The sequence below is a fragment of the Gorilla gorilla genome, chromosome 5 (assembly GCF_029281585.2).
Source record: "Gorilla gorilla gorilla isolate KB3781 chromosome 5, NHGRI_mGorGor1-v2.1_pri, whole genome shotgun sequence".
In the NCBI taxonomy this organism is placed as follows: domain Eukaryota; kingdom Metazoa; phylum Chordata; class Mammalia; order Primates; family Hominidae; genus Gorilla; species Gorilla gorilla.
The window spans coordinates 155,741,296-156,029,653 of NC_073229.2; the positions used below are offsets into that span (position 1 = coordinate 155,741,296).

General features: G+C 38.3%; 4 protein-coding genes, 1 non-coding gene and 3 pseudogenes across 12 annotated transcripts in view; 3 read left to right on the forward strand and 5 right to left on the reverse strand.

The window, feature by feature from the left end:
- The first annotated feature begins 41,171 nt into the window (after positions 1-41,171).
- ARG1 (arginase 1) lies at positions 41,172-52,312 on the forward strand. Its single transcript, XM_004044682.3, has 8 exons — positions 41,172-41,285; positions 44,608-44,680; positions 47,077-47,251; positions 49,208-49,367; positions 50,592-50,686; positions 51,035-51,139; positions 51,338-51,474; positions 51,726-52,312. The coding sequence occupies exons 1-8, from the start codon at positions 41,229-41,231 to the stop codon at positions 51,890-51,892; spliced, it is 969 nt and encodes a 322-aa protein (XP_004044730.1). The 5' UTR covers positions 41,172-41,228; the 3' UTR covers positions 51,893-52,312.
- A 2,411-nt stretch (positions 52,313-54,723) lies between these two features.
- MED23 (mediator complex subunit 23) lies at positions 54,724-97,395 on the reverse strand. 2 transcript variants are annotated; one of them, XM_019029795.3, is made up of 30 exons: positions 97,064-97,395; positions 96,689-96,720; positions 96,443-96,530; positions 93,962-94,086; positions 92,448-92,559; positions 90,971-91,069; positions 89,662-89,763; positions 88,854-88,923; positions 87,434-87,546; positions 84,940-85,035; positions 84,359-84,376; positions 79,079-79,279; positions 76,972-77,115; positions 75,556-75,701; positions 74,212-74,457; positions 73,149-73,291; positions 72,005-72,179; positions 70,877-71,040; positions 68,693-68,817; positions 67,213-67,418; positions 66,944-67,124; positions 65,183-65,353; positions 64,610-64,826; positions 62,755-62,991; positions 61,664-61,829; positions 61,046-61,118; positions 59,986-60,200; positions 58,316-58,436; positions 57,458-57,589; positions 54,724-55,823 (listed from the first exon to the last, which is right to left on the reverse strand). In XM_019029795.3, exons 1-30 carry the CDS (start codon positions 97,100-97,102, stop codon positions 55,656-55,658), a joined length of 4,125 nt encoding a protein of 1,374 aa, XP_018885340.1. In that variant the 5' UTR covers positions 97,103-97,395; the 3' UTR covers positions 54,724-55,655. The 2 variants fall into 2 exon arrangements, with proteins under 2 accessions (XP_018885340.1, XP_018885341.1); XM_019029796.3 differs by lacking the exon at positions 84,359-84,376.
- On the forward strand, positions 97,385-203,000 carry ENPP3 (ectonucleotide pyrophosphatase/phosphodiesterase 3). Of its 7 annotated transcripts, none has more exons than XM_063707875.1 (27): positions 97,385-97,692; positions 99,599-99,743; positions 106,616-106,843; positions 110,829-110,904; positions 119,411-119,533; positions 121,928-122,053; positions 125,196-125,256; positions 130,648-130,745; positions 143,596-143,675; positions 146,514-146,633; positions 147,463-147,572; positions 149,143-149,208; positions 150,276-150,348; positions 155,293-155,401; positions 157,602-157,733; positions 158,114-158,145; positions 166,425-166,552; positions 174,587-174,653; positions 176,185-176,272; positions 178,087-178,265; positions 179,917-179,968; positions 181,936-182,090; positions 189,461-189,596; positions 193,225-193,302; positions 193,901-194,033; positions 196,091-196,247; positions 202,721-203,000. In XM_063707875.1, the coding sequence occupies exons 3-27, from the start codon at positions 106,766-106,768 to the stop codon at positions 202,889-202,891; spliced, it is 2,628 nt and encodes an 875-aa protein (XP_063563945.1). In that variant the 5' UTR covers positions 97,385-97,692; positions 99,599-99,743; positions 106,616-106,765; the 3' UTR covers positions 202,892-203,000. The 7 variants fall into 7 exon arrangements, with proteins under 7 accessions (XP_063563945.1, XP_063563943.1, XP_063563944.1 ...); XM_063707874.1 differs by having other exon boundaries at positions 97,426-97,692; positions 99,599-99,696; XM_063707873.1 differs by lacking the exon at positions 99,599-99,743 and having other exon boundaries at positions 97,411-97,692.
- LOC115935058 (U4 spliceosomal RNA) lies at positions 112,198-112,339 on the reverse strand. The gene has a single exon (XR_004070774.2). It is a non-coding gene; the product is annotated as a U4 spliceosomal RNA (small nuclear RNA).
- A 33,792-nt stretch (positions 203,001-236,792) lies between the features above and the next one.
- On the reverse strand, positions 236,793-239,666 carry LOC101149273 (large ribosomal subunit protein eL15-like; annotated as a pseudogene).
- A 23,727-nt stretch (positions 239,667-263,393) lies between these two features.
- The window catches only part of ENPP1 (ectonucleotide pyrophosphatase/phosphodiesterase 1), an 81,512-nt gene continuing 56,547 nt past the window's right edge, over positions 263,394-288,358 (forward strand). Inside the window, exon 1 of the mRNA XM_019030063.4 lies at positions 263,394-263,649. Coding sequence (XP_018885608.3) covers positions 263,410-263,649 — 240 coding nt within the window. The 5' untranslated portion in view covers positions 263,394-263,409. The remainder of the gene's footprint in view (positions 263,650-288,358) is intronic.
- Positions 275,077-275,366, reverse strand: LOC101148555 (selenoprotein K-like; annotated as a pseudogene).
- On the reverse strand, positions 281,268-283,737 carry LOC101148186 (volume-regulated anion channel subunit LRRC8B-like; annotated as a pseudogene).

The following is a 288,358-nucleotide window of genomic DNA, read 5'->3' on the forward strand; positions in this document are numbered from 1 at the left end:
CCTTCTGAAGCCTACTTCTGTCAGCTCATCAAAGTCATTCTCAGTCCAGCTTTGTTCTGTTGCTGGTAAGGAGCTGCGGTCCTTTGGAGGAGAAGAGGCGCTCGGTTTTTAGAATTTTCAGCTTTTCTACTTTGGTTTCTCCCCATCTTTGTGGTTTTATCTACCTTTGGTCTTTGATGTTGGTGACCTACAGATGGGGTTTCAGTGTGGATGTCCTTTTTGTTGACGTTGATACTATTCCTTTCTGTTTGTTAGTTTTTCTTCTAACAGTCAGGCCCCTCTGCTGCAGGTCTGCTGGCATTTGCTGGTGGTCCACTCCAGACCCTGTTTGCCTGAGCATCACCAGCGGAGGCTGCAGAACAGCAAATATTGCAGAACAGCAAATATTGCTGCTGATTCTTCCACTGGAAGCTTCATCCCAGAGGAGCACCCTCCTGCATGAGGTGTTAGTCGGCCCCTACTGGGTGGTGTCTCCCAGTTAGGCTATATGGGGGTCAGTCTGTCCATTCTCAGAGCTCAAACACCATGCTGGGAGAACCACTGCTCTCTTCAGTGCTGTCATACAGGGACGTTTAAGTCTGCAGAAGTTTCTGCTGCCTTTTGTTCAGAGGCAGCAGGCCTTGCTGAGCTGTGGTGGGCTTCGCCCAGTTCAAGCTTCCCTGGCCTCTTTGTTTACCTACTCAAGCCTCAGCAATGGCGGACACCCCTCCCCCTGCCAGCCTGCTGCCTCGCAGGTCAATCTCAGACTGCTGTGTTAGCAGTGAGCAAGGCTCCGTGGGCGTGGGACCCGCCGAGTCAGGCATGCAGTATAATCTCCTGGTGTGCGGTTTGCTGAGACCGTTGGAAAAGTGCAGTATTTGGGCGGAAGTTTCCCGTTTTTTCCAGGTACAGCCTGTCACGGCTTCACTTGGCTAGGAAAGGGAAATCTCCCAACACCTTGCACTTCATGGGTGAGGTGACACCCTGCCCTGCTTTGGCTCATCCTCCGTGGGCTGTACTCACTGTCCAACCAGTCTCAATGAGAGGAACCATGTACCTCAGTTGGAAATGCAGAAATCACCAGTCTTTTGCATTGATCATGCTGGGAGCTGCAGACCAGAGCTGTTCTATTTAGGGACATGGATGAAGCTGGAAACCATCATTCTGAGCAGACTATCACAAGGACAGAAAACCAAACACCACGTGTTCTCACTCATAGGTGGGAATTGAACAATGAGAACACTTGCACACAGGGCAGGGAACATCACACACCGGGGCCTGTCGTGGGGTGGGGGGCAGGGGGAGAGATAGCATTAAGAGAAATACCTAATGTAAATGACGAGTTAATGGGTGCAGCAAACCAACATGGCACATGTATATCTATGAAACAAACCTGCACGTTGTGCACATGTACCCTAGAACTTAAAGTATAAAAAAAAAAGTAGCATTCCAAATGTAACTCAGGTTCTACCCTTAGAGGCTCTCACATGAGATTTTGATTCATAGCTGAGTCATGTATAGAGAAAGGCAGGGTTTGGGGTGTCTGCTTTTGCTAATGGAGGTCACGGCCGAGGTGCCACGTTTGTGCTGGCAGCCATGGCAGGGGCTTTCTGATTCAACAGCTCTTGGAAATTCAGTCTGATTCTGCAATAACCCCAACAATTGAAAAATGAGCTGCCCATATCCCTTAAACAGTCCCTGTGTTACACCAGTGGAGTGGATGATTCTGTTGCCTGACACACACACACACACAAAAACCCTGTCTAATAGTGAAGTATAGTGTGTCATAGAGCTGAAATGAACAGTAACAGGAAAAGAATATGCCCCCTTTTGAAATATACATTTAAGAATGCTTAGAACACTTACTCTGAATCAGACACTGTGTGCACTGCTCGGAGTACAGCCCCCAAGGAACTACCTGTGTGAATTTCTAAATGTGGGCATGGGCAGTGGGTGGGCCTGGGGGTTAGGAATGGTTCACAGATAAAAACGACCAAATATTAAACGTGACTGTAAGCACAACATATAAAGCTTACCACTCTTGGAAGCCTGCCACCTTTTGAAATCAGACAAATCAGGAAAAAAGAAGGAAACAGAGGAAAGCAGGAAGGGAAATAAGAAAAGGGAAAAAAAGAAAGAGGAAAGGTATCTAACACTTTATAAATACTTGATCTGCATGATGCACAAACATTGTCTTATTTGAAATGCCATCATGATATACCACATAGGTCAGGAATATTTGTTCCATTTTCGAGGTGAGAAAATCAAGCCTCAGTCTGGGATTGAAACCCAAGTCCATCTATGCCCAGAACCCACACTGTTTTTCATGTAGTCTAGTGTGATGGGGGTGGTGAGAGACTTAGTAAAAATTCTAATTTTCTTTGCAAAGTTGTTAGTTGGATACCTATCAAAAGACTTTACTGTAGAATGAGATTTAGAATTGTGAGCATCTTTTCCCTTGAACTTTAACCAGAGCTTATTGACTTTTTCCCTCTACATAAATTCAAATCTTTATACTTTGGATGTTTAAACTGGGCAAATTTCAAATGAGGATATGCATGTTTCTGTACGTTTCTTCCTGTTCCTGAAAATTTTGTTGATTTGTCCTGATGATGTCTATAAGTAACTCTGTGAGATAGAGAACTGTAAAGCTAGGAAGAACAAGCCTGCCAGAATGAACTGTGCATTAACAACACACAATTTCCTTATAGATTTAAACTAAGCAAACATGTAAATGAATAACCTTTTTAAGGACAAGCTACGTCACCAATAGAGTTTACTTAATTTATTTTGACAACTGCCTCTAATTACTTAACATAACACATTATATGGGTAATAAAAACAGTTAATAATGTAAAACCTCATTGCTGTTTCAGGTCGAGTGAGAGATGTGTGCATATATTCTCCAGGCATTTGTGGAGTGGATCATATTGCTCTCTCTCTCTCTTTCTCTCTTTCTCTGTGTGTGTGTGTGTGTGTGTGTGTCTGTGTGTGTGTCTGTGTGCCTGTTGGGACAATTTCTTCAGATAAATTTTTGGATTCACGGATGTGAAGAGATTAAATTCCATATGGAATGTGAAAAAATAATTCGTAAATATTGTCAATTCTCAGCTCTGAAAAAAAACAATGGCTAAACTTTATCTTAGGTTACATTATATACTATATACTATAGCTAATTTACACGCCTGGCCTTTGTGGGGCATCCTCTTATACGTTAATCTAGCGCCCTCTTGTGTAATAGGTTTTAATAACAAAGTTTGAGAGTGTTTATATATCATGTTTTGATTTCTAATTTCTAAAAGAATATACTCATTGGATAGTGTTATTATTTTATTTTCTTTGTATTTTTTGTATTTCCAAAGTACACATAATAAAAAATATATATAAATGAACAAGACTGAATTTTCAAGTCTTATGTCATGCACATGACTGTCAGTAAACAAAAACCACTTTTCTGAATCAGGACATTTCTTAAGAAAATGAAATTTACTCCCAGGAGGCAAAGGAAAAATAATATTGTAAAACAGCACAATTCATTTGGATCAATTCTTAGAATTTTAGAGCAAGAAGAAAATGCAGCGATCCAGTGAGGGCTAGGAAGTGGCTGGCACTTGCTTTTCATCTGTGTCATGCTGCTGTCACTGCCCGGGCTGGCACAAGGCTAAAGGGTATTGCTAGTATTTTACACAGAGAACAGTTTTCTGATCATTTTTCTTTTTTCAGGAACTCTCACGTGAAAATCAACGTGTAAGCAGGGAGAGGCAGTGCTGCTCTGATCCAAGGCAGGGAAGATGAAGCCCTGTCTACTGTCCCTTCCTGGGAGGCAACTGAGGGTTGTGTAGTTTGTGAATCCTTAGGCTTCTTGGGGCCATGGTTTGACAGCACAATTATAAACTTTGCTCTTTTGCGCTGTTATGAATTGAATTGTATCTTACAAAACTTGTATGTTGAAGTCCTAACCCCTCTAGTACCTCAGAACGTGAGCTTGTTTGGAGACAGGGCCTTAACAAAGGAAATTAAGTTAAAATGAAGTCAGTAGGATGGGCTGTAATATAACTAGTGTCCTTACAAAAAAAAAGGAAATTGGTGTAGATAAAGGTAGAGGTTTGGTTGATGTCTCTACAAGCCAAGAAACACCACAGATTGCCAGCAAACCACCAGAAGCTAGGAGAGAGGCATGCAACACACTCTCTCTCACAGCCCTCAGAAGGAACTCACCCTGCTGACATCTTGGTCTTGAGCGTCTAACCTCCATAACTGTGAGAGAATAAATATCTGTTGTTTTAAGCCACCCAGTTCGTGGAACTTTACTATGGCAGCCCTAGAAAATGAATCCACATTTGCACTCAATGGCATCGTGGGTTGTTCCTGCTGGCCGAAGTAGTACAGCCAGCACAGATTGTAGGTTTAGGCTGTGTAATTTAAAATCCCCGGAGAAAGGATAACTTTGTAGTATAATGTAATAAATAATCTATTGTAAAAAATAATTATCTCAGTGAAAAAAAATGTGCTTTCTAATTGACCAGCAGCCATCTAAATGTTTATTTTTGTGCAGAATTATTATTTTTATTTATTTATTTTTATTTTTTGAGACGTAGTCTCACTCTGTCACCCAGGCTAGAGGGCAGTGGCATGATCTCAGCTCACTGCAAACTCTGCCTCCCTGGGTTCAAAGGATTCTCCTGACTCAGCCTCCTGAGTAGCTGAGATTATGGGTGTGCATTACCACACATGGCTAATTTTGGTATTTTTTGTAGAGTTGGGTTTTCACCATGTTGGCCAGGCTGGGTCTTGAACTCCTGACCTCAAGTAATCTGCCTGCCTCGGCCTCTCAAAGTGCTGGGATAACAGGCATGAGCCACTGCACCTAGCCCGTTCTTTGTTTTCTATTTGGTTTATTTTTATATAATTTTTATAGCTTCTATATACATTGCTAGTGTCATGCCTAATTATTTTAAAGTAACTGCTGGCCATCAAGGCATTTTACTATATCAGTTGTATCACTTAAAGATAAGAGTATTTTCATATTTAGCCAAAATAACATTTTCTCACTTTAAACACATTATTTTAAAATAGTCATCTTATCTAATAACCAGCCCACATCTAAATTTCCCTAAATGTCCCCCAAATCACATATACTTGGCTTGTCCAAAACTGGATCCAATTTGAGACCACACATTGCATCTAACTGCCATTTCTTGCCCCTTTTAATCAGGCCAGTCACATTTTAATGGCACTGTCTTGCTGAAGAGAATAACTCATAATGAAGAAAATACACCAAATTCTGGATGTCTCTGATTGTTTCTTTGTGGTATCATTTAGCTTGTTTCTGTACATTGGAATTTAGATATAAAGGCTCTATTAGATTTGGGCTAGACTACATCACAAATGATATGTTTTTACTTCATATTGCATCTCATTAATAGGCCCACAATATCTGGTTGTCCACCAGTGGGATGCTGAGAGAGACCACTGAGAGTGGGGATAACATCTTGAACACTCCATTGCAAGAAGAAACTAATCTCTGTGTGGTTATCATGGCCTCATATAGGTGTCTAGTTACCTACCCATCATTCATCTAATAGTGTCAATGCCAGTTCATGGCCTGACTGGTTGATTTAATTGTTGTCAAATGATTATTCCCTAATTCTGCCACTTCACGTGTGTTGACTGGGGACATTCCTTATTAACTGGAGCTTTCTGTTTACCCTGTGATACAGTCCCTGCTTAAAAGAAGGATGAATTGTTTATTCTTTCCCATTACTCACAAATTTTGAGAACAAAGAATTAGTTTAATAATTATTTTAATTAGTGATATGTGATATCCTTTTTTTCTGACTTCCCCTTTTGTTAATGTCATTATAAACTCTGATTTTTAATAAATTTAATGAATTTCAAAAAACTACAATCATAGGGCAGGGGTGGTTGTTCAAATGGTCACAAATGTAATCAGTAGAAGACACTTTAAACTGGCTTCTGAGTCCCTTTGATAGTACTCCATTAATCTTTATGAGCTTCTTTGCTTGCTTTTGGGCACAAGATCTGAATACCTTCAGTGGGGAATCATATAAGTACTTTGGTTTGAATGATGGTGCACTCACCAAAATTCATATGTTGAAACTGAACTGCCAATGTAGTAGTATTAAGAGATGGGGTCTTTAAGAGGTTATTAAGTCATAAGGGCAGAGCCTTCAAGGAGGGGGTTATAAATAGACCTTATAAATGGACTCGAGGGAGTGGATTTGCTCTCTTCCACTCTTCTCCCATGTGAGGATGAAGCATTCCTCCTCTGTGGCCCTTCCATCCCTTCTACCACATAAAGACAGAGTGTTCCTCCTCTCTGGAGGTCACAGCAACAAAGCACCACCTTGGAAGTAGAGAGCAGCCCTCACCAGACAACTGAACCTGCTGGCACATTAATCTTGAATTTCCCAGCTTCCAGAACTGTGAGAAAATAGAATTGTGTACTTTATAAATCACCCAGTCTCAGATATTTTGTTATAGCAGCACAAACAGACTAAGACAGTCAAATTCACCTTTTTAAGAGAGCCAATTGCTAATGCAGTGACATTGCATCTTGGATATACCATGGACAGAGTTGGAAGCTGGAAGATACACATTTTTAAGAACATGAGTTCATATTGATATTTTCAGCTTTAGCAATACAGTGTTTTTACTTGATTTCTTTAATTTTATAAATGTATCTCTTTCCTTTTGTATTTTTTCCTATAATGTAAAGAAAATAAGAAATAATACCAATATTACCATTGAAAAAAGTTTAAAAATTTTTGTCAGTATTTTGTCCTTAGAATGCATCCCAAGCATTGCTGGTAAGATGGCCGAATAGGAACAGCTCTCGTCTGCAGTTCCCAGTGAGATTGATGTGGAAGGCAGGTGATTTCTGCATTTCCAACTGAGGTACCCAGTTCATCTCACTGGGACTGGTTGGACAGTGGGTGCAGCCCACAGAGGGTGAGCCAAAGCAGAGTGGGGCATCGCCTTACCCAGGGAGCACGAGGGGTCAAGGAATTCTCTCCCCTAGCCAAGGGAAGCCATGAGGGACTGTGCCGTGCCATGAGGAATGGTGCACTCAGGCCGAGATACTGCACTTTTCCCACAGTCTTCACAACTCGCAGACCAGGAGATTCCCTCCGGTGCCTCCACCACCAGGGTCCTGGGTTTCAAGCACAAAACTGGGCAGCTGTTAGGGCAGACACCAAGCTAGCTGCAGGAGGTTTTTTTTTTCCATACCCAAGTGGCGCCTGGAACACCAGCAACACAGGACCATTCACTCCCCTGGAAAGGGGGCTGAAGCCAGGGAGCGAAGAGGTCTGGCTTGGTGGGCCCCACCCCAATGGAGCCCAGCAAGCTAAGATCCACTGGCTTGAAATTCTCACTGCCAGTACAGCAGTCTGAGGTCGATCTGGTATGCTCGAGGTTGGTTGAGGGAGGGGCGTCCACCATTACTGAGGCTTGAATAGGGGATTTTACCCTCACAGTGTAAACAAAGCTACCAGGAAGTTCAAACTGAGTGGAGCCCACTGCAGCTCAGCAAGGCCACTGTGGCCAGACTGCCTCTCTAGATTCCTACTCTCTGGGCAGGGTATCTCTGAAAAAAATGCAGCAGTCCCAGTCAGGGGCTTATAGGTAAAACCCCCGTCTCACTGGGACAGAGCACTTGGGGGAAGGGGCAGCTGTGGGCACAGCCTCAGCAGACTTAAACATCCCTGCCTGACGGCTCTGAAGAGAGCAGTGAATCTCCCAGCACAGTGTTTAAGCTCTGCTAAGGTTCAGATTGCCTCCTCAAGTGGGTCCCTGATCCCTGTGTATCCTGACTAGGAGACACTTCCCAATAGGGGCTGACAGACACCTCATACAGGAGAGCTCTGACTGGCATCTGGCAGGTGCCCCTCTGGGACACAGCTTCTAGAGGAAGGAACAGGCAGCAGTCTTTGCTGTTCTGCAGCCTCCACTGGTGATACCCAGGCAACAGGGTCTGGAGTGGACCTCCAGCAAACACCAGCAGACCTGCAGCAGAGGGACCAGACTGTTAGATGGAAAACTAACAAACAGAAAGGAATAGTATCAACATCAACAAAAAGGACGTCCACTCAGAGACCCCCTCCAAAGGTCACCGACTTCAAAGACCAAAGGTAGATAAATTCACGAAGTTGGGGAGAAACCAACACAAAAAGTCTGAAAATTCCAAAAACCAGAACGCCTCTTCTCTTCCAAAGGATCACAACTTCTCACCAGCAAGGGAACAAAACTGGATGGAGAACGAGTTTGAAGAATTGACAGAGGTAGGCTTCAGGCGGTGAGTAATAATAAACTCCTCCCAGCTAAAGGAATATGTTTTAACCCAATGCAAGAAAGCTAAGAACCTTGAAAAAAGGTTAGATGAATTGCTAACTAGAATAACTAGTTTAGAGAATATAAATGACCTGATGGAGCTGAAAAACACAACACGAGAACTTCGTGAAGCATACGCAAATATCAATAGCCGAATCGATCAAGCGGAAGAAAGGATATCAGATATTGAAGATCAACTTAATGAAATAAAGCAAGAAGACAAGATTAGAAAAAAAAATGAAAAAGAATAAAAAAAGCCTCCAATATGGGACTATGTGAAAAGACAAAATCTACATTTGATTGGTGTACCTGAAAGTGATGGGGAGAATGGAACCAAGTTGGAAAGCACCCTTCAGGATGTTATCCAGGAGAACCTCCACAACCTAGCAAGACAGGCCAACATTCAAATTCAGGAAATACAGAGAACGCCACAAAGATACTCCTCAAGAAGAGCAACCCCAAGAAACATAATCATCAGATTCACCAAGGTTGAAATGAAGAAAAAAATGTTAAGCGCAGTCAGAGAGAAAAGTTGGGTTACCCACAAAGGGAAGCCCATCCGACTAACAGCAGATCTCTCTGCAGAAACCCTACAAGCCAGAAGAGAGTGGGGGCCAATATTCAACATTCTTAAATAAAAGAATTTTCAACCCAGAATTTCATATCCAGCCAAACTAAGTTTCATAAGTGAAGGAGAAATAAAATCCTTTACAGACAAGCAAATGCTGAGAGATTTTATCACCACCAGGCCTGCCTTACAAGAGCTCCTGAAGGGAGTGCTAAACATGGAAAGGAACAACCAGTACCAGTCACTGCAAAAACATAACAAATTGTAAAGACCATCGATACTATGAGGAAACTCCATCAACTAGTGGGCAAAATAACCAGCTAGCATCATAATAACAGGATCAAACTTGCACATAACAATATTAACCTCAAATGTAAAGGCTAAATGCCCCAATTAAAAGACACAGATGGGCAAGTTGGATAGAGTCAAGACCCATCAGTGTGCTATATTCAGGAGACCCATCTCACATGCAGAGACACACATAGGCTCAAAATAAAGGGATGGAGGAATATCTACCAAGCAAATGGAAAGCAAAAAATAAAAATAAAAAATAAAAAAATGCAGGGGTTGCAATCCTAGTCTCTGATAAAACAGACTTTAAACCAACAAAGATCAAAAGAGACAAAGAAGGGCGTTACATAAAGGTAAAGGGATCAGTGCATCAAGAGATAACTATCCTAAATATATATGCACCCAATACAGGAGCACCCAGATTCATAAAGCAAGTTCTTAGAGATCTACAAAGAGACTTAGACTCCCACACAGTAATAGTGGGACACCCCAATGTCAATATTAGACAGATCAACGAGACAGAAAATTGACAAGGATATCCAGGACTTGAACTCAGCTCTGGACCAAGTGGACCTAATAGACATCTATAGAACTCTCCACCCCAAATCAATAGAATATACATTATTCTCAGCACCTCATTACACTTATTCTAAAATAGACTACATAATTGGAAGTAAAACACTCCTCAGGAAATACGAAACAGTGGAAATCACAACAAAGTCTCTCAGACCATGGTGCAATCAAATCAGAACTCAGGATTAAGAAACTCAATCAAAACTGCACAATTACTTGGAAACTGAACAACCTGCTCCTGAATGACTACTGGGCAAATAATAAAATGAAGGCAAAAATAAAGATGTTCTTTGAAACCAACGTAAACAAAGACACAATGTACCAGAATCTCTGGGACACAGCTAAAGCAGTGTTTACAGGGAAATTTCTAACACTAAATGCCCACAAGAGAAAGCAGGAAAGATCTAAAATCGACACCCTAACATCACAATTAAAAGAACTAGAGAAGCAAGAGCAAACAAATTCAAAAGCTAGCATAAAAGATCAAATAACTAAGATCAGAGCAGAACTGAAGGAGATAGACACACAAAAAAAAACCTTCAAAAGATCAATGAATCCAGGAGCTGGTTTTTTGAAAATATCAACAAAATAGACCACTAGCCAGACTAATAAAGAAGAAAAGAGAGAAGGAGCAAATAGATGCAATAAAAAATGATAAAGAGGATATCAGCACTGATCCCACAGATACAAACAACCTTCAGAGAATACTATAAATACTTCTACACAAATAAACTAGAAAGTCTAGAAGACATGGATAAATTCCTGGACACACAAACCCTCCCAAGACTAAACCAGGAAGATGTCGAATCCCTGAATAGACCAATAACAAGTTCTGAAATTGAGGCCATAATTAATAGCCTACCAACCAAAAAAAGTCCAGGACTGGACAGATTCACAGCTGAATTCTACCAGAGACACAAAGAGGAGCTGGTACCATTTCTTCTGAAACTATTCCAAACAATATAAAAAGAAGGAATCCTCTCCAACTCATTTTATGAGGCCAGCATCATCCTGATACCAAAACCTGGCAGAGTCACAACAAAAAATAAAATTTCAGGCCAATATCCCTCATAAACATCAATGCGAAAATCCTCAGTAAAATACTGGCAAACCGAATCCAGCAATACATCAAAAACTTATCCACCACCATCAAGTCGGCTTCACCCCTGGGATGCAAGGCTGGTTCAACATACACAAATCAATAAAGGTAATCCATCACATAAACAGAACCAATAACAAAAACCACATGATTATCTCAATAGATGCATTAAAGGCCTTCAACAAAATTCAACAACCCTTCATGCTAAAAACTCTCAATAAACTAGCTATTGATGGAACGTATCTCAAAATAATAAGAGCCATTTATGACAAGCCCACAGCCAATATCATACTGAATGGGCAAAAGCTGGAAGCATTCCCTTTGAAAAGTGGCACAAGACAAATATGCCCTCTCTCATCACTCCTATTCAACATAGTATTGGAAGTTCTGGCTAGGGCAATCAGGCAAGACAAAGAAATAAAGCGTATTCAAAGAGGAAAAGAGGAAGTCAAATTGTCTCTGTTTGTAGATGACATGATTGTATATTTAGAAAACCCCATTGTCTCAGCCCCAAATCTTCTTAAACTGATAAGCAACTTCAGCAAATTCTCAGGATACGAAATCAATGTGCAAAAATCACAAGCGCTCCTATACACCAATAACAGACAAACAAAGAACCAAACCATGAGTGAACTCCCACTCACAATTGCTATAAAGAGAATAAAATACTTAGGAATACAACCAACAAAAGATGTGAAGAACCTCTTCAAGGAGAACTACAAACCACTGCTCAAGGAAATAATAGAGGACACAAATAAATGGAAAAACCTTCCATGCTCATGGATAGGAAGAATCAATATCATGAAAATGGCCATACTGCCTAAAGTAATTTACAGATTCAATATTATCCCCATCAAGCTACCACTGACTTTCTTCACAGAATTGGAAAAAACTACATTAAATTTCATATGGAACCAAAAAAAGAGCCTGTATAGCCAAGACAATCCTAAGCAAAAAGAACAAAGCTGGAGGCATCATGCTACCTGACTTCAAACTATGCTACAAGGCTACAGTAACCAAAACAGCATGGTACTTCTACCAAAACAGATATGTAGAACAATGCAACAGAACAGAGGCCTCAGAAATAACACCACACATCTGGATCTATCTGATCTTTGACAAACCTGACTAAAACAAGAAATAGGGAAAGGATTCCCTATTTAATAAATGGTGGGAAAACTGGATAACCATATTCAGAAAACTGAAACTGGACCCTTTTCTTACACCTTATACAAAAATTAACTCCAGGTGGATTAGAGACTTAAAGTAAGACCTAAAACCATAAAAACCCTAGAAGAAAACGTAGGCAATACCATTCAGGACATAGACATGGGCAAAGACTTCATGACTAAAACACCAAAAGCAATGGCAACAAAAGCCAAAATTGACAAATGGGATCTAATTAAACTTAAGAGCTTCTGCACAGCAAAAGAAACTATCATCAGAGTAAACAGGCAACCTACAGAATGGGAGAAAATTTTGCAATCTATCCATATGACTAAGAGCTAATATCCAGAATCTACAAAGAACTTAAACAAATCTACAAGAAAAAAACAAACAACTCCATCAAAAAGTCGGCAAAGGAATGAACAGATGCTTCTCAAAAGAAGACACTTATGCAGCCAACAAACATATGAAAAAAAAGCTCATCATCACTGGTCTTTAGAGAAATGCAAATCAAAACCACAGTGAGATACCACCTCATGCCAGTTAGAATGGCGATCATTGAAAAGTCAGGAAACAACAGATGCTGGAGAGGATGTGGAGAAATAGGAATGCTTTTACACTGTTGGTGGGAGTGTAAACTAGTTCAACCATTGTGGAAGACAGTGTGGCGATTCCTCGAGGATCTAGATCCAGAAATACCATTTGACCCAGCAATCCCATTATTGGGTGTATACCCAAAGGATTATAAATCATTCTACTATAAAGACACATGCACACGTATGTTTACTGCAGCACAATTCACAATAGCAAAGACTTGGAACCAAACCAAGTGCCCATCAATGATAGACTGGATAAAGAAAATGTGACACATATACACCATGGAATACTATGCAGCCATAAAAGAGGATGAGTTCATGTCCTTTGCAGGGACATAGATGAAGTTGAAAACCATAATTCTCAGCAAACTAACACAAGAACAGAAAACACAAACACTGCATGTTCTCACTCATAAGTGGGAGTTGACCAATGAGAAAACATGGACCCAGGGAGGGGAACATCACACACGGGCCTGTTGGAGGGTGGGGAGCTAGGGGAGGGATAGCATTAGGAGAAATACCTAATGTAGATGATGGGTTGATGGAAGCAGCAAACCACCATGGCAAGTGTATACCTATGTAACAAACCTGCACGTTCTGCACATGTACCCCAGAACTTAAAGTATAATAAAAAAAGAGACAATGATTAACTTCAAGGATAACAAAAATTTGTGTAGAGAAGGAAAAGTAGTCATGACATTTACTATATTTTTTAACTGATCTAAAGTATTTCCATGACTTAATGATATAGGGTGACTATGAATCTAACCAAAATTATATCGTAATTCCATAGGGATGAAGGAGTATAGGAAGGTGTGTGGCAGATGTGCCAGACTGCAATAACTCAAGCACACCCTGAGAATGACCCTGGGTGCGTTTCACATTCTGAGCTAAGGAATCTGGGAGTGGCGAACCCGGAGATTCACTCCTTATCTATGAAGATCTATGAAGGGCATCTGAACCCCTGGTTCATTACTTTGAACACAGGTGGTACAAGGAATCTAGGCCTTTATTTTGGTTTGAACAAACGTTGCTAGGTGGAGGCTGCTAAGTGAAAATGGTACGTAAACTGCATGCCTTTTACAAACAGTAGTGATTCTCCTGTCCAGCTGCCACTCCCGAACTGCCCTGTACTTAAGCCCTCAGTAAACCCTGTGACTAGTTAAAAAAAAAAAATAATAAAATAAAGGAATGCATCCCATTAAGAAAGTACAGTCAGGTTACTTAGTTTTAAACTTGCTTAAAATATATCTTTCCTCTGTGGAGCTTCCCTAATAATTTTATATACAATGAGGTTTATTTGTTTTGTTTGGCTTTCAATTTTAGCAGTTGAGATTTTAATGACATTATATTATTTACTAGGTAATGACTCAGAAATCAAATCCGAATAGAAAGCCCTCCTTTCTCTCCTTACTCCTCCACCTCATTTCTTCTCATCATAGGTAATTATTTTTAATTGTATCTTCTTTATCCTCCTATTGATTTTTATAAATGCATTTTTGCCTTATTTCCCTCCTTTCCTACACAAAAGATAGCATATTATTTATTGCTATACTCCCTTGCTTTTGTACATGACAAGATAGCCCGGTGAACTCTCCACAATAGTGTGTCTCTACCTTTTTATGATTGCATGCAGTACTCCATTGAGTTTCCTAATTGAGCACTTTTTGAATACTGTCACTCTGGTTGAGGATTATGTAGCCTCATGAGCGTAGACGGAGCAAAAAAATGCCCTTATTTTCATGTCTCCTCTATCCCACCCACCCCTTGCAACAAAGGCATATGAGTATTTCCTGGATTCCTTCAGTCAGACTGCTGGAAATGAGCTCTTGGGGAAGGAGGCTTTGCATAATGCCAATTCTGATGGTGTGAGAGGCAGCAGGGTTGTTAGGCTTTTGAGTGGTTCTCAGCTTGGTTTCTGGTGGAGAAGTGGCATGGGTGATTTTGGCAATTGCAGATATGGTAGAGTCCACTTCCTGGCAGCAGGACAAACAGCAGCATCTGGTGCTGTGTGGGCTGAAGCCATGGTGAGGGTCTCCTTGTCAGACCCCCTATGCAGTGATGTTGGGACCTTGTTCCCAGAAACTTAGCCTTGAGCCTGGTGTTCCAGCTCACACAACACTTCTCTTAGTTGCCTGGGATCCTTTTAATAAATTCCTTTTCTGCTTAATTGACTAGAGTATGCTTTTCTTGCTTACATCTAAGAACTCTGACCTAAATACTCTTTATGAAAAAAAATGATTAACAACACTAAATACAGAAAGTGAGAAAAGGAATGTTCTGCTGTCCTTTCTTCATTTGTAATAACTTTGATCTACTCTCTCTCAGCCTGTCCTTGACATTTCTTTTCTCCTCATTATTCTGCTTTAAAAAATACCTAAGTTTTGAATTCCCTATTTTGCTTCTTTCTTGTGTACCAGGATGGTAACTGGAGATATTAAGCTGAAATTTAGCCCTCTACCTGTCAGCATTTCTCAGTACTCATTATTCTTGCTTTGTTCTGGCAGCAAACATGGCTTAGCGAATGGACTGCTCTCAAGATAAAAGAGAACAGAGTCAAATTCGGGATATGTTAATCTTCAAAACATGATTTTTTATTCCAAGAACCAGATGTTTGAGGGTGCCAAGAAATTTGTTTGGTTAATTTCTTTTCTCTTCTTTTCTTTTCGAGACAGGTTCTTACTCTGTTGTCCAGGCTAGAGTACAGTGGCACGATCATGGCTCACTACAGCCTTAACCTCCCACGTTCAGGTGATCCTCTTGCCTCAGCTCCCGAGTAGCTGGGACTACAGGTGAGTGCCGCCACACTCGGATAGTTTCTTGTATTTTTTGTAGAGATGGGATTTCACCACATTGCTCAGGTTGGTCTTGGACTTCTGAATTCAAGCAATCCGCCTGCCTTGGCCTCCCAAAGTGCTGGGATTACAGGCATGAGACACCATGCCCGGCCTGATTGGCAAATTTCATAATTGGTTTTTGGAAGTCCAAAATCTTATCTTCAGTTATCACAAGCAAAACTTGGAGATCTCACAGATTAATTTATGCCCAAACCATAGAACTGAGAAGTATGAAGGATGTGATAAGAAAGGGTTTGGGTTTTTCTCTTACTCCTAAAGGAGATGCAGCTGAGTGGGCAGGTGGATCTGGAGAATCCCTAAGGTGATGTGGGAGGATAGGAGAGAGCTTTGCACGTCTGGCCACCCAGGAGCAGAGGGGCACAGCAGAAGCAGTCAACAAGGGAGTAAAGGAACAATTAACATCAGCGACAGGTGTCAGCAAAGAAGACAAATTACAGACCCTTGCCTGCCCTTGATATCATGATCCTCGTCATGGATCACTTAGCCCACTATCTGCATTATGGGAGGTACGTGAGAATGTTGTTGCTTCGTGTTATCATCACCATTGTTATGAATAGGCAGGAGCACTCCTCAGCCACTGCTGGAATCAAGCACTTGACAATTATTGTAGGCTACTGGAAGGAGCAACCTCTGACTCGTTAGAGAGCATCAGTGCACAGCTGGGCCCCCCACACACTCAGACCTGGGAGGCTCAGAGCTCAGAATGAAGTAGAATATAGGATTCTGAGAAGCCTGGAGCCCTGCATCCCTCTGGTGACTCCACCAGTGTCCAATGTTGAAGGCGCTGAAGTTAGCCTGCAGAGATTCAGAAAAAGGGGAAAGGAAGAGGGTGGTCCTAGGAGGCTTGAGATGCAGAGAGAAAACTTGGATATTCAGGCATGGCTGAACCCCTAGATGCAGATCTGGGTAAAGTCTGATGTGGCCTGGACAAGGCTACTAACCAGGGTCTTAATTGTTCCTTCTCTTTTGCTCTTCTTTAGCCCACAAGTGATCTTGGATGCTTTCCATGGCTCCTTCCTCTTCCACTAATCCTCCCTTGGAGCTGGGATGACTCCAAGTACAGGATTCTTTGATTGGCTCAATGAGTCTCATTTTTTTTGGCTTTTGTCTTTTAATTCCTACTTATTAATCTATAGGAATTGAACTGTTTTTTATTATTAACATATACGTGTTTATAAATTAAAATGTGTGGAGATTCATACTCCTTCCAATAACAGATTGGAAGCTCTTATGAGACAGGGAATTTGCCTTCTACAGGAGGTGTTCTATTTTAAGCTATGCAAACAGGAGTATTTTAAAATGTTAACTGACATCTATGCTTCTCAATTCTGATAGGGGGAATGGTTGAGTGTCTGTCCTCAGCGTCATAGGTGAAAATACTAAACAGCACTAGATGTTCCAAACTTGTTTGTTTTTCTTTCCCAAGAGGACTGCCTTGCATCTCCCTAACAAGTTTCACCTGGTGGCTCACCAAACCATAACCTTATTCAATAAATTTGCCAGGAAAATGATGTCACAGAAGCTGAACTTAATAACCTTTAGAACAAACCAGGATTTCTGGCTTCACTGGTTGGCTCAAAGTATCTGGAGTACTTGTTCATGTTTTCTTGACTTTATTCTACATTTAATTTTATTTAAAACTTAGTATTGACTGGCAAATGAATGAGGTTTAATGAGATAACATATGTAAAATATCTCATACTTTACGCAGCTTTGACACCAAGCGAGCTCTCTCAATATGAGCTCTTCTTATTACCTGATCTTTGGAGAAGTTCTCTTATTTTACATCCTCTGATGTAATTATGTACCACATTATATGAGAAAGTAATGTCAAAGTTGTTGAACATGCGTGCCATGTTTAACATTTTTAAGGTATCCTCCCTCTCTTATTTTCCCTGCATTTTCTACTATCTAAAATGGTCTCAAATATTAACACAGTAAGAACTACATGAAAAGAAACTGCATTCTCTGTGCATTTCATGGCCTCTTTACCCAGAAAGGGCTGGCCTAGTTTCTTATTTCCACAGGGACATTTTGCACAGCCCACATTCAGCTTGACTGTTAGCAGCCGTGGCATGTGTTTTTTTTTTTTTCAGCCAAATCTAGACATCCACACAACCCTAAAACTTGGTGAGAAAGCTGATGCGCCTCTTGGGAAATGGATTTGTAAGAAAATTACCATTCATTTGGGCAGACTGACTACTCTGAGATAGATCTCTGAGGATACGATGATGAGATTCATGTCTGGAAAATGAGTGGGGGAGAGTTTCCTGTCTTAAACTTGCTTATCCTCAAGACAAGAAGGTAGTGTCACCTTTTGCTACCAGGGAGCTTTAAATGAGGATGAGCAATGACAATGTCAGTCCAGTTCAGTAGTTCTCAAATTTTCATCTGCGTCAAAGTCACTTGAGAAGTTTGAAAAACGACAGAATCAGGGCCCTTTCCCTTTCTCCTCCTCCCCCAACAAGAATATGCCTTAAAACTAGTGCACCGACTCATTGGCAGGTGGTCCACAGACCAAAATCGAAGACACACTGGGTTCCTTCACAGCCTTTCATTTAATGAGAATTTACTTTCATTTAATGAGAATCTACTGAGTGCAAAGGATTGAATTGGCCATTATGAACAAAAACTAATGCATACAGTGTATTAGAAAGAGAATACAGAACAATTGAATGCCGATGGCATAACACCATTTGGCATTTGCACGGGGCTTCCCAGTTTTCAAAGCATATTCACGTCCATTGCTTCCTCTTTCCATCAACTATGTGGGAGGGGCAAGGAAGAGATTGGCATTTCCAACTCACAAAAAAGAGAACTTGAGTAATTTCCCCAAGTTTCTATGGCTATTGGATGACAGACATGGATCATATCCAGGATTTTTGACTGCTGGGGCTGGAGGTCAACTTATCAAACTTTAATGAGAGGTACATTATACTAAGATACAGGCACAAAGCTGTACTTACATGAATGTTCACTGCTGTGTTTATCACAGGGAAAAAGTGGAAACACTCTAAATGCTCATCAACAGTGGCCTGGTTAAAAAAAAAAACTATCATTCATCCATACAAGGCAATATTCTGCAGTCATTCAAAAGGATAAGGCAGATCTTTATTAACATAGAAAAATGTTCATGATGCATTGTAAAGCTAAGAAGAAGTCACTGAAATCTATGTAGAGAATGGTCCATTTATGAGAAAAAAAGTTTATGCATGAATTTAAAACTCTGGAAGTTCACTTCGTTCTACACATCTAGAGGGAAAGAGGGACAGAGACAGAGATAGAGAGAAAGAGAGATGCAGCTTACTGCTATTTTGCCTGGTGCCCTGGGGAACAGGTGCTGTTGGGCCGACAGTGATCAATACAACCTTCCCTGGACCCTAAATGGAATAGAGCACTCAGGAGATAATTTCTCTAAATTAAGTGGTATGTGAATTTGGAAAGTATCTGGCAGAGAAAAAGAAAAAAAAATAACTGTATTGGGGGTGATGGCCATTGGTTGGGGGCTTCTCTCCTGAGTATGACAACTCCATTCTTAATTATAATTATAATACTTACCATTCCATTTTATACAACATAACGCTGTAGCATTAATGTATGTATTCAACAGTAATATAATGAAGGTATTAGTTTATGAACCAAGTTTTACTTTTAAAACATTTTTTTAAAAAATAATTTTTATACACTTGCAAAGGGGATTGCATTTAACAAAAAGATTTTGTCTTGAAGAAGGTGAATGCTTGAGTCTTGAAGAGCAAGAATTGGCTGAAACAAATAAAAAAGTAAAAACATAAAATAATTTTTTAAAACGTAGGCCAAGTGTGGTGGCTTACACCTGTAATCCCAGCATTTTGGGAGGCCCAGGTGCGAGGATCGCTTGATCCCAGGAGTTCAAGACAAGCCTGGGCAACATATAAAAAATTTAAAAAATTAGCCAGGCATTGTGGTGTAAGCCTGTCATCTCAGCTACTTGAGGAGGCTGAGATGGCAGCATGGCTTGAGCCTGGGAGGTTGAAGCTGCAGTGAGCTGAAATCATACCACTGCACTCCAGCCTGGACAACAGGGCGAGACCCTGTCTCAAAAACAAAACAAAACAAAACAACAAAAACTTTTAAAGCTCATAACTACAGAACACCATAAATATGATATTTTATTATTATTCTTTGAATTCTTTTTCAGAATTGAGTAATGTATAGTTTCAATATAATTCAACTTTCAACTACTCATTGTGTGCCTCTCCTGGGCAGGTCCTGGAACACAAAGATGCCAGGGCAAGGTCCCTGCTTTAGAGAAGCTGACAGTCTTATTCTTTATTTTCAAACTGCAATAAATTCAGTTCAAAATAAAACAAGCATGGACGCATTTCTCAAATAATGGGTCTTCATTTGCAAAAAGGCTCTTAGATGAAGACACCAGTGTCTTTAGTGGCTGACTTATGTTTTAAAAAATTAAATGCATTTTGTGCTTGTCAGTATCCCAGAACATTTTTTGGTGGAAACAGACAATAATTTAAATTCTTTACTCTGTTAATGAAGACAAAAATCTAAATGAAAAAAAAATTTAATTCCCATAAGAGCGGTTTGTAACATTTCTAGGTCATAGGCCCTCCCTTAAGCATCTGATGAAAGTGAGGAACTGTCTTCTGAACGCACATTCCATGAGATATTACAACTTCAGAAGCTCAAGGACTACTGAGCCCATCTATGGACACCAATTAATCAACCCTGCTATAGAAGCTTGTTCTTTTAAAATGCAAATCTAGCAATATTTATTTAGAGACTATTTTTAGAGCACCCATCCTATGCAAAAGCTCTGTTAGATGTGCAGTAGCAATCTGTGTTTTAACAAGCCCTCCCGGCGATTCTGATGCACGCTTGTTAGAGATTCACTGGCTTAGCCAAAATACACCATATTCAGGCCTTGCTCCCAGAAGTTCTTATTTAAAGTTCTGATTTATTTGGTCTGATGTGGAGCCCAATCCTTGGTGTTTTAAAAACCTCTCCAGGAACTTCTTACATGCAAGCATTGTTGAGACCCTCTGGTTTAAACAGTGGGGATGTGCTTTCTGGTTTCTGATGAACACTTATAGCCCCCGAAAGAAAAAAAGTCTGTGGCCCACACCTATATATCAATATCTATGGCTCCCAGCATGCATGGTAGCACAATGTGTTTAGTATGAGAGGCAGCAGCACTTCAATCATATGGCAATTAGGAGGCTGTGTTCTAATATCCCTTTCACCCCCTAGTTAATTTACACTTCAAGAGCAGTAGCCTCAAATCCTGCTTTCTAGTTAATTAACGAACATTCATTTCTTTTAGAGTTTTTTTTTAAATGGGAAAGGTAAGTACAATCTTTGCGTTCTCTATATGAAACTAGAAGATAATAAATCCATTCTTTGGGTGAAGACTTTTAACTTACAATTGCTGTCCTTAGCAGCAAATAGATCAATTTTTGTTACTGATCAGCTGCTCTGCTAACAGTTTCTGTGAGACACATCTATTTCACAACTAATGGAAAAATCTTGGCTTTGAAGAGTATCTAGGCTTTCAATTCACACGAGAAACAATTTTTGCAAGTCATTGCCCTTTGGGATATTTGTATGGAGTCACTAAAGTCAGCTGAAATAGACATTGCCTTATTCAATGGAGCGGTCTTTATTAAATGGATATATATATATATATATATTGCATCTATATTATACATATTATACACATTCATCAAATACATATTATATATGTTCATCAAATACATATTATATACATTCGTCAAATTTATATTATATATTATATATATTCATCATCTTTGAAGCTTGAAGGACTACTTTATTTTTTTATTTTACTTTAAGTTTCAGGATACATGTGCAGAACGTGCAGGTTTGTTACACAGGTATACATGTGCCATGGTGATTTGCTGCACCTATCAACCCATCATCTAGGCTTTAAGCCCTGCATGCATTAGGTATTTGTCCTAATGCTCTCCCTCCCCTTGCCCCCAACCTCTGACAGGCCCAGTGTGTGTTGTTCCCTTCCCTGTGTCCATGTGTTCTCATTGTTCACCTCCCACTTATGAGTGAGAACAGGCGGTGTTTGGTTTTCTGTTCCTGTGGTAGTTTGCTAAGGATGATGGCTTCCAGCTTCATCCATGTCCCTGCAAAGGATATGATCCCATTCCTTTTTATGGCTGCATAGTATTCCATGGTGTATATTTACCACATTTTCTTTATCCAGTCTATCATTGATGGGCATTTGGGTTGGTTCCATGTCTTTGCTGTTGTAAGTAGTGCTGCAATAAACATACTCATGCAAGTGTATTTATAGTAGAATGATTTATATTCCTTTGGGTATATACCCAATAATGGGATTGCTGGGTCAAATGGTATTTCTGGATCTAGATCCTTGAGGAATCGCTGCATTGTCTTCCACAATGGTTGAACATTACATTTCCACCAACAGTGTAAAAACGTTTCTATTTCTCCACAGCCTCGCCGGTATCTGTTATTTCTTGACTTTTTAATAATTGCCATTCTGATTGGTGTGAGATGGTATCTTATTGTGGTTTTGATTTGCATTTCTCTAATACTCAGTGATGTTGAGCTTTTTATCATATGTTTGTTGGCCGCCTAAATGTCTTCTTTTTAGAAGTGTCTGTTGATCTGTTCGTATCTTTGCCCAATTTTTGATGGGGTTGTTTGTTTCTTGTAAATTTATTTAGGTTCCTTATAGATTTTGGATATTAGACCTTTGTCAGATGCATAGTTAGCAAAAATTTTCTTCCATTCTATAGGTTGCCTGCTCACTCTGATGATAGTTTCTTTTGCTGTGCAGAAGCTCAGTTTAATTAGATCCCATTTGTCAATTTTGGCTTTTGTTGCAATTGTTTTTGGTGCTTCTGTCATGAAATCTTTACTAATGCCTATGTGAAGGACTACTTTGTAAGTTCCTATGAAGATGTTAGAAATTCTTTGGCAACACAAGTTCGTTGACTTGTTCAGGTTCACATGTAGTTGACACAATTACACAGTTTAGCATTATATCTATACACCAATTTCACCTCCTTATGTTGCAAATTTGATTCATGAATGATAATATAAACTTTCAACTTTATCATGTTGGATTATAGAGGTGCATATTATAGAAAAAAATAGAAAATAGAAAATAATAAAGTGACAAGTTTAGGGGAAAAGGAAAGCTTAAGCAAAAAGAATAAAGTAATTTTGTTTTGGTCTTTAAATTTTCTTATACTCCATTTTGCAGATGAATAATGAAGTAATTTTGACCTAGATACCTTGTTTTCTCCCCACATCCATGTCCTCTGGATGCTTATACCTTGTGCTGATGTGGAAATGCCAGACTTTTAAGAAAGAGATGAGGTTGCTGACGTTAGGAATATTGTTTTCTCCATCCATAAATATTGATTTGTTACATTAAGGTAACTTTTCAGAAAATTAGAATTTTAAATCCATACAATATTAATTCTGTCAGGGATCAAAGTTCTTGGTACAGGTAAAAAGAGAGATGCCTAAATTCCGCAATTATTATATCAAATGCCAGTGTCATTTATTTGCATACTGTTTGTACTGTTCTGGGAAATCAAATGCTGAAATAATTTTTAAAGTTTAACAGTATTTTTTAATAGTAGTCAAAAGTGAAATAGTCTACATATTTATTATTCAGATGAATTTATGATATAATCACTTGACAGAATACTAGTATCTCTTTAGAAACATTTTTAAAAGAATTTTTAATAACAGAAATGTTCATAAAATAATTATAAGAGAAAAAAGCAAGATATAAAATAATCTCCAATGAACAAAATATGTAAATACACAAAATATTAGGAAGTAATATTGCAGAATATTAGCCATATTTATATATATGAGATGTAGGGTTGTGGATGATGTACATTTTCTTGTTTATTCTTTTGAATATTTTAAATATTTTATAAGGAAACGTATCTACTTTTTAAAAATTTATTTATATATTTATTTATTTATTTATTGATTGATTTTTGAGATGGAGTCTCACTCTGTTGCCCAGCCTGCAGTGCAGTGGTGCGATCTTGGCTCACCGCAACCTCCACCTCCCAGGTTCAAGCGATTCTCCCACGTCAGCCTCCAGAAGAGCTGGGATTACAGGCGCATGCCACCACGCCTGGCTAATTTTTGTATTTTTAGTAGAGACAGGGTTTCACCATATTGGCTAGGCTGGTCTCGAACTCCTGACCTCAGGTGATCCACCCACCTTAGCCTCCCAAAGTGCTGATATTATAGGCGTGAGCCATCGTGCCCAGCCATTATCCACTTTTTAATAAGAGGAAAATGTTAGTTTGGTCTATCAGCAAGAAGAAAAAGAAAAATTATAAGGGACCTGACAAATCATCCAATAAATAGCTAAGAGTTGACTAATTGAAATAATAAATGTCCCCCATCAACGTCATTAGACATATTTATGTTTGGACGCAAAACTTTTGTGAAAGTATATTTGTTTATAGAAAAACACAGGTTCTTAATACCTTCCTTGGAAGTTTTTTCTTATAACATATTAGTTTGTTTATATTCATTGTTTTTGTGCTGAAAGTAGGGTACAAAATGCTTGTACAAATTGTGTTCTCAATAAATATATCTTGAATGAATGAATGAGTTTAGCAACCAGCAAGTATGTCTAGGAGTACTTGTTGTATAAATATTTTAATCATAGTTTTCTCTAAGCCTTCTCTAGGAAGATTAGTTTTAATATGTTATAAACATAGCAATATGAATCCAACTAATACTAAAACTACAGGTGTTTTAATACAGGTGTGACATACTTTTTTTCTGTCAGTAGAAAAGAGAGTATCAGACCTTGAACTTGCATCCAATTGTCTGAAAGCATCAAAAACAGAAGCCCCTCCCCAAAGCACAAACTTTCCCTGATGTTTACTTGTAACAGAGTTTGGCAGCCAAGTTCCTGGATGTTACAAATTAAATACTGCTCATAGCCCTGCTTCCAGCTGCCTTGTTGGCAAAAATTTTGAAACTCTAGAAGGACCATGCTCAGAAGCTAGACCTAGGGGGAATGGTAAGCAATGGAAACTCCTAAATCCAAGAAAAGAACAGTGACTGCATTCACCCACTTAAGAAATCACTTATCCTTAACAATAGTTGTTTTTGTACTTTTGGGAGTTTGTGGCTATTCCCTAAGATCTTTTTTTCCACTGACTTTTACAAGCAATTTAGGGCCTCTTTTTCAACAGATATAAGTAAATCAGCCTATGATATTTCAACATAAACTATGTCAAAACATTTCACATTACTCTTTAATTGTTTATTTTTCCTGTGCTTTGAAATTATAAAAAATTTGAGAGTGATTTTAGGCTACACATAAAATGTGATAGTCAATTTGTTAGAGAATATAAAATTACAGCTAGATAGGAGGAATAAGTTATAGGGTTCTACATCACTTTAGGAAGACTACAATTAACAATAATATATAGTTTTAAATAGCTAGAAGGAGAATATTGAACATTCCCACACGAAGAAACGATAGATGTTTGAGATGATGGATATGCAAATTACCCTGATCTGATCACTATACATTATATGTATCTAAATATCACTATATGCCTTGTAAATATGTACAATTATTATTTGTCAGTTAAAATAATCAGAACCAGAAAAATTAAACTGTACACACACACACACAAAACCAATCTGACAAACACTCAAGTAATACAGTCTGACATAATTGGCTACAGGTAGGAAATAAATTTTGCTTTGAGTTTCCTGGTAAACACAGTTCAAAAGAAAAGTCAGTTACATAGTCTTCATTGTACAAAAGAAAAAAACTTGAGTTTCTCAGGCCAAGAAAAAATTTCATAGCACTAAGTTCTGAAAGAAATTACTCAGTATACTTGTGTAGGAATTTTTTAATGACATGGTACACAATGATCTCAATATCCACACAGCATACATAGATATTGATTTTTTTAAAGCTGCTTCTTGTGTTCTTCCAAACAGGTCAGTTTCATGATACTAAAAAACAGCCCAGAGACATCAGTCTGCATTGAATCAAAATAGTGCTCAAGGATGTCACATTCTTAGAATGAACTCTGAATAAAACCTACATTAAAAATCAGAATGCATGGATTGCTTCACCTTTGATTATTCACCTGTTAATAGATGCAGATATGAAGTATCACTGATCGAAGGAGGTTCCAGTCAAATACATGAAGACGAAGCAAATGGTGGGGTTCATATTCTTTGTTTTTCCTTTTTTGTAAATTTTATTTTATTTTATTTTATTTTATTTTATTTTATTTTATTTTATTTTATTTTATTTTATTTTATTTTATTTTATTTTATTTGAGACAAGGTCTCACTCTGTCACCCAGGCTAGAATGCAGTGGCACGATCTCAGTTCACTGCAACGTCTGCCTTCCCAGTTCAAGCGATTCTCCTGCCTCAGCTACCCAAGTAGCTGGGACTACAGGCATGCCACCATACTTGGCTAATTTTTGTATTTTTAGTAGAGACAGGGTTTCACCGTGTTGGCTAGGCTGGTCTTGAACTCCTGACTTTAAGTGATCTGCTTGCCTTGACCTCCCAAATTGCTGGGATTACAGGTGTACACCACACTCAGCTGATTTTTTGTATTTTTTTGTAGAGATGAGGTTTCACCATGTTGTCCAGACTGGTCTCGAACTCCTGGGCTCAAGCCAACTGTCTGCCTTGGCCTCCCAAAGTGCTGGGATTACAAGCGTGAGCCCATATTTTTCAATAAAATCAAGGGATATGCCAGTTCATCCTGAGAAGTAATTCTACCTTGACTGAAAAAAGGATCTGCACAGAAAACTAAGTTTTGTTTAAATACCAATCTTGGTACTACTTGTAGACCAAATTGCTTTTCAAATCCACTTTTTAAAGTGTCAGCTTGTAACATTTGATGTTTGTATGGTGTAAACCTGCAACTAAATGGGACAAAATATTTCAAAATTATCCAGTAAAATGATAATATTTGGACTAAAAAATTACTCTGCTCAAACTTAGCTTCCTGTTAAAATCAGCTTTGGGCAAGTTAACCAGCCTCTTTGAACTTATTTCCACTTTGAAAAACAGAAATGTATAATCAAAAGTCAAACGGCAGCCGGCGCAGTGGCTCATGCCTGTGATCTCTTTGAGAGATTTGGGAGGCGGAGGTGAGTGGATCACCTGAGTCCAGGAGTTTGAGACCAGCCTTGGAAACATGGCAAACCCTTGTCTCTACAAAAAAAATATAAAAAACTAGCTTGGCACAGTGGTGGGCACCTGTGATCCCAGCTATTTGGGGGACTGAGGCGGAAAAATCACTTGTACTCGGGAGGTGGAGGTTGCAGTGAGCCCAGTTCATGCCACTGCCACTCCAGCCTGGGTGACAGAGTGAGACCCTGTCTCAAAGAAAAAAAAAAAAAGTAAATGACATAAATAACATAAAAGTGTGTTTTACTCTATGAAACGCCAGGCAGATGTCGGAGATTATTATTACACCTGTTAAAGTTTTTTAAATGACCGCCAGAACTTTGCTCAGACTAAAGGTTCTGAAAATGACTCTCATAATTTCTGCCTGAAGTTTTTTTTTTCCCATTGTGATAGTTAATTTTATGTGTCAACCAATCTGGGCTGAGATGCCCAGAGAGCTGGCACAATACTATTTCTGGATGTATCTGTAAGGGTGTTTCAGTGAGATCCTAGCATTTGAATCAGTAGACTGAGTAAAGGAGAGAGCCCTCGCTTGTGCAGCGGGGCATCGTCTAATCCACTGAAGGCATGAGGAGAACAGAAAGGCAGAGAAACTGCAACTGTTCTCCCTGCATGAGCTGTGGCATCCATTTTCTCCCGCTGCAGGACGTTGGCAATCCTGGTTCTCAGACCTTCAGACTTGGACTGGGACTTACACCATTGGCTCCTCTGATTCTCAGGCCTTCAAATTTGCACTGGAACCACACCCAACACCACTGGCTTTCCTAGGCTTCCAGCTGGCAGACAGCAGATCATGGGACAGCCTCCATAATCTAGTGACCGAATTCTTCATAATAAATATCTTTCTCTGTATCTGCATATCTTTTATTGATTCTGTGTCTCTGGCTTTCTCTGCCAAATGTACTCATTCAGTTTAACATGTAGTTGTTTGAGCACCCACAAAATGCTTTCAGAGAGACAAAAGAAATGAAAACATGGCTCCTTCACACAGAAGGGATTAGGAGGCAACCTCTAGAACTACATTGTAGTAAATGACGATGTTATTAAATGATGCAGTGAGCATTCCTGGCAATAATAATAGTTCTGCAAGTTGAGAGCTGTAAGAGTTGAGACCTTCATGGGCTGATTGGGAAAGCTTCTTGAGGCAGCAGGATCAGTAGGATGCCACAGAGTGATTCTGTTTTTTTTTTTGAGATGGAGTCTCGCTCAGTCGCCCAGGCTGGAGTGCAGTGGCGCAATCTCGGCTCACTGCAAACTCCCCCTCCCGGGTTCACGCCATTCTCATTCTCCTGCCTCAGCCTCCCGAGTAGCTGGGTCTACAGGCGCCCGCCACCATGCCCGGCTAATTTTTTGTATTTTTAGTAGAGACGGGGTTTCACCGTGTTAGCCAAGATGGTCTCGATTTCCTGACCTCGTGATCCGCCCGCCTCAGCCTCCCAAAGTGCTGGGATTACAGGCGTGAGCCACCGCGCCCGGCCCCGTAGAGTGTTTCTTCTTCTCTTCTAATCAGGTCCTCTGTGATCTTGTCAGATAGCTTTCATTAAGTACTTAACAACTGGTAAAATGTCCAATGAAATATTTTTTTAAATTTCCGCAGGATTGAGATCTGCATTTTAGTTTCTATGTGAGATTAAATTTTATTGCCTGAGTTCAGATCTTAAAAGATTTAATAAAGTTTGAGTCATTTTAATATCACACAGGAAGGGGAAACAATTTTTTTTCTTTCGTACACTGGGAGCACTACGTATGATGGTTAGGCGTCAAGATAGATCAAGGTACTAATCTGACAATGTGTGAGGAATTGGAAAACTCTTCTACTTCTTTAAAATTTCAGAATCTATATATGTACGATTTACTTCAGAAACTAGGATAGACAAGAAATGTGACCAAAATTTGATTCCTATATGCATACAGATGAGGTGGCCTAAGACACACTAAAATAAGCAGGTCTACTCAGGAGAAAAGTCAACCTGCTAATTTCTCAAGCCAGTTGAGATCAGCCCATCCAATCAGAAAATCTCATCCATTCACTCCAAAATGACAGTCAGGGGTTATGGTAAGGTTTATTTTTATTTTTATGTTTTAGACTCAAATACCATTTCATGGGTCATTTATAAGAGAAATGACAGGATCCTTAATAAAACCTAAGGTTATTTTTTTCAGACAGGGTCTCAGTTTGTCACCCAGGCTGGAGGACAGTGGTGCAAACATGGCTTATTGCAGCCTCAACTTCCTGAGCTCAAGCAATCCTCCCTCCTCAGCCTCCCAAGTAGCTGGGACTACAGGTGTGCACCACCATGTTCAGCTAATTTTTAAAATTTTTTGTAGAGACAGGGTCTCGCCATTTTGTCCAGGCTGGTCTTGAACTCCTGGGCTCAAGCAGCCCTTCCACCTTGGCCTTCCAAAGTGCTGGGATTACAGGCATGTGCCACCATGCTCAGCCCAACCCAAGGCTATCGAAGTAGGTCCAACAGAGAATCTTATATGCCCCTTCTACATGTTATTTGCATCTTTCAGATCTTTGTAAAGATCCAGCCTACTCCGTTCATATCCCCTTGGAGTTTCCCCTGGTACAGTTTCCCTCTCCCTTACCCTTAGTTACACCTTTAGCTTCGGGATAAACTGGTATCTAAGAGCTTCAGAGGTTGGCTGCTTTAAATTTTAGCAGAATTCCCCAGTATAGTAATAGTGACCATATTTTTGGATTTTCTTATATGGTTCTGATTCCACTTTTTAAATAATAAAGGTGATTTATTTAAATTTTTTAATTTAAAAATAGTATAACATCAGTATTACAGCTCCTTATATCAAGTTTGCAAAAATAGAATTTCCTTTATTTCCTAAAATTCGTCTTGATTTCTATTTCATAGCCCCTTTCCCACTTGGCAAGAAACACCCTCAATCATTTGCCATTTCCCTCCATGGCCCCTATCCTGAGTTGGGTCACAGTCTTGCCTAGGGCCAGGTTTCAGTGTGAATGGTGTCCCATCTGGTTTTCAGTCCATGCAGGTGGCCATGAAGGTGTCCACAAACCAGAGGAAAAATTCCTGTGGACCCAGTGGTCCTCAGTTGCTGCCAAGCTGTGATTGGGGCAGAAATCGTTCTGATTGCTCTCCATCCATCTGAAGAAACACAGCTCCCTGTCATGCACAACCGGGTTGTAGCAAGATGGAACAGGGAGGAGCAAAGGGGAGAACTGGCTGCCCAGAAGCCAAGTTCTCTCCCAGAGACCAACCCCCTCTGTTCTGATGGCCTCCATGTTTCTAGGGGTATCTCTAGGTTTTTCCCGGAAGAAATCCCTTTCCTTTTATAAGTTTGGCCAAAACACTTTATTTAGACCCAAATCCTCTCTTTACTCCAAGACTTTAGGAAATGAAAGCCAAGAAGTTTTGCAATCTTGTTCAGCTCTCTGCCTTGCCACCTCCCTCCACTGAAGCTGGGAGCACAAACCTGGTTCTCTCTTAGGTGAGGAAAGAAGGAAAGAGAAAAATACAAAGAAAAAGGAAAAAATAGATTTACTGCCTCAAAATATTTACCCCCCTCACCTGTAAATAATTATGTTTTTCCAGTCCTAGTAGTAAAGGTTTATTTGTTTATGTCTAGTAATAAAGCTGGAAAGATGGTGAACTCTAGTTTTGATGTTACACGCTACTGCAGAATGATCTCTTCAAATGTTTTCCCAAAATGACCATGCACACTATAGATTATTTTAGGGATCACTTAATCTTCCCCTCTTCTCCCTGACAGAACATCAGCCTCTGCGATCCTGCTAATGCACAGGGCCACTCAAACCAGTTATTTACAGTATAAATTGCTTAATGCTTATTTATGCATTTCACAATCATCCTTTAATTGTTAACATCAAATGAGGTAGGTAGAAGTTGCATCATGTCCTGACTTTAAGACTTTTTTTACACCCCCCTTTCTCCAATACGCTTTCAGTTAACATTGAGGAAACAAAATTCTCAACTAAACTGTGCAGAAGCCAAATAATAACAATACATTTTATATAAAACCCATCACAACATTTATGATAGGCTATTAATAATTAAAAGCAAAATGTGGTGTTAAAAGCTCGTTTGAAAATTCCAAGAAACACAACTAAATATATAGATCATGAAGCAGTGCATATAATCAATACACACAGAGAAACATTTATTCCCATTTGTGTTTATTTTCTGGGCTTGTTTATGATAGAATTATTGGTAGAGAAGAAAGCTAGCTAAATATATTAGAAGCATAAATAACGCAATATTTACGACAATGTTTAACCTAACTAAGATCATTTAAAATGAGTAGGCCGGGTGTGGTGGCTCATGCCTGTACATTTTGGGAGGCTGAGGTGGGCGGATCGCTTGAGCCCAGGAGTTTGAGAACAGCCTGGGTAACATGGCGAGACCCCATCTCTACAAAAAATACAAAAATTAGCTGGGCATGGTGGCACATGCCTGTAGTTCCAGCTACTTGGGAGGCTGAGACAGGAGAATCACCTGAGCCCAGGGAGGTTGAGCCTTCAGTAAGCTGTAATTGGATCACTGCACTCCCAGCTGGGTGACAGAACGAGACCCTGTCTCAAAAAAAAAAAAAAAAAAAACAATAGTAGATAAAATGAGTAGTGCTTTAGCAGCATCATTTGCTTGCAGTTTATGTGTTAGTTTGATGTATCTATAACTTCAAAAATGTCAGCTCTTTTATTTACTATTTTATTTGAAGGTAACACCTACTACTTTAAGGAAGAGCTTTTATTTCTTCCCATTTTATTTACTTATTACTTGCATCACCATAGACTCAGAAATCCTTATTTTACTCTACTTGTTATAATCAATTACTATCATTATTTATTTTGTGGCTTTGACTGCCGCAGATTTAGCCAGTCTTTTGACTGCTGTATCTTTTACATGATCCTCTTATTTACTTATTTGGGACAGAGTCTTGCTCCGTCACCATGATGGTGCATGCCTGTAGTCCCAGCTACTTGAGAGGCTGAGATGGGAGGATCGCTTGACCCTGGGAGGTTGAGTCTGTACCTCCTAGGGTCAAGTGATCCTCCTATCTCAGCTTCTCAAGTAGCTGGGACTACAGGCATGCACCACCACGCCCTGCTAATTTTTGTGTTTTTGTACAACATGGGGTTTTACCATGTTGCCCAGGCTGGTCTCGAACTCCTGGGCTCCAGTGATCCACCCATTTTGGCCTCCCAAAGTGCTGGAATTACAGGTGTGGCCACTGCATCAGCTGATCCTCACATGTATTGAGCACTTCCTTACTTTCTGGTACCACAAGAGATTTCAGGCTTATTTTGTACTTGCAGCTTATACTTCCTCTCTTCTAGCCCTGGAATGACCCATTTCTCTAAGGAGCCCTGGTCCCTTTTATTTGAGAATGGTAGATGGAGACCAAGATGCATGTGCAGAGGTATCCATTGGTACTTGGAAATCAGTCTCCAGGCTCTTTCAGCAGAGAGCTGAGAAATGTATGTGTACACACACACACACACACACACACACACACACACACACACACTCTCACACACTTCTTATTTCTATATCTAGTCACCTGAAAATATATTGAAAACCATGAGTTCATATGGATCCTCTGATGTAACACCACTGAACAGATGCTAGCCTTTTACCTTCCTTATATCTAACTCCTTTTTCAGATTGTGGGAATCCTGGCTTTCTTTTCCACAATTTATTTACTAGCCATATGTAAGTAAGGCCCTTTGTCCATATTTTGTTCCCCTTTGTTGTCCCTTAATGATTTTCTAAAAAAAATTATTTTTAATTTTTGTGGGCACATAGTAGGTATATATATTTATTTTGAGGTACATGAAATATTTTGATACAGGCATGCAATGTGTAATAATGACATCGTGGAGAATAGGGTATCCAGCTCCCCAAGCATTTATTCTACAAACAATCCAAATATATTCTTTTAGTTATTTAAAAGTGGGAAATTAAGTTGACTATAGTCATCCTGTTGTTCTGTCAAATAGTAGGTCTAATTAATTCTTTCTATTTTTTTTTTTGTCTCCACCTCCCCCCATCCTCCTACTACCCTTCCTGGGCTCTGGTAACCATCTTTCTACTCTCTATGTCCACGAGTTCAATTGTGTCCATGAGTTTAACTGTTTTGACTTTCAGATCCCACAAATAAGTGAGAACAGGCAATGTTTGTCTTTCTGTGCCTGGCTTATTTCACTTAACACAATGATCTCCACTTCCATCCATGTTATTGCAAATGACAGGATTCATTCTTTTTATACCTTAATAGTACTCCATTGGGTATATAACACATTTTCTTTATCTGTTCATCTGTTGATGGACACTTGGGTTGTTTCCAAATCTTGGTTTTTATGAATAGTGCTGCAATAAACATGGTAGGGCAGGTATCTCTTCAATATACTGATTTCCCTTGTTTTGGCTGTGAGATCGCTGGATCATGTGGTAGCTCTATTTTTACTTTTTTGAAGAACCTGTAAAGTGTTCTCCACAGTGGTTGTACTAATTTACATTCCCACCAACAGTGTACGAGGGTTCCCTTTTCTCCACTTCCTCACCAGCATTTGTTATTGCTTGTCTTTTGGATGAAAGCCATTTTAACTGGGGTGAGGTAATATCTCATTGTAATTTTGATTTGCATTTCACTGATGATCAGTGATGTTGAGCACCTTTTCATAGGCTTGTTTGTCATTTGTATGTCTTCTTTCAAGAACTATCTATTCAAATCTTTTGCCCATTTTTTAATCGGGTGATTAGTTTTTTTCCTAGAGTTCTTTGAGCTCCTTAAATACTTTGGTTATTAATCCCTTGTCAGATGGGTAGTTTATAAATATTTTCTCCCATTCTGCAGGTTGTCTCTTCACTTTGTTGATGGTTTCCTTTGCTGTGCAGAAGCTGTTTAACTTGATCTGATCCCGTTTGTCTATTTTTGCTTTGGTGCCTGTGCTTGTGGGGTATATTACTCAGGAAATTTTTGCCCAGACCAACATCCTGGAGATTTTCCCCAATGTTTTCTTGTAGTAATTTCATAGTTTTGAGGTCTTAGATTTAAGTCTCCTTAATGATTTTTAAGAGCGCCTTTTCATTAGGGCCATTGGTCCTTTGTTGCTCAAAGTGTTTCAAACATATATTTTTTCCTTTACTTTTTTATTTTTGCTTTACAGTATTTACAATTTTTTTCTCTTTTTTGGAATTAGTGTCTTATATGTGGTGATGGTATCATGGATGTATGCATATGTCCAAGCTCATTAAAATGTATACATTAAGCCAGGTGCAGTGGCTCACGCCTGTAAATCCCAGCACTTTGGGAGGCCAATGTGGGTAGATCACAAGGTCACGAGTTCGAGACCAGCCTGACCAACATGGTGAAACCGCATCTCTACTTAAAATACAAAATATTAGCCAGGCATGGTGGTATGAGCCTGTAATTCCAGCTACTCAGGAGGCTGAGGCAGGAGAATCACTTGAACCCAGGAGGTGGAGGTTGCAGTGAGCCAAGATCGCACCACTGCACTCCAGCCTGTTCAACAGAGCAAGACTCCATCTCAAAAAAAAAAGCATACATTAGATATGTATATTTTTGTATATCAACTATAAATTGATAAATATTAATGAAGCTTACATTTCTCTTAATTTCACTGAGAAATTTATCAAGTTTATTAACTAGAATTTATTTTTTTTAAATAACATAAAATGATGGAAATAGACAATTACCATCTGGCAAACATCACAGCAGTAATTTACTTTAGTCAAGAATCATCAATGGATGCTAAGCTTAGTGGGTCAAAGTGTGATGAGAAACAGGATAATTATATAATATTAAAGTATTGCCCCCACAAGATGCTTATTTATTACAAAGGAAAAATAGCAAATTTACAGAGGAGAAACTTGAGAGGTACTACTTTAACCAAGTGATTAAAGTAATGGGACAGTAATGGGACAGACCAAAGTCAAATCCCTCCTAATGTGATACACTGAGAAGTACACCACATTACTTTTGTAGTATTCTTGAACAAATGCAAACCTTGAATTTAATTAAAGAAGACCTCGGATGAATTTAAGTTGAGAGACTCTTCAAAAGTCTGAAGTTGATGTAAGACAAAGAAAAACTGAGGAACTGTACCAGGGGAAAGGAGACTAAGATACATGGCAATTTTGGGGAAGCTGATCCTGAGTTAAGGGTACTGATCATATATTATTTTCCTGGATCCCAAATAGCAAACAGCATGGAAGCAAGCACTAAGTAAAATGATTATTTAGTAAATACTTATTGGCTGATTAATTATTAAAGAATCTAGATGTGTAGAGTCTTCTGACTTCATCAGATCACCTCTTCCTTAGTAGGAATATTTGTTCCAAACCACCCACAGAATATAGGTGTGCAGTTAGGTATGCCAGAAGAATTCTGTCCTTCATCAGATGATTTATAGCACATAGGCTAAAAAAACTGAATAGCTTTGAAGGTGCTAGACTCTGCCAAGTGAAGATGTTTCATGATCTCAGCCATCACTCCAATTTATTTGTTCTTGACCCTGAAGAACTAACCAGCAAGGCCTCCTTGCAGACATGTCTTCAGTCAAATCTTCAGAGAGTCTATACGGAGAATGGGTCTCCTATTTACTTCTCCATTTGGGAAATGTCACTGAAATATCATAAATTAAACTTCCCACTGTATTTTGTCTATTTTCAAAAATACACCTGTAGACTTTCAGCTTCTGAGAATGGGAAGCTCACATAAAAATAGCCAGGATTTCAGAGTCTCTGAGCCTACCTTGGCTCAGAAGGCTGCCCAACAACAACAACAACAACAAAATAGCCAGGATTTTTGTAAAAAATTGATAAATAATACAAATTTACACATCCATGAGGCCTAGAAAGTCCAAGAGGGATATATGAAATCCAAAAATGATACATAAAAATCTATACCAAGATACATCACACCAAGGCTACAGAATGTCAAAGTAAAAGAGAGAAATCTGAAAAACATCTACATAAAACCACTGTCCTCCAGAAATGCTTCAATGGCAGCTTAGATAAGTTAGTTTCCAGAGCATGAGCCAACCTATTTTATTTTGCAAAAATACTACCATCTCTCAAATTAATACACTTTTGGTTTTCTTTAATAATTACAAGAAACTGGTATCAAGTGTTAATTAATATATAGATGCAGTAAAATGCTTTAGCAAACAATAAAATTTTGTTTTACTTTAGTTTTATTTTCCAGAGAAGTTAGATTTTGAGGGTATCCATTACTTAATAGACCAAACGACGAGAAAGAAGGCAGAGAAAAATAAAATGTAAACTTCGATTGACTTTCCACTTTTATGTAGAAAACATGATTGATTTTCTCCAGATTATTTTTTCCATTTTTCAGAGTGTGTAGTTCATTACTCGTCAGATTTAGTTTCTGAAAGATTCTGAAATTTCCTTTAATCTTTTAAAAGCTAAAGGTTGACTCTCGTTTACAAGAATGAAGAAGTCTTGCAGGTTTAGGTGACATGAGCTTGTGGGAATAACTCTAGAAGTATCCAGTGTTATCCAAGAAACATGGAGGATCCAAGAAATGTGGATTTCATTCTCAGTTCTAGACTCAAGTAGCTACGAAACTTGGTAGAGAAGCCACTCTACCTTAGGAGCCACAGTTATTTCATATCCTGTAGTTCTATACCCCAGGCCACACTGACCTTGGAATAAATCTAGATCTCAATAACAGACATGCACAGTACTTCCCTGGCTCCAATCCTCACCCACTAGTGCAGAACGTTAAATCTTTGAATTATTCCTAGGAATACCAAGAGGCAATCCATATGTGCTCACGAATCTACTGATTTTAATTCCCTTTTATTTACACCTTCTGCCTTCTTCCCTATTTTTAGACTCTCTTTAGGGGTCTGTAGCTGAAGCTTCCAAAACAAAACTTAAATATCTTCCCATTGACTTCAGTGCTATAGTTCAGGGACTGGTTTGGACATTAGGTGACATCTCTGGAGACCTCAGGGCACCAAAGTAGGTGTAGCTCCCTCTTTGAGTTCCTCTCTGCCACCTGGTCCCAGAGCAGTGCTGCCTTGAGCTCCCTATGCTCGGAGAGAGAACAGTTGCACTGCTCTTTAAGAGTCTGTTTCCCATAGCCTCCACATTCGTAAGAGTGCCGCTTCAAGTCTGGGAGGGTAAAAAAAAAAAAGAAAGGAAGGAAAGAGTAGGCGTCTATTAACATATAGTTGTGAAGCAACCCGAGCCAGACACTTCTTATGAACCTTCTTTTTGTGGTGACCCATGCTACTTAGGCTACTAATATGCCTTAAGGGGTTAAGAGAGTTCCTACTCAAAGAAATGACTATGTAACTTACCCAGAGATCATCCTGTTTGAACATTTCCATAAAATCATAGTGTGTAGTGTGCCAGGACCAGGTCCAACCTTACCGTATTGGATTTAAGGGGTTTAGGAAATGCACCAAACAAAATGATTCCCTGAAGTCTCCCCGTTCAAGATTTAGTCTTTCAAATTTTGTGTATATTCCAGTCTTTGGTAAAAGTGCTAAGAATCCTGGGCCTCATCTGGAAAGAATTCTTATCTGTTAGCTGGCTATTGAAAAGACAATGCAGAAATGGGCTGTAGTTTGGAGCCACAGAAAGAAAAACAAGTAGAGGGCAAAAGTGTGTCATTTTTTTCATCCCTCTCATTATGTAACTTTTTTTTTTTTTTTTTTTTTTTTTTGAGATGGAGTCTTGCTCTGTCACCCAGGCTGGAGTGGAGTGCAGTGGTGCAATCTTGGCTCACTGCAACCTCCGTCTCCCGGGTTCAAGTGATTCTCCTGCCTCAGCCTCCTGAGTAGCTGGGATTACAGGCACTTGCCACCACACTCGCCTAATTTTTTGTATTTTTGGTGGAGACAGAGTTTCACCATGTTGGCCAGGATGGTCTCGAACTCTTGACCACATGATCCACCTGCCTTGGCCTCCCAAAGTGCTGGGATTACAGGCATGAGCCACCACGCCTGGCCTCATTATGTAACTTTTTAATTCATGCTTTCTTTATCATTTCAATAATATTAATTTGGGCTGCCAGGGGTTGAATTACATCCCTCCAAAAGATATGTTGCTGTCCTAACCTTCAGTACCTCAGAATGTGGCTGTATTTGGAAACAGGACCATAGCAGATGTAACTAGTTAATATGACACCATACTGGTGGGGGGGGTGGTGCTTAACCAATATGACTGACGTCCCTATAAGAAGACTGCCATGTGAAAACACAGAGACACAGGGAGCGTGCCAAGTGAAGATGGAGGATTGGAGTGATGCACCTAATGAGCCGAGAAATGCCAAAGATTGCCAGAAAACCTCCAGCAGCTAGGAAGAGGTAGGAAGGATTCCCTGCAGGTCTCAGAGGGAGCATGGCTCTGCCGACACCTGGATTTCAGACTTCTATCCTCTAAACTATGGATAAAAAAATTTTATTTTATTTTTATTTTTTATTTTTTATAAGCACCCAGTTTGTGGTACAAGTACTTTGTAACAGCAGCCATAGGAAACTAATACAAGGGTCTGTTATGTGTCAGATCTCATTCCAGTAGCTTTGGATTAGGGTCAAATAAGATGTGGTCTCATTCCCAGGAAAATGCCAGATAGGATTTTTCTTTCAACATTTGGTTAAGAGACCTGCAGTGTTAGAAGGGCTTTTAAAACCTCAATGTACATAACCCTGAGATAAATGAAAGAATTGAGCTGAAAAAAGTGGATCTTTGATAGAGTGATATAGGTGAGACACCCGTTATCTTCTTCCTCTAGCAGTCTTGAGATGACAGCTTTGGAGACTGAAAAAATAGCTTGTGTTAATAATAAAAAGGAAGCAGCAATCACTAGAAGTCAGCATGAGTTCACCAAGAACTGGACCTGTCAAGGTCAGCCCATCAACTTTGACAGGGAAGTCAGACTGGCAGAAGAAAAGGTAGTAAAGTGTGATGAGATTTTATTGAGACACCTGATAAATTTCCTTATGATGTCCTCGTGAACAGGATGGAGTGGTTGAGTTGGAAATTAGTAATCAGTTGTACATCGACTGATGATTAATTAATGGGGCTATGCCAATCTGGGTTAAGGTTTCCAGTGGAATGTCACAGAGTGTTTGTAAAAGTGCTGCCTTATTCAACATTTTTATCAGTGACTTGGAAAAGTCAAGTGTTATCAAATTTGTGTCTGATGGACCAGATAACTCCACCTGTATTTGGATATGTGCATTTTGTTCTGGATGCCCTATTTAGAAAAGGCAGAGGGAAGCGAGATGTTTTGAAGACAGCGACCAAGTTGGTGACCTGAAGGAAAGTGGCAACTATGTAACACAAGAAATTAGTGAGGTATTTGGGAATATTCAGCCTAAACAATAGAAATCCAAGAAAGACATGACAGCCAAGAGATAGTGTGCTTTACTTGGATTAAAGGGTGGTGACCAATGGTTCAAATGACAGGAAGGCAATCTCAGCTTGGCATACAAAGAACTTTCAGGATGTGAATTTTTCAAAGAAAAAATTCTAGCAATGAAATTTGAAAGTTAGCAAATCTCCGTGGATTGATTTATAAATCTAGTAAAAATTCTAGCAAATACTTTTAAGGAATTAGGTTATTCCAACTATAGGAGAATAGAGACCCATGAAAGATAAATCAATTTTGAAAAAGAAAAGCAAAACAGTTACTCTTGCCTAAACAATAAGATGAACCGCAAAACTGTATTGATAAAACCTGATGGACCTGGTGCAGCCATAGGTAAATAAGTCAATGGAGCAGAAGAAAGAGTTTAGTGACAGACAGCACTCCAATCAATTGCAAAATGAATGACTATTCAATGGGTGTTGTTGAGGAAACTGATGCATGAATGATACAGGAAAAACGAGTTGGAAAATTTACATAACATACAAAGATGGATTAAAGAACTAAGTGAGAAAGATAAGCTCTAAGGCAAATGGAAGAAAATGTAAAACTACATACCTACAATTTGATGGGGTGGCAGGACTTTAATAAGACTTCCAAAGCACAAAGCATTGGGGGAAATTATACAAGTGTCTATTTTAAAATTGAGGATTTTGAGTGATAACATATAAAAAGTTATCAGATTTCTGACAGGTTGGGAGAAGTTATTTGCAATGTCAGTGCTATAAGAGGTTAATATCTAGGCAATATGAGGAATACCACAAGTAAATATTTAGGATATACAAGCAAACCCACAAGAAAAAGGTAGGAAACCTATTTGGAAAACAGTCCTATCAAAATGGACCCATGAGACTTTGGTTTCCTCATTTATCCATTCAATAAATATTTATTGAGTGCCTATTATATACCAACACTCTTCTAGTCCCTGGCGATACAGCAGACAAAATTCTCTGACCTCACGGAATTTAAATTCCAAAATGTTCTTTCCCGCCAATAGGAAAAAGAAATTAGTTTCTACTAAGTGAATTTTCCCTTTAAATTACAATTACATAATTTTAAAGTCGGAAGGATCTTTAAGGTGCCTTTATTTTAAATTCATACTTTTGTATGGTGACAAATGGTAGCTCAGGGGCATAGAGGTTGACACTTTCCCAGCATGTAGACTATAAGCTCAACGGTTAAGTGGATTCAGAATGTCAGAGACTGAATCCCGACTTTTCTTCTACAACCTATGTTGGCAACGTGTCTGAGCTTCAGTTTCTTCATCAGTATAATGGCACCAATGATGAGACTTCACATAAAATTGGTATAAATATAAATATGGTATTTTGAAACAGAACTGCATCTGACACATGGTAAAAACTCAATGTTAGCTATTTTTATTTCTATACTTTGATTATGATATGATTCTACAATTATTTTCCTGTACACCATACTTCAAAAATGGTAACCTCTCTGGGTTACCAATCAAGTAACTAATTTTTTAAAGTAATCATCAAAAAAGGAAGTTATATACTCTTTATTATATTATACCCTAAAGGTTTATGAAACGTGTCTCATGGATTAACCATTTACCCTCATGTGTGAAATCTCAACTCAGGATGTTAGGGCTGGAAGGGATGTGACAGACGATCTTGCCAAGCCTGGCCCTTCTTCTACAAGGATGTCTTCAGAGATCTGGAGGAGGAAAGGGCCTTGCCCTGAGTTTGCTGAGCCAGAACAATAGGACTTCTTCTGTAGTTGTGAAACTTGTCAATTGTTTAAGTCAGGTTAATGTCATCTGGCTGGCTTTTTAAAAGGGTGTGAAGTGAGAACATGAATAATTGTCACTTGATTAGAGACCTAGACTCAGAGTTAGGTTACTCCATGTATGAAGTAACCCCATATAGTTACTTCATACATGGAGTAACCATATAGTTACTCCATGTATGAAAAATTGCAAGACTGTTGACTGTCATTCTTTGGTTTAGTGGGTGGAGCCAGCTGTCCTCATTAGAATAAAGGTTGTTTATTCACCCCAAGTATAAATGGAAAAAAAAGATGCGCCCTCTGTCACTGAGGGTTGACTGACTGGAGAGCTCAAGTGCAGCAAAGAGAAGTGTCAGAGCATGAGCGCCAAGTCCAGAACCATCGGGATTATTGGAGCTCCTTTCTCAAAGGGACAGGTAAGGAAAAAAGTCTTTCTTTGAATTCCTGGAATTGAGTTGAAAATTTTGGACTTCAAAATTTGTAAGGTGCTATTGTCTAGTTAGTTCAGTTTTCTGATACAATCTGGCCAGGAAATGCATATTTTAAAGTCCTCTCACCATTTTCCAACATTGTATAATTATAGTCACATATCCACTTACTTTTGTGGCCCGTGATCTCAGCCAAGGCTAAATTCATTTGAACCTACAGAATGTTTTCTCATATATTTTAGGAGAAAATATTTTTCTTTGAATTGAAATGGACTCTTTCTGCATTGTAGCTACTCATTTAGGTTTAGTTGCTCTTGTTGTTTTTGATGTTACTGTGTGTATATAGAGGAAGAGAGAATTTTAAGAAATACATTTGTTTAGTTATATAATTAATGCCTAGAAAAATTTAATAGTTTGGTGGTAACCTTCAGACTTCTTATAATTTGGATAACCTAAATATTATTGTTTCATGCAACTTTGTGAATAATTCATGTTATGTTAGGGTTTTAATGTTTCTATGAAACTGTTCATTCATGGACTAGGTAGAATCCTTTATGTGCCTCACTTGGAAGGGGGAAAAAAGAACAAAAAAAGAAAGAAAATCCTACTGCGGGATGGCAACTCTAAAAGGATTTTAATGGATTTATGAAACTCCCAGACTTCCTTACAGCCACCAGCTGTGAATCCACACATGCCAGCAACATTGAATACACTTTTTTTTCTGCCTGGGCACACTTATTCTAGTAAAGAGAGTGTGATGACAGAACACCTTAGACTTCAACACGCATCTGTGCTTAAAGAGGATAAAAAACAAAGAACAAAATCAAACAAGACAATGTATGAGTTGAAACTACTAAGGTTGATTTTCTCCAGGTTTCTCAGGATCTGGGCAGCGTTTTGCTTCGTCTTAATTTGGAACCCTTGCTGTGTACTCTGACTTTTTACTGCAAAACAAATTGAGAGAGGCCAGAGGTTAGAGGCCCAAACTGCATTTGGACTGTCAGTAAATACTACTTTGCTTCCCCTGGAAATCCTCCAAATGTCTCTCCCAAACACAGGGACATTTTGCTGACACAGAAGTGTTCCTTTTAAAATCCACACTGTTCTCACCCACTCTTGAACAGGTTATAATAAATATATAATTTAAAAACCTTACAAAAGGGAAGCAAGTGTCCTCCTTCTACCACCCTCCTCCCATTAAAACATGGTCATGAGAATGGAGTTCATTTTCTCATGATTGTAAGGACTAAAAGAGAGAGATTTTTTACACTAAGTCATAGAGTAGAGAGGATAAAATGGCCAACACATAAGTATTTGTCCTCACCTAAAGGAGGTACAAGTTTGACAAATAAGCAAAAGGAAAGGATTAGAGGGCAGATGACTAAAATCTTGAGTCTGAGAAAGGGCTTCATCCCTGTCTCACCTCCTTGAAAGGCTTGCAAGGCAGCGAACAAACAATAAGGTAGGTATTATTTTTACCTTACAGTTGGGTTAAAAAAAGGCTCAGAGAGGTTTGGTAATATGCTCAACGTCACACAGCCTTGACTGCATAATTCCAGACAAGATAATCTGATTCCAATGCCTATGCCCTTGATTTGCACTGGTGTCTCTTCAGACTATTCAACTCCAAAGGTGACCTTATACTTGTGGCCATTTAGGGATTGGGCCCAGCTTAGAAAGTCGGTGGAGCTGGCAAAGCAATTTCCAAAGTGGGCAGATAGAGCAAGCAAGAGGAAAGCCCAATCATGAGAAGCCATTTGAATAAAACAAATAAAAAAGAATTCTAGAAAATTTAATGGCTGTGTTATAGCAAATATAGTGTCAACTAAGGGGTCTATGAGCTTTGTTCTAAAATATGAAAGGGAGAAGGGTAAAAAAGCCAAGGAGTTTTATCAAACTGAGGATTGAGTATCTACTATATGTCAGCTCTACACTACAAAATATAGTGCCCCACATGTAAAGCAAGCTGGACTGAAATCTAACAATGAGGAAAAGACAAAAACAGACACAAAACTAAAGGCAAAACATGAACCAAGCAGCACCCTATTGGGGTTGAAAGAAGGAGAAATCATGTTTACTTGATTGGGGAGAGGGAGGTGTGTCAAGCAAAAAGGGAGTAAAGAAGCAAAATGTGTCAGGCAGAGGATAGGGTGGGTCCCTTGCTGCCAGGGACAGGAATTTAACATCAAGGATTTGCCTGGCACCCAGGGCAAGTCTTCTGTTCCTTTGAATGGGGAAAAAATACTTGCTTACTTTGATGCCACAGCCCCAATCCTAAAGATAGACACACGTGTCTTTTAACACATTGTCTCATCTGACAACATGTAATAAGCTTCTGCATCTAAAAGCTCTGTTGGAAATTAAAATCAGCAAGATACAGAAAGGAACTGTGCCTTTAGACCTCTAATTGTTCAGGGGACTGAGGAAGACTTGCCCCTTGGAGGAAGAGTGTTAGTTTCCCTAATGTCAAAACGGCAAGGGTAGAACTTCCCATCTACTGTTAAGCAGGCCAAAACTTGAAATTACTGGGTTGGTCTTTGTTTGTAGTTTTCAGCTCCCAGGTGATGACGTTTTCTGTTGCCTGCTTTCTCCCCAAGAGCTCTAGCTTACTTATGTGAGTACATGCACGTAGGTCTCTTTCCTGTCACACTCTTTCGATGCTTTTGCCCAATCGTTCCCTTGGTTTGCAGAGTTTCTCCATCACTCTGTCTTGTTTTCCTAACTACCTACTCATGTCGCAAGACTCAGCTTAAACAGCATTTATGTCTTGCAGCCTTTACTGACACACCCTGTCCCCGACAGTGTTAAGGGCATCCTGTTTTTGTTACTAGGACATTTTATATCATCACTGAAGCAGCTATGTATTGTAACTGGGGTTAAATGCCCATATCTCCTATCAGCTTATGAGGGACTCAAAGTCAAAAGCCTTTTCATTATTGGATCTCATCTACCAGACTGCTTTTGCACAAACTACGTGTTCACTGTGTTGATAACATGGTTTGACGGGAAGAGGGGATGCAGGTTTTGGAATCCAAAGACCTGAATATGAACATAGGCTCTGCCACTTATTAGCTGTGTGCCAGTCTGAAATCCATATAACCTTTGTGATTCTAGTTCTTTCTATTTGGCATAAAAGTCATTCAGTCTACCTTGCTGTGAAGATTAAAAGAGATGATGTAAATTCCTGGCTCTGTAGGAGCTCAAAAAATGATAGTTACAGTTCAACTGATTAAATAATGAAAAGGGTTCCTGCTGTGAGCATCTGATGGTCATGATAATGTCTGAAGTACTTTATTTTTTAATTGTTCAGCCACGAGGAGGGGTGGAAGAAGGCCCTACAGTATTGAGAAAGGCTGGTCTGCTTGAGAAACTTAAAGAACAAGGTAATTTTTAAGTTGAAAAATGATCAGCCTGATTTCCTCCCCACTCTGAAGGAAAGAGCAGGCCCCTGTGAACCTGGAGTGTGTCTGGAATATTTACATCAGAATTGCGGTACTGGTTATAACCCGAGAAACACATCCTACAAAAGCAGCAGGGCATGGGGAGAATGCTCAGGAAGCATTGCTGGATGTACAACCTCACTCAGATATTTTGTCTTTCCAGCAAACTACGGTATAAGATAAATTGTGTGTGCAAGAACGGGGGTTGGGGTGGATGGTAGGGGAGCTGGGGGAACAGCAAATGGAAGGCAAGATGCAGCAGGAAGTATGCTACTAGCAAGAGGACCCCTATTTGTGAAATAAAATAAAATAAAATAAAACAAAACAGTAATAATGATAATAACAACAGCACCTAGTGTGGGCGCAGTGTGTATATATACATACATATACATAAGCATGCAAATGCAAATTTACATATATTTTTAAAGTATGGGCTCAATTTTCTGTTACCTTTACATATAAGATTCTGATAAAGTGTTGGTCAGGATGTGGAGCAACTAGAACTCTCATATATTTCTGATGGGAATGCAAATGATACAGCCACTTTGAAAGTAGATGGGCAGTTTCTCAGGTAAACATATATTTACATTTTGACCCAGCAGTTCTACTCCTGGGTGCAGAGAAGTACAACTATAAACATTCAAGTACAAGTCTTTGTGTGGATATGTTTTCACTTGTCTTGGGTAAGAGATTTGTACTTTAATGTTTGGGGGCAGCCATATTTATAATAACCAAAAAATGGAAACAGCAAAATGCCCATCAACTGGTAGATGGTTAAACAAAAAGTGTCACATCCATGCAACGAGATAGTATTCAACAATAAAAAGGAATGGACTGGTCGGGCACGGTGGCTGAGGCCTGTAATCCTATCACTTTGGGAAGCCAAGGTGGGTGGACTGTCTGAGCTCAGGAGTTCGAGACCAGCCTGGGCAACACAGTGAAACCCCTTCTCTAGTAAAAATACCAAAAAAATAGCTGGGCGTGGTGGCATGAGCCTGTAGTCCCAGCTACTTGGGAGGCTGAGGCAGGAGAATGGCTTGAACCCGGAGGCAGAGGTTGCAGTGAGCTGAGATTGCGCCACTGCACTCCAACCTGGGCGACAGAGCGAGACTCCATCTCCAAAAAAAAAAAAAAAAGAAAAAGGAATGGACCGCAAACACAGGCAAAAACATGGTAGATCTCAAAAGCAGCATGATAAGACAAGAAAGACTACATGTTGTATGATTCCACTGATATGACATTCTGGAAAGACAAAAGCATAGCAAAAGAAAACAGATCAGCAGTTCCTGGGGTTGGGGGCAAGAATTACCTCTAAAGGGGCAGGATGGAATTTTTCAAACTCATTGACCCGCACACTTAAAATGAGTGAGTTTTAGTGAACAAGAATTACACTTCGTAAATCTTTAAAAAAAAAAAAAAAAAAAAAGACAAATACAGACACCCAGTAGAGAACAGAATGCTTGGGTAATGGACTTGTCCCTTAACTGACAAGCATAATTTGGTCACGTGTTGTATCAGGTGAAATTTCTTGGAGGCGTTACTAAATCAGATTCACACAGACATGTAACAAATACCATATTTAATGGCCAATTAGTTCAGAACACCGAACTGATGCCATATCACAGTTTTACATGAAACTCTCTACTTTTCAAGCCTAATTCAAGGCCTTTTAGGGAGCACACCCAGTCCTTAGGAATTTGGGGTTACCTGCAATTTTTCCTTACTAAAAAGAATAACTAAAAAGCTTTATTTCTGAAGCTTCCAAAGTGTTAGGCGCAGTGCTAAGTACATATTCACATATTCTTATTTATTTATGATAATACCACTATGAGGCAGGTTCAATGGATATTTTGTGTGTCTGTGTGTGTGTGTATCTCTAGATGAAAATACACCAGTGCTTTCTAAATTTTCTGAGAATACATATATATACCGATATATATGTATTTAATTATTATCAAAATGAAGCATGCTTACTATAGAAAGGTAAAAAGCACATAAGCAGAGAGAGACAGAGAGACAGAGACAGAGACAGTGACATTCCCTATTAAGCCCAAACCAGAAGATTATCACTGTTATATTTTGGTGTCCAGTTTAACTGGATGGATTCAAGAAGTGTTCACTGAGAGCCCAGTATACAGCTGCACCAGTGTGTGGTATTGGTAACATGACGTCAAGCAAAAGCAGACATGGGTCTACCTTCCCAAGATTTACAGACCTTTCAGGTTTTTCCTTTGCTTATACTTGTGAATATATGCCTATTTTATACAATTGAGATCATCCTACACAGACTGATTTATAATCTACTTTTTAATTTAGTAACTCAAAACTTTTAATTTTAGAGTGTGATGTGAAGGATTATGGGGACCTGCCCTTTGCTGACATCCCTAATGACAGTCCCTTTCAAATTGTGAAGAATCCAAGGTCTGTGGGAAAAGCAAGCGAGCAGCTGGCTGGCAAGGTGGCAGAAGTCAAGAAGAACGGAAGAATCAGCCTGGTGCTGGGCGGAGACCACAGGTCTTGTTGAATAACTGTGTCTATGGGAATCTGGCACAACGGAAGTGTAACCAAGGCCATAAGAAGAGAGAAAATATAGAAATATAGACAGAAAAGCATTGACCTATATTTTATATCAAATTTTCTGCCTTTAAAAAAATTTTATAGGTTACTTTTATTATAGAAACAGACTTCGCTCAATTTGAAGTGTTACAATATCTGTATTTTGACCTAATACAGCAGAAAATGTATGAAATATGAATGGATTTCATCTAAATATTCATCACAAGCTTACATTTCTAAATAAGTATGTGAGGCAATTCATAGCTTATTTGTTCTTAATTGCCGATAATATATACAACTCATATAGGTCAACAATTTCAAAGTATGTGTTTTTCATTATAAAAGTAATGATCATAACATTTTTGAAAGCATCAGACACACACACACAAGAAAAAAAAATGTGGTAATTGTACTTCTCTAGCAACCATTTCAACCAGAATTGAAAATCTGGCACATTTCTTTCATGGCATCTTTTTTTTCCTTGTACATGATGACTTTGTTTAACGTGTGTGTGTGTGTATGTGTGTGTGTGAGAGAGAGAGAGAGAGAGACAGATGTCTATGTTGTGTTCTCACTCTACAGTGCAAATTTCCTTGTTGCTTCATGGGATGTGCATAAGCATCATAAGCATCAGTTTTTTAATTGCTGCATGATTTTTCATCAAGGGGTTACATCGCTATATATGTACATATTGTGGCATATTCAGGTTGCATTATAATTTTCACCATTACAAATAATGTGGCAAAGACGATTTTTGTGCATGAGCCTTTTTAAATATTTACTCCCAAGGCCTAGGATAATTTTACCAGAGAGGCCTGATTAGATCTAAAAGTAGAAACACTTCTATGGCTCTTGAGCAGTCAATGACTTCAGGCCTCCTTGGCTTCCTCTTCTAAAGCCAAACTGTCACCAAGGCCTCTGTATCAAAACTGCAATTGGGAAACTGAGGCTCGCTTTCTTTGTTAAGTGGAGAAATTTGTTAAGTGGAAATTTTAGGAATGGCACATGGCAAAAGACAAGAAACCTAAAGGGAAAACAAACGTCACACTGAATAATCCATACCTGAACGTTAAGGCATTATTGCTTCCACTTCGAGAATCTAAAAGCTCGTGATTCTCTGAATGATACTTAAACATTCACAAATGGGAGAATACAGGCATTGTATAGTACTAGCTTGGTGCAAAAGTAATTGCAGTTTTTAAATGGCAAAACCGCAATACTTTTGCACCAACCTAATAAATCCTAACTTTTAACTTCTGTGCAAGATATCATTTATGTCTTCCATTCCAGCAAAATGTCTGGAGCTTGAAGTATTTGGGATGAACTTTGTTCCTGGTTGAGTGGGTAACTAGATGCATTGAATAGAATGAGTGAACACACGCCATACGCTGGCTGAAGAACTTCTGAGTAAGAACATGTAAGAACTTCTGAGTGATGCTCTCAAATTATAAAAGAGCTGGATTTTAAGAAAAATTGAAAGACTTTGTCATAATTCACTTTAGAGAATTAAGTATTTACCAAGAGAGATGAGTGTACAGAAAATGATCCAAATTTAACTCTGAGAATTGAACAGTGTCTCATGCTAAGGAATTTCTTGTGTGGCTAGTATTTTTATACTCATTTATTTTTTTGGCTAAGCTCTAATCGTGGTTTTCTTACAAGGTGGATTTTGGGGAAAAAAATCACAATTTTTTTAGTAATGCAATCGATGTAAATATAACTAGTTAGTGAGCATTAAGTGTAAGTTATGCTTTCTCTATTGTTATAACTAATTGGCATCTCCAATTCAGAACCTATCAGAAATATCAGACACTGTGACTCAAAGGAAAACCAAGTGGGAGCATTGAGTGAATAATATGATGTATGTAGTGACACTGCAAACCTGATGTTCACACAAAATTTTTTCCCCAAAAGTTTGGCAATTGGAAGCATCTCTGGCCATGCCAGGGTCCACCCTGATCTTGGAGTCATCTGGGTGGATGCTCACAGTGATATCAACACTCCGCTGACAACCACAAGTGGAAACTTGCATGGACAACCTGTATCTTTCCTCCTGAAGGAACTAAAAGGAAAGGTAAAAGACTGGTTGGTACTGTAGTGCAACAGAATACTTTTTAGTAGACATTCAGGAGGTGGAAGGGAAATGAGAAACTCCATGTTATCTTATTCTTGGTGTAATCTCAAATCATTTTCTCTGCAGCCACTAAGCAAAGGGTTGGTTGATAAAAGGCAGTGAGGCTCTCTATCTCTGCCTTGCAAACTGACTTAATATATATTTTCTCTGCTAATTCTTAAACTATCCTTTTAGTAGGTGGGGCAGAGAGTAATCATTTATAAACAGGTCAGTGGAGGTTCAGAGGTTAACCAACTTGCCCAAGATATATGCCAAGCCTATAGTGAAGCAAGGGCTAGCACCAGGTCTCCTCATTCCTTCCTCTTTCCACTACATGCCACACAGTTCTGCATTCTTACTGAATAGTCCTTCTATATCATAGAGGCTTTTCAAAAAAGAAATTTTAAAATTTCAGATATAATGGTTTATGAACTAATGTATTTACTGGGAGAAGCACCTATCTAAATCATAAGAGAAAGAACTATCTCCCTGCTCCGTAGAAACTCCTTTTCTAAAAGATGGAAAATAAAATGGCAGATTAAGATTTAATATTACAGCTTATAACTTTGTTGACATGCCATAGTATATCAATAAAAAGTTTTTATTGATATAATTATAATATTTGGTCCTTATGATGATACAAGAGGTTAAAACCTCCTTATGTTAAATGCTCAGAAATAATGTCTTTTGAACTAATGACCAAGGGATGGGTTTATAAACTTGCAAAGTATCTGCCTAGTACATGGGAAAAACTAAACGTCCCGGAGGACAAAGCAGATATCATCATATTATCACGTGAAGAATAGCCAAAGGACAGGTCACAAATTTCCCTCAGCTGCTCTAGGCCATCCTCTGGATTAAGGACTTACTGAGAAAGGGAAGTAAAGAAGGAAGCTACCAAAGTAATGGGAGCACAATCGTTTCTTTATAGAGGAGCCCTGGGAAAGAAGGGCCCAGCAGGAATGGGGCACAAAGTAGGTAAATGCCAAGTGGTTCAAGGCAAAGTCAAAGCAATCAAGGGGAGGCACACATCCTCTTCTTAATTGTGTATTATTTTTACATGATTTCTTCTGTATTTATATTCTAAATATAAGATATACGCAATCCAATATGTGTCTTTACCTTTGAATGTAGGATTTGTTCAAGAGAATCATACATAACCAAGTGAAAACATTGTAATTTTAGATTCCCGATGTGCCAGGATTCTCCTGGGTGACTCCCTGCATATCTGCCAAGGATATTGTGTATATTGGCTTGAGAGACGTGGACCCTGGGGAACAGTAAGCTTATTCCTTGATGTGATTTGCCTCCATTTTTGTCCCTTTGTGTGCTAGATATGCTTTACTGACCAAATCTATGAGAGAAAATTAAACATCAAGACACACACACCCACACACACACACCCACACACATATATTTATATACATGTACATACATATGTATGTATCCAGGCAATTAAATCTCAATTGACTTGCTGTTAAAAATAAATACAAATAAAACTATATTGAGTTAGGTTCATAGAACCTAAATGTTTTATATATTATACTATATTTATATTTCCCTTAAAAGGAGACAGGCAGGCACAGTCAGCCTTATTAATTATAATTATCTTAATTTATCTTTTATAGCTACATTTTGAAAACTCTAGGCATTAAATACTTTTCAATGACTGAAGTGGACAGACTAGGAATTGGCAAGGTGATGGAAGGAACACTCAGCTATCTACTAGGAAGGTAGGATTCTTTTGTGTGTGCACACATGTGTGTGCAACATACAAGGTTGCTACTGACATTAACCAATGTAAGTTATTAATAAAGTCTTTACGTGAAATAATGGGTTGCTACTTTTTATAAAACAAGGTAACAGATTATTTATCTATGAAATGTGAAGCCATCAACCTTAAACTGAAATCCTTTCCCACTTCTTAAAAGAAAGAAAAGGCCAATTCATCTAAGTTTTGATGTTGACGGACTGGACCCATCTTTCACACCAGCTACTGGCACACCAGTCGTGGGAGGTCTGACATACAGAGAAGGTCTCTACATCACAGAAGAAATCTACAAAACAGGTAGTTAACAATCTGAGGGAATAGAGAAGCAAGTGTACACTTGACTAATATATATTTATACCTCCTTGACCTGAAAACCAAGTCCCAGCTGACATTTTCAGAATGTCCATCAGTCACATGATGCAATAACTAAAGTGTTTTCCATCGGTTACTACCTTTTTCTGTTAGTGGATAATCTTTCAAGTCTGTCTGTACTAATTTCAAAATGTCAACTATTTTATAAATTACATTATTACAATTTGTTGTTGTAGGGCTACTCTCAGGATTAGATATAATGGAAGTGAACCCATCCCTGGGGAAGACACCAGAAGAAGTAACTCGAACAGTGAACACAGCAGTAGCAATAACCTTGGCTTGTTTCGGAGTTGCTCGGGAGGGTAATCACAAGCCTATTGACTACCTTAACCCACCTAAGTAAATGTGGAAACATCTGATATAAATCTCATAGTTAATGGCATAATTAGAAAGCTAATCATTTTCTTAAGCATAGAGTTATCCTTCTAAAGATTTGTTCTTTCAGAAAAATGTTTTTCCAATTAGTATAAACTCTACAAATTCCCTCTTGGTGTAAAATTCAAGATGTGGAAATTCTAACTTTTTTGAAATTTAAAAGCTTATATTTTCTAACTTGGCAAAAGACTTATCCTTAGAGAAGCGTACATTGATTTCCAATTAAAAATTTGCTGGCATTAAAAATAAGCACACTTACATAAGCCCCCATACATAGAGTGGGACTCCTGGAATCAGGAGACAAAGCTACCACATGTGGCAAGGTACTATGTGTCCATGTCATTCAAAAAATGTGATTTTTTATAATAAACTCTTTATAACAAGATTATATTGTGTCTACATATTTCTAAATACATGCAATACACACACACACACACACACACACACACACACACACACCCCACATTCATAAATACGTCCTGCTTAAAACTACTAAGTTTTTAATGTTAAAATACAAAACATTTGAAAAGTCACAGTGAAATCAATCATCCCCAAAACACTGTGAGGCCTTGAAGCTATTTAAACTCCCTGGCTCTGGTTTCTTCAACTGTAAAATGGGTAATAATAGGTTTGGGCAATCTCCAAGTTCATTGGGCTAGATGTCCATGTTTTACTTTTTCTAAACCTCAAACATGATTTTGGTTAATATTTTAAAAGCATGGTTGCTATTCAAGTAGCCTTTTGGGAGGTGGAAGATATTCCTGGCTGGATGTGGTGGCTCACACCTGTAATCCCAGCACTTTGGGAGGACAAAGAGCTTGAGTCCAGGAGTTTGTGACCAGCCTGGCAACATGGTGAAACCCCATCACTACAAAAAATACACACACACACACACACACACACACACACACACTAGCTGGGCATGGTGGTGAACATCTGTAGTCCCAGCTACTCAGAAGGCTAAGGCAGGAGGACTGCTTGAGCCCAGGAGATGGAAGTTGCAGTGAGCTCAGATCACGCCACTGCACTCCAGCCTGGGCAACAGAATGAGACCCTGAAAAAAAAAAAAAAAGCCAACCATATTCCCCAAAATCTATTCAGGAGCCACATAAATAATCAAATTGCTAGTTTGTTTTTAATAATTACTAATTCAGCTGAGGATGTCATCTAAAATTACCTATGGCTTCCAACGTTTCACCCTTCACTTACTGCAATTAGTATATCTCATTAGCTATATCCTAAAAACTCATCTTGGCTCTGGAGTGTAGTAAGGAAAACGGAAAAAACAAACCAGAGTAAACGGTAATCAAAACAAGGGAAGCAAAGTTTTTCTCCTCCCAGCAATTTATGTGAAAACCCCAGGGGGTCCTGTAAAAAAGGTAGGCTCCATGAATGGATTTCTCCTGTGTTTTTGTTTTAACAGCTATATAATAAAGAGCCCCTACAATCTGATTTTTCAAATGTAACACAGAATTTAAAAACTGTTACCTCTAACTCCCAGGCCTTTGAAAGATAAACATTTTATTGAATTACTTTTAAATGGGAGCAATTATAATGGATCTCACGCTAAGATATATTCTCTAATACAGTAGCCACATGTGGTCATTTAAAGCTTAATAAAATTAAAAAATTCAGTTCCACATTTCAAATGCTTCCTAGATAAATGTAGCTGCTAACTAGTGTATTGAATAGCACAGGTAAAGAACATTTCCATCATTGCAGAAAGTCATACTGGACAGAGCCACTCTAAACTTACTATTTTCAAAAAGAAAAACTTTTAGGATGTGATAAACATAAAGGCATTTTTTTCCCCTCTGCTGTATTCTAAACCCAAATAAAGTTTTTGTCTTCTATTAGTCTCTGATTAAAAATGTATTTAAAAGCCTATCCAGGGAAATTATATTCCCATGTTTTTAAGCTAGAGAGGGAAAACTGAATTTGTAATAAATTAATTAGAACGTTTATGTCCTTGAGAAAGTGATTATATTGATTTTCATTTCCTCTATTGTTTGTATAATACTAGTGTCACAATTATCCTCATTTTAGGATCAAAAAGCAATAAATGCCTCAAGGCAGCAAGAATACATTGACGCTATGCTAAGATTAACACTTGAAATAATCTCTAGCATTTTTTCTGGGTAATTTTAAGAATGAGTCTGCAGGGGCCAGGCACGGTGGCTCACGCCTGTAATCCCAGCACTTTGGGAGGCCGAGGCGGCGGATCACGAGGTCAGGAGATTGAGACCATCCTGGCTAACACAGTGAAACCCCATCTCTACTAATACTAAAAATACAAAAGATTAGCCGGGCGTGGTGGCAGGCGCCTGTAGTCCCAGCTACTAGGGCGGCTGAGGCAGGAGAATGGCATGAACCCGGGAGGTGGAGCTTGTAGTGAGCCCAGAGTGTGCCACTGCACTCCAGCCTGGGTGACAGAGTGAGACCCCGTCTCAAAAAAAAAAAAAAGAAAAGAGTAAGTCTGCAAAAATTACTTTTACCATTATATAAATTTTTAGCTGGACTTGCATGGCCAGTAATGATTTAGTGATGGCAATAACATGAGCTACAAAGAAAATAAAGTTCTAGGAGGAATGTATTTAGAAATATGAATTTGAAATACAGTTGGTTAAATTCACTAGTTCTTTTTAAAAGAATCTGTAACTCTTCATTCCTAGGCCAATGTCAGTCACCGACTGTAGTGTAGGAACCATAGAGTACCCCATTTCCAACTGACCCCAGCCAGCACACCGCCTGGCACACAGCCGACACTCATTCCAAAGGAGTCATGAAACAATCACACGGTTTATTCATTCAGCAGACTTTACTCATTAGTTTTCAAGTCCTTCACAATGCCAATTCCCCCAAAATTCCCCCAAAATTAACAATGTCTCTCAAAATCCAAGAAATAAAATGTGTACTGTATTTACAAATATAAAATTTAAAAATTTTAAGATTATAAAAATTGAAGAATTACATCATCTGTCAGGTGAGAGTGTCAACCTGCAAAAGCAATTAACTTATTTTTAAAAAAAGAATCAACCATTTAAGCATGATTTTAAGTTCAAGAATTTTCAGATGTTATTTTCTTACATGGCTTCCAACTAATTTTATACAGTAAGTTCAAGTCCATAGCAAAGGTAATAAAACTGCCAGTTGACCTTGATAGAAACTATGGAAATTTATAATAAAATTTCAAGTCGTTTTAAAAAGAATATGAAGCCTTGTTTGCTCCTACAATGCAACAAAATCTAGATTCTTTTTCTTGATATAAATCTCTATTATTCTGAAAATCTACTAAGAGATTTATGTATAAAATATTTGTAATAACTGTTTTACATGTGTGGTGCCTTTAAAATAATATATCTGAAGACTAAATATGTCATTAATAATAAAAAATACAAACAAAAACAACGGCTAGAATAGGAAAGACTGAAAGTCCCAATGACAAAAGTCATTTGATCACAGATACCTCTATGTTCCTACGTAGCTCTAATAAGTTGTTATGAATATGAACAACATGTATCTTACTTGATCTCTTAGAGACAAAAATATAGATAGGGAGATGGGAGTTATAAGGTGTCAACAGATTCATTATTTGAATCAAAATAAAACAATCTGAATATCATCACTACTTCTACTATATCACTACAGTGTGATCACACTCAGATTTAAAAGGTTTGAGTCCACTCTCAAAGACGGATGTATTTCTACTTTCTCCACAGTACAGTCTGGCTTCACTGAGTTACTGGTAAAGACACGGGCACCTGATTAGACTGAGGTGCTGGAGACCCACTGTTCAAGGCTTGTGGAGGCACTGCAGCTGGCTCCATCTTGCTAATGTGTGTGATGAATCGAAGACGAAGTTTTAAAGCTGGTTTTAAGTTACAAATAATCTTCTCTACCTAAGAAATAAAAACACATTAAAACGTACTTTAATCAGAGAATTTCAACTTCTCACATTTAAAGCAGGATTTACACATATCCGGAGACAATAAACTAAGGAGTGTCGTGGGGTAGATGAGAAGTTTCTTAACATGTTCTGTGTTTTAAGAAAAGCAGATACAATGATTTCTTTCTTGCATGAGAAACAATACGTTCTCCCTCACACACACCCCTTATATATTATATATGCATGTCTGTACATGTACCATGTGTATATTCATATATATGCATATACTTACAAAGGCATATACTCACAAAGGCATATACTCATCTAGCTAGCCAGTCATCCCACTACCAAAAGCTAGCAGAGTTTACACTGGAAATTTTATACATCCAACAAGTTGATCATTCTTTTAAAATGCCATCTTTACAGAAGCATGAAGCATAATTATAAAGTTCTTTGAATAACTCATGTTTGCAACATTTATCTATAAAACTAATTATTTTGGTTTTGATTTACACTTGGAATTAACTAAATAATATTAGATCTATTCTTTTGAAAAACACTAAGGAGACAAACACATCAAGTCGTTTCACAGCTTTCTTAGCTTTACTCAAATGCTCTTTGAACTTTTCCTTTCTGTACTCCCTTGTGTTAAAGCTTCTTAGGCCCAAATGTAAAGAATACTTTTTTTAAGAAAACAAACAAATAAACAATTTCTTTTACGGTTTCTCTGCATGTTCTGTGTTGTAACAAAAGCAGATACAATTTCTCTCTTTCTTACATGAGAGAGAACAGGTCAACTCTCTTTGACACTGCTGCTGAGACATAAAGGAGTCAACCTCCTTGGCATCTCAACCTAAAGTACTGGGAGGGGTAGGAGGATGGACTTAACTTTCCCTATCTGTACTACCTCCACTCCTTTAAAATGGCCCAGATTCTGTTTCCTACACGTAGGAAACTCAGTTATGATTCAAGGTCTTTTTCTACTTTCAGACATCCCCATTAGGAAGTTCCTCTTCATATGCTAAGTCAGGATGGCCTCCCTTTAACTTTACCAGAATTCATACACCCTCTAAAGTGACACAGAACGAATCTAATACCTATTCCAAATGAAAACCCTCCAAAATGCTGAGGTCATAAATAATTCCCTAGGACTTTTTTCTTCAGGATAAGCATTCCCATATTCTTTAAATACTCTTCATGAGTTAGTCTCTAGTCAGGATTAGTCTAGAATCCTGACTTTAGTCTTCTAGTTATGCCGCAGTTTGTCTAATGTCACCATGAGTGTCAGGAGAAGCAGGACCTCCTTTACTCATAACACAACAACCTCTCTGTTCATATTTCAGCAGCCATATCCCACTGTTTCTCCCTAATGAGATCACTATTAATTAACCCTCTAGGTCTTTTTCAGATGTTCTGTTGCAAATATCAAGGGGGAAAAGTAGAAGAAATTATAACATGTATTTACTTTAATACTACATCTAGAATAATATGCCTCTGATGCCTAAAAAGGTCTCATACCCACTTTTTCCTTAAAAGAAAAAATTAGACAAAATAAAAATAATCACCCAAACCAAAAAAGTCTATTACTATATGTTCAAGTTTTCTAAATTAAACATCATTAAAAATAATTAAACAAATTCAACTTACTTGCTCTTTCACGCTGTCACCAGTAAACATATACTTCATGTGATAGAGGAAGTCACAGATGGGATCCATGTAATTTAAATGGGTGCTACACTGGTCAACATTCAGCAGCATGTCATAAAACGCCACACCAATCTATTTAACAAATAATGTAAAATTATTTAAGTTATCAAAAGTGATTCAGTAATTCAGCATGATGCAGCTGGGCTCCACTACAACACTAGCACTGGGGGATACTGTCTTTGCTGTAGAACTGTCATATACCATACACACCTCTATGCACATGAGATATGATATGGCTTCATTTATAAAAGAATCTATAGTGCTACAAAATGCCCCTGATAAGGCTTAAATAAAATTTCTCTTCATAGTTTAGTAATTTATCTTAAAATTAAGAGATAAACAATCCCCTTTCTAGACACCATCTCTCGATGTCTGGGATAACTCCACTCCTAGGGATCCTTTGGATTATACTTTCTTAGTTCCATTTGGTAGCTCTTGCTTTAAGGTTCTACTCCTGGGTCCTTTCCTTGTTTGCGACATTTTGTTAGAAGTGACTGACTTCATCCATTCTCATGATTTTAATTAGTTCCTCTGCACTGTAAGATCTCAAATGTACTTCTCCATCCTTAACCTCTTCTCAACCTTCATGATGGGCGTTTCCTCTGCATCTCCAATTCAATACATCCCACCCTAAATTCATTACTGGCACACTAAGTCCTCTAAAATTGCTCTTGGATCCTGTTAAACTAGTTTCACTACTAATGGTTGTGACCTGCAGTTTCAATAACACTGGTAAAGAAACCTAAATAGATACTTCAGAATCTAATCATGTCACAGGAAACCCAGATTATATTTTACCTCTATCATACAACGAGTTCTCTCTTGCTGAAATCTTTGTAAAAATGGTCCAACAAGATGGTATACATAAAGCAACTGGAATTCAGTCTTCACTATAGGAAGAAGTACTTCAGTAAGAAACCTAAAATTTGAAGATAAAAATAAAAATCTCCTGTGACTTGAAATTATTTAAATTGTTTGAATTTTGTTCATACAGTATTTACAAAGTATTACAATAAAATATAATTTTTTAAAAGTTCCTTTTAATTTGGTAACAATATTTCTAATTAATCTCACATCTCTCACTGGCTATTACTTTCACTTGATTATTTTTATTTATTTATTTTTTTGAGATGGAGTCTCACACTGTTGCCTGGGCTGGAGTGCAGTGGTGTGATCTTGGCTTACTGCAACCTCCGCCTCCCGGGTTCAAGTGATTCTCCTGCTGACTAGCTGGGATTACGGGCGCACACCACCACGCCTGGCTAATTCTTATTAGTAGAGACGGGGTTTCACCGTGTTGGCCAGGATGGTCTCGATCTCCTGACCTTGTGATCCACCCACTTCGGCCTCCCAAAGTGCTGGGATTACAGGTGCCTGCTACCACACTCAGCTAATTTTTTGTATTTCTACTAAAGACGGGGTTTTAATCAGATTTAAGTCATTCTTAATTGTAAAACTACTGATAGGTGAATTATCTGAAATAAAAAGAGAATAATCTAATAGAAATGCCACTCTCAAGAAATTTCAATCTAATTAATACCATTATTATGGTCAAGAAAAATCATCAGGAAAATAGGATAATATCAGTTATTCAGTTTAAAAGGTAACTTTTGGGATATATTCTGGAAAAAGCATGCATTTGACTAAGTTTCTTCAAACTATAGTGGAAAACTAGATTACTAGATTATTACTAGCACACACAAGTCAATTTTTAAAAAACAATTCTAAAGCAAAAGGAGCTTTCTGATTAACTTACTTTGCAAGTTGTTTTCTTTTTTTTTTTTTTTTTTGAGACAGAGTCTTGCTCTGTCACCCAGGCTAAAGTGCAGTGGCGCGATCTCGGTTCACTGCAACCTCCGCCTCCCGGGTTCAAGTGATTCTCCTGCCTCAGTCTCCTGAGTAGCTAGGATTACAGGAACACGCCACCATGCCCAGCTAATTTTTTATTTTTAGTAGAGATGGGGTTTCACCATGTTGGCCAGGATGGTCTCGATCTCCTGACCTTGTGATCCACCCATCTCGGCCTCCCAAAGTGCTGGGATTACAGGCGTGAGTCACCGCGCCCGGCCGCAAGTTGTTCTAATGAATGAAGTATATACCTCATCTGTTAATGAGATTAGAAAAAAATGAAATACATCAAATTTCTTTTTTTTTTTTTTTTTTTTTCAGATGGAGTCTCACTCTGTCGCCAGGCTGGAGTGTAGTGGCGTGATCTTGGTTCACTGCAATTTCCAGCTCCTTGGTTCAAGCGATTCTCCTGCCTTAGCCTCCCGAGTAGCTGGGGTTACAGGCACACAGCACATGCCCAGCTAATTTTTGTACTTTTAGTAGAGATGGGGTTTCACAATGTTGGCCAGGATGGTCTCAGTCGCCTGACCTTGTGATCTGCCCACCTCGGCCTCCCAAAGTGCTGGGATTACAGCACACCCAGCCTATGTCAAATTTCTTTAAGAAATTATTATACTTACTTTGGAATGAGAGAAAGTTGTCCGATGCTAGAATGGTGCCACACGGCATGTGCAAGAGCTAACGTATAGCTACAACTCATCTCAGAGTAGGACTGATGACAGGCAGTGAAATCAAAGAGGCGGAACGGATAGCCAACCCACTCTGTTTCAGACGTCAAGCTGGGGCTGCTGATGACACTCACAATTCGATCATGAAGAACAATCCAATACGGCTCCTTTAAAATCGGAGGAAAGCTGGTGAAAAATATCACTTATCCAGCATTCCACCCCAAAGTCTAAAGTAATAGTGTTGTCTCATTCTTTAAAGTTTTCTATTTTTCCAGCTTCTGCACAATACAGTTGGGTGACTTTGTAACTGGTCAAATTAAGTCAGTAACAACCTGGGAGAAGTACCTGTGAGTTAAGGGGCTCCATACATGTATCTGTCCAGCTCATTTAGGTACCTGATATATACTATGCAGTAAATCAATTAATTTATCAAACAATAAATCTATAGCTTTATTATTTATTTAAAAATAATATGTGTGGAGGTCAGAGAAAGGAGTCTTCATGTGAGCTGGAAATGTCAGGGAAGGCTTCATTCACTGAGAAAGGAGGCTCTAAGCTAGCAAAGAATGAATAGGCTTTAGAGAAGGTGATGGAAAGAAGAAGGTTCTGGAATAAGAAAAATGTCTTATTCCCTCACATTCAGAAGTACCTAAAACATGTCTTAAGCACTATCTGCAGGAACAAAGGCTGTAGATATACAACATGTTAAGTGGCCAAGAGTAGATCAGGCTATTATGTAAAAACTAAAGTTGGATAGGTAAGGTGATACCAGAAAATGCAGAGACCTGTAAGTCACATAGATATATTTAGATCTAATACAGAAAAGCAAAAACTAGTCACTGTAGATTTTTAAAGCAGTAATAATATGAAAAAACTTTAAAAACATAAAATACTTCATTAATTTGCATGACGTCCCGTACAAGGGCATCCTATATGCATCTTTTTCTTTATGCTGACATGGAACAGCTGGCTGTATTTCATCACTAAGTACAAATCACAATTATTAACTCACTGGTAGGGCAGTGATGATCAAACCAATTGCATTCATCCATGCTGTAATGTTCTCTCTTGGCACTAAAGGCTGACTGCAACCGGCAAAAAAGAATGTAAGTATGAATTTATAAAAACATTTTAGATGGCTGACAACGGATCTTATTTTTAAAGAATATATCTAATTCAGAGGATCGACAACTAATCCATTTCAATAAAACAATGGGGAATTTTTTATTGAATAAAAATGTAATATGCATAAAAACTCAAGAAGGCTTTTTAAAAATACTTCCTCCCCAATCATTATCCCATACTTCATGCTAATTTTTAAAAGAATCTTGAAATCTTGAAAACAAGATGAAGAGAATCTTGTTTTAAGTGACAAGTTAACATTATTCCTATATTAAATGTCAAACTGCTATTAATGAGTAGAAGTAGGAACAAACCCGGATCTTAGGATCCTGTCCAGGGCTCATTCCATAACTCCTATATCACAAAGACAAGATCTGGAACCAGAAAACAGTCATCATCCAATGTGCATCAGCCTTGCGGCAACAGGTTTGTCTTAAAAGTTCGAAATAGAATACCATTCTGTTCACAAATAAACAACAAATCTTACTGCATGAACCAGAATACATACCTTTTTAGGACAACATTTAGAAGGGCATTCCCAACTTCTTTGCCTGAAACTGCCAAGGCCATGAGCTCCACACAAGTAACATGGAGAGCATGGGCAGCTGGGTTGGGAAACTCATTGAATCTCCAGTCACAGTTTGGAAAGGGACCAGGAGATTTGCCAGCCATCGGTGCACACAGTTAAAGCAATAACAATTGGACTATCTCATCTGATTGTCAATTTATCTGATTATTATCTGCCAAGAAGTGATTTATCTACACTTAGAGAGATTAAGAGGCAAATGCAAACCAAATACAAATGAGTTTGACATGATTGAAATGTATTAAGAGCAACCATTTGATTAACCACAGGTATAAATGGTTGGTGTTACAGGTGGGTTCTTATAAATATGACATATAATAGCCATAGATGCAACCAAGGTATATCTAGGTTTCATGAGCCTATTTCTTTTAATAGTTATAAGACACTAATATGAAAATTATTTTCTAATGAGTCATTCTTTTGCTTCAGAAAATAAATTCCTTTGTGTAGGAAAATAAGTCATGCTCATTTACGTAGAATTTCTTACCTAGTAAAATAGTGGTACGGTTATAGACATTAAGTATAGAGTGCTAATAACTGAAAATATAAAATCAAAATGAAGAAATAAACATTCAAGTATATTTTCACTAAAATATACCTTTTCAATAAAGAAAAATATATTTTATCATTTATTATTTACTACAAACATTAATTTTTTTAAAGTAACAAGATCCTACGTTCTGCAGTAGCACACAGATGCATGTGCTACAAAACAGTATGTAAGAATAAGATTTTTTCTTTGAAACAAATCTCCATAAAGTCTATTTTTAATATAATTTTTTTTACCACTTATCCTCAAGTTCTAAAATATAAATTTTAATAGAATTTCAGCCTATCTGGCATGATGCTGCTAATTTAAGATTTCAGATCTTTACAGAGATGAAAATGGAAGTGATCTTAAAAAAAATTAAAACCTTGAAATACATAAAAAATTACTTTAAAAGAAAAAATATATTCTCATAAATCAAAATACTGTTATTTCTGGGAGTCTAAAATCACAATAAAAAGGATATTATCAACTAGTCTGCCAATCAATCTGCAATAGTAGGTGTCATCTGGAACCCAAGGATTTTCCTCTCGTGCATTCATAGCGCATTTCAGGTAAGTGTCACTTAGACACCAGCCCTGCGGTCGATTATCCTTCAGAGAGCCAATGATCGCATGGACAAGTTTTCGTTTGAGAAATGCGCGGTCTCTCAGGTGCATTTCATAATAGTGCAGAGTGTTATACAGATAAGTCACTGGACGATCTGCCAAGAAAAAAACATACCACCACAATGTTTAACTGGTTACTAATAACTGTGAAAAACTGATCAACTGCTTTCCAGATAACTGAAAAACAGCTCAGAAGATTTATGAAACAACTTCACATGCTGGGCAATTGTATACTATGAATATTTTAATCTGAGGAGAGGCAGAAGGCTCAGAAAGTTTCTAGTAATATACAGTTTGTATTTATATTTGTTTTTATTTAAGTGGAAGCAATTCCATTTCTGAAAATTTATCCTGCATAAATTTTAATCCCTTGACATACAACAAGGGATGTCATTGCAGCCCTGTTTACACTAGCGAAAGATGAAAAACAGCCTAAAAGGTCAAAAACGGGACTGATAAAGTAAATTATGGCATGTATGAGGCAGCTCTTTACGTACTAATACAAATGACCAACCCTAATACATGATAAAGTTGAAACAAACAGGGTACAGAACAATATGTGTATTATATTTTACTTGTGTTAAAAACAAACAAACAAAAAAACCAGCCAGGATATCTAAGAGGGGATGGCAAGAGACTGGTAACATTGGCCGCCTACGAAAGAAACTGGGTAGCTGGAGGCCAGGATGGGACTAATTACCTTTCACTGTATACTCTTCCCCATCAAGTATGTATATTACCTAGTCCAAAAGAAAAATGTTTTTAAAAGAATGCTCACTTGAACTTTATGCCTATTCTACCATGTTAACACACAATTCATACTTCTGCTTTGAGGGAAGGTATCTTAAAGATGAAGCAGGACTGCCCGCCAGACAAACACTTTGTTCCCATAGTGGCTGCTCCAGGACCTTCACATTTCTGTCACTGACCCTGCCACTCTCCAGTTACTATGCTTAAAATTTTAGTTGTCTTCTTCTTTCAATATTCTCCTTATAACCAGCCAATCAAGTCCTGTTCCTTCTTTTGTGACCATTTGTCCCTTTTCTCTCATTTTCAATGCAACCACTGTTGCTTAGATACTAATCACACAACTGAGCTTTTTGACATGTCCTTGTAATGGCTTCATCCTAAGACTGCTGCCAACTATAACTGGATGTATCTTTCTGAAATAATGTTTCCTATGCCATGATCATACTCAATAACTTCCAGTTGATTATTATCTGCAATTACAAAATCAGCCTAGCATTCAAGGTGATCTACAGTTAGGTACAATCTGTCTTTCCAATCTTATTTCTAGAACTCTCTGGTAATAATTTTCAGTTCAACCCAATGTAGCAATTTTTCTTCAAATATACCTTATTTTATCTCCTCCATGATTTCCCCCAAATGATCCCTTCTGCCTCGTATGCTGTATTTTCCCTGCTGCTGCTATAAATTGGATGCATCAAGTTCAAATCCTACCCACCCAAGAAGGCCGCCAAGATCTGTTTAGTTTACAGTAACATCACCCTGTTCTGAACTCATACTTTTGTTTATATTTTTATGTTGTATATTTTATACTTCATGGCACCATCCATAGTACTTATCCTCAAAACACTTCATTTTTAAAATAATTAAAATAAAACCTTTAGAGCCACTATTACCATGTGGTCCTGCCCATCCTACTTTTGATAATGGAGGTATTAGATGAAATTAAAATTTGAAAAAACTCACCATGAAATTTATATAAGCCTCCTAGGTGATCCAGTAGAGTCTCCAGTGATTTGGATACTGGAAGCAACTCTAAAAATCTGTGGATTACTATATCAAATACTGGAAGGAATCGAAGACACACATTCCCAAAATAGATGGGCAGATAGGGAGACTGGATCTGTACAGGAGGATCCACCTGTTCCGCGAGGCCCTCAAAATACAACTTCTCTGGATATTTCTGTGGAATTGAGAAGATGATAAATGGTTAGAGCATTTTTTAAAAAATTCTCTTAAAAGAGCTAAACGTGAAAACATTGTTTAGTTTTTTTTTTTTGCAAGGAAACATTTAAAATTATACTTGATTATACTTTACTTCTTTTTATATAAGTCCTTATGTCCACTAAAACTGCAGTTTCAATTTATTCTCAACATTATAGAAACTCTCAAACCTTGAAGAAGTTCAGAGAGCTAACTTACTTCTATATAGACAAGAGAAAAAACATTAGAACCAGAGAGAAAACGGCCAAATCAATTCATCAAATACTCAAGTACGGCTTTAAAAGGACTATTTGAAATACTAATTAGAACTAGTACCTTGTGATAATTCATGTGCTTGGTATGCCAGTCATTCTGTAACCAGTGCTCTGGGGAATTTTCCTTCACAAAGTCACTTACTCGATTTCTAAAATCATTTGGTTTGAGTAACAGCAACTGAATTATGAAATAACAAACCTGGGCTTCATTTCCTTCGTGACTACGCATGGCCTTTGAAAAACAACAGAAAAATTATATGAAAATGTTCAACCTGTGTAAAATCATGAGGGCCATCTGAAAGCCTAGATTTTAACAAAGTAAAATCTCACTATTATAATTTCCTTAGACGTCTAGTCTATCCCAAACCAACTGTTCAGTATTCCCCAAACATATATGACCTTTCTTGCCTATTTTTGGCTTACTATTCCTTCTGCCTGGGATGTCCATCTTTACTTTTAAAAATTTAATCTATCTTTCACAGCTATCACCTAAGCAGATAAGATTTCTCACTGTTTCCTAGAAATATTTTTTCTACACCTCCATCTTATCCTGACATCTTATTGATTTATAGACTTACACTATTCCCCCTAAAATATAATAACTACTTTTATATCTATGCTCCACAGCTAAGGGGTTAACGTTAAACTATGCCACTCCAAATATCACCACCATAGAATTTTTTTCAATGTAGCATTTTCCAGCCTACTTCAGTATCTTTTTAAAGAAATCTACCCGAAGGCCAGGTGCGGTGGCTCACACTTGTAATCCCAGCACTTTCGGAGGCCAAGGCGGGCAGAACACGAGGTCAGGAGATTGAGACCATCCTGGCTAACACGGTGAAACCCCATCTCTACTAAAAATACAAAAAATTAGCCGGGTGTGGTGGTGGGCACCTGTAGTCCCAGCTACTTGGGAGGCTGAGGCAGGATAATGGCGTGAACCCGGAAGGCAGAGCTTGCAGTGAGCCAACATCACGCCACTGCACTCCAGCCTGGGCGACAGAGCAAGACTCCATATCAAAAAAAAAAAAAAAAAAAAAAAAAAAAAAATTCTGCTGGAAATAGACATCAAAGTCAGGAGAAAAAAAAAAACATTTGGGGAATGTTTGTTACCGAAGTATACAGAAATGGTTATATTCGCACTCTGTAAAGAAATACAGTGACTTACTGCTACTTCCTCCCTCTAGTGGGAGTTTTGGAGAATCAACTCAGGGTCTAATTGCTCATATTTTCAAAGTATCACAAGGCTAGGACCACATCTGTTTTATTTACTTCTGTACCTTCTATACATAGAACACAGTTGATATTCAATATGTACTTATTAAATGAATGAATAAGGAAATTGGGGCTGGAAGCAGTAGCTCACGCCTGTAATCCCAGCACTTTGGGAAGCTGAAGAGGGAGGATTGCTTCAGCCCAGGAGTTCGAGACCAGCCTGGGCAACATGGAGAAACCCCATCTCTATAAAAAAGTTAAAAAGAAAAAAAATTAGCTGGGTATGGTAGCATATGCCTGTACTCCCAGCTACTCAGGAGGCTGAGGCAAGAGGAGATTGCTTGAGACCACGAGGTTGAGGCTGCAGTGAGCCATGATCACGCCACTGCACTGGGCGACAGAGCGAGACCCTGTCTCAAAAAACAAACAAAAAAACAAAAACAAACAAAAATAGAAATTGGAAAATTTCCAGCTCTTTAAGGAAGTGACAGCAATGCTTGATATAGTATAAATTCATTAAATCCTTCAAAGCAATATAGAGCAGATTGGCATAACATATATTAGTCTTGATCTAAGAGAATAAGCTTAGAAACATATTTATTCTTACCAGGCAGAGAATTAATCTGTCCAGTGTAACAATGTTATACTTCCATACCATGTCATTAAGAATTTCAATGCATTTATTGAGTTGCTGACCCCCTGCTGATGTAGAAAACTCATATACCAGGAAATCTGCAAATGTCCTCACATGCGCTACCAAGGCCCTGGCTCCAATTCTCTCTAATACTCTGGAAGGCAGAGAGTAAAACATAAACTCCATTGTTGTATGGATACAACAATTTGCCAAATGGAATGCAAATTAGGTTTTTGACTTACCTATAGCCAATCTGATTAATATGATCTGTTTCCAAGAGCATTTTCCAGAGAAGACAAAGAAAGAGAGGAGGGGAGCCCTGCATAGAGAAGTGGGTAATAATGTCATTTTCATTGCTCATTGACTTCCACTTCCTATACTCCTCCTCCACATTTTTTTTCAGATTAAAACGGCTTTCCTGAGGCACATTATTTTGTTTGAAGAATGCCTAAAAAGAGGATCAGAAGTTTATTTCATTGGTTATAGTAGAAAGAGCACTGGATATGGAGTTAATAAACCAGTTCTAGACTTGATTCTGACATTAATAAACTCTAGGTCACCTTGAGCAACTCAGCAATTAAGGCCTGAATTTCTGTGTCTGGAAAATACATAAGCTTGACTAGATTATCTCCAAGATTCCTTTTCCTAGATTTCCTAAATGGAAATTCTAAGTAAGCCTGAATTCAAAGCTTCTTCAATCATCTGTTGATACTTCCACCAATCTTAAAAAGAAAAAAAAGAATGAAATGTCTCTACCCTTTGGCTACATATGTTAGTGTCTTTGAGGAAAATCCATTGCACTAGCCCAGTGATTCTCAGAGTGTGGTCCCAACACCAGCAGTATCAGCATCATCTGGGTCTTACAAGAAATGCAAAATTCTCAGACCTTATCCCAGATTTACTGAATCAGAAGCTCTGTGGCTAGGGGCCCAGCCAACTGTAGCTTAGCAAGCCCTCCAGGTGATTTGGTAAGTTTAAAAACCAAATGCTCTAGCCCTACCAGGAGTTATGAAAAATGGATATTCATCATGCCTAACATTTTTTCTGAAAAGGAGAAGACAGATGAGGTTTGCCTTTCTCCCTATTAGAAAAGCCAGGTTTACAGTTTTTCTGTGATTAAGAAAAAAATTCAGTGAAGTGTCATATTATGTGCACTCTGTGAAGTTCCATTACATTATACTTCTCCCCATTTCAGTTCTATGAGAGAGAAAAAAGTTTTCAGGTACTATGTTAATTTTCATGAGATTCTAAAACCATTAACTTTTTTTCTCATTTTCAATTTTTTTCACTTTTTTTTTTCGTCTTTCTACTCTTCCTCCACTTAAAACTGTTAACTAAGATGAAACCATAATAATTAAATTTTTAGAAACATGTCCAGTACCAGAGTAGGACACAGAACAACTTGAGAGATTTTGTAAGTAATGACTTTTTTTTTTTTTTTTCTACAGACAGGGTCTGGCTCTGTCACCCAGGCTGTGGTACAGTGGTGTGACCACAGTTCCTTGTGAACTTGAATTCCTGGGCTCAAGCCATCCCCCTTGCCTCAGCCTCTCAGGCAGTTAGGACCAGAGGCTTGTGCCACCATGCCCAGCCCCTAAATATGTTTTAAAATAAATAAAAGCTAATTTTATTCAGAAGTCACCAAGACTCACTCTAGAACACCACTGTGAATGGGAAGAAGGATTTCATGTGCATTCAATAAGTAATTCAAGACCAAATTACCTGTAGTGGGCCTGGAAAACAGCTCAGGGTGTGTGACGCCCAATTATGAGGAGTGAAACTCATGATGGTCTGAAGTATGTCTTTACACCAAGTTCCCTGAATTGAATCAGAGCCTGTAAAAAAATCTAAACATAAACAAATAGATGTAATCCAGATATAAATGATTATATCCACAATTCATAAAAGATTATAGCGAAAATAATAATTATGTACACTGAGAATTTCACTGCAGTGCATTCATTGCTTAACTAGTTATATTCAGCTTAGAACCTAAATTTGCTTAGTTTATGAGTGATCTGGATGATCACATTTGAAAATATGACAACAGTTTATGAAAAGATGACAAAAGACATTTGGAATCTCTCTTTTTTTGAGGTTACAGAGTACCAACGATAACAGTAATACAAGCCCATCACTACTGTTCATTTACTTTGACACTGATTTAGTAGTACTTTATTCGGCCAAGGGAATAGAATAAAGAAAGATATCTTTTTTGGTGAGTGAAATAATTACATAATGCATGTATAAATCTCAGAATTGAAGAGGGTTCTTTATGTAAAACAACATAATTTACATAAACGTATTTGAGGTTGCTAAAATCAATAACTATCTCTTTAAAACATCAGTTCTCAAGTGTGGTCTGTAGACCTCTTGGGGATTCCCCAATAGCCCTTCAAAGATTCAATGAGGTCAACTAATAATAAAAAGATATCATTGGCTTTTTCACTTGATATGAGCACTGACAGTACAAAAGCAATGGTGGTAAAACTGCTGGTCCTAAGCACAAATCAAACAGTGGTGCCAGACTAGATGAAAAGGCTTTGTATTCTCCACCACATGCACTCAGTAAAAGAAAAGTGCCAGTGTCAATCTCGACACCTATTTTAAATATCATATGTAACAAAAGGGGAAGCATATGCCTAGTGTTCCAAAGTTTGATGGGTGTCTTGAGGAAAAACACTTGTGCACTTGTGTGACTGACTGAGCACTGAGTTAAATCAGCTGCTTTTTTTTTTTTTGAATTCCAATTTTACTTGAAAGAACGTCTGACAGAAAACTATAGCTAGCTAGACTTACGTATTTAGCAGACATTTTCTTGAAAATTAACAAAATGAGCTTGTCACTTTAAGGAAAACAAATGATAGTAACTTTTTCCAATGATAAAATTTGACCTTTCAAGTAAAAATTGAAATTTTGGAAAACCTGTATCTACCACGACATGATAGCATTCTAAAACTTAGATTTTTCTAATAAACTTTGCAGTGATATTAACAAATGTAATTTTCTGATACTGTATAAACAAAATGTCAACGTTTGCTAGATCTACATAACTCAGTGAACCAGTATTTTCAAAATGAATAATTCATGAAGTTACAAAACATGCATGGATTTAAAAATCCACTAAATGTACAAAACGGATGTACAGATTATAATGTAACAAAGTACATGAAGTTCACTGGGGGTTTTGGATTCCATATTGCAGCTAACCTTTAAGTAACTATCATTTTTCCATGTGATGTCAAAGAACATTCCCAATTATCTGAAAAAGCTATTAAAATACTCCTCTCTTTCCAACCTCATCTGTGTGAGGCCACATTTTTCACTTACTTCAACTAAAACTTCAATGGATTAAATGTCTAAGCAGATGAGAATCCAAACTATGTCTTCCTTTACACCAGATATTAGAGAAGCAAAAATGTAAAACAATGGCACCTCTTCTCACTAAAGTTTTGCTTTAGAAAATATACTTTTTTTCATAACATCATATATTAACATGTAATGTTTATTATTGCTATTTAAAAACAAATTAATATTTTTAAACTTCTTAATTTTAATATCTAATAGAATAAATATTCATAGATATAATCCATATAAACAGAAACTCTTTGGGAATTTCAATTTTGTTTTTAAGAGTGTAAAGCAGTCCTGAGACCAAAAAGCTTAAAGTATTACTACTTTAAAATTATGGATAGCTGAAAACTGATGCTCAACGCAGTTATTAATAGAATGATGGTACACAAAAGAGCTTCCATAAATGAGTGAAATAGTGAAGATATCAAAACAACTGGCTTTTTTCAAACAAATGAAAAGTATCTTTTTAGTATGTTATAACTATAGTAATTAGCAGAATCATGGCACACTTTAATTCATCTGTTGTTGTTTGTAGTCACATATTCACCATACCTGTTACATGAGTTGCTCTAGCCAAGGTCAATATCAAGGCTCGGTTCAGTTCTTCAGATTCTGCTGAGAGCACTGTTTTGGGATCACTAAGGAAGCGTGTAAACTGCGGTTGTACCTCTGAGCTACCTAATGCTGTTATAAGCCTGAGAGCAGTGCTCTCGACACTGAAAAGTGGGAGAATAAAAAGAAATGTAAAAAAATTTCAGAATTATGGAATTAAATCTAAGGTTAATTACAATGGAAAAACATGCAATCTATGACTATCCCTTCTTTAATTAAAAAGAACTTTTGTGTGAGAATAAATGTTGCTTAATTTGTTTAAAAAACCTAATGTGTCCAATTTTATAGTGAAAATCGTGACTTTTTACACATTTGAAAAAGATGGCTTGTCACCTATAGGACTAAAAAATTTCACCTGGAGATACTGCAATTCAAAAATTACATTTTTCTATCTAAAATATATTTTAATGTAAAGCAAAATCAATGTGACATGATACTTTAACCATAATCTGAAGTATACTTAAAACCAGCATTCTAAAGAGCTAAGTTACAACATAATAATAAATACCCTGGAAGTACTAATTCTCAGTCCAAAGATCCTGAAGGAAGGACTCAACTATCTTAATCAGTTTCTATTTAAAAAGCTGGACTCTGCTCCTATACTGGAAACAAAATACTTTAGAAGCAGAGAAGTTTTATGACAGATGAATAATAATAATAAAAAAAAACTATAAGGTAAAGGATTAAGAACCTCATCTCCAAGAAAGTTTCTAATAAATCTTTTTTTTTTTTTTTTTTTTTTTTTGAGACGGAGTCTCGCTCTGTCGCCCAGGCTGGAGTGCAGTGGCGCGATCTCGGCTCACTGCAAGCTCCGCCTCCCGGATTCACGCCATTCTCCTGCCTCAGCCTCCCGCGTAGCTGGGACTACAGGCGCCCGCCACCACGCCCGGCTAATTTTTTGTATTTTTTAGTAGAGACGGGGTTTCACTGTGTTAGCCAGGATGGTCTCGATCTCCTGACCTCGTGATCCGCCCGCCTCGGCCTCCCAAAGTGCTGGGATTACAGGCGTGAGCCACCGCGCCCGGCCTCTAATAAATCTTAAGGAAAGATGGTCTTCAATGAGCTCACCAAAGATGGAGCTGGTTCTGGTTTGTTTGTGCAACTGCAGCCAAAGTATGAAGATGACTCAGGAGCTGAACTCTGTAATGAGGCTGAATATGATGCATCCGGTAGCTGAACATCTCAAGGAGTGTGTGTAAGATCCCCCATGCATGTGATTTGAAAACAGTCGGCAAAAGCTGACCTGGAGGAAAAAGACAATTTAAGGTACCAATTATTAAAGGCTATGCATGAAAAGATATTTGAAGAAAGTCACATTGAGTAAAATATAAAGATTTGATTGTGAAAATACACACGCACACACACATATATATTCTCCATATTTTCTTATTTTCTACTTTAACAGTAAGGAAAAATTCAGATCCTAACTATAATATCAAGTTTGCTTTTTTCCTGGGATTTGGCAATTGATAATCATGTTTATCTGGAAAAATAAAATGAGACAAGATATGAAAAAACATTAATCTTCTCAATTCTGATATCTTTTTTAGACAATTAATGTTCCATACCTTTTGAAGTATGAGGTTCACTTTTTAATACAAAAAATTGTATTATACCTGCCCTTGTTTCCTCCTACCCCTAAGAAAGTTATATTCAACAATCAGTTATCTAAGAAGAGTTATTGTGGTTAAAATTAAGACTATGCGGTATTCGTGAAAAGCTGGAATTACCATGAATCAGAAAAACACTTCTATATTAGAAAGTATCTATTATTTTAGAACTATATAATAAATGAGACATTATAATGTATCTTCTGCAATGTAGGAAAATTCCTTCTTTATTGCCAGTCAGCCTTCGTATGCACTGGAGGACAGCATTGCTGCCTCAGGCAGAATCCATTTGCATGAGGACAGGGACCAGGTCTATCCTGCTCACCGCATCCCACGCACCTAGCACATTAACCTTTTCTTACCACTTTACTTAAAAATGCAACAAACCCCCCGACCCTCACACTTCCTATGCCTTTTAGCTTTATTTTTCTCTATAACATGTATCATCTGACATATTGTATATTTCATTTATTTAATGTCCCCCTCCATAAGCTCCATCATGGTGGTGACTTGTTCTCTGCTGTGTCCCCAGGACCTAGAAAAGTAACTTTAGAGTTAATGAATGGGTTAATAGTTATAAACACCAGAAAGTCCTGTCTTACTGATAAATCCTTTGATGCCCAAAGACTCTATTTCCATATAGACCAATAAACGACTGTAAGTTTCCACTAGGGCTGGAGCCAAGGCCACACTGGACTTTGCATGAGCAAGTTTTATCACCCTGGTTGCAATGCTGTGAATAAGGCTGAGGAGAAAAAAAGGGAAGAAAATAAAAATCCATATTTTTGACATAAACATAGGGGCTACTCTACTTAGAAGTAACTTAGTATAAATTTGAACTTAAATGATTCAAATGAAGTTGATTCATTTAATGTGTTTAAAGCTGTGCAGGACACTTGGTAAGGATGCACTGCACAATCTGAGACTCATTCCGTTTCTGTGGTGCTTTCAATATGCATACGGATCCCCCTGCTCATGGAAAAACAAACTTTGGGTTCAACTCATAAGGGCATGCTTGAGGGATTTTGGTCACTCAAATGATGCATCAAAATACATTTGGGAAATTAAATAACTTTTGCCACAGATTTACTTTAATAAATCACTGCTAAGACCCAAATGTTACGTTCTAATGGGGCTTTGCTCAAATCTGTTATATATGCAAGTGAAGCACATGTGTAATTCTATCACAATGGTTACCATCTGAAAAAAGAGCATAGCTCTACCAGGACTGATGCTCCACTTGGAGGCCCACAGACAAATTCTCTTTGGCCTATACAGTGGTTGTTTCAAATTTGAGCCAATACTTAAAAGCTGAAAGACTACTAATAAAAAATCTGGATTTCTAGCCCTTTCCAAAAATGTTGGAAGCTCTAGCTACACTAGTCCTCATTCTTAATTATCTATAAAAAATGAAAAAAATGTGCAAAAAATTTTTATAATGCTTATCTCTCATGTAGAGATTACAACAATTACTTTCTTTGGGTTTGTTTATCCTAGAATTCCTATAATAAAAAATATTTACTTTTGTAATAAAATAAAGCTAATTTTTTTTTCTTAAATGTACCTGACTATGAAATAATACACACATAAAATCATGAAATAAAGGTTTATACTATACTCGTATCAATTCCCTGACATGGAACCAAATTAATAAAAAGAACATACCTCATTTTGGCATGAACTGTCAGTGAATCCAGGAGGTTCATAGGTAAGGGGGTAATAGATCCTGAAGCCATACAGTTTGTTCCAGGGAGAGGTATCCTCATAATTCCATTTCCATAAATAGTTTCTACCAGAGCTCCCATGGGTAATGTAAAACATTCTGAATTTGTAGAGTATGCATTACACAATAGAGCAATCTTATAGTCATTCATCTGTAAACTTTTATTTCTTAGACTCTGCTGCAGGAACCTAAAAATTCACGTTCCATTAAAAAGAAAAAATGAAAATAACTTCCATAATGTTAATTTGTATTTTTTTAAAAGTTCAATTTTATGCAATTATTTATTAATGCTATCTTTGTTCCTATAGGTATTATAGTTTCTGTGTGAAATGTACAGTGGGAATACACATAGAAGTTTGAGTAGCATTTCAGAAGAAAAATAATTTTAAATAAACAATTAATGGGTACTGTTAAGTATGCACTACATATATGACCACCATATTAGGTTAAGTTTCAGAGAATGAAGAAATAACTCACAAGTCTATGAACCAGGTTTCTATTTATTATCTGTCTGTATAAACACAACAATGTCTTCATTACAGATACCACTATGAAAAGGTGGTTAAGGGGTGTCACATAAAATGAAAACCAACCCGGGAGGCGGAGCTTGCAGTGAGCCGAGATCGCGCCACTGCACTCCAGCCTGGGCGACAGGGCGAGACTCCGTCTCAAAAAAAAAAAAAAAAATGAAAACCAAATGAAGTATCAAGTCTGACAATCCTGCCATCTCCTGTGAAGAGATGTGGCAGTCCTTTTCAGAAGTTCTAGGTGGGAAGTTAGGCTACTCCTAGCACCCTTGACTACAATACAATACTATCTAAGAATGGTATCTTCATTGAGTCATCACAACTTTGGAAAAGATATTAAGGGGCATGCCAGCCAGATCAGCTCAATCAATCCTGGCAGCCCAGAGATGAATGATATCTCAGTCAGCTTATGCTCAAGTTCCAAGCACTTGGGAAATTCTGAAACATTTTTACATTTATAAAAATTGATATGCTTTCATTATATTAATAACTTTAAAGTATAACATATACAACTGAAGATCAGCCTTAAAAATTAAAAAAAAAAATCTATACATATAAGCAAGACTAATCTTGTAGCTGTTTCCTGATATAGGTACTGGTCAGATTCTCCTGCTATGACATATACATCAAGTATTTGCCCTTACCTATAGTGGGTATGGGGAGATTTCCAAATTTCACACAAACACCGAGACCAATATTAGTCTACAATCCGCTATTAATTAAACAAGAAAATTAAGTATCAAGCAACAAATAACTTACTCATGGTGAAGTCTTAGGGAATGAGGTATTGGAATCTGTAGCTTGGAGTTGTCATTTTGAGCTTTTCTATTGAGATGAATCCAAATACAGGTCATTGCAAAGGCATGGGTTGACTGGGGTTTGTTAATATCAGGAACTGGGATATACTGAAAAATAACAATTTGAAAAATAACACAATAGAAGAAAGAGAATTAAATAATTATGTGTATTTTAGTAATCAATTTCTAATATAACTCTTTTTAGCATATCATGTCTTACTTTAGCCCTGATAATTCAATAATACAAATCAGAAGGTCTAACGGCCATAAAATTTTGAAATTATTACAAGATGCTTTATTTGGTATATGTTTTTACTTGCTTTAAGTAACACAAATTCACAGGTGCTTTGTCAAGCTTTTCCTACTATCGCAGAGCATTCTCAAATAAAAATAAATTTTTAATTTTTACTTTTAAAAAATTAAAACACATCATCATGAAATCTTACTAAAGTGACAAATGTAACTAAAAACAAGACTTTCTAAAAGTCTCATAATAATTTTTAAGAACAGATAAAAATCTAAGAAATACGCAACCTAAATAATTGCATTTAAACATATTGACTATTAATGGGTAAAATGATATGGATGTCTGGGATTTGCTTGAAAATTGTCCAACATTAACAAAAAAAATAAGGAGGAAAGATGACACAAGAGTATTTCTTGATGATGGGTATAACATGGTGGGGTTACAGCTAGTGCATGGTGGGGTTACAGTAACACCACCATGTTATACCCATCATCAAGAAATACTCTTGTTTCATCTTAAAATTTTCTGGGCAGATCACCTAAGGTCAGGAGTTCAAGACCAGCCTGGCCAACACGGTGAAACCCTGTCTCTACCAAAAATACAAAAATTAGTCGGGGATGTTGGCATGTGCCTGTAATCTCAGCTACTCGGGAGGCTGAGGCAGGAGAATTGCTTGAACCCAGGAGGTGGAGGTTGCAGTGAGCTGAGATCACGCCATTGCACTCCAGTGACAAGAGTGAAACTCCGTCTCAACAACAACAACAACAACAATTCATGATAAAGTACTTCTAGAAAATGGCAAATCATCAAAATACATCACATTTTACTCAAATATCTTATATGATAAAATACCCAGGGGACATACTGAGGCTCAACTGTCAAAGAAAAAATAGCTATTAATAAAGACTGTTATCTGGCCATTCAATGATGTATATAGATTAAAACAGCTTTAGTGATTTGTAAAACTGTAGACCTACCTAGAATGTAGAGAAAGAGTTTGCTACACTTAACATTCAATTGTGATTTAGCATAAACTTTAGAAATACACAAAATCACACTAAAATCCTTAAACACAAATTAGACATAATTTACTCATCATGTTGTTATGAATAGTTACTCAGTAAAGCTTACTTCTTTTTCTGGGTATAGCAAGTCGAAGAGCTTCATCACAGGGAGAAAATCAGCTAGTGCATTTTTCTGAATACTTCCAGAAATGAATTGCAGGAGAACCCACATAAGATGATCTCTGCCTTTAATCAGTCCTCGCCCTGCTAACTATAAAAGATGTTTAAATACACATGTATACACTGCTACTTAAAGAGATGAATACAGGAAGTTTTTTGTTGTTTTTTTGTTTTTGTTTTTAAGGAGAAACCCGGGTTCTTGCTCTGAGAAAGTCAGCATCTAACTTTGGCACTTAGTAATTACTTAATCTTCAATTCAAGACACACCATGCAAAACCTGCTAAATTATTTTAATATTATATATATGCTTATTTCCTGCTCCCCAAAACAACTATGCATATAAAAAATGCAATGTTTTAGAACACAGTCATATACATCATGCACAACACCACCTCTTTAAGTTGATCATGTGTGCATGAGAATCAAGTTTAATATGGGATAATCCTTATTTTAAAAATCTCATCAAAACCTGGGGAATACTCTATTATACCAAAAGGATTTTTTTTTTTAATTTGAAATTGTCATGGACTGGTTGTCATAAAACATGCTTCCTCGTTTTCTGTACACTTTGTTTCTTGTTTATTTATTTATATCTTTTTAGAACAAGGATAGAGATGGGGTCTTGCCATGTTGCCCAAGCTGGTCTCGAACTCCTGAACTCAAGCAATCCACCGGCTTCGGCCTCCCAAAGTGCTGGGATTACAGGAGTGAGCCACCCCACCCGGCTGGTTTTCTGTACATTATAACAGAAACTAATGGTGGTTTCTGGGAGAAGGTGGTTGAAAGGATTTTAACAATATTTATGAAAAATTTTCCCCAAGATAATTCATGCTGTGGAGATGTTATGTGAAACAACATTTATTTTATTCCCATTCAATATGTCTAAAATTTTTGACAAAAAATGTCTTTTCCCACAAACTTAAGTCTTCCACTTGTCTCCCTTTTCTGGATTCATCGTCCTCCCTTCTATTCATTCCCAGAGTAGGAACCACTCAGCAAGTCTAGACTCCCGCTACTCTCTGTATTCGCTGTCAGTCACCTAGTCCTATTCCACGTCAGTGTACCTGATCTCTGGCTCCTCCTTTCTGTCCTGGTTTAGGCCTTCAGCATCTTTCACCTAGTCCACTGTAGTATCTCTCACTAATTTCCTTGCCTCTGGCTTTGTACCTGTCCATCGCTACACCACCTTCTTTCTCCATGTGGACATTAGCATTTTTCCAACTTTCATATGATGATGCCATTCTCCTCTGCATTGCCTCCAAAACAAAATCTAAACTCCTTAGAACAGGCACATGGCCATTCAAAGTTCTCCATGTCTGCCCTTGCTTTCCTGCCTTCCTTATCTCATCAACGATTTCCCCTTTATATTTTTATTTCCAGTTCTCACACATCTCTATCCCTTTCTAAATGATGGTTTTATTGCTAGGAAACACTTTTCTTTTTCTCTCAGCAAGTTTCTATTTGTCCTTCAAGTGTTAGCTTAAAGATCTCTTTGATACAGCCATCCCTGATATTTCTGATGGAGACTATTCCTTTTTTTTTTTTTTTTTTTGACACAGAGTCTCGCTCTGTTGCCGAGGCTGGAGTGCAGTCGTGTGATCTTGGCTCACTGCAACCTTAGGGACTATTACCTTTTATTTGTATTGCAGGGAAATGTGCTTTCATTATAACAACTATTAAGATATAATCATGTTGTGTGTGTGTATGTATATATATGCATATATATGTACGTATATATATACACGTACATATATATATGTATATATATATAAAGTATCCCCTCCTCTAGTGAGGTGCTCCTTGAGGATATTACAGTGCCTTTTCATCTTGTATCTGCTGGTGCCTGCACTGAGAATACACAGAATGAATGACTGAATCCTGTTTTTACAGTGACAAGAAAGTAAAAAGTTAAGAAACTATAAAAGCACTAAACAGGACAGAAATTAGGGCTCAGAACTTCTGTCAGTTCTAAAATCACTAGGGAATGCCCACAGCAGTCTAAAATACAGTAATCAACAGGTGAAGTCACTCCGACCAAAAGATTTAGTACATACCTTCTGATGAAGAGAAAGCACCATATGTGGAAAACTTGCAAACTGGAAAAGCACAAAGAAAATGAGCTGACTTGAGAGATGCTGCCACAGGAGTTGGCTTGTTCCCCCGTCGTCAAACTTCTCCTCAGTCTCAGATCGCTCCATGGCATAAACAACCAGATCCACCAACTGGTCCTCCAGCACAGGGCAGCGCTGCTTGTGCTGTAGGGCAGAGATTAAATACAGTATTCCAAAAGCCTCTCGGTTAGTTTCAGAAGTTACCAGTTAATGGGCATTAATTGTCACAAGAGGCTGAGAAGCATGGAATGAAGTTGAACTTAAGAAGTCAAGGTTAGATTTAGTCTATTAAAGCTGCATCATGTTATATTATTATACAGGATAAGCTTCATGAAAAAATGTTTTCAGGTTTCCTACAAAACAGACTTCCCATTAACTTTTGACTTCCACTATGGACATCATTGTTTCAATTTGACAAAGGGCAATGCATAGTAGAAAATGTTGTTATTTATCCTTTGGAAAAAGATAACATTTTAAAGGGCATATGAAACAGGGATAGCAGTATTAATTTTGCAATCTAAGTCAAAAGATGAAAACCCTGGAATTACAGGGATCAAACATTGCGACAGAACAAATAAAGCAGTTATGTGAATCTCTTTATTTTAAAGTAACCCCTATAAGTTTACACTAACTTTATATACAGAGGTATATCTAAATAGCTACCAGATTATTCAACATCTGTTTTCAATGTGTGGTATTGGTCCTGATACTGAAATGGAAACTTCTTCCACAAGAGGAAAAAAAAATTGATCTCTCTGCTCTTCCTTCTTGGAAGCCAAACATAATGCAGCTTTAATTTTAAATTAGACCACTTTAAAATCTAAAACAAGAAAAAGAATTGAGTTTAAACACTAAAAATGAGAATGCAACTTCCCTTTCTAGAGGCAAAAAGATCTGTGCTTTTAAAAGTGATTTAAAAAATATATTTTTACCAAAAGAAATATGTTAAGCCATGTTTAAGCCATTTTCATATTTCCTTTATAAATATGTTATATGACTTAGTAGCAGGCAGTTGGAAGCCCTTCTAGTGAATACAATTACTAATACAGATCTTTCCCCCTAAACTTTAGACGTGATTATCAGTCTTTTGCCATGAAAAAGGGATATGATTTTTTCAAATTTAGGGAAAAAAATGCAAAATGGGGACAAATTTGGAAATAAACAAGACATAATGAATAGCATCCCCTCTTTTGCATGCTCTTTGCCAGCTCCAAACTTGTAAAGCTCCAATATAGCTGTAGTTTCTTAAAGCATGCAAATAAAACAAACATCTATCCAAATGATAAGCATCAATGGTTGTTTCATATTTTTTCCAAAAACACAATGCCATGACCACAGTTCAATCACATTACAGGTTTACAAATAGCAATATTAACACCACCAGTTGAGACTACAGTACTTTTCCTCCAAATGTAATTATCATTATGAAGCAGAGCAAAGTGCAACAGACAACACTACAGACTATTTCTTAAATCAGCATGCAAAACTACTGTGTACAGGGCTTGAAATTCACTAGTTCTGCCAACCACCAACAACCTAAGAAATGTGTCAGACAACACAAATTTAGAGTGAGATCATTCAAAGTATACAGAGTCAGAAAAAATTGTGAAAAGAAGTAAAGCCAGGATTTCCAGTAGGAATTTTTCACTAGTGATGGGAATTTGCTTCCAGTTTGGAAACTGACCAATTTGTCATCTATTTCTCCATCCATAATGGTCTTCCATCAATCTGCTTTAGGAAAAAAGAGCAAACTAAATAAAACTGGTTTTTAGCACCTGAGTCACTTTGGAGTTTCCTTTTTTAGTATTAGCTATTTAAGAAAAAAACTGGATTTTCACCTACATATTTTTAGGCATGTAGTGATTGTCATACAGTTAATGATTTTAAAACGAAAGCAAAAATAGTACGATTTTGACAAAGCAAGAACAACTAGGAAATTTACGGTTAAAGCTGATGGTCTTTCAATATATGCCATGACTCAAGATTACCCTTAACTTTTCTGTCAAAAATTAAGTCAGGAATATCTACAGTACCTAATGCTCTGGTACCTGATGGTAGCAGAAAAGCTATCAGGATTAACTACAAATTTCCCAGGTGTTTTTGGTTAAAACCAAGGATATTTCTCAAATCAAGTTTAAAGACAGCTTAAATATGTTGCTTTATCTGCAAATTTTGGTAACATCAAAAAAAAAAAAAAAAGAAAAGTCTGAGATACAAAATGATCTGTGTTGCTACTTCAGAATAATAAACTGCTTTAGTTTTCAATTATTTAAAGACAGGTACATTAAAATTAAGACTCTCTACTACATAGCAGATGGTTTTACAAAGTGGAACAAACATTTGTAAAGCAGTTTCAGAATCTATGAATAAAAGTTAACTGTCAATCACTAGGCTAAGATTATTTCATAAGCCAATGGATGCTATCCCTATGACTGTTCACATCTTGTTTTGTGAAAGCTTTGGTGAATTTAAGTCTTCAAAATACTGACATATATAGTTAAATTTGTTAGTGTACATCATAACTATATGCCTATTTAGTTAAAACCTGTTTTAAGAATATTTACATTCAATATTTTAACAATTCTATTTCTATCTAGTAGCCCAAACTATACTGAAACTTCATTTAATATTTTCAGCTTTGATAAAAGCTAAAAATCAGGCAAAAGACATTAATTGAAACATTAATATTAACCCTCGACCTATGCCCAATTCCTTCCCAGCACTATTTCAAATGGCAAATGATGGCGCTTTTCAGTCTTAGCATCTCATATCCTATATTGAGTGGTACTTGACGCTTTTCATGTACAGTTCTCATAATGCTTTTGCAGCGAAATTTTAACATACTGTACTTAGGTGAGCTTAATTTTAAATTATTTCAGTGATGTAAATCAATTTTAAAATAATATCTATTCAGGAGAAGTTGGGAAGAAAAATTCTTTTCAATGTCATTTTCTCTTTCAAAATCATATTCTCTGCTTTAACCAAGAAAGTTACCCATAATCAGAATAATTTCAAAGAGAAACTTACTGATTAACATAAGATCAAATGAATGATGAATACTTCACTGTCTCATAGTAGCCAGGGTTCACACACCACTATGTAAGAGCTTGAGGAGTGTATCTGTTTTGTAGTGCTTTTATTCGGCAGAAAGAATACAAACTCTCGTGTAAGCACATAAAAAAGATTTTTCCACTGTGAGTTGAAGTCTAATGCTCCACCTTGCAGGTCATGAAACTGGGCTATTTATGACTTGCTGAATGTAACCAATATTAGCATAAAATATAACTCAATTCCTACTGGAAAATGTAATATGAACAGCTCTTAAGGTTTCAAAAGCTGTGAGTAAATTATCACATTGCTAGAGAAAGGACAAGAAAGTATAGTGTAGGATGTAGTTCTGTAATGATAAAAGATGTGATAAGATGACTTGGTTATCTTTAATCATATGCTTCTTATACTGTGTGTTCTCGTTTTCTAGTCTACTTTCCAGTAGGTAAAAATATCAAGTCAACTGAGCATATTATCTTCTGTCTACACATCCCCTAACTAAAAGTTTTCTATGAAAACGATTACTGATGAATTGTGAATTTTTGACAATGTTTACACTACAGTGGTACCAATACTAATAATGTTCTGTCAGCATTTCCATTATAAACTTTATTTTTTATGGATTTATGTCTTAGTCATAAACTTTTTTTAGGTTGAAACTTGTTACCGAAATTATCAGATCAGAAATACTCTCAATTGTTTTGTCAATTTCTAGTTTGAGAAGAGCTGCCCGACCCCAAGAGAAAAAAGCTTAGGATAGCTAAGGATATCTGGGGGAAGGTATTTGCAGCTCAAATGACCATGGGTACATTTATCCACCAAACTGTAAAAAAATTGAGTCCAGTATGACTTAAGGTTCACTGTAAAAATTAGTTTTAAAACATAGCATGAAGCATTCTTTCAAAGTTAACTCAATACTTACCTCTAATTCAATGAAAGTTGATCAGAATTAATGACTTGGTATTTAAGATGTTAAATTGACAGATTATATGAGGTACCTGTCAGATACTCTAGTGTGAAGCAGTTTCAGTTTCACATGTACAAAAGCTTGTCCAAACAAGGAAACTTGGCAAATTTTTCAGAAGAAAAAACTTAAAATAATAAAAGAGATACTGCTACTAGGGTGAGGTTTGGCATGCAAAGTTTCAACACTGAGCAAGTTTTATGGCCAAGCTATATGTCCTTAAAAATAGGGCTTTATAAATGGAAGCACTGGCACAACCTTCACTATAGTATTGCAAACAGTAACGCTATTTTATATAACCTAGACAAGAACGTCTTTTTAAAATCAAAAAGCTGGTCTATTTTAATATGTTGGGCTCAAAAATTTTTAACAAAAATAATTGGAACCACTATTTTGTTTAAAATATCAAAGGTGAAAAGTCCTGGAACAGACTTGGGACTGTTAAGAGTTTGATTTATAAAGTTTGGCCATAGTGTTTTTCTCCCACCACAGGTGAGCTCCAGTTGAGAGGAGCTCACTCTAGGAGGAAGGCACTTCTGGCAAAGACTGACAAAGAAGGGTGTTTGTCAAGCAGGTGTGGGGTCACCTAAGAGTCTGACATTTCTTAGTCAATCCCCATGTTTCCAAAAAAGCCTTTCCTGTATAAAGTTTACCACTCCAACTTTTAAAAGCAGCGTATCTCTATTAAAGTGCCTTTTTTCTCTTTTTTGTGTTGTTTTTAATTTGTTTTTGTTTTAAGGCAAAGCAACATAAGTATTTTTGTTGTTGTTATTTTTCTTTATTTGTTTTAGTAGTCTGGAAAGATAAAGGCCACCACAAATCTTTCCATCTCTGAAAATTCCACCAGGCTAGCTTTAGCCCTAAAGTAGGAAAAAGTAAATGGAGTGGGAAGGAAAAATAAACCATCAAAAAGTGACAGGCTTCATTGAGTGCCAGGTGTTGTCTCTTTGTTACCAAAAAAAAAAAAAAAAAGAAAAAAAAAAGAAAAAAGAATATTAAAAAAACAAACACCAAAAAAACAAAAACAAAAACAATCCACCAAAAATAACTCTCATATCCCAAGAAGAAATCATTTTTTAGTGGCCTTGGTCTCAGCATGGTCCTGCCAATTTCAAGCCCCGACCATACACGTATTCTCTAAATGGAATCAGTGGCTACAAAGCGGCCAGCGTATCGTTAGTCACAATACAACAGTAAGGTTGTGAACATACCTGAGCAATGTTCAAGGTCTAGAGCATTGGAGGATGGGCAGGACAAGACAGGACAGAACAAAAATAAAGGAAGAAAAAAAGAAAAGACAAAACAGTGACTATGAGGCCAGCCTCAAGGAACCCAGAGTCAGCACAAACCCTCCCACATGTTAAACCACCAAAAACAAGCAAACACACACCAAAAAAAAAAAAAAAAAAAAAAAAAAAAAAATCAGCAAGAAGGCCACGCTGAAGATACCAAGGGTTATATAAAAATAGACACCCAAACAACAAAAAAAGTCAAAAATTATGGTTGAGTCATGTGTAGGTTTCTCTGGCAAAAGGTATACTTGAAACTGGCCTTATAGAAAAAAAAGCAATGCAAAATAAACCAACTTTAAAAATTTTTCTTTTTAAATTTAAACATTCTTAAAGCAATATATAAATGGTAGGAATAATACATTGTTTAAAAAACCATGTATATTTTTAAAAGTCACTAATAGTTCTTAACTGTTTTGCTCAGTTAGCTTTAGCAAAGAAAAGAGAAAAGAATAGTGCAGATTCTATGCAGAATTTACTAGGTTTCCAGCATAGTACAGTACCTGCTTATTTAAACCTAGCATATTGCAGACCATATCCCTGGAATAAGGCTGCTCCAATACATATCTCAACAAAGCAGTCTGTGGTTCAAACAGATCCTTTAAAGAAAATAAGAAAATCATTGCTTCAAGATCAATGTCAACATTAATCCAAATTATTAGAAATGAGATTAAAAAATCCTCTAAAGGCACTTGTTACCTTCACAGAGTAGGCAGTATCTAGTGGGAAAAAAATCATAGGATTTTAGTGCTTACAGTTCATCTGTTCCCACCCCTCATTTGCCTCATTTGACACCTGAGATGAAGTGGCTTGCCCCAAGGTCATACAGAGGGTAACAATAAAGATAACACTAGCACCAGACCTTCCAATCCCCCTTCCCCAGTGCACTTTCTACTATCCTTTCCCTGAAAACGCAGAAGGTTTAAATTTTTTAAATTTTAGCATCTCACTAATGTCAATTTATATAGATTTTGTCCTAGGTGATCACGTTTCCTAGACATAAAAAAGCATCATTAATAATATCTTTGCTTCCTTTCTGTTAAAACTTAACAAGTCAATTTTCTAGAAGTCTTTCTAGGCATGTAAGTGTAGAATTTCTGATAGTCAAATTCAGTTTATAATAAATAGTACTAGGCCAGGCATAGTGGCTCATGCCTGTAATCCCAGCACTTTGGGACGCCAAGATGGGAAGATCTCTTGAGCCCATGAGTTTGAGGCCAGCCTGGGCAATATGGCAAAACCCCATCTCTACAAAAAATACAAAAAACTAGCCGGGCATGGTGGCATATGCCTGTAGTCTCAGCTACTCAGGAGGCTGAGGTGGGGAGGGTCACCTGAGCCCCAAAGGTTGAGGGGGCGGTGAGCTGTGATTGTGCCACTATACTCCAGCCTGGGTGACAGAGTGAGAGCCTGACTTAAGAAACAAACAATCAAACAAAAAATAATGCTAGAAAGTGACATTAAAAACAAAATCTTTTTCAGAGTTTTCCAAATGACAGGCTGAATGTTTATTCAATGTCTTGAATATAGACCAATCAATTCCCTATTTTCCTAGTAAGATTCAAAAAACAGCTTTTTAGCTTAAAGCATATCAACTTTTTGAGAAGTAGATGAAACAGTGATAAGCCTATTTATATTTGTTAATTTTGCCTGCCCATACTTAAAATATATTAATTTAAAAATATTAATTTATATTTAATTTATATTTATTAAATACATTAATTTAGAAGGATTTCATTCTAGTTTATTCTAACTCTTCCATGATGCTAGATGGTTTCTGAGTCATCTTACGGCTTTCTAGAGCACATCGTTTTCATTTCTATCCGTGTCGCTGGGGACATAGCATTTTGATAGAGTCAATGAAAGTTTTTCTTCTTATCAACCTCAAGTACTATTTGCATAATGTTAGCTGGATTTTTTTAAATGTCCCCTTAGGTGGATGGACAGATAGAAAAAAAAACACTTTATATATCGATTTTTAAGATAATCTTTAAAAGACTATGCTATTGTAACTATGATGTAAAAACCTTAGAAACAGTTATGGCATTAAATTTCTTTTTTTTTTTTTCTTTTAAATTCATTCCCATCAGCCTGTAATCCCTCTCTATTCACCCCATCTACCAGAATGTCTTTGTTTACTGTTCCTTTCTTCATTTTAACAGTAAAATGTCTGGGAAAGGGGTCTGAGTACATAAGCATTCACTTCAATGTGCTAATTTTAAAGAATTCCTGAGGCATTTAAAAACAGAATAACCAAAGTGACTGTTTTACAAAGACATTCTTATAGCAAGAGTTGACAATGTAGATATAGTTGTAAAAAGAGCAACTAGGCCCAAAAAATTATCAGTTCAGTCAGCAAGACTGCTCACTATTGCAACAATTTAGAGGGACTGGTGCCCCTTAAAGGGTATATCAAAATTTCAGTGATTTGAAAAAGCATACCCTCGTCCCTTTAGGGTTAAACTCAGAAATGTGACTTCAGATATAGTCACATTAGTCTTAAGTATCATCGTAAGGAAGCAATTTTCTGCTCGGAAATGTAATCTAAGAAGAATGGAGACAGTTTCTAAATTCTGTTTTACAAGTGTAAACAAAAACACTATTTCCAAATTTGGAAGGACAAATAACTTGATAGCACAGGTGTTAAGAGTGTAGATTCTGGAATTAGACTGAGTTCACATTTAAAAAGCTCTACTACTTTTAAAATGTGAGGACTTAATCAAGGAATCAATTTAAAATTTCAGTTTTCTATTTAAAATTTCAGTTTCTCACCTCCAAATACGTTGCCAGAGGTGGACCACTGGAGCATAAACACCCACAATAGCATAAACCACAGGGTATATTTAGATACTAGAATAACATGATAAACTATAAACTATCTTTCATTAAATATTTACTTCTTCAGATTATGAAGCAACAATTTAGCATCACATATCTTATAATCTAGGTTGAAGACTGTCAGATGGACTAAAAGTGCCATTATATTTAGCAACATACCTTATCATATGGCAAAAGGCCTTTCAAAGGAAAACGAAGAGTAGCAGGATCCAGTTTCCACGAATTACAAATGGCACCCGAGTTATTTACAACTGGCAGAAGACTACAGCGACCTGTATGTATTACAAAAATGTTTTTAAGTAAATGTGAACACAGCAGTACTTCATTCACTTCACAAATATTTAATGAACATAAATGCTGAAATACGCATTGGTTTGGTTTAAAAATGGCTTATAAAAATGTTTCAATGAGACTGAAGGTTGGGAATTTTATTTTTAGTTCAGATAGTTGAAGATCAATTTGCACAGGCTTTCCAAAGTTGAAAATATTGCATTTTGTCTAAATGTCTAGGGCAGAGATCAGCCAACTATAATCCATGGGCCAAATCCAGCCTGGCACCTGTTTTTGTAAAGTTTTATTGGAACACAACTGCTTTTGCAGTCCAATGGCAGAGCTGAGTGGCTGCAACAGATTCTGTAGCCTACGAAGCTTAAAATATTTACTACATGGCCCTTTACAGGAAAAAGTTTAAGACCACTAGTCCAGTGTCAGCATGATTAAACTTTATGCACGATATTCCTAGAGGCCTTAGATGTCACATATGACTATCAGCTCACACATCCAACTGCCTAACAAATATCGTCACTTGGATGTCCTACAAGCACCTCAAGCTTAACATGTCTCAAATTCATCATCCTTCTCCAACCTACTTTGCTTCCATAATTCACTACATGATATCAATATCCACTCAGTTACAAAAGCTAGAAACCTGATAATTATCTGTCTAGTGTCTATTTAGATTGTATTTGTATTTTCAGTATCTAGAATAGCACCTGGCTTATACGAAGTACTCAATATTTGATCACTGAATAAACAATGGTCTATATTTCCACACAGTTGAGGTCACCATGATTTCTAGAAATAATTAAAGAGGATACGTGGGCACTGCAAAAATTGCCAAATCACATGGTTATTTTTAAAAGAAAGTTCAGAGACTCTAACAAAACATGGGAAAATGCGAAAGGAAAAGCAAAAGTGGGAACTAGAATGGGCTGAGTGAGCCTGACACTTTCACGTTCTGTAGCCACAGAGGGACAGGTCTGTTGAGACTTCCAGCTGCCTAGAAATTCCATGGTGCTTTACTAGCCATATTAAAATGTCTTTCTAGTCACCAAGAAACCCACTTCTAGAATGGTTTTAAATGAAGCCTAAACCCATTCCAGAGAGTTTCTTTTTCCTCCCTGTACTTGGCATACAGAGTAAGTGAAAACAAGGGAAAGGCATTATATTAAGCTCTTAGAGAGTCACCAAAATGACAAGCCACCAAGGCACATATTAAGAGACCATCCCTCAGCTTTGTTCAATAATTAGATTACTAAAAATCAGGTACTATTTGGCATATTTAAAATTATAATCCTACCACAAATGGAGTTTATCCTTGCTGTGGGCCTGAAGGTATCCACAAAGTCTGATACTAGGTTTCCAAGTAACTAAAGAGAGAAAGAAAGAGGGAAGTCAAATAAATACGTACAAAAGGAAAATTGAGACTGCTCCTGAAATATATGAACATTTATATAAAATGAGATAATATATGTAAAGATTGCACATGATAACTGTTTAAAGGTTAGCTCCCTTTTGCTTCCTTCTAAAAAATCACTCACCAGTTCATCTGTCCCTTAATTAAACCAAGTCACACCACCATATCCTTAGCTATTTGATGAAGCTGATCATATTTTATCACATGGCATATAAATTGTCTCAATGGAAATGGAAAGAAATGAAAGAAATACATCATGATTAAAAATATACATATTATCTAAGGATAAAAGTCATCATTAAAAAAATAAGCACACAAAAATAAGATTAATATAACTGTTTTTTATAAAATACCCTTTTTTGTGTGTGAGACAGGGTCTCGTCCTTTTGCCGAAGCTAGAAGTACAGTGGTGCGATCACAGCTCACTGCAGCCTCAAACTCCTGGTTTCAAGTAATCCTCCCACCTCAGCTCCTGAGTAGCTGGGGCTATAGGCACATGCTACTATGCCTGGCTAATATGTGTGCGTGTGTTTTTTAATGTTTTGTAGAGACAGAGTCTTGTTATGTTACCCAGGTTGGGTCTTGAACTCTTGTCCTCAAATCATCTTCCCACCTTTGCCTCCCAAAATGCTGTGAGCCACAAAGCCCAGCCAAAAATTTTTATTAAAAATTCAGGAAATATAAAATTTACCCAGTGTGGAAGTTTGCCTTCAGGATACAGTTTCCTGATCTCAGTGACTGCAAAATAGGCTGGTAATAAGCAGGCATTTCTTTCCAAGATATATGCTATAACCTAAGAAAAACAAAAAGGCCACATCATTCTTGACTAGTCCCACATATAAGCCCTTTATTTTATTTATTATCATTCTTTTTTTTTTTTGAGACAGGGTCTTGCTCTGTTGCCCAGGCTTGGAGTGCAGTGGCGTAACCATGGCTCACTACATTTTCAACCTCTTGGGCTCCAGTGGTGTTCCCACCTCAGCCTCCAGAGTAGCTGGGACTACAGGTGTATGCCAGCAGGCCCGGCTAACTTTTTAATTTTTTGTAAAGACAGGGTCTCCCCAGGATGTCCTGGCTGGTCTCTAACAATGGGCTTAAATGAGCCTCCCGCCTTGGCCTCCCAAGGATGTCCTGGCTGGTCTCTAACAATGGGCTTAAATGAGTCTCCCGCCTTGGCCTCCCAAAGCACTGGGATTATAGACATGCACCACTGCATCTGGCCCATGTGAGCGTTTTAAACACTACAGTGACAATGACAACAAAAAAGATATTAAAAAGTAGAGATGTTACTTTCTGGAGAGATGTTGGTCAAAGGACAAAATTTCACTTTCACAAGAGGAATAAGTTCAAGAGACCTACTGGACATTATGGTGACTATGGTTAATAACGATATAGTGTATACTTCAAAATTGCTAAGAGAGTAGATTTTAAGTGTTATCATTATAAAAAAATAAGTATATATAATATATATATACACACACAGACAATTGCTACTCGTCAATTAAAATAAAATATAGAGATATTATTTAATGGATTTATTGGGTTTCAATTGTAGCATAAAAGAATACATTTATATGTAAAAAATATCTACAAATAAAGATTAATAAACAATGGAATGGATTGTTCATGGTTAGTAAATAACCTTGCACATGCTTTAAATATTGGCACACTTAAACAGGAGTGCAACAGACCAACGTAACAATTCTTGCGATACTAGTTACAAAGTACAAAGATCTTTTAAGTGGTCCATATGCTAAGGTCTTGTAATGTTTAAGCTATTTTAATTTCTATTTCATTGTTTTCATAATTTAAAACCATGAATTAAAATTTAAAATGTCCTTTTGAAATATAAGGGAACTAGCATCTTTTAAAATAGAAGTGATTTTTTTTTGATAGAATAGAGCATCTCACAAAATACCGTAAGCATTAAAAGCACAGACCTAAACAAAGCTAGACTTTTTTGAGGTTATGATCACGAATTTCAGACATGTCTAAATTACCTCTCTTGCTGCCAGAAGCTGCTGTACAACAGCAGAGCTCACTGTATTAGGAATTGTCAAAATCTTCTCCAAAATCACTTTTAAGAGATCTCGAACACCCTGATATAAGAAAAAAGACATGGGTTAAAATTAAGTAGTGTCTACAGTGTTAGCTAAAACATCCGAAGGTTTCAGGGTGATATATTCCTTCAAGGTCACACCTTTAAATTTTCTGAATCAGAGTTACAATCTAAGTCCCTAACATTAACCCAAGAGAAGAGTAATGTTCCAAAACAGAATTCTAAAGACTGTCTTAAAATACAATGAGCAAAGAAAGTCATTATACAGTTTGTCAAGCTTTTTTGGCCCTCATAACATTAGAAGGGTTTACATTGTTACAAGGGTCAAAAACCTTAATTATACATATAGACAGAAATATATTGTAACAAGACTTGAACGCACTCTGAAAACTTGAGTAACAATATCAAACTTTTTGGTAGAGGACTGTTTCTGCTCACTCCCTTTTGTGCTGGGATTATAGGTGTAAGCCACTGTGACTGGCCTATTCTCCCTTCTCATCCATCACATACCTTAATCTCTCAAGGATATCCAAGGCTATTCTGTTAATCATTTCCACATATCCAATACCAGTTACATTATTTGATATATAAAGAAGAAATTTCATTCAACATTTATTTATTGACTATGAACTACGTAACCAAGCTTGTAAAAGACATAACATATACATAAAAGAACAATTATGAAGTACCATACAAATAAGAAGGCAAAAATTGCATAAGTCTGAGTAAAGAGAAAATAATTAGCAAAAGCTTCTTAGAGTTAACTGTGTGATAAATCATGATTTAAACTAATAATTATCTGTTAGGTCATTACCTGTTAAATCATTTCAGATTAGAGAAAATGCAGAAATAAAGCACAGGGTCAGACACTGGTAATTCCTGGGAAAAGGACAATAACAAAAGTCTCCTGAAGATGCAGAATGGCTTTTGTAGCTATGGAGTCCCTAAGCCGTTTTACGAGACAAAATTAGAAAGTGTATGTTGTTTTTGGTCAAAAGCCCAAAGTGCTGAAGATATTAATTGAGGTAAGACCCACGTTCAAGGGAAGTGAAGCAGGTCTTGCTCCCTTCATCAGTGATGCCTACATCCCTTCTCAGTTCCACACACTCCTGCTCTGTGCTTTCATTTGAAGGGATCATAATACTTGCAGCATGAAGGAACACGGATTCTGCTTTGTGACTTCCCTACTCTTCATAAAAATGTGTCAGCTACCTGTATTTATAAGAATGTTGGGAGGGGAGTAGAGGAGCCAGGGAAACAACTGAGTAACTTTAAATCTCTTCAGGAAATATACCACAAGAAATAGACAGATTTTGTAAATGCTTCCACATCATTTCTCTCACCTGAAAATAAGACATGCACACCGAAAAATCAATCCTATCTGAAAGCAATCACTTTTTATAATAAGAAAAATATACCTTGTAATCCACTCCCCCAATTATTTTCCGAACCAGTTTAAATGTTAAGGCCCAAAGCTGTGTTCTTTCCCACTCAAGAGTGTCAGAGTTTATCAGGGATTCACAAACCAGCCTATAAAAAAAGAAACAGCCATTCCAGTTACAAGACAGAATTTTCCAAGTTCTCTAATAGCCGCCGATATGGTTTGGCTGTGTACTCACACAAATCTCATCTTGAATTGTAGTTCCCATAATCCCTACGTGTCATGAGAAAAACCATTTAAATCATGAGGGACAGTTCCCCCCATACTGCTCTCATGATAGTGAGTTAGTTCTCACAAGATCTAATGCTTTTATATGAGGATTCCCCCTTCACTGGGCACTCATTCTCTCTCCCAGCACCCTGTGATGAGGTGCCTTTTGCCATTATTCTAAGTTTCCTGAGGCCTCCCTAGCCATGCCAAACTGTGAGTCAATTAAACCTCTTTCCTTTATAAGTTACCCAGTCTTGGGTATATCTTTGTTAGCAGCATCAGACAGACTAATACAGCCATAGTCTGTGGACTGTATTATATTTATCCTCACAAGTGTCTTTCATAAAAGTGATTACTAAACACACTTATAAATCTGTGTAGTATTTTAAATTTTTTACTTGTATGAAAGATCAAAAACAAAGTAAGAATGAAATAATATTCGTTATGTTATATTTTACTAGAAAGAAGTCTATCTAAAGCTTTCGGTTAGATGTTTACTATCTATCACCCTGTGGTACACTGGATTTTTCCAACAGGATGGCAACAAGATTTTTGATCCCACATCTTCTTCTGAAATGTGACACTGACATTTCTCCCAAGGAGAGGTAGGGGGAAAGTCTATGTTCTCACTCCTTAGATCTGGGCAGACCTAAGACTATGGCCAAAAGGATGCAGTATGACTTCCAAGAAGACAAGGTGATACAATTTCTGCCTAGCCCTCTTTTGCACACTTGCTGTTAGGCTCCACCATGAGGTGAGAAAGTCTAGGTCACAAGGTGAGGACCTGTGGAGGTTCTGGCTAATAATCCCAGCTGAGGTTCCAGATGACAGCCAGGAATCAACCACCAGATATCTGAGTGGGGAAGCTTTTGCCATGCTCCAGCCCTAGCCACATCGATCATAATCATTACAACCTTGAGTAAAAAGTGCCTCCTAAGCCCAGTCAACCACTAATACCATGAATAATTTTAAAACCTGAGTATTACTGTTTTAAGCCATGAGGTATTGAGGTTGTGCAGCAAAAGTAAAGGGTTACAAACTAATTAAAGTGATTAATCTCAGCCCCTGGGCAGAAACATCTGGTTTTGAGCCCACAAGCATTATATAATTCAAAGACTATTACTCCTAGAAACTAAAACCTGAGGTATTATATAAAGGATTACTTGATGAACCTCACTTTCTTCTTCATTCTCTTACCTTTTTACAACAACAACCTCAACCAATTTCCAATCACATATAGAAAAGAAAATTCTTCAGATTGCTCATACCCATTAAACGTACCTGGGTGGAAGGAGACCAGTCTCAACTGCCATTGCTAAGCAGTCATAAAGAAAAGAAATTCTTTTAGGACTATGCTGACCATGAATAAACTTAACAATCCACTGGATACACTGTTCATGAGACTCCTGGAAAATGAGAGAATGATTTTACTTGGGGTCTAAAGTTACATTTTTATAACAAATAGCTAATACTACAACTGGAAGTATACCAATACTATGAAAGAAATACTTCACTATGAGCATCTGTGGATGAAAATAATTTTTAAAAAAAGCAAAATTAAAAAATTCAGATTTAGTATTTGTCACATTAAGCTTAACATTTTGTAATTATATAGATAAAATGCTACCATTTTTATTACATGGGAACTTCAAAAGTAGTAATTCATTAGTTAACATATTAACGGTCAATAGAAAACTCTTAACACAGATTGTTGTAAGGCATTGTAAACAGTGCCCTTTATGGCATACATAAATACTACTGTCACTGGGGGTAAAATTCATTATGGATCAGTATGTATCAGCCTTAGGAGAATTAGGTGTGAATCTAATCCCTAAGATCCCAAACAAGAGCCCATTATGAATCCAATGACATGTCACATTTCTAGACTTGCAAAACTTTAAATATGATGTCAAAATGTTGTGCCCGTATCAAAGTTTGTCTTCTAGGATTATCTCCAAAAAGAGCCTATAATGTTCTGCTTCTCTCCACAACCACTGTTCTCACACTTCTATTGTGGCACATATAACAATGATTTGGAAATACCTATTTTCTTCCTGGTCTCTCCATTAGAGGGCCACATTATAATTCATAAAGTGTTTAATGAATTTTTTTTAAAAATTTTGGAAAGATATTCAACATCACTGAGAGAAATGCAAAATAAAATTATACTGAGATAAAATTTCTCATGTTTTTGATCGGCAAAGATCAAAAAGCTTAACACTCTATTGTGAGGTTATAAGAAAAAGATACTCTCAACCGGGCGTGGTGGCTCATGTCTGTAATCCCAGCACTTTGGGAGGCCGAGGTGGGCAGATCATGAGGTCGGGAGATCGAGACCATCCTGGCTAACATGATGAAACCCCATCTCTACTAAAAATACAAAAAATGAGCCGGGCGTGGTAGCAGGTGCCTGTAGTCCCAGCTACTCGGGAGGCTGAGGCAGGAGAATGGCGTGAACCCGAGAGGCAGAGGTTGCAGTGAGCCAAGATCACGCCACTGCACTCTAGCCTGGGCGACAGAGTGAGACTCTGTCTCCAAAAAAAAAAAAAAAGAAAAGAAAAAGATAATCTCAAACACTGCTGGTGGAAGCATAAACTAGTATAACCCTTATGGAAAATTTAATAATTTCTATAAAAATTACAAACTGATAAGGCTTTTGACTCAGCAATACTATTTCTAGGAATTTATCCTATTTTTCATGCATAGTATTATTCATCACAGCATTGGTTAAATTAGAAAAAGTAAGAAGAAACTTAGAAGACAGTAGAAGATTGGTTAAAAGGAGGAAGGTACAGCCATACAATGGAATATTATGCTGCTATTTAAAAAAAAAAGTAAGAAAGGAAGGAACAAGTAACGCTTGGACTGATAGGGAATTACCTGTAGATTATTATTGGGAGAAAAAAAGTGCTAATTAATGAACAGTGTACATGGTATATGATCATGCTATAAAAGTGTTTCTATATGCATAAAATACTTCTAGAAGAAAACATAACCTGAGGATATTGGCTACAGACAGAAAAAATAACAGGTAAGAGAAGAGAAAGAGACTAGTTATTGGATCCACCCTTTTATACCTGTGCATTTTGAACCATATAAATGTATTACCTATTAGAAAACAACTAAACAAAAAGGTTAAAACATGACTGTACTGGCATTATATGATCCATGTCTGAGTGGCAAATCTTATCACCAGTGGCTGACATGCAAACAGTTCTCATTTCCCTACCTATAGTGCACCATGAGAAGGTAAGGTACTACTGGAATGTGAGCTCTTCGAGGATGACACATTTTTGTCTTTTTCACGGATACATTTTCTGATAGCTGTTCTTTGTTACTTTTACAGTTTATCTCCTCATTTTTACTATAATATTTTCCTATCCTTATTATAGAATCTTGGTATTCCTATTGTAGCATCTTTGTATCAATGCCGTGCCAATTCCTTTATTTAAAGTAAAGCTTAACATATCTGTTTTCAAGTGTACCAAATAAATCCGAATAGGATGAAAATGATCTTAATTAATCTAACATAGGGGAGGTTTTTTTTTTTAAACATCTCACACTGTACAGTATCAACTTGACTTCTCAACATAGGTTTGCCACTGAAATATACAAATTAAAACAAATGGAAGCCAGAATAAAAAATGATAACAATTTTATTTCTCCCTTCTCAGGAAGATCTTAAGAGCAGCATGAAAGAAAAAAAAAAAAAAGAAGAGGCCAAAAATCATCAGCTGAATGTATTAAAAATGAAGCGCTCACCTGAGAAAGACCACCCCAAAACTGTCTGAAGGCCCCCAAACAGCTAATTAGTTTTGTTTTCTCATCTTCAGGAGTATCCATAAACATGCTAAAAAAAATAAAAATTACATTATTTGTCATTCGTTTTAAAAAGGTAATTACACACAATCAAAATAGCGGATCTTATAAGCTTCCAACACGAAACTAAGTAAAATCTGACAGACACAATCACATAAAAACACAAAACTCTGCCACGCATACACTCACCCAGGAAAAGCCTCTTCTATAACTTCCGTTTTCTGTAAAAAAAAAAAAAAAAAAAAAAAATGTAAACAATGTTAATTTTAAAAAGGCGCCACCCTTAGCCAAGTATTAGAATGTAACACAGGGCAAGTCACCTTAATCAGCTCTGAAACTATCAATACCTGTCTGGCCTGTCACTGTATCGATTTCAAAGGATACAATGAACTTGACAGCAGTTTGAGAATCACTAAACCTCCCCGCATACAACCTCGGTGTCAAAACAAGGGAATAAAAAGGGAGGCGTGAGAGGAGGTTGCCCAGGCCAGTTTCTTTGGTCGGCTGCCCCCGCGTCTCCCCGTCCCCAAGCCGTAGTCCTGGATGGCCGGCAGCTACACTCACCACCACCTCTTCGAAAATGCTCTGCAGTTGCGTCTCCATCTGTACTATCACCCCCGCCTTTCCAGGGTGCCCGGCAAGGCCCGGATCAGACTCGAGCTCTGGGAATATAGGGGCAGAGGGGCGGAGACCTCCGGAGGAAACCGTAGCTCCTCGGCGTCGCTTCCCTCCCCCAGCGCTTTACCTGGAGCGTTCCCTCCCGAGCCCAGCCAACAGCAGGAACCTGTACGGAAGACGGGAAGGGCCCGGTACGCGCTGTTTGCAAACCCCGCAGAAACCAGCGGCGCCGCCAGAAGGTTCCGTCTGTGGAGAAGGGCGGCCCGCAAGCCGGACGAGAGCGCCCCCAAACGGAACCTTGAGCCCAAGGACCCCGGAGGTATCGTCGACCGCAGGCCACCACCTCCCGGCTGGAGAAGGAGTTGCTTCCTGTTCGGGGCTAACCCGTTTGCAGACTGAGAAATGAAAAGTTTGGAACCCAGAAGCTGCAGCCTGCGGAAAATGCTGGAGCCGCAGCCGACACCAAGTTGATGTCTGTGAGCAGCTGACCTTCTGGACCTCCATCAGCGGCCTGCAGCCGGGAGCTGAAACCACAGAGACGGTGTCTTCTCAGCTGTGATAACCTCAGTGCAAATGTAATTGATTGACTTTTGAATGCCAAACCAATTTTGCTTCTATGGTATAAATGCTACTTGGTCATAATATATTATCCTTTTTAATATATTGCTGGATTCTATTTGCTATTATATTGTTGAGAGTATGTGTTTTTCTTCATATGCCACCATCATCACCAACCCCTAAAACATCTGTTATGTCTTGAATGATCAGCTTTCTTTACCTCATAAAGAAAATTGTTGATGAGAGTCATAGACATCCAAAGACCTTTCACTTCTTTGACGGTTGTGAAATGCCACAAACTGCTAAGCATGAACTACTCCTTTGTAGCTGCTAAGTGATGAGCTGATGACTCCCCATTCATGGTTTTGTTATACAAGTGTCTGACCTGGCATAAATTTAGTTTTCTAACAACTTTAATATGCACATGCAACCATGTTGTCCACACAATAGCTACTAAAAGCTGAAAAGAAAGAATTCAGATGTCCTGCTGGAGAAAAACTTGAAAAGTTAGGCTTAGTGTATTGTTTGCTAGGGTTGCCATAACAGAATACCACAGACTGTGTGGCTTAAACAACAGAAATTTCTTTTCTTGTAATTCTGGAGGCTAGAAGTCTGAGGTTGAGGTTGGTAGGGTTACTTTCTATAGAGGCCTCTGTCCTTGGCTTGTAGATGACCTTCTTTGCCTTGTGTCTTCACATGGTCTTCCCTTTGTACATGTCTGTGTCCTAATTTTCTCTTTCTAGAAGGACACCAGTCAGGTTAGGGCCCATGTATCTACTCTAAGGAGCTTTAGCTTAGTTGAAGACATAGACATTTTAAACCATAATAGAGTGTGATATGTGCAATACTAGTGATGCTAATAAAGTGCCAGGGAGAAAAGGAGGAAATACAAATTTTTCTACAGAAAGGGATTTAGAAAGATACCTAGGTGAGTTTGCTTAGACTGCTGTGAACAGCATACTATAAACTGGGGGATAATTTGAGTCTGAGCAAACTGAAAGCTGAGAATTCAGGCTTCTTGTTCCATCCTTGTCCTATCAGGATTTAGAGTGGGGAACTAAAGAGCCAACTGGAAACTCTGAGCAGCTGGGCAGGGCTTATCAACTTTGAGCATCATTATAGTGTGTTCTGGGGACATTGTTTCTTGCAGAATCCCCAAAGTTGGTATCATCAGGTCTTTCCCCTTAGGCTGGTCTGAATCACCAAGGAAGATACATCTAATCTCTTACAAGTGGGTAAAGTTCTGACTGGCTGCCAACCTTCTTGCAGCCAAAAGGAACAAGAAGCCTGATCTCTTACAAGTGGGTAAAGTTCTGACTGGCTGCCAACCTTCTTGCAGCCAAAAGGAACAAGAAGCCTGAGTTCTCAGCGTTCAGTTTGCTCAGACTCGAATCACCCCAGTTTATAGTATGCTATTCACAGCAGTCTGAGCAAACTCATGTAGATATCTTTCTAAATCCCTTTCTGTAGAAAAATTTGTATTTCTTCCTCTTTCCTCTTGGCACTTTATTAGCACTACTAGTATTGCACAGATTACACTATATTATGGTTTAAAATGTCTACTTCTTCAACTAGACTAAAGCTCTTTAGAGTAGATACAGAAATTAAACACGCCTGCATTTCCTAACACCTGGCGTAAAGTCTGGTACTTGGTGGTGCTCAGTCATTATTCATTACTTTGGGTAGAATAAAAACATCTGAAGTGCCTTTATTTTATGGACAAGCCTTCCTTTGAGGTAATAGCTATTTCTGGAATGCTGGATGTAGAGAAAGATTTGGAACACCTAAAAAGTTATACCTAGTAAAGTTATTATAACAATTGGGTTCACTGGACATTTATGTATGTGGTAGCTTATACTTCTAATGTTATTTCTGAAACCGTTACAAAATTTATTCAGCAAGTGTTCATTGAATGTCTTCTAGGTGTTGGCCACTGTGCTAGACACTAGAACAAGACTGTAAGCCCAAACTGACCTAGTTCCTGCCACCACGGAGCTGACACGGCAGAGAGGAGTTTAAAGGTTTGGGGAAATAACTTGGTTCATGCCAGGTTTCAGAGATGTAAACAGTACGTGGCCTGTACCTTCTGCTTCATGGATGGGTGCCATGGGAGCACTGTGACACTGAGCTCTACCTCAGAGAGCCCAGGCAGCATGGTTGTTTTATAATGTCTCTTCTGGAGACATCTCTAGAATTTGAGTCATAAATGAGGCCCTCATGAGTACACTAAAAATGAGAAGAGCCTATGAAAACCTGGAAAATGTTTGGAAATCAAATGATTTCTGAGTTTCAAAATGAACAAGAAAGGGCTCCTAGAAATCTAAGACTACTAGGGAATATTTCTGTACTTGAGACAAAGTAAGAGAAACAGTCTTCCATGAACCAGAGACAACCTTAGGAATGCTGATCGTTCAGTAGAAAACAATTGCTACACCACAGGAGTCATCACATCAGGTTTCTCATCTCCAAATTGATTATAGATGTTCATTGTGCTGATCAGTAATGAGAGTTTTACTTATTTAGTCAGAAAATGTCTTTTCACACACATAGGTACTGGCAAACAGCAGTATCAAACTGTGACCATTGATTCTACTTTGCCATAGTCATTGTTTGGAGGACTAGAGCTGGGCTCTCTATTCCATGCCGAGGTGTTTGCTTTGTCTCCTGGTGTGTACCATTGCCTCTCAGACCTGGTTTGGCACTGCTGACATCAGTCTCACCAAGACAGCCAGTTCTCAATTCAGCTTCAGTGCTGGATCTCCACTTGCTGAGGATTAGCTTCTGTCCTTCCTATACCAACTGCCTACCTGGTTAGCTTTCTGATTGCTTTGTGTGCTTGTCAATCTCCTTGTAGGTTTTTCTGCTTTTTCCTCATGACTGGCCCTCCCTGAAGTTAGTCACCTGCCCATCTATCTCTGGCATTATGTTATTATGTGAGGCCTCCCTTCCTTTGTGGACTCCTTCTTCCTTTTGCTGTTGGACCTGAGCCTAGCATCCGCCTCACCTCTACCACCCTCCTCAGTGCGATTAGTTTCTCTGGGCTCTCCCAGTCTAGCTTGTCCACCTATCACCCAAGATCTAGCACTGGAACCAGGAAGGGCAGGTTCCTGAGACAAAGAAGTTGATGTTGGCAGGCCCCGAGGGCTTTTCTGAGATAACAACAACCCATTTGTTGCCAGAATTCTGTAGACACTGAGACCTTCTGTAACATGAGGAATGTTTATGGTTTACATTGATGGGTGATGTAACGGTAGCTGCCTCTCAGAATGCAAGCGTTCTAAGCCATTAACTTACTTACAAATTACTCTGAACATTTTAATGTTCAGAGTAAAGTTTTCAGAACCAAGAAGGTACAGGTTGTTCTGAAGTTGAAGAAGAAAAGAAGAGAAGGTACAGATTGTTCTGAAGTTAAAGAAGAAAAGAATAGGCAAACTTTCAAGGTCCAGTTAACTTAGAAAGTGTAGGTTCAGATTTAAGTGACACAGGCAGTCTATTCCAAAGTCTAAGTTGCATGGAAGGTGTGGTTTTGGCTTGTGTCTATTGATCAGGTGAACTGTTAAGAATAAGTTTCTTTCTTTCTTTCTTTCTTTCTTTCTTTCTTTTTCTTTCTTTCTTTCTTTCTTTCTTTCTTTCTTTTTTGAGATGATGGTCTTACTCTGCTGCTCATGCTGGAATGCAGTGGTGCCATCATAGCTCACTACAGCCCCAAACTCCTGGGCTCAAGCAATCCTCCCCGCATTCTCCCACCTCAGCCTTCCGAGTAGCTAGGACTACAGGCATGCACCATAACTCCTGGATAATTTTTTATTTTTCATTTTTTGTAGAGACAGGGTCTCACTATGTTGCCCTGGTGGGTCTCAAACTGGCATAAGTGATCCTCCTGCCTCAGCCTCCCAAAGTGCTGGGATTACAGGTGTGAGCCACTGCATCCAGCCAGGAATAAGTTTCTAGAACTTGAAAGACTCAAAAGAGGTTGGGGTTTAGAGTTCAGTTAGAGAAATTGTTATAGCCAAAAATATGGCTAGCAACTTGGCAATGCCAACCATCTTCACTATACCTACTTGTATTATACATAGGTAGATTCCTTGAGGTTTATTCATCTTAGGACCTGAAGGACTAGGATGTGTCCCTATTATCATATCCAAAATTTAGTGACTTAGAGATAACCTAATAATCTCTGATAATTCTTAAAAATGAAGAATTCAATGTCCAGAATCGCTTAATTTGTAACACAGACAGTCACTTACAAGCTAAGCCTTTATCAGAGGCCCCCTGACTTCCCCATCTAGGATTTTTCTGTGTGTTTTTCAGGGTTGAAAGGGGATGGGGATATACTCATTATGTACCCACAATTTTTTTTAATTAAAAAAAAAGAAAAGGGATGAGGGATGAGGATGAAGGAAGAGAGAAGTGAAATTCTGGCAGTGTAGAATATAAGGAATCACTTAGTAAAGATACAGAGTAAGAGTCAGTAGTATGTTGGTGATATGGTTAGGCTTTGTGTCCCCACCCAAATCTCATCTTGAATTGTAGTCTCCACATGTTGAGGGAGGGAAGTGATTGGATTCTGGGGGTGGTATCCCCCATACTGTTCTCGTAATAGTGAATTTTCACAAGATCTGATGGTTTTATAAGTGTTTGACGGTACCTCCTATGCACACATTCTCTTCTTTCTCCCGCCACCACGTGAAGAAGGTTCTTACTTCTCCTTTGCTTTCCACCATGATTGTAAGTTTCCTGAGGCCTCCCCAGCCATGTGGAACTGTGAGTCAATTGAAGCTCTTTTCTTTATAAATCACCCAGTCTCAGGTAGTTCTTTATAGCACTGCGGAAACGGACTAATATACTTGGTATACAAAACTGGTATAGAATCAAGTTACATTTTGGAGAATACCAGGAAGAAGCATCTGAAAGGGCAATTGGAGTGTCAGAACCAGGTTAAGAGCAGGCTCTGTGGCACAATGGATAGTTCATTGGACTTTAGCCTACATCAAAAGAACGACGTTAAGCTCAACAACTAATGCTGATGCTTTCGCTGGTTAGGCCTATAGGTGGAATTCATGAAGTTGGGGGAATACCGCGCTAATTTTTAATTTTTCTAATTCTGAAGCCCAGGCTCACCTGATTGTGGCAGTGGGGAATGTCCAAAATATGTAGGATGGGGCAGGCTGGCAACTCAGGCTAATGCTGCTGTTTTGGGAGTGAATTTTTTCTCTGGTAAGCCTGCTTTTGCTTGTAAGGACTTCAACTGATTGGATGAGGCGCGCTCTCACATTATTGAAGACAATTTCCTTTTTTAAAGTCAATTAATTATAGTTGTTACCATATCTACAAAATATCACAACATCACCCTAGATTAGCGTTTGATTAAATAACAGGATAATATGGCCTAGCCAAATTGACACACACAGCTAATCATCACAGCAGGAAGGAAAAGTAGGATCCCCAGCAGCTAGAGGTAAGGCAGAGTCAGTACACTGCCATGAGTGCAAGCAGGCAATCAGAACCCAGAAACCCATAAAAATGGAAGGCACATAACAAATGATCAGATAAAAGCCATAGATCCTAGGAATCCCCTAAATTTGAGACAAATTATGACATAGGTTTGGTCCTTGTTTTTAAAAAGTCATAATGATTCAACAGCAAAATACTTTGAAGAAGGAACCTGGTGGTATTTCACTTCTGAGATATCACTAAAAGAATTGTGCGTAAGTGACCAAGTCTCTTTGGTGGTCCTCCGACCTTATCTGTAAAATCCAAAAGTCTGATTAGAATAATGACAGGATGTTTGCAGAAAAGAATTTGAATGTAAAGTGTTTAGACTGCTCTGGGCTGCATATCAAATCACTAAGAGGGATATTTATTTATTTGTTTGTTTATTTATTTATTTATTTTGAGACAGAGTCTCGCTTTGTTGCCCAGGCTGGAATGCAATGGCATGATCTTGGATCACCACAACCTCTGCCTCCCAGGCGCAAGCGATTCTCAAGCTTCAGCCTCCCAAGTACCTGAGATTAGAGGCACCTGCCACCATGGCCAGCTAATTTTTGTATTTTTAGTAGAGATGGGGTTTCACCATGTTGGCCAGGCTGGTCTCAAACTCCTGACCCCAGGTGATCCACCTGTCTCAGCCTTCTAAATTCTGGGGTTATAGGTGTGAGCCACCATGCCTGGCTAATTTTTGTATTTTTAGTAGACATGGAGTTTCACCATGTTGACTAGGCTGGTCTGGAACTCCTGACTCAGGTGATCCGCCCATCTCAGCCTTCCAAGCCTTCCAAAGTGCTGGGATTACAGGTGTGAGCCACCACGCCTGGCCGGGATATTTTAAAAATACTGCTGCCTTAGCCAAAACTACAGAAGATCATTAAACTGAAGTGGAGCCTGGGCTTCAGAATTAGAAAAATAAAAACTTAAAAGAAAAAATACTTCTCTGAGTACTTCTAAGTTCATCCAGTGTGGAGAGTCAGGTGCCCAAATTATTCAAATTTTTTTTTTTATTCTGGTTTTTAAACACATAATACTCCATGTGGTGCCTGGAAAGAAATCTGCAAGAACCTGGATTTGGTTGTCTTTATGGCATCTTCTAGTTCTAAAATGAATTCCTTCTGTATCAACAACTAATGCTGATACTTTTGCTGGTTAGGGATATAGGTGGAATTGGTGAAGTGGGGGTATACTGGACCAAGGGAGTGATGGAAAAGATGAGCACAAACCCGTAATGCCAGAAAAGGAAACGTGGCTCTCATGCTGCAGATTTATATTTAATTTATTTTTATTTTTTCTTTTTTTTATACTTTTGAGACAGGATCTCACTCTTGTTGCCCAGGCTGGAGTGCAGTGGTATGATCTCGACTTCCCGGCCTCAAGTGATTGTCCCACCTCAGCCTCCCAAGTAGCTGGGACTACAGGCATGTGCCACCATGCCTGGCCAATTTTTTGAATTTTTAATAGAGATGGTTGTTTTGCCTTGTTGCCCAGGCTGGTCTCCAACTCCTGGACTCAAGCAATCCTCCCGCCTCAGACACCCAACATGTTGGGATTACAGGTGTGAGCTACCACGACTGGCTATTTTTTATTTTTTGTTACAGGGCCTTGCTCTGTCTCTCAGGCTGGAGTGCAGTGGGGTGATCATGTGGCAGGCCAGGTCTCACAAACAGGCAGGCCTCCATAATAACTGTTTCAGCACTGACTGAATGGTTAGGTTAAATATTAAAGGCTGAGAGAGCCAGTGCCCTACACAAAGTCCAGAACAAGTGACAAAGGCCCACCAAGACTCTTGCCCAGGCCTTCCTGGGCCTTGAAGCATGACAAGATAATGAAGGAATACTCACACTCCTTGTGACAAGACAGTCTTCGGGAGATTCCCAGCAGCTGCTGGGTGAGGTTTTCCTGGAGACTCTCCCCAGGGCTATCCCATGTGCAAAACCACACGTCCCTCTCCCTACTGGGGAATAACGGAGATCAGGGTGGACGCGCTCAAAGGGTAAAACCAGATTTATGCCGGGAGCCTATTATTTTCCCATCTGGGCTTGTTAAGCCATTTGCCTGGTACTGCCAGGGAAGCAATAGGGCTCGCTTATACACCTGCTTTGCATTTGGTTAAGATCAGGTTTTGAGTGGGTTTTGAGTCTGTTCTGCCCGAGTGCACCCCCTCTCTTGTCTTTGTCTGAAATCTGTCTCTGCTTGTTTGTGTATCTGTCATGGCTCACTGCAGCCTCAAACTCTGGCCTCAAGGGATCCTCACACCTCAACCTCTCCAGTAGCTGGGACTATTGGCATGCACCACCATGCCTGGCTAATTTTTGTTGTTGTTGTTGTAGAGACAGAGTCTCCCTATGTTGCCCCGGCTGGTCTCAAATTCCTGGACTCAAGCAATCCTCTTCCCCCTGATTTTCAGAAATAGTGTCTAAATTCTATGATTTAGACATGTTTAGTTAGAATAGTGACGCAGTCATTGTATTTGTATTAGAATACATTCTTTTCATATTTTTTTTCTCACTGCTTTTAGGGTTGGAAGAGTTTAGTTCGTTAGAGTAGTGTTTTCCAAAGGGTGTACTGCAGTCTACAGGATTTTGATAATCTTTTCATTAGAGGAGTATTCAAGCTTTATTTAACCAAGGGGGTTGTCATAGAACTCATGTTCCATGGAACCAAACTTTGAGAATCACTGCCTTAGGGTCACTGAAACTAGAAGAGTTTAGCATCCACTATTTGCTAAAATTCTCTTTGACCAACACTATTATTAATTTAGCTTCTTTCATCACAAAACTGTAACCCCTTTTCAGCATGGAGTACACATGCTAGGATGCACCAGTCTAGATACATAAGAAAATAGTGAATTTAAATTGATTAGTGAAAATTGCTTGGATTTGGGGAGTTAGAAGTCTTGGGTATCAGTTCTAGTTCTGGCACCTAGTAAATAATTTTGAGCAATAAGTCATATATAATAACTTAATTTAAATAATCAGAGCCTTAATTTGCTCACCTAAAAACAAGAATAAAATGTTTATAAGGGATATTTTTAAGTTTGACTTGAGCTAATGTATATAAAAACTTGTCAAATTGTGAACACTGTAAAAAGCAAGACATAATTATCACAGAACTAAGTACTTTATATTGGTTCAGCAGAGTTTCAGAATTTCTACTGTTGTCGAAGCACATGTTTTGCTATGTTGATTTTCAGCTGCTATGAAGTTTATAGAAAAGCGGAAAGTCTGAAATTTCTGTGACAAGGCTTTTTGTTCGGGGTTATTTTTAAAGAAAACAGAAGATCGGATTGCATTAAAATTTGATGATTGTGTTATTCTTGTTATATATGTCTTGACTAGTATTTAGTAAAAGTTATAAGGAAAAAAGGAGCAGTTGTCTGCAATATACTAGAAATGAACTTTAATCTTCTCACACGATTGTTATTACAACATTTTTTCCTCTCTCCAGATTGCCCAATCACTGAAGAGCTGTGATCTTCCCAAACAGTTAAAAGTCAGGCACAACTATGTAACTCATACAGTTTCTCTTTGCCAGACTAGACTAAAGAAGGAGCACTACTTTATTCTGATAAAACAGGTCTATGCAGCTACCAGGACAATGGAATCTATGTTGACTTTAGCAACAGAACAACCTGTTAAGAAGAACACTCTTAAGAAATATAAAATAGCTTGCATTGTAAGTACAATTCTTATTTTTAGTCTTTCTAGTTTTGTGACAAATGTTAAAAGTATATGATTTCCCATTTACATTTCTTTGTGTTGCTATTAAAATGTAAACTTTTAAGTAACTGTATTCAGTATTATCCCTTATGAAAACTCTAATGCAAATTAATATCTTAAATCATATTTTACAAGTAAGAAATTTGAGTAACAACAAGTTAACATTACGTTAAACTCAAAAGTTGGAATCCATGACAGAACGCTTTGTGGCGCTGATTTTTTGCATGATTATAACTACCTCTCAATCACTTTTTTATTGCATGAGTATTTTACGACAAGAAAGTGAGAAATTAAAATTATTGTACCCTATTATTTGCTGAACCAACAATTTTATCCTATTTTACTTCACTCCTAGAGATAGTCTCTTTTGCCTGTTTTCTCTTTCTTGTCGTTTCATGTGGTAAGATCTCCTGCTACCACCGCTCACCCCCCAAATAAATTTTCCTTGATTTTATTTTTTTTCTTTTTTTAATTTTAAATTTTTTTCTTTTTCTTTTTACTCCAGAAATACGCTTATCCATTTCCTTGATTTTATTACTCTCTCTTTTCCCTTTGCCATCAAACTTTTGGGGTAAAGAGGGCTCATTTCATTGCTTCAGTTTTCTCAGCCCCCAACCATTCCTTTGTGCTCTGGCTTTGTTTCTACTGTACTGAGTCCCTGACTCAAAAGTCAGTCCTCCTCATCCTCCATCCACTTGAGTGTTCATAACAACAATGACTTCCTGGTACTTCCTCATTCTGAATTATTCTCTCCCCTTGCTTCTACCATGACATTGACATTTTCATTTTATGACTTTTTTCCTTATCTGCATTCTTAGCCAACAATTTATCTTTATTCTCATGAAAATTACAACACAAGCTTCACTAAACCCTATCTAAGATCTCTTAAGAAATCTCATGTTCTCTAATAGTCTTTTTAATATTAATTTTATTTTTGAGACAGGGTCTCCCTCCGTTGGGATCTCACCTCACCACAACCTCTGTTTCCCAGGCTCAAGTGATCCTCCTGCCTCAGCCTCCTGAGTAGCTTGGACCACAGGCACATGCCACAAGGCTCAGCTAAGTTTTTGTGAGTTTTTTTTATTTCTTTTCTTTTTTTTGTAGAGACTGGGTTTCACCATGTTGCCCAGGCTGGTCTCAAACTCCTGGATCAAGTGATCTACCTGCCTCGGCCTCCCAAAGTGCTGGGACTACAGGCATGAACCACTGCACCTGGCCTCTAGTGTTTTCCCCAGCCAAGAATTCCAAGTAATCCACCAGCTCTGACTTTTTGCCCAGTCTCTGTCACACAATTTCTTTTTGTTTTTAATTTTATTATTTTGGTAATATGTATATTTTTAGAGACTGGGTCTCGCTATGTTGCCCAGGCTGGTCTTGAACCCTGGGCTCAAGCGATCCTCTCATTCAGCCTCTTGAGTAGCTGGGGACTATGTGTGTGCCCCAGTGCACTAGCCTGTTTCAAATGCCTGCTTCCTGACTCCTGACTCAGTACCTTACACCAAAACTAATTGCATTATTTTTTCACACCAATCTTGCCGCAGCTTTTCCCTATATCCATGCTTTAAGGTCACCGCTATTCTCTGTCTCTCCAGAATTGTTTCAAGAAGTAAATAAAATAATGTAAAACAATGTGTGTATTAAGCCTAGTAACAAAGTAAATCCTCAATATATTCCATTTATTCTTTATCCTTCTGAGAATTTCAATTTCAGAGTGCTCTTTATAGCTCTTATGCTAAAATTTATATATATATATATATTTTTTTTCTCTCTCTCTTTTCTGTGGAGACATGTTCTCGCTCTGTTGCCCAGGCTGGAAGACAGTGGCATGATCATGGCTCGCTGCAGCAACTCAGGCTCCAGCTTTGGCTCAAATGATCTTCCCATCTCAGCCTCCCGAATAGCTGGGACTTCAAGCATGTTTATTATATTTATCCTAGCTTATCAATTCAGGAAGTTATAAAATCTTCCACAGCAAAATTCGTGCGTTATTAATTTCCCTTCTTTGTATCTTTCTAGTGGTTTTTGAGTATATATAAGGAAGTTCAATATTTTTAAATCATTGTTTCAAAAGTACCCTGATGTCTTCAAACTTTTACTAAAGTTTCACTTAAACATTTTGAAGGTATCTGCTGTGTTTCTAGCACTCTTTGTTTAGCCCGGTTAAAGCCAAATGATGTGCTCTTGGCAGTTTTTGATGTTCAGAGTATTCTCCCCACTTTGTGCACAGTGTAACATAGTTTAAGATACATGTGCACCCCAATATCAAGAAGCTTTTTTGGAATTACATATTTATGCTAAATGATTATAAAGGCTTAAAAATAAACTTCTTAGGCGGGGCACAGTGGCTAGTGCCTATAATCCCAGCACTTTAGGAGGCCGAGATAAGAGGAACTCTTGAGGCCGGGAGTTCCATACCAGCCTGGTCAACATAGTGAGACCTCCAACTCTAAATAATAATAATAATAATAAATAAATAAGCCTTTTACTCTCAAGGAGCTCACAGAATAATGTAGAAAACAAGCCATAAATATATGGAACAAATACAAAAATCATGAAGAAACAGATTCTAACATTAAATATTGTGAAGTTTTAAAGCATCTTAAGAACAGCTAGATGTTGTTGATTTTTCTAGCAAGTTTGAACAGCAAAAGTACCACAGATAAGGTGTAAACCAAAATATGTTAATTTGTAAGTCTATGATGTGTGAGGTTTACCAGAAGGGGTTCCCCGACGTTGTTTTTCTGCTTTGTAGTCACTCTAGTTTCAGTCGCCTGTGTCTTCTAAGCACTATGACAAGGGAAGAACTGCTAATGGTGTTATTTAGTAAATGTTTATGTTCATTTTTTCCTCTCCATCCTCTCCACTGAATGAACATGTACTGAAAGGTCACTGACCCTTGGGCTAACTTTGAGACTTCATATAAGAATTGTTTTCTTAGTATTGTAACATAGCTTCCCAATTGTTGAATTCACTTCCATTGTAAACATTAGATGTGTTAATTTTCCAGTTGACTTTCAGAATGAAAACAACCCTCAAAAAAATAATTTATGTAGTTCTTAATTACCTAAGCAAAATCTGATGTTTTTTTCTTTTGTGAAAGTTATTTTTTGTGTCTGAAACTATAACAAAGGTTATTGTAAAATACTTTCCTAAGTAATTTGATTACGTGTCTTTTTGCCATTCTTTATGACAACATACAGTATTCAAGCCCTGTCATCCAGCATGCTTATCTCTGGACTTCATGGAAGAGGAAAGAGGGCAGCTAGAAGAATTCTCTTTAATTATATCATAGTTTAATCTAATCATAGCATAAAGTTCGTTACACCAAAGGGCTTTGTCAGCAGAGCGATAATGAATGACATAAGCAATCTTTGGTCAGGCAGTTTCCAAATTATCCTAAGTGGTTTGTATGAGTGGAAGACCAAAACAGATTATTTGCTAGTTAACTATTTGGACAATGTATTTTTACGTATGTTAAATATTATTATCATCCTGTGATAGAGTAGGAAAAAAAAGCTCTGCTCCCTTAGAATGAGGCAGTTAAGGATTTAACAGTTCTGCAATTCTTTTCAATAAATGATCACAAATGGGTGCCTGGTTTAAAAAAAATGGCCCAGAAAAATGGTTTTATGGTTTTAATTCTTAACTTTAACTCAATTTGCAGTTAAGTTCATTGCATTTGAATGGTAAATGTGTTTGAATTTGAAGATCTGTAATAAATGGTATCTTTAAATTCTTCCAAAATGTTCTTTCTTAATTTCAAGCATTAAATAAAATACTATACCTCCAGTTAGGCCAGATACTAGATCATAGTTGGATCTGGTATCTGGCATAACTAGTACGCTGCAGGTACTTAGAGAGAATACTGAGAAAGGGTGGTTATTTGTATCTTTGTAATTTTTAAAAAAATTATTAAAGTTACTTTTTCCTTTTTGCAATAGGTTCTTCTTGCTTTGTTGGTGATCATGTCACTTGGATTAGGCCTGGGGCTTGGACTCAGGAAACCGGAAAAGCAAGGTATACCCCTCAACCTTTTCTCAGAACATTCCCTTATTTCTTCTCTCTTCTGCCCTTAATTCATTAAAATGTATCTCCCATCCCAAGCCTCTGTCCTCCATGCAGCATTCTGCTTCTAGACATCTCCCTCTCCCCACTCTACTTATCGGGAGTCCACATCTGCGGTTGGCATTGCTCACTGTACTTTCTGGACTTTACTTTTTCACCCTGCTCATTTGAGACTCATTATCACTCCAGTGTTTTTCTCTTACCTTTCTCCACCCTGGTTTTTTTTTTTTTTTTTTTTTTTTGGCAAGATCTCACTCTGTCTCTCAGGCTGGAGCACAATCTCCACTCACTGCAGTTCCTCCCTGCCCTCAGGTGATCCTCCCATACTTGAGCCTCCCAAGTAGCTGGGACCACAGGTGTGTGCCACCACACCCGGCTAATTTTTGCAGTTTTAGTAGAGATGGGGTTTCACTACGTTGCCCAGGCTGGTCTCGAGCTCCTGGGCTCAAGTGATCCACCCACCTCAGCTTCCCAAAGTGCTGGGATTACAGGTGTGAGTTGCCACGCCTGGCCCTTCTTCATCTTTATAATGGACTTTGGTAATAAGTGGATCACAGCCTTTTCATTCTGCTCCCACTGTCATTTTCAACATCTGATGACAAAGTATCTAGCCACTTAGTCTTGAAAGTCTTTGTTGCTTCATTCCCATGACCTCCTGCCACCACCCTGTACCTTGACACCACGTTAGAGTTGTTCTACCCCTAAAATCTCCTGGTTCTTGATTGGACAGTGCCAAATTCTTGAAAAGTAGTGCATAATAATATCTTCAAAAATTTTTTTCTTATAAGAAGCAAAGAAAAATAGGAGAAATATGTCCCAAAATATAAAATACCTCACATTCCTTTTGCTATATTTCATTATTATGGATAGTAAATTCACCACTTACAAATGACAATATAAAAAGAATTACCTATAATCTTTTTGCATATTGTTTTGTTACTTTTACTAAGGTGAAGTATGAGGCCAGTTGCTAGATCATTCATGTCCCCCCGCTTTTTGTTGTTTGTTTTTTGACACAAGATCTCACTTTGTTGCTCAGGCTGAGTGCAGTGGTGTGATCACAGCTTACCGCAGCCTCGATCTCCTGGGCTCAAGTGATCCTCCCACCTTGGCCCCCCAAGTACCTGGTATACAGGCATGCACTACCACACCTGGTTAATTTTTTAATTTTGTGTAGACATGGGGTCTCACTATGTTGTCCAGGCTGGTCTCGAACTCCTGGATGCAAGTGATACTCCCGCCTTGGCTTCTTGAAGCATTGGGATTGCTGGTGTGAGACACTGTGCCCAGCACCCTCACCCTATTTTTGCCTTCGTAAAATTTTTATGAGCAATAATCCTACCTCAGATAAACCTCATTGGCTACTATACTGCCAATGCACAAAGCTCTGGCCCCATTTTTAAATTTGACTAAAACCTTCTAGTGTGACTCCAGTGGAGTAAGTATCATTGCTGCAGCATTAGGAAGCCTCAGTAAGGTTAACTGATAATTTTCCAGTCATGTGTCTACTTGAGAAACACTCAGCTTCCCTAGTATGACCTAGGAGCGCAGTAGAACTGAAAAGTTGAATAATTGCTGGAAGATTACTATCTTCTCTTGTCACTTGGCTGTTGTGTTTCTGGGCCATGGTGCCAGTCCTTGATCAAAGAAATGTTGACAGGCCATTTTAGTGGTATTGTTTTGATGTTAGTACACACAAATGGGCATCATTTATGGGCATCATTTCTTGGCTATTTTACCCCCTAAATCGCATAAATTGATTGCAGAAGGCATATCTAATGTCTGAACAAAACCTCCTTTTGTTCCAGCTCTTTCATTCACTTTAGTACACCCATTGGCTGGCTTCCCAGAGTCATTTTTCCTTGTCCTCATCCTTTCATCTGAGTTGATCAGCCCTATGTGGCAGCATGCTCTTCCCTCTCCCTGGCAGGGCATTGGTAATTAACTCCAGCCCCTTTTTGCCAGCATCCTTAACATAGTCATCCTCTTTATTACTCATTTTTCCACTGCATCTATTCTCCTAAACCCCAACCCTGGGTCATTTTCACCATTTTCCACTCCAGTTAACTCACCTTCCATAGGCAATATGTATTTTTTCTAATGTGAGTTTTAAAATTTGTGCATGTTCTTACAGATTTACTGTCATGACTACACGTATTTTTTGATTGAACATTATGTGCTTGGTATTATTACAATTACTGGAGATGAAGTGGTGAAGACAAGAGACAAAATCCTTCCAGGAGTTTATATTGTAGCATGCAAGACAGACAAAAATATAAATAAACAAAATATGTACATAATAAGATAAAGTGCTAAGAAATAAGTAAAGCTCAAAAGAAGGAATCAGGGTCGTCTGTGTGTGTGTGTGTGTGTGTGTCTGTGTGTGTGTGTGTGAAATAACTTTTGAGTAATGACTGAAGGAAGTGAGACAGAAACATAGGGATAGGTTGGGGAGGAACATTCCAGGTCAGAAGGACTATCAAGTGCAAAGGCCAAAGGCAGGACCTTGCCTGGCATGTTCCATTTAAGGAATAACAAAGAGGCCATGAACTAGAACTAAAAGGACTAGAGGGATGTGGTCATAAAATGAGATCTACTAAATAAAGAGGAGCCCGATCAAGTAAAGGCTAGTATGTCAAAGCCTGGTCTTCAACTTTCATTCTGAGTGTGACAAGAACTGGTTGCAGGATTTGGGCAGAGGAATGATATGCTCTGGTTTGCTTTTTAATAGAATCCCTAGGGCTGCTGTGTTATGAATAGATGGTAGAGTGAGAGCAGAAGTAGAGAGACCAATCAGGAGATTATTCCAATAATCTGGGTAAGCCTTATGTCTTAAACCAGGGCAGTAGCATTGCAGCTGGTAAGAAGTATTTGGATTCTGGATCTATTTTGATGGGGTAGATAGATTTTATTGAAAGACTGGATTTGGAGTAAGAAAGAGGAGTCAAGAATGACCCCAGAATTTTTGTATGAACATCTGGAAACATGAATTTCTATAACTGATTTGGGGCAGATTGTAGAAGGAACTGGTTTGGGGAGAAAAATGAGGAGCTCAGTTTTGGACCTGTTAAATTTGCTAGTTCTATTGGACGTCCAAGTGCAGAAGTCAAGAATGTAGTTGAACATATGAGGCTAGCTTTAGAGGTGAAGTCCTGCTTGGGCGTGTACTGTGGTGCTTGTCAGCATATGTGGGATTTAAACCATGAGACTGGGGTAGAACAACCTTAAAGAATTGGGGAGGTGAAGGGGAAAAGCAAAGAAAACTAGGAAGGAGTAGCCAGGAATGTGAGAGGAAAGCCAGGTGACTATTGTGTTCTAGAAACCAAGTGCAGAAAGGTTTTATAAGAGGAGAGTGTATGAAAAAACGTAAAGACCATTTATGTAAATCGTTGTGATGTATCTAAAACTACATATTGTTTTTCTAGTTTTTCATTGAGCACTTTTTGAGACCCATCAGAATTGCCATGCATACATCTGTTCTCATGCTTCTACTGTGTGTTACTCTTTGGCATGTACCCAACTTGCCAACCAACCTATGCCCTCTCTTGGTGCTGAACACCCAAATTGGCTTTAGTTCCTCACAACCACATAAATACTGCAGGTTCCCTTATAAACCTGTGTGATAACTGCTTTGCCATAGATCAAGGAATGAAGTTTCAGGAAGTTAGGGTTTTCATCTTCTTAACTCAGGTATGTAGTCCCAGGTTGCTTTCTAGAATGGCTGCCTCAGCCTACCCTACCTTCCTTCACCTCACCTCTCCACCAGCCATTGCCATTATTCAGCTCTCTAATTTTTGGCAGTGTGCAGTTGGGTATAGAATAAAGTCTTTCATTTTAGTTTCTATTTCTCTGTCCTGTTGCTCTAATCCATGTTGATTGCTCTCTTGGTCTGGTGGATGGTTGATATTTCCATTAGCCCATCTATTGTGTTAGATCCCATGATTTTAAAATCTCTTTCTTCTTGTTTCATTTTCTCATTTTGTTAAAGAACAACTTGATAGCTTCCTAAAACAGGATGCATGAGAGAGATAACTTGAATCTTTGTCTATGTAAAGACGCATCATTCTAACCTAACACTTGACAGTTTGGCTAGGTGTTGAATTCTAAGATGGAAATACTTTGTTTTTCTAGAAATCTGAAGGTATTACTGTACTGTCTTATAGTATCCAGTGTTGCTTTTAATACATTTGGTATTTTAATAAATTTCTGATTAGTGATCCTTTGTAGGTTGCTCATGATCTCTCTGTGGAGGCTTTCAATATCTCTTAATCCTGTTGATCTCTTAGTGTGAGTTTTGCCCTGGGAAACTTGGTGGACAACTATGGTCTAATAATTTACGCTCTTCAATTCTGGGAAATTTTATAATATGATTTCTTTCATAACATCAACTCCATTTTCTCTTTCACTTTAAGGCCTTACCTCCCTGTTCTAAGATCAGTTAATTAGTAGCCTTAGTTACATCTGCACAATTCCTTGGTCGTGTAAGACAACAGACTTGAAGTCTCAGCAATTAAGACTTGGAATCTTCTCGTGGACCACAATTCTGCTTACCATATCTCTACTGAATTTTTCTTTACTTCCCTCATATTTTTACTTACAAGACCACCCTGAATGTGGGGTCTTTTAAAAAAATTATAGTTCTCTTTCTTATTTTGTTGACGCAGTATCTTCTCTCTTTTCTGAGGATCTCAATACTCTGTGTGTGTGTGTTTGTGTGTGTGTGTGTGTGTGTGTGTGTGTTGTTATTTTAACTCTTTTGCTCCCTGCATTATTTCCTTTTCAATCAAGTTTTTCTTTGATGTTGTTTGTTCAGTGTTTGTCTTTCATGTAGGTTGCTATCCTGCTGTCCTCAAATGTCTGGGGACCATCTGTTCATTTTCAGAGTAAGGCTTGTTTTTTCTTATTATAGTTACCCTCCTGTATGTCTGTTGTCTCTGTGATGAAAGCCACTCCTTATTCCTCCAGATTATGAGCCTCCTAGTCTGGAGTGGGAGGCAGGGTGAGTAGTGACTGCTCCACATCCAAGCTTTTACCAATTCTCCTATATTTAGCTTTGTGCCTGTTCCCCTCTTCTCTTACCTAATGACGCCCTGTTCTCTTACTTAATGACCTTTTCTCTTACCTAACGACGCCCTGGGACCTCCCTTCTAGGGTCCTAGGGGAAAGCTCTTGGCTTTTTTTTTTTTTTTTTTAACTTTTCCAGGACTCCTTCCTCTTAGGCACCTAGTTGTTGCTTCCTTCATTCTGCTATTTCTGTGTTTCAAAATTCTTTTTCTGCTTCTATCTTCTATTTGATTTAGAGTATTCATATACTTTTATAAACTGTCTTCCTCTTCTTTTTGTGAAATTTTGTGGAATTTGAGGAGATGGAAGAGGTAAATGAGTTTTATCAACCAGCTACTTTTTTTTTTTTTTTTTTTGCCTCTTGAGTAGCTAGGACTAAAGACACGTGCCACTGCACCCAGCTAATTTTTGTATGCTCTGTAGAGACGGGGTTTCGCCATGTTGCCAAGGCTTGTCTCAAACTCCTGAGCTCAGGTGATCTGCCTGCCTCGGCCTCCCAAAGTGCTGGGATTACAGGCATGAGCCACTGCACCAGGCCTCAACCAGCTGCTTTTAAAGAGAAAACTGTATTCTATTTTGTAGTTTGCTGTTTTCAAATAATAACATAAGCATTTCTCAAAATCATTAAAACCATGAACAATAATGTTTTAAAATAACTTCTACTGGCATCCAGAAATGCTTATAATGTTATTTTATGTTGATATAATAATTTAATGAATCCTTCCTTTAAAGTACATTAAGACTGTTTCAGTTGTTAAAATATTTTTGTAATTATGTATAACACTATGGAGAACATTTCTCAACATAGATCTTTGTATGTTTCTTTAGTATAAAGTCTGGAAGTGAAATGGCTGAAATCAAAGGATGTAAAGATTTTTTTAATTGATTAAAGATTTTAAACATACAAAAGTAGGAATACTAATTTAATAAATGTCTATGTATTCATCATCCCACTCTATCAATTCATGACCAATACTGTTTTATTTATACCTTTCTCCATAACCTCCTCTACATATTATTTTGAAGCAAATACTTGACATTATTTCATTTCTATAAACATTTCATTGTGTATTTCTAAAAGATAAATTTTTTAATGTTTCATAATATTGGAGATAAACATTTTAAAGAAAATGTTCTCCACTTTGTAGATAGACTTTTCAAAGTATTATTAGTTTTGCATGGGTAATATAATCTCATTATTTATTTAAAAGGGTTTCTTCCACTGCCGTATAATAGCTATCATGTTTCCCTCCTCAGAAATAGCTAAGATTATCATCACATTATTGTATATTCTTGTAGAAATTTTATAACAGCAACTTTGTATTTGTGTTTTCATGTACTCCTTTTGCCTTTCTGTCTTTCTTTATCTTTCTTTCCTTAAAATTCACATTTTACAGCTTTTGCTTCATATTGTCAAATAACCTTCCTGAAAGTTGTGAATTTATACTACCAACAACTGTATATCTCATTGATTTGTTAGTAAAAAATGATCATATTTTTCTTATGTTCACTAACTTTTTACAGTGTACTTTGAAAATCATCTGAGTCTTCTGTTTGATGTTTTTTGGGGTCAAACTACAGTAGGATGAATTCAGGAGATCTAATGCTCTGAGAATTATTACTTTTAGTGCCTGTTATGTCAGTCTTCATTGTCCTTAACCTTTCTTGCATATTTTGAAAATGAGTATTCTAAAATACTGTCCTTAACCACTTCACTCCTGAGACATTTCTATTTTGATAAGCTCCTAAAATTTTTTTGTATATGTTGTGAGGCAAGAATATCAAGAGATTCCTTACCCTATATAGCTAGCCAGTTGTCCCATTACTATGTGTTATTCACTGTTACTTTGCAGTTACCACTTAAAAATTTTTATTATATAAAGTCTCTACAATTATATCTGCATTATTTATCACTTAATCTGCAATTCCCAGCACAGTGCCTGAAACATAATGATGCTAAAATAAATATTCATAGAATAAATAAGTAAATGAATTAATTTAAAACTATGCAGTGGTTTTCAAGGGATAGAAACAAGTTGTGCATAGTTGAACTTTCCTAGACATACTATTATAACCTCCTTGCCTTCAAACGACTCCTTCAGGATGCAAAGCAGAAAGAAAGTATCATAGGGAATTATAGATAATTTTCAATGGGAATGCATAGCAAGGAGAAATGATATTTAGCTGGGCACACACTCCTCGCACAATAAGAACTACAGAATTCCCATTGCTTCTTCTTCCTAATATGCTGATGACTCCAAGTCAGTATCTTTAGTTTATGTCTCTCTTTCCTGAGCTTCAGACTCAACTATTCAGACCCCCTCCTAAATATGTATTTGCTTAGATATCTGGAAAACTGAACTTCCCTTTTTTCAGTGCCTTTGCCTTACATTTTAGAAGTCATCCTTGGCTCATGCCTTTTCTTCACTCTTTATATAAAGCTGAACTCAAACTAATTGCACTTTAATTTCTCTTAGCTCTATTTACATCTTCCTTATGTCTACTGCTACTATCTTCCTTCAGGCCCTTATCATTTTTTGGGGGGGGTAAAAATTTCTTGCTTAGTTCAAGAGTTTCCATCCCTACCCTACTCACCTATTTTCCAGAGTGGCTTTCTAAAACACAGATCTAATTCATTACTCTCTGCTTACTCTTTAATGGCTTCCTGTTACCAAAGGTTGGGCTTCAAGCTTCTTAGTATGGCATATGCAACTTTCCTCGCTCTAGTCCACTTCTACCTTTGAACTCTACCCCTTAGCCATCATAACCCATCTGCTGTTCTCCAAACATGCCTTCCTTAGCTTCACTGATTTTTAAAATCTTGATCCTTTCACAAGACTCAGTGGTGTCCTTAAATCCCCTTGCTAGTTTTTGTCCCACCCCTGTGTGCTCCCATGTACTCCTTGTACATATCAATGTCATTACTATTATTATTATTATTGAGACAGAGTCTTGCTTTGTCGCCCAGGCTAGAGTTCAGTGGCACAATCTCAGCTCACTGCAACCTCTGCCTCCTGGGTTCAAGCAATTCTCCTGCCTCAGTCTCCCAAGTAGCTAGGACCATAGGCGTGCGCCACCACACCTGGTTAAGTTTTGTATTTTTAGTAGAGATGGGGTTTTGCCATGTTAGCCAGACTGGTCTCAAACTCCTGACCTCAAGTGATTCTTCTGCCTTGGCCTCACAAAGTGTTGTTATTACAGGCATGAGCCATGGCACCTGGCCATATCAGTGTCATTATTTATTACATTGTATTGGCAGATCCTGCAGCACCATAAAAATCATCTAGTTGTCTGTCATAGTCTGTGCTGTGTACTTCCTGTGTGCTTCCACTGCTTAGGTATGAGATATTGAATAGCTCCTAAATGTTGGGGCCCTATTTCCTTTACTTTGTAGGCAGCTGCAGGAAGAAGTGCTTTGATGCATCATTTAGAGGACTGGAGAACTGCCGGTGTGATGTGGCATGTAAAGACCGAGGCGATTGCTGCTGGGATTTTGAAGACACCTGTGTGGAATCAAGTATGAGTTCTGAGAATAAGTTTATTAGCATGTTGGTTGTGTTACTATTAATACATGTCAAATTTTTTTCTTTTCTTTCCTTTTTTTTGAGACAGAGTGTCACTCTGTTGCCTAGGCTGGAGTGCAGTGGCATGATCATGGCCAACTCCAGACTTGATCTCCTGGGTCCAATTGATCTTTCCACCTCAGCCTCCTGAGTAGCTAGGACCACAGGCATGCACCACCACACCTGGCTAATTGTTTTTAATTTTTTTGTAGAGACAGAGTCTCACCATGTTGCCTAGGCTGGTCTTGAACTCCTGGGCTCAAGCAGTTCTCCCACCTTGGCCTCCCAAAGTGCTGGGATTATAGGCATGAACAACTATGCCAGGGCTGTGTCCAAATTTTCACCTACATACCTTGTGTATTAGTTTCCTAAGGCTGCCATGACAAAGTACCACAGACTGGGTGGCTTAGCCAACAGAAGTCTGTTTTCTCACAGTTTTGGAGACTGGAAGTCCAACTTCTAGGTGTTGACAGGGTTGGGTCCTCCTGAAGACTCCAAAAGAGAATCTGCTCCATGCCTCTCTCCTAGCTTCTAGTGGCTGCTGGCAATATTTGGCCTGTGGCAGCACAGCTCCAGGCTCTGCCTTCATCTTCACATAATCTGTGTCTCTTCACATAGTCTTTCCTCTGTCTGGGTCTATGTTTAAATTTTCCCTTTTAATAAGAACACCGGTCATACAGGATTAAGGTCCACCCTAATGACCTCATTTTACTTGATTATTTACAAGTAATTTTTTTTTTTTTGAAACAAAGTCTCACTTTGTTGCCCAGGCCGGATTGCAGTGGCACAATCTTGGCTCACTGCAACCTCCACCTCCTGGGTTCAAGCGATTCTCCTGCCTCAGCCTCCCAAGTAGCTGGGACTACAGGAGTGCACTACCAAGCCCGGCTAATTTTTGTATTTTTGGTAGAGACGGGGTTTCACCATGTTGGCCAGGCTGGTGTTGAACTTCTGGCCTCAAGTGATCCCACTACCTCGGCATCCCAAAGTGCTGGGATTACAGGTGTGGGCCACTCCACCCAGCCTCGGCAAGTAATTTGGAACCATTTCTAAATAAGGTCACATTCACAAGTAATGGGGGTTGGGACTTCAACATATTTTTAGGGGACACAATTCAACCTATAAGACCTATACACAGTCTTATTATCATTTCCTCCTTAACAATGCTAAATACAGAATTCACACTTTATTTAACTGAGGTTGAGGAATAACAGGCTATGGTAAATGAAATGCTGTATCATTACATACGTTGCAATGGAGTTTTACTATGGCTTAAGTTCAACATCTTGTTTGTTTCATTTGCAGTGGTTCTCAAACTTCGAGGTGCAATAAAACTCACTTGGAAAGCTGGTGATTCTTGATCATTCTGATGCCAGTATTCCACAGGGCACAACTTGAGAAATGCTGTTCTCTAGGTGGAAAAGACAGCTTACAATGTTTAATTCCCTAAATAATCCGGGAAGGTGGTGGTGGGGGGGGTGTCCAGTGGTTGGAGGAGAGTGAAGATTAGAAGAGTAGAGTTCTTTCCATTACGTTCCCTGAAAAGGGCAAGAGGGAGAGGATAACCCAGTATAGATAGAGATCTGTGTTCCCTTCACTTAATCTCCAAAAATCTTTTCTTTCTATGTAAATGAGAAACGCTGGGGAAGGAAGAAATCTATATATAACTGAAGTGGACAAAAGTTACCTATTGAGAGTGTTTGTCTAAGCACAAGGCTAACATTGATTTTAGTCACTGTTTCCTAGCAGGTGGCAGTGCCAAGCCACCTTCCTCCAGCCTCTTGCTGCTTTTAGCAATGGGATTTATTGAAACTGTTCTCATCCTAAGTCCATAGCCTGGGAGTACCCCTGAGGCATGAGTGGGAGCTGCTCTGTCACTGCTGTCACTTTCCACTGAGAAGTACCTTGATCTGCCTACATTCTCAAAGACATGACTGTGCTCCTGTTACTTCTGTTGTCACCTTTTCTTCCTTGCTGCTTGTCCTTAGACAAGGCTGGGCAAAGCTGCTTTTGGGTGGCAATAATCAGTCAGGGCTAGTGATTCTTCACCTTGGGGAGCTCCTGCTCTTGGGTAGGAATAGGAGCCATGTTCAGATCTTCTCCAAGCTCACAGTGTACCTGCTAAGTAAACCTGGGTTGCGATTTATAAAGTTGCATTTCTCTCTGCCACCTGGCTAATGAAGAAAAGTGGTGGTTTGCCCCTCATTTGGTATTATGTATTTTCATTTATTAATACAGATAAACCAAGAATTTGATTGTATTATTATAATATAGGAATAAATAAATGAAATTTGTATATTTTATACTGCAGGCTTAAATGCTCAGAACTGAATTGTATCGTTTTACAGCTCGAATATGGATGTGCAATAAATTTCGTTGTGGAGAGACCATATTAGAGGCCAGCCTTTGCTCTTGTTCAGATGACTGTTCGCAGAGGAAAGATTGCTGTGCTGACTATAAGAGTGTTTGCCAAGGTAAGCAGGAGGATGTTGACTCATTTGCCCCTGCGAGTTTAGAGGAACTCCATGAGTTTCCTAGAGCCATGCTAGGCTGCAAAAATCAAAACACATCAGAGAATCTTTAGTTACTCCATGTAGAAGAAAAGATCAAATGCATTTACTGTGGGATGAAATGTGGTTTGTAACCACAGAGGAGGAGAACTCACAGCATAGATATAGAGGAGAGATCTTAAAATTCCTTATTTCTCTGTAAGGCAAAGTCTTTTCCAATCCGATGACCTTGCCAGACGCAGCTGTAGTTTCAGACACTGAATAGCAGATCCTAAAGTTAAAATATAGAGAATGAGGTTATCTAGCTCAGATATCATCTTGTTAAGCCAATGTTGTTATTGCCAAAACAAATGTGTTCTCAATGGTTTAAACTGCGAAGGATCCTCAAGGAGTGAATGTAGACTCGAGATTAGAATTCAGGTTATTCAACTCCTTATTTTACCCACTCCCCACTTTATAAGTGATATGACTTAAAAAAATCACCAATTCCTCTGAACATCTGATGAAATTTATGAAAAATGCATATATACATACGTCAACCAAATTTCTTCAAACTATCAATCCCTTTTTATAACCTCACACCAAACTGAGCTGACAATTTTAATACTTTTGACAAAAAAAAGATTAGGTTGAATTCTGATTTCTGAAATAGGAGGAAAACGTTATAGTAGAAACCTTAACTGTAATCTACTATTAGAAAATAAGTTGTGTACCAGTGGATGAATCAGTTTTTATACAAAATATAATTTAAAATCACCTGAAAAAGAGTTATCAGAAAAGCCTGAAATGGTCACTCCTTTTTAAAAATAATAATTGCTCAATATTTAATACTCAATACTGCATCATTAAAAAATTTCTTTAATTTCACAAGGCAAATATAGGTTCTAGTCTGCTTCTTTCTCTAATAAATTCACTGACCATATTCCCTTCTGACCTCTTTAGTCTCCCTTATTCTGCTCCAATTTGGTAATTTTAACTTTTTAAACTCAAAATGGATCCTTAGGCCATGCAGTAATTTTTTTTACTGAATTCACTGGTTATTCTGATGGAGTTAATGTAATCATTTCAGTTTATTTTTTTAAATAAATATAAATGTTTTCTCACTCTGAGGATTTAACATTTTAAATATTTAATGTTTATTTAAATATTTAAAATGTAGAACATTCTACATTTTAATGAATTCTAATGAATTTAACATTTTAAAATATAAAATGTTAAATGTGCTTGCCAGCTTTCAGAATTAAAAAAAGCTAAATGATATTTGTCAAAATTGTATCTTTCAAGAGTAGTTTGAGAATTTTTGTCAAAATTGTATCTTCCGAGAGTAGTTTGAGAGATTTGAATCATTTTTGTGTGAGAAACCAGCTAATTACTTTTATATTTTGTTAAGTTTAGAATTTCTAAAAATGTTGTGATAAATTTCTAACACATACGGAGGTAGAGAGAATATTATGATGTTTTATCTCTAAGTCCATCAACTATTTTCAGCAGTTATCAATTCATGGTCAATCTTGTCTCCACATTGACAAAGTATAATTTTGAATAAAAAATGAACACGTCAAAGATTTACTAACTCATTTATAAGACAACCAATTAGAATTAAAGCTGGTTCAAAGAGAATAAGAAACTAAGCTACTAAATATGTATATAAGACTAAAAGAATGTTGGAATAAAATCACTAAAACCGTATCTTTTGGTGGGACATAAATGAATTGCATTTCTGTAGGACAATTTATTTGCTATCAGGCATGAATCAGTTATATTGCTATTTGTTTTCTATTAGTTACCTATTACTCTTGAATAAACAACTTGTAAAATGAATAATAAAGAGTAAGCTGGATAAAGATACATACCCGTTGGTAATTGGATAATACATTGTTGGGTTTTTTAGATAATTCCCAGCATGACATTAAAATGAAGTCTAATGATCAGTCCTCTTGCCTATTTCCAAGTTTTAGACTTTTTTCTTTAACAAAATATACTCATCGTTGCCCCCAACCTCTTTTCCATAATTTTACATTGTTTCAAAGCAAAACCTAGAGTAACTATCGTTCATCTAAAATATGTATTTAGATACATATTTTAAGTATGTGTCTAAAATATAAAGATAATTTCCATCAAAAGGTACATCATGCCTGCAGGTGTCTGTTTTGGGCTATGTTAGCCATTGATAAACATTGCTGAGATCCACTGGGGGATGCAGATGGTAACAGTCATAGTCTGTCATTTCTACTTCACTAATTAGCTAGAATGTTCTACAATGAGAAATATCCATGAAGCAAAATTTTTTGTTCTTGCTGATTTTTGTTAAGATTTTAAACATTTGTTAAATTTCCCCCATTTGATATCAGTTATTCTCATTGGCTATTTCTTTTTTTGATACTTTCCTTTTTCTCTTCTTTAGACTGTATGTCTATAGTTATTAAATCCATTTATTCTAGCAGTTGCGAAAATATTGTTCTGGAGGAAAAAAAAACATTATGAAGAAGAAGAAGAAATATCCTTTTTTCATCTAAAAGAATCTCCTTTGGGGCCGGGTGTGGTGGCTCACGTCTGTAATCCCAGCACTTTGGGAGGCTGAGGCAGGTGGATCACTTGAGGTCAGGAGTTCAAGACCAGGCTGACCAACATGGTGAAACCCTGTCTCTACAAAAAAATACAAAATTACCCGGGTGTGGTGGCGTACGCCTATAATCCCAGTTACTTGGGAGGCTGAAGCAGGAGAATCGCTTGAACCCAGGAGGTGGAGGTTGCAGCGAGCTGAGATCACACCATTGCACTCCAGCCTGGGCAACAAGAGTGAAAGTCCTTCTCAAAAAAAATAAATAAATAAATAAAATAAAATAAATAAATAAATCCCCTCTGTTTCTCTTGGTAAAGATAGACTTCCAGGTATTCAGTTAGTGCAGATTACTGGTCTCTGCAAGTCACTGGAGACACTGCCTTTGCCAACAAGTGAAAATGCACTTTACATGTTTTGGAAGAAATTAGTCATGGGAGTAACAGAAATTAAGTAGTTTGGGAAGATCATGTCCATTGGACACTTCCTTCTCATTTCTTGTCTGTGGTGCAGCAAGTATCAAGATTTCGATCTTATGCTTTTCAGGAGAAACCTCATGGCTGGAAGAAAACTGTGACACAGCCCAGCAGTCTCAGTGCCCAGAAGGGTAAGCATGACTGATACAGGGATTTTTATCCTCCTTTAACAAAGGTGCACAAAGAATGTAGTTAGTTGAGACGCAGAGAGGAATTTCCCCCACTTCATGTACATTTCGAAACAGAATAGTTCACAAAGGATTAGATTTCTTGTGGCTTCCAAGTTCTAATGGACTTTTGTTTGCTTTATTTTTTTACAAAGCCCTTTTATATTAATTTATTATATTCATGTCTTACAACGACGACTTTATTTTGTTTTTGTCTTTGAGACAAGGTCTTGCTCTGTTGTCCAAGCTGGAGTGTGGTGGTGCAATCACAGCTCACTGCAGCCTTGACCTCCCAGACACAGGTGATCCTCCCCATCTCAGCCTCCTGAGTAGCTGGGACTATAGGCACGCCACCATGCTTGGCTAATTTTTTATTTTTCTCTTTTTTTTTTTTTTTTTGTGCAGATAAGGTTTCACTAGGTTGCCCAGGCTGCTCTCAAACTCTTGAGTTCAAGTTATCTACTCGCTTTGGCCTCCCAAAATGCTGGGATTCCAGGCATGAGCCACTCTACCCAGCCACAGTAATGACTTTAAAAAATTGGTTGGAATATTAAATAGGTAATACTCCAAAGTTCTTATGGTCAGGATTGAAACTTAGCTTGAAATTACTTCTGCCAGAACTCCTTTTCCTTTTTTAAATAACTTAATTCCTGTCTTCTTTTTTTAAATAAAGATAGGGTCTCGCTATGTTTGCTAGGTTGATCTTGATCTCCTGGCCTCAAGCAATCCTCCCTCCTGGGCCTCCCAAAGTGTTGGGATTACAGCCGTGAGCCACCATGTCTGGCCAGAACTCTTCTATTAACATCTTGGCACCTCAAATTTCTTCTTGTTGAGAGCAGGGAAAGAGGTTTGTGCAGGCCTTGAAATGAAAGGAGGTCCTTGAAGGGTGAATGAGGAGAGCTTTGTCAGGGGGCATAGGTGATGAACACATGAGGTGACACTCCTACCCCACCCCTCCCATGCGTCTTTTCCACATGTTTATCAGGGCTGCTCCGCTGACTGCCGGGGCCTGGAAATGTGCATCACTTCAAGCCAGCATGGATTCCCCATTTCTCCATCCACCCCTCTGCCCTTCACACTTTTCTGGGCCAAGTAATGGGAGAATGGTGGAAGGGTGGATGAAAAAGAAAGGAATACCTGGCTTTAGGAGGAACTGGTAGAGGCAGTTTTTAAATTTAAGTTTTATTATTATTATTATTATTATGAGATAGGGTCTCACTCTGTCACCAGGCTGGAGTGCAACAGTGGCACGATCATAGCTCACTGCAGCCTCAAATTCCTGGGCTCAAGCTATCCTCCCATCTCGGCCTCATAAGTATTTGAGACTACAGGCATGGGCCACCACACGCAGCTAAAAATTTTTTTGTATTTTTTTGTACAGACAGGGGCTCACTATGTTGCCCAGACTAGACTCGAACTCCTGAACTCAACTGATCCTCCTGCCTTGGCTTCCCAAAATGCTGGGATAACAGGCATGAACTACTGTGCCGGCCAGTGGAGGCATTTTTTGTTTCAAGACGAGGTCTCATTCTGTTGCCCAGGTTGGAGTGCAGTGTCGTGATCATGACTCATAGCAGCTGCTACCTCCTAGCCTCAAACAATTCCCTCACCTCAGCCTCTTAAGTAGGTGGGACTACAAGCATGTGCCACCATTCTCAGCTAATTCATTTATTTTTTGTAGAGACAGTGTTTTTCCATGTTGCCCAGGCTGGTCTCGAACTTCTCGGCTCAAGTGATCCTGCCATCTTGGCCTTCCAAAGTGCTGTGATTACAGGCAAGAGCTGCTGTGTCTGGCCCAGTGGAGGCATTTTTAAATAGTGTTATTTCATTTTAAAAATGAGTATAGATAATGTGCCTGTTTTTTTCCCATGCTGCTTTGGTTTGTAGCTCAGATTCAGCTGCTGTCTTTGCACCTTGTGGGTGGAAGAGTAAAGGATTAGAATAAAATGAGAGGAGTTTGAGTCCTGATTTTGCCTGTAGGTCTTTTGCTCTAGTCACTTCTCTGAGCTTCCTCTATGAAACTGAAATAATAACAACGCCAGGGTCAGACGATTTCATGTGAGAATTAAATGACCTAAAGCAAGGGAATATGCTTGGTGAGCTATCAAACAGTAGATTAATTTTAGTTCTAGTGCATGGTACATAGTAGGTACTCAAGAAATTGTTAATATTTTTCTAGTGAAATTTTTCTATAGTCACTTGTTTTATCAGATGAACCTGATACTTGAATCTATTAAGGTGTGCCCATGGCCTTTTCTCATGGTTCAAATTACACTGTCAATTCATCTCTGAAAGCCTACTAATACCAGCTAACATTCATGTAGTTCTTATTTACCAATTTGTACTTTACACAATAGTCATCTTACATGTTAGTCCTTATAAAAACCCTTTGACTCTATTATCTCCATCCTCATTTTACAAAGAATGAAATGGAGGCAAAAGCTGTGAAATCACTTTCCCAGTGCTGCATTGCTAGTGGTTGCTGGAAGCAGGAAGCAAACCCAGGCATTAAGGACCCAGAGTCTCTGTGACATAACACTCCCGCAAGTCATAGGCTGAGCCCGTGATGCTGTGCAATTCATCAGAAGAAGGGGTAAGGGGCTGAATAAGGGGAAGAATTGTTTGAGGCACCAAGACTCCCTCACCTGTTGATAACCGGGAGGAGAGAGACATTAGGTGAGCAGGAAGGTTTCCAGTAAAGTCTTTGTAAAGAGTCTCAACAAACCTAGATGACTAAGCCCAGATGATTAGTTAGAATGGCCTTCTCCAAACTGGCAAATCACTGTCCACCTGAGGATTTGAGAGCTGGAGCAACATCCCAGAGAAATTACAGGACTGATTTGTCAACCTTGATGCAAGGCAAGACTAGAAAGGAACCTGGTGAGGAAAGAGGTGGTGGTGGTGGTCGGTAGGACACTGACCATTGCTTACAATCCCCTCATTCTCTTTATTCCATTGAAATCATTCCTGCCTATACCTTCCATCCCTGCATGGAAAATGGACAATGATGATTCTGCTCACTATGAACAATATGTGCTGCTAAAAATTTTAGTGGCTGAAGACATTACATAAAATCCTCTTGCCAGACATTTATGCTAGTATTCTCTTTGCTTGTTTGCCTTACTATTTTGCTAGTGATCATAGTATAGTAAGGAGCTTAGACTCTTAAATCAGACAGATGTGAGCCAATAGCCTAGCTCTGCCCCTACTGGCGGGGGACACCTTGGGTAAACTACCTGATCCTGGTGAAATAATAGATCTGAGATGACAGTTCTTGGCATGTAGTGAGCTCTTACTCAAGCTTCATCACAGGCAGTAAAAATAATATGGATGCAATGTTCAAGTTTTTTAGCAATTGGAGAAATAAAAATGAAAAAAAGATACAACTTTTACTCCATGAAATAGTCAATACATCATGATTTGTGTATATAAAGTCCTAGCTACCTGTCTTGTTTATGAAAGTACTGTATAAGTTAATATCTACTGTTGGGAATGAATTGTGGCAATATTTTGGTCTCCTTTGAAAGTTTGTCGTAGGCCGGGCGTGGTGGCTCACGCCTGTAATCCCAGCACTTTGGGAGGCTGAGGCGGGCGGATCACGAAGTCAGGAGATTGAGACCATCCTGGCTAACATGGTGAAACCCCATCTCTACTAAAAATACAAAAAATTAGCCGGGTGTGGTGGCGGGTGCCTGTAGTCCCAGCTACTAGGGAGGTTGACACAGGAAAATGGTGTGAACCTGGGAGGCGGAGCTTACAGTGAGCAGAGATCAGGCCACTGCACTCCAGCGTGGGCAACAAAGCAAGACTTCGTCTCAAAAAAAAAAAAAAGTTTGTTGTAAGACCAGGAAATGTGATCTTTATGAATTTATCTTTAGGAAATAATTAAGGGTGCTTTAGCTACAAGAATGTTCATGTCAGCAGAATGTAAAATGCACTCTCTAGTTAGCTTGGACAGGCAAGCTGGCCATTAAAAAAGGGGTGCATTGGATCTTTGGATTCCACTCTTGACCCCAGAGACAGGTGACCCTGTCTTTAATCTCTTCCAAGTTATTTTAATGGCATATTTATGAATATAAAGTTTTTAATCAGAGTTATGTTAATGACTTTATGAAAAAAAGAAGTATTTTCTCATGCGAATTACAGTAGGCCACTTTAATTTCTTCATGGATTTTCTGTACACTGCAGTTCAAACGGTCCCAGTTTTCCATTTTTATTTTTTAATTGAGGTATCCTATAGTTCATACACATTGAAATGGTCCTATCTTAAGTGTATAGTATGATGCAATTTGGAAATTCACTAAGCTATGTAACTTACCAATATAGAATATTTCCACCATCCCAGAAAGATAGCTCATGTCCCTTCCCATTGCTTACTTCCCAAAGACAATCACTGTTCTGATTTCTATCATCATACGTTCCTGTTTTAGAATTTTATGTACATGGAGTTAAACCACAGGCTGTCTTAGGTCGGAAACCTAATAACTTTCCAAATTGGAAAGTGCTCAAGTGCCTATGGACAGTAGAATAAGTTCTGGTTTATTCATTCACTGGAATATTAGATAGCTATGGGAATGAATGATCCATAATTACTTGCAACAATATGGAGGAATCTCAAACATAATGTTGAGTAAAAGAATTGAGACTCAACAAAATGCACACTATATGATTTTATTTGCATATAAATGTAAGTACAAAAATAGACAAAGCTAATCTATGCTGTTGGAAATCAAGATACTGATCATCCTTGGTGGAGTGTGGTTTGGAGAGTTTAGTGACCACAGGAAGCACAAGCATCCTGATAATATTCTGTTTCTTCATCTGGGTGATGACTACACAGGGAGTTCAGTTAGTGAAAATTTATCAAACTATGCTTCTGTGAAATGTGTGTGTGTATAACAGAAGTAAAATTTTAGGCCAGGCGCGGTGACTCACACCTGTAATCCCAGCTCTTTGGAGGCCAAGGCGGGCGGATCACTTGAGGTCAGGAGTGGGAGACCAGCCTGGCCAACGTGGTAAAACCCCGTCTCTACTAAAATTTAGCTGGTTGTGGTGGTGTACGACTGTAATCCCAGCTACTCTGAGGCTGAGGCATGAGAATCACTTGAACCCAGGAGGCGGAGGTGGCAGTGAGCTGAGATCGCTCCACTGCACTCCAGCTTGGGTGACAGAGTAAAACTGTGTCTCAAAAAAAAAAAAAAAGAAATAAAAAAATAAAAAATGACAGTGTCTGGCTATGGCCCAAAAGTTACCCAATTATTTTACCTTAAACACAGGTCTAAAAAAGGATTGCAATGCTTTTGAGGTAAATGTAACTATCCAAAACAATGGACAAATTTTGTTTTCCATTTTCAGGTTTGACCTGCCACCAGTTATCTTGTTTTCTATGGATGGATTTAGAGCTGAATATTTATACACATGGGATACTTTAATGCCAAATATCAATAAACTGAGTAAGTCTTCTGTAACTAGTGGCATGCAAAAGATAAAGACACCTAGTTAGTCAATCTCTAGATGATGCAACTTTCTTTCTGACTTTTAACGTTAATGGTTTGTCTTAGCCTAGATCCTCTCTGACTTTACCACATGGTTTCTACTTTCAGTCGGAAGTATATTTTCACACTTGCTGGCTTCTCCTACCTTTATTTTGGTGGGATGTTCAGCCTTTTGTTTGTTCATTTTGATTTGCTTTATATTTGAATGTAACTTCTGTCCTGTGGAAATCTATTCGTGTGTACTGCCTTGAAAGTGATGTTTGTCAGACCTAGGTTCTGGGGCTTAGCAAGGAGAATATAGCAAGAACCGGATCCTGAAGGAGCCTGGTGGACTTAGACAGATCCAGCACCTCCCACCACTTCAGCCGATATCAAGTCCAGGATCTATTTCCAGTTCTGGAATCAAACTGCCTACAACCGGACTGTACTACTTGCTAGCTGTGAGGTCTCAGACAACTTTCCTTCACCTTTTAGTGCCCCAGTCTCTTCATCTGTGAAATGGTGACTTCCCACCCGATAGGATTACTGTGAGAATGTACAGGTAGCATTCAAAAAATAGCTGTTTGATATGTGGCATACAATGGGTGGTTTTAAGTTATTGTTATAATTATTTTATTATCAACTTTATTATAATGTTGTACTTCTGTGTTAGGACACTTGGCCTTCACACAATTTAATAAAGGTAGTAATAAAGAGAAGTTGAGGCTGGATGTGGTAGCTTATGCCTGTAATCCTAGCGCTTTGGGAGGCGGAGGCTAGAGCATCCCTTGAGCTCAGGAGTTTGAGACTAGCCTGGGCAACATAGTGAGACCTCATCTCTATTTAATAATAATTTTTTTTTAAAGAAGTTGAGTACCCAAGGATACAATGCTAAGAAGCGGCATAGTTAGTTAGAATCAGAGAGCTAACTCCAAGGCGCACACTCTTCACTGCCCTGCAATTCCTCTCTTTCTTCTCCCTCCTCCGAGGCTGTTTTATATCCCTAAAGTTCTCAAATTTTATGTCATTTTTACTGGTTTATTGTTTTTCTTTTTCTTCAAGTTATTAAAAATAGCTGTTTGACTCTGGGTAAGTTGACTGACTTTTCTGGGCCTCAGTTTCCTCATTTGTAAAATGAAATGACTAGATCTGATGATTTCTACTGTTAATTCCAGCCCCAAATGCCATGGTTGTAGGAAGATAGATCACTACTTCCTGCAACTCAAGGTGCATTGTTTCTTCAGCTTCTCCCTCATTCCCTGAGGCAGATCTTTAGCAAAGAGACTGTTTTCCAAATCCAGGACCTGTCATTTTTCTGCTGAGTTATTTTGTCCTAGAAAGTTAACTAACACTTCTCAGTTTCTATCTTCCTATCTAAATTTGTCTTGATAAACTGGATATCAAATCTGGTGTCAAAAGGGAATTTGACTAGCCAGGGTGAACTGAACCTTTTCTAAAGTGAAATTCCTTGATTTGCTCATTCCATTGAGAATTAGAAATGACATCAATGAAATATTCAGCCACTAAGAGCTTTCTGCTTTTGATGTTTAAAATATTTTAAAACATTTAAAATATTTTTTAGTCATATAAACAACATCTCAATCCCCAAATGTGTGAAGCTATGATCAGCTAGGCCTACCTAGGCAAAATAGGGCTGTTAGTTTCTCAGAGGCCCAATTAAGAATAGATGTGGTAGGTAGGGGTACATATTCTCAGGACCACCTGAGGCTGTTTTGAGGGAAAATTGAAAAAGGAGAGATGTGGTTAAATAGGATTAGGATTATGTTAGTCTTGAGGTGAGGTATGTGACAGCAGGCCTTGCTGTTAAGGGAGTCCAGGGCCCCATCTCTAGGGTTTCATCAAACTGCCTGAGTCGGGCCACCATGGTCGTGTAAACTGAGCCTAAACAATATCACAGAGCAGCGAGTCATATTAGTGACTGTTAAGTGGACGAGGAAGTGGCTCTCTGAATCACACTCTAATGAGGCAAGAACATTGTCTTGTCTTAGTGCAGGTGGCAGCAGACAAAGATGGGCCAGGGCCAAGATCAGGAAACTGTCAAGTGGGATAGAGGTGATTTGGCCTATTTAGAAGACAGCCTTCCTGAAAAGTTAGATGGGAATCTGTGGATCAAATAAGACTAGAAGTAGCAGGTAGACAGCAGAGATCCAGCAGGGGACATATGCAGAGTTTTAGAGATTAGAGTTTGCAAGGTTGGCATTCGTGAACAGCAGAGCTCTTATACTGGCCATAGCAGATGTCATTTGCTGTCTGCTTTTTAAATTTTGTTAAGAATGCATAACATGAGATCTATCCTCTTAACAGATTTTTCAGTGTACAATGCAGTATTATTATCTATAGGCATAATGTTGTACAGCAGATCCCTAGAATTTACTTATTTTATAAAACTGAAACTTCATATCCATTGATTAATGATTCCACATTTCCCCCTTACCCAGCCCCTGGAATCCACCATCCTATTCTTTGCTTCTATGATTTTAACTATTTTAGATAACCTCATATAAGTGGAATCATACAGTATTAGTGTGTCTGTGACTAGCTTATTTCACTTAGTATATCTTCAAGTTTCATCCGTGTTATCACATGTTGCAAGATTTTCCTCTTTTATTAAGGCCAAATAATATTCCATTGTATGTATATGCCACCTTAAAAATCTATTTATCCTTTAAAGAGAAATAGATTGTTACCACATCTTGGCTCTTATGAGTAGTGCTGCAGTGAACATGGGAGTGCTAATATCTCTTTGAGATCCTGATTTCAACCCTTTTGGATACTCAAAAGTGGAATTGCTGGATCATATAATTTTATTTTTACGTTTTTGAGAAACCTCCATACCGTTTTCCATAGCAGCTATGCCGTTTTGCCTTTCTACCAACAGTGTACAAGAGTTCCAATTTCTGCATATCTTCATCAACACCTGTTTTTGGGGTTTTTTTGATACTAGATATCCTAACAGATGTGACGTGCTATCTCATTTTTAAATTTTTATTTTTAATTATTGTTATTATGTTAGAGATGAGGTCTTGCTATGTTGCCCAGGCTGGCCTCAAACTCCTGGGCTCAAGTGATCCTTCCATCTCAGCCTCCCAAAGTGCTGATTACAGGTGTGAGCCACTGTGCCCAGCCTCATTTTGGTTTGATATGCATTTTTCTGATGATTAGTGACATTGAACATCTTTCATACACCTATAGGATATTTGTATGTCTTTAGAGATGCATGATATCTTTCTTCTTTGAAGAAATATCTATTTAGGTCATTAGCCCATTTTTTAATGAGACTATTGTATTTTTTGCTATCAAGTTGTAGAAGTTCCTTATATATTTTTGAAATTAACTTCCTATCAGATATATGGTTTGAAAGTGTTTTCCCCCATTTCATATGTTGCCTTTTCATTTTATTGATTGTTTCCTTTTCTGTGCATAAACTTTTTGGTTTGATATAGTCCTACATGTCCATTTTTTATTTTGTTGCCTGGGCTTTTGGCATCATGTTCATGAAATCATTGCCAAGACCAATGTCATGCAGATTTTCCCGTATGTTTCCTTCTAGAAGATTTATAGTTTCAGGTCTTACTTTGAAATCTTTAATATACTTTGAGTTGATTTTTGTGTATGGTATAAGATCAGAGTTCAAGTTCATTTTTCTGCATATGGATATCCAGTTTCTGACATCATTTGTTGGAGTAACTATTCTTTCCCCATTGTGTATTCTTCTTGGCACCCTTTTTGAAGATCGGTTGACCATATAGGCTTGGATTTATTGATTTATTTCTGGGATCTCTATTCTTTTTTTTTTTTTTTTTTTGGTTTTTCTGAGATAGGGTCTCACTCTGTCACCCAGGCTAGAGTGTGATGGTGTGATCTCAGCTCACTGCCACCTCTGCCTCCCAGGCTTAAGCAATCCCCTCAGCCTCCTAAGTAGTTGAGACTACAGGCACTGCATGCCACCATGACTGGCTAATTTTTGTATTTTTGTTCAGATGGCATTTTGCCATGTTGTCCAGGCTGGTCTTGAACTACTGAGCTCAAGCTTGCCTTGGCCTCTCAAAGTGCTGGGATTACAGGTGTGAGCCACTGTGCCCAGCCTGGGCTCCCTATTCTTTTTCATTGGGCTATACATCTGTTTTTATGCCAGTAACATGCTGTTTTAATTACTGAAGATTTTTAATATATTTTGAAATCAGGAGCTTTGATGTCTTCAGCTTTGTTCTTTTTCAAGATTGTCGTGGTTATCTGGGGTCTTATCAATTTAATTTTTTTTTCTATTTCTGTAATAAATGTCATTGGGGTTTTGATAAAGATTACATTGAATCTGTAGATTGTTTTGGGTAATAGGAACATTTTAACAATATTAAGTCTTCCAGTCCATGAACATGAGGTGTCTTTCCATTTGTTTACATGTCTTCCTTAACTTCTTTTCCCAATATTTTATACTTTTCATATACAAGTCTTTCACTTTCTTAGTTAAATTTATTTCTAAGAATTTTATTATTTTCAATGTTTAGAAATGAGATTGAATAGTTAATTATTAGTACATAGAAATGCAACTGATTTTTGTATGTTGATTTTGCATCCTGCAATTTTACTGCATTTATTAGTTCTAAATAAATTTATTTAGAGCTTTCAGTATATTTAGAGCTTCAGTAGATAGTATCATGTCTTCTGAAAATAGGGACAGGTTTACTTCTTTCTTTGCTATGTGGTTGCCTTTTTTTTTTTTTCTTGCCTAATTGCTCAGGCTAGAAGAGTGGACAGTCTTGCTTTGTTACTGATCTTAGGTGGAAAAATTTTCACCATTGAATAGGATGTTAGCTGTAGACTTTTCATATAATCTTTATTATGTTGAGGTATTTTTTTTCTATAGCCATGTGCCACATAACAACATTTCAATCAACAACAGACTGCATATATAATGGCGGTCCCATACATTATAATGGAGTTGAGAAATCCCCATCACCAGCTGGGCATGGTTGCTTATATCTGCAATCCTAGCACTTCAGAAGGCCAAGGAAGGAGGATTGCTTGAGCCAAGGAATTCAAGATCAGCCTGAGCAACAAAGTGAAACCCTGTCTCTACCAAAAAAAAAAAAAATTAGCTAAGCACAATGGGGTGTGCCAGTAGTCCCAGCTACTCAGGAGACTGAGGCAGAAGGATCCCTTGAGCCTAGGAGTTCAAGGTTGCAGTAAGCTATGATCACACCACTGCACTCCAGCCTGGGTAACAGAGCGAGTTCTTGTCTCAAAAAAAAAAAATCCTACCACCTAGTGATGTCATAGAAATTATAATGTCATAGTGCAATGCATTATTCACATTTTTGTGGTGATGCTGGTGAAGACAAACCTACTGCACTGCCAGTCATAAAATAGTACACATATTTATGTACATTACATCATACTTGATAATGATAATAAATGACTGTTACTGGTTTATGTATTTACTATACTATACTCTTTTCAAAAGAGATGGGGTCTTGCATGTTGCCCAGGCTGGCTCAAACTCCTGGGCTCAGGTGATCCTCCCACCTTGGCCTTCCAAAGTGCTGAAATTATAGGCATAAGCCACTGTGCCAAGCTTATGCTATACTTATACTTTGTACGTTATTTTAGAGTGTACTACTACTTATTTAAAAATGTTAACCATAAAACAGCCTCAGGCAGGTTTTTCAGGAGGTATTTCAGAAGAAGGTACTGTTATCATAGAAGATGACAGCTCTATGCATATTATTGCCCCTGAAGACCTTTCAGTAGGGCAAGAGGTGGAGGTAGAAGACAGTGATGTTGATGACCTTGACCCCATGTCGGTGTGGGCTAATGTGTGAGTTTGTATCTTAGTTTTTGACAGAAACATTTAAAAAGTAAAAACAAAAAATTAAAAAACAAAAGCTTATAGAATAAAGATATAAAGAAAATATTTTTTACAACTGTGCAATGTGTTTGTGTTTTAAACTCAGTGTTATTACAAGAGAGTCAAAGAGTTAAAAAAATTAAAAGTTCATAAAGTAGAAAAGTTACAGTAAGCTAAGGTTAATTGATTATTGAAAAAAATACATTTTTATAAGTTTAGTGTATCCTAAGTGTACAGTGTTTATCAAGTCTATAGTAGTTTACAGTAGTGTCCTAGATTTTCACATTCACTCACCACTCACTCACTGACTTACTCAGAGCAACTTCCAGGCTTGCAATCATGATAAGTGGTCTGTATTATATCATATTTTCACTGTACATTTTCTATATTTAGATAGATAGGGATAAATATACAAATATCACTGTGTTACAATTGCTTACAGTATTGAATAGGATAACATGCTGTACAGATTTGTACAATGGACTTTACTATATAGCCTAGGTGCATAGTAGGCTTTACCATCTAGGTTTGCTTAAGTACACCATATTATGTTTGCACAATGATGGAATTGTCTAACAACACATTTCTAGGAATGTATCCCTGTCTTTAAGCAATGCGTGACTGACTGTATTCCTAGTTTGTTGAGAGCTTTTATCATGAAAGGGTGTTGAATTTTATCAAATGCTCTTTCTGCTTCTATTGAAATGATCATGTAATTTTTATCCCTAATTCTGTTAATGCTATATATCACATTAATTGATTTTCATGTGTTGAACCATCCTTGCACCCCAGGGATAAATCCCACATGATCATGGGGTATAATCTTTTCATTGTGTTGTTGAATTTGGTTTGCTAGTATTTTGTTGAATATTTTTGCATCTGTTTTCATCAGGAATATTAACCTGAAATTATATTTTATTGTGTTGTCTGTGTAGCTTTTATATTAGGGTAATGCTAGCCTTATTCATTTGAAAGCATTCTCTTGGTCTTCAGTTTTTTGGAAGAGTTTGAGAAGAATTGGCATTAGTTCTTCAAATTTTTGGTAGAGAAATTGTCAGTGAAGCCATCTGGTCCTGGTCTTTTTCTTGGGAGGATTTTAGTTATTGATTCAATCTCCTTACTGTTTATAGACTTATTCAGACTTTCTATTTATTTAAGATTCAGTCTTGGTACATTGTATGTTTCTATGAATTTATCCATTTCTACTAGGTTATTCAGTTTGTTGGCATATAATTATTCATAGTATTCTCTTAAGAACCTTTTATATCTGCAGTATCAATTGTAATGTCTCCTCTTTCTGATTTTATTTATTTGAGTTTTCTCTCTTTTTCTTGGTCTAGTTAAAAGTATGTCAATTTTGTTTATCTTTTCGAAGAACCAATTCTTAGTTTCATTGATTTATTCTATTGTTTCTGTATTCTCTATTTCATTTCTTCTTGCATCTTTTCTTTTTTCTGCTAGACTTTGATTTAGTTTGTTCCTTTTTCTGTTCCTTGAGGTGCAAAATTAAATTGTTTATTTGAAATTGTTCTTCTTTCTTAACGTAGGCATTTATTACTATAACTTCCATCTTAGAGCTGCTTTTGCTGCATTCCATTTTCATGTTCGTTCATTTTGTTTCAAAATATTTTCTAATTTCTCCTTTGATTTCTTCTTTGACCCATTGGTTGTTCAAAAGTGTGTTACATAATTTCTACATTATTTGTAAATTTTTCAGTTTTCCCTGTAATATAGATTTCTAGTGTTATTCCATTGTAGTTGGAGAAAATACTTGGTATGATCCCAATGTTTTAAATATGTTAAGACTTGTTCTGTGATCTAATATGTGATCTATCCTGGAGAATGTTCCATGCATACTTGAGAAAAACATGTTGTGTTGGGTTTAATGTTCTGTAAGGGTTCTGCTTTAAAAAAAAAACCTGCTGGTAGTTTTATAGGGCTTCTCTTGTATATTGTGAGTTGCTTTTATTTTGCTGCTTTCAAAATTCATTGTCTTTGACTTTTGACATTTGATTATAATATGTCTTGGTGTGGATTTCTTTAGGTTCATCTTATTTAGAATCCTTCAAGCTTCCTGGATCTGGTTGCCCATTTTTCCTCCCTAGATTTGGGCGTTTTTAGCCATTATTTCTTTCTATAAACTTTCTGGTTCTTTCTCTTTTTCTCCTCCGGAAAACCCCATCATGCATATATTAATCCACGTGTTGGTGTCCCACAGTTCTCTTAATCTTTCATCACTTCTTTCCATTCTTTTTTCTTTTTGCTCCTTTGCCTGAATAATTTTTAAAGGCCCGAGTTTGCCTCTCTTTGTTGAAATTCTCACTTTATTCATGCATTGTTCTCATCACCTCAATGAGCATCTTTATGACAGTTGTTTTGAAATGTCTGTTAGGAAAATTGTATCTCTGCTTCATTCAGGTCAATTTCTGAAGATTTATCTTGTTCCTTTGCTTTGAACGTATTTCCCCATTTATTCATTTTCCTTTACTCTCTGTGTTGACATCTGCACGTTGGACAAAACAGTCACCTTTCTCAGTTTTCATGGACCGGCCTCGTATAGGAGAAACCCTCGCCAGTTGGCCTGATCAGCGATTCTGGAGGCCCCTTAAACCTTCATGCTAGTCCAGCCTTGTTTCTTTGTTGTTAGGGGCCCCACGTGTCTAGAGTACGCTAGGTCCCATTGGTGTTCCAAGATGAGTGAAACTTATCTTGGAAGGAAGCCAGCTCCTCGGGCAGTCACCAGAGAATTTGGATCATTAGATGTCTTGTCCAATTCTTTCTCTCCCCAGAGAAAAGTTGGGGTCTGGATTTTGTTTTGTTTTGGTTGTGGGGCTTTTTTTATCTTCTTTCTTTTGCTTTTTTTCTCTGTGCTGTGCCAGGGAGAGGGGCTATGGTGACTAATATGCTACATCAAACCGGTGTGTTTTTCCTCACTGGCCCCCAGGTGACTAGAGTATGCTAGGTTCCATTAGCGCTCCAATACAGACAAGACAGAAAAAGCCAGTCCTTTGGGCAGTCCCTGGAAAAGTTGCGGCATTGGACACTTAGTGCAACTCTTCCTCCCCTGGGAGAAGCTGGGAGTTGGGGTTATTGCCTGATTTCTCTGTGCTGAGCCAAGAGCAGAAGCTGTGGTGAGTGCCTGTGTGCTCGTTAGAATCTCCTCTTTGTTCTTTGTAGCACACAGGGGACTAATAGATGCTGGGTCTCAGCTCTTCTAACTCAAGTGAGTTAGAAGCCAGTTTCTCAGATAGCACCTGGAAAAATTGGAGTGTTAGATGTGTGGTCCAATTTTTTCCCCCTTGGGGAGAAACTAAAAGTTGAGAGTTCTCTCCTGATCATATAGCGTCGTTCTGGGAATGGGTATTATGTCAAAGAAACAGTTCTGCTTTTCCTACTGGTTTCGATGTAACTGGTGTTATACTTGCCTGGTAAGCAGGAGCCTCTCAAGTAGTTTCTGGGTTTCTCACAAAGGGAATTGATTTATGTGTGGCTATTGAATGATTGTGTCTGCTGTGGGAAGAGTCGTCCAAGATTTCCTATTCTGTTATCTTGGTAACATCACTCCTCTTTGCTCTCTTTTGACCCTTCTTCTTTATGTGCCAAGGGATTGAATGCATACTTGCAACTCTGGGAAGACTGAAGCCCCTGCAGAGCTTATTATTCTTTATTTTTTTTTGAGTGCTAGAAATGATACAGGCCAACATTATGGCTAATCTTTCTACAAGGTTATTCTACTAAGTTACATATAAAATGAAAGTACCTATTTTCAGCCTGTGAATACTGGTAAACAGTTTGCTATGTTTTCCATTTGTACAGATATCTTAATAATATTTCATTGTGCCAGTCCTATAAGAATTTCATAAGGACTACATTGTAGTTTTTTTTTGAGTCGGAGTCTCGCTCTGCGTTTTTTTTTTGTTTGTTTGTTTTTGAGATGGAGTCTTGCTCTGTCACCCAGGCTGGAGCACAGTGGCACGATCTCAGCTCACTGTAACCTCCGCTTCTCGGGTTCAAGTGATTCTCCTGTCTCGACCCCCCCCGAGGATCTGGGATTACAGGCACGCGCCACTGCACCGGGCTAATTTTTGTATTTTTATTAGAGCCAGGGTTTCACCATGTTGGCCAGGCTGGTCTTGAACTCCTGACCTCAGGTGATCCGTCCGCCTCAGCCTCCCAAAATCCTGGGATTACAGACGTGAGCACTGTGCTCAGCCTACATTGCAGTTTTGATCTGTACATTCTCTGGTTGCTTTACCTACTCACCTGTTTAGACCTTTGCTGCTTCTTATAGTTCCTAGTTACTATAAACCTAGTTGCATAGGTTTATCTCATTTATATTTTCAGATTATTTTGTTTAGTACTTTCTTTTTTTAATTGTTTTTTTTAGAAGTAAAATACACAGGTAAACATTTTAAGGCAATATTTGAGGGTATAAGTAAAAATAAATGAACAAAACATCTTTCCTGGTCTTCCTACTTTTCCTTTGCAAAAGCAACTGCTCATTGGTTTATTGCGTGTCTTTCCAGTAGTCTGTTCAAGTATAACTTAAATTATTCATATTTGGAAGAAACCATGGTAGAAGACTGTGCTTTCTGTAGACTTTCTTCAGTAGCTGTGGTTCAAGGGCAGGTAATACAAAACGGTAGCTTGGGTCTATAGTCAGCAGATGTGTCTTGTTTATGACATATAACTAGGACGGTGCCATGCTTTTACAATACCGGTAGCTTAATTTGCATTTTATTTTATCCTCTAGCTTTACCCATTTAAGAATTTGAGTCTGCCACCCGTTTCAAGGATATTAAAGCAGAAACTGACTTTATGTATCTGTTCATTGTATGAATTTTTTCCCACTTAAATTATTTTAATTGTGTAAGTGGACTAGATCTCATTTTATTTTCTTGTTATATGACTTCTTAACAATATTAAATGTCTTTCCTTAATTGAGATCAAGATTTACTTATTGGTGGTATTGATTAAATAAGAAAAATAAAGGTTATTTTAATCTTATGTTTTATAAATTAAGTCCTGGAGCAGTTCTCAAACTTAAATACATTAGGATGACCTGGGGTGCTTGTTAAAAATGTAAATTTTTAGCCAGGCACAGGGGCTCACACCTATAATCCCAGCACTTTGGGAGGGTGAGGCAGGTGGATCACTTGAGGCAAGGAGATCGAGACAAGCCTGGCTAACATAACAAAACTCCATCTCTACTAAAAAATACAAAAATTACTTGGGCGTGGTGGCAGGCACCTGTAGTCCCAGCTACTCGGGAGGCTGAACTCAGGAGGCAGAAGTTGCAGTGAGCCGAGATCACGCCACTGCACTCTAGCCTGGGTGACAGAGCGAGACTCCATCTCAAAAAAAAAAAAAAAAAAAAAAAAAAAAAAAAAGAAAGAAAGAAGGAAAAGTAGATTTTTTTGAACTCCCTTTCCTTCTTCTCCTACCTTCCAATCCACATCAGAGAATCCTATGTAGTGGACTTGATATGGGGCCCTAGAAGGTTCTGAAGGAGGAAATTCCTGAAACAGAGGCTGGGAAGGAGACCAATCCCATGTCTATTTGAGAAAACACTCATTGTGTTCAGCAGCAAAGCTTGTGACTTTTTGGATGACAATTAATTTCATGTTTTGTTTTGACCTAAAGAGAATTGATAACGGTGAAGCTTTATTTTAGAAGTAGAGGCAACACAATTTTGCTGTGGAAAATTTATTGTACTTCACTGCTGCAGGGGAAATAGCAATGTGCCCTAGTGGTTCTGACCTCTTTAAACAGGGTTATTGCACAGATTGAAAACAACAGAACAATGAAGCTAAATTACTGTCATACTTTGTGAAACACAGATCACAGGAAACTTCCCTGGTCTAATGGAAACTGTACTAAAAGTAAGAAGCCGTAAAGTTAGCTTAATTTGTAAACAGTACTACATGACATGGGCTTATGCAGTTACACAAGTGAAATCCTTTTTCATTTGTCTAGACAGTAGTGTTGACTTTTGTTATATTAGATACTTTACATGTAAGAACTATCAGCTAGATGCCAATGCTATATAAAGCAAACAAACTGGCAGTGTATAATATAGAGTACATTTAGCTCAGGGGTCAACATGCTGTGGCCCGTAGGCCAAAACTGGTTCACTCTACTCGTTTGTGTATGGCCTGCCATATATACTGAGAATTGTTTTACTTATTTTAAAAATTATTTATTTATTTATTTATTTATTTGAAACAGGGTTTCAAATAAACCTGTCACCCAGGCTGAAGTGCAGTGGTGCGATGACAGCTCACTGCCGACTCCATCTCCTGTGCTCAAACAATCCTCCCACCTCAGCCTCCCGAGTAGCTAGGACTACACAGGTGCATGCCACCATGCCCAGCTAATTTTTAATTTTTATACAGAAATGGGGTTTCATTGTGTTGCTCAGGTTGGCCTCGAACTCTTGAGCTCAAGTGATCTGCCGTCTCAGCCTCCCAAAGTGCTGAGATTACAGGTGTGAGCCACTGGGCCTAGTCTGTTTTACATTTTTAAATGGTTGGAAGAAAGTAAGAATATTTTGTGACATGTACAAATTACCTGAAATTCAAATTTCAATGTCCATAAAGAAAGTTTTATTGGAACATGACCATGTTCATTTGTTTATTTATTGTCTATGGATGCTTTGGGGCCTCAATGGCAGAGTGGAGGTGTTTCAACAAAGACCACATAGCCTTGCAAAGCCTAACATGTGTATCACTGGCTCTTCTAGAAAAAAATCTATACACCTTGATTTAGCTCACTCCTCTCCTAAAAGACTGACATTCCCTGGAATGGAGGAAGCTTAGAGACCAGAATTTCAACATCTTTCCATCTTTAATCCACTTTTTAGTTTGTTTATTTTTCTGAGAGACTTTCATGGTCAGATTTTTAGTTATCCAAAAAAACTGAAGAAGAAACAACTTCCTAATTTCTCACCATATTCTGTTGCAGAAACATGTGGAATTCATTCAAAATACATGAGAGCTATGTATCCTACCAAAACCTTCCCAAATCATTACACCATTGTCACGGTAAGTGCTTGACCCAGTGGTAAGACAGGCCAAAGACCAGAACTGACTACATAAACAGACATCTTTGGGCAGGAACTGACCGAGTTCTGTGACTTACCCTTCTCGAGCACATGTGGGGATAGTTCATGGCTGAATTCAGGCTGGGAAGGAATGGCTCAATATGAGGCCAATCCAGGGCTGTGAGGAATGAACTATGAATAAGTGTCCAGCATTAAGTTAATTCACCTGTGTCGAGCCAAAAACAGACCCTTTGATGTGAGAAATACCATTTTCCTCTGATCTTTCGATTGCCCTTTGTTTGTCTGAGGGTCTGCTGGGAACAGTAGGCTATATATAGGGACAACTACTTTGATGTGGGAAATTTTGTTGTTTCCTAGTCTTTTCATTACAATTAACTTGATAGAACTTCTTTTTCATAAATGAATTCACACTGTCTACATCTCTTTAGATAAAGCAATAAAAGCAAGTGATATAAAAAAGATGTAGGTAGAATGTGTGAAAAGTGTATAAAAAGGTGTAGGTAGAATGATTAAAATGAGCTCAAATTAAAATTATTTAAGATAGATAGATTTATAACACATTTTAAGGCATCAGCTGCCTCAAAGGATATTTGTGTCTTCATTACTTTGAGTTTTAATCTTTTATTACTATGGAACAGTAACTATGACATTTAAATTTTAACCCCCACACAAATGTATGTATGTATTCTCATTACTTGCAGATTCTGTATTTGTGGGTTTGCTTACTCGCTAAAATTTATTTGTAACCCCCAAATCAATAAGTATAGTGCATTTGTGGTCATTGCAGCCATCACAAAGAAGCACAAAAAGTTGAGTTGCCCAATGCTTATATTCCTAGCTAAGGTCTAACCAGGAGACTTTCTGCTTTCTTGTTTTAGCTGTCATACTATAAACAAGTACCATTTTCACAATCTTACTGTCTATTGAATGCCATACTTTTTATATTCTCGTGCTTTTTTGGGGGTGATTTCACTGGTTGAAATTGTCCCCTTACATAGTGCTGATGTGGTTTCTGGTGTTCCTAAGAGCAAGAAGGCTATGAATTGCCTTACAGAGGAAATATGTGTGTTAGGTAAACTTTGCTGAGGCATGAGTGATAGTGAACCAACAATATACATAAATAATGTGACTTTAAACAAAAACACTCATAAAAGAAGGTTATGCATTGATCAGAAGACAAAAATGTCGTAATCAGAGGCTCTCAGGAACCTAACTCTATATTTTTCCTAGGAGCAATGGTTCAGTAATCATTAATTTAGTGTTCATGACAACTTTATAGAATATAACTACTATGAATAATAATAATTGACCATATATACATAAATATATACCATATATACATATATGTATACATAAAATAGGGATTATGCACAAATGCAATTAATTTACTATTTATATATTTTATACATATATATGCATATATATTCATATACATAAAAATGTTCTAAAATAATGACCCTAAAATCTATAGGCATTTAATGAAAATGTGTGGAGTGATTAAATAAATATGTGGGATTGGATTAAATAAATGATTGGATGGATAGGTGGGTGGATGGCAGGGAAGATGGATAGAGACTTGGCAGGCTGCCTTTAAAATGCTGGTAGCACCCTTTAATTCAATTTAGCCAGGATATTTGATATACAGAAAGCTTCTATCTAGTAAATTCCTTGCTATTATTGATAATATAACCAGTGGCTAACCATTATTCTAATATGGGAAACTTTAACAAACAGTTAATTAAACAGTTATTAAGCACATAAAAGTTATATTAACACCATCAGCACAAGCTATCAGCCTAATGTCACTTATTTGCTGCTGTAAACCATAATAGAACTAGAAAAAAAATATATATATATACACACTTGGCCCTCCATATGTGTGGGTTCTGAATCCGTGGAGTCAACTAACTGTGGATTGAAAATATTTGGGTGGAATCAACCTAAATGCCCATCAATGACAGACTAGATAGAGAAAGTGGTACATATACACCATGGAATATTATGCAGCCATAAAAAAGCAAGCTCATGTTTTTTGTGGGAACATAAATGGAGCTGGAGACTATCATCCTTAGCAAACTAAATACTACACATTCTCACTTATAAGTGGGAGCTAAATGATAAGAACTTATTAACGCAAAGAGGAAACAACAGACACTGGGGTCTGCTTGAGGCAGCAGGGTGGGAGGAGGGAGAGGAGCAGAAAATATAACTATTGAGTGCTGGCTTAATACCTGGTGATGAAATAATATGTACAACAAACCCCTATGACACATGTTTACCTAGGTAACAAACCTTCACATGTAAACCTAAAATAAAAGTGGAAGAAAGAGAGAAAGAAAAGACAGACAGACAGACAGACAGACAGACAGAAAGAAAGAAAGAAAGAAAGAAAGAAAATATTTGGAAAAAAATTGCGTCTGTACTGAACATGTACAGACTTTTTTTTGTCACTATTCCCTAAACAATACAACAATGATTGACATAGCATGTATATTGCATTAGCTATTATAAGTAATCTAGAGATTATTAAAATATATAGGAGGGTATGCATAGGTTATATGCAAATCCCAAGCCATTTACTAGCAGGGACTTAAACATCTTCTGATTTTGGTACCTGAGGGAGGTCATGGAACTAATGCCCTATGAAAGCCAAGGGATGACAATATCTCCTGATATGTAAGTTCAGGTCCAGGTGTTTTACATTGAAAGGTATATAGTACCTTTCCTAGGTATGAGTAATAGATCATGTGCTATTTTAATTTAAATTTCTATTTTACTAATATTTTATCTTACATCTTTTTTGAAATTATCATTTTAGGGCTTGTATCCAGAGTCACATGGCATCATTGACAATAATATGTATGATGTAAATCTCAACAAGAATTTTTCACTTTCTTCAAAGGAACAAAATAATCCAGCCTGGTGGCATGGGCAACCAGTATGTAGCATTCTACGCGTGGCAACTGAAGTAACCTCCATTTCTCAGTGTGACAGGAGGACACTCTTCTCACTCAGTGGAGCAAGTTCTATGTCACCCATCTAGTTTCTAAGGGCTGAGGGTGCGAAGGTGTTTTACCACTATTTGTAACTTGAATTTTTAAAACATTTATGGTTGTTAACTCAAATAGTATGTTTAAACTTGGGTGTTGGGTTATAAATGTATCCCTCTGGAAGTTACTCAGAAAGATTATCTGTTAATGTTTTTCCTCATTTTGTTTTGTAAGTCTTTTTTTTTTTTCTTTTTTTTTGAGATGGGGTCTTGCTCTGTCACCAGGCTGGAGTGCAATGGTGTGATCTCGGCTTACTGTAACCTCTGCTTCTCAGGTTCAAGCACTTCTGCCTCAGCCTCCCGAGTAGCTGGGACTACAGGCACGCACCACCACGCCCAGCTAATTTTTTTGTATTTTTAGTAGAGATGGGGTTTCACCATGTTGGCCGGGATGATCTCTATCTCCTGACCTCGTGATCCTCCTGCCTCGGCCTCCCAAAGTGCTGGGATTACAGGTTGTAATTCTTTTAAAGGGAGAGAGGAACCATCCAATTTTACCAGTTTGAAAAAAATGATCTTGCTTCTTAGTAGCTTGCTACGTTTTTGATTTTCGAGGCAGATTCTTAGATAATTATATCTTTTAATTGCTACAAAGATTAAAATTTCAATTTTAATACATGTTGCAACTATTAATCTTGTTTAGTTTCTAGTAAGGTACACCATTTCTACCCAAAGTAATTATTGACTTTCGCTTATCCTAAATTTTCTCTTCTTACAGATGTGGCTGACAGCAATGTATCAAGGTTTAAAAGCCGCTACCTACTTTTGGCCTGGATCAGAAGTGGCTATAAATGGCTCCTTTCCTTCCATATACATGCCTTACAACGGGTAGTGAAGCACTTTCAGATATTCTCCCAGCTAGGCAGAAAGGATCAGGATGTTTTCTGTCTTAATCTTGGCGGCAATTCTATTAATCCAGTTGTTTAAGCCAAAAATCTTGGGAATCACCATTGATTCCTTTCCTTTATGTCACTCAAGCAGTCTCTCAGTAAATGCTTTTGGCTCTAATTAAAAATCTATGTAGCCTGAGAACTTTTTATTACCTCTAGCATTACCACTCTGGTTCGAGCTGTCATCTCTTGCCTGTATTAACTGCAGTTGCCTCTTTACTCATCTCTGCTTCTTATCCTTTATAATCTAGTCTCATCCCACCCACCAGAGGGATTCCTTTAAAATGCAAGTCCAGCCAGGTGCGGTGGCTCATGCCTGTAATCCCAGCAGTTTGGGAGGCTGAGGTGAGCTGATCACCTGAGGTCAGGAGTTCAAGACCAGCGTGGTCAACATGGTGAAACCCTGTCTCTACCAGAAGAAAAAATACAAAAATTAGCTGGGCATGGTGACGCATTACCTCTAATCCTGGCTACTCTGGAGGCTGAGGTGGGAGAATAGCTTGAACCCAGGAGGTAGAGGTTGCAGTGAGCTGAGATCAGGGGATCCTGCAGTGTAGTCCAGCCTGGGCGACAGAGCGTGACTCCGTCTCAAATGAATAAAATAAAATAAAATAAAATAAAATAAAATAAAATAAAATAAAATGCAAGTCCAATTATGGCATTATTTTGCACCAAAAACTTCAATGGCTCCCTGTGTCACTCAGAGTAAAAGCTTACAAGGCCCTGTGTGGCATGACCTCTGGTGTCCGCTTACCTCTCAGACCTCCCCTTCTGCTACTCCCTCGGGTGCTCACTCTGAACTCGTTGGTGGACTTCAACATGCTAGACTTGCTTCTGCTGCAGGACATTGCACTGGCTGTTTGCCCTCCCTGAGATGATTTGCTCCATGGATCCGAATGCCTACTCTTTCCCTGCCTTCCGGCTCTGTTGAAAAATTACCTTCTGAATATTGTCTTACCCCAGTTATACTTAAGATTTAAAATTTCAAACCACCTTCATCTCAGTTACTCTGCTCTAGTTTTTTTTTTTTTTTTTTTTGTCCACAGCATTTATCACCTTTTAATACACTATATAATTTATTTTTATATTAGGTCTATTGTTTGGTACTTGTCTTCCTGCATTAGAATGTAATCTTTGGTTTCCTCACTGATAAATTCTGTTTTGAATGAACAAATAGTATCCAGCAATAGATGTTCAACATATGCATATGCATAAATTTTTAAAAATTGAATGAATGGATCATAATCAATTGTCTTTTATTTTAGTTAGGAGAAACTGAAAGAGAGAAGGGTGGGGTGAAATAAAACAATCTACATTTCTTTTATAGTGCCGCAAGTGTATCTATAAACAGAAATCCCTTTGAATAATACTGAATACCTTCCAGTATTGTGATTATATAGGAACACAAAATGGGTAGCTGAAGATATTAACCTTTCTGAATAGGAATGTAATGGAGTTATTCTTGATCTGATTCATTTTAAAGAATTATTTCTACCCTATTTTTTCAGAAGTGTCCCATTTGAAGAGAGGATTTCTACACTGTTAAAATGGCTGGACCTGCCCAAAGCTGAAAGGTAATGTCTAGTGTCAGAAAAGTGCAGGCATAGTGGCATATATATGGGTAAAAAATGAAGTTTTTCTTTTTTTACTTTAAATTACAATTTTTGGCTATTTTCGAAACGATGTGGCATTGCCTTTTAATGGACACTTTTCATGAATTATTCCTGGCTGGGCAGGGGGTCTCACTCGTGTAATCTCAGCACTTTGGGAGGTTGAGGCAGGAGGATCACTTGAGCCCAGGAGTCCTGGACCAACCTGGACAACACAGTGAGATACTGTCTCTAAAAAAATGTAAAGAAATTAGCTGGGCATGGTGGCACGCAGTTGTAGTCCTAACTACTTGGGAGGCTGAGGCGGAATGATCACTCGAGCCCAGAAGTTTGAGGCTGCAGTGAGTATGATCATGCCACTGCCCTCCAGCCTGGGTGACACAGTGATATCTGTCTCAAAAATAAAAAAAGAAATTATTCCTGGCAGCTGGTAACTTTTTGTTTTCGAAAATGTGGTTGACATTATTGAACAACAGAGATAGAGCCAGCACCAGAGATCAGATGCAAATATCACAGAACCAGAGCCAGATATGGAATGGAGCAGAGCTGGGAGCAGGCCTGACACTCAGTTATAAGGACAGACTCCAAGAGCACAAGGTGCTCCATCAAGCCCATACCCACAGATTGGAGTGAGGGAAGGCTAATCAGGAGCTCCAGGTAAACAGTGCATCAGAAACCAGACACCAGAAGAAAGAACTTGGTATAACAGAGCCAAGAATCAGCAAAAAGTCAGAAACCAGGAAACAGAAAGGACTGAGACACACCAAGAGTGGTCTTAACTGCAAGAACAAAACAGAGTTTCACAGTAGGGGCGTACCACTGCTTGTATCTGGGAAGGTCTTATTTATTTCCTGTTAGGAAACCTATCCTTGCTGGAGCCAAGTAGAACTACTGGGTCTGAACAAGGAGGAGGAGGTTAGAGAGAAAGAAAAGGCAATGGCTAGCAAGCCCAAGATCTACAAAATCCCCCAATCCAGCCTGTATGTTTATAGCAAATGGATAATATATTTCTGTTTCAATTTTACCCCTAGACCCAGGTTTTATACCATGTATTTTGAAGAACCTGATTCCTCTGGACATGCAGGTGGACCAGTCAGTGCCAGAGTAAGTTGTTGTTTTCTTAAAAGAAAAAAAAAATGTAAAATCATCTAACCCTAACCCACAAAACAAGATAGTATTCTTTAACTTCTACTGAGCACAAATGTATTTGATACATACACAAGAAGATCAAAATAGTTAAAGGTATAAAAGGGATGCCATGGTTCAACTGCCTGCTTAACCATAAAATAGTTGAAATTCTAGAAAGGACAACTGCCTTATTAACTATATATTGAGTCATTTGAAAAGCCCTCATTGAATATTAGATGTGGCACTGTTGTTGCATATAATGAAAACATCAAGGCTAGATACTACACAAGCCAATTCATACTAATGTGGTGCATTTCAGGCTAAGTCACCTGCAAGTCCACTGTGGTATATCCAGCTGTCTACTCCCCCACAGTTCATTTATAAGTTCCTTATAATTGGATTTAACATGTTATTGCCTCAGGCAGAGTTGTTTCCCTTCTAGGCTCCCATTATCATTGAAGTGGACTCTCTAATATAAGTTTATTCATTATCTAGGCCATTCTGTTATGATTTTACTACACAAACATAGTCCTTAAATATTGCTTTTAACAAAACAAGCCGTTCTGTCTTCTAAACTCCGCTAAAGCCTCTATTGTCTTGGACACAGTGGAAAGTTGCAAAAGCTGCCATGAATGTGGCATTTCCCCACCCCATGGAAACTCGTTGACAATTGTCCTCAATTGGAATGCAAGCGTATTCGCTCTGGCAGCATGCCTTTGCAATTTCTCAGAAAAGCTTTTTTTAAATTCCTTCCTATTAGGCCAAAATGATTCCTAGTATAGGGACTCACTCAGGCCTCACCACTTTTAAGCCTTGGGCCTCTGTTGTATTCCTGCACAGCGCTAGACTGTATCACAGAATTGTATGCCTTTTCAGGTTACTCTAAGCGTGAACTATCTAAAATATATTCACCATGCCTTCTTTTCCCTTTCTTTCTCTCTCTCTCTCTCTCTCTCTTTCTTTCTTTCCTTTTTTGAGATGGAGTCTTGCTCTGTCACCCAGGCTGGAGTGCAGTGGCACAATCTCGGCTCTCTGCAACCTCCATGTCCCGGATTCAAGCAGTTCTCCTGTCTCAGCCTCTTGAGTAGCTGGGACTACAGGCATGCGCCACCACGCTAGGCTAATTTTTGTATTTTTAGTAGAGACAGGGTTTCACCATTTTGGCCAGGATGGTCTTGAACTCCTGACCTCAGGTGATCCACCTGCCTCGGCCTCCCAAAGTGTTGGGATTACAGGCATGAACCACTGCACCCAGCCATTCTTTTCTATTTTAACTGTTAGCCGTGTTTGATATGATTTGTCCTTTGAGAAGGGACACTCTATTTGCATTCGTTGCACCTTAGGAGCTGACTTGAGATTAGGTACCATGTCCTTTTTTGTTTTTTTTTTTTTTTCCATTCAGTGGTCTAGTTCAAAACCCAAGTACATTTTAAGTATAATTTTGAAAAGTGCTGCAAAGGAAAAGATCGGAGTCCCCCAAGAGATCTATCTAATCAGTCTCAATCTAGTCTAGAGTAGGGTGCAAATTTGGGCTGGTTAGGAGACTCTCCTCTGAGTGACAAAAAGGAAACAGAATTTGCAAGTGGTCTTATTGAGGAAAGAGCTGTGCACATAGGAGGAACACATAAAATGAACAAATGGTCTGACAAACAAATGGCTAGATGGCTCAGCAAGTAGACAGCGTGATCATGGTAAGAATAATAGTAGCAGCTCACCCTTATTTGTGTTCTGCTGTGCCAGAGCTGTTGGACAAGCTATGAGAATTATCTCCCACCAATGTCTGCAGCATTGTGTAACAGGGAAGAGGGATAAGAGGAAGCCCAGAGAAGGAGTCAGGCACCAATCCTGAAGGGCCTTGCAGGTCCTTGCAGTCTAGAAAAAGTACAATAAGAAGCATTGAAGCATTGTAATAAAGGAGGTGACAGGACCAGATCTATGTGTATTTAGAGATCACTTTTATTGTGTAAGAGGAATGAGTTGGAGGAAGCAGGGGAAAGTGGAGAGAGACAGGTTAGCTTTCCCAACATTCCAGAAAAGAGATAACAGTGATTTGGACTAAGGTAGAGGCAAACATTGTGGATGGAAGAAGATATAACTGAGATTCTTTTAGGAGATAGACTTGGCATGACTTAATGTGAGTTGGGTGAGGGGGTTGGGGGATCAAGATTGAGTTCCTAGTTTCTATCATGTGCCAGCAGGTGGTCCCATTTATATTAATAAGACTGCTAAAGCAGGGTAAGTTTGGGGAGATGCTTGTTTTGCAATTGAGGTGCCTGTGATGTCCAAATGAGGATGTCCAGAAGACAAATAAATGTGGATTTAAAGCTCAAAGGAGGTGAAGATCTGGGATATCGGCAGCATATAGATGGTGCACAGAAGTGGAGATGGCCTAAGGAGAAAGCAAAGAGAGAAAATAGAAGGGTTAGGACCAACTGTCACTTAAAACTTGAGAAGAAGAGGCAAATGAATGGAAGTAGAAGGTTTTGTGACTTTCTTAATTATTATTGTTAGTTTTAATCGCATACCTTTATTCAGAGTTAATATGACTTATAAATTGACAGTAAAAAGGCGATTTTAGTTTATTTTGGCCCATTCACTAAGTGGAAAACTTATCACTCAAACTTATCAAAGCTACTCAATTGTTGCCCGTTATAGGAATTTCTTGTTTCTTTCCTTTGGTTGGGTGAGAGTTGGGAACTGGCATTTCACATTCTATGGAGTGTGTACTTCATGACAGAATCTGGGTTCAAGAAATATGTAATGGTTTGGGTTGCATGATCCCTTTCCTGTAAGAACTCATGCTCTCCTTGAGAGGCAGACAGGTACACAGATGATTTCAAAACTGTAAAGAGTCCAATGGCAGCCATATGCCAGGGTGCTGGCAGAGGACAGAAGAGGAGGGGGTTCTTGGTGTGGTTGGGGGAGTGAATCAGATGACTATGTAAAAAGAACGTTATGTCATGACAACAGGTGGAAACAGTAACTCTCGCTGGCAAACCAAAGTGCAGGTCACACTAAGACTGAAGGCCAGGAAAGCATCTTGGAGTTGATGATGGATTGAGCTGTAGATAGAGAGTGGCTTGTGTTCAAGTCCTGCTCTGTCCCTTATTAACTGAAGGACTGTGAACATGTCACTTAACTTCTTTAAACCTCAAGTTTCCTGACCTTTACAACTGACTGTTCCGGTAGCACTTTCCATGAATATTTGCTGTGAGGATTTCAAGAGATAATGCACTAAAGACCTTAACTCTATCAGGCTTGTAAAATTCCTTCTTAAAAAAAGAAAAAGAAGAGGCAATCATTGTTATAATAGTACTCTGAGAGATAAAACATTTATTTCCCCAATCCATTGCTATTATGCTTTCTTATTCACTGGAAAAAAAAAAAACACAGAAAATTTACATCAGTGAAATTTACTTAAACTTTATATTAGTTCCATGATTATATTCATAAAGTGTAGAAAATTAAAAAACACAAAGGCAGTGAGTATAAACAATAAAATAAAAATGAACTCCAATTCTACTATTTAGAGACAACCACTGTCAATAGTACTTTGATATATTTCCTTATAGTTTTCTGTGTACGCATGTTTACTAAGAAATGCTAAATATATTTCAAAACAAAATCAGGATTATGCAATATGTATACAGTTTGGTTTTCATTTTTATTGCTTAACATTGTTTTGTGACTATTTTCCTATGCCATTGTTTTTTTGGGGGGATGGGGAGAGGGAGTTTCACTCTTTCACCCAGACTGGAGTGAAGTGGTGCAATCTTGGCTCACTGCCCCCCCGGGGTTCAAGTGATTCTCCTGCCTCAGCTTCCCTAGTAGCTGGGATTATAGGTGCCTGCCAGCACGCCCAACTAATTTTTGCATTTTTAGTAGAGATGGGGTTTCGCCATATTGGCCAGGCTTGTCTCAAACTCCTGACTTCAGGTGATCCACCTGCCTCAGCCTCCCAAAATGTTAGGATTACAGGCGTGAGCCACCACACCCTGCCCCACTGTTCTTTAAAAGTATCTTTTCATGGATGTAGAGTAAGTCTTCTTAAGAATGTGTCATCATTTACTTTTCCTTGTGGCCAAGCGTGTCAGCTCACACCTGTAATTCCAACACTTTGAGAGGCTGAGGCAGGAGGATACTTGAGCCCAGGAGTTTGAGAACAGCCTGGGAAACTTAATGAGATCGAATCTCTACAAAAAATTAAGGAATTAGCCAGGCATGATGGTGTCCACCTGTGGTGCTAGCTGCTCAGGAGGCTGAGACAGGAGGATTGCTTTAGTCCATAAGATCAAAGCTGCAGTGAGCTGTGATTGTGTCACTGTACTCTAGCCTGGGCAACAGAGTAAGACCCTGTCCCTAAAAATAAATAAATAAATAAATTATTTTTCCTTGCATTTAAATTATAAATCAATAATGTGATGACTGTGTTTGTATGCAAGTCTCCATTTGTACTCCAAGTGTTGACTTAGGACAAATGCCCAGAAGTAGAATCATTGAGTTGCAGATGCTCTTTTTAACTCCCTGGAAACCTATTGTCACATGACCCTCTGGAGTGTATGTGACCCTTAGGCTGTTTTAGAAGTATCTGTCCACTCTTCTTTCTAACTGAGAGCATCACTATGAAAATTTTTACAGTTGAATAGTGTTAGTTGACATTCAACATGGTTTCACGTATTTATTGGCCAGCAGTCTATCTTCCTTTGTAGGAAGTATGATTTAGATTTTTGTTTATAGAAATTTAGGGAATTGGTATTTGATGAATATGGTAGCATGGGTGCTAGTGCTGGGCTCTGAGGTTCTGTTTCAAAACCAGCAATTTCAGAGATGGAGATGTGTTTAATTTTTAATTGATTAGATAACGGTTTGGCTAATTAAGACAATTCATTATGACAATCTTAACTCCAAATTATTTTTTAGGTAATTAAAGCCTTACAGGTAGTAGATCATGCTTTTGGGATGTTGATGGAAGGCCTGAAGCAGCGGAATTTGCACAACTGTGTCAATATCATCCTTCTGGCTGACCATGGTATGCTTTTAAAAAACATTCTTATTTTATCATTGACTATAATTTATCACTTCAGAAATCATACACAAATAATAGTGATATTTTAAAATCTCTACTTCCAGACCTAAAGTCTCTTGAAGAAGCAAGGAATGAATTGTGGTAGAATGTGATGAAAAGAGGACTACATTAAATTTTCTAGTTTAATTATTCTGATACCCCTGAAAACCTACCCACAGACACTATGTTTTGTAAAAGTAGAGTTAATGATATTTAACAGGGATGTGGTTGGGTTTTTATTCCATCTAAAAAGTGCTTTGGGACCTTCTTTCCAGCCATGATTCGTTCATGTAAATTGGCTGCAGTTTACTGTAATTGGCAAGTTTTGCCACACCGTGTGTATTTTTTTTTAGTTATGTAAATAGATGTGTGTTTATTCATAGCTTTTCATCTTTAAAGTTACTGTCACCTCACATTTCTCTACTTGAGGTTAACTCTTGATTTTGGTTAACCTGAATGTTAAAGGAAGTGAAACAGTGGAGACACCCTCTCCCACCTCACGCAAAATGCATTCAAACAGTTTTGAAGTACATATGCACTCATTCTACAGGTATTTTTTTTTTTTTTTTTTTTGAGATAGAGTCTCGCTCTGTCACCCAGGCTGGAGTGCACTGGCCCAATCTTGGCTCACTGCAAGCTCTGCCTCCCGAGTTCATGCCATTCTCCTGCCTCAACCTCTCGAGTAGCTGGGGTTACAGGCGCCCACCACCACGCCCGGCTAATTTTTTTGTATTTTTAGTAGCGATGGGGTTTCACCGTGTTAGCCAGGTTAGTCTCAATCTCCTGACTTTGTGATCCGCCCACCTCGGCCTCCCAAAGTGCTGGGATTACAGGCGTGCGCCACCGGGCCTGCCCTCTACAGATATTTTTTTAAGTGCCTACTCAGTGATAGGCACTTTCCTAGATGTGGAGTAGATCCTTCCTAGCTACGGTGGTCAAACTGTCTTCTTAAGGAGGACATTTAAAGTCAAGCCCCAATATCTGTGAAGGGACCAGCCATGGGGCATGAGGAAGAAAAATAGTGTGTCTGCAGAACTTTTGGTCATATTTTAGAGCATCCAGATAATGGGAAACATAGTAATGTATTTTTAAAATTTCTAAGGTAGTTCCCTAACACTTTGCCTTATTGTTTTAAAATTAAATGGAAACTTTTGATGTACATTTTGTTAAAAGAAATTAATTAAAATAATAATTTATATGCAAGCCAGGCACCATGGCTCAGGCCTGTAATCCCTGCACTTTGGGAGGCTGAGGTGGGTGGATCACCTGAGGTCAGGAGTTTGAGACCAGCCTGGCCAATATGGTGAAACCCCATCTCTACTAAAAATACAAAATTAGCCAGGTGTGGTGGCACATGCCTGTAGTCCCAGCTACTTGGGAGGCTGAGACAGGAGAATCACTTGAACCCGGGAAGTGGAGGCTGCAGTGAAGCGAGATCACACCACTGCACTATAGCCTGGGCAACAGAGCAAGACTCTGTCTCAAAAAAAAAAAAAAATTCATGTGCAGTCTGAAAAGTCTTCAAATAAAAAAGGTTAACTACCAAATCTTTTTATAGCACGTACTCCTTATATAAATTTACATTACTTTATACTTTTTTTTGAGACAGAATTTTGTTCTGTCACTTAGGCAGGAGTGCAGTGGCACAATCTCGGCTCACTGCAACTGCCACCTTCGAGGTTCAAATGATTCTCGTGCCTTAGCCTCTCGAGTAGATGGGACTATAGGGGCACGCCACCATGCCTGGCTAACGTTTGTATTTTTTGGTAGGGATGGGGTTTATCATGTTGGCTAGGCTGGTCTTGAACTCCTGGCCTCAAGTGAGCCGCCCACCTCAGCCTCCCAAAGTGTTAGGATTACAGGTGTGAGCCACGGAGCACAGCCTAAATAATATACTTTTAAAGGTAAAGGTTATTTCCATTAACCTATTATACATTGAACAAATGATCTGTTTATGATACCCATCTGTTCTTCCCTCAAACATGACCCTTCTCCACTGCCACAATTTTCTGCCAGAGTAGAGTAATAGGGTGAATTGCGTAAATTCTCAGTGAAGCTTAGTTTGAGATCTGTAACATAAAATGTCTTCTATTTGACAAGACAGAAATCAACCGTTGCCATTTATATACATTCAGTGGGTTATTATGATTATTTTTTTATTCAGGAATGGACCAGACTTATTGTAACAAGATGGAATACATGACTGATTATTTTCCCAGAATAAACTTCTTCTACATGTACGAAGGGCCTGCCCCCCGCATCCGAGCTCATAATATACCTCATGACTTTTTTAGTTGTAAGTATGAAGACACCTATATGAAAAAAAGAGTAAAACTGAAAATGAATAACCATAGTCCACTAATTCTGAGAGGAAGTTGGGATTATCAGACCCTCTGCTGACTTCTTGAGAAGACCACAGAGAAACAAGTGGGAAATTCCCATGCTTAAGTACAGTCTATAAAGTCTATGGTAATATCTAATATTGTTAGGTTGAAATATATCCTACTCAGTTCTAAATGCTAAAATAATTCTTTGCTTGAAATAATTTTTAATATAATTTTACCAGATCACAGTTATTAATAAGTGAATGTATCAAATTCACCTGAGTGGTTCACATTCTTTGCATTTGTTCGTTATCAATTGTAATGTCATTTATTTCTTTTTCTTTTGAAACAGTTAATTCTGAGGAAATTGTTAGAAACCTCAGTGTAAGTATACAATACTCTTAATACATATATTTAAGTTAATGCAATGACCTTAATCTGGGTTTTTGAGAAATTCATATTGTATATTTCTAAGTCTAAGCTACTTGGAATTTATTTTTAAACCTTCCATCAACATTATTTTATATGCATATTAGTTGCTTTTATCTTAATTGTTTTCATTTTGGAGCTGACACATCCACAGAAATTAGCTTGCAGTAATAGTAGCACTAAATCCTGGCTTATATTGAAAGGGCTGATGTCCCATTCAAAAGGGTTGCATTAGTGAGCTTCAGGTAGCATTGTCTTTCTCATTTTTTGTGTGACTAATATAAGAGGATAGTGAATTATACCTCTTACAGATCTTTTTTTTACAAGTCAAAAAGATAATCTCTTCACTCACTAAGTATAATTGCAACTGCTTTTGATTGGTTCCCACATCCCAAATTGTAAGTAAATGAGTAGAGAAACTTCCAGATATCTTAAAGCAATATTTTTGAAAGTAGAATTCACTACTCCTAGAGAGACCTGGAATGGTCTTCTGTAATAGTTTTGTTATTTATTTATTTATATTTATTTTACCTTTACAATGTTTGCCTTTATTAACTTTTTTAAAAAAATTCAACTTTCATGTTAGATACAGAGGGTACATGTGCAGATTTGTTACATGGGAATATTGTGTGAGTCTGAGGTTTGTAATATGGAACCTATCATCCTGGTAGTGAGCATTGTACCCAATAAGTAGTTTTTTAACCCATACACCTCCTCTTCCCTCTAGTAGTCCACAGTGTCTATTGTTCCCATACTTACGTTCACGTGTGTTCAGTGTTTAGCTCCCACTTATAAGTGACAACATGCAGTATTTGGTTTTCTGTTCCTGCATTAATTTGCTTAGGATTATGGCCTCCAGCTCCATTCATGGTGCTGCAAAGGACATGATTTCATTCTTTTTTTATGGCTGCATAGTATTCTATGATGTATATGTACCACATTTTCTTTATCCAATATACCATTGTTGAGCACCTGGGTTGATTCCATGTCTTTGCTATTGTGAATAATGCAGCAATACACATATGAGTTTATGTGTCTTTTTGGTAGAATGGTTTATTTTGGTGGAGGGGTATATCCCCAGTAATGGGATTGCTGGGTAGAATGGTATCTCTGTTTTAAGTTCTTTGAGAAATCTCTAGATTGCTTTCCACAGTGGCTGGACTAATTTATACTTCCATCAACAGTATATAAGTGTTCCTTTCTCTGCAGCCTCACCATAGCATCTATTGTTTTTTGACTTTTTAGCAGTGGCCATTCTGACTAGTGTGAGATGGTATCTCATTGTGGTTTTGATTTGCTGACAAAAACAAGCAATTGGGAAATAACATAATAAACGGTGCTGGGATAACTAGCCAGCCACATGAACATTGAAACTGGACCCCTACCTTTTGCCATATATAAAAATTAACTCAAAATGGATTAAAGATTTAAATATAAGACCTCAAACTATAAAAATCCTGGAAGGCAACCTAGGAAATACTCTTCTTGACATGGGTCTTGGCAAATAATTTTTGGCTAAGTCCCCAAAAGCAATTACAACAAAACAAAAAATAGGTGAGACCTAATTAAACTAAGAGCTTCTGCATAGCCAAAGAAACTATCAACAGAGCAAACAGCCTACAGAATGGGAGGAGATATTCACAAACTACAACAAAGGCCTAATATCCAGAATCTATAGGGAATTTAAACAAATCAACAAGCAAAAAACAAATAACCCCATTAAAAAGTGAGCAAAACAAATGAACAGACACTTCTCAAAAGAAGACATACAAGTAGCCAGCAAACATGTTAAAAAATACTCAGCTTCACTAATTCTCAGAAAAATGTAAACCAAAACCACAATGGAATAGTTTTTATAGTTATATATTTAAAATATATTCACAAATATTTATCTACTACATGAAATTCATGGCTTCACTATTGTTTGCAATGCGACTGTAACTATTTGAGTACAGAGGGTATGCAGTTACAGGCTTACCTTGCTTCACTGCATTGTGCTTTCTAGATGTTGCATTTTTTTTTACCAATTGAAGGTTTTGTGGCAGCTCTGCACTGAGCATGTCTATCCAGTGCTATTTTTTCAACAGCATGTGCCCGCTTCATGTCTCTGTGTCACCTTTTGTTAATTCTCACAGTACTTCAAATTTTTCATTATTATTATATGTGCTCTGGTGATATGTGATCAGTTACCTTTGATGTTACTATTGTAATTGTTTTGGGGCACCATGAATCCTACTCGTAGAAGATGGCAAACTTAACAGATAAATATTACGTGCGTGCTGATTGCTCCACAAACTGGCTGTTTCCCGTCCCCGTCCTCGCCTCTGGACTCTTCTATTCCCTGAGGCATAACAATATTGAAATTAGGCCAACTAGTAATGCTACAATGGCTTCTAAATGTTAAAGTAAAAGGAATAGTGACACATTTCTCATTTTAAATCAAAAGCTAGAAATGATTAAGCTTAATGAGGAAGGCATTTTGAAAGTTAAGATGGGCCAAAAGCTAGGCCTGTTGCATCAAACAATTAGCCAAATTGTCATAACAAAAGAAAAGTTCTTGAAGGAAATGAGAAGTGCTATTCTAGTGAATACATACATAATAAGAAAGTGAAACAGCCTCATTGCTGACATGGAGAAAGTTTTAGTGGCTGGGTAGAAAATCAACTAGCCACAACAGTCTTTTAAGCCAAAACCTAATTCAGAGCAAGACGCTAACTCTTTCTTCAACTTTATGAAGGCTGAGATGGGTGAGGAAGTTGCAGAAGAAAAGTTTAAAGCTAGCAGGGGTTTGTTAGTGACATATAAAGAAAGAAGTCTTCTGGCCAGGTGCGGTGGCTCACGCCTATAATCCTAGCACTTTGGGAGGCCGAGGCAGGTGGATCATTTGAGGTCAGGAGATCGAAACCAGCCTGGCCAACATGGTGAAACCCTGTCTCTACTAAAAATCCAAAAAAAAAAAAAAAATTGCCAGGCGTGGTTTTGGGCACCTGTTATCCCAGCTACTTGGGAGGCTGAGGCAGGAAAATTGCTTGAACCCAGAAGGCGGAGGTTGCAGTGAGCTGAGATCACGCCACTGCACTCCAACCTGGGCAACAGAGTGAGACTCTATTTAAAAGAAAGAGAGAGAAAAAAAGAAGAAGCCTTTTCCATAACAGAAAAGTGCAAGGTGAAGCAGCAAGTATTTGTGATGACATAGAAGCTGCAGCAAGTTATCCAGAAGGTCTAGCTAAGATCATTGATGAAAATGGCCACACTAAGCAACATATTTTCAATGTAGAGGAAACAGCCTTCCATTGGAAGAAGATGCCATCTAGGACTTTCGTAGCTAGAGAAGAGAAGTCAATGCTTGACTTCAAAACTTCAAAGGACAGGCTGACTCTTTTTTTAGGGGCTAATGCAGCTGGTGACTTGAAATTGAGCCAATGTTCATTCTGAAAATCCTAGGGCCCTTACGAATTATGCTCAATCTACTCTACCTGTGCTCTGTAAATGGAACAACAAAGCCTGATGACAGCTCATCTGTTTATAGCATCCGTTTCCTGAATATTTTAAACTCACTGTTGAGACTTTCTGCTCAGAAAGAAAGGTTCCTTTCTAAAGATTGCTGTTTATTGAGAATGTACCTGGTCACCCAAGAGTTCTGATGAAGATGTACAAGGAGATGGATATTTTCATGTCTGCTAACACATCTATTCTGCAGGCCATGGATCAAGGAGCAATTTTAACTTTCAAGTCTTATTCTTTAAGAAATACATTTTATAAGACTATTGTCTTAAATAAGGATTCCTCTGATTGATCTAAGCAAAGTATTATAAAGTGAAAACCTGGAAATGATTCACCATTCTAGATACCATTAAAAACATTTGTGATTTGTGGGAGGTCAAAATATCATCATTAATAGGAGTTTGGAAGAAGTTGATTCCAACCCTCCTGGATAACTTTGAAGGGTTCATGACTTCAGCAGAGGAAGTAACTACAGTCGTGGTAAAAATAGAAAGAGAACTAGAATCAGAAATGGAGCCTGAAGCTGTGACTGAATTGCTGCAATCTCATGAGAAAACTGGAACAGATGAAGAGCTGCTTCTTACGGATGAGTAAAGAAAGCGGTTTCTTGAGATGGAATCTAACCCTGTGAAGATGCCATAAACATTGTTGAAAAGACAACAAAGGATTTAAATTATTCCATAAACTTAGTGGCTAAAGCAGCAGCTTTGAGAGGACTTGAGAGGATTGACTTTAATTTTGAAAGAAGTTCTACTGTGGGTAAAATGTTGTAAAACAGTTTCGGATGCTACAAAGAAATACTTTGTGAAAGGCAGGGTCCACTGATGCAGCCAACTTCATTTTTGTCTCATTTTAAGAAATTACCACAGCCACCCCAGCCTTCAGCAACCACCATTTTGATCAGTCAGCAGCCATCAACATTGAAGCAAGGTCCTCTACGATCAAAAAAGATGACAACTCACTGAACGCTCAGAGGATCATTGGCATTTTTAGCAATTAAGTAGTTTAAAATTCAGGTATGTAGTTTTTAGACATAGTGCTGTTGCACACTTAAAAGATTACAGTATAGTGTAAACATGACTTTATGTGCACTGGGAAACCAATTCATATGACTTGCTTTATTGTGTCCAATAATCTCCAAGGTATGCCTGTGGAGTAAAATCTCTGAGGATGGAGTGCAAAGGACTGAAGATAAACGCTGAGCAAAGAGTGGTTAATATAATCTGGGACCCACTGCAAGTTTCAGGTAGAATGCCCATTAGAGCAGAAATTCTTTACAGTGATGATCACTCTGTTTTTCTCTCAACACCTTCTAGTATGCCGATCTTGAGTAAAAACTGTGGACATTCTTGCCCACCCCTTCTGGTGAAGTGTATACATACAATGTGTTCATGCTGAGTGGATGCGTAGTTCAGCATTTTCAACATGTGGACTCTCTAAATCCATATATGGTTTTCTTTTTGTTTCGTCACCTCATGATCCCTATAGCTGAAGCTCTGTTGGTGAAGAAGGGCAAACCTCTAATAATCCCAGTCGTGCAAGGGGATTGAGTATCACAGTCTTTGGAAATCCATTGCATGGCATCACAGATATGGACTGGGCCTGGAGTTACAAAGGCCCAAAGAAATGGGCTACCATTTCACATAGTCCATCCTTCCCAAGAAAATATTTCATGTGGTAGTACAGTATTCCCAGCAGTGCTGTTCCCTGGGCCTATATTGAGCTTATTCTGGACAGAATTAACCAAGCACGAAGTGGCAACTTTTTAAGTTCTGCAGCACTCTGACTACATGAGAGACATCACTACTATTTATTCTGAGATAAAATGTCAAAAACGGCCGGGCGCCGTGACTCATTCCTGTAATCCCAGCACTTTGGGAGGCCGAGGCGGGCGGATCACTTGAGGTCAGGAGTTTGAGACTAGCCTGGCCAACATGGTGAAATATCTTCTCTACTAAAAATACAAAAATTAGCCGGGCATGGTGGTGGATGCCTGTAATCCCAGCTACTCTGGAGACTGAGGCAGGAGAATTGCTTGAACCCAGGAGGCTGAGGTTGCAGTGAGCCGAGATCATACCGCTGCACTCCAGCCTGAGTGACAGAGCAAGACTCAGTCTCAAAAAAAAAAGAAAGAGAAAAAAAAAAGTCAAAAATTGTATCTCAACTCTGTAGACTTCATTCCAAATTCTCAAATGCAAAGAATCACCGGTACTTCTTCGCAGGTAGGCAGTGTGCCTCCGGTTTTCTCTGGATTTACTCTGGCTACACAAAGGCCAGGAAAGTGTGACAATTACACACAGGGACAAATTATAGTTAGTCCCTTGCATCTTGGGGGAAGCTGCATACTCAGCAGCTGCCAGCTTGTGCCTGCCTGGAAGTTACAAAAATATTGGCTTAAGAAAGAAGTAACGATAAATAAAACAGTAGAAGCATAAGAAGCCTAGAAAATATACCAAAATAGGCAAGAAAAAACTGGCAAAAATATGTTTGCAATATATACTTTTGTTTTTCCTCTTTCATTCTATAAACTCTCCTTGCTCTCCCATTGTCTATATTTTGTTTAAATTTTGTTTGTGTAAATTATGTACTTCATAGTTTCTCTTATTTTTCTTATCTAAATTGACCCTGAGATAATAGTGACACACACTTGTTAATATATATGATATATTGTGGTTTAAAATAAATGAGAAAATGAGGAAATAGGAAAAATTTCATTTCCTTTGTTTATGGTTTTTCTTCTTGTTTCTCAAAATGGTCATGAGGGAAAGTTCCTTTGTAGTTCTATTTCTCATTACCTCATTTTTCTTTTACATAAATAGATACCAATGTGATTTGCATTTCTACAATTTGAAAATATGCCATACAGTCATAATTATTAAAGAAACAAAATTTTACTCCAATTTGTAAGGAAACCATGATTTTTTTACAAATAGGGAGACTATAATAGGTTTCAAAAGCCATTGACTTGATTGGAAAACTAAGCAAATGTAGGTTATTTAAAAGATAAATTGAGTCTGTTGGAAAGTACTTTTTTGTGCAATTAAACTACTTTTTAATTTTTTTACTCATATCTACTAATATGGTATATATATTTATATGTAATTTAGACTCAAAAGTTGTCATTATCACTCTAAATCTAGATGTCTGTCCATTTTCTGTTAAAAAAGAGGGTAATTCATAGTGGTTTAATATATATATAATATATGGTTATATATATTACATATAATATATAACCATATATAGTATATATTATATGGCTATATGATATATGATATATAGTTATATATGATATATGGTTATATATGATATAATATGTAGTTATATATGATATATGATATATGATATGATATGTATATATGATATGATATATATGATATGTGATGTATATGATTTATAGTTATATATTATACACTGTATATGATATATAGTTATATATTATACACTGTATATGATATATAGTTATATATTATACACTGTATATGATATATAGTTATATATTATACACTGTATATGATATATAGTTATATATTATACACTGTATATGATATATAGTTATATATTATACACTGTATATGATATATAGTTATATATTATACACTGTATATGATATATAGTTATATATTATACACTGTATATGATATATAGTTATATATTATACACTGTATATGATATATAGTTATATATTATACACTGTATATGATATATAGTTATATATTATACACTGTATATGATATATAGTTATATATTATACACTGTATATGATATATAGTTATATATTATACACTGTATATGATATATAGTTATATATTATACACTGTATATGATATATAGTTATATATTATACACTGTATATGATATATAGTTATATATTATATATGGTTGTATATGATATATAGTTATATATTATATATGGTTGTATATGATATATAGTTATATATAATATATATGGTTATATATGATATATAGTTATATATAATATATATGGTTATATATGATATATAGTTATATATAATATATATGGTTATATATGATATATAGTTATATATAATATATATGGTTATATATGATATATAGTTATATATAATATATATGGTTATATATGATATATAGTTATATATAATATATATGGTTATATATGATATATAGTTATATATAATATATATGGTTATATATTATATATTATATGTGGTTATATATTATATATAGGTTATATTTTATATATTATATATTATATAGGTTATATATTATATTTTATATATTATATATTATATAGGTTATGTATTATATATTATATATTATATAGGTTATGTATTATATATTATATATTATGTATTATATATTATATATATGGTTATACACACACACACACACCCCCAGGAATAAAAACTGAAAATATTAACTCATAATTTAAATCAGATTTTTTATTTTTTTGAGAGAGTCTCACTCTATGGCCCAGGCTGGAGTGCAATGGGGTGATCTTGGCTCACTGCAACCTCTGCCTCCTGGGTTAAATCAGATTTTTAATTGCAACCTGATTATCATTGCAACAGCAAAAGTAATAACTAGGGGATCTGACTACATTGATAATAGGTTTAATATTCCTATTGTATTAGCCAAGCTGAAATCCCCTTACTTTTAAAAGGTGCTTCATAAATTGATGTAGAAGATGAACTTTTAAAATTAATTTGCATATCTTACGTATCATAAAGAAATATTTACTTGCTTTTCAGTGCCGAAAACCTGATCAGCATTTCAAGCCCTATTTGACTCCTGATTTGCCAAAGCGACTGCACTATGCCAAGAACGTCAGAATCGACAAAGTTCATCTCTTTGTGGATCGACAGTGGCTGGCTGTTAGGTTCGTGTATCTGTTTACTTATCTCATAATGCCTTTAATAACCATCTGTCATTATAAGTCTACTTAATCTTACCCTGCTATTATCATCACTGTGAATTTTCCTGAGCATTGACGTTTTCTTGCCTTTTTGTATGCTATTTAGCAGTTCTGCATTTGAAGTGATCGTTATTAGATTGCTGATTTTAGCATCCTTATCTTCACAATATAGATGAGAATGAGGAGTAAGGCTAAGAGTGTGCCCAGGGACTGTAAGTGCCAGCACCTTCCTACCCCCACTATGCTGTCCATTAAGGCAGCAGACAGATGATATCAGCTGTCTTTCAGCCTGATAGTGAGTGATTGATTACACAACTCTTTAAGACCTTTGTCATCTTTGTGGTTTTTATAAAAGAGCACATATAGGGCTGTAAGACCAAGCTAATGAATTAGTTGTAACATTTATTTCTTATTACTATTTATAATGGTAATTTATGTTGATTATTGAAACATTTGCAAAATTTAAATGTGCCTAGAGAAAACAGAAACCACTTTTGACTTTGTGCATGCTGTTTAGCAGTTCTGCATTTCAAGTGATTGTTATTAGACATTATGACTCACTGCATCTTAAATAACCAATTAATCCATTGATTCAACGTTTTATTGTATGCTTGCCATGTATGCACCAGGCCCTGTTCTAGGCATTTGAGATACAGATCTGTCTCCTGCTCTCATGTACTGTAGTGGAGAAAACTGAAAATAAGCCAGTAAACAAATAAATATACACTCTGTGATAGCTGATAATTCCTATTTTTGTATTTCATACCAACACTTTTTTCCTTATGCATAAGTAGATATAAAAAGTATCTGGACTTTATGGCATTTTTCTAGCCTATTTAATGTGTATGACTGTAATGCCAGGGGGATAGAATGACAATGGCAATACAGTGGCTAAGAGATATGTTTGACAAAGAAAAAGGAGATGACACTTTGGGAGGCCAATGCGGGCAGGTCACTTGAGGCCAGAAGTTCGAGACCAACCTGGCCAACATGAAGAAAAATACAAAAAATTAATAAAAATACAAAAATTAGCCAGGCATGGTAGCACCTGTAATCCAAGCTACTTGAGAGGCTGAGGCAGGAGAATTGCTTGAACCTGGGAGGCGGAGGTTGCAGTGAGCCAAGATCACACCACTGCACTCCAGCCTAGGTGACAGATCATATTAGTATTTGATTCCATCAAAAACAAAAAAAAGGAAAGAAAGGAAAAGAAAGGAAAAGGAGATGAAAGAAGACAAGGGACAAGGGACAAGGGAATTAGGCTCCAACATTCAGGATCAGGAACTGGGGATTTGGCTAAGCCTATTCTATAAGATAACGTGGAAACCCCTGTTGGGCCTGAGAGTGCAGTTTCACATTGGTTCACTAGATGGCGCTGACCCCGCTCTTTGGGATCGAAGTTTATTAGCCCTTTGTGTAGATGGGTAGCTGTACTGTGGTTCAGGACATTCTCTAGAAAGTATTTTCCTTAAATATGCGAACAAAATTAAGCTCTACTAATATTAAATACATACAACTGTTAGTAATTTAGGTATGTAATATATAAATAAATATATGTCCAAGTTGGGGTACGTTCTCCAGATATTTACTGTTAAGAGTCTAACACCAAACAAGTTAGGTCACTGGTACAGAAGGAGAAAGAGCTGTAAAGTGAGAGCTCGCCCACCCAAATACCTCTGGGTATCATGTATTAATACTCAATCTCAAATGGTGAGCTGTTTATTCTTTTTAAAACCAACACTGAAATGTTAAAAGAACTGCAACCCAAGAGTTCACAGCCAGGCTCCCCACCTAGCTAGGTTGTGGGAACTTGGAAAAATTAATATCTTAGAGTCCAATTTTTCTCATCTGTAACACAAGATTAGCCTAGTTTTATTATTTTCTTGCCATTAACATACAAAGTAAACTAACTTACATCAAAGGAAATTTTGAATACAGCCTTAACAAGAGAGCAAGTGAAGAATCTAATCTGGGCCAGGCACGGTGGCTCACGCCTGTAATCCCAGCTCTTTGGGAGGCTGAGGCGGGCAGATCACAAGGTCAGGAGTTTGAGATCAGCCTGGCCAACATGGTGAAACCCCATCTCTACTAAAAAAATACAAAAATTGGCCAGGCATGGTGGCGTGTGCCTGTAATCCCAGCTACTCGGGAGGCTGAGGCAAGATAATTGCTTGAACCTGGGAGGCGGAGGTTGCAGTGAGCCAAGATCGCACCACTGCACTCCAGCCTGGGCAACAGAGCAAGACTCTGTCTCAAAAAAAAGAGAATCTAATCTGATTAAATCCTGGGTTCACTCTCTCCAACTCTTAAAACACAAGCCTCCAGCTACTTATTTTCTAGTGAAAGTACATCATCTTTAGTAATAATGTGCATCATTTGATAACTAGGTTAGGTCCCCTTTGCACAATTATAGCAAATTTCAACAGTTTGTATAATCTATTTTCATCATCATCATCTTTATTTTACCTAAAATGTGTTAGATTTTACTAATTTGGGGAAACCTGATGTTTTGATATAGTAGAAGTATTAATAAAGTGCTTTTTTAAAAGAACATGAATATTAGCTTTTAATTTTGGATCAGCAACTGACAAATAAATTTCAGGCACCTTTTTAAGAACTAGAGATAACCAACAAAGTACCCGACCAAAGGATCTTTGCCCAGGTAGGAAGATAACAGCTATAATCAGATGGGATAACTATTGCACTAGAACCAAGTACAAGGCTCAAGGGAGCAAAAATTACAGACTCAGGTGTGAATGTCAAGGAGCATCAGAGAATGCTTCCCGGTAGGGGTGGTTGCTGATCGGGGTTTGGAAGACTTATGATGGGATAGGATACGTGTTGCCATACAGCAGGTCTGCCCTGTGCAGTCTGTCGGTTGTACAGTGGCATCCTGCGAACAAGGTGAGTGGGAGTGGAAATGGAATCTTTGCTCAGCTCACCAAGCCTTAACAGGGGCAGCATTGGCAGGAGGAAGGGGATTCATTTTTTGTGGTTGTTGTTGTTTTTGCCAAAAGTGCCATCTGCTTGCCAAGCCTTGAACACTGCCAGGCCGCGTCCTTCAAAAGGCATCTTTTTTTTCTCTCAATGATCTACCCAGAGCACCTTTTTTTTTTTGAGATGGAGTCTCACTGTGTCGCCCAGGCTGGAGTGCAGTGGCGCGATCTCGGCTCATTGCAAGCTCCGCCTCCCAGGTTCATGCCATTCTCCTGCCTCAGCCTCCCGAGTAGCTGGGACTACAGGCACCCACCACCACACCTGGCTAATTTTTTGTATTTTTAGTAGAGACGAGGTTTCACCATTTTAGCCAGGATGGTCTCGATCTCCTGACCTCGTGATCCGCCCTCCTTGGTCTCCCAGTGCCGGGATTACAGGCGTGAGCCACCGTGCTGGCCTGAGCACCTTTTTAAAGCCAGCAAATAGCTCTAGGGCAAGGAAGGGTAAAGAGAAGGAGGCAGGTTTCCAGATGGAAGAACTAGATTCCTGCAGTTGCAAGTAGTTCTGCATTGCTGGAGCACTGAGTGTATGAAGCCATCATGTGTACAAAGGACCTTGTCTGAAATGACTAAGGTGTGTGACTTTGATCTTGAAGAAAGTAGGCTGTTGGTAGATACAGGTGGCTTGAGGTGAATATAGGGATATTTGCTTTTGGAGAGGTCCTTCAAGATGCTACATGGACGAGGATGGTCTAGCGCAGTGGTCCCCAACCCTTTTGGCACCAGGGACTGGTTTCATAGAAGACAGTTTTTCCAGGATGGGGGCGGGAAGGGGGGGTGGTTTCAGAATGATTCAAGCGCATGACGTTTGTTGTGCACTTTATTTCAGTTATTATTACACTGTAATAGACAATGAAATAATTATACAACTCGTTATACTGTAGAATCAGTGGGAGCCCTGAGCTTGTTTTCCTGCAACTAGATGGTCCTATCTGGGGGCGATGGGAGACAGTGATAGGTCATCAGGCGTTAGATTTTCGTAAGGAGCATACAACTTATATTCCTTGCATGGGCAGTTCACAATAGGATTCACCCTCCTATGAGAATCTAATGCCACTGCTGATCTGACAGGAGGCGGAGCTCAGGTGGTAATGCTCACTGACCCACCACTCACCTCCTGCTGTGTGGCCTGGTTCCTAACAGGCCACAGACAGGTGTGGGTCCATGGCCCAGGGGTTGGGGACCCCTAGTCTAGTGTGAAACAGGGAAGCCTGTTAGAAAGGTATGTAGTGACCCATTCAGCCCCAAGGGAGCCCATGAAGCCATGGGGATGGTGAAACTGTATATAGTGCATCACTGGGAAGGTATTATGGTTAACTTAGAAGCCACAGTTTCTAGGATAGTCTTGCTTTTATCATATTCTGTCTGATATTTGTTCTCATTAGAACATAGATTTTTATTTCCAGCAGTGTTAAATAAGATTAGGGGTATGTGTGTGGGTGTGTGTGTGTGCATGTGTGTGTGTCTTGAAGGGAAGATTCAGAAGTTCTGAAGGCAGGATGATCAATTTGGGAAATTGTTCAGGTCAGAGGATCTAGCTTAGAATGGTGGCAGTAGGCCGGGCATGGTGGCTCACACCTGTAATCCCAGCACTTTGGGAGGCCAAGGTGGGTGGGTCACCTCATGTCAGGGGTTTGAGACCAGCCTGGCCAACATGGTGAAACCCCGTCTCTACTAAAAATACAGAAATAAGCCGGGTGTGGTGGCAGGCACCTGTAATCCCAGCTTCTTAGGAGGCTGAAGCAGGAGAATCGCTTGAACCTGGGAGGCGGATGTTGCAGTGAGCCAAGATCACACCATTGCGCTCCAGGCTGGGTGACGCAGTGAGACTCCATCTCAAAAAAAAAAAAGAATGGTGGCAATTAAAGAGGAAAGGAAAGAACAAACAGGAGAGATACCGCACAGGAAGACAGGACTTGGCAACTGATCTGGCATCAGGAGAGAAGTCTTATTCATCTCCCACCTGTGTCATTACCCAGCTGTGGTAGAGAACCCCAGCCTTGATTTCAACTGTGTTAATTAGACATGGGGAAGATAATGGAGAATTTGTTCCAAAATATTTCATATGGGACTTGGAAGTTGAGCTAACTTATGACAGATAGAATCAACTCATTTTCCAAGTGCCAGCTATCATTGTTCCATATGTAACTTCCAAAGCTAAATTAATGATTAGACATGAACATGAGGAGGTAGAGAGCAAATTTCCAAAGTTTTTACTTGGAAATAAATAGAAAAGAGAGCTTTTCAAACAATATTTTAATATTTTGCTTCTGAATGAAATTTTGCAATATTTACTATAGTTTTTAAATTGAGCTGGATTAGGAGATGGAAATATTTTTAAAAAACTAGATTTTTCTGAAAATAGAAAAATAACCATAGTACGAGCATTAGAAAATTTACCAAAAAACTTAGTTCAAAAAACCTTTTTCTTTCTTTCATTAATGAACATTCTAGCTTTCCACACAGAATTTAAAACTTAATTACCTCCTACTAAATAATTCCAGTAATATTGGGAAAACAAATATCTATGCAGTAAGAATAAAAACTTTTATTTATTTATAATTAAAAAAATAGAGGCCGGGTGTGGTGGCTCATGCCTGTAATCCCAGCACTTTGGGAAGCTGATGGGGGCAGATCGCCTGAGGTCAGGAGTTCCAGACCAGCCTGACCAACATGGAGCAACTCCGTCTGTACTAAAAATACAGAATTAGCTTGGCGTGGTGGCACATGCATGTAGTCCCAGCTACTCGGGAGGCTGAAGCAGGAGAATTGCTTTCTGAACCCAGGAGGCGGAGGTTGCAGTGAGCCGAGATCGTGCCATTGCACTCCAGCCTGGGCAACAAGAGTGAAACTCTGTCTCAAAAACAAAAGAGGAGATGGAGTCTTGCTATGTTGTCCAGGCTGGTCTCCAGCTCCTAGGCTCAAGTGATCCACCCACCTTGGATTCCTAAAGTGCTGGCATTACAGGTGTGAGCCATCATTCCCAGCTGAGAATAAAAACACTTCTTAAAACCTATTGTTCGGGCTGGGCATGGTGGCTCACACCTGTAATCCCAGCACTTTGGGAGGCTGAGATGGGTGGAACACTTGAGGTTAGGAGTTCCAGACTAGCCTGGCCAACATGGCAAAACCCTCTCTCCACTAAAAACACAAAAATATTAGCTGGATGTGGTGGCACATGCCTGTAGTCCCAGCTACTCGGGAGGCTGAGGCAGGAGAATCGCTTGAACCCAGGAGGCAGAGGTTGCAGTGAGCCAAGATCACGCCACTTCACTCCAGCCTGGGCGACAGAGCAAGACTCAGTCTCAAAAATAAATAAATAAATAAATAAAACCTATAGTTGTCATATGCCAGCAATTTTATTGGCATTAACTAAGATAAGGAAATGAAGTGACATCCTTAGGATATCAAACTTAATTTCCTTCTGAATCAGGACTTGTCTTGCTTTCCCCATTCCAGGTACTTACCTGGCCTCTCTTTTCTCCCCTCTGCTGGGTGGAGTTGAGTGAGTGTGGCCTGGTCAGATTTGTGATTTATTTTTTAATTTGTGATTTATTTTTATTTTCTATTTAAACTGAATTAGAGTCAGTTATGAATTTTTTAATGTTGATTTTTTAAAGACACTAAATTACTGTCCTGTTGTTAGTCGAGTCGAGTTTGTAAAAACAAACAGAAACCCTGTGGGGGGTGTGTGTGTGTGTGTGTGTGTGTGTGTGTGTGTGTGTGTGTGTGTATTTGCCCTTGGGGTGAGAGGTGGGGGTGGGGAAGAAAATGAGAGAATCTTTTAGGGCCAGCCTTTGGAAATAGGAGTCCTTTGTTCCCTTCAGAGATCAAATTTGACCCAGTATAACATTGTTGCTTTAAAAGATCTAGGTTCATTTATCGCTATTTTCCAAGTATGAAAAACAGCTACTTATAAAATTGTTAATACTGCTCAATTCAAAACAGTATTAAAATGTAGGCAAAAACTAATTAATTAAATTTGAAAATTTATTCAAATAATAAAGCTACAGCCTATGGAAGAAAATCACAAAGGTAAACATAATTATAATAATAATCTCTGAATTTACAGAATATACTAGCTTCTTTTTACCAAGTACAGTTATGTGTTGTGTAACAACATTTTGGTCAACAGTGAACTGCTTATGTGATGGTGGTCCCATAAGATTATAAATACTATAGTTCTACTATAACTTTTCTATGTTTACATGTGCTTAGATACACAAATCCTTACCATTGTGTTACAACTGCCTGTGGTATTCAGTACAGTAGCATGCTGTACAGGTTCGTAGCTAGGAGCAATAAATAGGTTAGACCACATAGCCCAGGTGTGTAGAAGGCTGTACCATCCAGGCTTGTGTAAGTGTACTCTGTGATGTTTCCACAATGATGAACTTGCATAAGAATGCATTTCTCAGAACATATTCCTGCCCTTAAGCAACGCATGACTGGATTATAATTAACTTGCCCTGCCTATTCTTTATTCATGCTTTCATATTATTTTCCTAGACATCTTCACTGGAAAACAGAAATTGATATTTTTCCCCAGTTGCAAAGATTTATTCCTAAAGCATTGAAATGCTAAAATAACATATTAACCAAACTATTCTTCAGCATATAGTCATTGATGTGTAAAGGTACACCCATGAGCTTGAAGACAAATTCATTTTTTTTAAATATGTACCTTTATTACTAGCCTTAGTCAGTATCTATCAGTCAGAGACTTTTGAATTCTATTTATAGATCCTGGAATTTTCCTTTCTTCTCTTGTACCCTTCTGTTTGTTCCATTATGGTTATGAATTTGAGCATGAAAATAAATATATTTATTCATTATTGATATAAAAATTTATTCTGTTGTTGATAGAAAAATATATTATTCTGTTGTTGATAAAAAAATTTACTTATAAAATTTATAGAAACTATATAAAATTAGTTAAAGCTTACACTATGGTCTCATATCAATATATTGATCAGTGTGTAATAATATTTTTTCTTTATAGGAGTAAATCAAATACAAATTGTGGAGGAGGCAACCATGGTTATAACAATGAGTTTAGGAGCATGGAGGTAACTTACTGCTTTTTTTTTTAACTTTTATTTTAAGTTCAGGGGTACATGTACAGAATGTGCAGGTTTGTTACATAGGTAAACATCTGTCATGGGGGTTTGTCATACAGATTATTTCATTACTCTGATGTTAAGCCTAGTTACTGCTTTTTAAAACAGATATTTATTGCACACCTATTTTATTATAGGCAATGCTCAAGGTTCTTGAATACATCTGTGAACAAAACAGATTAAGATCCTGCCCTCACGAAGCTTTTATTCTAAGAGGGGGATACAGACAGTAGGAATAATAAAATAATACATTATTTGTTATGTCAGATGGTAAATGCTGTGGGAAATAAAGAAAAAGTAAAGGAGAGTAAGGGAGAAATTGGGAGTATTTTGGGGTACCCTGGGGGCAGTAAGAAACTTTAAATAGGGTGGAAAGAGTAAGAGTCATTGAGTTGACATTGAGCAGAGATTTGAAAAAGGTAAAAGAATTCGCCTTACAAATATTCAGGAGCCAAGTGTCCCAGGCAGGAGAAACAGCCACTGAAAAGGGCCAAAATTGGGAGTGTGCCTGAGTCTATGAGTAGAATGCAGCTGATAATCCCCCATAGGTAAAGCTTTGCAACCTGGTTATCTCATCTACTTCCATTTGTAACACACACACACACACACACTCCTTTCCAAATAGAAAAAAAATGTATTAGGCCTTTTATGAATATGTTTCCTTTTATTATAACATTGTCATGGTGAGTTATATCTTTTTGTAAATATTTGAAAACGATCTCTGGAGAAAGAGCTTTACTATTAATTGGGGTACTATGTAATAGTTAAATTAATTATTGCAAGAAAAATCTATGCCTCCAATTCTTTGATGATTGTCTTAATATATATATGTATATATACACCCACACCTGTTACCAAAACATAATTGCTTATCTATGTTTGATATTTTTCTTCTAATTGTTTAAGTCTAAAATAATTTGATCTGTTATAAATAATATAATCAAGTTAACATTAATTAATTCAATGTAAACCAAAATATTTAGGTCTTTTTATCCCAAAAGTAAAAGAGAGAAGTGTAAGTGGAACAGGAAGTTAGACTTCATCTAAAAAAAAAGTTAACATTTTGTGTCATGTTAACATACTCGATTAACATATTTGATTAATGATATGAAACAATATGAAAAGATAATATGATGTTATATGATTAAATTTCTACTAAATATTGTGCCCATATTGCAGAATTATGCTGATATTGGTTGTGTGCCGTTGTTTGTATTCTCCTACTTTATTGGCACATGAGGTGCTATGGAGGTAGGTAGAGACAGAAGTAAATACAGCACTGATTATATTTGGTTGGGATTGGTACAACATTACAGGTGGAAAAATATGAAAATCATTTTCAAAACTAAAAAAAAAAAATCCTTACAGAGGCCTAATACAAATAGGAGAGTAGTTACAGAAGGAAAATTTTGTCTCTTCCTATATTTGTTTTTGAATTTGGATGACATCTAATAATAATAATCTGACTATTATGACCTAGGCTATCTTTCTGGCACATGGACCCAGTTTTAAAAAGAAGACTGAAGTTGAACCATTTGAAAATATTGAAGTCTATAACCTAATGTGTGGTAAGTATATTTAAATAAGTTCGCCAACAAAATATGGATAGTTTTAAATATATGTGATTTGAAATTGGTAGCAAACTGAATCCCAGAGGCTGGATGCTCTGTAGTGAGAAGGCAGAAAGTAAAAAAGATAAGGAAGAATTATTCATTATTCAGAATTATTCAGCTATAAGAGTGAATTCTTTTTGTTTTACTAGTAATGATAAACTTTATTTTCATTTTTGAGATGGAGTCTTGCTCTGTCACCCAGGCTGGAGTGCAGTGGTGTGATCCCGGCTCACTGCAACCTCCGCCTCCCAGGTTCAAGTTATTCTCCTGTCTCAGCTTCCCAAGTGGCTGGGATTACAGGTGTGAACCACCAGGCCTGGCTACTTTTTTTTTGTATTTTTTGTAGAGATGGTGTTTCACCATGTTGGCCAGGCTGGTCTCGAACTCTTGACCTCAAGTGATCTGCCCACCTTGGCGTCCCAAAGTGCTAAGATTACGGGCATGAGCTACCATGCCCAGCCAGTAATGATCAACTTTAGATCTCAGAAGACCAACCTTTTCTATTAGTTAGTTACTAGATGATAATTTAATTTAATAAAACTTAGGTAAATAATACTTCCAACTTTTCAAAGCAAGACAAACATACCTAAAAACACAAACATTTTCTTGTAATTACAGAGAGAAGCTCTCTGGCATAAAAACATGGGAAAAAAGTCCTAGCTGGATAGACACTTGTTATTATACTCAATGTTAAAAAACCTTAAAGCATTAGGATTTTAGGAAGCCTAACCTACCTTCCTACCTACGTGCTTGTTGCAGGCCATTGTATTAACAAATCATTTATTTACCTAGCAAGGCAATGAGTAAGCTGCAATTTCGCTGTTAGCTTTAGAAATTTGGACATAAACATGCTTACAACTGTCTCTCTTAATGTTGTCACTGGTTTGTGGTAATTGAATGTGACTTAGAGACCAAAAGGTATTCAGTTTTTAAAATGGTGTGTTGTAGGCTTAACAACTTACATTCTTGTTCCACATGGTTAGGTTTGTGGTCTGGACTGTTGGCCCTTTGCAGAGCTGGTTAAAAGGAACTAGATAGGACTGCAGTTCCAGGAGAGATCTTTTAGGTAGCAGGCAGTCAGCAGGAATTACTTAAAAGGCTATGTTGGTGAAATATTTGTATGTTTCATAGAAACATACAAACATATTTTGTATTATGTATTTTCATAGAAAAAAATGAAGAAAAGCTCTCCTAATATTAAGCAAAATTCACTAGTTCCATTTTTTAAAAGTGTCTATCTTTAGAGAATAAATGTACTACAAGGAAGATTATAAATTATTTATTTGAACTTGCTTTTATTAAGAATATAGCTTTTTATGCTAGAAAATCATGATATGCTTACGAAACAAAGTGGTGATTTAAGGAAGCTTTTCTTTGGAGAAACAGAAACCATTCATGAAAGTTCCTCTGGCTCATCTGCAGCAACTGTTCCTATTCCTCATTTATTTCAAGAGATGGGGTTTCAGTATGTCGCCTAAGCTGGCCTCAAACTCCCAGGCTCAAGCAAGCCTCTTGCCTCAGCTTCTTGAGTAGCTGGGACTACAGGTGCACTGCCGCACCTGGCTAGTTCTATTCTTTAGCAAGACTAGTGATTGAAACCATGGAGAAGAAAGTCAGTAAACTGAATGGCATGTAGAGTACATAGCTTCGTTACAGCAGAATTTATTAAAGGGAGTGAAAGAGTAGGTGTTTGTTTCTTCCCATCTCCCACAGAGGAGTTGTTGCTTTCCAGTGTAAAGCTACTTTGAACTTATTTTTTCAAAAAACAGATCTTCTACGCATTCAACCAGCACCAAACAATGGAACCCATGGTAGTTTAAACCATCTTCTGAAGGTGCCTTTTTATGAGCCATCCCATGCAGAGGAGGTGTCAAAGTTTTCTGTTTGTGGCTTTGCTAATCCATTGCCCACAGAGTCTCTTGACTGTTTATGCCCTCACCTACAAAATGTAAGTAACAACTTCATGCATCCATAAGAACGTAAAGGGGCAAGCTATTCTTAACCTGGGTAGCTGACAACTGGGGTAGCAACAACCAGGTTTGTGTTCCGCCTTGGATATTTACTTAATAAATATATGTGGTTTCTCTGAACCTTACCTGGAAACGAGAAGTGAGAATGCATACATTATAAGATTAAGTAGGGAAATATGCTTTGTAAACTGGGAAGCACTATTTGGTAATTGTTAATGTCATTATAAACTAACTGTCCTTCACCATTCAATACAGTAATCTTCGAGCTCCCTCCAACTTTCCTTATAAACCGTTCTTCCTGCGGTTTATGAATCAGATGTTCATGCCTGGTTATTTAGAGCAGAAAGAACTAGGAGGGTGTAGGGATTGCAGTCTGCTGTTTGACATACCCACTAGGGTAGGTGCTGCGGGGTGTTCCTTTGGGTAGCGGGAAGAATCTGGCTGACAGTTGACACTGGGAAGGTCTTTTTAGTAGATTAGGCCCTTGGATGAGTTCAAGAGCAGGACTTCAGATCCCAGGAGACTTTCAATAAGGTGAGGTTTTAGTGCTAGGAGAGGCCCCAAGGGCAAGGAGTCATAACAGCAGCTCAAAATATAAGGACCAAGCCTACTTGTGAGAATCAGAGCACCTGGATGGGGTTGGGATTTCAGAGTGAAATTGGAGCCCCGTTATCAGGAGTCCTTAAAGCTAAAATTAATGTCAAGGGTCATTTGATGCCAAGTTCCAAATGTGTTTGTAGAACTAAATAAAAACACCTGCTGCCTCAGGTAAGAATTTTTCCTTATAGTCAGAAGTAGGTGAAGACATCACAATCTCTATTCTTCAAAATAGCATTATACCACAGAAATAAATAACCAACCAAAGGGGCTTTACAGGACAAAAGCTTAGCAAACTTCTCAATGAAGATCAAATCTACAGCAGAGATCATAGTAAGGGTGTGGGTTTCCTACCGACTGCTCCTGATTACCTCAATCAAACTGCCATTAAAAAATAATAATAACATTACTTACTGGGTATATTATTTCTCATTTTAGAGATAAAGCATGCTCAGAGAAGTTAGATAAATTGTTCGAGGCCAGAGAAGCCTGTTCTATCTGGCTGCAAACCCCAAGTTCTATGTAAAGAATGCCTCTTGCTATTCAGAGTGTGGTCTCAGGACCACCATCTGCATCACTTGCAAATTGGTTAGAGATGCAGAATCTCAAGCCCTACCCTAGGTTTACTGAACCAGAATCCACATTTTAACAAAACCCTCAAGTGATTGTATGCATATTAAAGCTTAAGGAGCACTGGGATGTTGTCACCCAACTTAGTCATTGATTCCAGCAGTAATCAGAATGCTTTGCCCCATTATCAATTATCTTTTTGCAAATTCTCTCTCTCTCTCTCTCTCTCTCTCTCTCTCTCTCTCTCTCTCTCTCTCACACACACACACACACACACAATAGGGAGCAGTAGTGTCTCTATATTTCTGAATAGTGGCAGAATCAGAATCTTAAGTTAGGCTAGCTTCTTTGGCAGTATAACATTTAATCGATTACTATAGAAACAATCTTGATTACCCTTTAAAACACGTATTGTTGCTTTGACTTATTTCCTCCCCTTTCCCATCCCTCATTATCTTGCAGAGTACTCAGCTGGAACAAGTGAATCAGATGCTAAATCTCACCCAAGAAGAAAGTAAGTCAATAGGAAACATGTTAAGTCTTTGATATTTAGACCTAACAAAACACAATGTGGCCCTTTTAGGACTCTCCAAAAGAAGCTGACAGAGGTTCCTGAACATAAAGATTTTATTGCCAATATACAAAAGGTAAAAAAAAAAAAAAAAAAAAAAAAAAACCTCACAACAGATATGACAACAGTACAAGCATGGGGTAGTTCCAGTGGTTCCAGGAACAAAACGAATTCCTTGAAGAGGTTGTGACTCATCTGCAGTCCTCTGTTTCCTTTCCTTAGATGTAAGCAGACTGAGCTGCCTGGGTTTGAGTCCTCCCTCTGGTGCTTCCTGGCTGTGTGAGCTGGGGCAAATCACTTAGCCTCCCTGTGCCTCAGTCTTCTCATCTGTAATAACTGTACTCATCTCATGTAGTTGTAAAAATTTAAAAAGTTAATACATGGAAAGAATTTACAATTGTGCCTGGCCTGTAGCAATATTATTATTACCTGTTATCTTTTAAGTATTCTTGTATTAAACTCACTCTGTTTCAGTTTCGTTGCTTATAAGGGGATACCTACTTTATACAGTTGCTATGAAGATTACATGAGTTAATATATATGCCTGGTTTACAGTTAAGAGCTTAGTAAATGTACTAGTTGTTTTGATAATCTTATAATCTGCCAAGTGTTATTCCATGGCATGAATAGCCTGCAGGTTTTTTATCCATCACTAATTGATGGATTTTTAAGAAGCATACAAGTAAAAGTAAATAAATACATTAGAATGTTATTTTAGTCCATTCCAATTGCCATTAGGTTGGTGCAAAATTAATTGTGTTTTTTTCTATTAAAAGTAATGGCAAAAAACAGCAGGGCATGGTGGCTCACGCCTGTAATCCCAGCACTTTGGGAGGCTGAGGCAGACAGATCACTTGAGGTGAGGAGTTCGAGACCAGCCTGGCCAACATGGTGAAACCCTGTCTCTACTAAAAATACAAAAAAATAAAATAAAATTAATTGGGCATGATGGTGCACCCTTGTAATCCCAGTTACTCAGGAGGAGGCTGAGGTAGGAGAATCACTTGAACCCAGGAGATGGAGGTTGCAGTGAGCTGAGATCATGCCACTCCACTCCAGCTTGGGTGACACAGCAAGACTTGGTCTCAAAAGTAATGGCAAAAACCACAATTACTTTTTCTCCAACCTAATATAACAAGATGCCATAGACTGGGTAGCTTATAAACAACAGAAATTTACTTCTTATGGTTCTGGAGGCTGGGAAACCCAAGATCAAGTTGCCAGCAGATTTGGTTTCTGATGATGGCCTAATTCCTCATAAAGGGCCTTCTTCTCACTCTGAGCTCATATAGTGGAAGGAGTGAAGGTGTCCCTAGGGTCTCTTTGATGAAAGCTCTAATCCTGCTCATGGGGGTCTTATCTCATGCCTTAATCACCTCCTAAAGGTCCCACCTCCTAATACCATCACCTTTGGGATTAGGATTTCAATGTATACGTTTTAGAGACACATAAACATTCTGATTGTAAGACATAAGTTTATAAAATTCCAACATCTTCCCTATGACAATTACTAGACTAGGTCATCTTTGTTACAAAGTATGTACTTTTGACTTTGAAGGTTTTACCTCTTCATGTACATCCTCTGAGCTGTAAAATGTAAGGAATCACAGAGGGCAGGCTTCAGATCCTTGCTTAGGCTTTTGCTTGGCCAACTTACTTATGTAAACCTTAGTTTTATAATCTGTAAAATGGAGTAATAACACCAATATTATTATTATTATTATTTTTAATAATTATACATAGGATTGTTGTAAGAATTGAAAGAGGTTAAATATGTAAAATATTTGTTAGAGTACTTGTCATATAATAAGCCATAAGAGAGTGGTAGTTATTATATGGGTAGTTATTACATGCAAAGAAGCATTTGCTAATTTCATGAATCTTTTTATTTTATGTTATTTTAATTTTAGTAACAGCAACAGTGAAAGTAAATTTGCCATTTGGGAGGCCTAGGGTACTGCAGAAGAACGTGGACCACTGTCTCCTTTACCACAGGGAATATGTCAGTGGATTTGGAAAAGCTATGAGGATGCCCATGTGGAGTTCATACACAGTCCCCCAGTTGGTAAGTTCCTGAGTCCATTGATCCATGCAGGCAAGAAATATTTATAATCCTTTCATATTCTAAGAGTTGAATTTTGTTTTGCAGTAGAGATTCAAAGGGAGGGAACTCACTGGCCTATAGCTTGCAAGACAATGTGCAAGTATTAGATAAAGGTTGTTATAGGTGCTACCTGGGTGCAAAAGAGGAACACATTGTGTTTTACCTGGAGAAAATGGAAAATGTTTACAGGCCAATTGGCCAATTGGTAAGGCAGGTAGAAAAGGACATTTTAAACAGAAGCAACAGGAAGTACGGAGGAATACTATTCATTTAAGATTCCCCATGTACATCATGGGTGCATGTAGAAGGTGATGATAACTAGATTATAAAGGGCTTTGTATTTATTTGATTATTTAACAAGTACTTTACTATTTGTTGTGTGTTATAGTAGGCACCAAATATACAAGGTGAATAGGCATAGTTCCTCTCTGAAGGATCTGGCACTCCAGTAAGTCAGACTAGACTTACATGGACAAATGCATTATGTCACAGATCTCCAGGCTGAGGTTGAGGTCCACTTGTTTAAAGCCCCTTCCCTCTTCACTGTCTGGCAAATTCTCTTGCACTAAGTAGTACCAGAACAGTCAACTACCCTTCAGGAAGAAAACAGTAGATCCCTACCTCACACCACACACAAAATTAAATTTCTGGTGGATTTGTAGACCTAAATAGGAACAGCAAGTCCATATTCCCTTTGTGCATATCTTTATGATCTTGTGATAGAGAAGGCTTTCTCAGGAGACAAGAAGAACAACATTAAAAATGCAGAGGAAATTGATTAGACTACATAAACATTAATGTATGACAAAATAACAAAGTTGTAGATGGAACAATATATCTGCATTGCACATAAGAAACAAGTTATGAGTATCCAGAACAGTAATTAGATTCAGAATAGCTAATAAATTTCCACCAATCAACAACAGAATGACAAGCAACTTAGTTACTACATGAACAAAGGATAGGAGCCAAGCAATTGAATCACAATTCAGGAATACGCAATAAGGAAAATGTAAATTAAAACAAAACTTAGGGCCAGGTGCAGTGGCTTATGCCTGTAATCCCAGCACTTTGGGAGGCCGAGGCAGGTGGATTACCTGAGGTCAAGAGTTTGAGACTAGCTTGACCAACATGGTGAAACCTCATCTCTACTAAAAACACAAAATTAGGCAGGCGGGGTGGCATATGCCTGCAATCCCCGCTACTTGGGAGGCTGAGGCAGGAGAATCACTTGAACCCGGGAGGTGGAGGTTGCAGTGAGCCAAGGTCGCACCATTACACTCCAGCCTGGGCAACAACAGTGAAACTCCATCTCAAAAAAAAACAAAAAACAAAAAACAGCAACAAAACTTTAAAGTATGCCAAAAGTCAGTCCAAACACTCCTCTGGGGCAGGGATGATTTTATTTAATGCATCCTCAGCACAATAGAATTGCCCAGTAAGTGCTTATTGAATGAAACGCATTGAATGAATTAACCACAATCATTATTTTTAGACTTCTAAAGACAAAGCTATACCACCCACCACAAGGGTAAATAATCATGGAGCTGTTTTTGTAGAGAAAATCTTAGTATTTTAGATCCAGAGACTGATGACAAACTTATAGCTATTAATGTTTTTGCTAAGAGTACCACCTCTTTTATGGAAAGGAAATAATTGATTGCATAGGTTTACCTACTCTTCCTGTTCCAATTCAAAATTTTTGGAGAAAAATAAGCATATTTTCCTACTACTAATTAAAACTTTGTATATTCTGAAAGCCAGCTCTGTTGCTGTCAATGGTTCAATTGTGGTCACTGGTAACAGTACTAATGTTTGTTTGCCAATGTGGGCAAATATTTTACCAACAGTTACCTGAGTTCATATGGACGGTTGGTGCAACATTACTTTCTTAATATGCACAATGTTCACTTCGTGATTTTCTTCAACACACAACATTCCATAAAATAACTTCTATTTTGTTATTGTTTTCGAGAGGAGTGGCATACTCAGGGTCAGTCCTATTATTTAATTTTCTATTTTGAAAATTCCAGGTATGAGGGGTTGTGTGGCATTAAAGGGAATGTTTATGTTTTTAGTACTTTTCCCCTGCTGTCTTGCATTCTTGAATTTTTATGAGCTTTGGCGGAAACCAAAGGCGGAGAGATTCTAAGTGGGCTCAGACTAGGAGTTTAATACAATTCTTCTTTGTTATTGTTTTAAAACTAGCTTCCTTGTTACCAAAAGTTCCTGCCTTTCACTGATCCCACAGAAGTACTTGTGTATTTCTCCCTCCATGTGACAGGATGGAATTCTAGCAATTTTCTGCTTTCTAATTCAGAAATTACTCTGTTAGTGTGTTGTGGTTCAAGAAAATTACATACAAGGATGTTTTGGGATTCACATAAAAATGTTGTAAATCAGCTCTGTGTTTCAAAAAATCAGGCTTAAATAAGCACTTTTTGGAACATGGACCCAATTGGTCTTAGCCTTTAAGATTTCTGTGGTTTTGGTGGGTTTTGTAATTTTTGTTGTTATCTCAGAAGAGTTCTGGGGAAGTAGTTGTGATTTGAAATCATGGTCGTAGAACAGCTGATTCAAAACCATTAAGGTTAGTCAGACCATACATAGATTTTGCTTCTGGGCCTGTTCAGAAGGAAGATATGCACTAGTGTTCCTGTTGCTAGGTGATAAATTGAAAATAAGAGCAAGAATTGTGATTATTGTTTAACATAGGTATTTCAGAATTTAATATGAAATCAAATAACTTTTCAGAGTAGAAATCTAGTGTACTTTGAAAAATGCCTCTCTCTCTCCCTATGTATCTATGTATCTCTCGCTCTCTCTATTTACCTATCTATAGCTATATGTCTATCTATCTGTCAATCTACACACATATCATTCCATGTTAAAAAGCCTTTTTTCTTGTTTCTAAAGATTATTTTGTGAATCTTTAAAACAGGGGCATTATTGTGTGTTGCAAACATTTTTGAACTATGAAAAAATTATTTTTCCCTGTAGAAAATAAATCATACAACCAAATAATTAAAAACATACATAGTTATTATCCTTACCGTAAGGCAAAATTGTAACTATCTAATCTTCAAACAAGTAGGTTTTAGCTTGTACATTCAGCCTACAGGTAAGAAGCATCTGTAACTTCAGTAGAAATAATTTTATCCTCTGTTCAGGTTCTACTTTGTTTCAATGCCAGACTAAAAGTACAAGCAGCTTACGTTCCTGTCTATACTCATCATTTATTTCTCCAGAAAGATTTTGAGAGTTAAAAGGTTCATATTTTATCTGCGTGTCTGAATTATATTTATTGCTTTCCTGACTTTCTATTCCGTTGCTTCAAAAATTCCAGGGAACTCTGATAGGATGGCAGGATTGAAGCTGTTTATGTGTTGGGGGGTGGTGGTGGTGGTGGTTCACTAAAGCCTTTTTTATTATAGAAAGGACCTTCCTGTACCTCCCCTCCATCCTTCTAATGGGCTGCCTATTGCATAATCTCGCCTGGATAAAGGAGGCCACATCCTCATTCCTAGTACTGATGCACTTTTATTTGAGGGTTCAAGTTTGGTATGTAAGAAATAAATCTCAAGATTTTCGGTTAGCAGAAAATGTGACTTTTTTTTTAGTACTTTCTGGCTGAAGCTATCCCAGTTCATTTCCCCTAGCCCAGAGTCTAAGCTACTTTGAGAACATGGTAAATATTTTGACCAACTAAGTTGTTTAAGCACAACTTTTACAGCCACAGCCTCATTAAAAATTACAATAAACTTTCTTCGTTAACATTTTTATAATTTTAACTGTTAAATATAAGCATCTCAATTTCCTTACATTATGGAAAATGCATTTAGGGCTACATTTATATACTGTATATTTCTTCAAGTAAAACTTACTAATGTGAAACGTTTGAGTACAACGATAAAGATGTGTGTTAGGAAATATCAAACTCACAATATACCAGTGGTCTATGGGGCCAACTTGGTCAGCAGTCACCATTCCTTATTCTCTAATTTTACAACATACTTACGTAGCCCTTATACCAAGTGGAGAAACCTGGTCACTCAGAACTGTATACTATGATATGTTTTTGAAAGAATATAAACAAATGCTTTTAGCTTTCCAGACTCTGCCACCTGAAGGAGAGTGAAATAAATGGTGAGAACTCATCCAACACATTTAGCACAAACGTCTTCGTATTTCTTGGTTTACTTCTTGTTTTGGTGGACTATATCACTCAGGAGCTTCCTGAGAAAGAAAAAGGGGAAGATACATTCTTGAGAATTTTTGTGTCTCAACATGTTTTTACTCTACCTATACACTTAATTGGTGTTTTAGCTGGTTTCAGAATTTTAGAAATAATTTTTCTTCAAAATTAGTAAGACAGGTCAAGTGTAGTGGCTCACGCCTGTAATCCCAGCACTTTGGGATGCTGAGCAGATGGATCACCTGAGGTCAGGCGTTTGAGACCAGCCTGGCCAACATGGCAAAACCCTGTTTCTACTAAAAATACAAAAATTAGCTGGGTGTGGTGGCGCATGCCTGTAATCCCAGCTACTTGGGAAGCTGAGGCAGGAGAATCAGTTGAACCCAGGAGGCAGAGGTAGCAGTGAGCCAAGATTGTGCCATTGCACTCCAGCCTGGGCCAGATAGTGAGACTCCATCTCAAAAAAAAAAAAAAAAAATTAGACTTCCTGGGCTGATTCTCTAATGTGTTTGAATTTTTCCTATTTTTCCCATCTCTTTGTCTTTAATTCCACCTTTTGAGTCACGTCTGCAACTTCATCCTCTAGATCTTATTGAGTGTTTTCTTTTGGCTGTCATATTTTGAAATCCCAAGAGCTCTTTCTGTTACCTTTTCTCTTTTTAAACAATTGCCTCTGTTCCTTCTTTATGGATGCCATATTACTCTCAGCTCTCTGAGAAAAGAGTTTTCTTCTGGCTTCTGCATTGTCTCTTTTTCTTCTCCCTTATTCCCCAGTGTCTAGTGGTCCTTGGCTGTCAGCTTCTATTTTAAGAGTTAGGCACTAAACTATATGGCTGGGTCTTTCCAGTCTATAAGCTTCACTATAGGTTGATCAGGAAGAGAACCAGCCATTTTGTTGAGGACTCCAAACTGACAGTATCTAGTTTCCTTTCAGGCTGGTTGTTTTCCAAAGAGAAGATACTTCTAATCTGACTCAGCATATACAATTTTCAGGCTAAATGGGCAATGAGATTGGGGAATCTTATCATTCAGCAATAGAGTTTTATTTAATCTTATTGCTTTCAGTATGGTGCACCTGCTCTTGGCTGTGCCTTGTGTCTTTTAGTCTGATCATCCCTCTGGTTTAAACTCTCCAGAGAGTAAACATACTGTCTAGCCCTTTTTGCAGACTTTTTCAATCTATCCTCTATTTCCAGCCTTATGCGAACTCCTGTCTTTAGGACTCCAAGTTCTACCCTTCTGGGGTTCTACAGTAGGACTTCCTTGGTGCTTTTCCCAAACATAAGCTCTTCGTAGTCAGTGTTTACTGGTCTACTAAATCACGTTATTATTTATCTGATTTCCAGCTTCTGAATGTTCCCTGTCATCTCTTGTGTGTTTTCATTATTACTGTCTTCTTAATGGAATTTTAGAAGGGAGCAAGATAAATGTATGTGTTTAATCAATTTGAGAAGTTTTCTAGCTGGAGCTTTGTAGTATGTTAGGGAGTACAGTCTCTGCTTTGCTTTTTCTGGACTTTTCTCATCTTCAGCTCCCACTTGTTCTATACCTCAGCATGGTGCTCTCCTGGCTACAAAGACAGCATACAGTGTATGTTGCCTCTTCCTTTGTGAATTGAACTCAGAGGTTTCAGACAACATAGCTAATTTTGCTTTCAGCACAATGCAGTGGATAAAGGAAGGTCATCCTAATTTAACTTAATCTTCATTTTTTATAAATTATTTCAAATTTTATTAAGAAAGATATCCATTATGGGCAGTAGAGAGCATACAAATCAAAATGTCTGAGAAAAATAAACAAATAGCAAAATGTTCACTTACCCATGATTATATGCTAATCAAAATATGATGACCACATAATATAGTATTACCTTAAATACTCGAGTTAGGCAGCACATTTACAGGATGTCCTCTTGGTAAATAAATTATTGTACTAGTCTTTAAATAGGGCTACAAAGAAATTATTATTATTTTTTAAGACGGAGTCTCTCTCCATTGCCCAGGCTGGAGTGCAGTGGCACAATCTCAGCCGACTGCAACCTCCACCTCCCAGGTTCAAGCAATTCTCATGCCTCAGCCTCCCGAGTAGCTGGGATTACAGGCACCCACCACCACACCTGGCTGATTTTTGTACTTTTAGTAGAGATGGGGTTTCACTATGTTGAACCTCGAACTCTTGACCTCCAGTGATCCACCCGCCTCAACCTTCTAAAGTGCTGGGACTACTGGCATGAGCCACCAAGCCTGGCCTAAGACATTATTATTATTATTATTATTATTATTATTATTATTATTATTATTTTCAGACGGAGTCTCACTCTGTCGCCCAAGCTGGAGTGCAATGGCCCAGTCTCAGCTCACCTCCGCCTCCTGGTTCAAGCGATTCTCCTGCCTCAGCCTCCAGAGTAGCTGGGATTACAGGTGCCCGCCACCATACCTGGCTAATTGATGTATTTTTAGTAGAGATGGGGTTTCACCATGTTGGCTAGGCTGGTCTTGAACTGCTGACCTCGTGATCTGCCTGCCTCGGCCTCTCAAAGTGCTGGGATTACACGCATGAGCCACTGAGCCCGGCCTGGCCTAAGAAATTATTTTAAAAATTCTTATATTTCATGATGAATGAAGCATGACTGTAAATTTATTTATATTCAAAACTAATTTGTTTAGACAACTACACCTTCTTTGAATTAATCTTAGGTTGATAAAAAGTTCTTGAACAGCTGAAGAATAATATATCAATACTTAATTTATACCAGTATTTTAAAAGTAAATACATTTTACTTTCAATTTTTATTTAAAAGTACAATATACATCACCACACAAAAGTTAGATCTTGAAAAGGATTTTAGTTTTTAGGAATAGTTCCCATTATTCCTCTGCTCTCAATTCAGGTTTCACTGTGCAAATATTTTTTTCCAAGGTGTATTTGATTTGCCCTCCCGATGTCCTTAACCAGAAGGGAACCACAGAAGAAAACACTGCTGAAGACATCCATTCTCATTGCTTGCGTAGACCTGATTCACTAAGAAAATAGGAAAAGCTTAAATGAAAAACATTCTAGGGAAGTGACAAACCATATAAGGCAATGGGTGAGCCGCAATTGTGGGCGTAATTTTTTTCTCTCTCTCTTTCAACAGGGAGACACATCACCTCTGCCTCCCACTGTCCCAGACTGTCTGCGGGCTGATGTCAGGGTTCCTCCTTCTGAGAGCCAAAAATGTTCCGTCTATTTAGCAGACAAGAATATCACCCACGGCTTCCTCTATCCTCCTGGTTAGTAGAACTCTTTTTTAGAGCAGTAGCTTAGAAAGCTCTCATCAGCTGGATGTGGGCATGTGCCTTAAACATATACTCCCCACCAAAACTACCTGCTTGGGTAAGCTAGCTGCCTGAGAGGCTTCCAGTGGTTGTGGCTGGCCAGAGCAGCACAGCAGCTGTAATAAAGACTAAGACATTTTGCAGTGGGACCCACACAGCAGCTCTCATCTGGCCCAGATGTTTAGAGAGTTCGGCAGGTTTAAGTTTAATTTTAAAACTGGAGATTCTTTGCAGAAGGACACAAACATCTAAAAACCCATTTCTTCTGGCTCCTGCCCAAGCTAAGGTCCGCCTGGAGAATACAGCTGTGCCCGTGAAAAGAAATCAGGCTGGGTGCTCGCTTTGGCAGAACATATACTAAAATAGGAATGATACAGAGAAGGTCACCTAGTAAAATAAAATAAAATAAAAAAAGAAATCAGGCTGGAATTTTGGCCTGTCGCTCATGCTGTAGGGCTAACAGTTTTAAACTGCAGGTGAAGTAGCCAAATGAAATTTAAGTTTTTGTTGTTGTTGTTGTTGTTGTTTTCAGAAAGAATCTCTCTTGGGAACCTGCCAAAGCTAGTGTGATTTTCCTAAAACTCAAGCCACTTCCCTGTGCAACAGGAAACGTCATTTTTATTAACTTGCCTATGAGATTTTCAACAATTTCACCTTCTTAGAGATTTGTAATTTAAAGATTCCGAAATGTATAATGGGCAAAAAGGTTTAATGAAAGCAAGTAGCGTTATCAATTTAAAACTCCTGAGTTAGGATAAATTAACTGATAAATTTTATGTATCTAGATACAATCAGGGGGTACCAAATTTATGTAAGCCCTGTGATAAACATTAAAAATTTGCAACAGGCTGGGTGCGGTGGCTCACGTCTGTAATCCCAGCACTTTGGGAGGCCAAAGTGGGTGGATCACCTGAGATCAGGAGTTCGAGACCAGCCTGGCCAACATGGTGAAACCCTGTCCCGTCTCTACTAAAAATAGAAAAATTAGCTGGGTTTGCTGGTGCGCACCTGTAATACCAGCTATTCAGGAGGCTGAGGAATGAGAATGGCTTGAACCCGGTAGGCGGAGGTGCAGTGGGCCGAGATTGAGCCACTGACTCCAGCCTGGGTGACAGAGTGAGACTCTGTCTCAAAAAAAAAAAAAAGTTGCAACATTTTATTAATAAAATATTTGAAATTTGTGTATAAAATTGTATCTGTTAGGCCATAAGACATTCGTTAATACATCAATGTTTGCCTGACAAGGAATAAAATTAATAATTAAACAACTTGTCTCAAAAAATTAAGGATACGGCCAGACACAGTGGCTCATGGTCGTAATCCCAGCACTTTGGAAGGTCGAGGCAGGAAGATCACAGGCTCAGGAGTTTGAGACCAGCCTGGGTAACATAGTGAGATCTTGTCAGTTAAAAAAAAAAATTAAGGGTAAAATTAAACTCTCTTCTAACTCTCCAGTATAAATTCCAATTATTTGTTAAAAATAGAAGTTCTATTACTAGCATGTTCTTATTTTCCTCTAAAACAGAGGTAATGTTACGTTGATTGACTTTCCAACTTTCAGGGCTTAGTTAAAAAGGTAGAAGAGACTTTTTGTGGAGTCTGAGAACTACAAACACCATATGAAATCTTAAGAAAAAAGAGCTACTTGTTTCTTCTTGTCTTTTGGTGCCTACTTATTGGCCTCTCATTGAATAATTAGTTACCCAGGCAGGATGGTGCATGCCTGTAATCCCACCTACTTGGGAGGCTGAGGCACGAGGATCGCTTGAGTCCAGGAGTTCGAGATCAACCTGGGTAAAATGGCCAGACTCTGCCTTAATAGTAATTAAAAAAAAAATAATTAGTTAAGATATCCAAGTACAGTTTAAGTATAAAAAGTATTATAATAGAAAATTCATATAAGTGAATTGTGCACTATATGTGTTTCTGTGACTGCCTTATTTCACTCAATGTCCTCAAGTTTCATTCATGTTCTTATATATTACAGAATCTAAAATAGTCAAATTCATAGAATCAGAGAGTGAAATGGTGGTTGCCAGGGGCTGGGGGAGGGAGAAATGGGGAGTTCCTAATTAATGGGCGTAAAGTTTCAGTTAAGCAAGACAAATAAGCTCTGGGCATCTTCTGTACAGTATTGTACCTAGAGTCAACAGTACTATACTATATACTTAAAAAATTGTTAACAGAGTAGATTTCATGTTAAGTGTTCTTACCAAAATGAAATCAAATGAAAAAGGATTTGAATAAACATTTACAGGTTTGCAGCTTTTAATCCTCACAATAATTCTATGAGATAGATGCCATGAGACAAATGAAGCACAGAGGGATGCAGCACTTTGCCCGAGGAGTGCAGCTGTGAGCAGCGGAGCTGGGGTTCCCACTTGGGCTGTCTGCTTCCAGAGCACCCTCGCTGAACACTCACTGTGCTAGACAGCACAGCCATAAATCCTCAGAGCCCATGATTTCTGGTGTTCCCTTCAGCAGTCTCTATTAGTCAGTTCTCATACTGCTAATAAAGGCATACCTGAGACTGGATAATTTACAAAGAAAAGGGGTTTAATGGACTCACAGTTCCACATGGCTGGCGATGCCTCACAATCATTAGGGAAGACAAAGGAAGAGCAAAGAGATATCTTACATGGCTGCAGGCAAGAGACAGCGTGTGCAGGGGAACTCCTCTTTATAAAACGATCAGATCTCGTGAGACTTATTCACTATCACGTGAACGGCATGGGAAAGACCTGCCCCCATGATTCAATTATCTCCCACAGGGTCCCTCCCACAACACCTGGGAATTATAGGAGCTACAATTCAAGATGAGATTGGGAGGACACAGCCAAACCATATCAGTCTCTATCAAGTAAAAACTCATTTTCTTCAGAAAATTTTATTTTGGAAGACAGCTATCTATAATAACATTATTATTTTGTGCACATCCAATAACTACCCATTTATATCTGGCATTCTGTTTGTTTCCTAGGGCTGCTGGAACAAATTACCAAAAAAGGTTGACTTAAAACAAAAATGTATTATCTCACAGTTCTGGAGGTCAGAAGGCTAAAGTCAAGGTGTTGACAGCCATGTTCTTTTTGAAGGCTCTAGGGGAAAATCCTTCCTTGTCTCTCCCAGCTTCTGGTGGCTCCAGGCATTGCTTGGCGTGTACTGGTATCACTCAAACCTCTGCCTCCATCTTCACAAGACCTTCTCCCCTGTGTTTCTCCTCTTCCCAAATCTCCTTCTCCTTATTAAGACACTAGTCACTGGATTTACAGTCCACCCTAAATCCAGGATAATCTCATCTAGAGACTCCTAGCTACATCTGCAAAGACCTATTTCCAAATAAGTTTATATTCACAGGGATGAAAGGAATGGTTAGGACTTGGATGTATCTTTTTTGGATCACACTTCAACCCACTACAGGCGTAAAACTGCCTGCATTATTAACGACCTCTGTTAGAAAGTACTACTTCTGTGCTTTGACTGTTAATAAATTTATATTAATATGTAATAGTAATATGCCTGTTGTGCAGTATGTCATATTTTCTCTTATAGCTAGATCTAATAAGATCCATTTGTTTTGCAGCCAGCAATAGAACATCAGATAGCCAATATGATGCTTTAATTACGAGCAATTTGGTACCTATGTATGAAGAATTCAGAAGTAAGTATGAATTTAGAGTATTAATTTTAAAATAGTTAAGTGACTCCTTGAACTTCCAAACTAAACACATATTTTTTTAATTGCAATTTGTTCCTGATATTAAGGGTCATTTTGTTCTAATGGTTTAAATATAGGTACAGGAAGGATCCCTCACATAGTTTCTTTTCAACTTACTTTGACTTTGAGTGACTTGTTGCTAGAATTCTGATAATTTGTTTTTAAGCCTTAATTTGATTACTGCCACTCACTAAAAGTAAATGAAATGTAAATGTTTATCCCCAGAGTAATAATTAATAAGGCAACAGGTGTGTTCTGATCATTTTTAACACTCCCTGTCCCATAAGCAACTCAGCCCTAGGGAGAAATTTGAAGGCATATTTAACTGTAATTTCAAGACAATAACTACAGAAACAAAAAGCTATCATCAATGTGGCTGTTTATTTTTGCTTGTGAAGCCTATTCTGGAGAATTACCCAATCATCACTGGCAATTATTAAGGCAGAATTTCATGCTATTTAAATGTACTTGTCTATAATAGAAAATAGTGTCATATTTCACTGAAGTGGACATTTTAAACACTTTATGATTTTATTTTTAGAAATGTGGGACTACTTCCACAGTGTTCTTCTTATAAAACATGCCACAGAAAGAAATGGAGTAAATGTGGTTAGTGGACCAATATTTGATTATAATTATGATGGCCATTTTGATGCTCCGGATGAAATTACCAAGTAAGTGATTTGACTTTTTGATTTATCAATAGGGTCTCATGAGGGGAAATTCCAATATTTTAAGTAAAGCTCAGTATTTTAAATATTACATCATACATTCACAGACAAATGTTATTGTTGACTATTTTCAATCTAGTCTATCTAAATATTTAGGAAAGCTTATATTGCAAAAAATTTAAACTAATGGGCAAAGAAAACACTTCCTGGAAAAGTTTAGCAAAATTTTATTTGGAAAATTGCTGAATTAATGGGCAAAGATAACATGAAATTTTGTAAAGGCTAAGGAGGTAGACAAAACTTGATGTACTATCAATGAATATAAAACCAATCCAACAATAAATGAAAAAAAAGTCGAGTAAAGGCTAAGGTAAATTTTACAAGAATAGTGAAAAGTCAAGTAAAGACTAAGGTAAATTTTACAAGAATAGTGAACAGTTCATAAAAGCACTTCCCAGGAGACAATGTAGGTAAATTTCATGCAGAGAACTAGTCCTAACTAAACTGTACATTTTAGTATTAAGCCTGGTCGTAACAGGTTGCTAAGAATTAGTTTTGAATGCAGAGCACAGTAATAGAGTTTTAGAGAAGTTTCATCTACCATTTCTCTTTATTATCAAAAGATATGAAGGACCAAACTAAACAATTGTACTGTCTAAGCCTAGATTATGTAAAGCAATGATTTCTACCTATACCTTCTGATAAAGTAACATTTATGACTACTAAGTGTGTGGCCTTTTTCTATTTTGTTCACCATGTCCTTATTTCAGTGTTGAATGAATACTGAATCAATATTTCAGTATTGACTCTACCTTTCACAATTTATTAATTCTAATAATTCAAACTTTGACAGCATTTTCTATATGCTAGGTACTTTATAAAGAACTCACATATACATCAGTTAAACTGCAAAGATACCCTAGTTAGGTTCCATTAGCCCCCAGTTAGAGTTAAGGAAACTGGGGTTAAACAACTTATCTAAATTCTGCAACTAATAGGTGGTAAAGCCAGAATATGAACCCAGACAGCCTGGCTCTGAGTCCATGTTCTAAATCACAGTAATACATTTCTATTTATACCAGCTTGTATTCCTTTGGCGGAGTCAGATTTTGCACTTAAAACTTTTGAAAGCACTTTCATGTTCATTATCTGAAACCGAAGTACTGTCACATCAGTTGTATGGATTTATCCCCATGTCTACACTGTGAAGTTGATAGCACAGAATCACTTCCTTGGAAAGCTGAGGAAACTCGGTAAATGATAGAAATAGAGGATGAGTGAAAGTCCAAACATTTTGTGGAAGTGCGTGGCTGGAGGTGGAATCTGGGCTCCTTTATTCTCAGATTCTGCTGTATTAGTAAACACTACTGTGAAGTATGAAGTCAACAAAACGAGGAAATGCAGGAGGCAGAATATCATGCTCTGCTTTTTTTTTTTTTTTTTTTTTTTTTTGTATTCTAACATTTTTTCATGTTAGAATGACCAAGCTTGGACTTCCACTGTAATCTCTATTCTGGCTGATGGGAGCAAAAAATATGTAAGACTTTGTGCTTTTTATTTATTACTTTCTTTTACTATATTTTTACTTTGGCATTTCTTTAAAACTATATAAAGACATTTATTGGCCTGGTGCAGTGGCTCACGCCTGTCATGCCAACAGGTTGAGAGGCCAAGGTGGGAGGATCATTTGAGCCCAGGAGTTTAAGACCAGCTTGGGCAACAAAGTGAGAACCCATCTCTATTAAAAAAAAAAAAATCCAAAGTACCATTAGAAGTAAATATATATATATGTGTGTGTGTCTTTACATAGTGTTTTTCATATATATATTTACATATTTATACCAGCTTGTATTCCTTTGGTGGAGTCAGATTTTGCACTTAAAACTTTGTATGCAAGTTATTTAAAATGTACCTAGCATATAGTAAAATGCTGTCAAACTTAGAATTATAAGAATTATTATTTTACATATATATATGAAAAAAACTATGTAAACACACTTATCACCTTTAGAAGCAAAAGTATAATAACATCAAAACATGTTTTCAATTATGTTTGTAAGGCATTTGGCCAACACTGATGTTCCCATCCCAACACACTACTTTGTGGTGCTGACCAGTTGTAAAAACAAGAGCCACACACCGGAAAACTGCCCTGGGTGGCTGGATGTCCTACCCTTTATCATCCCTCACCGACCTACCAACGTGGAGAGCTGTCCTGTGAGTATGCTTTGGGAGGGTCCAGGACCCGAGAAAATGAGTCAGAGCTCATTTGGGTTCTCATAAAAGTGGCTCTGACTAAAACTTTTTTTTTAGGTGTTTCATGGGAAAAGTTGTAACACAAATGACTTCATTTTTTAGGCTTTTCCTTAGACTATTGATCTCTATGTAATTAATATCAATTTAAACACATATCTGCATAGTTGAAAATATATGTACCTCATGTATTTTATTTATATACGTTTTATTCACATTCACTAATAATGAAAGAGGTGAAATCTTGTTAATCTCTTTTTTCTTTTTTTATTTATAACATGACAATTGTATGTATTTATGAGGATAGTGTGATGTTTGAATGCATGCATACTTTGTATAATGATCAAATCAGGATAATTAACATATCTACCACTTTAAACATTTATTTCTTTGTGGTAATAGCACTCAAAGTCCTCTCTTCTAGCTATCTTGAAATATACAATACATTGTTATTAACTGCAGCCACTCTACTGTGTAATAGAACCACCACAACTTATTTTTATTCTGGCCACAAATCTTAAAGTTCTTCCCAATGTTAGCACTAAGTTAATGTTTCTGAATGAGTATGTACATGTAAAAATTCCATCAACTTGAACCATGAGGTGTGAAATTGATTATACACACACACACACACACAAACACACACACACAGTGCAAGTAACATTCTTTTTTTAAACATCATTATTAGGCTACCTCAGAATCCTTTTTGGATCAAGGCAGATTATATGTAAGTAGTTAATTCGACTTGCATGTAAATTCCTTATAGAAAAAATATGTATCCTGGAACTTAGGTTTTACTGAAGTCATTCAACAAATATATTGAGTACCTATTAAGCACATAGTATCATGATAGAAACTCTTTAGAATGCACAAAGGAGGAACACATTGTCCCCGCTTTTAAAGAGTTCATATACAACTTCAGTTTATATATGAGATATAGGCACACAATTTAGTCAGTCAATAATACAAGAATTATTCTAAAAACTAAAAAGTAAAAGAGGTTGCAAAGTTGGGATCAATTGACAATTAATGTTAAAAGGATTTAATATTTGAAATTAAAATCACATTTGGCTGGAATGATCAATAAAGATTTCATAAAATAAGGTGTAAGTAGGTCTGTGCCCTGAAAGATGGATAGAATTTGAGTATATTGAGAAGACTACGAAGAGTCTTCCATGGAGGGTGGGTATGAAGAATGAAGAGGATTTAGTAACTGATTGGATACAAGAGCCCCCACCCCAAAAGGAAACTCAAAGATGAATCAGATTTGAATGTTAGTAATTAGGAAAAAGGCAGAAAGAGGAAAGTTAGGAATGAGAACTTTTTGGCAGGTAGATAGGATAAGCTAAGGATAGGCATTTTAAGTTTGTGGAAATGGGCATTGATGTGGAAAGTCCCATAGGCAATTAGAGCCTGAGAATTGAAGCTTGGGATCTAGGCCAGATTGAGATTCATGTATATTCTTTCAGGTGTTCAACACATGAGTGCCTTCACCATGCTGTGCACTATAGGAGGTACTCACAATTAGAAATCCAGTAAAATATTAGAAGAAAGAGATAAGTGATGTAAGAGAGGGACAGATAAACTACTGTAGTAGTATTTCAAAGGAGAATTACTTCTTGACAGGGAGGGTGACATTTCAGTTGGGTCATGTAGATACGATTTTACTTGAGTGTTTAAATTGTCTAAAGAAGGTGGCCAAGTTTAGAGGCTGAATAGTGAGCCACTCACTATTCTTAAAATGAGGAAGCAGAGTTTCTGAACAGGAAACTATCAGGAGATGTTGTTGAATTGAATCCCTTCCTACTTTTCCTGTCAGCATTTTATTTGGTTGAGACAAGGGTAAGCCATTATTCTTTACTTCCTTTTCCAATGACAGACATCAATGACTGATACGGTGTGGTACTCTTTACCATGAAATCTGGATTAAACAGTTCGTTATTACAGAGGTTCTAGGTAGATATTTTGGAGTGATTACAATGAGTACACAAAGAAAAAAATATTTGCTATCCCTGGTCTGGGCCCTTTTGGCCTTCTATTAGGACTCTTGAAAATGAATCTTAAGTAGATTTGTGGTCTCCTCTCCTCTTCTCATTTGTCAGTGTGCACTACTACCAACTTACTCATCTTAAAATTTAGTTTATATTTTGTCATAGCCTCTCACCCCAAAACTTCTGATTATCCTGAACAACAACAACAACAATAATACAAAGAAACAAACAAAAACAACTTCCAGCCTGTACTTAAGTCTCTTCACAATTTACCCTCAGTTGACCTTACAGGCTTATGTTCCAGGCCAATTGGAGTCCTTGAAATTACTTGAACATATCTTGAGTTTGCTTACCTCATCACTGTTGCCTATGTTCTTCTCTCCTCTAGAATTCTATTCTTTTCCATCTGCTAAAAATTCCACCTGGGCGTCAAGGTAAAGTGCAAATAATATGAAGCTTTCCTTGATTATTCAAAGTAGAAGTGATCTCTCCAAAGTTAACAGAGCATCATCTCTATTGAATAGGACATCATCAGTAATAAATTGGACATATCCAAGATTTTGAGGAATTTGCAGTATAGTAATAAGAATGTGACATCTGTATAGATAATTATAAGACAAAATGCAATGAGTATAAAGCAAACTTAAGCCAAGCTATGATTATAAAAGAGATTGCAAAGTTAATAAGAGTAGCTGTCAATTAGATATGGGGAAGGGAAAGGCAAGATGAGAGAGAGGCAAAGATGACTAAAAATCCAGGGCATGACTGACCAGGAAATGTATACGATAGATTATCTTTTGTTTTGGGAAGGATGGATTTGCTCTTGGTGGTCTTCAGTTTGACAGACTAGTTGAATATTTAGGAGGATATATGAGAAATAGAATAAAATAGAACTTAAATGCATGGATTTTGGAGTTGGACCTCCTGGGTTCAGTGAATGACTTGGTTTCTTTGGGCAAATATGTTAGTTTCCTCATCTATTATATCTAATAAGTATGAAATATTCACCTCCTTTTATGAAGTTTGTAAAGATTAATCAAAATAATCTATATAAAACCCTAAGACTTCCCAATATAAAAAATGGTGGCTATTATAAAGGAATCATATCTTAGGATGAAGTTACATTCTAAAGTCGACAGAGGCCAAGCGCAGTGGCTCACCTGTAATCTCAGCACTTTGGGAGGCCAAGGCAGGCACATCACCTGAGGTCAGGAGGTCGAGACCAGCCTTTTACTAGAGACCCCATCTGTACTAAAAATACAAAAATTAGCCAGGTGTGATGGTGCATGCCTGTCATCCCAGCTACTCGGGAGGCTGAGGCAGGAGAATTTCTTGAAACTGGGAAGTAGAAGTTGCAGTGAGTGGAGATCGCACCACTGCACTCCAGCCTGGGCAACAGAACAAGACTCTGTCTCAAAATAAAATAAAATAAAATAAAATAAAATAAAATAAAATAAAATAAAATAAAATAATAAAATAAAATAAAATAAAATAAAATAAAATAAAATAAAATAAAATAAAAGTCAATAGAGAGTGAAATTGAATCTCCTGTACACAAATCATCCAGAAAGTGTAGTACATTCACAAACTGTTTCTTAGTAAGTCTAAACCAGCCAATATTTCCAATAGCATTTGGATAGGTAATTGTGCTTTGATGCACCTGATAAAATAGATGGCTTGCTTTAAACATTGCATTGTATGAAAACTCTGTACTTTAAATATTTGAATTACACAATGTACAGAAGTACTCCTACTATTAAGAGGTTCCAGGGAACTGAGATCAAGCCATAGGAATGATAGATTCACAGTTTTATCCCACACTTGGTGTAAGGAATTAGATCATATTTCCTTATTTATTTTGTCCTTTCCTTGTTCCTTTCATCTTTTCTTCCCTCCTTTTTCCTTTTCCCTCCTCCTGTCATCTTTGTACTGTAAAATTCTGTCAGATAAATGAGAATGTAGCCATGAGTCCAAGTGACTTTCATTGTAAGTTACTCAGCAGATATGGAAAATGTAGGTATGGAACTTGGAGGAGAAATCAGAACTGCAGATCTAGATTTGGGATTAAATCATTGGTGTGAAATACAATTGCCAAAGGGGAGAAAGTGGAAAGAAAAGATCCCAAATCAAATTGAGGAAAATATGCTTCCAGGAAGTATAGTCATCTGAGGAAACAGAAGGTATTATCAAACAAGTAAACAGTAGAGCTATGGATAACAAAGGAGGAACTTCAGAAGCCTGGGGTAGCTAACTAATTGAAAAGCCTGAGGACAACCCATTCAGTGAGGTCATCATTGACAAAGTAGTCGCATTAGCATGATAACAGCAATCACCGGACTGTAAGTGGGTAAGGAGAGAGAATAAGAACGTGGATAGGGCAGAAAAATGCTGAAATCAATATTGTCTCAAAAAATGAGTTGTATTTTGGGGATATACAATACTCTTAATTCTGTAACAGGTCATTTATACACACACACACACACACACACACATAAATATCAAAGTATATTTAAATATAGCTCATAAAAGTGTATAGCCTATTCTGTTGGCATGGACTAGTGCAGCGAGAGCAGTTGTCTACAGCTGGCTTCTGTTCAGATTAGTTGGTGCCAGCGACTTACTCAGGTTAAATAGCTGAAGTATCGTCTCTGCGTAAGTATAGTTTTGTGTTATGCTTTGTGGTCATTTCCCTGCAAATTTAAAAAAGGGAAGACTGTCAGGTGCTGGGTAAACATTTAGTTGGATGGATGCCAAGTAAGTCAGGCGAGAGTAGAGTCGTATAAACCAAATGGGAGAAAATGTTATGGAAAAAAAAGTGATCAAAGATATTAGGTGCTGCTGAAATGTGCAATAGTAAAGGCAGAAGAGAAAAACTTCTAATTAGATTCCCATTGAAAGAAATAACTCAAACTAACATAGCGCATTTTTTTTTTTTAATATTAGCTTGCATTGTGAATCTGACACAAGTGCTTTAATGGTTAGGAACAAAAAGTATTTCCTCTTACTCTTCCTCTGGCTCAGATAGTGGCTATCTGTATTAAGTCTGCATACTTAAACAAGTAAACCACTGCATCGAAGTCAAATGAGAATCATGAAAACACAGTAATCTGATTAAATAAACTTTGAAACTTTCTTATTATGTGAAAAGTTAACTGAACTTTAGCAATATCATATGAATACCAGAAAATTATTCTTTATAATAAACAATAAAGAATGTCATAGAAACCCATGTTTCTAAATTATTGAACTAACTTTCATATTGTAAAAAAAATCCAAAATAAAAAGGTCAAGAAATAACTGAAAAGATGCATAAATAAACAATAGTCAGCATAATAAAATATAAACAGACATAAAACACTATTTTACATCCATGGTTTGGCAAAGATGTGGGGAAATGGGAATTATCTTTCACTGCCTATGGAGCTGTAAATTGGTATGAAGACTTTGAGGAGTGCTAGGTTTAATATCTGATAAAGTTAAAATTGAATGTACTCGGCCGGGTGCGGTGGCTCATGCCTGTAATCCCAGCACTTTGGGAGGCCAAGGTGGGTGGATCACCTGAGATCAGGAGTTTAAGACCACCCTGGCCAACATGGTGAAACCCCATCTCTACTAAAAATATTAAAAAATTAGCTGGGTGTGGTGGCGGGTGCCTGTAATCCCAGCTACTTGGGAGGCTGAGGCTGGAGTGCAGTGAGCCAAGATCACACCATTGCACTCCAGCCTGGGTGACAGAGTGACAATGTCAAAAAAAAAAAAAAAATTGAATGTACTCTATGGCCCAACAATTTTATTAATATATCCTAGAAACTCATGCTCTTGAACACAGGAGGCATATACCAAGTTATTTATTATAGCATTATTTATAGTAACAAAAATGTTATCAATATGTAACGCAAAATTTAATTGTTTTGCATTTAAATGAGGAAATATCACAAACCACAGCTAAGAACAAGTCACTTAACAAGACCTAGATATATCACTATAGATTACAAACATTAATACCGAATGAAAAAAATTGTAGAATACCACTTATAATATTAACATAAGTTTAAAAACTCATCAGTACTACATATTGTATAGTGATGTACAGTAAAAGTTTGAAAAAACAGACTGGATTCGCCCTGATATAAAGATGTTTAGTTCTGAACAGAGGAGCCCTGGGGACTTAACTTCATCAGCAATATTTAATTTCATTAAAAAAATTACATCTGAAGTAAACATAAAAATAGATAAATTTTGATGACGGTGTTCTATGTTAGTTATAGTATACTTTGTACTTGCGTTTTCTTTTTATTTTTAAAAACTAAATTTAGCTGCATCAAATTAAGATTTAAGGAGGTAAAAATCATCGGCAAAAAGACAACTTCTAAGCAATAAAAATATTTCTGTTCATGAAAAATACTGCCTTGTGAAAAAAAAAAGTGTTGTGCTTTTCTTTTTCAGGAAGGTAAACCAGAAGCTCTTTGGGTTGAAGAAAGATTTACAGCTCACATTGCCCGGGTCCGTGATGTAGAACTTCTCACTGGGCTTGACTTCTATCAGGATAAAGTGCAGCCTGTCTCTGAAATTTTGCAACTAAAGACATATTTACCAACATTTGAAACCACTATTTAACTTAATAATGTCTACTTAATGTATAATTTACTGTATAAAGTAATTTTGGCAAAATATAAATGATTTTTTTCTGGAGAATTGTAAAATAAAGTTTTCTATTTTTCCTTAAGTCCCCTAAAAGCCATAATTTTTATTATTCCCTTTTCTCTTTTTTCATTTCTATGAATATGTATTATTTTAAAGTTATATTTTTCACACAGAGATGATGCTATATTACACCTTCCCTTTTTTGTTGGTTTCTTAAACTCTAATCTCATGACAGATTATACCTTCCTTATTACTTGTTTTATCTTACTCAGAATCTTTGAATATATTTTTCTGCCCAGAATTATCTAAACAAAAGGGAGAACAAAAGAAGTATGTCTCACTTGGGAACTGAATCAACTCTAAATCAGTTTTGTCACAAAACTTTTTGTATTTGACTGGCAATGCTGATTAAAATTAAAAATGCACAGAACTTTTACGCTGTTAATTTCACCTGTAAAAACTGTCCCAACAGATGTGCTTGGCACAAATGCATGAAAATGACATCTTTTATGATAGCAAAAACCAGAAAACAACCTAAAAGACTGGTTAAACAAATTATGGAATTTGTTTAAACAAATACTATTCCATCTCTATAAAGACAGAAGTAGATCTATATATATCTTGAATGTATCACTATTATTAAGTGAGAAAGCAAGTGGTAGAACAATGTGTGTAGTCTACTGTCATTTTTCAGGGGTCGGTAAACTTTTCCATAAGGGACTAGATGGTAAATTTTTTAGGCCATACAGTCTCTTAAAACTACTTACTCTGCTGTGGCATCAAGAAAGCAGCCATAGATAGTATAAAAAAGGAGTAAGAGTGGTTGTTCTATTAGTCTGCTTTCACATGGCTATAAAGAAATACCTGCGACTGGGTAGTTTATAAAGAAAAGAGGTTTAATTGATTCACAGTTTCGCATGGCTGGGGAAGCCTCAGGAAACTTACAATCATGGCAGAAGGAGAAGGGGAAGCAAGTACTTTCTTCACAAGGCGACAGGACGGAGTGAGTCTAAGCAGAGACAGGACAGAGTGAGTGTGAGCAGATAAAATGCCAGACACTTATAAAACAATCAGATCTCATGAGAACTCACTCACTATTACGAGAACAGCATGGGGAAAACTGCCCGCATTATCCAAACACTTCCCTCCCTTGGCATGTGGGGATTACAATTCGAGATGAGATTCGGGTGGGGACACAGATCCAAATCATATCACCTATGTTCCAATAAAACTTTATTTACAAAAACAAGTGGAGGGCTAGATTGGGTCCCTGGGCTGTAGTTTGTCAGCCCCTGTTTCATATAATAAAATCTGGGCTGGGGGAAGCAGAAATTAATAGTAAAAAAGATAACATTTTTATTTTTTGCTCTTTGTATTGCCTGAAGTTTTTTTTTAACTCCTTTATGTATTTCTTTAATTTTCAAAATAGAGTTATGAACCAAAGAGATCTCAGCAATTATTTCAGGGTCAATGCTATTGGTCAGATTTTGGGGTTGCTAGACTGGCAATTTTCCAAATATTTCTCTGATATAAAGATCAGTTCATCCAGGGACACAGGCTTTGTAGGTAATGAAAAATCTTGTGACCTGAACTTCAAGGAAAACAAATTCAATTGCTTTCTATTTCTATTAGAATTTCAACTGAATTATGGTTATTAATTACAACCAATTAAGATGTTAGTTTATTCCCACTGGATTTTTTTTAACATAGTTTCTTCACATGTAGAATTTAGGTAAAAAATTTATGCAGTGCAAAATGTGCAATACAGAGAGGCTGCAAGTTAAGACACAAATAGGGAATTATTTCCGGATACATAGCAACAATGTTAATACTCTTCATATAGAGACAATTTTTCCAATCAGTGTTCTCCTGCCCCACCATGGCCTGGAAAATAAATAAGATCACCTGGAATTTAGAACTCACAATAGGAAGAAAAATGGTGGGTGTTTACAACCCTGAACTGAGTTTAATAACCCTGGATTTCCTCATTACTTCTGAGTTGGTCTGAAAGTGGCTAAATTGTTGACATAAGAATAAAAAGAGAAAAATTAAAACTATATATATTTTTTGAGATGGAGTTTCATTCTGTCACCAGGCTGGAGTGCGGTGGCGCGATCTCAGCTCACTGCAACCTCCACCTCCCGTATTCAAGCGATTCTCCTGACTCAGCCTCCCGAGTAGCTGGGACTACAGGTCCCCACAACCACACCCGGCTAATAAAATTTCATTTTTTACACAGAGATTGTGCAATATTATACCTTCCTTTTGCATATTCATTATTCCATTAAAAAAGAAATATGTATATGTAAAGCCATTTTGAATGAATGAATACCAGTGATTTAATGGATCATGAAATTATAGAGGATTTGGTGTATCTACTTAATAACTTTCAGTATGTAGCCTATATTTACAATGAACTTGTTTTATTTTTAAAAATCTGAAAATGTAAACAATAAAGTTAGTTACACTTTAAAATATTATTTAGAAAGGATTTTATATGTACTCAAAGTTTGCAAGAATAGTATAGGCCGGACACTGTGGCTCACACCTGTAATCCTAGCACATTTGGGAGGCTGAAGTGGGCAAATTACTTGAGATCAGGAGTTCAAAACCAGCCTGGGCAACACAGTGAGACCCTGTTTCTATTAAAAAAAGAATAGTATAAAGAACTCTTTATAACCCTTACCCAGCTACATCAATTAACATTCTCAGTATGTACATTTATATATAGTTTTATTTTTCCCACTGTACTTGAGAGTACATTGTAGTCATTATGCCCATTAACCCTGAGTACTTTAGTGTGCAAAGATCAAGGACATTAACTCACAGTAAGTTTAATGTTGGTACAATGCTATAAATAATCTAATTTATGAACCTATCAATTTTTTTCATATTTTCAACAATTCTTTAATGATATTTTCTTTTTTTGGTCTAGGATCTGAAAGAGAATCATTCATTGTATTACTTTTTTCTCTTTGGTCTCTTATAAGGTGCAACAATTCCTCAGCATTTAACAAATAATGTTGATTCTTTTGAGGAGTCCAGGTCATTTATTTTGTAGACCGTCCCTCAAATGGGTTTGTCTGGCATTTCCAGATGACTGGATTAACACAGTGCATTTTTGGCAGGGACATTACATTAGTGACATTTGTCCTCAGTGCTTCATATTTGGAAGCACATGATGTTCATTTGTGCCATCATTAATCCATGCCAGATTTGATCAGTTGGTGATGTTAGTGTTCATAAGTTTCTCTTCTGTAGAGACAGTATTTTTCCCTTAGTAATTTATAAGTTATTTGTAGAAGGATATTGAGACCCTACACATATCCTGTTTCTCATTAAATTTTTACCCAACAGCTTCAGTATCCGTTAATAATCTTTCCCTGATTCAATTTTTACGATGATAGTTGTGAAGGGAGTGATTCTTAAAAACTCCATTATTTTACATTTATTAGCATTCTACTATAAGCAAAAGTGTTCTCTTACTTATTTTGTTATTTATTTATTTATTATTGTTTGTACAGACTCATTTTTTTTATTCCAACAGATTAGAATACATTAAGATTATTACTTATGTCAGTACTCAAATTGTCCCAGAGTTGGCCAACAGGAGCTTCTTTAAGTGGGGTCCTGGGTCATTTGGATATACCCCATTATTTTTTGAGGACTTTCTTATTTTCTAGTACAGAAAAAAAAATTCAGGATTATTTTGTACTTTCCCTGCACTAACTCTGGAATCAGTTCTTTCTCCAAAACGCCCTGGTTCCATTTAGTGGGCACTGGTGCCCTAATTGCTTCTGGGGTATCATAACATCTAGGCATCTTCAGTCAACAAAAGTGGAATCTATATCTATGTCTCTTTGCCTATATCTATCTTTGGGTTCATAAATACTGTAAACTTAAAGTAAAATCCTAAGTCTTCCACTGATAGAACAGACCCTCTGTGGCCAAGAGGACCCCAGAAAAACCTTAAAACTGAGTTTCTGGCCACCGCCAGGAGACAGGGGAGGTCAGACATGCCTCATTCTACCCACTCTCTTTCATGGTTTGGACACAATTGACCAGCATTAATGTTGAAATAGATATGGTAAGACTGACAGAACAGACTCTGTGGCAATAAGATACCAAATCATATACAAGACCAAAGGCCATGCCAGGCAAGGATGAAGTCATGCACCCTACACTTAAAGAATAAACTGCTCTATTTATTTATTTATTTATTTATTTATTTATTTATTTATTTAGAGATGGAATCTCTCTCTGTTGCCTAGGCTGGAGGGCAGTGGTGCCCTCTCAGCTCATGGCAACCTCTGCCTCCCGGGTTCAAGCAATTCTCCTGCCTCAGCCTCCTGAATAGCTGGGATTACAGGCACATGACATTACACCTGGCTAATTTTTGTATTTTTAGTAGAGACAGGGTTCCACCATGGTGGGCCAGGCTGGTCTCGAGCTCCTGACCTCGTGATCCACCCACCTTGGCCTCCCAAAGTGCTGGGATTACTGTCATGAGCCACCTCGCCCGGCCTAGAATAAACTGTTCTAACTGCCACAAGGGTTTTTCTGGTTTGTTTGTTTTGCTTTTTCTCTCAAGCACTGGCTTTGAGATAAGCAATATTAAAACAATTACAACTCATCTCACTGACGCTGACTAACAGAACCACTGTTCCACCAGCTATAACTACAGCTTTGATTGGACAAGGGCCTGATTTCAGTAACTTTCTTCTGATAGGGAGACCACCGACCACGGACTGGTTCTGACTGGTTTACAGAGGTTGCTCACTTGTGTGACTTTGTAACCTGAAAAGATCTTTCGATGTATAGGGCCCAACTGTAATACATTTGACAAGAACGGGTGCATTCAAGGTGGTATGGCCATAGACATAACTGTAATACTTTTGAATGTTAAGTCTCCACCTACAAGTGAACATGGGTCATATGTTACATGCAGATTTGCTCAATACACATGTGTCAGGACCACCTTCATGAATATTTACAGCTTCTCCCATAACCTGTTAAATATGTATTTTTAGCCAGCCTCTTCAACATAAAACTGCTACTCCAATCTTTCCTGCTTTGAAGTGCTTGTCTGGTCTTAGCTAGAGGAATATTTCCCATCCTGTGGGGTGACCATTTTGCAGGCTGTAACCATTTACAAAAAATAAAGTCTCCTTTTCCAAACTCACAGATTTGTGATTTTTTTAAAGTTAACACCACATGAATAAAAACCATGAATTCAATTATAATCCAATACTGCATAGTTTTTCTAACAACTTTCTATTTTATAATTGTATCTTCCTTCTCCAATAGTGAGAAATTTGGTTCCCAAAATCGTCAATATATTTATTCATATGCTCCAATACATGGAGAGTAAGAATTGCAGACTAACACCACTTAAAGAAGGAAATTTACCAAGTAGAATGCAAGAAGTGTTTCTAGGCTAAGAACTTGGTCAGAATATTGTTCCAGAATTATTTGGACTTGTTTTTCCCCCTTCAGTGTAGTTGCATTATTCATTTGAAATATAGTACTGCTCATTTGTTTCTATTTATATTCTGTTAAGGAGTTTCCCCAACCTTGTTGAGTCACATTTATTTGTTTTAGTGTATAAAATATTAACATGATTTTAAAAGCCAAAATTAGATGAAAAGGGACACTCAGAAGAAGTGTCCTCCCTCCACTCTTTCTTTTTCCATCCACCCTGTGTTTACGACCAACATCATTTGTTTCTGGTTAATCATTTCTGTATTTGTTTTTGCAAAAATAGGCAGATAGATATATTTTTCTTATTTTCCTTTTTTTATGCAAAAGAGGCATATTATATATTCCTTTTGAACTTTTTAATTTTTTTTAAATATCTTTTTTATTTTTATTTTTTTTGAGACAGGGTCTTGCTCTGTTGTTCAGCCTGGAGTTCAGTGGCTCAAATAGGACTCACTGCAGCCTCGACCTCCTATGCTCAAGCAATCCTCCTGCCTCAGCCCCCCGAGTAACTGGAACCACAGGCATGTGCCATCACACTTGGCTAATTTTTTTTTTTTAATTTTGTGTCGAGACAAAGCCTCACCATGTTGCCCAGGCTGATCTCAAACTCCCCTGAGCTCAAACAATTCTCCTGCCTCGGCCTCCCAAAGTGTTGAGATTACACCACGCCTGGGTTTCTTTCACACTTTTTAAAAAACTTGACAGTATATCCCAGAAGTCACTCCATACACATAGGTCTTCCTCATCCTAGCTTATTGCTGCATAGTACTCCATTGTGTAGATGTATCATTTCATTACATCAGTCTCTTATGTAAAAGCTTTTAGGTTGTTTCCAACATTTTGTAACTACAAATATCCAGCAATGAATAATATTATATATATGCAGTTTTGCATTATTGAAAGTTTATCTTCTGGGCAAGTTCCTAGAAGTGGGTAAACATATATTGTGGTTTCATTTTAGAAAAAATAAAAGTCCTATATTGGCACAACGGTAATTCTTAAATTGGTCTGCTTAAAATTTTAATTCACTGAAAATAATTTATTTTTCTTAATTATAAAAGTAATACATATTCATTGTAAGACTATCCGAAATGTGTATATATATCTATATTTATATATGCAAATATTTAAATCACACATAATCCCACAAGCAATGATTACGACGACTATATCCTATTAATACATGACTCTTGGGTATATCTCTTCTTTGAAATGTAGTGTTTTAATATGGGATTTGGGGAAATGTCAATTCATGTTACTTTGGTTCAGTGTTTTTTCCTCAGGGGAATTTCAAATTTTTCAGAAAATACTTGTGTCTTGGATATTTAGAAAATTTATTCTAGTGGAAAGTGTAACTTATCAGAGCAAAAGGAAATTACTGCTTGACATTTCAATAAATGCCTTAAGTTTTTACAAATTACCCAAGACATGTGTAGCTGAGAATTAATGTAGAATCATGCAGGTGTCGTTAAGAATCCATAACGTCAGCTTCCAGCACCAATCATCACCTGACTCAAGTTGTTTTTTGACTTTCAGGTGATAGAACTATCCCAAGCAATGTAATTCCCTTTCCTTTTTATTCTGATAATAATGAAATATGTAATAAGCCAAATTTTTGACAAGTGCTTTTCATGTAGATGAGCATTTAATACAACAGAACTGCTTGCTTTTGAATAGAGGGAACCACATATTACTGCAATTTTCAGTTGTATGTATTTTGGGAGACAGGCATATAAGAGGGATATTTTTGTGAATTCCAATGTTACTGAATCAAGGATTACAATGAATTCTTGTTGGTAGAAAGGGGACTTTCTAACACAAGTGAGGTCAGCTAAGATCTTGGGAGCAGACTTGGAAAGAAGGGAAATTCTCAACATTGGCTTATATTCCAGATGTAGTTTAAATTCTGAAATTTTATTTTTATGCATTTTTTGATCTTTCAGGGTATTTAGAGCCATAGTCAGTATTAAGAAGGCTCTGGGTCTGTTCTTCTAGAAAATGTCACAAACAAATGAATTTTCTGGGCAAGTGGAAAGCTGCTTCCCCTGCTGGTAGGTAGGGTCAGGTAGCTAGAGGGGGATAAATTGGATAAAGAGGTGCACCTATTCATGGGCCAAGGATTCACCTCTAGCCACTAATTTAGCTGGAATTTAGTCTAAGAGAGTCCATCAGTGTTTGGTCATTTTAGAACCAGTAAATGAAGATTTTAGGCGTCTGTGTTTATGCTTACAAACTGGGCTGATCTTGATGTAAATTCCATCTGGTTTTGGCACTTGAGTTTATGTCCAAATTATATTTGGGTTCTTTGAAAATCCTCTTCCCCTAGGGAAATCTCTTTCCTTCCTCCGCCCCGTCCCCACCCCTGTATCACCACTACTCTCCCACCACCACTTGTCATTTGTTTACTTTGGGAGGGCTGGTCATGGGAATGGAAACAGGACATAAACTCTAACAGTTTTCAAAAACACAAACAAGGCTGTTTGAAGAAAGGACTTCCTCTTTACACAGCATCCCTAGCAGACCACAATCTCTCCTTCAATCAGTGGACTCACGCTTGAACAAACTTCCAGACAGGAACAAACCTCAGCCTTCCAATGACAGAGAATCCATGCAATTCAGACTTATCCCAAACCCACAGGATAAACTTAGCTGGATAACAACTCATAGTAAAGGGCAACACTGGACTTAGAGCTAGGCTGGTTCTGTTATCCTAACATACCATGTTTATTAAGGTGTAGAGATTCGTAGGTCTAGGAGAAAGCTGGAGAGACCAGCAAGTCCATTTCTTAAGGACTAAATAAATAACATTCTGTTAACATTGTTCATACGTTTATAATGTCAGTCTCTGAGACTTTACAACAGTTTTCATATTCCTGAAGTTAAGAAAATATGTGTAATGATTAACACAACGACTTCCTCCTGTCTTGTCTCCTTAGAGTGATAACCACAAAGTTTGTTTATAATCGTCTCCTAAGGAATTATCTGCTCTCATTTGAGTGTTAGAAGGCAGTAGAGTATTGATAAGAGCATGGGTTGCTAAGTTATAGACACCAAGGTTTAAATCCTGTCTTCCTAGCTGTGTGATCTGGAACAGGTTCCTTAAACTCTACAATTTGGTTTTCTCTTCTGCAAAAGGGGGATCATTTAATACCTACCTTAGAGAGTTGTTGCAAGGATTCGATAACTTACTAGATATAAACTGTGTCCATCAGAGGCTGCCATGTGGTAGCATTATCCTCTCTCAGGCATATAAAAAGCACACTTTTTGAATTAACCAGGCAATTCTGCTCCACTTGGGTTTACACACAAGTGATTCAAATTTGTGGATTGTGTCAGATTGATCTTTGCCCTATGATTTGGAGGTTTGACTTCCATATTTCCTGCCAGATGAGTTAGTCACATTAATAGCATCCTTCATCATGGTTTGTGGTTGCCCTGATCTTTAAATTTGGTTGGCCTCTATTACAATCCCCATTTATTGGTTAGGTCCCAGGATATTTTTATCCTGTGGCCACATTAACAATTTTAAAAAAAAGGAACCATGGCATGGTCAGTATTGTTACTTTTGGATATTGACAAAAAACTGCAACAGATTGGCCACAGTGGCTCAGATCAATAGGCCGTGGCAGTGGATACATCCTCCAAATTTGTCTAAATCTCATCTCAGAAAATGGGCTTAGCTTGCAGAGATTTCATCATCAACTCTCACCTCAGATTCTGACATCAGCCTTTTACAGCATTTAAGCAAAGTTTTCCACAAATTGAGAGCAGAAATTTAGAATTAAATCTTCAATTGATTACTTTGATATAAGGGAGTTCATCAAACGACTCACTGTCTTCCTCTCTTGCTATCTCTGAATCTGGAACCAACTGTCTTCTGTAGTCATACAGTCATTCTGTAGTCTTGAAAGACTAGACATGTCTTGCCTATTCAAGATCTCCTTAAATCTATTTATTCAGTGAATGTTTATTGAGCTCCTTTTATGTTGCAGACACTGTTCTGGGGGCTTTGGATAATCAAGGAACAAACTCGACAAAGTTCCTTGCCCTTTACGGCCTTATATTCTAGCAGGGAAGACACAGTAAACAACAGGTATAGCAAATAAGAAAATTAAATTATGTGTGTTAGAAAGTGATAAATGCGGCCAGGCGCGGTGGCTCACACCTGTAATCCTAGCACTTTGGGAGGCTGAGGCGGGTGGATTGCCAGAGCCCAAGAGTTCGGACCGGCCTGGACAAGACGGTGAAACCCTGTCTCTACTAAAATACAAAAAAATTAGCCAGGAGTGGTGGCGTGCGCCTGTAATCCCAGCTACTCGGGAGGCTGAGACAGGAGAATCACCTGAACCCAGGAGGTGGAGGTTGTAGTGAGCCGCGATCGCGCCATTGCACTCCAGCCTGGGTGACAGAGGGAGACTCTGTCTCAAAAAACAAAAGCAAAAAGAAACAAACAAAAAGTGATAAATGCCACAGAAGAGAAAAGGAGAAGTAAATAAGAGTAAAAAGAAGCTGTGTAGTCCCAGCTGCTCCAGAGGCTGAGGTGGGAGGATCACTTGAGCCCAAGAGGTCTAGGCTGCTGTGTGCCGTGATTGTGCCACTGCACTCCAGCCTGGGTACCACAGTGAGACCTTGTCTCCAAAGAAAGAAACAAAGAAAAATTGAATGTAGTGATGTTGTGAAGTGTAGGTTGCAAGAAATATTAAGCCGAGCAGTCCGGGGAGACCTCTTTGAGATGCTGAAATCTGAGCAAAGATTTAGAGGAGGCAAAGTGTTAGCCAGGCTGATATACGGGGAAGCAGTCAACACAGGGACATGCACTGTGTTCAAGGAGCAGTAGAAGCCGGCACTGCTGTTAGAACACATTTCTTTTCCTCTCAGACCTCTTATAACCATTTCCTAAGATCCATCTCAAGAATAACAAAGTAGGCTGTGTTCAGTGGCTCATGCCTGTAATCCCAGCACTTTGGGAGACGGAAGCAGCAGCAGCGCTTGAGGCCAGGAGTTGAGACCAGCCTGGGCAACATGGCAACACCAATCTCTATTAAAAATATGCACACTCACACACACACACAAATTCGTTGGGCATGGTGGCGCACTCCTGTAACCCCAGCTACTCAGGAGGCTGAGGCACTAGAATCGTTTGAACCCGGGAGGCAGAGGTTTCAGTAAGCCAAGATGTTGCCACTGCACTCCAACTTGGGGCAATAGAGGAACAGAGGAAGACTGTGTCTCAAAAAAAAAAAAAAAAAAAAGTAAGAAACTAGATAGAGGAGAATTTATTTTCTAAAATTACAATCAACTAAAAAAAGTGTTCAGATTTTGTGAGGGGTTTTTGTTTGTTCTCTAGTTAGCAAAAACAAGTCTATTGGCAATAACCCCAAGTATAACTGCATTTTACACATTTTATAGTATTAGGATACCATATGAAATTGTCATTTTTGTAAGTCCAAAACTCTTGAATACTGTCAATTGCATATGTTTTGTACCTTAACCTCAGAACTTCTGATGACACTATTGTTCTTAAAATTAAAGCGTATATATCACATTTATTATTTTTGAAATTATTATAGACTCACAGAAAATTGAAAAAAATAGCACAAAGAGCCCAATATACCCTTTAGCTAGCTTCCCCCACTAGTAACATGTTACATGGCTGTGGTAAAATATCAAAACCAGGACATGTCACTGGTATAATACTGTTAACAAGTCTACAGACCTTTTTCAGATTCCACGAGTTTTTACATGCACTCATAAGATATTACTTTTTAAAGTTTACACAACCAATTTTTTTTAAGCAACTCTGAAAGTAGGCACAGATGCAGCAAGTGAGGTTCAGAGAATTTAGAATATTGTTTTCAGTCTAGTGCATCGTCCCCCTCTGTGCAGAGTATGGGATGGCCAATAGGGTGAAACCAACTGGATTTAAGGCTCTTTCTGAAACCTTTTCTTTCTGGGACCTGAACTATTCCCATAGGAGAGGTGATAAATTCTTCCAATTCTTTATGCCTCTTTTGAATTGTATATATTCCCAAGAGATTAATGCGTTCAATTCTTAGTTTTGTTTTTCTGGGATATGGAGAGATAATATTTGCACAAGTGCTGTGGGTAAAGCTTTGAGGATAAGATGCTGATAATGGAATGATCAGCAAAATGGCAGACTGGAACTCTCCAGGGCAAATACTCTCTTCTCCCTCACATATTTTCTGCAGGGGAGCTGTATTCATTAGGTATGTCTGGGACAACCATGGAATGTGCCTGCCTCAGACAGGATGGCTGATATTTTAAGAAACAATGGCTAAAAAAGAGATCAAATATTAAAATCTGAAATTTCCTTGTCTTTATTTAAAAATAAGAATAACCTAGATAATATGCAAATATAAATTTTGAAACCCCAAAACAGCAAGGTGAAAGTGGAAAATAAAACTATCCTGTGTTTCAAAAGGCAATTAAAGAAAAACAGCACACCACACCGTAAGACTGGAAACCAGTTGTCTGGAGGTTTTAGCAGTGCCAATGAGTAGAGAAAAGTTTCCATATAATTCAATAACCAAGTAGAGTCAGAGTGACTCAAGACTTGTCTGGAGTTTAGACTTATTTGACGGAAACTTCGTAGGGCAGGTTTTCCTCTTTCGCCAATTTGACTTTACAAGCCAAGGCCCACATACTTGGAAACAGTAACTGGACAATTACTAAATGGTTGCTGAGTGACGGAGTAAATAGTTGGAAAAAACTTGAATTTGGATTCATGACAGCTATCAGATAAGTCTTATTCACATGTTCAAGACAGTTTTATGTGCTAATAGGACACACTGCTGTTGAAGAAGAAGTAGAAATTTTCTCTGTATTTTCAATTAAAATTCAACTTAATTAATCAAATGTGTTATACAAACGTATATAGAGGAAAGGCTTTTTTAGAGTTTTCGAAAAGTTTTTAAAAAAATACTTGCATTGGAGGTCCATGTGTTTGCAGAAACTACTGTCATGGGCATTTATAATTATTTTATTTATTTGATTGTATATATTTAAGGTGTACAACATGATATTTTGATATGCATATACATAGTGAAATGGTTACTAGAGTCAAGCAAATTAACATATCCATCATCTCACATAGTTGCCCTTTTTTTTCTTGGTAGCTACAGCATCTAAAATCTACTCTTTTAATAAAAATCCTCAATTTTAAGAGGCCATACAGGTGAAGGCTGTCACACAGAGGGAACTTAAGTCAAAAATCCCAGTCCCATCACTTAAGACTTCAGGGCTGTCCAGACCATTGTCATCAGAAACCAAAACTCAGGGAAAGGACAGGCTGAGAGCAGAACTGAGAGAGTCCCTGTCACTTTCATATTGTATATCTATCCCTATGTGTTTATGGATATATAACCCTTTTGTATATTTACCCATCTGATAAAAATTATATTCTCTTTGCTGCAGAATTTCACCACCACCACACCTCCCACCCTTACTCTCTCTCTCTCTCACACACACACACACACACACACACACACACACACACACACACACACACACACAAACACTGTTGTGCTGGGTAAATATTGTAAATATTGTGATAAATTGCTTTAGACAGAGGGTAAAACATTCAGGGGTCAGACTTGACTAACACTAGATAGTGATTGTTGTGTTTTCTGGTTTGTTTTTGCTGTGGGGGTGATGGATGTTGTCTGTGGCGGGCATTGTTGGCTATGTGCCTGGGTTTCTTTTTCAGTAACTGAGGAATCAAGTCAAAGGCTGGATTTGAATGTCAGCACAATATACAGGATTTTTGAGAGAAAGGAGTTTGGAGGCAAATCTTGAAGCTTCACTTCTTTTAGTTTTGCAGGGTGGTGGATGATGTGATTTCTCTTCCTCAATTCCCCTAGAATCCCTCTTCAGTAAAATTGATATTATTAACCAAGTCACTGTGGTGTTGGATCTATTTGGGGGATGTGGCAAAATGCTGAGTTTGGCCTCAGAATGGGCACAGGGTGAGAAGAGAAACTCCCAGGGGATTTCAGGCTCATGTGGGTCAATTGGACTTCCAGGCAGTCATCCATTTCCTCTTAATTGAAAATGCTGCTAGGGGTACCAGGTTATCTGTTGTTAATACTTTCCCTCTAAGTTTAGAATGCTGAAGCAAAAAAAAAAAAAAAAAAAAAAAAAAAAAAAAAAAAAAAAAAGACTACTTTCCTAGGCGAGTATTTTCTTCCCCATGTACTTTATTATTATATTTTTATGTCACTAACAAAAATTTATCCAGTTAACAGGAAAATCTCAGGGGTAAAGAGAGATAGATTTAACACTTGTACTGAATTTAAAATATTATCCTAAGGACTAAAAATAACCTCTTAATCCTACTTATTACAAAGCTATAAATATTTACTGTAAACAGAGAAATATTGATAGGCAAAAGAAATAAGCATTCATGGTACCATCAAGCAGAACAAATCACTGCTAATATCAGGATGTGTATCCTTCTAGGACCGCTAATATCAGGATGTGTATCCTTCTAGCACTGCTTGTATAGGGTCATAGTCTGTGTATTGATTATTATCTGCCCCTATTTCCAAGCACTGTACCAAGTGCTCTGCATACATTATTTCATTTAACCTTTCCTTTATACTATGAGGTAAATGCTATTTTACAGATGTAGAAACTCTTGGCTATTCAAAGGGGGAGTAGAATTGAACCCTTTGGAACAACTGTAGCTATCCAGACAGACCCTGGCCTACTTTGAAGAATCCCATGAAGAGGTTTCAGGGACATCAAGAAATCTAGACCAAATTCGAATCTCCTAATATACTCAGGAAATAATTTGGAAGTATCCAACATAAAAAGAGTTATCTGCATGTAACAGAATGTATCCTCATACTTGGTCAGTTTCCAAACATGAAAGCATTAAGGTTGCCAAGGGAAGAACCAACCTGTTGCAACCAAAATACTCTATGTGGCTGCGTTTGAAGCTTACCTGTCTTCGGTAGATTTGTTAGAGCAGTTAGCATTATTAATACTAATTACTACAATGATCGATGATAGTGGTGGTTTCAAAAAAGAATATGAAAAGGCAACATGATGAAGTGAAAATACCTTTTGCTATAAAAAGCACACAATATAACACTTTCCAGCTTTAACAAGCTATGTACTATTTCATCGTGTTTAAATTTAAGTCTGCTTAACAGACATACTGTAGATTTGGGAAATGTGAAAACTTTTTTCCAAACAAAATTGTTAAAGGCAAATCTATGATATATGACTCACCTGCAAGACTTCCAAGAAACCAGTACTCCTGGATTTCCTTACACGTGGTGATTCATTCTTCCAGGATGTTTAAGCAGTTGTCCTAGAAGGTGGGTGGCAAAGAAAAACTAACAGAAAAAAGTAAAGAATAGAATATGTCTATTTCTGCTATTTGCACCTATTTTTTGGACTATCAGATATTTTAGTTTTTCATTTTCAAATCTATGATTTGTGGTAATTCACTTTGAGATGTGTTATGAGGGACCATTGGAGCCATTAGGAATTCAGTCTTTTTAAGTAGATCGATCCTTCCTTCCTTCCTTCCTTCCTTCCTTCCTTCCTTCCTTCCTTCCTTCCTTCCTCCCTCCCTCCCTCCCTTCCTCTCTCTCTCTTTCATTCTTTCTTTCTTCCTTTCTTTCTTTTTCTTTCTTTTTTTTCTTTTTGAGACAGAGTCTGACTCTGTCACCCAGGCTGAAGTACAATGGTGCAATCTCGGCTTACTGCAACCTCTCTCTCCTGGGTTCAAGCGATCCTCGTGCCTCACCCTCCTGAGTAGCTGGGACTACAGGCCCATGCCACCACACCTGGCTTATTTTTTCTGTATTTTTTTAGTAGAGACGGGGCTTCACCATGTGGGCCAGGCTGGTCTTGAACTCTTGGCCTCAATTGATGTGCCCGCCTCAGCCTCCCAAAGTGCTGGGATTACAAAAATGAGCCACCACGTTCGGCCTGGTCTTTTTTTTTTTTTTTTTTTTTTTTAATATTTTGTTCTTGGTCTTTATTGTGTTCTCACTTTCACCCCTGCCCCCCCTGCCCCAGCCCCGTTATCTCCCCTGGTTTCAGGTTGTTGGATGTCACTTCTCTCTTTGCTGTTGTGTGACTGCCTATACCAGCCCTGCCTGTCACTTTTCTCACTTGCCTCACAGAGATGGTGTTATGGGCTGACTTGTGTTCCACTCAAAATTCATATGTTGAAGTCCTAACCCCAATACCCCAGAATGTGACTGTATTTGAATGTAGGGTCTTTACAGAGGTAGTTAAGTTAACAGGAGGTCATTAGGATAGCTGTAATCCTATATGACTGGTGTCCTTATAAGAAGAGAGAATTCAGACACAATTACAGAGGGAAGATGACCTGAAGACTCAGGGAGAAGACTGTCATCTACAACCCAAGAGAGAAGCCTGGGACAGATCCTTCCTGAAGAAACCAGCCCTGCTACACCTTGATTTTGGACTTCTAGCCTCCAGAACTGTGAGAAAATAAAATTCTATTGCTTAGGCCACATAGTCTGTGATGTTTTGTTATAATAACCCCAGCAAACCAACACAGGTTGATTTGGAAATCATCTAACAGGTTACTTAATACAATAAAAACTAACTATTAATAGACTTGTGGTTGTAGAGTATAAGAACAAATCTACAGCGAGCTCCTATGAGCTTCATGCTGTGAACACTGGCTATGTCAAATCATTTTATGCTGCCTTCTTAGATGCAAGTATTCATTCATCCCATTATTTACTCAATCAATGAATATTTACTGAATCCTTTCTACATACCAGACATTGAACCAGACATGGCTCAATGAGGTCTTGGTGTAGCCCTTGGGGGAGCTTACAGTCTCAGAGAGGGAGACAGTCATGTAAAAATGAGTCGTGGTAAAATACTACAACTGTTTAGGATATTAATGAAGTGAGAAAAAATAGATCAGATGGTCTTGAATTCTGGAAGGTGAGCTCACCAGATAGTTGAATTCCAAATACATGCAATGTTATGGTGTGTATGTGTGTGTGTGTGTGTGTGTGTGTGTTTGTGGTGTGTCTACCTACCTACCTATGTCTTTTGACATATGAGCACACTCTCTCACATTCTGCTTGGTTTCAATGCCTGTTGCAAACTTACAGAGATAAGTGGATTATGATGGAGTGGGAAGTAGCAGTTAGAAGACATGTGTTCATATCTGGCCTCTGTTACTTATCTAACCAAGTGACCACAAACAAGTCACTCAGCTTTTCTGAGCCTCAGTACCTTCCAAACTGGTTGTTTGGGGAATTAAATGAGATGTCAAGGGCTTTGAAAAGTATAAAATCTTAAATAGTCCAATTATGATTTATTGAGAAAAAAATTGGATCTTCTCAGGAAAATAAATAGTTAAAATTAATAAGTGGCAAACGAAACCAGAGTTAAACCAGGTATAGGGAACATGTTGTTATCTAAACTTATTCTAGGTATTTCAGGTATTAAGTGACTTCTTGTGTGCAAAGTTTGGTTTTCATTGTGTTTACTATGGCAATACTGGTCAGTGGTGCTTCCTGCTTGGTTAGAAAGTTGAATATTTATTACCCCATGTATGTGGGGTAGTTGAGGATGCTCTTAGTCGGATTAGGGACATCCTCTGATGGGCAATGCTGCTTTGCGGTTAGACACATGGACTCTAGAGCTAACTCTAAGAAGGAACTTAACCTTTTCTTGTGAAAATGAAGATAAAAATGATATCTGCTTTATTATAGCATTATTATGAGAATTAAATAATCCAAAATTAAAGCACTTAGGAGAGTGGCTTGCACATAAGAGCAATTTAAGTGTTAGATTAATAAATTCTGCATCTCCGAAGCATCAGCGTTTACCAACAACTGTAGGTAAGCTTTTATACCCAAGGCTGGATTTCACTCTGCTGCCTTAGCACTAGCAATGAGTTCTCAGAAAACCCCTGGACTCTCCACTCTTCGGTGATAATAATCCCTCTGTTACTGTCTCATTTTACAAGTTTGGGGTGGGGGCAACAGAGTAACAATTGTTTACGTCATCATCCATGAACTGTAAAAGTCCCAGTGCGGGATCTTCTGGAAAAGCAATGAAACTGCCTCCTCCTTCTCCTGAGATTATTTTTGGGCTCATTGGTTTGCTCTGCTCCTCTAAAAGGGCTTTGTGGTGCTTTCGACATCTCTGGTGAAACTGCTACTGAATACAATCTTTCACAAGGGCAGTGTTTCAAAGCTTTAAAAATGAGCTGGCTTGAGCTTTGGCAATTTATCTTTAAGTGATAATTGGCAAATGCTCAAAAATGCATGAATGATACTTGTTGTGATGTTGCTTAAAGTGATAGTGAAAAGCGAGGAATGATCTAAAGGTTGGACATAGTGGGCTGATTAATACATGATGACACCATATATTGCAATTGACAGAGCAGTAAAATAAGATAAATTTCTATTTTTATATGAAAAATTGTTTTTGATATGTTGTTAAGTAAAAAGCAAGTCACAAAGCCATAGGTAGAATTTGATCCAATTTTATTTTTTTAAAAAAGAGGTAACTTTTGTTTGTTTATATTTGAATAGAACAAGTTTTGAAGAATCTGTACAAAAATATTAATGATAATGACCTCTGCATAGTGGTATTTTGAGTGGTTTTAATTTAACTGTGTTCTTTTTGCTTACCTGTATTTTCTAAATTTCCTGCAATGACTATGAATGGAATGCCTAAGGGTAAGAAAGGAGGAAAATATCTTAAAAAGGAACTTCATCGGTTTGGCTAGTTTTTGTCATCAAGTTATTTGGACAAAAAAGTGTCTGTACATTCCAAGAGGGCCATAGCTCGCCTTAGGAACATCACGCTTTCCTGCTGACTCTACAGAAGGGCAAATGCCTGTGGCTTATGTGAAGGCTGATGGTGTAAACTTGAGTGCTGAAAAGTGGTACAGTGGGTATTTACCTCTTCCTGCCTCCCTCCCCTTCCTGCCCACATTATCCTCAATGGAAAAGAGGATATCTATTGCACAAGGTCGAAAGTACTCTACTATCTAAGGTCTCATGAGGGAGAAAAGGAGAGAACAACCCTTATCGCGACCTAGTAATCAATGGTGAGCTCTCTAAACCACAATGGCTCTCTTTTGCTAAACTAATTATCTTGGCTGAAAGAATATCTTTGAGCTTCTCCCAACAGACAAGTCTCAGTGATCAGGATAGCAGTTTGGAGCATTTGGCTAACAGCTCCTAGGGGTGCTGCCAAAAGGGCTCCTAAGCCTGTTCTCAGGCTTTTCTGGCAGATTTTCAAAGCCCAGAAATCGGAAAAAATACAAATGGAAATAACAGAAAACTACAAGATTCCTCTCTTCCAGTGCTTCCTCAGCCAGCCTGAACCTCTTCTTCCAGGCTGAGCCTGCGGCCCTGGCTGTCAGGGAATGAGCTGGAAGACCTGATCTTACACCTGTGGCTTATTATTACCCCTGGCAGGGGTTTCCTCTGGTTTAGTGGCCAGACATTGTAGAGCCCACTGATTTATTTCCTATCTGGCATTTTCCTTTTCGTTAGAATATCACTAACTGAGTTCAGGCATCCATGGACCTGGCATCGGTGGAAGGACCTTGGTGAAGAGAAACATTTTGGTGTAACAGCAAAGAACTAGGGCTCTGGGACTGAGTCACCACTTACCAGGCTTAGGCAGAATTTCTAAGCCTTAGTCTTTGCCTTTGTAAAATGGGAATAAAAATAATATCCACTTCACGAGACTACGGTGAGGATTAAGTCCAATCTTGAACTTAAAGTGCTTAACCAGGCCTGGCATATAATAAATATTTAATAAAAGGCAGCATTAGCGAAGAGCAGCCTTGAGGAAGTTAAGGACTGATCTGACTCCAGTTTGAGAGCTGGAGGAAGGACCAGTTGGATCATCCATGACAGGAATCCATCACTTTGGGAATGTGATTCTCCATTTCCAGCCGCCTCCAAAGCAGGGTAATCTGCACAGTGACTTTTTCAGTAAAACACAGTGCCTTTCTATTCCATAATGGTATTTTTTGTTTGTTTTTACTCTTGTTCTATTATTTATCACTCTATTCACCCTCAAAGAATCAAAACATGATATTTAAAATAGCTGTTTAATAAAGTGATGTTTTTGGCATCTTTTTTCTTGGTCTGTTTTCTTACATTTTTATCTATGGCTCTCTTTAGTCATAAAACTTCAGATGTGCAGAATCTGCTTAAAAAGCTACCAGGCAAAAAGAATTCTGCCTCTTATGCTGGTGGTTTCCTTTTAAAGGGAACACCAGAAAGCTCAGAATATTTATTTAAGAATAATTAGAAAAAGTGAACTATTAAATACTAAAATTAAAGAAAAGTCATCGAATCTACTTAAACTGCTCACTGCAGCTGGCAGCAACTCATTAAAAGTCAGTTTCAAAATGTGATAGCTTTCAAAGAACCTTTTTATATATTTTCTGAGGTCTCTCCGAAAGGATTCCTTTCTTCATGAATATTGCTATTAAGGAGGGCCTGTATAAACCAAAACTAATTTGTAGGTAAGCATGGCTTTTAAAGGAATAGAAGCCCGATTCAGAAATGTTTACTGAACTGGAGTAATTGAGCTGACTTTCCCACATAGGCATACCAATTTTTCTTATTTCCAAAATGAACCAGACATTTTAAAGTCCTAAGGTCCCATTTATGAAATCAGCTCCTATGTCCTTTGCACAGGTTTGTACTATGTGATCAGTATACTTTTATATGAGATTGGGTAGCTACAAGTGACATTTTAGGCTGCACTCTATGTGTCCTTTCAGATAACAAAGTCCTGTGTGATGTCAGGGAGTGGTTTCTCTCTACCTCTGCCTCTTAGTTAAACTTTTGCTCTTAAGAATAGAGGACTTATTTGTTTTTTCTCTTCTGAATCATGACTGACCTTAACTCCTCAGAACTTTTACAAACAAGAAGAATTAATTAATACAAGAGTGATAATTCAGAGCCAGTGTTTCTGGCATGCTTTGGGGAGAGATGTTTTGTGTTTGTGTGCATGAGACCATGCGTTTAAAAGCTAAATATGGCCAGACATGGTGGCTCACGCCTGTAATCCCAACACTTTGGGAGGCCGAGACGGGTGGATCACCTGAGGTCAGAAGTTCGAGACCAGCCTGGCCAACATGGCAAAACCCTGTCTCTACTAAAAATACAAAAATCAGCCAGGCATAGTGGCACACGCCTGTAGTCCCAGCTACTTGGGAGGCCGAGGCAGGAGAACCACTTGAACCCAGGAGGCGGAGGTTGCAGTGAGTGGAGATCGCGCCACTGCACTCCAGCCTGGGCGAAAGAGTGAAACCCCATCTCAAAAAAAACAAAACAAACAAACAAATAAAATCTAAATATAAGGATTAAATGAGATAATACATTCAAAGAGTTCCTGACTCGGAGATGATCAATAAATGTCCAGCCGTTTCCTTCCATTCCACTCCACCCCTCAGCACCCTTTCTAAGACCGAGGCAGCCATTATGTACTCCCCAAATCTTCTTTTCTCTCAGGGCAAGCACCTGGGGTTTTCTTTTCAGTTGCTCTTCCCAGGACGGTCTCTGTACCCCATTCCAGCATCTTTGTCATTGTCTTCAACTTAACTATACTCCTTTCCATCTCAATTGTGGTTCCACGAACTGAATTCAATACTCCACTTGAGGAGATCTCCACCGAATGGAATGGCCTCTATATCCTCTCTGAATAGGACTTCTCTTACCTATCTGACATGGCTTGGATCTGTGTCCCTGCCCAAATCTCCTGTGGCATTGTAATCCCCATTGTTGGAGGTGGGGCCTGTTGAAGGTGATTGGATCATGGGCGTGGTCCTTCAAGAATGGTTTAGCACCATCCTCCTGGTGCTGTTCTCTTGATAGTGAGTGAGTGACTTATCATGAGATAACCCACTTATCGCTTATCACACTTTGTTTAAAACTGTGTAGCACCACTGGGCGTGGTGGCTCACGCCTGTAATCCCAGCACTTTGGGAGGCAGAGGCGGGAATCACCTGAGGTCGGGATTTCAAGACCAGCTTGACCAACATGGAGAAACCCTGTCTCAACTAAAAATACAAAATTAGCCAGGCGCAGTGGTGCATGCCTGTAATCCCAGCTACTCAGGAGGCTGAGGTGGGAGAATCACTTGAACACAGGAGGCTGAGGTTGCAGTGAGCTGAGATCGTGCCATTGCACTCCAGCCTGGGCAGCAAGAGCGAAACTCCATCTCAAAACAAAAATAACAACAACAACAACAATAAAAAAAAACAAAACTGTGTAGCACCTCTCCCCTCTCTCTGTCTTCTTCCTGCTCCAGCAATGTGAAGTGCCTGCTCCCGTCTTTGCCCTCTGCCATGACTGTAATTTTCTGGAGGCCTCCCCAGAAGCCAGACAGATGCCAGCATCATGCTTTCTCTACAGCCTGCAGAACCATGAGCCAATTAAACCTCTTTTCTTGATCAATTACCCAATCTCAGGTATTTCTTTACAGCTGTGAGAGGATGGACTGATACAACATCAGACCAAAGTCACCTCCTTGGCTCACTCTGTGTATAGTGATCTATATATAAGCCGGAAGAGTCTTCTACAAGTTTTGCCATGCATTGGTCAGGGACCTGCCATTCAATCAGTTGTGAAGACACCCACTTTATTAGTGTCTTTCAAAAGCCTTTGTCAAATGCTATTGGAGATTCAGCTGTACTCTGGCTATGGCATTGCCTTTATTTATTGGCTACTAAAAATGAATACAGTTATTTTGCATGAGGGTGGAGTTTTTTGTTTTGTTTTGTTTTGTTTTCATTGAAAAGGCATCCTCTAAGTGCTGGGTACACGGTAGTCAGTCAGTAAGTGATTTTTGAATGAATGAATAAACTAGGACTTCATGAATTACATGGGTTCCTGTTACGCACTCTGAGTGGTTTTAACATATGTTTTAAAGCCAACCTACAGCATGTGCAATTTATTTTAGAAACTTTTAATGATAGCTGCCCCACTATCATCTGCCTCTCAGCAAATATGTCTCAATTCACTTCCTTTTTTTTTTGAGACAGGGTCTTGCTCTGTCGCCCAGGCTGGAGTGCAATGGCACGATCTCTGCTCACTGCAACCTCCGCCTCCCAGGTTCAAGCAATTCTCATGCTTCAGCCTCCTGAGTAGCTTGGGTTACAGGCGCACGCCACCATGCCTGGCTAATTTTTGTATTTTTAGTAGACATGGGGGTTTCGCCATGTTGTCCAGGCTGGTCTTGAACTCCTGGCTACAGGTGATCCCCCCACCTCGGCCTCCCAAATTACTGGGATTACAGGTGTCAGCCACCACTCTCAGCCTCAATTCACTTCTAAAAGCAATTAGAGGTGGCTTCGAGATGCAAGAGAAGTTTCCTTGGGTGTCCACCACTTTAATTTGTGGGAGTCATGCAGTTCAGAGAAGCATCCCTTTCTCTCTACAATCTCACACATCAAACGCTTCCATATCCTCTCACTGATGTTTGTTCTGCCACTCTTCGTCTAAAGTCCATTCTTCTTGAAAGAAAACTAAAAAGCAAAATGGAATGTTTTTCATTTTCACTCATTCATCTGCCAATATTATACTATTTGCCCCAAGAAATGGGCCTGTCTTTCTTATTCTTCTAATTTTGACTACTATTAATGAGACCATTTTGTTGTCCTTAGGTGTTCATGATGTAAGAGCCCCTGCTATTAGAGAATTGTGGGTTTCAACTCCGGGTGCTTTCTATTCTAGTAACTAACTGAACTGCTGAAGCTCCTACAGAAGAATCCAGAAGAACCGATTCTGTGAATGATCTTTAACATTTTGAGTAGTACCTGGGGTGGCAAAGTGAGCAATAATTTTTAAATATTAAAACTGTATTTATGATTTCTAGAATATTGCTTGAAAATGTAGCATTTTTAAAACTATTTCACATAAAATATTGTGATACAGATAATAACTACACCTGTAGTGCCTGAGCCACACAAGGTGCTTCACGTGTAATTCTCACAACACTACTGTTCACATTTTTACATTGGGGAAACTGAGGCTTCAGAGTGTGTAGTAACTCACCTAAGCTCACCCAACTCGAGAGTACCAAGCAAGCACTCGAACTCAGGTTTGCCTACTCAAAGCCTGCACTCTCCACTCCACTACCCTGCCTGCCAACTTTCATTCATCGATTTGAAAAATATTTCTTGAGCACATGATATATGCCAAGAACTGTTCTAAGTGCCTAAGATACATCAGTGAATGAAGACAATGTTTCCCACCCTTATGAAGCTTAGATTCTAGTGGGAGAGAGAGACATATAAACAATATAATTTTATATAAATTTACATACATGATAACAAGTGCCAAGCGCCGGGGAAAAAGGAAAAGGAGAGCAAATTAAGAGGAATCAGGAAACTGAGCAGTGAGGGTGGAAAGAGGTCATCCTATTAAATGTAGGGTGAACGTCATTGAAAAGGGGTCATTTAGGAGAGGGGGGAGTGAGCCAAGCATATCTCTGGCTCTGCCAGGCAAGTAGAACAGTGGGAGCAAAGGCTCTGAAGCAGGAATGTACTTGGCAAGTCCCAGGACCAGCAAGGAGGCCAGGATGGTAGTGTAGAGGGAGTGAGAGACAGAGGAGCAGGAGGTAAAGTCAGAATGGAAATAAGGCCTTGTTTGGGACATGCAGGCCACTGTACTCTGAATTTAATGGGAGGCAGAAGGGAGGGAGGTGGGAACATCTTGAACAGAGGAGTGACATGCTCTGACTTAGCTTTTAGCAGGCTCACTGCATCAGCTACATTGAGAATAGACTGTTAAGAGGGAAAATGTGGAAGAAAGCAAGCCATTTAGGAGGTTATTGCAAAAATCCAGGCAAGATGTAATACCATTTAATGTTGTGACAATCCAGACCTCAATGGTATCAGTGGTGGGAGTGAGAGGTGATCAGATTCTGCATGTGTTTTGAAGACAGAGCCACAGATTTGCTGAAGGGTTGGATATAAGGATTGAAGGAGGAGGAGAAGTGAAGATGATACTGAAGTTTGTCCTCATCAACCGAAAGGATAAAATTGACAACTAAAACAGAAAAGGACAGGACAAGGCCGGGTGTGATGCCTTGCACCTGTAATCCTAATGTTTTGGGAGGCCGAGAAGGGACGATTTCTTGAGCCCAGGAGTTTGAGATCAGCCTGGGCAACACAGAAAGACCCCATCTCTACAAAAAGCACAAAATTAGTTTGGCTGAATAGCTGGGACTTGTGCCTATAGTCCCAGCTACTCAGAAGGCTGAGGTGAGAAGACTCCTTGAGCCCAGGAGTTTGAGGCTGCAGTGAGCTATGATCATACCACTGCACTCCAGCCTGGGTGACAGAGTGAGACTCTGTCTCTAAAAAAATAAAGTAAAAATAAAAATAAAAAGGATAGGAGAAAAGGAGCTTGGCTTGACATACTGACTGAAGTTTAGATGCTGATTAGACATCTAAATGGAATTGTTGAATAACCAGTTGGACACTTACTATCAATTTATATGCATCCTAGTATAGTTTGTTGATGCAAATTATTTACATTTAAATGGTTTGAATTATTGGTGAGCATTGGACATTTTTCGTAGTTTTTATTAGCTTATAATTGTGTTTGTCAGTGTGGTTATTTGATTCTGATCTACCACATGACAGGATTCATTAGACTCTAAACTCCATGAGGGCAGGGGTTGCCTTTGTTGTTGCTCATTTTGTCTTTGTACTTCTATCACCCAGCATCCTGCCTGGCAGGCAGTAGGTGCCCAAGCCACATACCAACCACTCGATAAATATTTGTTAAATGAACAGATATTTGTTTTAAAAATGAGTACTTTATTGTAAGAGGATTGCTGCTCTGAAAATATTTAGAAATAAAAAATGTTTTTGGGGTCTTCAAATTTCATCACCACATTGTTTCACTAGAGGTTTTCACTAACTTGAACTCAGTATTAGAAAATGATTTTGTCAGAAATTATGTTCTTCATAAATATGAGGTTTCAAAAAGATTGAAGCGTGTGACTTTTAATATATCTTGTAAAGATAATAAATGTATATTACACATATCTACTTATACAAATGTATAAATTGGCCCCTTCACATGGCAGGCATTTCTGGAATAGCAGTGTACACCAATGGAAAAGCATTCATTTGATTTATAAAAATCACAAATAAGTAATGGAGAACTTTCCTTGAATGCCACACACTTGTAAAGAGAGAGCCACTTTTTTGTAAATGCTGTGGATGTAAGTAGATAGCAATGAAACAAGAGTGCATGGAAATGGTGGGGGGAAAGTAGGTGAAGGATCTTGTGACCAAAACCATAAGGAGTTTGGATTTTGAGATACTTGGCACCTGTGTGTGTATAATTGCCCAGTGGGTTCAGCTTGCTCACTGCCTAGACAGAGCCAATTTATCAAGACAGGGGAATTGCAATTGAGAAAGAGTAATTCACACAGAGCTGGCTCTGCGGGACACTGGAGTTTTATTATTACTCAAGTCAGCCTTCCCAAGCATTTGGGGATCAGAGTTGTTAAGGACAAGATAGTGGGTTGGGGGAAGCTGGTGAGCCAGGGGTGCTGGTTGGTTAGGTAGCAGATGAAATCATGGAAAGTTGAAGCTGTCCTCTTGGGCTAAGTCAGTTCTTGGGTTGGTGCCATAAGATCAGATGAGCGAGTTTGTCAACCTGGCAGTGCCAGGTGATCCATCAAGTGCAGGGTCTGCAAAGTATCTCAAGCACTGATTTTAGGAGGAGTTTAGGGAGGTTCAGAATTTTGTAGGCTCCAGCTGCATGACTCCTAAACCATGATTTCTAATCTTGTAGACTGTCCTACAAAGGCAGTCTAGTCCCCAGGCAAGAAAGAGCTTTGTTTTGGGAAAGGGCTGCTATTGTCTTTGTTTTAAACTGTAAACTAAGTTCCTCCCAAAGTTAGCTCAGTCTATGTCCAGGAAGGACCAAAGACAGCTGAAAGGTTAAAACAAAGATGGACTCAGTTAGGTTAGATCTCTTTCACTGTCTCAGTCACAATTTTACAAAGCTGGTTTCTCATACTCCTGAGTGACCAGAACACAAGGAAAGTAAACGATGTGCCTTTGGACTGATTAGTGTCCCCAGTGGGGAGCTTTTCTGGAGCCCTGGGGTCATTTCTGTTCTCTCTGCTATGGTTGAGGAAAGAAGTGACCAAGACCTTTAGTGTATATTCTACTTACTTCATTACTATGGAGATTTTTCTGCATATCTCATTCTGATATAAGGGAGAGAAAACAAAATCTCAGAGGAGCAGTGCTGCATAAATTCGAGTAGGACCAACAGCACAAGCTGGGAGTATCACCATTCATTTGGCTTATGTCCATTATGTTCTCCTAAGCACAAAAATTTGAACTCCTTGGTTGAAACTGGACTCGGATATGGAAAAAATGAAATCATGTGTCTGTATCTATTTTTACAAGATTGTCAGGTCAATGGACAGGCCTGGAAAATCTGAACAAGCCAAGATTCCCTACAGCTTGCCTAACCTACATCTGGCTCTCTAAGGAGAGCACATCCCTCATTCATCAGAGAAACCCATCAGGGAATAAGCCAGATTAAAAAGGACAGGCAGATCTAATGATATCCATCTGCTTATTGCTTCTTAATATTTGAGTATATTTTGGTGGTGTTTTCCATGCCTCCCTCTGCAAAGTAGGTGAGAGCGTGTGCCTTTGGCAGCTACACATAGCAACACTGGGCAGTGCTTGGGAGTTCTGGGCAAATTTCTTTAACATTCTAAGCATCAATTTTTTTTATCTATAAAATGGCATAAAAATAGAATATTTTAGAAATTTTGTAATGGGTTAATACATGTGAAGAGTTAATACATACCTACTACAGTATCCAGCACAGAATAAGTGTTCTAAGTAGTAGCTTTCAATACAAAGAAATTGTATGAAACATCATTATTATTATGAAAAGGGTAGAGTGGGGTTAGAATCATTGCTTTTCAGTCTCTGCTAAATGTTTTCTGCTCTTGAATTCAATCTGTGTGATTTTGACCTACTCTTAAAAATCTTCTCTTCATTAAAATAGTATAATGACATTTGGATACTATGAAATATAAAATAGATTAAAATGGTTTGAAAGGTAGCAAGTCTTAACTATCTAAGTATAACTATTGCATCGAGAAGCACACATTTTTTCTGTATGGAGACAAATACAGCTGATCTAGTCACAGGGATGCCCTGTGATAGATGCAGGTGAATTGTATTCCCTTTGAATTCATAACCACCTCTCCTATCTTCCACAGGTCATTATCGTATCTTGATATTCTCAGTGGTATATCTCTGATAGGCAAAAATGCCTATCTCTCTCTCTCTCTCTTTTTTTTTTTTTTTTGACAGAGTCTCACTCTGTCACCCAGGCTGGAGTGCAGAGGCATGGTCTCGCCTCACTGCAACCTCTGCCTCCTTAGTTCAAGTGATTATCCTGCCTCAGCCTCCCGAGTAGCTGGGATTACAGGTACGCATCATCATGCCTGGCTAATTTTTGTATATTTCATAGAGACAGGGTTTCACCACGTTGGCCAGGCTGGTCTCGAACTCCTGACGTCAAGTGATCCGCCCTCCTTGGCCTCCCAAAGTGCTGGGATTACAGGTGTGAGTCACCGCGCCCAGCCAAAAGTGCCTATATCTCTCATTGTAAATTTTTTCCATATACTTCGTCTGCTCTTGAATTAATTGGCTGAAAAGTCAAGAGCAAATGAAACCCCACAAACATGTATCTCTGTAGTAGCTGAGAGCAAACCCAATTTCCTGACACAAACATATAATGTAACTGCCATTTAGAGGATCAAGAAACATATAAGGATCATGCCTGAAACTGACAGAGGCTCCAAACAGGGTAGAACATCTAGGTGTCTATAGTAAATCCTTTGACTTCTTTCTGGAGGAAAGGATATATCATCCTCCCGTCTCCCCAGAGGAGCATCCTACGGAGGTGTTTCAGCATCTGTGGGTTTTGCAATAGTAGGGAGATGATGGTGAGAATTGTCACCCATCTCACTCACAATGGCCTCTGTGGCCTAGCCACTTTACCTCTTCCACCTCATCTGCTCTCATCTCCTCCCCACTAACTGTGCTCCAACCATATATACCTTCTGGGCATTTTTCAGACAGGCCAGGCATGTTCTGGCCTCAGCTATGCACTTGCTGGTCCCTTTTCCTGTAATACTCTCCCCCAGATATCCTTCCTCACCTCCTTCAGGTCTTTACTGGAATGTCGCCTTCTCCGTGAGACTTCCCCTAACCATCGTAATTAAAAATTGCAATCACCTCCCCCTAACATGTCTTCTACCCCTCCCTGCTTAATGTTTCTCCATACAGCTTACTGCTTACTACTTTTTATTTATCTTACTTACTGCCTGTATCTCCCACTAAACTATAATACCAGGAAGACAAAGGTTTGTGTCTTCTTTGGTCTCACCTACATTCCCAGGGCTGGCCATGTAGTAGGCTCCCAATTTCTATCTGTCTAAGTCATGGACAGACACCCATAAGAAATGGGCATATGAGCCTTGATGGTGCTGGTAGACATGGGGTGGGAAGATTGAAGAACCGTGAGAATTTGAAGGACCTGGTGAGATTCAGCCTATTTCTGACCTGTTAGTCCTAGTTAGGTCTTCTGGGTAACCCCCCCTGCTGATACTAAATAAGAGCACAGTTTCCTGAAAGCAGTGCCCCAGGAGGATGGCCCAGGAACTCAAGGGTCACTGGGGCAGAGCACACTGTGTGGTGGAAGGGTGTGGACAAGACAGGCTTAGGAGGTAGGGGCAGAGAGAATGCTGGGACGTGGCAGAAATCAGGGCTGCCTGAATTCCTTGGGAATAGGTAACATCATTTCATGCAAAGGTTGTGTGTGTTCTTAGGTGCTTTCTGTACCACCTTTCTTCAGGGGTGCCTAGCCACTTATTGTGGGTTTTCTCCTTGGTCCCCTTCTCTCTATTTTTTACTTTAATTTTTTATTTCTTTTAACTTTCATTTTAAGTTCAGGTGTACAAGTACGGGTTTGTTACATAGGTAAACTGTGTCATGGGGGTTTGGTGTACAGATTATTTCATCACCCAGGTATGAATCCTAGAACCCATTAGTTATTTGTCCTGAGTCTCTCCCTCCTCCCACCCTCCACCCTCTGAAAGGTCCCCATGTTTGTTGTTCCCTCTATGTGTCCATGTGTTTTCATCATTTAGTTCCCACTTATAAGTGAGAACATGCGGTATTTGGTTTTCTATTCCTCTCTCTCTTTTTAAAAATAGAGATGAAGTCTCGCCATGTTTTACATAAGTACATAATTACTATATTAGGAATGCCTTTGCTTGGCCTAACACTTTACTATAAAATGCAAATAATCTTAAGAGGGACAATAGAATATATTTCATCTAGTATTTGTATTTTAACGGAGAGAGGTTTATGACAACTCAGGAGCTAGTTCTGATAAGCACAAGGAGAGAGGATGAGGGCACTGAGCATCTGAAATGACTTGAATTCCTGGCCTTAAGTGATCCTCCCGTCCTGGCCTCCCAACGTGTTGGGATTACAGGCATGAGCCACCACACCCTTCCTATTGTGGGTTTTCTTTATTCTCTATTGGCCAAGGGATGTTCCAGCTTGTTCCACTTGCCTCATCACATGGGGAGTCTTCGTTTACCTTTTGTTTTGTTTTGTTTTACAAGTTTCTGTCTCTTTCGTTTATCCAGATAACTTATGCTATCCCAAGAGGAGAATGCTGTCAGGGCTAGAGTGCAATAAAGTAAGGCTGGGGAATAAATGAGCAAAATGATTCCATAGTCCACAGGGCCCTCTGTGTGTGCCCTCTTACGTCACAGTCATTTCAGATGCTCAGTGCCCTCATCCTGTCTCCTTGTGCTTATCAGAACTGGCTCCTGAGTTGTCATAAACTTCTTTCCATTAAAATACAAATACTAGATGAAATATATTCTATCATCCCTCTTAAGTATATTTGCATTTTATAGTAAACTGTTAGGCCAAGCAAAGGCATTCCTAATATAGTAAATATGTAATTTCAGCATCTGCTGGTTAATGGCGGGACTGTGGAACCTAGTAACTTTGTTTCTGAAATCAGAGTCTAGGCTATTGTGTGCATAGATGAGATGAATGTGGCCTCGGCTAGGGAGACTTCCGCCCTCAAATCTGTACTTTCTCAAGCTGGGGATCCTCAGGGTCTTTGAAAGACAAGTCCGCGTAAAGCAAGTGCTCCGTTTTTGAGTAGAGAATGCAGGGACCATAAAATCTTTAGCCTTCACTTCTCAGAAATCACCACTGATTCCAATAATAACTTCAAATATTCAGTAAATCTCAGGTGTAGAAACTGGCCAGTTCTTTATCCTTTTTGTCAGTTACCAAATGATTACTCTGATAAAGATGGTAAAGACCTCCATCTTTATTCCTCTGTATGGAATGACCAACATTACAACATGATGTACCCACAAATATTTAAAATAAAGAATTTTTGTCCAGGTGCAGTGGCTCATACCTGTAATCCCAGCACTTTGAAAGGCCAAGGCTGGTGGAACACGTGAGGTCAGGAATTCCAGACCAGCCTGGCCAACATGATAAAACCCCATCTCTACTAAAAATAAAAAAATTAGCCAAGTGTGGTGGTGCATGCCTGTAGTCCCAGCTACGAGGGAAGCTGAAGTAGGTTAATCGCTTGAACCCGGGAGGTGGAGGTTGTGGTGAGCCAAGATTGTGCCACTGCATTCCAGCCTGGGCAACAGAGCAAGGCTCTGTCTCAAAAAATAAATAAATAAATAATTTTTAAAAAACAATAAAAACCATTACAACACGTATGCATTAATATTTCCTGACACCACCAACATATGTACTTTTAACTTTCTTATGGGTTTTCTGAGAACTATTAGTGCATTCTGCAGAGCTGCCTTCCAGGATTTGGAGACCAAAAAGCAGTTAATTATGTAAAATACTTTCTGGATATAGTAATGAAGTCTGGTTTCACTGTGTTTTTCTATGTTTACTTAGCAAAAGGCTTAAATGAGCCCACAGTGATAAATGTGGCCAAGTTTCCCTTCCCCTTCATCCCTCTCTTTCCTTCTTCTTTCTCAGGAAATTGGTGTGGAAAATCACCCTGTCCTGGGATGGCAACTCTCCTTGTATCCAGACTTATCCAGAGCTCCCTCTGCTCCCTCTAGGCACACGACTTGAGCTTCATGTGCCACCATGGGCATTGAAATTACAGTTTCCATAAACAGACAGACTGAGGACGAGAAGGGTGGAGGCAAACGCCATGAGCTTCTGTGCCTTGGGCCATGGATCCTATGGAGGCCGGGTTTCTCTCCCTTGCACCCTGTGAAGCTGGTAGGATACATGATTTTAACTTTCTGATGGGTTTTGACACCGTCAATACAGACCTTAGCTCTGCCAAGAACATCAGGCAAGTTCTCATAAGAAGCAGAAAGAAAAAAAAAATCTGGATAGCATTTCTCAATATTTCAAAATCCATGCCCTCCTTGGGAAAAAATAAAATAAAATAAATGATTTGAAATTTCAAAATAAGCACTTTTATTTGGCTTTCCAACTATACACTTTTATCACAATATTGAATATGTTTTGTTTCCAAAACACACATGCGGCCGGACGCAGTGGCTTACACCTGTAATCCCAGCAGTTTGGGAGGCCGAGGCGGGCGGATCCCCTGAGGCCGGGAGTTTGAGACCAGCCTGGTCAATATGGTCAAACCCCGTCTCTACTAGAAATACAAAAAAATAGTCAGGCATGATGGCGGGCGCCTGTAATCCCAGCTACTTCGGAGACTGAGGTGGGAGAATGGCTTGAACCCAGGAGGTGGAGTTTGCAGTAAGCCGAGATTGAGCCATTGCACTCCAGCCTGGATCATAAGAGCGAAACTCTGTTTCATAAAAGCAAGCAAACAAACAAACAAAAAGAAAACACATGCCTCTTTGAAAGTCTAACATCCCCCACAGAGGATCATAGGTCTCAAATGTGGGTGATCTCAGCAGGGGCCCTCTTCCCCCTGGGCTTAGGGGAACAATGGACTTGTCCAGTTCCCTGTTCTGTCTTGGTTTCATCTTTGTTAACATGTCTAGTGTTTTGGTTCCATTTGGTTCTGTTAGGAGTGTGGGGCAGGCCGCCCAAGGGAATGGATTTGGCAGTTATGCCAGTGATTTGGTTAAGAAGAACAACCAACTGGAATAATTTGATTTGGTAAGCACATTTTCTTTTCTTTGGCAGGGCAGGTAGGATGCTAGGCAAGCCAAGGGATTATATTTTTATGAGCTTAATTGTTTTTCATTGCAAGCTTGTTATATATCCAAGAGAATCATTTCAACGTGCTGTTTCTTTAGTAGGATAATATCTTTCAAGGATTTCTTTCTACTATTAGTTAAAGAGTAATTTCAAATCAGCAAAATACTTATTCCTAATAATAATAACTGTATTATTGGGTCTAATTACTTTATGTATATTATATAATAATAATAATAATACATTTTTGGAAAGAAAGAAACAGGAGATACAGGAGATATTGAAAGTGAGGAAAGGGAATCAAGGAATATCCAGAATCTTCCTTAAGAAAGGATAGTTAAATATTGCTTATTACCTGAAAACTACATGTCACCTGGGAGCAACAGACCCAAAGGAAGTGAGAATAGGCCGGGGTGAGGCAGAAAGAAGTAATGTTAAGCAAGAAAGAAACCTTATGTGATTTTTGGGGGAACGAAGATAATTATAGTGGGGAGAGGTGGAGAGAGGGCAGGCCTGTTTGTCTCAGCAGGGAACTTATTAAAAAACACTTTTATTTTTAAACTCAAATTTTACTTTAAAATAAAGTATCATTTTCTTGCATGGAGTTCTGTATATTTAGAAGTTTACTTTGGATCCTCAGATATGTCTACAAACTTATACAGCTATCCCTCTGGATAGAATGTGCTTAGGAGCATAGGAAAAACCAGTTTGCCTTCTCTGTGGTTATACCCTGTAGATTTTTTTTTTTTTTGAGGATATAAAAACTTTTTTTCAATATTCATGGTATGAAACTAGAAATGATTATTAATTTAAAACGTAAAATATTTCCAGGTTTCATTTGACAATATTTATTTAGTTTGAAATATTAAAAAATAAAATGCAAGAAATTTTATAGGAAAGAAACCATCACTTCAATTGGCAAATTCACCCTTTAGGAATAGTTTGCCTTTAGTTTATAACTATTCAATGCTAATTGCAACAGGAAGATCATCACCAACCTAAATGGTCCCTTAAAATTTACAAAGTGTTCATGTCCAGAATCTTTTCTTTTTCCTGTCCTAAATTGTTTATTAGGTATGAATTGTACAAACTTTACTTGTATTCGCGGTAACGGCGGAGCTAGAGAGTAGCTGCCCAGCGAGAACCACCAGTAGTGTGGTGGAGCTTATGGCCCTTCCAAGGCCCCGGCTCTTTCAGCCTGCAGATGTCAGCCCACGCATCTCCCTGTGCTTGTGGACTGGTTTTTGGTGATCTATTGGGTGTCAGGATTTCTTCTGATAGCTTTATGGAATGGATCGATGAGGATAACCTCAAAAAATGTGTATGTGGAACCTTCACCAGCCCAGTAAGAATTGAGGATTCTTAGAGCCCCAAAGTGGCGTCCAGCTCACTCCTCTACAAAGGACTGAAGGCTTCGAGCAAACTTTAGCTGGTTAACACCATGATGGACATGCTTGCCATAAGTTACACCCTTCGGAACTGGACGTTTTCAGCCACCACGGCGAACATGAATCCTACAATCTTGCTTGGCCTTGTAGCCCAGTCGGCGTGCTTTATCAAGCCAGGTGGGGTGGGGAGCCCTGTGGAAAGCAGAGAGCTGGTGGTACTACCAGCAGCGGACCCTCAGAAGAAAGTGCATGACATCAGACAGTTTCTTTCTCCATAGCTCCTGAATGTACTTGTATGCACCCACCTTGGCTTACCTGATGGTTGCCACCAGATGGAAAGGCATGTCCAGAATCTTAATTAATATTTCAAATAGCTCTTTTTGAAATTGGCAGGGCAGGTAGTATTATTATTCTCATTTTTTCAAATGTGGAAACCACAACAGAAAGAAGTCAAATGACTTGACTACAGTCATCCCACTTTCCATAGAGAAACTAGGACTTCAGTAAAGGCATTCTGATTCCAAATCCTTTTTTCGCCATATCATGCTACTTCCTTAACTACCTGTATTTACAAACAGCTGCAGAAGCCCCCGAAATAATTCATTTTGGATGCAGTCCATTTAGGATTCATGGATCCTGGGCACAACCTAACCATACTCTTTCCTTCTTTCCTGCTACCACTCCCCTGCTTTTCACCCACTCCTCAAACACAAATCTAACAAAATATCTGTAACCAAAGGAGGAACTTGTGTGAATAAATATATTTAGGAAACAGATTTCCAAACACTCTGGAGCCTAATAAACAACTATTTTTAAATATGTTTTATGCCTGCTCTGGGGTTCCACAGAAACAGATGGACACAGAAGTACTTAGGATGTATTTGGCATGTGATAGGAAGTGATATCATGAGAACAATGAAAAGGGATGTGAAACACTGAAAGCATAAGGTAATACAAGCAACAACTTTCCCTGCTGTTGCTTCAAAAGATCAAAAATATAGCTTCATGCTGTTCCCAGAAATGACCAAAGAATTAAGGAACGACTTATCATATGAAGTATCACACAATGTCTTGTTCTGCCAGGGGTCCGGGCCCCATATCTCAGACAAAGACATCTCAGCTTTTGAATACCCTTCAAAAGCTACCTATTCTCTGCTAGAAAACAGGACTCCAAACCTGCAGAACTGGGCCCACTCTTCCTTTTTCAAGACTAGTACCCACCACCTTGAAGATGAGCTGAGACCTTAAAAAACAAAACAAAACACATGCCCACCTCTGGATGTAGCTCCCCGTCCCCTGTCAGCCAGACCAATAAGTAGGGTCAAGTGACAACACAGCTGAGTTGTGTGAGCATCAGGCCTGCGAGGGGAGGAAAAGGACTTAGACCAAATGAGACACAGGATACAGTTCCCATAAGCCAGTCTCTGGGGAGAAATTACGGAACTGGATTCTGGGTGTGCTGAATTAAGGGGAATTGAATATCATAGACAATATTCAATACAATAAAGAGTTTATCAATATGGCAGCCCTCTTCCTTAACACAGGATTTAACACTGGCAGGATCCACTGAAGATGATGCTAATGCATTGCTAGGCTGGCTTTGAAAACTTTGGGAAAATGATGGCTCACGCTCACTTTATTTGAAATTCCACAACTCCACGGTACAAAGTTGAGCAAGGGGATCAAGAGGCTCACGGTAGCAGGCAGGCTGCAGTGGCAGGATATACAATGTAAGGCCAAAAAGTTCACCAACTGGCTATATTCTGTGGGAATGCCAAGGAAGCAGTTTGCCAGACCCATAAGGAATATACTAGTGAGAGGATGCCAGCCAGAGTTGTTGTGGAGTTCAGTGATGTTCTTCGCTGGAGTTCAGGGCTGAGGATAGGAGAAGCTTTACAGATCTGGGATCCCAGAAAGCCGTGGTAATAATGGAAGCCAGGTGGTGGCACTGAAGCTTCAGAAGCCAGGTGGGTGCAATTATGATAATGAACCACACTATGGAATGGCAATCTTAAGAGCCTGAGCCACCAAGAGCTATGAACACGGTTAACAGTGCATGGTATTCCCAGGGCAAGATAAGTGGGCAGACAATAAGGGTATCATTCCATCTAAACTACAAAAGAAATCAAGAATGGATAATCAGGAGGTTGAATACAGAAATTAAAATGTCACTGTCTCCAGTTTAGATTCCAGACCTAAGCCAATTTTCAGACCCAAAATTCATTGACTAATGGAGTGGCTTGGTCCCCATAAGGATGGATCAGTATAACACCACAGCAAGTGGATATATTAATGATTCTTCCTCATTCCTTCTCAAAGGGATCTACAGCCATTTCCACAGGCAACTATATTCTGAAGAAATGGATATACCTTGACATTTTGAGAACTGTTGAACCTAAAGTCTTCCTTGATATTGACAGCCAAAGACTTGAAGCCCCATCATGGCCACGCTAGCAGAGTAGGGGTATATGGGAGGCCAAGCAATGGTGGAATCCTGGCTCATGTCCAACTCACCTGGAGCCCATGGATTGACAAAGTGTCCAGTTCCCCAGTCTCTGAATGCATGATTGGAGTGGACATACTTGGTAGTTGTCAGAATACTCATTTGGAGTTTTTGACCTGTGCAGTAAAAGCTATCATACAGTGGGAAGGCCAAGTAGAAGTCTCTGAAACTGCCTCCACCAGCAATATAGTACACCTAAGGCAATTTCACACACCAAGGGAATTGCAGAAGTTAGTGCCACCCTTAAAGATCCAAAGGATGCCTGGGTGGTAGCCCCTTTTATGTTCTTTAATTTACTGGCAAATGAAATGCATGGCCCCTACATAAACCAGGCAGACCTTGGCAGACAGTAGCCCCAATTGCAGCAGGGATTTTTATGTGGAAGTGGGTAGTAGTAGCTTCATGTGTGTGTTAGTCCATTCTTGCACTGCCAATAAAGACATACCTGAGGCTGGGATAATTTATACAGGAAAGAGGTTTAATTGACTCACAGTTCAGCATGGCTGGGGAGGCCTCAGGAAACTTACAATCATGGTGGAAGGGGAAGCAAACACGTCTTTCTTCACATGGCAGCAGGAAGGAGAAGTGCTGAGCAAAGGGGGAAAAGCCCCTTATAAAACCATCAGATCTTGTGAGAGCTCACTATCATGACAGCAGCCGTATGGGAGTATCTGCCCCCATGATTCGACCAACTCCCACTGAGTCCCTCCCACAACACATGGGGGTTATGGGAACTATAATTCAAGATGAGATTTGGGTGGGGACACAGCCAAACCATATCAATGTGCCTTGAAGAGAGTTGAGAAAGATCAGCACAGCTATAGTCAAAAAAGAGAAACGGAAGAGACCAGAAATATCTTCAAATACAGTTGAATGGTATTAAAGATCCAGCTAAGTTGAAGGCCATGGGATTCTGATGACATCCATTCTCGGAGTATGTGAGTTTTCATGCTCAGAAGCCTAGATAGAGGGTCTGGGCTGCTATATTAGTTTTCTAGGGCTGTGATAGCAAAGTACCAAAAACTGGGTATCTTAAAATGATAGATGTTTATTCTGTCACTGTTTTGGGTGCTGGAAGTTCAAAATGAAGCTGTCAGAAGGGCCATGCTCTCTCTGGAGGCTCTAGGGGAGAATTCTTTCCTGCTAATTCCTAGCTTCTGGTGGCTCCCAGCAATCTTGGGTGTGGCTTGGCTTGCAGCTGCATGGTCCCAACCTCCATCTGCACTTGGAGTTCTTCCTCTGTGTCTTCATATCATTTTCCCTCTGTGCATGTCCGACTTGTGTCTGTGTCCAAATTTCCCTTCTTTTATAAGGACAGCAGTCACTGGATTAGAGCCCACCCTAACACAGCATGACTTCATTAACTTAACTAATCCCATCTGTAAAGATTCAATTTCCAAATAAGGTCCTATTCAAATGTACTTGGGGTTAGGATTTCAACACATCTTTCTGGGGGACACAATTTAAACCATAACTACTGCATAGGTCATGAGGTTAAGATATGATGGAGCCCGGCATGGCAGTGAATGCCTGTCCCAGCTATATGGGAGGCTGAGGCAGGAGGATCAGTTGAGCCAGGAGTTTGAGGCCAGCCTGGGCAACATAGGGAGATCCCTGTCTCTTAAAAAAAAAGAGACATGATGGATGTTGGATGTGATAGACTGGGATAAAAGAAAAGAATTCAAGATCATGTTAAAGAACAGGAGTAGTGGAAATGCGGGTTGGCTGAAAGAATAAGTGGCTCTGGTCAGAAACTAGAGTATTGAAGTTTATATTTTCAGAGGGTAGGCAGTTCCAGGTGGATATTAGATCCAGAGTGGAGCCGTGACCTGCTGAGAAGGGTGAGCAGAAAGATCCTCAGATTTAACAGGTAAAGGAATATCATGACCATGAACATTAGCATTGCCCATGATCATGGTAGGAGTTAGAGTATGAAGAAATTCTGTGGGCAAGATATAAGTGATATCTGTTAATAATCAGCAGTGATCAGAAGAACACAAGAGAATAATCAGGAAAGAAGGAAAGGACGATATAACCCAAGGATTTCAGGAGTATGAAAAAGGAATAGTCAACAAAGCTCTTTACAGCTTGATCTACATCCATTTTAATGTCACATATCAGGCTTTCACCTAACGGTTTCAACAGTCACAGATGATCATTGCCCAGATCTGTTATTGCATTAGGGGTTGTAAACAGATGGTATTCCAATTCTATCACTCTTTTGTTATTTATTAGCTGAATTTTGATACAAAGAATAATAGTCTCTCATCAGTTATTTGGTTATCCTGAGGTACTATTCAAATAGGAAGAATAAGATAAATGCTTTATTTATTCCATTTATGTATCAATTCTCAGACTAATGAATTTGTTTCTTACCATCTTCCAAAGGTGATAAATCAAAAAGATAAAAATTATTTTTGTTAATTTATGGATTTAAGGTGATCCAAATCAAAATACTAACATTATATTTTAATTATGTCAGTTTATTCTAAGTTCGTAAGGAAAAACGAAAAGGTAAAACTTGCTAGAAACACTTCAGGAAAAGAATTATAATGAAGGAAGAGTAGATGTAGCATACATTAAATATGTTACAAAGCTGTAATAATTAAACAATGTGGTTCAGTTATGTAAATATGTCAGTAGAGAACCTCAAAATAGTCTTCAGCACAAATACAATTCAGTACATGATAAAAGAAATATATAATATTTTCCAAAGATGCTTGCAATTTTTCTTTGTATGATCTGATTTTGACACTTCTCACTCCTACAAGTTAACTTTGTGTTTCATTTTCTTGACTTTGCATGGGCTTTGTGACAAACGTGGAGGTGACACTATGTGACTTTAGAGGCTAGGTCTAAATGTGGTACCTATCACTTGACTCTTGGGAGGAAGTGAACCCAGGCACCACGTTTTGAGGAAGCCCAAGCAGACACATAGAGAGACCACAAATAAGCATTGTGGCTGATAGCCCCAGCTCAGGTCTTAGATAATAGCCTGTATCAACCAATGAGTGAGAAAGTCTTCAGATAATTCCACTCCCCATCACCGCAGCCCTCAAGTATTCCCAGCTGAGGACTCCAAATATCGTGGAGTAGAGACAGCCTTACCTACTGTGACACTCCTAAATTCCTGACCCACAGAACTTGTGAGCATAATACAATCATGTGCTGCTTAATGACGGGGATATTCAGAGAAATGGGTCTTTAGGTGATTTCTTTGTTGTGCGAACATCATAGAGTGTACTTACACAAATCTAGATGGCACAACCTATTACACACCTAGGTGTGTACAAACCCATACAGCGTGTTAGTGTACAGAATACTGTAGGCAACTGTAACATAATGGCAAATGTTTGAGTATCTAAACTTAGAAAATGTACAGTGAAAACAGGGCATTATAATCTTCTAGGACAACTGTTGGATATGTGGTCCATCATCCACCAAAACACCATTATATGGCATGCGACTATCTAATGGTTTTTCAGTTATGCCACTAATTTTGGGGTGGTTTGTTATGCAGCTGTGATGACTGGAATAGGCAGGGAAAAGATATTCAACAGATGGTTTTAGAAAAAATAGGTAGCTGTTTGTAAAATAAAACCCATATCTAGAATTAAAAATGACAAACAACTTAGAAGAAAGAATTTTAAGTGTGACATAAAAACCTGAAACCAGAAAAGATCAATAAATGTGACTACATAAAAACAAAATATTGCATAGAAAAAAAAAACACTTAGGAGCAAAAGTCATGAGTAATATCAAAAGGCCTTGACTGTATGATGAGTCAATAAGTAAAAGCCCAGGAGCCTGGTAGAAAAATGAACAAACAAAAAGGAATGGCCAATTCCCAGGAGGTGGCAAAGCAAATCATTACGTAAAGAATGTCAATCTTATTATCTGAGAAATACAAATAGACCCTTCAATGAGGTTCCCTCTTTTCATCCATCAGATTGCAAAAATAAAACTTGAGCAGTATAACCATGGATTTAAAAGCACGAACCCTAAATTAAAAGCCTGCCTGTGTGACTAGTTGTGTCACCTTGGGCAAATGTGTTCATCTCTATTTGCCTCAGTTTCCTCATCTATAAAGTGGTAATGAAATAATAGTACTTATCTCTTAGAGTTCTGTGAGGATTAAGTGACTTAATGTATATAAATCATTTAGAATAGCGCCTAGAATGTAGTAGATACCAACATGTGGCTTCTATTATTGTCATCACTATATATTGAGAAGTTGTGGGGGTGGGACAGGATCTGTCCTGCATTGCTTGTGGGAGAGTAAATCCATTCACCCTACATAGAGGACTATTTGCAAGGATCTTTAGAGACTTAAAAAAGTGACCCAGCATTTTCACTTGTAAGTGTGAATCCTACAGATGTAGTCACACTGGGAAATACGGTATGTGCAAAGATATTCTTTGTAACATTCTTGGGAGTTACAAGATTGGAAACAACCTCATATCCAACTCTATACAAAGGGAATTGGTTTAAAATGTAGTTCATTGGTAAAATGGACTGTAACGAAAGGACTGGAAACCTTTCAGGTTTCTCATGAAACGAGATGGTGATCCCTGCCTCAGGCAGAGGACTGATGGAGGCACAGCTCTCTAGGTGGTTCTGTTTTGTCAGCACAAGTAAAGTAGTCCCAAGTGGAGACAGTCTGCAATCACATAGCTCAGTGCCTAGCATATTTTAAATGTCCAATAAGTGGCAGTTGGTATGATCTTATTATTTATCATTATTTATTTTCTTGACATAATAGAGTCGCATGGCAACAAGGCTCTCTATGAGGCACCTGTGATCGTTTGTTTCAATGCCCGCTCGAATCATCGTTAGCTTGAAGCCCAAGTTTGCTCCGCAAAAGCAACTCCACCCCTCGCAGGGGCTGCCAGACTGGGCTGTCATCAGCAGCTGTTTCCCAGTGGGCCCTAGTCACAGCTTACTGCCAAAGAGCATACTTGAGTGAATCCTTAAAGTCCTTTTTGTCTCTGTCATTATTTCACTGTGTTTATAATACAGCAACTGCTGGAGAGCTGAGCTGCCCGTTCATCTCTTGTGGCAGCCTTAACTCTGAGCTGAGGAGCCTACTGCTTCCTTGTGGACAGACTGATAACAGCCTCACATTGTGACCTACAGACTTTCCATCCCCGTTTTCAAAGATACATAATAATTTACTAAAATAAAAACTTGCTGCATTTTACAGTTTGTGATTCACAAGATTCAAATATCTCTATTCTGAAGAAAGTGTAAAAATAACCAAAATGCATCTTTATATTTCGCTTTTTCCATTTGCACAGAACTTATTCCTATGAAATGTCTACACAAGTTCAACTTTTTATGTTTGAGGAGAAAAAACAAAAGACATTCATTTCCCTATTACAGCCCTCAATAGAATACTTGCTACTTACGGTATCTCAGAACTGAAGTTAAATCAAAACAAAAAATATCTTTACTGATTTCCTTCCTCAAAATCATTGTGTCTTGCTTTCTTTTCCAATCTCCTTTCAAATGTATAACTTTTAAAATTTGCTGCAACTTCCACTGTTTTCAAAATATATATTTGAATCTATTTTCAAATGTATATGACTTAATTTACTGCTTCTCTCCCTAATTTTCAAATGCAAATGCCCAAATCACTTTTCAAGTGTATATTTTCATTTATTAGCCCTTTGAAGTTGGTTTACTTATGAGTTCAAATGCCTTCCTCCTCTCTGATTTATAAAACTGTATCTGGCAATGTTGAGGGACCTTGAATTATTCTCATCTATAAAAGGGAACCCATAAAATTGGTGGCTTAAGAACTGATGTATGAATAGTCTTCAGTTGATGACTCATGGCCAATCTGTCTCATTTCTTCCTATATACACATTTTACACGACCAACAAAATTCATGTTTCAAAATCATCTAGGTCTGTGGTCTTATTTCCACTTCCTTTAGTTCTAAGCCCTACTTTTCACTCAAATCTTGGTTCAAGCATCACTTCCTCAGGGAACACTTCTTTGACCACATCCTACTCCTGCTACAGATTGGTTCAGCTACATACATCCAGTTATATGTTCTCCTTGCCCCTGGTCCTTTTTCACCAGAGTATTTATTACAACTTTTACAATTATAATTCTCTGCACTTCATTTGATTCATATCTATGTCTCTTCACTAGACTAAACTTGAGGAGCCTGATGTTCTCTTACTCTTGGGTACTGCGCCTAGAATAATGCTTGCCTCAGTGTAAGAACTCTGTTAAGTATTTGGTGAATAAATGAATTTTCTTAAAAAATCAGTGAACGAAGAGGTGAAAAATAAATGAATGGCTAAAGTTCCCAGCATCATGGTTACCACATGGTGGCACTTAATAAAATGATAGCTATCATTATTGTTAGTTCCCATTCCTAATCAGATCAATTTGCTGAGTGTTTCAGTTTGTGGAAGATGTGATTATGCTTTCAGCAACTGGAAGTTGGCCGGGCACAGTGGCTCATGCCTGTAATCCTGGCACTTTGGGAGGCCAAGGCAGGTGGATGACCTGAGGTCAGGAGTTCGAGACCAGCCTGGCCAACCTAGTGAAACCCTGTCTTTACTAAAAATACAAAAATTAGCTGAGCATGGTGGCGCATGCCTATAATCCCAGCTACTCAGGAGGCTGAGGCAGGAGAATTGCTTGAACCCAGGAGACAGAGGTTGCAGTGAGTGGAGATTACACCACTGCACTCCAGTACATATATACGTTTATATACACATATATGTACACATATATACACACATATGTACACATATATGTATGCATATATACACATATATGTGCACATATATGTACACATATATCCACATATATACACATATGTGTACATATATATGTATTTATACTATATATATATTTTTGCCTTGATTTTCTAAATCAGTTTACTAAAAGAGTTAATTTTTAATGTTCATTTTTTTCCTAGTTAGGAAATACATTACCAATAGTAAACAAAGTTATTGAAACATTTTTCAGTCTTCAAATTTCATTTTAATTTGAATATATTTTAATAAAATTATTGCAGTTTAAACACTTCGTTTCTTTTTTTTTTTTTTTTTTTGAGACAGAGTCTTGCTCTGTCACCCAGGCTGGAGTGCAGTGCCACCATCTCGGCTTACTGCAAGCCCTGCCTCCCGGTTTCACACCATTCTCCTGCCTCAGCCTCCCCAGCAGTTGGGACTACAGGCGCCCGCCACCACGCCTAGCTAATTTTTTTGTATTTTTAGTAGAGATGGGGTTTCACCTTGTTAGCCAGGAAGGTCTCGATCTCCTGACCTCGTGATCCACCTGCCTTGGCCTCCCAAAGTGCTGGGATTACAGGCATGAGCCACTGCGTCCGGCTGCAGTTTAAACACTTTCTAAAGAAACAGTATGATAATCCAAATAATATGGGGGATTTCTTTATATTTAGTGTTTTTATGCTATAATAAAGTCAATCTTAATATTTGATCCTCAGTTTGTTGATAGCAAGTTCTCAGAATTACTTGATTTTAGATCTACATGGAAAATTTGCAACTTGTACATGATTACCATTCCATTCATCTTACATTAATTTCTTAAAATGATTTTACTTATAGTTCAGAGACAATGAAGATATTTTTGGAAGCTGTTTTCTCCCATTGGAATAATTTTGTACATAGAATATTTACACATAGTATTATTCCTGTAAATCTTTCTCTTGGAACCAAGTATCACAACTCATCCTGTCTTTAGTTGGCTTGCCGAACTTTCCAGTAATCTTATTTATCTTTTTCTGAGTTGTAGAAAAGAATTTTCCAAGATACGGGTGGGCGAAGAGCTAACTTAATCACCTCATTCATTCAGTGCCTAGATGTCAGCTGAACATTTCTGGCCTCTCTCTGTCCAGCTGTGATGAGCTTCAGTGCATTCGAGTGCTTGCGCTGCAGGTCTTGGAAGAAGCAACACTGTCATGCCTATGAATCTGTGTATGTGGCTTCTTCATCCTGAAATATTATCTTCTCTCTTATTCTTTGCCTAAATCTTGCTGGTCCTTCAAGATTTGCTCAGGCATCACTTTCTTTAGGAAGTCTTCTATGACCCCAGTACTTTTTGTATGTAATAAAAGAAACCAACTAAAATTAGATCATGACAAAAAGGAGAGACATTGTTTTAAGAATAAAGAAATATTTAAAACCCAAAGACAGTAGGTGAGGGAGAGTAGAGCCACGTAGGTGAGGGCTAGGGCCCGACAATCAGGTCGCTTCATGTTCCCTCCTGTCTCCGTTTCTTTCCAAGAGCTCGCTCCGTGCTTGCCTTTCTGTGTATGGCAGATTCCTCTGCTGACTCACCTTGCGCACAGCACAGCATGGTCTCCCTAAGCCCCTTTTTCTATTAGGTTGGCACAAAAGTAATCGCGGTTTTTGTCATTACTTTTAACTGTAAAAACCACGGTTACTTTTGCGCCAGCCTAATACGTCATGATCTTCCAGCTATGTCTGCTGCAGAATTCTCAAGCAACAGAAAACCTCAAACCAAGCCAAGGAAACTTCAGTCCCAGCTGAGTCAATGGGTTGCTGGATTTCTGTGAGGCCTCCCTCTCTGTTCAAATTAGTCATGGGGCACTGCCATGTCCCAGGATCTGTGGGACTTCCCCTTCTAGTGGCTGTCAGGAGAATAGGTTTTCCAAAGTGGACACAGGATAGGTGTAAACAATGATGGTCAAAAGGACTATGGCTCTCAATTTAGAATTGGTACCTTTCCGACGGACTCCAATACATTGTACTTTTCTTTCATAGCTGTTAACACACTGAATTGCAATTAACTATTAATATATTTCTCTGCCCTCCCCACTGGGCTAGAAGTTTCTTGTAAGAATGGGCCACTCTTTTTTTCTTTTCTTTATCCCTATTGTTTCTAATACAGTCCTTGGTATACAGTGTGTTCAAAGGGCAGATATATTATTATTCAGTATAAACATTTGCAATTGATTTTCCATGTTATTATGGTAATGATATGTTAATTAATTAAATATATTAATATGGTAATGTTTTGCTTCTCTGTTCTGGAATCCTAGAGTCCAAGGGCTCTTGTTTTATTTTCTTCATCGACTAGACCTCACCTCCAGTTTTCTCTTGATAAAAGGGAAGAGACAGTCACCAGCTGCATGGAGGCAGAAAAATAATCTGGCCTTCTAACAGCTTTTTAAACAGATTTTCAACCAACTCTCTTGTTTTCTAGTCCTACCTTCATCCTCTGACAGAACTACCTGGTGCAGCTCAACCTGGTTGCATCTTTTTTTTTTTTTTTTTTTGTGAGATGGAGTCTCATTCTCACCCAGGAAGGAGAGCAGTGGCACGATCTCGGCTCACTGCAACCTCTGCCTCCCAGGTTCAAGCAATTCCCCTGCCTCAGCCTTCCGAGTAGCTGGGATTAAACGCGCCTGCCACTACACCCAGCTAATTTTTGTATTTTTAGTAGAGACAGTGTTTCACCATGTCGGCCAGGCTGGTCTCAAACTCCTGACCTCATGGTTTGCCCGCCTCGGCCTCCCAAAGTGCTGGGATTACAGGTGTGAGCCACTGGGCCTGGCCCTTGGTTGCATTTTGACTGTCTCCACTTCTGTTTTAGGGTTAAACTTTCTCGGGTCTCCTAAAGCAGTTACCAAGTGTCCATTTGTTTGTCCATCTAATATTCTATTAATCACCCTCTTTGTCTTTACGGATCTATGTCTTTTGAAAAAAACCAGGTCTGGCATGGTGGCTCATACCTGTTATCCCAGCACATTGGGAGGCCAAGGCAAGAGGATTGCTTGAAGCTAGGGCAACAAAGCAAAATCCTGTCCTTACCAAAAATTAAAAAATTAGCCAGGTGCATTGGCTTCCACCTGTAGTTCCAACTACTTGGCAGGCTAGGGTGGGAGCATCACCTGAGCCCGGGATTTGAAGGCTGTATTGAGGATATGATTGTACCACTGCACTCAAGAGTCTGGGTGACAACAGAAAGATACTGTCTCTAAAAAAAAAAAAAAAAAAAAAAAATCAAGAAAGTGAATATAAGTGTGTATGGTAGATCCATCCTCTTTTCCCAGAAGTCCCTGTTTGCAATAATTCATTTTTTATTTTAAAAATTTTCCGTTAGTGAGGTATATTTTATATACACCAAATGTTTTGATTTTAAGTGTACTATTCAACAGGTATTGACCTATATATAGGCATTCAGTATTCCAGTTTCTCACTAGAGCCACTTATGCTTTCAACAACCCTCCTTTCTACTACTCTTGTTCTTTGACATTATCATGACCTTTTTTCGTTTCTCCCAGTTTATCACATCCACCATGTCTTAACCTCATTCAGTAGTTGTGGTTTGAGTTGTGTTCCCCAAAAAGTTATGTTGAAGTCCCAAATCTGTAGGATCTGTAGTGTTTGTGTCACCTGTTTCGTTCACAACGTTGGGAATTTGTGACTTCTTTTTTTCCTGATGGGTATGATTAGAAGTTTATCAATTTTATTAAGCCTTTCAAAGAAACATCTTTTGCTGGGCATAGGGGCTCAGGCCTGTAATCCCAGCACTTTACAGGCCAAGGTGGGTGAATGACTTGAGCCCAGGAGTTTGTGATCAGCCTGGGCAACGTAGTGGGACCTGACCTCTACAATTTTTTTTTTTTTTTTTTTTAAATTAGCAGGGCATGGTGGTGAGTGCCTTTGGTCCCAGCTACTTGGGAGGCTGAGGTGGGAGAATTGCTTGAGCCCAGGAAGTCAAGGCTGCAGCCATGATCTGTCCACTGCACTTCAGCCTGGGTGACAGAGTAAGATCCTATCTCAAACAAACACAAATCTTTTGATATTATTGATTTCTCTGCTGTTTTTTTGCTTTCAATTTCATTAATTTCTGCAGTTTTCTTGTATTATTTTCTTCCCTTTGCTTATCTGAATGTAATTTGTTCATCTCTCTCTCCTTTTTTTTTTTTTTTTTTTTTTTTTTTTGTGACAGAGTCTTGCTCTGTTGCCCAGGCTTGAGTGCAGTGGCATGATCTTTGCTCACTGCAACCTCCGCCTCCTGGGCCCAAGTGATTCTTGTACCTCAGCCTCCCAAGTAGCCGCGACTACAGGCAAGTGCCACCATGCCCAGCTAATTTTTTTGTATTTTTAGTAGCAACAGGGTTTTACCATGTTGCCCAGGCTGGTCTTCAACTCTGGGGCTCAAGCCATCCATCCGCCTCAGCCTCCCAAAGTACTGGGATTACAAGCATGAGTCACCACACCTGGTTTAACTGGAGTAGTTCTAATTCCATTTCACCCTCTTATGCTGTGTGTCTGACTTTTGTGTATGTTACAAATCCCATGATAAATTCACATTAATTTGGCTCAATTGAATTATACTTTAAAGAGATAAAAATGAGAAAAATCATATTTATCCAAACATTTATAATTTCCTTACTCTTTATTATTTTTTATAGATCTAAATTTTAACCTGGTATCGTTTTCCTTCTGCCTGAAGAAACTCCTTTAATATTTTTCATAGTGCAATTCCGGGGATATATTCTCTGTTTTGTTGGTCTGAATATGTCTTTATTATATCTTTGTTTTTTTAAAGACATTTTCACTGGGTGTGTAAGTCCATTCTCACACTGCTACAAAGAACTACCTGAATCTAGATAATTTATGAAGAAAAGAGGTTTAATTGACTCTCAGTTCCACAGGATGTACATGAAGCATAGCAGGCAGGCCTCAGGAAACTTACAATCATTGCTGAAGGGCAAAAGGGAAGCAAGCACCTTCTTCACATGGCGACAGCAGAGAGAGTGAAGGGGGAGGGGCCACACACTTTTAAGCCATCAGTTCTCATGAGAACTCACTCACTGTCATGAGACCAGCAAGGGGGAAAATCCGCCCCCATGATTCAGTCACCTCCTACCAGGTCCCTTCCCCAACACTAGGAATTACAATTCAACATGAGATTTGGGTGGAGACACAGAGCCAAACTACATCGCTGGGTAAAGGATTAAAGTTTGGTAAATGTTTTCTCTCTCTCTGTACTTTAAAGATATCACTCCATTTTCTTCTGGTTCAAACACATTCGGACAAGAAGGCTTCCATGATTCTTATCTTTTTACCCATTGTATACAATGTATCTTTTTGTCTAGCTGCTTTTAAGATTTTTAAAAATACTCTTTTTCAGCAGTTTGACTATGAGATGCCTTGGTGTGGTCTTTTGGTGTCTATTCTGCTTGGCATTTGTTAAAATTCTGGAATCTGTTGGTTCATAGTTTTCTTCAAAATGGAAAAGTGTTATTCCATTATTCTTTCAGATATTGTTTCTAGCCATCGTTTTTGTAGAATCCTAATACACATATGCTAATTATATGTCCCTTAGGTACCTAATGCTGTGCTAATTTCTTTTTGATCTTATTTTTCTCTGTGTGCTTATTTTGCTTAGTTTATTTGTAGCAAATATTCTCCTAGGTAGGTGAAAAGGAAGGCCATGTTCTTGCCTCTGGCTTGGCTCTCTGCTTCCCATGATCATACATAACCAGCTTTGATGATTTATCAGTAGAAAAAAATTGACATCCCATACTGGTGAATTTTTTTAAATTGTTAAGATTTTTTATATATACATGTTATGGTCGTATACTAGCAGGGGCATAAGTGAGTAATAATTTTTGACAAGAATGATGAGAGTTTCTTTGGTTTTGTTTTCCTGTGTGTGTGATTTGATCCCTAATCAACCAGAATTATCCATTTGCCTCAGAGCATGGGGAGGGAGATAACGTAGTGAGGCTTGGCTTCCTTATGCCAAATATACAAAAAAAAGAAATTATTATTGTTAGCTTTCTGCTGCAAAAATATAACTTTAATTACCCAGCAAAGCAAGGCGCTGTTAAGAGAGAAAATTATTCGAAGCTTCATTGACTCTCCTGTAGGAAGAGAGCAATCCAGAAGCTAACCCATGACATTTGGGTCTATGGTAGGTACCTGAGTTGAGAGTCACTGGAGTAATACTGTGGACCTCACAGTTAAAGATAAAGTTATCCTAACCCAGAGAGCCAAAATTAAAGAGCTTAGATCATGGCTTTATGGAGAATGTGGCTGTATTCAGAGGTGTCTGCTGCTGTACCATGAACTGAGGTAGAGTTTAGCTATAAAAGACCTCTGAGCCTTGATGAAGCTAAGAAAACAAGTCAGAAATTTGCCAGAGACATCTCAGAGGATACAAGTGGAAAGTTCCCAGGGACCATATCAGACCAGACACTGAGCACATTGATCAGCAAGGACATAATGAAGAACTCAAAGAGAAGCAAGCCAGTGCAAGGCCCATCTCACACTGCCACAACAACCCTGTCCAACTCCTGCCAATAAACATCCAGACACAATCCTGGGAAAGATTAAAGGCAGGAGAGAAAACAGGAATAATGAACACATCTATCTCCAAACACTGAGTTATCACAAAGATACTGAAAAGTATTGAGATGATATGATCTCATTTCCCCTCCCCTACCCCTACCATCTCAATCCCTTCTTACCCAGTGGGATGAAGGCTTATAAGGACACTGGACCATTGTATATACACATCTGACTAGAAATGTGTAGATTTTTGTCTTTTCCATACACTTCCTAAAATTCAGAATAATATCCAAAGAACAGACATGATGCCCACAATAAGTAGAAGGAGTGGCCCTTTATAGCAATTTGTCTCAGAGGAAACTGCCCATGGAGACTTCATAATTTTAGAGAATTTCAACAATAAATAGGAACCAGTGAAATTCTGGTGAACATTTGTTATCTTTGCTATCCAGCATGAAACTCCCTTTCTTTTGGAACAACATATCAATTATATATTGAGGATCCAGCCCCTTCTTAACCATCTTAAACCTTAACTCAGCTCAACACATTTTGGCTCTTTCTATACTACGCCAATCACTGAGTTATCCAAAAGGATAGAAAGGGATTGAGATAATGTGATTTAGTATTTATAGAGTAGACATTGGCATAGATAGGGAATTCCTAGCCTACAGTTCAAATGAAGGCTGAGGAAAAATTTTAATCCTTTGCAGACATAACTGGTACACCCTTAGGACAGAGTTTGCAAATTAGAAGCTTAAGGATAAGTCAGTCTCACAGGTACATTTTTTTTTTTTTGGCTTCCATGGTGTTTTTAACAATACTGACTCATTTGTCAATATTTAAAAATTGAAAAAAATCTAATTTCCAGTACTTATTTAAAAATCTGGGATAGATTTTCAGATATGAAAGTTAAAAGAGTGGCAAATTCATTCCACAAAATGCAAGTATTAAAATAAACAATACTCTCAACAACACCCATTTCAGGGTTATGTAAATTGATCATAGGCAGTCAAGCTGGCCTTTTTTACTCCTGAAAAACTGCTGGAGCTTTAGATAACAACAGTGGGAGTTTGTAGCTTTTAGCCACTGTAGGGATAGACTTAATTTGATAGAATCATAGTGCAGTGTGAAAACACTGCTTTGTAAAAGTGACAACACTGGTAAAAACAAACTAACGAAAAACAGAAAAATAATCAGAACTCAGAGTTGTTATATATTCGAAAGTCAAGTTTTCAACTAAAACTACAATTCATGCAAAGAAGATATTATGACTCACACGCAGGGAAAAAATTAGTGTGTGTTTGCAGATATATATATACATATACGTGTGTGTGTATATATATATATATATATATATACATATATATACCTAATCTTAATTTCTTTAAAAAGCATAAGATTATTTAAAGCTATGATTGTAACACTGCAACACTGACTTTACAAGACATATAGATTAATATATGACAGTAATAACAGAAAAGAGGGATGAATAAATGGATATGTATTACATGAAAATTGCTATATTTTACCAAAATTAAGTCAGTTTCAATCTGAAGTAGGTGATAAATTGAAAATACATATTGTAACTCCTAGAACAATGACTAATGACTAGAAAATAACTTTTAAAAAAGCTAAAATTCAACAGAGAAATGAATATGGTATAATAAAAAGCATTTTTAATACATTCAAAGAAGTAAAGGAGGAAGAGAGAGACAAAAAATTAGATATAACAAATAGCAAAGTGGCAGGCATAAATTGGAACATCAATCATTACATTAAATATGAATGATTAAATACTCAATTTAAAAGGCAGAGATTGTCAGACTAACCAAAAGCAAGATTTTAGATTTAAAGTAAAAGAATAAGAAAAGATACGTTATGTAAATGGTAACCATAAGAGAGCTGGATAAGCTAAACTAAAATGAGAAAAAAATCAGTTTTAAGACAAGAAATAGAACACTAGAAAATTTAGGCTAAAAAAAATCAGCGTAGAGATGAAAGATGGCATTTCATAATGATTAAATGGATAATACATCAGAAAGATTTAACAATTACAAACATATACCTACCCAACAGTAAACAGCAAAATAAACCTAATTGAAAGGACAAATAGACACCTCAACAATTATAGTTAGAGATTTCAAAACTCCTCTCTCATCAATTACTTTTTAAAAAACTAAACAGAAAATTGCTAAGGATATAGACCTACACAGTGCTATCGACCAACTTGACCTAATTAGCATACACAGAACATTCTACTCGACAACAGCAGAATTGACATTCCTTCCTGGAGTACCTAGAACATTATTTGGGAATAGAATATGCTAGCTATAAATTTCTGTCTAATATTATATGTATAATATTGATTTCAGATCTATTAGATATATCTATCTAATACATCTATTAATATATAACATTACATATTAGAAGGAAATGTATAGTTTTAAATGCTTACATTACAAAAGAATAAAGATCTGAAACCAATCATATAAATTATCACTTTAAGAAGCTAGAAAATTATTAGCATATCAAACAAAGTAAGTAGAAGAGAGAGAAAAATAAAAAACAGAATAAAAACCAGTGAAATGAAAAACAAAAAATAATAGAAAAATCCATTAAACTAAAAGTTGGTTCTTTGAAAAGGTTAACAAAACTGACAAACTTTTAGTTGGTCTAGACAACATGAAAAGAGAGAAGACAGAAATCTCCATCAAAACCAGAAACAATGGAAGGGGCATAAGTATATATATTATAGAAGTTAAAAATATCGTAAGACAATATTATGAACAACTTTATGTACAAAATGATGGAATGGAAAAATTCCTAGAAATTACAAAAAAACTGACCTAGGAAAAAAATACTATATCAAGTAAAGCAATTAACTTTTTTTTTTTTTTTTTTTTTTTTTTGAGACAGGGTCTCACTCTGTCACCCCGGCTGGAGTGCAGTGGTGTCATCTCAGCTCACTGTAGCCTTGACTACCTGGGCTCAGGTGATTTTTCCCACCTCAGCCTCCTGAATAGCTGGGACTACAGGCAGTACCAGCATACCCAGCTAATTATTTGTTTTTACTGTAGAGACAGGGTTTCATCATGTTGCCCAGGCTAGTCTTGAACTCTGAGGCTCAAGCAATTCACTGGCCTTGGCCTCCCAAATTGCTGGGATTACAGGCATGAGCCACCATGCCTTGCCACAATTGGCTTTATAATTAAAATTCTTTCCACGAGGAAAGCCCAGGCCTGAATGGCTTCGTCTCAATAATTCTAACAAACACTTAAGGAAGACTGAATACCAGTCCTACACAAACTCTTTTGGAAAGTAGACAAGGGAAAAGAAACACTTTCTGAGCTAATTTTATATGGTCAGTATTATAGCTGACACAAAAGGCAAATAAACATCATAATAAAAGGAAATTAAAGACCAAGGAAATATAGATTGGAAGGGAAAAAGTAAACCTGTCATTATTTGCAGATGACATGATCTTGCATTTGGAAAATTCTTAGGACTCTAACAAACCAAATCAAACCAAACTATTAGAACTAATAAGCAAGTTTAGCAAGGTCACAGGATACAAGATAAACATACAAAAAACTAATTGTATTACAGTATATTGATAATGAACAAATAATGTGAAATTAAGAAAATTATTCCATTCATAATATCATCAAAAACATAAAATATTTAGGAGTAAATATGACAAAAGAAACCAAGACCTGTATGGTGAGAATACACACTGCTGAAAAAAATTAAAGTCAATCTAAATAAATAAAGTGATATCCCATATTCATAAATTATAAGACTAAATATTGTTAAGATGGCAATTGTTCTCAGTTTGATTTATAGGTTAAACATAATCCTATGAAAAATGTAGACATTTTTAAGATAGAAATTGACAATTTAATTCTAACATTATATGGAAATGCAAGGGCCTATAATAGTTAAAATAATTTTGAAAAGAAACAAAGTTGGAGGTATGCTAACTTATTTCAAAAATCACTATAAAGCCACAGCAATAAAAAATGTGGTATTTGCATAAGCATATACACATAAATTAATGAAACACAACAGAGTTCAGAAATAATGTTAAGTGAAATAAGACAGATACCTAAAGACAAATACCATATGATTTCACTTACATGTGGACAAATTTGAACTTACAGACATAGAAAGTAGAATGGTGGTAACCAGGGGCTGGTGTGGGGTGTGGTGTGGTTGGGGAAATGCTCATCATAGGGCCAATCACCATAGGAATGAACTTCAACATTTATGGTAAATTAAATGTTGACGTAGCTGCCAAGGTAATTCAATGGAGAAATGAGTCTTCAACAATTGGTGCTGGAACCATTGGGTATCCATGTGTACAACAATGAATTTAGACCCTTATCTCACACATTACACAAAAATTAACTCAGAATGGTCCTAGACCCAAATATAAGGGCTAAAATTACAACACTTTAGAAGAAAACATAGGAGAAACTTCTGTGGCTTTGGGCGAGTCAGAGATTTCCTATATATGATACCAAAATCAGGTTCCATAGGAGAAAATATTGATAAATTGGATTTTATAAAAATAATTTTAAAAACTTGTTTTCTAAAAGACAACATTAAGAAAAAGAAATTGGATAGAATATTTGCAAATCATAAATATGATAAAAGACTTGTGTCCAAAATATATAAAGAAGTTTATAACTTAATAATCAGATGAGAAACAAATCTGATAAAAATGGGCAAGAGATTTGAGTAGGCATTTCATCAAAGAAGACATATAGATGACAGATAAGCACATGAAAAGGTGTTCAACATAATTCGTCATTAGGGAAATGCAAATAAAAGCCACTTTGAGGTACCACCAAACACCTATTCAAATGGCTATTATAAAAGACTGAGAATAGGAAGTATTGCAAAGTATGTGGACTCCTTACCCACTGATATACTGAGAATAGTAAGTGTAGGAGGGGCATATGGACTCCTTACATGTTGCTGGCAGGAATGTACAATGGTACAGCCACACTGGGAAACAGTTTCTCTGTTTCTCAAAAATTTAAATATACGCTTTGCATATGACTTAACAATTAAACTCCCAGTTATCTACCCAAGGGAAATGAAAATGCAGATTCACACGAAGACATGTACATGAATGTTCATAGAAGCATTATTTATAATAGCTCAAGCTGGAAATAATATGGATGTCCAGCAACTGGTGAAAAGATAAAATATGATATATCCATACAATAAATTACTACTATGTATAAAAAGGGACTACTGATATTTGCATCAGCATGGATGAACTTCAAAACATTATGCTAAGTGAAAGAAGACAGACACAAAAGACAACTTAGTATAATACCATTTAAATGAATTTTCTAGAAAAGGCAAAGCTACAGACAGAAAGCAGAGAAGTCTTTGGTTGGGACTGGAGTGGGAGTTTTTGATTATACATGTGCAGAAACAAACTTTTTGAAGTGATGAAATTGTTCCAAAACTGGATCGTATTAATAGTTGCACAACTGTATAAATTATTAAAAATCACTGAACTGTATGCATATAATGGGTAGATATGATAATAGGTAAATTGTACTTTAATCAAACTTAAAATTCAGGTTACCTGGCAACCCTACATTTTGTTTGAAATAGAAGTGTAAGAGATAATGAAGGAGTGGCAGATACTGTGGTCAACCAAAAAGTGAAAGACTAGACACCAACTTCCTGTAGCAGGTAATCAGCGACAATCTGGGGCCAGTGGTGTGGGGGTAAAAAGAATTTATGAAGATACTTGTAGGTAAAGAAAGTCATATTTATTAGAGCACGTATGAAAATGTGTTGCAAGGGAACAATGGGTAGGCCAGCAAGAGAGGAGCTGACTGCAAGGAGACGAAGGCTTGCTGGGGATGTTCTAGAATGGTGCTTGTGCTGTGTGCTGAAGAGGGCTTTGTGCAGTACTGATAACACCGAGGTTGCAGTGAATTAGCTTGCATTTTTTTTTAATCACCCGAGGGTCTGATGATAGCTGAGTGCAGGAAGATTGTGAGTTATTTGTGCAAGAGGGCTACATGTTCTGGACCACGAAGAAAGGAAGACTTACAGCTTATCTGCTTTATATTTTTGCTTTCCCTCGGTCCCGCCATCCTGACTCCTTTTCCCTAATTAGAACCCCACACTCTCTTTGGATGGTACATGCGTTTTCCATTTTCCCAGTTTCTATTACTCTCCTTTGGATCTTACATTTCTGAATTCTCTCTGTTCATTTTGTTACCTAACTGATCCCTGTAGGCATCTCTCCTTCATCCCAGAGCAACAAGAATCCTTTCCTTACCCTCTTTGTAGATGCAGGCCCAATAACAGGTCTCAAACCTTCCCAGAGATTATATATAAACCATGCATAATATAGGAGAAAATTAAATCTTTTTATTCTCTCCCTTAGGGGTAGTGAGTGGTTGATTTACAAATGCAAAGGATAGATTTAAATGTTTGTGTAAAGTTGAAATGTCAAACATTTTGTTGGCATTTAGAGATATTATCTGAAAGAGCATTTTACAAATAAGGAAACTAAGGCTCAGAGGCTTCTGGTAATCTGTTCAAGGTCACATGGTTATCCAAGCTTCTTGCTCCAGGGGACATATTTTTGTGCTTTCAAAAAAAGAAAGAAAAATCAGGATGTCATACACATTCTTAAAAATAAATTAATGCCACAGAAAAATGTTTTCCCTAGGCCTCACAAAGATTAAAGAGGCTTGTGGGTTTTTTTTCTGTTTAGATTTGGCTAGATGTCTTTCTTGTTTTACTGGCGAATTAGAAGAAAGCTGGAGAAGCTCTGAAACAGCTGCTAAAATAATTACCCTACAGCATATTTCATTTTTTAATCACTAAGAAAAGTTGTTTCAAAGTAATATTTCAAAGTAATAATTAAACATTGATAAATTGTTTTTGTTTGGTGTTTTGGCCTTATCTACAACCAAAGCTTCAAGCACCAAGACAGAAATGTTTAAATATTTATGTTACAATAAAACTTAATAGAAAACTTACACAAAATCTTAAATTATCATCTTTTCTGCTATTCCAGATTAGAGTACACAATCACTAAAACAGAGTGATTTAGGATTAAGGATGAAACATTCATTGTTCACCTTTGCATTAACCCAAAAATTGTGTTGTGGTTTTATATCTCATGACCTTATTGTACTTTGGAATGTGATGGTGAAGCTGTCCCTCAGATCATTTAGAATAAAGAAGACTGAGGCAATATTTCACTATAGGCTTTGCAATGTCTATAGCTAAACCTGAAAATGGCATATCTGACTCTTTTTTTTTTTTTTTTTTTTGAGACAGAGTCTTGCTCTGTTGCCCATGCTGGAGTGCAGTGGCATGATCTTGGCTCACTGCAACCTCCGCCTCCCAGGTTCAAGCAATTCTCCTGCCTCAGCCTCCAGAGTAGCTGGGACTACAGGCATGTGCCACCACACCCTGCTAATTTTTGTATTTTTAGTGGAGACAGGTTTTCATCATGTTGGCCAGGTTGGTCTCAGACACCTGACCTCAAGTGAACCACCCGCGTCAGCCTCCCAAAATGCTGGGATTACAGGCGTGAGCCACCGTGCCCAGCCTTGGCTCATTTTTATTCTTCCGATTTTAGACTTCCAATTGGGTTTTTATAATTACCCATATTAAGTCCCAACTGGCACAGATGAGGCATGAGCATTAGGCAGAGGCCACATCCTGGTGACGTGTGTGCCAGGTCTGTCCTGCAGATGTGCTACATTTTGTTTGGCTTTTAAGTGTGCTACATTTTGTTTGTTTGAAGAAACTGTTTCTCTGAATTTTGTAGACAACATTTTGCAACCGGAGAATTCACACGAACATTTAAATTTCCTGCTTCTCTTGAAAAATCTGACCATCTGCCCACACTGGGCACACAATCCTGTTGAATAGATGCTGCAACCTTTAACATGGCACATGGTTTGCCTTTTGCAGTGTGTATAGGGCTGCCTCAGTCAAATATGGTTCATGGCATATTGTACTTTCAAAAAAAAGAAAGAAAAACCAGGATGCCATACAAAATCTTAAAAATAAATTCATGCCACAGAAAAATGCTTTCCCTAGGCCTTAAGATGTTTGTGACCCTGGAGACTGCACACTGTGTTTTCCAAATGTTAAGTCTTTAAAGTGGTTCGTTGCCTTAAGATGCAGACAATACACTTCTTCCATTTGTTTTGTCAGGTTTAAAGGCACTTTGGATAATGTCTCTGTTGAGTTGCTTTTAGAGGTTTTGACACTCATTTGACCAGTCTCAGTGGAGCAAATCTTTGTCCTTGAATCTGATTTTTGGAAAGAGTCAAAGGAAAATTTGGAGCCAAGTTTGGGGCAGAAAAATATGTGTGATTATGAAACAGTGAAAACCTGTTTCTCTTGGGTGGTTTGTGAGCTGACTCAAAGGTAACTTTTTTAAAAAGTTCAATAATGCTTTGAGGGAAGGCTTTTACTTCTTCCAGATGTCAACTGTCCTTTCTACTAAGCTCTCATAATATTGAAGTAGCTTTGTTGTCTGTGGTGACATCCGAGGTTCTTGGTCTCACGGCCACAAAGATCAAATATGTGGACACACACAAAGGGTGAGGTTTGGAGCAGAATTTTTAATAGGCAAAAGGAAGAGAATAGCTCTGCTACAGAGAGGGGTCCCAAAAAATGGGTTGCAATACGTGGTGAAATGCAGAGGTTTTTATAGATGAGCTAGTGGGGAGGCGGTGTCTGATCTACATAAGGAGGGAAAACCCGGTTTCGTGCATATGGCATGAAAACCCGGTTAGGACCAGGTGTGTCATCTGCGTAGGGCTTAAATCTCTGGCAGCCCCGGCCCCAATCTTCTACTATATAGGCAGGTAGCTACTCCGTGTTGCTTATTTCCTTCTTACTGTGCATGTGCTAAGAAAGAGGGGAGGTGGAACCCCCATGGTGGACATGCCTGGCCCCAGTAGCCCCTTCTGTCTGTGCCGCTGCCGGCATCTCCTGTGCAAGCTTCCAGTTTCCTTACCTATGTTTGCAGCCCAATCTTCCAGGTTGCTCTTTGTTAGAAAGGAAGTGATTTCTTGGGCTGCTTTTTGTTAGAAGTTAAGTTCTGCTGAGGGCTCTTTTGCTCATACTATCTGCCTAAATAATTTCTATCTCCTGTATCAATATCCTATGTGTGACTCTATTCTGCATATATGACTTAGGTTTTAATTATTTTGTTTACGAGTTGGTCCTACCCCCCCACCCCTGCTTCCACCACACTTGAGGAAAGATACATTTTAATTCATTTTTTATATGGTATGCATAGTTGGAGGCCAAAAGATTGAGTTGAAGGATTCATTACTTGATGAATGAATGGATGGGTGGATGGATGAGTCAGTATAAATGAAGAGCATCCCAAGTTGACAATTTTAAAGGGGATAACATACATTTTATATTTGTTAAACATTCATTCTCATTTGTAAACACTTGCATATATTCATGTATTCAAAATGTATTGAAAATTAATTGTTTTCCTTGGTACCTGAAGTCAGTCCTGGGTATTGCAAAGTAGTTCGAAGTCACTGGTTTCCCTCTGTCTCACTTCACTACACACTGGTGATTTTGCTAACTGATGAGCCAGAAAATGTACAAGTTCCAGAATCAAAGGTAAAACAAAACCCACCAAGAATCAGCTCACTGTTAGCGTCCTAGTTGAAAAATAAGGCTTATCAAAGTATTTCAGATTGCATTAACACTTTTGATATTGCTAGGTATCAGTGTCAACCTCAGGAGAGGGCAACGCCAACTCCTGAAACCTTCAATACAGAAAGTCTAGAAAAATAAGCAAATATACATAAAAACAATAGCGAGAAGACTCCAGAAACCACATAAAACCGTGGGAATCGAAATATCCCTTGCATGTGTGTTCAGTGTATGTGAACCCACGTATTTTAAGTGGACGATTTCTCTCTCAGAGTACCGTAGGTAGTGGGGGACAGGGCGCAGAGGGGGAGAAACAGAAAGTCGCCTTCCTCCATGGTTCATTTGCATTTCCATCCAGAAACTCACAGGTCGACCCCAAGACTCCACTCTCTCCCGCCTCTGAGAAGCCGGACCGGCATCGGCGGCTGCATCCTTCTCCTCCTCCCCGCTCTATTTTGGGGCCCCATGATCTCATGCCCTCTGCAGACCACACGCTGCAATTCCAGTCCAGCCCGCGCCGCGAGGCCACGCAGGGCGATTCCTGCAAGTGTCGGGAGGGTGGCCGGGGTGCGGGGAGGGGACGGCTTGGGGGGAAGTTTAAGACACGCCCACGTAAGGGACCCAAAATAACCGACACACAGAGTGCCCGAAATCAGACAGGAAGCCAAATACTCCGGGGCGTTGAGTCGCTTTGCCCTGACTGCGAGAGCCGGGTGTAGGGCGGGGAGCCAAGGGTCTGACCGCGAGGGGCGGGCGCGCCGGGGAGGGGCGGGGCGGGGCGGGCAGCGCGGGGCCTATTAAAGGCGCGGCCGGGCAGCGGAGCCGGAGCGCCCGGGGCCACGATGGAGCGCGACGGCTGCGCGGGGGGCGGGAGCCGCGGCGGCGAGGGCGGGCGCGCTCCCCGGGAGGGCCCGGCGGGGAACGGCCGCGATCGGGGCCGCAGCCACGCTGCCGAGGCGCCCGGGGACCCGCAGGCGGCCGCGTCCTTGCTGGCCCCTATGGACGTAGGGGAGGAGCCGCTGGAGAAGGCGGCGCGCGCCCGCACTGCCAAGGACCCCAACACCTATAAAGTACTCTCGCTGGTAGGTCCGCGGCCAGGCCCCGGCGCCCGGGAGGGCTGGGAGTACGGGGAGGGCGGCGCCGAGCTCCTGCGCTCGCAGCGCAGTCAGCACCGGGCACCGGAGAGAGGCATGGTCCGGGAGTGCTTCTTCGCCCGCGCGCTCTCCTCCGCAGCCTTTGCAAGTGCCCTACACAGCCGCCCCTGCCAGGTACCTTGGCAGGGCAGGATGGTTCACTCTCACTTGAATTACGGATGCCTGTGAAAGCAGGCTGTTCAAAACGGTCATCCTTAGAAATACTCGACCCCCTGCCCCAGGAGAGTACGGGTTTTTAGAGGAGAAAAATGTCAAACGCGAAAGTTGTTGGTCTTAAGAAGGTGCATCAATGTGTTGCTTCTTTTAGGGGGCTCTGGGCGCAGTATACATGACTTCACTTGGGTTAACTGATTGCAGTTGAAGAGTTAGCGGAGCTCTTTAAGTTTTATTAGGAACTCTACGGAACACTTTTTCCCTTTCGCTCCGTTTTGGAATTTCCTTGCAGGTGCTCAGAAATTCCATGGATGTTCACATTATGTGACTGAAGAAACGTTTATGATTCTTTGCCCACTCTTCTAACCATAGGCTACACGGTTTGTGTTGCTAACAAAAGCTACCTATTACTCCTCTGCTATTTTGCTATGACATTTGCAGGACCCACAGTCAACTTCATGAAATGTGGGGGTTGGTTTTTTATTCTGAATTCATGGTGGGAAGTGCTGATTGAGAGAAGGCCTGGATTCCTGGCTGTTATTATTTGCTGAGGCCTTGCGTAACTGTCCCTAAACCTCAATTTCTAATGAGTGAAAATGGGACAACATCAACTCCCTTGTGCATTGCATGGGATTATTGTGAAAATCAAGCTGAAGAATGTAGGTAGGGAAGTAAATTGAAAACAGCAAGGAAATAGAATCATTTTTATTGTATTATATGGAAATCACAGATTTCTATGTATAGTGTACCCTAAAATATATCCCCTTACATATGATTGAACAATGCTTTGTAGAAAAATTTCTAATTTTTCAAGTCTCCTTTCATTTTGTATGCATTTCCATTTTCACTATATTTGGGACATCATGGAGATGCTATAATACTTTGAGGAATCAATCTTCGTAGACTTAAGAGATGGTGCCGTATGCTTAGTACTTAAAAAGAAGCCTTAGTTTCAAAGAATAAGTACCCCAAGCCACATGATGTTTGCATCTCAAGATAAAATTTTGCATCTTGTAACACTGTTTTGAGTCTATAATAACACAATATTGATGAGAACTTAGTCTCCTGAGTCACCTTTTAAAAATTTTGTTAATGGAAGACCTTAGCTTTTACAGCCTGATCACTTAAATTGTTTAGTATTAATACCTTGAGGTGTTTCACACACGATGAGGTAGTCGATAATTGTATATGGAATCAGTGTGTAACTCTAGTGTAAAACCATTTCTACATGCCTATAAATCTTTACAGGTTTTCCAATTGCAAAATTCAGGTTTTAAATTTTTCTTGCTCATTTACTTATACATCCACAACAGATATCAGCAAAGGTCTACTTTTGGAATAAGCTGTCCAGTCTTTGAGACCTGCAGTCAACTGGTCAAACAGCATTCTGTGTGGTGATGCTACTCTGGGCATTTGACATGGAAGTGTCCTAGGACTTACTTCCACAAGTAGGACTATTATGGACCTTTTTTATCCATTAATTGGGGTCTTTTGCATCTATTGAATTGGAAAGAATTCTTACCTCATATCTTTTGATGGAACACTGTGAGACATTAACATACAAATGTTACCAAATAGACCTGGTGCGGTGACTCATACCTATTATCCCAGCACTTTGGGAAGTTGAGGCGGTTCCATTGCTTGAGCCCAGGAGTTTGAGACCAGCCTGGGCAACATGATGAAACCCATCTCTACAAAAGATACAAAAATTAGCTGGGTATGGTAGCATGCGTCTATGTCCCAGCTACTTGGGAGGCTGACATGGGAGGTTCAGCTAAGCCAGGGAAAGTTAAGGCTGCAGTGAACTGTGATTGTGCCACTGCACTTCAGCTTGGGTGACACAGTGAGACCCTTTATTGTTGAAATTGCTATTTAGCTACTGAACTGAAAGTGCAAACTCGTATTCTTCTTTCCCTTCCCTACTTCAATACCTTTTTCCCGCAACCCCCTCTCCCCCAAGAACTTCCCCAAATAATGGGCTTCCAAAGGGAAAAGGCCCCAAAAGCAACCTGACAATTGTCGTCAAAGAGCTCTGGGATATGTCTTCTAGAGAGGAGCTGCAATTATAGAATTCCTTTTGTTTTCAGATTAAACCTCAGCACACTTTTCATAAAGCTGCAGAAACAGATTGAACTAATTGCACCCTGGGGTTGGGATTAGGAGAGGCCCAGCACTATGATCCTCAGCTACACTGTTTTAATTTAGTCAGATAAATAGAAGAGTTGCCTTGCCTTGCAGAGGCAATCATGTTGCAGTGGCAATGTAATTTTTACATTATTCTGCAGTTTTCTCAGATAAACTAAAATGATGTAGATGTGTGAGAGTGGATGAAGAAGTGAGGATTCTGTCCTACCCTGGCTTTTCCCCATTGTGGTGTTTGATCTTAGGAGAGGGCCACCAAGCTGTGCTTTAGAGGCTTTTGGCCCTGGGCCCTGGAATGCTTGTGCCTAGGTACTGAGCCAAACTGAGGAAAACAGCAAGAGGGAAAAACAAGTATTATTCTCTACATGTGTCGGTAGGTATGTTAAATATTAGATGCCTTTCCTTGGTTGTAAATGAAGTTTTGAACTGAAGTGTAGACTTCCACCGAGATGTGTTGACTTGGAGATGTATTTAAATATCCCTCTTGTTTCTTGGTGTGATTTTACAGTCATGTAATTCTCAACTACATTGCAATATATTTCTCCAGTTAGCTCCTCAAAAGCATTTTTTTTGTGTTGTTTGTGACCTTCTGCTATACTTATGAATACATATATCTGTGTATCTGTGTATGTGTAAAGGGCTTGCGTATGGGTGGTGGTCACTGAAGACTACTTTCATGTTTCAGTGAAAGAGTTCTTTAAAAAAACCAATATATATATATATATGTAGAGAGTCTGTTTGGCTCAAGTTTGAGGACTGCAACCCAGGAGCATAGATTCAAGTTGCCCTGAGTAGATGCTCCTACTAGCAGCAGTTACAAATGGGTTTTTAAAGGAAAAAGGAAGAGGCAGTTCCTAAGTTGTTTATCAAGCATTTATGTTACAATAACAAGAGATTGGTTGGCTATACATTGTTCTTTGTATCACACATTCCAGGAACATGAAGATAGTGGGTGAGGCAGCTGTCAGGAACAAAATGCTTTTAAAGAATTGCCCCTGGGACTGGGTGCAGTGATGTGACTGAAGTCCCATGCTCATGTCCCTCTGGGCCTGATAAATTTTGCATAGTTCACATATCTCAGACTGCTCTGAGCAATTTTTCTTTTTCATTTCCTCCTTTTAATAAAAATATTTCTCTTCTTAAAATACTGATGATCAACATTTTGGATGTAAGTTTGTCCCACATTGCTGGGAAGGCTCATTTCCGGATAATCTTGTCCCATGTCAGAGGGAATGAGATGGGCAGAAGTACTATCACTTAAGAACTTAGTGAGGTTCTGAGGCTGAATTGGTAGGCAACAATTCAGGGATTGGATTGAAAAATAAGGGGACAGAGCAGCGGGATTTCAGGTCATTCACTTACACTGGAGTTGAGGTATGTTGGGTCATTTCTAAGCATCTAGCTATTATGATGAGTTTTTTGTTATAGAATTTTGTGGTAGACTTTAGACATCTAGAAATACAAAGCATAATCAATTTAAGAATCAAAAGGATGACACAAATAAGGACAATTATCAACAAAACAACTTGAAATACAAATATGAAAAGTGTTCCTATTCCTGAAGGTAACCAAATGAATATTTTAATCCACTTCTTGTCCTGGTCTAAAGAACAAAGTGTTGAAGATCTCCACTGAGGAAGATGTCCACTTAGGCAGGGCAGCCTGATATTGGCCCTTCTAACGTGGCTAGGAGTCCTTTATTTGATGGTATTTTCTATTAAACAAAGTCTTCCAGGTTGGAGACCATGATCTTTGATGTTTTTGTCTCCTAAGAGCTTGCTGTTCAAAGAATCCTTAATTAATTTAGAATTTTCAGTGAGAAACTTATAAGGCCTTGACAATAGTGAAGAGTATCACCTTGTTAATGGAAAAACCAAACTCTGTAAAATATTTTAAAGAGCTTTATCCTGAGCCAAGATGAGTGACTGTGGCTCAGGGAAACACTTTCTCAAGGAGTCCTGAGAACGTGCACCTGAGGCAGTTGGATTACTGTTTGTTTTTATATATTTCAGGGAGGCAGGAGTTACTGGCAAAGACATAAATCAGTACATGAAAGGTATACATTGATTCCATATGAAAAGGTGGGATATCTTAAAGCAAGGGCTTACAGGTTATTTATTCAGCATATTCAGAGATTTTTTTTTGAGACAGTCTTGCTCTGTCGCCCAGGCTAGAGTGCAATAGCACAATCTCGGCCCACTGCAACCTCCCGCTCCCGGGTTCAAGCGATTCTTCTGTCTCAGCCTCCCAAGTAGCTGGGATTACAGGCACACACCACCACTCCTGGCTAATTTTTTTGTATTTTAGTAGAGACAGGGTTTCACTTTGTTGCCCAGGCTGGTCTTGAACTCCTGAGCTCAGGAATTTCACCCACCTCAACCTCCCAAAGTGCTATGATAATAGGCGTGAGCCACTTTGCCCGGTGATTCGGAGATTCTTTAATTTGCAATTGATTAAAGGAGTAAGGCTCTGTCTAAAACTTGGAATCAACAGAAAGGGCTGTTGTGGCTGTGTGTGATGGCTCATGCCTGTAATCCCAGCATTTTGGGAGGCTGAGGCAGGTGGGATCATTTGAGGTCAGGAGTTCAAGACCAGAATGACCAACATGGTGAAACCCCTTCAAAAAAAGGGTGAAACCTCTTTTTTTGTAAAAATACAAAAAAAATTAGCAGGGCATGGTAGTACATGCCTGTAGTGCCAACCACTTGGGAGGCTGAGGCAGGAGAATCGTTTGAACCTGGGAGGCGGAGGTTGCAGTGAGCCGAGATTGCAGCATTACACTCCAGCCTAGGTGACAGAGCAAGACTGTCTCAAAAAAAAAAAAAAGGGATGTTATAAGTTAAGCATGATGCTATGTAGCAAAATTGATGGGTGTGCAGACATGACTTAACCCTCTCCTTGCATACCCTTAAGGTCTTGTTTATAACTTGATGTCTTATTGCCACAGAGACATTTTTGCGGTCTTATTTCTATTGTAACATTAATGCTGGTCAATTGTTACGCCTCAACTCCAAAAGGGAGGGAGTATAATGAAGTGCGTTTGACCTCTCTTCCTATTTTGACTGAGAGCTCAGTTTTTGAGGTTTCTCTGGGGTCTCCTTGGCAGAGAGTGGGTCCACTCAGTTGGTCAAGGGCTTTGGATTTTATTTTTAGTTTACAACTTTTCAGGAGAGCTGGTTCATAGTCTCCTTCATCCAGGTGCATGGATCTTTCCATTCTTATTTCAAAAGGAGAAAGCTGATGTTTTCCAAGCAGGGTAGAATGTAAGTTAAGCAAATGGAAGAGCCTTAGGCCAGGGAAGGTTAAAGCTTTCTGTAAGCTTTGCCAATTAACTTTTCATGATTCCATTTATTTATTCTTCCACTCTGGAAGACTGAGTGTGGTTTGCACAATGGAAATGCCAATCCATCCAATCTCAATCAGCTTCAACCACACAAGATAAGATTTCTGGCGGAGCATAGAGGCTAATGCCTGAAATCCCAGAACTTTGGGAAGCTGATGTGGGAGGATTGCTTGAGCTCAAGAGTTCACGACCTACCTGGGCAACACAGTGAGACCTCATCTCCACAACATGTGGTAGGACTTCCAAAAATGGAGAATGCAATGAGTTCATGCTGGTACCAAGCACTGATTTTAGAGAAAAACACCAGGTGGTGGTGGGAAGTCACTGTGAATCCTGCTGACCTAAAGAAAAAAAAAACCAAGGCAAAATTAATATAATTATAGAGCTTTATTTGGGCCAAGTTTGAGGAATGCAACCCAGGAGCATAGATTCAAGTTGCCCTGAGTATATGCTGTGAAAGAGTTCTTTGTAAGAGGCAGAAGCTGGCATTATTTGAGATTTGGGTGTAAAAGTTATAATTCAATTAGCTTCCTTTTCCTTCCCTTATAATCCATTATCTTAACTCTAGAATATGGAAGGAAGAATGTTCAAGCTAAGTCTCTGCTCTTAATCAGACTTGGAGTTGACATTGCTCCTTTGGTTTATAAAATTTGTTATCTGTCCAGCCATAGTTGAACATTTTAATTCAGAATAACCAGAGCATCTTAAGAGGCCAGAGAAGTGTTCTCTGTGTCCCTTATGGTATTTGTTTCACATGTTCTAATAAAATACATAAAGGATTCCTAGGAACCCAAGACTATTGTTTTTACTATTAGGCAGAGGATAGTACCTGACACTCAGTGTCAGCTTTTAATTGCTTGAATGAATGTACTGCATTTTTTGTTAGACTGAGCCACACTTTGATTTGGAAAAGGGGAAGATGGGAAGACTAAATACACAAGCAGGGACCCATAGGGTCTGTGATGGTCAGGAATCCACATAGAGATGACACTTGGGTATAAATTCAGGGGTAAGATTAAAACTGGGATATAATTTTATTTGGGTATAGGGAGATGGAGGAGATAGTGAAGGAACAGAAGTACCCAACTAAGGTGAAGGTGCCTAAGAAGAAGGCAGACGGGGCCTCTGTGATAACGTGGATTCAGAATCAGAAATCTAGTCAGTGAACATTCTCTCAGGTACAGACACTCCAAGTGTGGCAGTCGGCATGTATGAAGGAGAGCCTCCTTCACTTACACCAAGGCCTCTTTGGTTTTGATAACTTTGCTGCCACACCCTGAATTCAGTCTTTGTGATTCTTCGCTCTTCTTCAGCATTGCTTTCTGTCCCTTCTTTTCTTCTGCCTTGAATCTTGTTCTGGTATTTCTTTCTCACCATTTGTAGCTCAGCTGTTTCCACTCCATGTTGTCTCTTTCTCAGGGATACGCAGCTACTGTTTCAAAAGCACTTTGCTAATTTCTATTTCACTTGTTTAGTTAACTTTGGACACTCAGTTTTGTCATCTCCTGCCCCCATCATATCCTAATCATGACTCTGAAGAAAATCCCTGGTGGTCACATTGAGAGACCTTATGTGTTCTGTATAATAAAGAACTGGGGGCCATTAACCTTTCTAGAGCATTTACAGAAATTTTTATCTATCAGCCTTTTTTTTTTTTTTTTGAGACGGAGTTTCACTTTGTAGTGCAGGCTGAAGTGCAGTGGAGTGAACTTGGCTCACTGCAACCTCTGTCCGCCTTCCGGGTTCAAGTGATTATCCTGCCTTAGCCTCCTGAGTAGCTGGGATTACAGGCGCGCACCACCACACCTGGCTAATTTTTTTTTTTTTTTTGTATTTTTAGTAGAGACAGGGTTTTGCCATGTTGGCCAGGCTGGTCTCGAACTCCTGACCTCAAGTGATCTGCCTGCCTCGGCCTCCCAAAGTGCTGGGATTACAGGCGTGAGCCACCACGCCAGGCTGTATCAGCTTTTCATCTTCATCCAGCTGACTCTTTTTATCTTAAGTAGTAATATTAAAGGTAAATGAAAATAGTTTCATATTCAATTTTGCTCTCAAGTTTGATGGCTACCATTGTAAAATATTTGTGTGACATTTAAGATACAGCAAATGTATTTCATCTATGTTGTGGCCTTTTTGTACAAGCCAGAGAACTTTATCATGATTTATAACTTCTTTTTTTTTCTTACTATGGGGAGAGGCATTTAAGTTCCAGACAACTTAGGAACAAATAAGCATTTGGAATACAACTTGTAATTAGAGATCTGCTTTTGGTTAAAATAAGCATGCCTCCATCAACCATAAAATACCCCCCAAACAAGAAAAAATAAACAAGAAACCTTTTAGCAAATGAGCTCAGGGCCGAACATAGATTACTCTTCTAAGCATAAATCTTGTGCAACAAAACCTGATACTCAGAATTCTGACCCAGCTCGAAAATCCCTTGTCATCAGATAAAAGCTAAGTTATGCATTTACCAAGGAAAGACAATGTAGGAACACATTTAAGGTTTTTCAAAAGAGTGACCAGAATGTCCAGTTAAATATTAACGAGAAGACTGTTTTCTGAGTATTCTAGTTATCTGAGATTTAGTTGCAAGAATTAAGATATCTGTAGTGTCTTTGAAAAATTATTTTTACCTTTTTTTACTTTTAGTTTTTAGAAGAAGTGTTGGTAGAAGTGTAGGTGGTAGAAGTTTAGACGGTTATAATCATTTTTGTAGCACTTGGCAGCTTTAAAAAGCATTTCCCATATATTTTTGATTGATTCTCAATACTCAACAACTGTGAAATAGGAAAGTATGATGACAGTCAATTCTGCTTTACAGATAAGGAATCTGAGGCTCAGTCAGGGATTCAGTCAGGTTTCCATGCAGACATTATTGTACATAAAAACCACCTGGGAAGTGTTCAAGACAGAGATTCCTAGGCTCCAATCTCAGTGATTATGATTTAATAGATTTAGAATGGACCCAAAGAATCCTCACTTTTTAACAAGCACCTCAAGTTATTCAGATGTAGGTGGTTGATTTACTCTACTTCTAGCAACAATGGGCTAAATTTATAGGCAAAAGCCACACCATTAGTACGTAATAGACTATGATGGTAACTGGAAGGACTTTTATCTACAGATTTTTATCATGGACTAATAGCTAATGCCATCCCATGCATTTGCTAAATGTTATATCCTATTCATCACGCTTGGCTTGCTGTTGGGTTTCCAACTCTCCTTTGCCTGCTTCAGTATAACAATATGTAATTAGAACCTAAGAAATTTCTGGTGTGGTGATGCTAAAGATTGCCTCCATATTGAGATATATATGTGTCTTTGGTAGTTCAGTGATGAGATTTTTCCTGGGTGGAAGCCAAAATTAGTGCACTTTATTAGTGTGAAGTCAACAATCAGCTGTTTCTGGGAGCTTCCAAAGTAGGTATACTTTTGGGAAATTGTGCTTTTCTTCTTAGTTTGAGTTTCCTTCTTGGCTTATTTTTAAATGTAGTAGAATAGAAAAATAGAGAGTTTTGATAGAAAGTGATTTTGGGATGTGTGGTGGCTCATGCCTCTAAAGGAGACCGAGGCAGGAGAATCACTTGAGGCCATAATTTAAGATCAGCCTGGGCAATATAATGAAACCCCATGTCTGTCTCTCTCTCTCTCTCAATCTCTCTCTGTCTCTCTGTCTTTCTCTCTCTCCATATATATATATATATACACACACACACACGTGTGTATGTACATATCTCCATATTTTATATATATGTATAATATGCATAAGAAAATCATTTTGGAGGAAGTAAATTGTCACAGCGAATTGTCACAAGTGTTTCTCATTTATGGATTGACGATTTTCTCACCATATTTCAGGACTTTGCACAGACTTAGCTGGCAAACATCCTATAACAGGTGTGATTTGAGAGTCTTAAAAAAAAATCACTATCTTGGTTTTCAGGTGAATATTTTTGAGAAACTAGCTTGTTCCTAAAGGTGTGTTTCCCGATCCCCCTCCTGCTTAGAAAGCTTTTTTTGACGTTAGCAAGCATTTGGGGGATCTTGATGATCTCTTATGGTTAGAGAGAGAGAATTGAAAAGAGACTCAGTAGATTAAGACATTATTTGCCCTTTCACTGTGTTGACTTTTACACCGTGGTATTAAAGGAGTGATGGCACCTTAGCAGACGTCATTGCAATGACACCAATTGTACAAGTAGTCATGCACTTGCAATAAAAAAAAAAAAGCCATTTCACTAAAAAGAACACCTTAGATGAAGCAATAAAAATGTCCTTGATGAGGCTGGTCGCGGTGGCTCACGTTTGTAATCCTTGCACTTTGGGAGGCCGAGGTGGGTGGATCACGAGGTCAGGAGATCGAGACCATCCTGGCTAACACGGTGAAACGCCGTCTCTACTAAAAATACAAAAAAAATTAGCCGGGCATGGTGGTGGGCGCCTGTAGTCCCAGCTACTTGGGAGGCTGAGGCAGGAGAATGGCATGGACCCAGGAGGTGGAGGTTGCAGTGAGCCGAGATCGTGCCACTGCACTCCAGCCTGGGTGACAGAGCGAGACTCTGTCTCAAAAAAAAAAAAAAAAAAGTCCTTGATGAAGTAGATTTAATAATCCGAAACCTAGATTACCTGTCTTTTTGATATTCTATGTGACACAATTGGAAGTATGCATGTAGCATATCTGCTGCATACTGAAGTACTGTTTTCTAGAGGAAAAGCAGTTGTGCAGTTGTTTAAGTTGCAAGCTGAACTAATTTTTTTTCAAAGAACACCATTTTTATTTGGAAGAACTGACAAGCTTTTTATTTAGACTTATTTATTTGACATATTTTCTCAAAAATGAGTGATGTTAGCTTGTCCCTTCAAGGAAAACCTATGAAGCTATCAGCTGTCTATGATAAAATCTGAGCTTCCAAGCAAAAATTAGAATTTTGAAAAACTTGTATTTGCCATTTGAGTGTAACAGCTTCCTGATCCTTACACAAAATTGATGAAGATAGCGAGGAATGTGGTTTTTTTTCATGTTGTTTAATAACATGCGTTGACATTTGGAAGAATGAACCAATATTTTCCAAAGGACGAGTGGATGATGTTACAAAATTATGCATTGGTATAATTTCCATTCAAAGTGCAAGATAGACTAATGGATTTTAATGTAACAGTATGTAAAGTTCAGTAATACCTTTTCCATTTTTATGCCATAATTTACTTTTTTCAAAAGACAAATATAAGATAAAAATTAATTCAAGAGCACAGATATATGCATTCTATCGAAATGAATACAATGTGATTTATAAATGAGAACAAATTACCAATGAGCAGTATTTCAGAAGTTGAAAAGGTGACACTAAATGTTAAATACACAGCCTTTTAGTTATATTCTTCAGATTCAGTTTTTTTGTGAATTTAATATAAAGATGAGGAGTTCATTTTGCAACCTAAAAATACTTACTTATTGAAACTATGTTAATACTTTAATAAACTGTACAAAAAAGATAATGAGACAAACGTGCATTTGTGGAACTGCATGTCAGTCAGCCAGTTCCCTGCAGAGGAAATTCCCAGCATTACCTCATTCATCTGTGAGGACACAGAGCAGTCCCTATTTAGACACACACATTTGTCTACTGCTCCAGCATGGCCAGCCCCCCACTTCTTGATGGTTTCTTTCTGCTATGAATATGCATGTCCAGTTGTCTGCTTCGTGGAGCAGACATTTACCTTCCTCATCCACCAGCCATTGGAGGAGGACTGGGGCCACGCAAATGATTGATTCGACCAATTCTTTGGGGAGAGTTTCCCAGTGGCCCTCTTCCATCATCATATCTGGAATCAGATGAGTTTCCATAGCTTCTTTTCTTTTTTTTTCGCATCTTGCTGAAGCAGAGTTTTGAAAAGCAAAACCACAAACTCAGCTGTTCCCCATAAGAAATCTGTTATCAAAGATAATCTCCATGGAGACTGACTCCAGCTGCCCAGCACTTGTCCATTCACTACGTAAACCATCTTGCCCCCCTTCCCTGCTTCGGAGTGACTGGCCATAGTTTAAGAAATTACTACTTTTAGAATTTTGGTGTGGTTTTAAAGAAGAATGTCCATAATCATCTGAAAAGGCATCTTAGGGTTGTTAGTAACTTTTAGAAGTATAATGGGATCCTGATAAGAAACATTTCGTGAATATATTTACAAATATTTAGGAAATAGGTGTACATTCAGTAATATTTTCAGTAATATTTTTCAGTAATATTTTTAAGAACTAGGGGATGTGAGAGCGATCTGGCTGTGACTTCTATCACCCTATTGATTGCCGGGGCTGATCTGGCTATCTGGCTGGCTAGGCGGGTATCCCCTTCCTCCCTCACTACTCCACGTGTGTCCCTCCCGAAGATGTGCGCTCCGTTGAAGAAGATGACCATTTCCCATAGATGAGAACCAGTCTTTGGTCAAGGGTATATGAATAGGTGCACTCCCCTGCTAGAACCTCCAAACAAACTCTCAAGAACTAGGGAGAGGAGAGTGAAAATTAACCTAGTTACAATGATTGTATCCTTACATTCTTTTATAAATTTCAAAATACTTCTACATCTCCTACCTCATTAGTCCAAACCACAGCTCTGCTGTTATCCGTCCCCATGTTAGAGATGAAAAAATCATGGCTCAGAGAAAGTTTGGAGACTTTCCAAGATCACAAAATTAATAATTCTGTTAATTTCATCTCTGTAGTTTATTGGTGAATAGTTTTGGAGTCAGACAAAATCAGGTTTAAATCCTGCTACGGTTACTAGCTGTTTGAATATAGACAAAAAAGTTTCCTAAATAGTACAACTGTAGCATAGAGACAAAATCATATTAGAGTGTGTTAGGAGAAGTAAATTATATAATGTGTACAAAATGGTGCATAATATGCCCTGAATAAGTGGTTTTTTCTTGTTATTGTTGATAAGCTTCAATGTGACTGAGAATTTTTTATTTTACCTTACTCAGAAGGCACTTTACATCCTTAACTACCCAAAGTGTGGTCTGCAGACTGACATATCAGCATTATCCTCTTAGAATTTGTAAGAAATGCAGAATCTTGGGCCCCACCCCAGACCTACTAAACCAAGATCTGCATTTTCATAGATCCTCAGAGGTTTGTCTGAACAATTAAGTTTGAGTATCAGCATTCCATAAGGCTATGAGACAGCACAGAAGGCACCACATCTGGAATTTCTGTAGCTGGGAATTCTAATTAACCCTCGCTGTGCCACTGACTTCATACATGATGTTGTGATTAGAAACCTAAAACAAAATGAAAAAACTCAGTGGGCCTCCATGACCTCAACTGTGGTTGCATTAGGTTGAATTGGTGCTACCGCTGGTTGCATTTGGCCCCTTTCCTTCCGTGAACCTCAGTGGCACATGGATACAAGTAGCCCCATTGCTCTTGCACATATAGAACACGGCATAGTCTCCTCCCTTTGCATATGCCATCTCTGTCTTTCAGGAACCTGCCTGTGCTCTCGTGTGTTGCTTATAATTTAATTGCCTTCTTTTACTCTGCACTGGCTTGTCCTTTAATTGCTCTTTATTGCCCTTAGCATTGCCAATCTTCTGTCTTTGCTGTTACCTGATAACATTCAGATGTTTTTCCAATTCAGCCATCCATCTATCAAAATATCATGTAGATGGTGCTTTCCATCGCACGATCAATGGAACTATCCAATTCCAAGTTTCCACTGCAGTCCCCTCTCAACAATCAACGGTATACTTGACACAAAACCAAAACAAAGGAATCTTATACCAACGCTTTTTCAGGTGATGTAAAATCAGGTTAAATGTCCTTGGCCCAGAGTTTATTCCATAATACTTCATCATCCAAACACACTAGCTTCCTATAAACTGCCACCCAGCAGCATTTCGATTAGAATCTCTGGGATACTAGGAAACAGGTGAATGAAATATTCATGTGGGAACAATGTGGTTTAGGAGCATTGTGAGTAGACTCTGTTGGTCTTATCTACTTTTGGATTAGTCGGGGAAATAAGCAGGAAACAACTCTACTTGGACACGATTTATTTGAATACCTTACTAATCAGCACAAAGGAGGTAAATGTGAAGAATACTGACATATATAAGTATTTATACATTTGTTATCTCTTAGAAACTTTCAAAGAAAAAGAATATTGAGTATTATGGAATGATTCAAGCAAAGGTCTTCAGAGACAGGGTTCATGTAAAGGGTCTAAACTGGAATCACAGGAATCATTTGCTATGTGACCTTTGAACAATTACTTTCTTTCTTTGACTTTCAGTTTCCTTAACCGTAATATGAGGAGTGGATTAGATGGGTTCCTTCTAGTTCCAAAATATTTGTTTTGAGAGCTTATAATATTTTCCCCATTGTTATAAAAATACTATCTATTGCAAAAAATTCAGAAAATATAAAAAAGTATAAAGAAGAAAATGAAAATTGCTTTTGGGTTTTTTCCCCTCCAGGACTTTTCTATGTGTACATATCACTTTAAAAAAAAAAAAAACAAAGACGAGATCACTTTGTGCATATTATTCTGTTGCCTTTTTTCATTTATATTCCATTATGAAAGTTTACCATTGATAGACAGCTTTCTAATGTACTTTTCATAAGATTTTGAGACTTTTATTTTAGTATCCTCAATTCAATAGGTAATCTTTGAAACTATTTCTATGCATACTTTAGACATTCTCAGTCCCCAAGAATTTCCAGCTTTTTGGTACATGTTTGTTTTCTGTTTTATTCATTCGTCAGCTCCATCTCTATTGCTTATGTCTCTTTTTCATGGTTAAATTACTAGTTTTTCTAAAATAATAGCTTCTCTGCATTATGTTTCTGCTCAGAATTTTTCCAGGACTGCCACAGCACACAATGAGAAAATATATACTCCTAAGCCGAGACTAGTTTTTATTTCCCACACGCGGGGTAACAGTAGACGTTAATCACTGTCGGGCTCACCATGAATAGTTTCATCCATTCGTAGCAGTGCTGAAAGTCTGTGACATATGTGTTCAGTCATTTATGAGTTAATATTTGTCAACCACTTAGAGTAGACCCTTGCTGGTAGTAAGTGCCATGTGTGTTTGTTAAATACATACATACCTATTTGTGTTTACTATTTGTCCGGCCCTATGCTAAAGACTTATCTCCTTTAATGGGTACAGTTCTGTGAGGTAGGAGGGAGCAAATCTGTTGGCTTGGGAGTGTCTGGCCTAGCTCCCATACCTCAGTGGGACTCAGTATCCTATATGATGTATAGTACATGCAATATTATGTGCATACTTTGTATTAAGGAGATTGTAGGGCTCAGATATGTTTCAGTCAACTGCTGCTGTGATGGCACTTTGCCCATTTAGAGAGTCAAAAAAGGACTGAAGATGCATATCTCTCTTCAGCATTCCACACCTCTGAAGCACGCCTTCTATGACATTCAGCTCAGCCTTGTACAGTTCTCCAAATACACTTTGTACAGATTATATCTGTTTTCTACCCCACCGTGATTTTTTTAACCTCTCCTTTTCTCACCCAACATCAGGCACCCACCAAGACCCAACTCAATGTGTCCTCTCAAATGAAACATTCTTTAGATGCTATTTGGCCCCATCTCCCTGTCCCAGAACCACTCAATTGCTACTGAATCCTGTTGAGGCCATAGAGCTTAGTGCGTAAGGGCCAGACCCTGGAGCCAGAGTGCTGGAGTGTAAATCGCATCTCTGCCAATAATTGCTTTGGGTCTTTGGGCAGGTCCCTTAACTTCTCTGTGTCATAGCTTCCTTGCCTATTAAATGGGGATAATAGTAGTAGTACCTCATAGGTTTGTTTTGAGGGTTAGACGGATTCATATTTATAAACTAATGAGAAGAGTGCCTGATAGTAGATGCTAGATCAGGGTTCAATATTGTTATTGCTATGGTTTGTAACTTATTTAACAAACATGTAGAGTTTTTACTGTATGGGCAGTCTGGTGCAAGAGGCTGGGGGCTAAATGGTCAAAGGGAAAGTTTACTTACTGTCTGTTTTTTGGGTTTTATCTGAGGGGACCAGATATTTATCGAAGAATTACACAAGAATATCTCAAGTTGCAGCTGAAATAAGTGCAGCCCAGAAGCTGTGTACATAGCGAGGGGGAATTAGCCTTGTCCAGGAGGTCTGAGAAGGCATTTCTTAGGAAGTGACAGGCAAGCAGAAGAGGATTATGAGAAAAGGCAGCAGCAGGGGAAAGGCCCTGGGAGAAGAGACGACATGGCCCATCCCAGAGCTTGGAGGAGGCCAGGATGGCTGGTGTGCAGCGCTGAGTGGAGTGTAATGGGGATGAGGTGGGAAATGTTGCCAGAGCCATCTCCAGGCAGGATTTGTTGTTGTTGTTGTTGTTGTTGTTGTTGTTTTGAGACGGAGTCTCTCTCTGTCATCCAGGCTGTAGTGCAGTGGCGCCATCTCGGCTCACTGCAACCTCTGCCTCCCAGGTTCAAGCGATTCTCCTGCCTCAGCCTCCCGAGTAGCTGGGATTATAGGTGCTCGTCACCATGCCCAGCTAATTTTTTGTATTTTTAGTAGAGACAGGGTTTCACTGTGTTGGCCAGGCTGGTCTCAAACTCCAGACCTCATGATTCACCCACCTCGGACTCCCAAAGTGCTGGGATTACAAGTGTGAGCCACCGTGCCCAGCCGGTTTTTGTTTTAAGAGCAATTGGAGGCTGGGTGCAGTGGCTCACGCCTGTAATCCCAGCACTTTGGGAGGCTGAGGCGGGCAGATCACTTGAGCCAAGAGTTCAAGACCAGCCTGGGCAACATGGTGAAACCCCATGTCTACCAAAAATACAAAAATTAGCCTGTCGTCGTGGCACACACCTGTAATCCCAGCTACTCGGGAGGCTGAGGCACCAGAATTGCTTGAACCCGGGAGGTGGAGGTTGCGGTGAGCCGAGATGGTGCCACTGCACTCCAGCCTGGGTGACAGAGCGAGACTGTGTCTCAAAAAAAAAAAAAACAAACAAAAGCAATTGAAAGCAATTGGAAATCACTGAAATATTTTTCTGTTTGGTTTCTCTTTTATTTTTGTTCTTAGTGACAAGGTCTGATTTACTTTTGGAAAAGTCATTTTATAATAGCTTTAGTGGCACAAACAAATCAACGGGAGCCTGAAAACTATAATAGCTTTAGTGGCACTAACAAATCAAAGGGAGCCTGAAAATAAAAGAGCACACTGTCTTTTTGTTGTTGTTGTTGTTAATTGACCACTTCATAACTTTTTTTATTCCTGCTAGATTTTGAGTTCATAGATGTGTTCACTCCAAGATGATAACCACTAGCTACATGTGGCTATTTAAATTAAAATTTCATTTAATTAAACTTTAATGAAGCAAAAAGTTTATTTCCTCAATCACTCTTGCCACATCCGTAGTGCTATGCAATGGCACACGGCTAGTCACTTTCATATTGACAGTACAGATCTATGGAATATTTTTAGCATCTTAAAAACTTCTTTTGGATAGCATGTAAAAATTGTGATATTATGGTTTTTAAAAAATACCTTGATAGTTCTCCAATTAACAATGATGAAAATGTACCATAGTACTTGTTCAAGAAACATTTACTAGAAGACAAATTAGAAGGGTTAAGATATCAATGTTCTTATAAATATTATTTTAAGATTCCTTATCCAAATGATTATTGAATATGATTAAGTTGATTTAAGCCTAAATATATACATGAAGAGGTGACACATTTCTAAAATTGTGTTCCCTTTCTAATTATAAGCTCATATATTAATTACTAATTTTTTTCATAATAGTCACCCATTTTTCATCTTTATTAACTTAGAAAATTTTACTTCTTATTTAAAGCCCTGGAGCATACTTTTAAAAATGATTTTGAAACATGGGTCTCTTCATTAGGTCAACATTTGTCTAAGCATGTCTGTAAATATTCTGTTACAGGAAGAGGAAGAGTATTGAGCAAATTCTCTTCAACAATCAGACAGCTCTGTTTTAGGGACTGATATCCTTCCAGTTCAGGAGGAAGTGTTTCCAGGTAATTTCCAATGAACTCCAGATGAGTAAGGTTTGACAGCTGACCCACATGAGGGGACAAATTCATCAAGCTACTTTTCCCCAAAGGTAAACATTGCAGCTTTTTGCACTGAAACAGCACATCTGGTAGCATCTCACTGTTGTTGTTGGTCACAGTACAGTACTGCAAATTACTCAGATACTGGATTTCTTCTGGAATGAAGGTCAAGTGGTTATAGCTTAGATTCAAATAATGTAGTTTGCTGCATAGGAAAAGCTGCAAGGGCAGATTCTCAATATTAATAGGACCCCAAAAGAGCTGCTCTAGGTTAGATAATGCCCCAGTTTATCCAGGAATGTAAGTAATGTTATTGTGCCATAACTTTAAGCAGGAAAGATTCTGAAGATGCTGACAGCCAATGATCTCTTCCACAGTTTTAAGGTTATTTTCCTTTAGGTCTAACTCATGCAAATTATTCAGGCTGAAAATGGAGTATGGAATGCATTCCAGGTCACAGCTGATCAGTTCTAGGCTTTTCTTATTGACCATCATTTTCAAGTTGTTCAGCACAGCCAGTTTGCTTCCTTCATTATCAAGGGACAATTCTACAGTGAAGGCAAGAGGTCTGCAATGACTTGTGGGATCTGGGAGAGGCTGCTCTTCAAGTAGAGGGTCCTTGGATATTTTAAGTCCTGAAAGCCGTCTAACTGCATAGTAATGAACTGTTGAGGGAGAACACAGCCTCCCTGTGTGGCACAGAAAATGTTCCCACATAGGGGAAAGATAAGGTTCCTTCAGATTCTTCAGGTGAAATACCCAGCATGGGATTTTTCCCATTTCAGGATGCTTCAGGCAGAGGATTTTAAAATTCTGCTCCAAAAAGCCAGTGCAGGATGGTCTACTACCAGAGATGAATGGTCCACATGAAGATCTTTGAGGTTGACCAGCTGTGAGATGGCAGACAGCAGCTTCACCTCCAGGGTCTGCTCCAGGCTTAGCACCTCCATTTCAGTGAACTCAAAGACATTTGTCTGGAAGACTGTTGAGCATAAAAAGATGCAGTTCTATCTTGTCTTGGACATTTTCCACAAGCTAACGTTTCAGTTTCTCAACTGTCCATTCGTTACTGAGGTTGGTCTGTTTCAGTTTGTTCTCACTGACCTCTGATAGGAATATGGAGAAGCGTCTGGAATAAAAAGGATCATACTGATTAGCCAGATGAAGGATGAAGGCAAAGTCATTCTTGACATCAGGGATGTCACTATAGTTGCTTTTTTCTCTTAACACCTCAAAGGAATATTGCTTCAGGGATCTCCTCAGCATCCACCACAGCCTGTGGGAGGAGGTCAGACTGTAGAGTATATCCAAAATGGTATAAAATGAAGCCAGAAACTTCAAGATTTCTGCGAAGGAATAGACACACTGGTAGGCTTATATCCTGTAAAAGCCTACATGTCAACTGAACAGTCAATTTAAAGAGTGATGTAGGTTAAAAAATATGGAACATAAGTTATGATGAGCACAAAATGACTTTGACTATTATCTGCTTCAGATACACACTATAAATGATGTCCTTCTGCTCCACATGCATGCGGAATCTTCTCACTTTTTCAAAGATGGCTGTGGCCTCTTGCCCCTCCTTCTTGTCCAGGCCACTGGAAGTTGGGCTTTCTATACCAGCTGACTCCAAACCCGGCTGCAGGTGGGGCAATGACTGCTTTCTGGAATCTATGTCAGTTGAACACCCTGAGGACGAAAGCAAAATCTTGGACTCAGAGAGTGTCAGAGGCCTCACTGACTGCTCGGCCACTGTTTCTGACAGGGTGCAGGTGGTCCATGGAGAATCGAAGCACTTATAAAGGATGGCCAAAAAATGCTCAAGCTTGGAGCTGGTACCTGGGGTAGTGAAGCCATAAGTTGCTGCAGGCTGCAAAGAACAGTGTGTGCAAGAGCACCAGGTAGGGGAAGAACGTTGCAAACCGATGGAGCTGTTTCTCGTAACAGACGGCGTTGATGTGGGAGTACTGCTGTCAGTGGAGGTCGTTCTGGATTCCGAGTGGGATCGGAAAGTGATGTCCCAGGATTAGAGGATGTGTTTATGCTGGCTTTCAGGATGTTCCAAGGCATGGTGCAATGATTGTCAAATTCCACTTTGTATGAAGACAGCACAGAACCCTGCTCTGTGTCAGCTGGAGAGCTCCAGCCAGCATGTCCACATGATCAGCATGATGTAATACCAGAAGACATCCTACCATAATTTTAAGATGTGATAAGATGACTGGGTGTCTGCTAGTAAACATTTTAGCTCGGTTAGTGTAATCATGACTTTCCCTTGTAGGAGGACAGAAATATAATGAAAAAATATTAAATAAATCAGAAATGCTTCAATCAGGTGATCTATACCTTTTGAAGTTTCTTAGACATACCATCTCTGTGTTTGTCTTCATTCCTATGAATGCTGGCCAACTGGAACCCTGCAATTAGTCTCAAATTGAAAAATTTCCTGTCTTTGGCCACAGGATCAATGATGGATGAGGCTAATGAGTGTGGTATTGAAAACACGGGGTTTTCAGTACCTGTGGGCCATCCAGGTAGTGAGGTCCAGTAGGCAGCTGGAAAACAAACCGGAGCCCTGTGTGACTCCAGCCCCGGGCCCCAGGCCCACACATTCCCCTCCATTACCAATTTTAAAATTCTGTCTTTAAGTTGTCACTGTGATTGTGATTGAATAAAATACTAGGCCTTTACAGAAATTAAGTGGTGGTTTATATCTCCCATTTCCTGTCCGCAGGAAGAATTACTAGAAATCCTCTGTTTAGTTGTCTTTTTGTTTGTTTCTACTGAGCCCATCTTTCAAGGATAAACACAAGGTGCCCGAATGAGTATGTTCCAAAAATTATTTCAGAAAAAAACAGCAAATAAATTACAGAAACTTAACTGCACATTATGTTCTTTCCACCCTTTGTTTTTCATCTCTGACCCACTATCTGCATAGGCAAGATACTTGCCTAGGCAGGACAAACTATGTTTTTTGGATAAGATTCATGAGGCTTTTCCTTGCAGTCCATCTGTTGGGTCCTCTGCCTGAGGGCAGAAAGAGCTGTTCTGCACCATTAATAAAACTGCTTTCCTCCCTTTCCTATCTTATGAGCTGAACTAAACTTTACAATTCTTTTCTAAAGTAATTTAATACTATTTTTATTTAACGACATATCTTTCTTGATAGTTGCTGCAAAAGAGACCAGCTATTTTCAGGATTGGGGGACAATTTTTCTTTTCTTTTTTTAAACCAACTGAAGAAAGATCTAATTAAAATATGTTTTTGCATCAAAGGGATTTGAGAATTAGAAAACAAGATAACCCTCAAAATGGAGAGTTCTTTGCCTATATTAAATTTAGTTTAGATTGTGCCTTGGGATGTCTGTCTGTCTGTCTATCTATCCATCCATCCATGTATTTATCTGTCTTGGTCTGATTATTTACTGTTTGAGTCCAATTAGAAAAACAAAGCTCACACTCAGTAACTTAATCAAAAGAATTTAATATAGGAAACAAATACCAAAAGTGTTAGAAGAGCTAACGGTCAAACAGGGAATGGTAGGACCCTTAGGCAACCCTGAGAAGAGTAACAGAAGGAAGCTGCTACCACCTGGAGAGCAGGAAGGGCAAAAGAAAAAGGTGATGAAACCAGAGCTTGAGAGCTAGGGCTTCGCTGTAGCAGCTGGGACCCTGGGCAGATGCAGCCACTGCAGGGGTCCCACCCAGAGCAGGGAGGACAAGGTAGATATATTCTGATTTCTCCTTTCCTCCCACCCTCCAATGTTCTCTTTCCTGTTGGCCTCTCCTGGTCTGATGCTTGGAGTCTGGGAGTCTGGGAAATGTAGTAGTCGAAGTTATTTCTCTGAGTTGGCGGATCAAAAGAAAAGGCAGTAACACAACTTGGGTTTCTTGGGAAACAGACTATTAGATGGAAATGAGCATGCCTGGGATTTCATTAGAGTATGTTCTTGAGATCAGCACCTGTGGAAGGCAAGACAAGGAATTGGGGTCATACAGAGGATGAATGTGAGCTGCAGTGCTCATTGGGTGTGATGCTCATTGGAGGCTGTGCACCTGTGGAAGGCAAGACAAGGAATTGGGGTCATACAGAGGATGAATGTGAGCTGCAGTGCTCATTGGGTGTGATGCTCATTGGAGGCTGTGCACCTGTGGAAGGCAAGGCAAGAAAGTAGGGCTGTGCAGAGGGTGAAGGTGAGCTGCAATGCTCAGTGGATGTGATGCTCATTGGAGGCTATGCCCACTCTACGGACCTTCTTAAACTAGTGTGAGACCCTCTAGAGTGGTCCAGGAGGGGGCAAGCTGCCCCAGGAAGGAGGAGAGACTTTGGGCAAAGCGGCTGTTTTTAGCTGAGACACTCCCTATAGGTGACCACTCCCAGCAGCTGGAGGAGCAGTGGTGCCTTTATCTCTGAAGGGGAGTCCAGGCACCTGACCACAGTGCCCATCACATGCAGGGAAAGGATGTGAAAGCACTGTCTGCACATTGTTGATTTAAAAAAATCATACATTGATGAAATGTAAAAAGTGAAAGTTCAGTTTGCCTTTTTAACTTAATTCTGTTTATGATTTACATATTTCCATGTCCCAGCCTGTAGATCTACCTAAATTAAAATATATATATTTTAAAAGATTTATTGATAAGATAAGAAAATGTTTACAAAATAGTATTACATGCAAAAAGATGAAACAAAAATTGTATATAGAATCATTTCTCAGTTATATATGTATATGGGTTTGGGTGTGTAAATGCATTTAAAACAATAATAAAAAAAATAGGGCCAGGCTGGGTGGCTCACGCCTGTAATCCCAGCATTCTGGAAGGCCGAGGTGGGTGGATTGCTTGAGCTCAGGAGTTCAAGACCAGCCATGGCAACATGATGAAACCAAAAATATGGAAAATTAGCTGGGCATAGTGGCATGTACCTATAGTCCCAGCTACTCGAGAGGCTGAGATGGGAGGATCACTTGAGCCTGGGAGGTGGAGGTTGCAGTGAGCCAAGATCACGCCACTGCACTCCAGCCTGGGCAACAGTGTGACAGCCCATCTCTCAAAAAAAAAAAAGAAAAGAAAGAAAAGAAAATAGATCAAAAATTTTTAAAAATGAAATGGAATTTTTTTGGTAGAATAATATGGATTCATGCCTGTTTCTCTTTTCTCTCTTTTCTTTTTCCTTTCAATAAACATACTGTTTGAGAATAGTTCTAGATTTACAGAAAAGCTGTGAAGCTTGTGCAGAGTTCCATATACTCCATGCCCAATTCTCTGTCATTAACATCTTACATTAGTAAGGTCCATTTGTTACAGCTCATGAATCAACAGTGAAACATGATTATTAACTAAAGTCCATACTTTATTCAGAATTACTTGTTTTTTCCCTAATGTCTTTTTTTGTTTTTTTGTTCCAGTACCCCATCCAGGAATACCACATTACACTGAGTTGTCAGGCCTCCTTAGGCTTTTCTTGGCGAAGCATCTCAGACTTTCCTTGTTTTTGATGACCTTGACAGTTTTAAAGAGTATGAGTCATGTATTTTGTGGAATGTCCTTCAACTGGGATTTGTCTAATGTTTTTCTCATGATTATACTTGACTGACGTATTTTTGGGAAGCACGTGACAGATGATAAAGTGCCATTCTTAACTCATCATTTCAAGAGTATCTGCTATTAATGCTATTAATAGGTCTTGTCATTGATGATGTTAACCTTGACTACCCGGCTGAGGTAGTCTTTTTCAGGTTTCTTTGCTGTAAAGATACTCTTTTTTGTCCCTTTCCATACTGTACCTTTGGTAGAGAGTTACATTCCACCTCCTTGATGGTGGAGTATCTGCATAAATTATTTGGAATTCTTCTGAATTGGAAATTTGTTCTTCCCCTTGTATTTATTTATTCAGTCTTTTTCAGTATGGAGTCATTAATGTCTATTTTATACTTTGAATTATAACCCAGTACTCTGTTTTTCATGTTTTTGCTTAACTTGTTCCAGCCATGGCCACTTGGCAGTTAATTTCTGTGACCCTTTGACATGTGTGTGTTTTTAAGTGTTTAGCACTTCCTTACTTTCTGGCCCTACAGGATGTTCCAGGCTTTTAGGTTCTCTTGACTTGTTTTTTTTTCCTTACAGATTTCTTAATATTATATAACCATAAAACTAGTGTGTATAATCAAAAGTCAGTTTCTCCACCCTGCAAATTAGGAGTGGACTTACATAAACCTTTGTGCCTGAACTCTGTGCATTTCCCAAAGGTGGGCATCACACCACCCATGCCTCCATTGCACTATATGTGTGGATTAGTTTTCAGACATCTCCCTTTCTCCAATGAAGTGGTAAATAACCAGGTTATTACTTCAGAATGAAGCTGGCCAGATGTGCACTTTACCTTGGGAATGATTTAGGCATAAGATCTGGGAGAAGGAGAAAGGCAAGCATGCTTCCTCAGGTGGGCAGGGAGCCATCTTGGTTTGTGTGACCAACTTGATAAATTCATCTCTGTTCAGCACCTGGTCATCAGCTCTGTAAACTCAAAAATCTCTCATAGTTTTTGGTGTGTCAGGAGTCCACGAAAGGCTTGACTGGACCTGTGTGAATCAGGGTCTTTCATGCAGCTGCACTTAGATGGTGACTTAGAGTTGGAACAGCAAGGGCTGGGGCATTTAGGGGCTGGCCAGGCATCTTTCTGTCTCTTCATGCAGTCTTAGGGCCTCCCCATGTGGTCTCTGTGCATGGAATGGTTGGGATTCCTCGTAGCATGGTGGCCTCCGTGTAAGGGTAACTGCTTACATGGAGGCTGAAGGCTTTAAGAGCAAGTATTCCAGTGATGGGTCTACGTAAGTTTAAAATAATTGGATAGTATTTTATGTTGTTTGGATTTACCAAATTATATTTGCTCTATGATTTATAAACAGAAATTTAGGTTA

Coding starts and splice junctions, on each gene's coding strand:
- ARG1 (XM_004044682.3), top strand. CDS start 41,229: ATGAGCGCCAAGTCCAGAACCATCGGGATTATTGGAGCTCCTTTCTCA. Junction 41,286..44,607: donor CTCCTTTCTCAAAGGGACAG/GTAAGGAAAAAA, acceptor TTAATTGTTCAG/CCACGAGGAGGGGTGGAAGA. Junction 51,475..51,725: donor AGAAGAAATCTACAAAACAG/GTAGTTAACAAT, acceptor TTGTTGTTGTAG/GGCTACTCTCAGGATTAGAT.
- ENPP3 (XM_063707875.1), top strand. CDS start 106,766: ATGGAATCTATGTTGACTTTAGCAACAGAACAACCTGTTAAGAAGAAC. Junction 166,553..174,586: donor CGACAGTGGCTGGCTGTTAG/GTTCGTGTATCT, acceptor TTTTCTTTATAG/GAGTAAATCAAATACAAATT. Junction 193,303..193,900: donor TATGTATGAAGAATTCAGAA/GTAAGTATGAAT, acceptor TTTTATTTTTAG/AAATGTGGGACTACTTCCAC.
- MED23 (XM_019029795.3), bottom strand. CDS start 97,102: ATGGAGACGCAACTGCAGAGCATTTTCGAAGAGGTGGTG. Junction 73,292..74,211: donor ACAGTTCATGCCAAAATGAG/GTATGTTCTTTT, acceptor TTTTCTCCTCAG/CCTTATTCACAGCATTGCAA. Junction 61,119..61,663: donor CTAAATGTTGTCCTAAAAAG/GTATGTATTCTG, acceptor TGCCGGTTGCAG/TCAGCCTTTAGTGCCAAGAG.